At 38.1% G+C, this 269,619-nt stretch overlaps 4 protein-coding genes across 4 annotated transcripts; 3 read left to right on the top strand and 1 right to left on the bottom strand.

Annotated features, from left to right (window-relative positions):
• Positions 1–19,227: 19,227 nt before the first annotated feature.
• On the top strand, positions 19,228–64,997 carry abhd17c (abhydrolase domain containing 17C, depalmitoylase). The gene is made up of 3 exons (XM_053512716.1): positions 19,228–20,049; positions 52,074–52,253; positions 63,017–64,997. Exons 1-3 carry the CDS (start codon positions 19,565–19,567, stop codon positions 63,234–63,236), a joined length of 885 nt encoding a protein of 294 aa, XP_053368691.1. The 5' UTR covers positions 19,228–19,564; the 3' UTR covers positions 63,237–64,997.
• Positions 64,998–101,549: 36,552 nt separating this feature from the next.
• Positions 101,550–237,467, top strand: LOC128542743 (cell migration-inducing and hyaluronan-binding protein-like). The gene is made up of 29 exons (XM_053512715.1): positions 101,550–101,695; positions 158,699–158,797; positions 165,057–165,194; positions 165,429–165,567; positions 167,304–167,540; positions 168,606–168,785; positions 175,395–175,465; positions 175,575–175,670; positions 178,829–178,950; positions 179,900–180,047; positions 185,262–185,453; positions 204,651–204,820; positions 211,248–211,457; positions 213,211–213,416; positions 218,653–218,722; positions 219,040–219,168; positions 223,103–223,188; positions 223,982–224,113; positions 225,391–225,426; positions 225,734–225,889; positions 226,211–226,391; positions 227,463–227,678; positions 230,030–230,241; positions 230,781–230,966; positions 231,209–231,413; positions 231,617–231,706; positions 232,321–232,478; positions 232,633–232,733; positions 236,413–237,467. The coding sequence occupies exons 2-29, from the start codon at positions 158,746–158,748 to the stop codon at positions 236,538–236,540; spliced, it is 4,047 nt and encodes a 1,348-aa protein (XP_053368690.1). The 5' UTR covers positions 101,550–101,695; positions 158,699–158,745; the 3' UTR covers positions 236,541–237,467.
• Positions 237,468–240,349: 2,882 nt separating this feature from the next.
• mesd (mesoderm development LRP chaperone) lies at positions 240,350–246,944 on the bottom strand. Its single transcript, XM_053512514.1, has 3 exons — positions 246,779–246,944; positions 243,275–243,507; positions 240,350–240,654 (listed from the first exon to the last, which is right to left on the bottom strand). The coding sequence occupies exons 1-3, from the start codon at positions 246,929–246,931 to the stop codon at positions 240,420–240,422; spliced, it is 621 nt and encodes a 206-aa protein (XP_053368489.1). The 5' UTR covers positions 246,932–246,944; the 3' UTR covers positions 240,350–240,419.
• A 4,137-nt stretch (positions 246,945–251,081) lies between these two features.
• Positions 251,082–254,671, top strand: tlnrd1 (talin rod domain containing 1). The gene has a single exon (XM_053513838.1). The coding sequence runs from the start codon at positions 253,047–253,049 to the stop codon at positions 254,112–254,114; it is 1,068 nt and encodes a 355-aa protein (XP_053369813.1). The 5' UTR covers positions 251,082–253,046; the 3' UTR covers positions 254,115–254,671.
• The last annotated feature ends 14,948 nt before the right edge of the window (positions 254,672–269,619 follow it).

Genomic DNA, 269,619 nt, shown 5'->3' with positions numbered 1-269,619 from the left:
GATGGAAAAGAAGCACCAAAATAGGATATATATATATATATTTTTTTTTTTTTTATGATTTTGGCATCTTGAAAAGCAAAGCAGGAATATCAGTCCATCATGAGACACAATCTGCAATAGAAACAATGCATAAGGTCTTTTTCAAAGTAGCCAACTGACCTACTGACATTTTTTTTTAGAACAGCCAAGAACAGAGAAAGATCCCATATAGGCACAGGGAGAACATGGGAAACACCAAACAGCCAGTAACCTGAGTTCAGGATTCAACTGGGACCCTGAAGCTATGAGGTGCTACTGACTGTGACACATGCTGTATGCTATTCTAAGAGTTTGTGTTAATCTGTATAATTGAACCTGAACAGAACATGAAGTCTAGCATTATTGAGTTATAACAGTCATGGCTTGTTTGTCATGCACAGTCATGCTTCTTTAAGTTCACATTTGCCATGTTTCTTTCCTCTGGGACTGATTATAGGCCAGGTTAATGGAGCAAGTCGTTAGAGCATCTGAGACCCCTTCTTCTGCAAAAGTCGATTTCATATATACTGCAATCGCCAGAGTCTATAATATAATTTCATATATAAGGCGTTATATGAAATAAATGAAGAAAGTTTATTGCAAAGTTTTTCACTGCAGCAATGATTTTGTCCTTACTGTGCAAACTATAATAGTTATTATGTCATATTGCTCTTTTATGTATTGTAATGTGAGACATGGTGTGTAACATATTGTTCAGTACAGTCACAAGGGAAAAACGTTTTGGGACAAACAAAAGGCATATAGGGTATATTCATTAACCTGGGAGTGTACTGGGTGCTTGAGGACATTTATGTTGTTCAGTCATTCATCTCCTGTAACTACCGAAGGGTGAAATAGATATACACTGCTAATTTGTGTACATTTTGGGGAAAAGACCAATCAGTGTTCATTGGAAAACAAATTGCAGATGTGTACAAAAAAGAACTATAGGGCAGGTGAAAGCGAGATTGGTCAGAATGCCTTCGGGGGCAGAAGGAAGTGCAAATAAATAAAACAGTTCCGTGCACTATAGGGGTATAACTATTGACACTGTTTGGTAAGTCCTACTTTTACAATGCTGTTATAAATATTTGATTTTTTGCCCCTATCCACTAGCAATATTTGGGCGCAAAGAGAATGTACAAAAAGAGTATATAAACCTGGAAAGAAACAAGAAGAAGAAGGAAGATGAGGAGGATGTTGGTTGGAAACATTTTGGCGCTTATTGGAATGGTCAACTCAAGAAAGTAATTTTCCAAGTCATTTTATTCAACAAAGTACTAGTATTACTGACACCATAAAAGTGAATTCGTATTGTATTTTCTGTATTGGCAAGATTTAAGCTGATTGGGTTTTCTCAGGAACCAATAGAGTTTAGCCACAAGAACCAGAATCAATGCATTTGCCAATTTGCCCACCAAAGATAACACCATCAAGCCAAATAATGATTATCCCCGCTAGTTAAATTTAACCACCCAAATTAACTAAACACAATGATGAGATACCAGTTAATGGTGCATGATAAGTAGCTTCAGTCATTGTTATTACCAATTTTTTTTTAAGCTTCAGCTGTTCTTTACAAAACGTTTAAAGACAATGCACTGCCAGAATTACAAAATGGTGGTATTAGGAGTTATTTCACCATTTGGTAAAACGTTAAAAAAATTTTAAACAGAATATCAGCATAGTTTACTTAAGCAATATCACACTTCAGGTTGTTTGAAGACAATGCACTGCCTGTTGTGCTTGAATATCAGCACGGCTATAATGCAGCATCACATTAGTTAACTTTTTGGATTCAAGGTTGAATCCCAAATAGCGTTATATGGAAAGCTAGTGTGCTATGTAGGGTGCAAGTTAGAATCCCTTATTCCACACACCAAGTAGTGCCCTTAATAAGTGGAATATGAGATTCAGCTTTGCGTTAGAAGATACAGTAGTTGTGTAAAAGTACACAAACGGTTCAGAAGCAATTTGGAACGACTTAGAAGTTATTACTAAGGAGGGTAAAGTGTTGGTTAAAATGACACAACATTATCAGATGTGTTCTCTTGGCCTGGTTGAGAATGTGATTTTTGGCAGGCGGTTGCTCTGCCCTCTTTCCAGTTCTGTAACAGTCATACAAATAGTCTCTCAGTGCCGATTACCTGTGCGATTAAAAAATTGTGTAACAGGAGTTTTCACCTCCAAGAAGAATGGAGAGAGCACTAGTTGTGAACTCAACAGTTGTTTTCAGCCACAATCATTTAACACACACACTCTGGGTGGCTGCGGGTGAACTCTCTCTCTCTCCGGTTTTCTCTCTGGCCTTCACTCTCTGCCAACACAAAATCATCAACAAAGAACGAGCCATGTGATGCTTGACACCACCCCGCTGCCAAAAATCTGACCTAATTTAAGATTTGGGGAAACAAAAAAAGACAGCCCTGGCACATTTATTCGCTGCATCAACTATAAATTGGCAGGCATAACACAAGTAGATGGTGTTTTAAATATTAATTGTGTTAAATGTGCTGAAAATGAGTTTCCTGATGATCCTAATATAAAATGGTCACCACACAAGCGTGTACACCAACAGGAGCTCATCTCCGACCAGGATTAGCCTCATCTCCATGCTTTTTGTCAGTGGAAAATTGATAAAACTGTCTTCGATGTTTTTTTGACCCCGTATGTTGTGGTATTCGTCTGCCATCTGGCACTGTAAAACTGCAGACAGATTGCCAGACAAAATGGCACCTGGCTTAGTTTTACATCAGGTATGATGTCACACACTATAGCTCTGTAGAGGAAAGCAGCACGTTTTTTGATGTCACATAACATACGATAACATGCACAGACACTGGACATGAAAAAAGAATAGGTGCTTTGTTCCTTTTTGTGTAAACAGCCCTGTTTTACTTTCTGCAGTTACAAATTTGTAATCATTCATGCAATTATTCATTAAAAAAAAAAAATCCTTTGCCTTTGTGATATGATAATCTCTGCAGTGTATCTGGAGCATATCCAAGGAACACCATGCACACACAGACTGCAGCTCTTTTGCAAGTTTATATCACATATCTATGACCTTTCATTATGCAACTGCGAGTTACTATGTCACAGTTGATTCTTGGAAATGGAAGAAATTACAGTTGTGATGAATAAACCAACGTATATAATCTTCTTAAATAAACTTCTTTTTCATTTCACTGAATGGCCCTCATAATGAAAAGCTCCACTCAAAACGTTCAGAAGTATTTTCTTTCGGGCAACTGATGCACAGAAGTGTGTATACGCAGAGGCAGGCCAATCAGAATTCTCTGTTCAGAAAATACACAAAAGGTTGAGACTAGTTGAGACTAGAAACTAAACAAAAAATGAAACCATCATTTCTGGATCTGTTCTTAAATTTGAAGTAAACCTTTCCATTAAACTTTTGGTCCCAGAATTCTAACAGTAACTGGGGCAAAGGCTAGAAGACTACAAGCAAGGATGTTCATTTATTTGGATTGTTTTATCTAAAATCTTAATCCAATCAACGTATACACCTGAGCAATTAACTGCTAAAAGGCTTGTTTTATTATCCATAGCGGTTCAGGGATTTTATCTGTGAAAGGCAAAGCAAAAGAAGAGATAAGCCACAATGCAAATTACACACGCCTTAAATAAATGCATTTGTCAAAGAGGCCACAAGCTGTATGATGACAAAAATGTGATTATAAAGCTCATTCATCCTAATTATGAATGTACTGTAGGCCCGATGAAAGGGTTTAAGAAGAACAATAATATGTCTAAACATAAGGCTTATGGAGCTATTGTGTGGGATATTCTATCACTAGCCACAAAAAGGTCTTTATCCACTTCACAGATTCGGCCCATTTATAACTTGTAATTGAACACTTTTCTTTTTGAGAACAAATTTCCATGCATGGTTTAGAGCTGTACCCACTTTTACTACTCTCAGCAGGGTTGAGCCAAGCCTCTCCAAGAAGTCCATAACCTTTTGTTTGAGATCTCTGAACTGCATACTCAAGCAAGGCATGCCTGGTGTTCAGTTGCATTCTGCTTGTTTAGTTTTGCACTGAAGCTATTAGCCTCATGTGTACCTAAGAAGTAATGGAAATCATTCTCACCCAAATCCTTATCTATCAATAAAGTATATGTATCGAATCACATCCAGTTTGTCTGTAAGTCAGTTTGTGTGTGTGTGTGTGTGTGTGTGTACTGTATATATATATATATATATATATTTATGCATATATGCAGTGTTGGGTGTAACACTTGGATTACTTTTTTGATGTAACGAGTAATCTAACGTGTTATGTTCGTGATGTAAGTACTCAGTTATTTAGTTACTTTTTAAAAGATGTAATCCGTTATTTATACAATTTATGTAATCCATGAGCCAGACAGCAGTCATTCCCAATCCTTCAGTGTGTGTGTGAAAGTCGTCCTACAAGCCCCGCCCCCGATGACCCGCCCCCCACTGTTATTCCTGCTGTTATACCCCTATCTCACCTATGCGGTTTGACTATTTAAGGATCGACATGCGGAATAATGGAAACCTAATCACAGCGCCAAAACTCGCGGTGAATCATGATAAACTGTACTTACGGCCACCGCAAAAAACGCGTAGGTGAGATAAGGGTATTAATAGTTAACAGATTATGGGCCAAACTTCACTGACTGATGATGGTAGAATAATTATAAAGGTCTTGACTAAACCAACATGCATGAGGAATCACAAAGGAGTTTTCATTTTCTGGAATGGAAAAGAACTCTAACTAGTTACTTAAGTAATGCTGTAATGTAACAGATTACTTTTTAAAGACAGTAATTTTGTAATGTACGTAGGTTACTTTAAAAAATAACATCCCCCAACACTGTATATATGTGTTTGTCTGTAATGGATCTGAAACCTATTAAGCTGTTGTGCGAGCAGCTTGACCATATGGTACAGAGGAAGACTCCATCAAGCCATTCCATCTTGTGATGCTCCAGAAAGCATCGGGTGAAATCATCAGATTATCTTGAAGAATTGACAGTTAGAATGTCTTCCAGGCTGTAATTGCTGCAAAAGTTTTTTTTTTATGAAACAAAAGTTTGAAAAACACATTACTAATTTTCATCAAAATCATTATTTCTAACTCTGACAATGTCAGCATGTTTCTTTTGCTATATTTTTTATTCAGACTAATTTTGTTTTTCCTTGAAAAACAATAAAATGTCTAAGTGATCCTAAAATAGATAGATAGATAGATAGATAGATAGATAGATAGATAGATAGATAGATAGATGGGCTATATTTGTAACAAAGTGCAGAAATTTGCTCACATATTTACAGCTTATATACATTTATAATAAAGATATTATAATATTATATACACCAATCAGTCGAAACACTAACACATCTGCCACATATATCAAATAACATTGATTATCAATTATACACCAGTAAACTGGTAACAGGATCATGAGCAATTACAGCTCAGTTAAACCTTCAGGGAATGAAGTCTAGCCAGTCTGGTCTCATCCCACAGAAAAGCCAATGAAAAGCTAAAAAAAAAAGTTAATTTTGAGCACTATAAAAAGGTGTTAGCGCACTAAATGCATCACAGCCTGCCATAATTAGGGCATAAGATTAAGGTTGTTAATCTGGCCTTCAAGTTTCCCAGATCTTAATCCCACAGAGCATCAATGCTGGACATACAAGTCTGATCCAACCCACAATCCACAGCACTCAGAGAACTGCCGCAAACATCCTGGTGTCAGCACGGCATGACTAACTGCTTCTAGGTAATAGGTATGCACACTTTTTAAAATATTTCTTATGATATATGGATAAGTGTGATGTTAGGTTTTTTAATGATCGAAAATACTATGTTTGAAATAAAACATCTCATCTGGGACTTATTTTTCCACTTTAGTTCCTTCATTCTGAGCACATTTGCCAAGAATGGACATGAGCAGTACTCTAAATTTATTTACAGTTATGCACTTTTGAAGACAAATGGCTGTGGTGCATTAGGGACTTATGTACTGTGTTTTCCTTCTTCACAGTTTTTGGGATAGGCTACATACATCTTTATGATGCCTTTTAATCTTCATTCATTCATCTGCGATAAGCTCTTGGTGATAATCTTAGTATCTTGATGGATTTGAAGGTGGAAGACAGCAATGCACTCTGGACAGGGTGCCAATCCATCACAGTAATCTATCTTCTTCCATAGTCCTTAATTTTGTCCAAATATGAAGGAGCACACACAAATTTGCACACTCTTATGAATAAGTTATGTTAGCCAATCCTTGAAGGTACTAGTAAACAAAATTACTGTGAGGAAAACCCGCATGGACATGGGTTGAGTATGGCAAGTTTGCACAGAGAGTAATCCAAATGCAAGGTCCAGACCCTGGAGATCCTGGAGCTATGACGTGACAGTGCTACCTGCTGCAACCATGATGATCTCCAATAAACAATTGCCCAAATTAACTGCAAAGGCAGTCCATAATTACTGTTTATAGTTTATGTAATTTTTGCACAACAACTTTTAACTTACACCCCTTTTCAGATGCAGTAACACCATTTTCCATCACTTTAAATTATGTTTAAAAACCTATTTGCAGTCATTTAATGCAGCATTTGGAATCTTTATCCGACCCAGTTAAATAATGTTGCAGTATAACATTAATATCATCTCCAGCGATGTGTCAGAGCTATAAATCAAATAAGTGGCTTGGAAAATTCCAAATGCAAAATAATAAAAATCTGTGATAGCTTATTTCAAAGATCTTTCCAGTAATACATGTCCTCTCCCCAGCAGGTCATCATCCTAACTTGCAAAACAAAGCTGCCTTTGACACTTTTATGTGCCCTGGTTTTTTTATTTGGACAGTGCTATTTATCATTAAGTGAGAAGTTCAGCGCTGGACTTTCAGAAAGAACCTGGCAAATCTCTTAAATAACACTGAAATGGATTTTTTTTCATCAAGAAACAGAACATGGATCAATCAGTTCCACTAATAGTATTAGTCTTAGCGTTGCATTACTGTTCTGACAGTTAGTAGATCCAGGTTCTGACTGGAAGGATGAGTTCAGGTCTCAAGAGGAGACTCTTTTGGGTCTCTCCAGGAACCTCTTCTTAAGGCACAGTGCTCTTTCCTTTTCTTTAAATATTTATAAGTAAAAAGACTGAGATTGTATTTTAGGAAAAAGTTCAATGATGTTCAGTGGAGGGTTAAAAAAGAAGCACAGGACATAATGTAATAGCTATAACTCTTTTGTAAAACTCCTCAAAGTGTCCTTATGGTTTTTGGAAAGCTTCCTGTAACATTGATTACCCAGTGCTATAGATTTATTTTTAATGTATGGATGTTTTTTTTTTTTTTTTAACCAGTCTGTGCATTCTTCTCTGATCTCTCTCATCAACAAGGCTTTTCTGCTCCCAGAACTGTTCCTTGCTGAATGAACGCACAAGGAGCTGTGAGGAAACCCCTGTGAGGAGCTGTGACTTCCTGCTTCACATCTGAAATACTGGCCTCCTTGAAAATCACCTGAAGCAAGGTCAGAGTTGTATGGAGGACGTGGCATTATCACTCAGTCCGGAATAGTTTTGTATACAGTTCCCACAGACAGACGTGTCTCTTCCGCAAGTTGTTGACAAATTATACATGGATTTTTAAGCATCAGCTTTCCACTGGTTAAATGTTCACAGAAGTGACTGCAGTGAGCTGCTAGCCACCTCAGTTGGGATTGTCTTTCATGGACATACAGCCTTCTTTAAAACCTTTTCACTGTTCAAATGTTTTACTGCGTCTAAGTGTCTCATCACCGTACTGTGCTTAAATGTCAATCAGTTTTAAGCCTTTAAAAAAAAAAAAAAACCTCCGGTGTAATCTTTAGAAACTATTACAAGTGAAAAATCTGAGGAAATACTGTAATTCTCTAATCAGTTGACCAGGATCTCTTTTTTCTCATTCAGATGTTTGTTGTGCTTATTATTTAAAAATCTTGACTCTGTATCTGCAATGCAACCACGGGGGGGCGCAATCCAGTGTCTTCTTGTGCCAGTCCCAAGTCTGGATAAATGCAGAGGGTTGTGTCAGGAAGGGCATCCGACGTAAAACATTTGCCAAATCAATGATGCGAATCAAGAATATAATTCCCATACCGGATCGGTCGTGGCCCGGGTTAACAACGACCGCCACTGGTGCTGTTGACCTACAGGGTGCTGGTGGAAATTGGGCTACTGTTGGTCGAAGAAGGAGAGGAGGAAGGCGTGTTCGTAAGAAGAGAGAGAAGAGGAAAGGCAAGAGTTTAGGAGTGATAGTAGGGACTTTGAATGTTGGGACCATGACAGGGAAGGGAAGAGAGTTAGTTGATATGATGCAGAGAAGAAAGGTGGATATACTGTGTGTACAGGAGACCAGGTGGAAAGGTAGCAAGGCTAGAAGCTTAGGATCAGGGTTCAAATTGTTTTACCATGGTGTGGATAGGAAAAGAAATGGAGTAGGAGTTATTCTGAAAGAGGAGTTTGTAAGGAATGTTCTAGAGGTGAAGAGAGTATCAGATAGGGTGATGAGTCTGAAGCTGGAAATTGAAGGCGTGATGTTAAATGTTGTTAGTGGTTATGCCCCACAGGTAGGATGTGAGTTAAAAGAGAAGGAGAAATTCTGGAGTGAGTTAGATGAAGTGATGCAGAGCATCCCCAGAGGTGAAAGAGTGGTGATTGGTGCAGACTTCAATGGACATGTTGGGGAAGGGAACAGGGGTGATGAAAATGTGATGGGCAGGTTTGGTCTTCAGGACAGGAATGTAGAAGGACAGATGGTGGTGGACTTTGCAAAGAGGATGGAAATGGCAGTAGTAAATACTTTCTTCCAGAAGAGGCAGGAACATAGGGTGACATATAAGAGTGGGGGCAGAAGCACTCAGGTCGACTACATCTTGTGTCGACGTTGTAACCTGAAAGAGATCAGTGACTGCAAAGTGTTGGTAGGGGAGAGTGTAGCCAGACAACACAGAATGGTGGTGTGTAAAATAACCCTGGTGGTGAGGAAGGCGAAGAGGACAAAGGCAGAGCAGAGGACAAAGTGGTGGAAGCTGAGAAAGGAAGAATGTGGTGAAGTCTTTAGGGAGGAGTTGAGACAGGCTATGGGTGGTCAGGAAGTGCTTTCAGTTGACTGGACAACTACAGCCAATGTGATCAGGGAGACAGGTAGGAGGGTACTTGGAGTATCATCAGGTAAGGGGAAAGTGGACAAGGAGACTTGGTGGTGGAATGAGGAAGTCCAGGAGTGTATACAGGGAAAGAGGCTAGCTAAGAAGAAGTGGGACACTGAGAGGACTGAAGAGAGTAGACAGGAGTACAGGGAGATGCAGAGTAAGGTGAAGGTAGAGGTGGCAAAGGCCAAACAAAGAGCATATGAGGACTTGTATGCTAGGCTAGACAGTAAGGAGGGAGAGGGGGATCTGTACAGGTTGGCAAGGCAGAGAGATAGAGATGGGAAGGATGTGCAGCAGGTTAGAGTGATTAAAGATAGAGATGGAAATGTACTGACAGATGCCAGAAGGGTGATGGGAAGATGGAAGGAGTACTTTAAGGAGTTGATGAATGAGGAAAACGAAAGAGAACAAAGAGTAGAAGAGGTGACTGTTGTGGAACAGGAAGTAGCAAATATTGGTAGAAGTGAGGTGAGAAGGGCGTTGAAGAGGATGAAGAGTGGAAAGGCTGTTGGTCCTGATGACATACCTGTGGAGGTATGGAAGTGCTTAGGAGAGGTGGCAGTAGAGTTTTTGACAAGTTTGTTTAACAAGATCTTGGAGAGTGAGAGAATTCCAGAGGAATGGAGGAGAAGTGTATTGGTGCCAATTTTTAAGAACAAGGGAGATGTGCAAAGCTGTGGCAATTATAGAGGTATAAAGCTAATGAGCCAGACAATGAAGCTGTGGGAAAGAGTAGTGGAAGCTAGGTTAAGGGTAGAAGTGAGCATTTGTGAGCAGCAATATGGTTTTATGCCTAGAAAGAGTACATCAGATGCAGTATTTGCTTTGAGGATGCTGGCAGAGAAGTACAGAGAAGGTAACAGGGAGTTGCATTGTGTCTTTTTAGATTTAGAGAAAGCGTATGACAGGGTGCCAAGAGAGGAGCTGTGGTATTGTATGAGGAAGTCTGGAGTGGCAGAGAAGTATGTTAGAGTGGTGCAGGACATGTATGAGAGCTGTAAGACAGTGGTAAGATGTGCTGTAGGTGTGACAGAAGAGTTTAAGGTGGAGGTGGGTCTACATCAAGGATCGGCTCTAAGCCCCTTTTTGTTTGCTCTGGTGATGGACAGGATGACAGATGAGGTAAGACAGGAGTCCCCATGGACTATGATGTTTGCAGATGACATTGTGCTCTGTAGCGAGAGCAGGGAACAGGTGGAGGAAAATTTGGAGAGGTGGAGGTATGCTCTGGAAAGCAGAGGAATGAAGGTTAGCCGCAGCAAGACGGAATACATGTGTGTGAATGAGAGGGACCCAGGAGGATCGGTGAGGCTACAGGGAGCAGAGGTAAAGAAGGTGCAGGATTTTAAGTACTTGGGGTCAACGGTCCAGAGCAACGGAGAGTGTGGAAAGGAGGTGAAGAGGCGGGTACAGGCAGGTTGGAATGGGTGGAGAAAAGTGTCAGGTGTGTTGTGCGATAAAAGAGTATCAGCGAGAATGAAAGGAAAGGTGTACAGGACAGTGGTGAGACCAGCGATGCTCTACGGCTTAGAGACAGTGGCGCTGAAGAAAAGACAGGAGGCAGAGTTGGAGGTAGCAGAGCTGAAGATGTTAAGGTTCTCTTTGGGAGTGACAAGGATGGATAGGATTAAGAATGAGTTTATCAGAGGGACAACCCACGTTAGATGTTTTGGAGATAAAGTCAGAGAGGCCAGATTGAGGTGGTTTGGGCATGTTCAGAGGAGAGATGGTGAATATATCGGTAGAAGGATGCTGAGGTTGGAACTGCCAGGCAGGAGGTCTAGAGGAAGACCAAAGAGGAGATTTATGGATGCAGTGAGAGAGGACATGAAGTTAGTTGGTGTGAGAGAAGAGGATGCAGAGGATAGGGTTAGATGGAGGCAGATGATTCGCTGTGGCGACCCCTGAAAGGGAACAGCCGAAAGACAAAGAAGAAGACTCTGTATCTGCAAAAAAAATGGACATAATACCTTGGCTGTTGGTCTTTTGGCTGCTCCCGGCAAGGGGTCGCCACAGCGGAATATCCAGTCCACACAACAACTTGGCACAGGTTTTACGCCGGATGACCTTCCTGACACAACCCTCCCATTTATCCGGGCTTCAATATTAATATCATAATGGACGTTTTAAAGGAAATTTTGTGTGTACCATCCAGAACCCTGAAACTCAGATGTTCTCAGCCAGACAGAGTTCTAAGAAGGACCTCTTTAGGACACAAAAGAAAAAACTCTTGAGTAATATGTTGATTTTATTGTTACTTTTATCATTGGTGGACGATTTTTTCAAGGGTAGACTTACAAAAAATAGAGAAAAGCTCAAATTATATCAAATGCAATCGAGTAATACATGAGTAATCGAGTAATACATGACAATACAAAGAAGTGTTGTTTTTCTTTATGCTATTGTGGAAGGATTGGTTATAACCAGCCGTTTGGAGTGATGACGGAAGATTATCCGACCACTGAGTAAACAGGACACTAAAGTAGCGGGATCTTGCTTTAACAAGCATAGTCTATCTTAGCGATGGACATTTAAGGCACCCCGGAGATAAAGATTTACCATGTCATGCTGTGAACCAAGGTTTGCAGCTAATGCACTAATGAGCACTTTAAACACTGAGATGCATGGAGAGGAAATGAAGAACGAGTTCATCAAGCAGGTGAGCAGCAGCATGCTGAATGCTTAGTAAATGAGATATAGCAGCCAGCAAGTAGGTCAGCGAGTAGTCTGGAGATTCTACTAGCAATGAGAGGTTTATGATCTCAATGTTATGATGAAGACGTAAGAACCATCTCGTAACAGATGTGATCTTATTAGAGAAGCATGTAGAATCACACCCAGATTCTTAGCTGTGTGACAAGATAGTTAAGAGTTCTGTTTTGTGAAAATCTGGCTTTTAATGAGGTGTCTCACGGACATGGAGTTTGCATGTTCTCCGATACTCTGGTGTCCGCCTCAGTCCAAAGACATGTGGATAAGGTTAATTGACTTCCCCAAATTGCCTGTATTTTGTGTGTGTGTGTGTGTGTGCCCTGCGATGGATTGACACCCTCTCCATGGTGTACTCTTGTTCCAGGTCTCCTGGGATAGGCTCCAGGCCCCTGAGACCCTGTACACAAGATACTGTAAATGCTATAAAAGATGAATGAATGAATGAATGAATGAATGAATGAATTCTAATTGTGAGTTATATCTAATTCTGCTACCTCTGGGTCTCAAACATTCCTTCAAAACCAAGGTCCTGTTTACTCTGAAAGGAAGTGCACAAATTCAGTGGCCCAATCAAAATCTTCCAGCATTGTTGAAATGAATGCCAGCGACGGTACCCTTTGCACCAGATCTTTCCACTAGCAATAACGTTTCCCTGGCAGCACAGAGAAGACTCTAGCACCGTGAGAGCCAGGTCTCAAATATTCCTGTTTTTAATCTACAAAAATACATAACTCTGTCTTTCCAGAGGCAGTAATAGCTGATAGAAGAGAGCTGTTACTCATTACATAAATAAGCACAACTGTGCTGAAGCAGCTATTAGAGCACATTCAACAGTTCTGTTTGTTTGTGAAAGACTAGGAGCACGGGGTTATTTTCCCAAATGCAGGATGTGAATCGGGGCGCCTTGTCCAGGTTGACTCATCCCACTGGATAGCTCCCGCCAGCACTGATCTAAACCATCCAGAAGCCTTTTGTTTTTATGGCTGTCTTTGTTTTGTTTAGCAGCAGCCCCTGAGCATTCTGGTCATTGTTAACATAAGCTCTCAAGGCAACTGCTCTTCATTTGCACAAAGCCATTAATGCAAGGCCATTTGGAGATCTGTGTCTTGTTATGCTAATGAAATACGGAGAATACAAGAAAACCGAATAAAAAAATGGAGTTGTGATCCACAGTGGTCAATCAGGGTGTTTATTTTCCTGGAGAATTGAGCCCATAGCAATAGAATTGTTAAATTGGAAAAACAAACAACATTTAATTGCGTTCAAAGTAGCTTACAAATGAGTGCAAAAAAATATTTAAGGAAAAGGTGTTACACATGAGAATAATAAAAATATAATCTTCTGAGTAAAAGTGGGTCAATGTCCTGGTCAATGTTCCGGTAGATCCAGAGCCTATCCTCAGTATAAGGTAATACACTGTGGAGCCTATCCCTGTGGAGCCTATCCCCTAAGAACCTGAAAGAAACCCGAACAAACGTGAAAAAATCGTGCAAATCTGGGTTAGAGTGTAACCAGGGCTCCATTTGAGGGGGGATGCTGAAAAAAAAAGACAAAACCATCCCCTCTCTAAGAGCACCATCCCCCTTACCACCCCCTTTAGATTAATAATGCTGTGTATTATGTAAAATTTGTCATGAAAATAAAATATTAAAACTGTAAATGTATCATCCTCTACAAACTATAAATAATGGCAATCAGCCAATCAGAATTCAATATTGTCACATGCTGCTCACAAGCTCACGTAAGTTTATGTTATTTTTCATGCTTATCGCATTTTCTCAATGGCCAAGAGAACAGTTTTTGACATATTTCAAAATGAAGAGAACTGAAGGTATGGTGGAGATGTAATGAAAACGAAGGACTCACTTTAATACCAGAGTTTTTTTTTTTTTCGAAATGACTGACAGCTTTAATGATTATAACAGACATGTTCTTTACCCAATTTGTGTAACTTAATTCTCAATTTTAAAAAGAGGTTTTGTTTTTTCATTAGTTTTCACTTACATTCTTGGGTACAAAAGGGTAAAAAATTGATTTTTAAATGCTGTTATAGTAAGTTTGGTGTGTGTGTGTGTGTGTGTGTGTGTGTGTGTGTGTGTGTGTGTGTGTGAGTGTGTGTGTGTGTGTGTGTGAGAGAGAGAGAGAGAGAGAGAGAGAGAGAGAAGGAGAGAACCTGGTGCATAGTCATACAAAACTACAATATTAATAAATTTAATTATTAATGTTTTTTTTACATAATTAATTAATAATGTTTATGTAGACTGTACTTTAATGTAATTGCATGTTTAATGTGTTTTGTTTTGATGGCTCCAAGTTAATTTAATTAAGCTTATATTTTGTTAATAAAACCGTTCTTAAAAATTTGACATATTGCGCAATCATTGTGTATGTAGGCCTCCCCTCCCCCAAAAATACTTGACCATACCACCCCCCTTAAATTATTTTTACAGTTCGACCACTGACTGTAGCCCAACGTCACGAACAAACCAGGAGAATGGAGCGTAGTAAATGTGACAGAGTAATTTACTGTCTGTTAAAACAAAATTCGTCAATGACCACGAAAGTTACAGCGATCTGAAAGAACACACAGACGCAGTGCATCAGTGTTTAATGACGTACTAAGAGTCAGGCTAAAATAGAAAAGGTGAGAACAAATGCAGGAAAATGGATGTCAGGAAAGCTGGTCATTTCTCCCCATTCTTTCCTCCTACAACCTTTTGTGTCACTTCCTCTCATTAAATCCCAGTTGACCTTTACTAGTGACATCTGTGTACAAATGGGAGAATGAGACACCATAGCTCAAGTGCATGAACAAGATCTTGGGTGCCTCTTACAACACACTCAGACTCAGCAAAAGTGGCTCTACTAACTACACCCAAGAATTTGAGGTAACTGAACATTGTCAACCTTTGATAAGGTTTTCCTCACATATGCCTTTTGTAATGATTTATTAGAAGTCAGAATATGGGCTGTCTGATATTTCCAAATGATCAAACATAATTTTAAGTAGAACTCTTAAAATGTTTTGGTTCCTACAGTTAGAATTGATCCTTTTTACTATGCACTCTCCAGAGCTAAAAAAAAAAAAATGACTCTGGGTTTTTAAATCTAGCTTTAATTTATTTGCTGCAGACGGTGCATGTGTGAGAGATAAAAAGAGAAGTGCTGAAAAAGCACAAACATTATAATCAGCTAGGTTATAAAAGAGCATCTGTTCCGATAATAAGGTGCAATAAATAGGTGTTACCCCTGGAAATCTGAGATGAAATTTTTATTTTGCTTGTTGTCAGATTTCAGTGCTGAACTTTACAGGCAATAACACATAGCAGCCTGAGGCCGGGGTGGAAAAACTAGTAAAACTAAGGCCTATGAGAGACAATTTATATACCACTAGACTGAAGACCCAAATACATCAAGAAACACATTACTGTCTCTAAGGCAAAAAGTCTGCTCAAATCCAAACCACAGGTTGTTGTTTCTTTCAATTGACTGTAGCTGAAGAACTCAAAGTCTCTGACCCAAGCATCTAAAATTTTAAAACAGTCTGGGATATTAACTGGTTTGTTCTTCAGTATAACTCATCCATCAGTCCTGTCATAATCCTGGATATCACACTCAATGTATTGCTTATATAATCTGAACGAAGCAGTGATCCAGGCCTGGTCCATTACCAACTATGCCTTTGAACCAGTGACTGTCTGATTGCTTTACTGTGGTTTTGACATTTTGTCCAAAGCTCCTGCTGATTTCCTGGCTCCTCTGTGCACAGATAGAGAGTCTAGATAAAGATTGAATCCTGTGAACTAGACAATTAAGCTTGTTATTTGGTAATCATCATATTTACATTTACATTTATTGCATTTGGCAGGCGCACTTAGCCAGAGCGATTTACAGAAATTCTTAAAAGCCTCTATCAACATAAAGCAAAAAAACAAAGGTTCACTAGGTCACATACTAAGAATTCTATAAGTGTAACATCTCTCTTGGGGAGGTGCTATAGCAAGAAATGCATACACTACATTTTAGGAACATCAATTAGAGGTAGATGTTGTTTGAAGACTGCTAGTGACGCGTCTGTTCAGACATCATGGGAAATGAATTTTACCACCTAGCTGCTAGAAGAGAGAAGATTCTTGATGCATGCTTTCCTTGTACCCTGAAAGATTGTGGGATCAATCAAGCAGCGCTAGATGATAAGAGGGATCGTTGTGCAATGTGGGGTGTAATAACTGCTTGAGGTAAGAGGGTGCTGGGCTGTTTTGACTTTGTAGGAAATGATCAGTGTTTAAAATCTGGTGCATTTAACCGCTGGAAGCCAGTGGAAGGAGTGTAGCAATAGAGTTATTTGAGAGAACATCGGTAGGTCAAAAATAAGTTATACTGCTGCATTTTTAGATCAGTTGTAGGTGTTGAATGGTACAGACGCAGCCCTGCCAGGAGCAGGTTCCAGTAGTACAGTCTCAAAAGGACAAGAGATTGAACAAGCATCTGTGTTTATAAAAATTGACAAATTCTTTGTTGATGTCATTAAGGAGAGATCACAGAGCTGTCCAGGGGATGACAAGATCCTGACAGGGGGATAAATCACCTGGGATGAACAGCAATTCCGTTTTGTTGGGATTTTTTTTGCAGTTCAGTTTTGCTGCAGTTTCAACTGATGAGCAGCCACCATGATGTGGTGTCTGCCGCATTTAAGTAGGGGAAGATGTGAAGTATGGAAGAGGATGAGTTGAATGTACTATTATACTCATAGTGGAAGTAGTGAGGTGATTTTGAGGGATTTTGATCTTGAAGGATTTTGATCTTGTGGGACACTTGTTTACAGTCTGCAAGGTCTTTGTCAAGTTATGTTCAACGTAATAGCTGAGGAGCAGGGCAACAAATCATTAATTAACATGAATTTATTTGTCTTAAGCATTGTATAAAATATTTCCCCTTCATTCTAAACACTTAAAAAATAATAATAATAAGGTTGTGATTTTAGTGGTTGCGCTAAAAATTATAAATGGTTGCATGATTTAAAAAAATCTAAAGTAAACAACATAGCATAGTTTTTATATGCACACAATGTGATGAGAACTTGTTTTGGGACTAAACAGCTGTGTAGTCATAGGAAAACCACTTGTTAGTGAGACCAATTAGAAAAAGGAATTCGCTTAGTAGAATAAAGATTGGACATTGGAGCAATGGAAAAAGGTCACAGGGTCTCTGATGCATTCAGATTAAGCCTATTCCAGAGCAATGAGTATGTCAGAGTGGGAAGGGAAGCAAAAAAAGTGATGCATCTATTATTCATAGTGTCCACTGTACAAGCTTCTGGAGGCAGTGTTATGATCTGGGGTTAATTCAGTTGGTCAGGTCTAGACTCAGCAGTTTTACAATACGTGGCAATACAATGAAGTCAGCTGATGAACTGAATTTACTGAATGACCAGGTCAACACATCAATTAAATCTGTCTTCCCTGACGGCACTGGATTATTCCAGAAATCAAATTGTGTAAGAATGGTTCTGGGAGCATAAGGAATCATTTTGACAAATGTATAATTATTTTAGATTACTGTAGAAGTTCCCACTCTTGGTTACAAAGGTTTGACAGATGGGATGATGTTACAGAGGTCAAAGAGACATATAAGCTAAAAAGTGCTAAAATGATAACAATAACAATGATGCCAAAACTCAGTGAAGCGGCTTTTGGAATAGGTAGCATTTTACACATATTATTATTTTAAATAGAGAAACTATACAATTAAGACAAAAGTACTATATATAAAATTGGGTTTATTAATCTACACAAAAATAATGATTTCTTTAAAGAGAAATTAACAAATGTTTACTCCTTTAATTACAAGCAATATAGATAGCATATATGGTTAATATTTGCCTCTGTTAAATCACATTTATAATTATGTGTGCTATTTATATTTTCTATGAAATAAAGTCCAGTAAAAGTGGAGTAAAAGGTATTCAGTAAAAATCACAATTTTGTTGGTGGTAAAGTATGTTTATATTAAACAAATTAAATACATCTTTTAATTATTAATAGTGTACATTTTTTAACTTAATTTAAAATTGATCAGGGTGACTTGGTGGTGTACTGTAGTTGTTACCACTGTAGGTTGGATTTCTGCCTTGTGTCTGTTCTCCTTGTGCTTGGTGGGATTCCTACGGGTACTCTGTTTTCCTATTACAGTCCTAAGATATGTAGATTAGGCTAATTGCCGATTTAAATTTGTCCATTGTGAGTGTGTGTGTGTGAGACCTGCAATGGATTGGCACACTGTCCTGGGAAAGGTTTAAGGGCCTCCAAGACCCTGTACACAGGATAAGCGATATAGATGATAAATGGATAAAATTGGACGCATTGAAGAGACGCAGTATCCATGTCTATCCATGCCACCTTATTCAACACATAAAGGGCAGAGTTTTACTGTGTATATTGCATATGTGTTTCTTGTACTTGATGCATGTATACTGTTTATTTCTGGCGCTCACTGGGTCGATTTTGGAGCTGGCTGTTGGTCAATGTCATGCTCTGCAACAGCATGCACAAGGCCAGTGTCATAAAACAATTAATTACAACATTTTTCTTTTAGTAAACATTGACGACAGGCCCTACAGACCTGAACACCATACAAGGGTTAAAAACAGATGTTACTGCCAGATGTGCTGCTAATATGAATAACTACATACATTTTTAACATAATGCACGATAACACAGATAACGAGAAGCAATTAAAATATATTTTAGTCTTTCCCATGTTTCTATTTTTAAGGCAGCATAATGGCTTGGTGCTTAGCACTGTTAATTCAGTGTGCATGAAATTTGCATATCCTCCCTGTGCTTGGTAGGTTTCCTCTGGATACTCTAGTTTCCTTCCACAGGTTGAAGACATACAGATTAGGCTAATTGACGTTCATAAATTGACCATAGTGTGTGAATGAGCATGTGAGTTTGTGTGTGCAATTGGCTTGACGTGTAGCCTACATTACATAACATAAAATTAATAAATATATGGGCAAAGTGCATATGTGCCAAGATAATAATAATAATAATAATAATACAACTTTCTCCTTATGTGCCCTATTTTGCTTAGCACTTAGCATAAAAATCAACCAATGAATAAAAAAGATAAACACAAGGTACAACGTGGCTCTGATGCTTAGACTAGTACAAAACATTTTTTTTTCTAAGCTTAGAACTTAGCACTAAGATTTCTCACTCTGGCACAGAGTCGTGACGTCATTCCTCCTGCCAGGACAGGATTTCCGCTTTTACAGGAAGTCTTATATTTGGCCTAGGTGCTGCAGGAGAAATGGCTGCTCCCATTGTGTATGGCTAAGCTAGCTTACTGTTGGATCGATATTTTTCGTAAGGCGTATTTGTGGTAAGCAAATATCTTAAAATGTTAGCCAATTATTTTTAGCGTGCGTTTTAAATTGTCAATTGACGAAACAAAGCGAAAACGTATAGCGATATTTAACTAGCTAACGCCATATTAGCGCGCTTATTAGCTTGTTTGCTTTCAGTTTAGCTTGAATTAGTTAGCCAGGTTACTAAATCATTCGTTAAAAAAAGCGTAGTTTCATTTTCCTCGTGCGTAGTGCTTTAACGTAAGTTCTACAGCGGATCAATGCCTGAGCAAGGCCCGAGAATGAACGGCTTCTCCCTGGGCGAGCTGTGCTGGTTGTTCTGCTGCCCGCCCTGCCCGAGCCGCATCGCCGCTAAGCTGGCCTTCCTGCCCCCGGAGCCGACGTACTCGGTGCACACGGATCCTGAAGGCGCGTGCAGCTTGCACCTGAGCGAGCGCGCGGATTGGCAGTACTCGCAGCGCGAGCTGGACGCCGTGGAGGTGTTCGGCACGCGCACGAGCCGCGGAAACCGCGTGCTCTGCATGTTTGTGCGCTGCGCGCCCAGTAGCCGCTACACGCTGCTGTTCTCGCACGGGAACGCCGTGGACCTCGGGCAGATGTGCAGCTTCTACATCGGCCTCGGATCGCGCATCAACTGCAACGTGTTCTCCTACGATTACTCCGGGTACGGCGTGAGCACCGGGAAACCGTCCGAGAAGAACCTGTACGCTGACATCGAGGCGGCCTGGCAGGTGCTCAGGACAAAGTGAGTGGAGTCACAGCATCACATGTACATCACAGTCCAGCGTGTCCGCCTGCCATGAAATCAATTACTCACTCACCATCTATAGTGCTTTATCCTGCATGCAGGTTCACTGGGGGCCTGGAGCCTATCCCAGGAGACCGGGATGGGGTTCCAACCCACCCAGAGGGCCACACGCTCATTCACACACTATGGCCAATTTGGGAACGCCATTTAGTCTAATCTGCATGATTTTTGACTGTGGGAGGAAACCAGGGTACCCCGAGGAAACCCATCAAGCACAGGAAGAACATGCAAACTCCTGCCATGAAGTCCCACAGTTTTATATTCTTACAAGTCAACATACAGCCATAATGCACATCAATGTAAAACCCAGCCATTAACATTTAGTCAATGCCCACTTATCAGTTATTTATATTCATGCGAAATCGAAATCTGATTTGTGGTCTGATTCCACATGTGCACACTAAGGCCTCATTCAGACTGCAGGCAAATTAGATTACTTTCTGCCCCACAGGACTACTGTCCACGTTATTTTAAACTGATCAGTTTTGGGTTTGGAAACCGATCAGTTTAAAGTTTTACCTGCACTGGTTGCTGCAGTAACGACACCAGAGCTGTGTGTACACTGTGCCAAGTGTGTTGTGATATCAGGTTGTTGAGCGATAACAAGATTAAAAGGCGAGAGATCACATCTAATTTTTCAGGTCCAGGTGTTGCTGCAGTTAGGGTGCAGAACATCTCCTTTGCACCCGACAGTATTATGTACCCTCTCATTTTTCAACCATGGATCCATGTCCATATCACATGACGGCGTGGACTCGAGATTCAGCATCATATTGCGAGTGATGTAATGAATAGTTTTAAATCTGATTTTAGTGGGTAGATCATCCAGACTGGGGCAAAATTTTTAGGAATCTGCTTCCTAATTCCGCATTTGCAGAATTCTGATTCAGTGTGGGATTTTATTTATTTTTTTACTGTTCGGTCTACACAAAAGCAATCTTATTCTGAACTCTGATTCAAAAATCTGATTTGGGCTGAAAGTATGAACAAATGCCTAATTGGTACGTAATGCGGATCCGTTTTATGTCTGTGTCTGGCAATGTGTGCCCATTCAGTCAAGAGTGTTTGTGGGGTCAGCCAAGGGTTTTGGATGAGAAGGCCTGGAACACAGTCAAGGTTCCAGTTTATCAAAGTTGTTCAGTGAGATTAAGGTGTTTGTTCTATGTAGGTTGCTGGAGTACCTGGGGGGACCTGGGGTAGCTCAGTGGTTAAGGCATTGGACTACGGTTCGGAAGATCCCAGGTTCAAACCCCGCAACCACCAAGTTGCCACTGTTGGGCCCTTGAGCAAGGCCCTTAACCCTCAACTGCTCAGATGTATAATGAGATAAAAATGTAAGTCGCTCTGGATAAGAGCGTCTGCCAAATGACTAAATGTAAATGTAAATGTAAATGGAGTATCTCTGCACCAACCTCGTCACACTGTGTCTTTATGTGCACAGGGGCCTTGTCATGGTGGATCAGGAAAGCACCTTTGCTAAGCTGCTGCCAATTTTTTTTAGAACAATTTTTAAATTGTTAGTGTTTGTATTCTATAGCATTAACATTACCATTATCGCTTCCCTGTCAAACTTCCCTGTAGGCACTCTGCATTCTGAAAGGTAGTGTTCCCCTGGCGTTCATCAAACTGTTTTGTCCATCATATTGCCATATAGAGAAGATTGATCGATCTAGAGTCCACTGACCAAGCCCTTTAAACCACTTCAGGTGGAATTTCACTGGAGTTATTTTAAGCATGTGTACAGGTGCTCAGGCATGATGCCCAGTTGCCTGACACACAGTTCCTGAGCTGATGTTGCTTCCAGAGGCAGTTTGGAAATATGTTGTTAAAAGGAGATTTTAACATGCTTTTGTTTCTAGACTTTCTCTTAACAGTAGCAGATCTGGCAGTGGAGAAACGTTATAAACTGATTTGTAAAATTTCTGCGCTGCTGGGTATAGGTGGTACCATGTGATTGTAGTAGCCGGTTTTACTTTCAGTGCACACAAACATATTAAAGAAGTCTATATAAATGTCTTTTCAGTGAACATTCAGCAAGTGAAATCCCCTGATCCTTAAAAACCAAAAGATAAGTTGTTGACAATGTACGGAGGGAATGGATTTTTCTGTGGGAACTGTACACAGTCATCTACAAACACCACTTGCACATTACAAGAACTCTGTTGGGAGTTATTGCCACATCCCCTGTACAGTCTTGACCTCAGTCTAGGCCAATTCCACGTGCGTGCCCTTAATAGAGTGCCTGAGAGCCCAGAATTTCAGATGTCCAATCATATACTGAGAAAACCTTCTACCTTGTTGGTGTCCAAGAACTCGTGAAGCACTGGGATAAGGGCATGAGTGTAGCAGGGGATTATATAGAGAAATAATGGTGTGTTCTGTTATTCGGCACATTACTTTATAAGTGGTTCATAATAAAAGGTTGCTGAATGGATGCTGTTGGGCACCTGCATTATATTAACAACAGCTGGGAAAACCTTGTGTTTGCAGCATGTTAATGCGTCCAGTGAATTCATCCAAGCACATGTCTAATGCGTTGTGATTGATCACACAGGAACAGTTGGAATCATTTTGATATTTTAAGCTCCTGTGATGTGTTATTGCAAAGAGCATAACCACAGTGATCATCAAACAAAATGTTTAGTCATTGTTTGATGTAGTTATAAACTATTTTTATTTTGTTATCCTTCATTAAAAAAAATGTCTGCTCTTAGTAGTTAATGGTGGCAGTCATTAGTCAACCTGTAAAGGAAAGTTCCTACATCATGATCAATCTGTAACTTAATTAAACAGCTTAGACATAAACCATAGCCAACTAGGTGAGAAGAATGTCAATGTTATAATACAACCCTAGCTCAGTGAACCTAGCAGATCTTAATCAGTATATTGTTTTTGACAATCTGCCGCAGTCAGTCATCAAGCCTGGGCACTAGGCCTGCTCGATATTGCCAAAAAATATAATCATGATTATTTTGGTTAATATTGCGTTCACAATTACGATTATCCATTGACTGTGGAACATGCTTTTACTAACAACTGAAAAACAAGTAAAAAATTTATATTATATAAATGTAACGCACTGTATATATGATCATGGCTTGTTTGCACTAGGGCTGCAACAACTAATCGATAAAATCAATAATGAAATTTGTTGTCAGAAGTTTGTCTGCAGGAAAAAGCGCACGCCCCGAGTCCATCAAGGTATGGGAGCAACTTGCATTAAACGCCTTTAAGAAGACGGTAACCAGCACGCTATGCAAGACCAAGCTTTCATGGCATGTCATGCACAAACACTTAAAAAGAACACATGTTGGTGTTACGGATAGCGAAACAACAGCAGGGTCAGTAAAAACTGTATCTCTTCATTGTGTAAAAGTTATATAGTTTAAGTGCTTTTGTTTAAACTGTTTGCTAACTTTGGGACAGTCGCGCTAGATCTGTTCACGTGCAACTCGCTAGCATCACATTGCGCAATCACCTCATGAGCAATAGTGATTAGTTAAATGGCGCTATTTTAGATTATCTTAAATTACACGGTGCGAATAACAGTAAAATATTACATTTAGTGATCGTTGTCGTTTTTAGCGAATGCAAATAACAGTACATTTGTGACTATTAGCTTTTTGCATTTCTACAGTTTTTTTTTTTATAGTCCACTACAAAGTTAACTTGTAACAAACGTAATTTACTGTGGTTTTACTTATGCATACATTTTATTATGCAAAATTACATTATTTTAGCTGTTTATATCCTAACAACTGAATGTCAGTGTATTAAAAAAAAAACCCTCAATTTAAAGAAGCGTTTAGGTTTTATCTAATTAATCGAAAAATAATAGCCCAACTAATCGATTATTAAAATAATCATTAGTTGTAGCCCTAGTTTGCACAAACTTTTACTGTACTTGTGTGTGTCGAGGGATAGTTCACTTGGTGCCGCCTGATCAGCGCCGACACAACAATAACTCTCAAGAAGCACTTCGGTATTTAGCACCAAGACGTTAGCAGCAGATATTTTAAGTATCGCATAACGCTTACCTGAAGTGTTTACCAGTTTCTTGAATCCCTGATGGCTAACAGTGCTAATTGGGCAAGCCTTTTCGCTAGGAAAAATGTGATGGCATCTGTTATTTTTTTGTGCCTCTGAGAGCTGTACAGGAAGGTGGTTGGATTATTAGGAGAGCCCTCACTCAATTAATGTGCTGTGGTTTTATTCGTCAACCTTCTCAAAACCAAAGGGTTTTCAAACAGCTTTACCTTTCTTGTTGACCAGAGTTTCTATTTTCTCCATCTTTTTTCAAGTCAAACCAAAGATTCCATAAAATGTAATGGTTAATTTGATAGCAACACCTGTCACGTCACTAAGCCAATTTGCTCTTTTGGCTCTTCTGTGGTAATCAAACTGTCTGCTTGTATGACGGATACTACTAGGTTTTGCTCACAAGTGGACTATGTTGCTGTGTAGGATCTTTGGCTGAACCAAACATTCTGATCTTTTAGGGAGGGGTGAGAGCACATTGCTGTAAAGTAAATGGGTGTGCTGGGTTTATAACACAAAAACAGAAAGGTTATTGTGGAACGGAATGCGGCACAGTAATTTTTTAATCTGTTATCTCGTTTTCATAATTGTTGGAAGGCAATAATTGTAATTGAAATGGGTCTGGATCATTTATTGAGCTTTCACAGATCAATATAGCACCAGTCATCAGTCTGTCTGCATATGTACATTGCAAAGTCTAGATGGAGGAAGAGGGAGTAGTGTTGCTGAGAAACCAAAGAGTAATTCCTTCATTTAGAACGAACACACACAGTTTTTAAGCAGTCTCCTTCATCACCTGGCGTTCATCGAGCTGACAAGTGGAAATTTGTGGGGCTTTAAACTTGGCCACTCGAGTCAGAGGTCACATGCTAATGGATAAGTTTTCTTCATACTAAGCATGTGCAGTTCATATGACAGCTGATGGGCAATTTTAATGCAAATGTCAATCTATGCCATGTAATATCAACACAGAAGCAGCACACACCTGTGCAGCGACATGCATACTAAAATGCGACTTATCTGCAACATTTAAATAACCTTTTTCCGAAAAAAGTCATGTGACTGGATAGGCATATAGTCTCACTAATGTTTCTTCCTAGTGAATTGTTCAAAAAGGAAATAGAAGCGAATAGATCAGCGAATCAGAGGTTGACCTTCTATTAGATTTTTCAAGTGAGTTTCAATTCGATTCAGTTGCGCTCTTGGTTATTTTCTGATTAGCTTTAAGTAGCTATTTTTCTTACAGGTTCTGAAGTGTTAGAAACTCCTAACATTATTTAATAAACATTGAAATCCTGTTTGTTGAAATCCTGTGTTTTTTTTTCCCCTGCTAATCCTCTGCTCCATTCTTCAGTTGATTACGTGGCTTCATAATTAGGTGTAAAGCTGCTTTGCGACAATGTCAGTTGTTTAATGCGCTATACAAATAAAATTGAATTGCTAAAAACCCAAAAGAAGAAAAGATTAAATATTTTTTTAAATACTTTTTGAAAGAATAAAGCAGTATGCTAGCTATTTTCTGCCAAAACTGTGGTGTGGATGTATGTATACCCACACACAGAGGTGCACAAAAATGTATAAAAAAAAAAAAAAAAAAAATATATATATATAGATAGATAGATAGATAGATAGATAGATAGATATCTTCTGATTATTCTTGAGGGTAATTCACTTGAAAGATGCCACAAATATTTTGTAATAATTCTTGCTATGATGGAGCAATCTTAACCAAAAAAAAAAAATGCTACATACCTTGACAAATGTGCAATCGATTGCATTACATGCGATACTGGAAGTGATGTCCGTTTTCTGTCAGACACATTTCGACGTGGCACTCCATGTTCCTGAACGTATCGGCAACATCATCACAGGGAATCGCAGCAATTTCACGTGACATGTTTTCCTTTAAATCTTCCACAGTGTGAGGCTTGTTCCAATAGTCTTTTTCTTTAAGCACTAAAGGAAAAGCACTTCCAACACTAAACGGTGTCCTGTAGTTCAGCACTTGTGACTCGATGGTTAAAATTGCAGAATGGCCCGACGGTCGCTGTTTAGCTCAGCTGCTTTTGGTTTGTGTTGCATATATTTTATTCTGCCTCAGTTTTGGGCTTTATTAAATACATGAGCTCATGTGAGCAAGAAGTACATGGCTGTAATATCTCGCACTTAAAATGCTCGTTACTGTATTTCTACTGATATTGTGATGGAGCATACTGAAAGATAAGCGTCTGTTTTTGCCACTAAAACGTGTAATATCCCGTCTTGGTAATACTTGAGCCACTTGATTAAAGGCTGTAATCTGCATAGAAATGATTTCCACATTTCCTCCACTCTATTTGCTCTCATTATGTATTTGGAATTTATTTCCCGCTTCACAAAGGTGATACTTCTAGGCTAAATTGATCCGCCTACACTGTTGGAGAAGCATCACCGTTGTTTATTTGCATGCAGGCTATATGTGCCGGATAAACAGAACAAAGCCGTGTGTGTAATTACAGACTTAGCCATGCAGCACACAGTCCTTACACCCAACACTGTGCTTATTGGTTGGAAAACATCATCCTGTAATTAATAGCTTCTGTTTTCTTTCCCCCCCAAATGCCACGCTGCATCTGCTCATCCATACTGCACTGTATTAGCAGGTTATCTTAGAACTGTAAATTAATGTAGAAAACTTTTTTTAAATAGTCAGAAAAAAACTCACTGTGCTCAAACAAAGCCTGAAAACTTCTGAACCTCGTCAGAATAAATTAACTCGCCAAGCCGCAAATTTAGCTCACAGTCGAGGGTCGTGCTAATCCGTGCAAGCATTAGCATATCACCACCCGACACCTTTCCCACTTCGCTTTACTTCTACTGAAAACGTGCCAGCTTTGCTCAAGGTGTTGGGAGTGCATGTGTGTGAAGTGAAATATGGTGCAGTATACCCAAAGAGTTTCACTTTCACTGGAATGACGCAGACTTGTGTTGACACTGGAAGGTGACAAGTTGCTAAAATTGCCTGTGGTTTGTTTTCTGTAGACATGCTCTTTTCAGAATTTTGGGCATTGTGTAGGATTTTTCCTTTTTTATTTTTTTTTTTTTTTTTTTTAACACAATGCTTTTTAGACATTTAAATGCTTTCTACACCGATCCGCCCCAACCCCCATGTACGTAATTTGCATAAAATTAGGAATTGTAGTAAAGGTGCTGTAGCCAAAAAAGTGCTGAAGCTCTGTTACCTGTAATGACTAGTTACTTGCCATATTGTTTACTTTTTGTTTTTCAAGAACAGATTTTGTCCCTGTGCGAATAATTGGAATTTTAATGAAACTTCCTTGATTTTTAATTGAGAGCAAATAACATGCTACATGCTCTGGTTATTTTGTGCTGTTAAAGCTCTACTATTTTACAATGTAATTTGCATCTAACTTTACTACAATGTAATTGCAAAATGTGGATTTAATTAATTGAATTGGTGGGTCGATTTTAAGCTATTTAAGTGAATTGGAGATGTTAAATGATGTAAAATTTACAAATTTTATAAAAATCTACCACAGCTTCAGTAGAAAAGACAAACCTAAATCAAAAAATGCTCTTTTAATGTAGTAAATATAAAATTCTAGGGTGTATTGCCTACTTGGGCCACTCGGTTATGGCAAAAACATAATCACGATTATGTTGGTTAATTTTGAGATCATGATTATTTAACACATTGACTTAAACATCATGCATGCATGAGATAAAGCTGCCTGGTGCTTTTGACAGTGGAGATGATGAATACCACAGATAAATACCACAGCCTGGGTGAGAGTGAGTTTTATTTGAATGTTAGGGGAGCGACTGGACAACATGGTGACATTGTCAGGTGTGAAGACTTGAGCAGGTGAGATGAACCATGAACATTAACTTGCACACAGGAAGCAGAGATGGACCTTTCATTGCAGTTCTACTTGTTAATGCTGGATTTTACTTGTTTCATTTCCAGCTGCACAAACTGAACATCATTATCTGGGGACAATAAACACAGCACAGTTGTGCACTGACAGTGAGTCTTAAACACCAAACAGTTTAATTAGGAAATGCAGTCCAATAGACTTTACATTTTGTATTTAGTATATGATTGACTTTAACAGATACGGCAACCTGAGTTGTCATATATATATATATATATATATATATATATATATATATATATATATATATATATATATATATATATATATATATATATATATATATATATATAATGATATGAGAAGTGTTCACTGAAGACAAATGCTTGGTGTTCATGGCTTTCACTTGGCAGCTCATCTAATTGTTCGGCTGACCACTTAGGATTGGATCAAATGTCTCAACTTATTTTTTTCTTTGATTCCCTTTTTTATTCTCATAACAGCTTTTTGCTTTTACCGTCACAAATTTAGAAAAAAAATGCACGTTTTCCTTCCTGTCCTTGTGTACCTTAGAGTGACATTTTTAACTTTTTCATCAGCACTGCATTTCTGGCCTAAACAAAACCGGCACAAGATAATGACTTTTACGCCTGTCCCGCTTTTCCATTTCTTTTTGGATGATTTTTCGGTAGCAATAAATCAGTAGTTACCATACAGCAGCAACAAAACAGACCTGTGTTATTTAAGTATGGGATATTAAAACATTTTCCTGCCTCTGAACCTTGCTGCACAGTTTGAAAATTGATTGTCTTTAAAGTGGAGTTGTTTACTGAACTGAAAGGCCAATGTAAATTTTTTTTTTTCCCCGTCTCTCCTCTAATCCTTTCCCAGGTGTTGATTCAGCTCGGAGCAACTCGGGTTGTATTTGCAACTCGATCTCGCATCCTCTACTGAGGGATTTCAGAGCGTTTATCATCCACGGCTCTATTTTGAAGTGCTTTAGCCGAGAACTCTGTAGTTATGCGCCTGTTCACTGGGCCATGTGTATTCATACCTGCCTGTTAATCTCGCCCCACGCTGGGTTTCCTCCTTTATCCTTGCGCAGTGTACGGGAGTGTGGAGTGAGCAGGGTTTAATCACTGAGAGTTCACAGGTACGATTCGCCTCATAAGTTTGAGCCCACTACTTAGCATGCTAGGCAGAGCTTGAAGCAGTGTAAATGACGTTTGCACAATTCCACCCTATTCCGTGACAAGTTTAATGAATTTTTAATGAACTGTGTCTCGTTTCAATCTCAGTGTTTCAGTTAATATTGTGATTTGCAAAGTGCAGGGTGGCACAGCGGGGAGCACTTTTGTCTCTCTGCACGAGGCTTCGATCCTGAGCTTAGGGTACTGTTTATATGGAGAGTTACATGTTCTTAGCATGGGCAGTTTTTTCTTTTGGTTCCCCGCTGCCTTGTGGCCATGATGTGAGTTTCTGGATGTAGGAGTGTGTGTTTATTATTGGCCTAGACCTGTATGTCAATGTTGCATCACAAATCTCAGAATTTTCTCTGGCTATCTCTGTGCTATCTGTATATAAAGGCATACATCTAGTATATATTTATGTACACTGTTCAGGCATAACATTAAAACTGATTGTTTATTATATGTTGGTAAATGGTAACATGATCATGGGCACCCAGGCTCATTTATGCCTGTAAGAACCAAAAGCTTGTCTGGCTGGTCCAATCCCACAGAAAAGCAAGTATAGCACACATTATTGGAAAATGTTTATGCAGGATTTGTCAGTAAGGTATCAGACCACTCAGCTTGCAGTGTGGAGTTTAACAGGGAAATGGAAATTTAGTGGCTGGAGAGAAAAATTCAGTCAGATCAAGCATCATTGGGATGTTCTGGACAAACAAGTCAGATGTATGGAGGCTCCTCCTTGCAACTTGCAGCGCTTAAAGGATCCACTGCCTGATGATGCACACCACAGCACACCTTCGGAGGTCTTATGGATTCATTTCCTGATGGGTCAGACCCATTTTGGTGTCAAAAGGGGAACCTACACAATATTAGAATTAATGTTTTAAGCTTTTAATGTTATTGCTTATTGTTGTATACTGTCTGTCCATCTAGATGGATAGATTAACTACAAACAAAATCTTATTGCATAATAAAGTTTTAGTAGTATTACTACTATTACTACTACAGCTTTCAAGATTAAGTGCATAATTGCATTACATTCAGAAAATCATAAATTGCACATTGACATAGTTAGGTTTTTGTGTTGGTGTACTTGCATTGCCCAGTCCTAGTGATAAGATTTATTTCTTTTTTTCGACCAAAAGGTCGCCACAGCAGGCCATCTAATCTGCACACCTAGCATAAGAATTTGTTTAACTATTTGTATTAAATCAGGCATAGATATTACACTCGTTATGTATATATTCCAGTTTATACTGAAAAAAGCTGAATGCATTTCGGGTAAAGACTCTTATTAATTTGCACTAAACAACTGCAGAACATTCTTACCCGGATTCTAAAAACGTCAGCATTTTTAAGCAGGAAAAAAAATCAGGCTGTTCAGGCTTGCTGGTCTGACAGGATGATGTGCTTGTGTGCAGTCATGTGTGGTGTTAATTTATAATCACTCAGACACGCTATTACAGTCCATCCTTCAGCCCAGTGTCAAATCCTTCTGTTAAACTCCCCCTGTTTTCCCTGCTTTCCTTTCACGCACCACCTTTATGCGTCCGTGTAGAGGCTGCCGCACCTGTCAGCCCTGCAGGTGTCTCTCTCACTCTCGCTCGCCCTCTCTCTGTGCAGTAATTAGTAGGAGACCTACAGAACCTCTGCTAATCTTAGTTCAGGGTTTGCTCTTATTAACACACCTACTTGCAGCTCCTGAGCTTAGACTTATTGTAGAAGCAGTGTGTGGTAAGTCACTTCTCTTAGCACATCGTCATGCTAAATGATGTGTGTACAGTAGGGCGGAGCTTCTCAACTCTAGGGCGCTGGGTCCTCAGGACCACTGAGTTTCAAATGACATGCTGTGCACTATATTCCTAATCCGTACACCATGCAATTGGCTAGCTGATGCTTGGATTCTTTTAGAATAGTAATGACCCAGGAAAAGAAAACTAGCAATTTTCCAAACTGTAATAAGCTCAGGATGCTGGGAAAAAGTTTTAAGTTCAGATTTTTTGTAATCCCCAGCAATCAAATAGGTTCAACATGTTAGCAGACCCAAGTTTTTTCTTTTTTTCTTTTTCAAATCACTATCAAGAGAAAGGAAAAGGCCCAAACCCATGCTTTTAACTTTCATGAATCATAGTGTTTGATTTAGTAAGTGTATTTAAACCAAATGCACTTTACATCACTTTCACAACTCAGGATTCTAACAATACTGTAAGCATACGACTGGCTCTGAATCAACTTGCTGTACTACACATAAAGGGTTTTATTGTAGTAATTTACTTGAACCAGTGACTTTTACCTTATATATTTACCCTTGAGGGTAAACAACCTTATAAAATCAGGCCCACTGATGTTGCAGGAAGGTGCATGCTCATAACAGTTGTTCATGGCTAACAATCATAAAATAAAGGAGTGAAAATTGTACTAAATACTAGGGCTGCACGATATTAGGAAAATATACGAAACCCATGTTCATATTGTTGAATACTGCGATAACGATATTTCTTGCAATATAACATTTCCCTATGGAAATGCATTTTTTATTATTATTTTTTTTTTAATCATCATAATGATATACTTACATATATACATATTTTATACATACTAAAATAAACAGGTATTAGATATTCGTCCAATGTAATTAAATCTAATTCAGGCTAAAAAGAAACTATGTCGGGGAAGTTGCAAATATTTAGACTACTTAAACACTATGAATAACTTAAAGCCCTCAGCAGATATTCTGATTTCTGGTTTGCTGTTACCATATACCTGACAACACAATATGAATTACTTTCAAACATTACTTTTTATTTACGTGTAACAATACACTCAAGAGTGTCTTAAAACAAGAGCATCTTTTAAACAAAATATTTCCTTTGGCGTGCCTGTTTTTTTTGTTTGTTTGTTTTCTAAATAAAAATAAATATTATTAAACAACAAAAAAAAAATACTATTAAGTATAAAGATTGTCAGGAACTAACCGGAGCTGAATAAAAGATGTAGCGATTAGCAGTTAGCCCTTTGTAGCGTGGATGGTGAACCCAAACGCGGAAGTGACACGAATAGGCAGGATAACTCGGATAAAGAGCAAGGGAAAACACAAATTAACCCGCGTCCTAGTGACACACACTCAATCGAGAAAATTTGTGACCGCATTACTTCCGGGTCCTATTGCCGGTCGCGGATTGAGATACAAGTATAAAGATATAAGCGGGTATAAAGATTGTAAGGGCCCATCTGATTGGTCAAATTTGGACACACAAATGCTTGGCACATAAACTTAATTTTATTTATTGCAACTCTTTGCGATACAGATATCGCGTATACCATTATCGCGGTAACGATTATTTTTATATCGTGCAGCCCTACTAAATACACTAAATTTTAAAACCAATGTGATTTAGCTCAGATTAACTGCAGAACCTTTATAGGTGTCTCAGCTAAGCTTTGGAGTGCTTTCTTGCACAGAACAATGGTTGTGGGATTTGGCTCAGATTACTTAACGATATGTTTTGGGTGAAAAACATCAGTCGGTTTGCAGAGCACAAATTTATAATGACCAAGAAATATGGTAATGTGCTGCTGGTATGCCCTTCAGTTTAGATTTTATCGTTCTCTTGATTGACAGGCCTAGAAAAAAAAGCTGAACTATAAAAGAAGCATTGTACTTTGCAATTAAACCAACTATTAATCGATCATCAATGTTTTTTCAAAGCGATGATCGATTTTTGAGTGGTCACTCGCATCACTAACATTGGGATGAGTCTCCTCAAAGAAGTGAAAGGTGATATTTGAGACAGTGATACTCTTTAAAAAAAAAAAATGCATTAAGGGGATAACATAACAGTACATCTGTTTGTATTTAAACCATTTCTTACTGTAAGTGATCACAGACTAGCTTTAACTAGTGCTTGGGGATTTTCTCCATTAAGTCTGTTGATTTCAAGAAATGGTTTACCCAAAAATGTTAATTTCAAAATGTTCTCGTTGAAGTTGTGTGTTCATTCAAGTGCATATTTAAAAACATTTTATTAATCTATCAATGCTGCTCATTTAGATTGAATAAATGGCAAAATAAAAAGGCAGTGCAACGTGGGAAATTAAATGAATCCATGCTTGTGTTCAACAAACTAGCCTCAAATGTCTAAAAAAGCTAACACTGTACTTGTATCTATGGTGTAGTTTATTTATTAGTAAGGATTTCTTTCTGATGCTCTTGTTTTGATGCCACCTGGTTACTGGAGACAGATTTGGGAGTTCTCATTACTGTGGCATGGCATGTCATGAAGGACAACGGGGTTAAAAAGTGCAAATATAGGAATTGTTCCGACAATAGCAATAATTACCATAATTTAAAAACGATCATTGTCTGCACCATTTGCTTTAGGTGTTATCGTTATTATCATTATTTAGGTGCAATAATAATAATGCATTGAAAGCACACTGGAGGATTTCTCGAATGGTCATAGCATCCCATGATGCATTGCCAAGTGTTGCATGGAATCCAAAAATACGCTTTAGACTTGGGAAGGTTCAAGTTACTCTTTATTGACATTACGATAATGTTAAATGTGACTTTTTAATGGTAGAAAAGTAGACAGTGCACTACTTTTTCTACCGTGTAGAATTTGAATTTAGATTTCTTAATTTTTACGACCTCTTGCTAGTGACGTACACTCTCGTGACACTGGCCAGCAGGCAAAAAGTTATCTCATCCCAGTCAGATAAGCGATTACAACGGTAGCAAACCTTTACACACTATGCTCTACAGGGCAGTTTGTTGCCAGAAATTTAGTTTTTTTTTTGGAGCACATTAAAGTATAATGATCATTAGGTCAGGTGTACAGTATTAAGTGTGTATTAAGTTCCTTTCAGGACGTAAGTCATGGACCATCAGTACACAAAAAGCACTTGATCTTTTCCACACACCACTTGGTTTTGTTTTAAATTGTTTTATTTATTTACTTTTTTTTGGATCTTAACATTGATAGTTGTTACAAAATTGTGTGCATAATAGAAGCCTCTTCCCTAAAGTATTGAGTCTTGTTTACAAAATTTAAGCAAACAATTATCTTTTGTAATTGAAATCGACTTGTACGCTCAGACGTTCGGTCCCCTCTGTACACGCAGGGTCAGGCAGATTCAGTATAGCACATTTTCAGTAAATGCTCCAGGCACCAGTGTTAATTAACATCATCTCCTATTATCTTTTGGTTTATATGTTCAAGTCTTATCAAAGCAGTACGGGCAAAACTGGCCCTTATGCAAACTTGTCCGCTGTCCCTGTATAAACTCCCATCTCCTGTTCTTACTGGTTTAAGGAACCAAAACAAATCTCATGACTGAAACCGAAACATAAATATTCTCTGAAGCAGTGTTAGTGTAGCAGTCAGTTTATTATGTTATGTTATTATGTTGTATGCTTTCAGTGTCTCCTCGTGCGTCAGTTACTTTTTTTTTTTCTTTTTATGAGCCTGGTCTCCTTTTTCAGTCTTATCATGTTTCAATCTGCTCCGATCAACACTGACTGCAGTGCAGTAAAGATGGTTGTCCATCAGCTTTACGAGTTTCTCAGTGTTGTAAATCAGACTGTTTACACATGATGTAAGTCTTTATGGACTGGACTGGGTGAGGTCATGGGGCATCTGTATAAAATAGCCATTCCGACGTTGGCTTGTAATAATTAAGCATGTTGTGGTTTTGCCAGCAGGAACATCTAATGCACAGGACCTGGTGGAATGCGGATTGTAAATCTGAGCTTTAGTTATGCAACTAGTTAGATATTACAAGTCCCAGGAATATTTTCAGTCTATTGATGCTGTAGCTGAAATACCTCCTAGTTATTGCACTTCCCTGCCTCCATTTCATTTCTTCTCTGAACATGCTGCGTAAATGAGCTACTGCTGAGCCACGCCCCACCATAGAACAGCAGAGCTGAGCAACATGCTGCTGGAGGGCACCTTCTTGTGCCAAAAAGTGTCTATGATAGACACTTTATCGATCTCAAAGGAAATTCCAGCTCAAAATGCATTGATTCTTTGTCTGTTGCAGTTCTTTCATCTGGCAATTGGTGAATCAGCACATTAAAAAAAAAAATATATATATATATATATATTTTAAATGATTATTTTAATTTAAGGCAGCATATTGGATTGCACCTCACCTCCAGGGCCGAGGGTTTGATTAAAGATGTGCAAAGTAGGCTTCATTGGCGTTACCTTGTTGCCCGTAGTATGTGAATGTGTATGTGTGGCACCCTGTCCAGGATGTACCCCGCCTTGTGCCCCAACTCTCTAGGGACAGATTCCCAGCCTAACTATTCACACAGACAATTTGATATGTTTGTTAAAAAAAGATAAAGAAAAAATGTAAATTGAAATGGCATATTTATAATATTGGTTCTTACAAGAACATAACACCTTGGTATTGTGATATTGTATCGGGTGATTCCGATTTGTAGTAATTTTTTTAATTGGTTTGTTAAGGCCATGGTCAAAACAAACATTTACAAAATGACACAAACCAGGAAATGTCTGTATTTGGATGTTTAAAAATGACTGGTGGATTTGTCATGCTAAGGTAAAATGTATCGCACATACTGTATCTGTGTTCACTTGAAGGATTTATTAAACAAACATGTCAAACTTTTGTCAAGTGGAAATTATAAGTTTGAGTGTTGGGAGAAGGAAGAGTTTTAAGTAGTCTGATGGCTTCAGGGAAGAAGCTGTTGAGAGTCTGGTGGTGGTAGCATGAATGCTTTAACACTATTTCCCAGATGGCCTGAGGGCGAAAGATCTATGGGTTAGAGGTCAATCCACCTTGTTGCTGAAGAAGCTTGTAGAAGGAGGAGTTGATTAAACTGATTGATTGTAGCTTGCTGGAGGTAGAGAGACCCTGATGATGAACATCTGTCTGCACAATTTGCTATAGAGATTTGGGACCTGAAGCTGTGCCGTTCCCATTTCTGTTGGTGAGAGCTGGTCAGAGTGCTTGCGGCTGCTGTCCATTTTTTATTTGGCCAGAACTTGCCAAAAAAGTAAGTTGTATTTTTTGGCTCCTTGTTTCTTTTTCATGCTCCTCCTTGTCTCTCTCTCCCCTTTCATCATTACTTTCTTCCCAAAGCTGTTTCAATACCTGATTTGATTCAGCCTGGCACACTGTTATATGCAAGGCTTTCTGGGAAATCCCTCCACATGATTATCCCCCCTAAAATACAGGCTTTCTCGAATGGCGATATGTCCTGTAATGAACCTCAACCAGAGTTTTTTTTTATAATTTTTTTTCATTTACAAAATAAGATCTTTTGGTAAAAAAAAGGAGATCTTAAACTCCACTGGAACACCCCAGTACATTCTGCAATTTACTGAGTGGTATTTAATTTAATGTTGCATAATAAAAAACTATGAAAACATTAATCTCAGAAGCTTGTATTAATTAACTATTATAATATCTCTGCTTTTAAAAAGCAAAGGTTCCTTTAAAGATAAGAGATTACTATATTTCCACCATAACTTTGTTTTTGTTTGTTTCCTCAGAACTATCTTAAACTATTTTGTCCTGAACACCTACCACTATGCTTTCAACCTTATTTGTTTACAACATTAACTACGTCATTTTAGAAAGGTTTACAACAGGAAATAAGTACTTGCTTTGATTATCTGATATCTTTCGTGTGCCTCATGACCTGAGCGAATCTAAAAAGGAGACTCATCGACTCTTCACTTGACTGATCCGTTTGCTCTTATCAGTGGGGAAACATGTACTGATAAAAGCAGTAAGTTTATCACAAAAACAAACTTGCATTACAGACATTTTGACAGCCAGTATCTGATTACAACCTGAATTTATTTAGGCTTGTTTTAGTACGGTATAATCAAAATATGAACTCATTTCAAAACTGTCTGATTTACTATGGACTTGATCCCTCCCTTTGCTCCAATACTAAGCTCTGGTAGGGTACAAAGGCTATCCACTAGATTTCAGTGTAACCTTTGGGATTCCATATCAGCCTTGGCATACGATGGGTACATGGAAATTGCATTGTGGTCAGTGGCATGGTGGTGATGAATAAAGTTTGGACTTCTTGGTTTCAAATTAAGGAAAATTGTAATGTTCTTGCATCCAAAGACATTCCAGAAGACACAGTGTTAAGAGTCAGGTTTCCACATGCTTTCAGCCATATAGTGTAGTTACCTTCCTAAAATGTGACTTGTGGTTCTGGTTCTAACATAAATTATGGGATTATAGTAATACTCGCATTGTAATATGTTCTGGTTTTCTATAGAAACAACTTGTACACATGGATTTCTATGGAGGATGCTTCACATAATGTATAGTAATTGGTAAAAAGGGTTTTAACTTTTTAAAATAGTTTTTAATGAGATTTTCTTTAACATTTGTGGAAAGGGTCTTAGTTGTTAGCACTTTGGAGTTTCCAAGCATGGGAAAGTCGTCAGAACAGAAAAATGTAACCTTTTGGATTTCACGGTAAAATGAAGAGTAGCATTTTAAAAGAGAGATAGGAACAGGAACTGCTTTGCCACTTGGATGTTCCACAACATTAAATCTAACCATCATTAGTTAAAAAGTACATTGACCATGTTTAATTTATTAATAAATGACATTGTTAGCAAATTGCTGAGGTTGTAAGTGGAATAGCACGCTTCAGACGGAGCAGATACAAGAATATAATGGAGTTCAGAGCACGTTATGCTGAATCACTTCCCCAGGTGTTTTTTTTTTTGTTTTTTGTTTTTTTTTCCCCACATAACAGCACAGAAGCAAGCAAGGGTAAGGATTGAAAATGTCCAATTACTCATTTGTTTTATTTTAGTAACATATTTGTTTTTATGAAGTAGAAACATCAAAAGTAGTATTGGTAGCTTATTATTTTTAAAGCTGCAGAGGCCTACAAAAAAAAAGATGGACGTTTGACAGAGATGCATCAGTCGGATTTGTTTATATAATTTGTGTGACCTGCTGATAATGATTTTCTTATTTTAAAACTATAACAGCATACTTAAATTTTTTGTAACATTTTTAATGAAACACTAAAGGTTGCTGGTAAGTAAATGTTTGGGAGGACAAAACAGTTCTCATACACCAACACATCTTGACCAGTACCCTTCTATGATTTTTCATGACTTCTGCAGAACTTTAAGCATTTTCAGGAATCTGTTTCCCCTGCACCTCTTTAGGGAAGGGATCAGTACATTTTCATGACACTCCAATTAGGGCTGGGCGATAAAACGATAACGATATGTATCGCGATAGACCTGTGATCGATATCAATAAATGTGTTCGATAAAACGTTCTATAATTTTTATTCTTTGTCGGAAGAAAACAGGTCCAATTCCTGATTGTGTGTTGCTAGAACGCGTGTTATCTTCTCCGCTTTATTTTGTCGTTTCTCGCGGCACCGCAACAGCCCATTAATTCATGCCCATGCAGTGATGGGAAAGACAAACGAGTCGATACATGTCCATTCTTTTATTTTCTGCGTTGTCAGGCGATATTACAAACTTCCGGGTGGATTCCGTACTTAAATCAAACCAACAACTACTAAAAGAAAACAGGTTCAGGCTCAATATTCCAGCTCATCTCACATTTCCGCGTTCACGCACATTGGACTGCATTACCCACAAAGCATTGTCTGCACTGGACTACACTTTCGTAAACTGCTGCCGTAAAATCAACCTCTCTCCCGCAACAGCGGGTTTAATTGTGTAAACTTTTGCTCTCGGCGTGAAAGAGTTTTTACAATGGTTATCCTGCCTGTTTGCGCCATTTCCGCGTTTGGATTTACCGTCCACGCTACAAGGGCTAACTGCTAGTCTTCTGGTCCGCTTCCGGTTGCCCGTGATAGCTGCATTAACAAAGGCACCCGCTCTCTGGTAACCTAGCAACGTAGGGAGTGATACACTAACGTCAATCATGTAACAGTATCACGGCTGGATTCCTTTTTAAAAGCAGAAAGTGCACTTATTTTATTACACTTTATTAAGCATTTCTTACATTTTCTTTTTGCACCGTAAATGTTAAGAGATAATTAAGTGTTCATTGTGACTTTAGACTTGTGTTTAAATTTTTATTATTTGAGTTTTCCATGGTTATTGACATTTCTGTCTTAATAACTGAGGGGACTATGATCAGAAGAAGGTTAAGTTTAAAATAAACATGTTTAAATGTAATATATTTTTCTTCTGGTCCTTATTTTAAATGGGTCATAAGAATATTAATAATTATCGATATCGACCAATATGAAACACTAATATTGTGATACAGTTTTCAGCCATATCGCCCAGCCCTAACTACAATACATAATGTATCTTGTGTAGACAGGCTGTGATCATTTGGATAAAGACACACTATTTAAATAAAAATAAATTATAATTTACTAAGAGTGGTGAGCTGTAGAACCTATTAACTGAAATAGACTAAATCTGTTTTAGCTATCAGCACATAATAAATAATGTATTACTTACTCTTGAAAATTATAGTAAATTTAACCAATAAAATGAATTGAGCATAAAGGTCACTAAAATAATACATGTGGCTTTAAATATTTACTAATAAACGTCCACTTTATGATAATTTCTCAATCTCTGGAAAATCCAAACTGTTGTTCATCCCAGGTGATTCATTCTCCTGTCACGACCTTGTAATGTCCCTGGACAACATCGGATCACTCCTTCAGTCACTGCCCGCAATCATGGGGTAACTCTGGAGAATCAGCTGTAATTTTTCCCCACGCTTTGACAAGCTTACTCGCTCTTGTCGATTTCTTCTTTCCAACATCAGAAGAATTTCTTTCTGCACAGGCTACTCAGGCGCTTGTTCACTCCCTTGTTATTTTAAGACTGGACTACTGCAACTTCATTTCTCGCGGGTCTACCTGTGTCCACCATTCGTTCTCTGCAGCTGATCCAGAATGCAGGTGCACATCCTGTTTTCAACCTTATGTTCTCCAACACCACCACACTTCTCAGCACCTTTCTCTTTAAACGACCGTTTCTTCAATATTTTCTTTAAATCACTGGACGAGAGCTTCTGCCCAATACCTGAAATGTAATTTCAGATATTTTCCTTCTGGTACATTTACGCAGACAAATCCAGTGAGTTTGAAAAGCAGTTACTTTAAAATTTTGCAGGGCGATTACATGATCTTTACTGAAAATACAGCATAGGTGACTGAACTGAGATGTTGGGTGAAATTTCTGTACAAAATTACCAAATTCTACCACAGTCGGGCAAAAAAAGTATTTAGTCAGTCACTAATTGTGCAAGTTCTCCCACTTAGAAAGCTGAGAGGCCTGTAATTTTCATCATAGATATACCCTTAACTATGAGAAACAAAATAAGATTATTTTTTTTATTTTTTTCAAGAATTTACAAATTATGGTGGAAAATGAGTATTTGGTCAGTAACTATTTCATCTCAATACTTCATATTTCATCTCTAATATCCTTTGTTGGCAATGACAGAGGTCAAACGTTTTCTGCAAGTCTTCACAAGGTTTTCACACAGTTGTTGGTATTTTGGCCCATTCCTCCATGCAGATCTCCTCTAGAGCAGTGATGTTTTGAGGCTGTCGCTGGGCAACTCAGACTTTCAACTCGCTCCAAAGACTTTCTATGGGGTTAAGATCTGGAGACTGGCTAGGCCACTCCAGGACCTTGAAATGCTTCTTACGAAGCCACTCCTTCATTGCCAGGGCAGTGTGTTTGGGATCATTGTCATGCTGAAGGACCCAGCCCAGTTTAATATTCAGTGCCCTTGCTGATGAAAGGAGGTTTTCACTCAAAATCTCACGATAGCGCCATTCATTCTTTCCTTTACACAGATCAATCGTCCTGGACCCTTTGCAGAAAAAGTGTTACTGATAGTAGCCTATGTTACTTTGGTCCCGGCTCTCTGCAGGTCATTCACTAGGTCCCCCCCGTTTGGTTCTGGGATTTTTGCTTGTGATCTTTTTGACCCCACAGGGTGAGATCTTGCATGAAGCTCCAGATCGAGGGAGATTATCAGTGGTCTTGTATGTCTTCCATTTTCTAATAATTGCTCCCACAGTTGATTTCTTTATACCAAGCTGCTTACCTATTGCAGATTCAGTCTTCCCAGCCTGGTGCAGGTCTACAATTTTGTTTCTGGTGTCATTCTCTTTGGTCTTGGCCATAGTGGAGTTTAGAGTGTGACTGAGGTTGTGGAAAGGTGTCTTTTATACTAATAACGAGTTCAAACAGATGCCGTGGATGAGGAGCCTCTTAAAGTTGTTGTTACAGGTCTGTGAGAGCCAGAAATCTTGACTGTTTGTAGGTGACCAAATACTTATTTCGCAGAGGAATTTACCAATGAATTCATAAAAAATCCTACAATGTTATTTTCTGGATTTTTTTCTTATTTTGTCTCTTATAGTTGAGGTATACCTATGATTAAAATTACAGGCCTCCCTCATCTTTTTAAGTGGGAGAACTTGCACAATTGGTCGCTGACTAAATACTTTTTTGTGTGTGTTTAAGGGGCACATTTGTGTAAATGATATTTGGCTAAACTGTTTAAGTGCAACTTTTAGTGTATGTTGGTTGAGAGTTTTAAGCCCAGTAATTGTAAAGTTGCCTTGCCCGTAGTCGTACGTTTTGTATGCCATTTGTGTGAGTAAGGATAGCTAATGAATGGAGCAAATGTGAAACTGGAGTTTTCAGTCACGTAGGACTAATTAAAATTCCCTCTTCACTCATTAAACCCAACCCTATCAGCAAGGGATTTATTCCAGAAAATAATTGTGCGAATTATAGGTACTGGGCCCATTGCTAATCCCACACAGCTGACTTGACATGTTAAGAAGGATTTGATCGATGAAAGCAAATTAACGTGAACTACTCATTTTGCACCTTATCATTACTTCTGTCTGCGCACGGTCTGTTTCTCTTTCTTTGTTCTGGTTTAAGCAGGAATGCAGTTTAGTTAAGGGCCAGAGGATTAAGTGTTTACTGCCTTAAAAAGCAGGGGAATCTATCTAAGTAAGAAACTTGTTTAATGTGTGTTTTCACCAAAGAGCAAAAGAGTGATGTTTTTTCGGTCTGCCCCCTGTCATGAGTGACCCCTTGAACTGCACATTTTTGCGCTCTAAGAAGCATTCTGTTAACCTTGAATCACTTGTGTCTATCTAGCAAGTTGAGTCAGGTGTTCTGCAGCACAGAAATGCAAAAAATGTCTAGTATGTCGTGTTTACAAACTGCCACTGGGTTTGAAGGACCATCGCACTACAAAAGGACTGCTTTACTGGACTGGAATTTGTAGTGATGTCAGACATTTTCAGCTTGTATAGACGCTGCTCATAGACATGTTAAATAAAAAAAAAAACTGTATTTAATATGTACATATTGACACCCGTTTGCAGAATGTCTTTTGATTGTTTAAATACCACAAAAGCCCAATATTAATACCTGTTGTAAAGCCGTTGTTGGCAGCGTCAGGATGTCTTTGGCAAGAAGAAACTCTCCCAGAACTCTCCCAGAACTTTTATATAGTTTGACCTATTACTTTTGATAAATAAAACATCGTCTTTTACGTGCATGCTGTAAATATTGTGGTCAGCATCCACTGTAAATAAAAAATTACAATTAAATTGCATTATTTAAAGTTCTTTTAGATAACCGTCATGTTTGTTGGCCAACTTGTACACATGATCTTTGCCAAAAAAAAAAATCATTTTTATTTATTTATTTTTTTTTAATGCTATTTTAAATAAAATCATTGGCAGTAAACTTTTTCCCCTTCCCGTCTTTTTTTGCCTATTTAACAGAATTCTGGTTTTCCTAACTGCCTCACGTTGCTCGATTGCTGCCTAAATTAAGTAAATTAACTGATTTTGTAGTCACGTGTGTGTGTGTGTATATATATATATATATATATATATATATATATATATATATATATATATATATATATTTATTTATATTTATTTATATTTATTTATATATTTATTTATTTTTTTAAACAAATATATTAAACATGATTTGTTCTTTCAGACAAAAGAAATCAAGCCATTTTCAAGTTATCCATGTAGCCAACATTAGTTTGGGCAAAGAAGTTTTTGGAGACATGAAAACATTGACATCTTGATCCTCAAAGTGAACTACGGTATCTATTTCAACTAAAATCATACTGATTGCATTTGCTGCTGTTTCTATTTATTAAAAGGATATAGAATAGCAATCTTGCAAAAATACCTTCACTTTTTGCCATTTTTTGGAAGATTGTAAAATATTTGCGTTTTCTTCCATGTGGTTCTGAAATTAAATTATTATAACATTTGATTGATTAGTTACAATTACATTAAAATGGTCGATATTTGGGAGACGTCTGTATAGGTAATTGTTTCTTTGAGTAGTATTTACAGAGCTCAAGAGTTGCATGCCTCACACATTTGCAGAGAAGCCCGCCAACCATCAGTCGACAAGCAGGTGTGGATTTGCTTCTTGTTTACTTTGTGGCTGATGTGCTGAATCAGGACACGCTCACTGTGGGTTAGCTGTGTGTCTGGAAGCTGTGTTTTTTCCTTTGGCAATTTTACATAACACAAAGGCATGTGATCCCTCCTCATTAGTGGATTGTGCTTGTCTCCTTCAGTGCTAACATTTATTCTAGAGCAGTCGTATGGTAAATGTGTAAATGATTGTGCTGAAAGAAAAAAAAAGTCTGTCGATTCAGTTATGAATCCTTATTCTTGTGTGTGCCGATTCCCTTATGGCCACATTGACTCCAAAATAGATTTTTAAATGATGCATTACATTTGTGATAGAGATGCACCGGTCGATCAGCCAGTGACCGGTCACGTTGTACATAACCGATTCTGTGCCGATTGCACGAGCCTCTGAGTGGAGCAAGAGACATTTTTTTTAATAACGTAACACTTTTTAAAAAGCCTTCAATCAGTCTTTTTCTTTAAACTCTGAAAGCGAATTAGTCTCAGACCCACTCATGACACTATTACACCAGTTTGCTATACACGCGCTGAAGACGTTGGACGCACTTCAGGCGGCAATGCATTGCCATTTCTTTATAATCCTACAATGGGGTACACTATGAACTATTCACACGCTGGCATCCTGTGTGGTAGGAGTATATTATTTGCTTAGTTTGTTTAGAAATAATAAATGGGCCATAATTATTCTAGTTGTGATGTTAAAGTTGTCCTTTTTTTTTTAAGGGTCAAGTTCTTAGAATTGTAACCAAAAAATGAGAGAAAATATCCAAGGTTTTAATGCCATTCAGATCAGTGTATCTCTCGGTAGCTTTAGATACGTTTTTAAATCCTGTTGTCTCAAGTACCAAATATAAACTTCACAGCCCTTAGTGATTTCTTTAGCCTGGATTTAGTCAGAGGGGAAACACTGAATGCACGATTGAGTTAATAGCGTGCAAGTGCATAATGGTTTGTCCGAAACAGCCAATCAGAATAAACTTGGTCACTGATTGGCTGGTTGTGTTTCACTTGTCACTCTGTGCCAATTAGAGTGGGCACAGGTCTACCATGTGTTTGAGTTAAAAGACAGTTTAGGCATGCAAGGAGAAAAAAAAATCACTTGGTGACGTTTCACGAATATAACAGCCACAGAGTAGCTGTATTTTTATTTTTATTTTTTTTATTTAAAAATATTTTTTGAGAAATATTTTATACACATTTGGCTGCAAAATGTAATGTTTCTGGTATACTTATGTCAGTAATTTAAAAATGCTGGTGTAAGAAGGCATCAATATACATATTTTGCGTTGATGCATATAGTGATTTTGTATCACAGTATGACTATTTGTTACGATCTATAATATTTAATCTACTGTAGTCTTCCGGTAAACTTAAACCAGTCTGGATGTTGTCCCCTGGCTTCTCTCTATGTCCACAAAATTGACATTCATTGGTGACTTTTTTTTTTTCCCTGTGTAAACTCTAAAGCCTGTTCTGAATGTAATTTCCAAGTCATTAGCAATGTCCAAAACACTTGAACCACTTTTCGCCCTGATGTTTGGTGAGTGCGTTTAGTGAACCTCTTGACCGGTCTCTGCATGATCTTGTGTGTTGCTCTGCATGAGGGACTGATCAAATATTTGAGAAAAGGTGTACATCCTGGAATATTTGTATTCATGATGTTCTTTAAACAGAAAGCTTTAAAACATCAATTTTGATTAGATTTGCAGGCTTCAGCTTGTTTGTAGAAACTTTAGTGTGGGCTAAGTTTGGCTGTCAGTATTGAGGGGGAAAAATGGCTGCAAGAGTTTTCTGCAGGTGAAGCTTAGCACAAAGTCACTCATTTCTCCTCATCTGTCGGCTGTCTTTATACATAGGGTTTACTTTTAGTTGCGTGTGTTATGCTGGCAGTTCAATTCGGCTGACATTGCCATCTGGCAACTCACAAGTTGTTTTTAGTGTTTTGGATGAATTTATGAAGGCCTGTTCGAGAACATGCGTCGGCTTGCCAGGAATAAAATGTCACATCACATCACATAGCTTATGCATTTATCAATGATCAGTTTTGTAGCAGTAGTTTTAGGAGTTTTCCTACGGGTCACTGTTCAAGCCTTCAAGAAAAAGTGCAGACTCTTTTGTCCTGATTTTTCTGCCTGTGTTGTACATCTTGGCAATTTAAATACGACACAGATCTGCTCCATTAACTGTGACCCTGTGCACTTGGAGTTGGTTTAGATGAAACACATTAAAGGGATCAAAAATATTTAATATTTTTCCCCGTATGGTAATTTTCCCCAAAGCAACCTTTTGATGTTTAATTGATTTATCCTTAATGCTACCAGTGCCTGAATATTTCTGTGGCAGTCTAATGTTTACAGATTGAATGTTTCATTGTGGTGCACATGGTATTAACAGCATTCCTAATAAAGACTTTGCTGCAAAACCTGTGTTGTTGTTTCAGGCTCACAGCTGTAGGTACGGTCAGCCCCTCAACAAACTTTTTAGATTTCAGTCCCCATTCTCCACTTTTTCCTCCATCCTTTTTTTTTGTTAAAGGTGATGGTGCTTGGGTTGCTTTAAGTACCTGTTTAATGTAGTCCGTGCCTATAGGTAAAGTGTCTGGCTGATGCAGTCTGAAATGCCAGAGGCACTCGGTATAAAATGTCAAGAGAAGTTCAGCAGAATTCAGGAGATTATATCTTGTTAAATGTAACCTCAGGCTAGAAGATGGGTTCTAGATGAGGGCTTAAAACGTCAAGTTTCTGTCATGGGCTGGTGCAGAAGGCACGTTCTTTAGGTTTTTTTCAAGCTTGCGACAAAATGAACGTTCTGTTCTGCCTTGGACATCAGCACATCTTGAATTAATATAATTATGCAATATGTCATGGCTGCTTGGTTTTTGGCGTTGTGTGAAATACCAGTGCACAGTTGTGATGTTAAGCAGCAGCCAATTGTCAAAGGTACAGTAAACTTATTCCTGGAGGACCACTGCCCTGCTTACCTATTTTTTTTTTTCTATCCTTTTTTTCTTTGAATATTGTCAATAAAATACTAATAATGATTATGGATACATTGTCATTTATTGATATGTTTTTGGCAGAGTGCAGGTACAGATGTAATTTTATTTGGAAGGGACCTTTTGTGCAATATTCACTTTTTTCATTTTGAAAGTTTGTGTATACGAAACATTGTGAAGAACATTGTGTGTTAAATATTTGGGAGGGGGTGTTGGGGATTAAAGAAGCCAATTATGTTTTTCCACTATTGTATTTTTAAGGCTGTGTGAGTGCACAAATCTGATATTTGACAGATCTGAGTCACTTTTGTATGTGGTCCTAGATCAGATAGCTTTCTGATACATGGTCATTTGACTTGAATGAGATCTGAACTCATGTGACTTTTTGCCCCAGCACAGTCAATGCAGGGTTTTTATAGTAGTGCTTGTTACAGCTGCTAAAACTAGTTGTCTGGCTTTCTTCCTTCTTCTGGACATCAACAAACACAGCTGAATCACTGTTGGCTGTCCTCCAGAGCAAAATCCCAAGCATATTTTTGCTAAAATAGCATCCATTGTTTAAAATTAATGAGTGGTTACATACAGTAAACATGGTGTGTTAACCCAGAGGGTGCAAGTAAAGGCGTATCGACGTGTGCACACATGGTGATCCAAAGGACAGATGGGGGTCTAGAAAAAGACCAGAGAAGATTTATGGATGCGGTGAGAGAGGACATGAAGTTGGTTGGTGTGAAAGAAGAGGATGCAGAGGATAGGGTGTAGATGGAGGCAGATGATTTGCTGTGGCGAACCCTGAAAGGTGCCACCCGAAAGATAAGAAGGTATCACGTGCAATGGCAAAATGACACTGGCAAACTAGTTGAACCCTCAAGAGACCATTCTGCATCTTTTCAGAAATTTACAGTTTACTTAAAGATGTTAAGCATATTTTTGGTTCAGACAAAAGTTTCCCATCTTTTGATGTTGGTCTGTGGGTATAAAGCACTGTCTGTTCTCAACAAACATATGAAAACCATGAGATTTGCCACTTGGCATGTCTAAAGCCCTTAACACAACAGAAACACTTTCTAGCATTTAGCTTGTTGGATCTAACAGCTTCTGTAATGCATGGTAATGTGACTCTATAGTGCTGTGTACATGCATACAAAATCCACATTGCCCATCTATCGATGATCCTCTAAATTAGTGTCAAAGAATTCTGTTCATCTTAACCTTATATTAAATAACATCTTTATTCTGTTTCTAAATTTTGTATATAAGCAACAGTTCATATTTACATGCATCACTGTTTTTCATTTATTGCATCAGATGGAAATTATAGCTCTAGTCAGTGGAAGCAGCATGCATGGCATTCCCTTTGTTAGCTCATCAACATGGGAAATGATGGGCTTGTTTTTTTTTTTTTTAATGCATTTAAATTTTAATTGTACCCTGACTCCTGGTGGCTTTAAGAATGCAGTGTTCAAGATGTTCAGTAAAGAGGAAAGACACCATGGTGTTTTTCTTCCATTTCTGCAAGGGTTTTCATATACCAGACAGCAAGACACCTGTTCAGTATGTTCTCTTTAGGAGATGGAAGGCTTGGTCTCCTTGGTCTGTGCAGAAAATGAAAGTTGGTTATTGGTGTACAGCACAGAGTGATCACAGCAGGTTCTCCTGAAGTCAACAAACATCTCGCTTTTTGGTCCACGAGCCCTTAAGCTGCTCCAGTGTCTTAAGTGAAATGCTGGATTTCGTGTCTCTTTGCCAGTTGTCTCTTGTCCATCACCATCGTGGGCACCAGTGTTGCAGAGTACACAGCCCTGAGGGATGCCAGAGTTCAGTATGGGAATTCTCGAAGTGTTGAAACTCTAAATGAAGACAGGAAGTGTTGAGATGGTTTTATGCCATGATTAACTTGCCCATTATCCAACCATAATTTTTGACTCTGGTTGTGAAACAAATTTATAAAATTTATGCGTTCTATGCACCACAAGTTCTCATTCCAAAGCCTCTGCAGCCAAGTTCTGCCACAGAATACCTTTGTTTATTCCAAACAAAGATTCGTTAATTTCTCGATTAGGATTGAAATTTCATCAGTGTGAAATGCCTTCAAAGAAGTTACATACTTAAAATAATCACTAAGGCCTACCTGAGAGGGTGTTGATTTTAAGATTGGCAAACATCCATTCTATGTCAATTCATATTGCCAGGGGTTATTCATTACCATGCAGACTTTTGCCATAAATCCCTAAAGACTGGTAAACGGTGTGGTCGGTTGGCTTTAAAACCATCTGCAAATGTTTTAATTGGCTAAAAATAGTGCTTTTGGGGACAGAGGCTACTGTGTACCAACCATATACCATGCATCTACTTTCCTGCAGAAAGGCAAACCACCTCCTCTGCCATAATTAATAATAAATAAAAAAAATTATACACCAATGTCTTATCTTCCTGTTTTGTAGCATAACACTGTTTACGAGCGTTTTGTCCAATTCTGTCAACACGCACATACTCCTGTGTCAGTTTTAGTTGTTCCGTGAGGTAAATGCCAGCACTTGTTTGGACAGGTCGTCTCTCTTGGCCTGAATTAAGGTTATGGAAAACAGCATCTTCAACTGGGCTCTGTACGTGCACACTTTCAGTAGCTTTCCGCCCCAGAGGGAGAAAAAAAAAGCTCTTTGCATGGGTGACTCAAGCTCAGCACATCCTGTTTGACCTTCCCCATAGAACTGTAATTTTCCGAATTGGCTTTGCGATCAATTCCTGATTAGCTGGAAATGTGGGAATAGATTAGTCATGTTGAGAATGATACGAGAGATTGGTATCACTGCTTGCCATCGGCCTTCACACTGTCCATAAATAGGCCTTTTTTTTTTTTTTTTTTTTTTTCATCCCCAGACCCCCGGGTTGCAGGGTTGATTTCAGCTAGACAAAAATCATGGCTTTGTTTATCTCTCTGTATGATGTAGAGCCTGTCTAGAGAAGGTCAATCGGCTGGCAAAAATTATTTCGGTGCTTTTCTTACTATATTGCTTGTAATGATTTTCACTTATTCATTTGGCAGATGCTTAAAAGGAGAGAAAAAACTTGATGTGAGGCAGAACCCAACCCTAACGTATTCTTGTATACTTGTACACTTGTATTACAGTAGTCCCATTTAGCAACTCTGAAGATTGAACAACAAACAACATTTCGTCAGAATCTAAACAAATCTGTTTTACATCTGTTATTTTTAACACGGTACTGTTGTCAAACAAACCGAAAAGATTAATAGAAGGACATGTAGGGCTAAGAACTCATAAATCACAATAACTGTTAGTTAAATAGATGATTAGATAGTTGTGTAAAGCGGCAATAATGGTTACAAAGCCGCAGCTTTGTCTTTTTGTGCTTTGGGTAGTCAAACAGAAAAGTGCCTTGGTGGTCATCTAGAGATTGAGTTTGTATCCTGGCAATGCAACAGCCGTTCATGGCCAGGAGTGCAATAGAGCATTGGCTGTGCTCTGTTTGGGGAGCATGGCAAACCTGGTCAGTCACAGTGACACTAGCCAATCTATGAGGAAGAGGGTTGATTGTATTCGCCTTAGGAGTGGTTACTGAGCAAACAGAAGCAAATCTGGCTTGATGTGTCTGAGTAGATACACTTGTTTCAGCCCTTCTCTTTGGTAGCTGTTACACATGAGACCTGGCTCGTGGGTGGGAGTTGCCCAAAACCAAAACACAGAGAAAATTCTCCCTGCAATGTGAATAGTTGTTTGGAAATCCCCCGTTATCCGTGTACACAAATTAAGCCACATGGTAATAGTTTTAGCCTGTAAAGCAGCAGGTGGTGGTTAGTCAGAACGAGCAGCACGCAAATAGCTACATCAACAAAATTCAGCATAGCTTTTTCTTAAACAGTTCACATTCTGTAATTGGGTGTTAATTTCTGAATAATTGATCTACTGAATTTGATTTCTTTAGCTTTTAAGGCAGGTGATTGAACACAAGCAAAATAGGAGTATTTTTGAAAACTATTTTCTGCAAAATCTTTGGTTTATTTTTAAGGAATGTTTATTTTAGACAATTTAATGTTGTAATAATTTGTGGGGGCAAAATATTAATTAAAAGCTTTGAATTGATTCTTAAATAAAAACTGATCCATGTATTCAATTAACTATCAGTGGTCGGATTACGTTCTATATTACTGACTTAAGTTCATTTGGAACTAGACCTGGTTGTTTTGGTCCACATTAGCCTAAATTCACACTAAAGTGGAAATCTTTGCTGGATTTGTTTTTAAGCGCAGTGTGTGTGAAAGTACCCCGAGTTACACCAGCTTGAATAAAATGGTCTTGCTGCAGATGAATGACCAGTATGCCATGACTGAACGTGACTCTGTGCATTACCACGCTCCACTTCGAGAGAGCAGTCAAACTGGCAATTATACACTCTCATAAATCTCCCATCCTTTTTGGTTTTCCATTTTTATAACCTGAACCAACTTGGTATAGCCCATTTTAGGAACTTTTCCACTTGTTTTTTCTCCTTAGAGGAGAATAAGAAACATCCTTGCACTTAGCTGGTTGATTCTTGATTAGATGTTGATGTCTTGTTGAGTTCAGATACTTGGACACACTTCAGCAGGACATTCTGTGCTGCCTGCCATGCATGCGCGTACATGTGTGTCTACGAGCGAGAGACGGACAGAATGAGTGAGAGAATGTGGCTGTGTTGTGCTCCAGCTGGTTTCATCTTCCAAAGGGCTTACCCTCAGCAAGGAGCAGCTCGCATGTAGGTCAGATTATAGACATGGTTCACTGCTGCCAGACCCACACACGCACGCGCACGCACACCCGGCAATCATCGCCAATGGCGGGGCGGGGGCAGCTTAAGAATAGCCTTTAGAGCCACGTCCATAGACCCATGACTGGGTACACGTGTCTCTTCCATTGATTAAGCAGTAACTTTGATCACAAATGAAATGTACTCCATCTTTCTTTAAGCCTGAATATACTTCATCAACCATATTCTCTTTTTAACAAGTAAACAGTCACGTATGACTGGAGTGAATGGGAAGGTTGTGAGGTTTCTAGGACCATATACTTCACGAGTAAATGTAAACAGAAGTTAATGAGGGGGACAAAATACATTTTCCATTACAAATTGATGCAATGTATTTAAATCAGTGCAGCAACAGTGTGATTCAAAGGTTTGTAGCATTTTACAGCTGTCATGACCACAGACAAAACATTGCGAATTTAAAGGAAATATAATTTTTACATTTGTAATGGGTATTTAGCAATATAAACATATAAATACGTATTACCTGTGAATTGTGCAGTGCTAACATTTCATGTGATTTATCATTAGTGAAAGAGATCGATCAAATGTTTTCTTTTCATCTTGGCCTGCAGATACGGTGTGACCCCAGAGAACATCATCCTGTATGGGCAGAGTATTGGTACGGTGCCAACGGTCGACCTAGCAGCACGGTACGAGTGTGCAGCAGTCATCCTGCATTCTCCGCTCATGTCTGGACTGCGCGTAGCTTTTGCAGACACCCGCAAAACCTACTGCTTTGATGCTTTCCCCAGGTGGGTCATCATACCGTTTATAAATCTCGTAACAGTCGTTTGATTATTTCTTTTCCCTTATCCACTGACAAAAAGATGATTAAAAAAAAAGAGCATTTATTTTAACTAACATGAAAATTCAGTCTTGATTTTAACATTATAACCAATCTTTTGATCTAGTTAATTAATTTGATTGGTCTAGCAGTGCTCCAAGGGTGCCAATATTTTCAATAACAGCACTAAGATGTTTCACCTTGTGTATTGCACAGCTTTTCCCTAATTTGCCTGTGAAGATTCCACTTTTTTGTTTCAAGAGTCTTGCCTACAACATTAGCTGACATGGCAAAAGATATGGTTCAGGAATATAGCTTATGGCTTTAAAAAAAAAAATAAAAAATTAAAGCTCATCAGCTGAAGATGAAAAAGGGAGGATGCCAAATTTCCCAGGTGTGTTCTTAACAGAATGCACGTCACTGAGAGCCAGCTGTCAGTGTGTTAGGAGGTGAGTGTGGCTTCTTCATCATCTAGTTTCAGGAGCGGGGGGGAGAATGGTTTGGCCACAGTGTCCGAAATGTCACATACTCCATTATTTTCTTGTTTATAGAGCTGTTGTAAAGAGCAATATTGCATTTGCATAGTCATAGTCATACTGGCTATTAGCACAGCTGTGATTAACTAAGGGCACTCGGGCGGCAGCAAAAAACACAGCAGTATTATCAGTTGTTTAAAATTTGCTATTTAAAATGTTTTTTATATTTTAATAACCATTTGATACTGGCTATTGACTTCATTTTTAAATTATATGTTTGCATAAAAGGTTACTGTGTGTTAAGCATGATCACCGCTCTCTTCAGACTTCCTCCGGTGTTTCCACAGCTGCATGTTCCTGATTGTGGAAAGGTTGCCCCTCATCCATACACTAATATAATTAATCAAATAAGAAAGTTGTTGTAGCTCTGAGGTGCATTACACCTTCATAAACCATGTTGCATTTAAACATACACTAACAAATGTTTATTTTGTAAATCACAATTAGTTATTTACAAAATACTGGGCTATACTTTCCCGCTAAATAAAGTAAAAAATTATAATAATAGCCTGGGCATCAAATCCCTGGTTTCAGAACTACTTATTTTCCAGTAGTTTTACATATGTGTGATTTTCCTGAACTTTGGTTTAACTAACAAAAAACACTAGTACTTCACCAAATAAATAATAGGAGCCAAATTTTTAATCATTGGGTAGAGTGTGTGTGGCTGTTTTCAATGAAGTTCTGGTAACCAGTTCACAAATAATCTTCTGTCCACCAGGTTTTAAATGAACTTGTGTAATAACTCTGATAATGAAACCCACCCCTCCACTTGCAGCAGCTGCCATAGCAACCAAGTTCTCTTCAAGGCCAACTAAAGACCCAAGGTCCTATTATTCCTTTACACATAGAATAAAGCACCAAAACAAATGAGTAACTACAGGTAATAATTTACATTTTCCAATTGACTTCACTAGATTGGTTTGCTTGATCATTCAGGAATAAGCTTGGAGCTGTTTGATCTGTTATACATGGGCTTTCTAACACAGATTTCCATGCAACGCTATATAACCCTTAGCAGAAGAGGAATCCAATCGGTTTTCTATGTAATGCACTGTAGTGATTTATTATGTTAATATAATTATTTTAACCCTAAATGAAGTGAGTAGTGAGTCAAAAGACATGGAAAAGTAGTTATCTGTGTTTCAGGAGTCAAGTTCTTGGCCTGTATTAAACAAAAGAAATCATCTAAAGGAGAAATTACTGGAACTGCCCAACAGATTATTTAAATCTGGAGGAATAGGACTAAACGTCACCTTTGTGAAAGAAATGTCTGAAATACAAATCATGAATGGAGATCACTTAAACGCTTGAGATGGAGTTCTTTGACTCTTCCTTGATTACTGGAAGATATTTTCCTAAAATCAAGGCAGTTTTGGGTAGGAATAAATGTTTTGTAAGGTTCTTCAAACAATGCTATGGTGAATGCATACCAGAATCAAAGCTAAAGTGGTCCAGCAAAATTTTAAAACGCCCTGGATTTTGTTTGAGATTGTTTTGTTTTTTTTGTTTGTTTTTGGGCTAGACAGTTTATTAAGCCGGACAGCTTACGCCACACTGCCATAGTCATAGAAATAGAAACTATAGTCAGAGCTGGCACTACCTTAAGGTTACCTGTCCAAGTGAGTGTGCTGATTCTTCATATCATACAAAGGCTTATAGATTTTTACTGAGCCTGGCTTTAATAATTTAAACGGAGATAATGGAGAACCGGATTTCACCACTTGACCGAGGCCAACAACTACTACTCTGCTACCTGTCTGAAAGTTAAAGGCAAAATACGTTTTTTTTTTTTTTTTGTTTTTTTCTTCCCCTCTAATCTTTCTGTGAGCGTGCTTTGTAAGAGTTCCAAATGACTGTGTAGTGCTTTGTCACTTAGATTGCTGAGGAGTGCCAGTGGATTAGTAGAGTTGTTGAGAGACTATTCCCTTTACCAGGGCTGAAATAACCTACTGGCATCAATTAAGAATTTTTACATTGACCCTGCAATATCCTTGACGCATGCAACATTTTTCCATTTATATTCTCTGCGTGTGTGTCGGTCCCGCACAAGCTCAATGCACCAGATGGATTTCCTCTTGATTTTGCCGTTGATAACATGATTGCAAAATGACAGTGTGACAAAGTTTGATTCTCAAATTTTTCATTATTGCGCTTATGTACACCACACATCTATTACGTTATTTAATTTCTAAAATGTTCATTGTTTTAACGCATACTCCAGTTCACTGCTCCTGCAAATAGCTAGATGTTACTATCATTTTCACAGCCAGCTCTCCTCCTCCATTTTTACTCCCCTCTTCCATCAGCAGAGCGTGATATTAAATTGCTGTCTGCACTGCTGGAAGTGGACGTAATGTTAATTCTGGAAGCAGATTTTCTGTGCTCTGCTGGCGAATTTAAAGGTGCCCTGTGCCCTGCCCGTGTGCCTTTTTACCTCTTCCGCGACTGTCTCGGCTTTTCTCCGCGGTCCTGGATGAATGAAGAAGTCTCGGCACTGCTGAATGCTCAAGTGATTACTGTGTATTGCAGGATGTACGCATGCGATGCATACTCGGGTCTATGTAATAAAGTTCTTTATGCTCTCTCTTTGCATTTTTACAAAATGTTCTTTTAAGGTTCAGTAATGTTGAATCAAGGCTATTACTCTGGAAAAGTCAAGCAGCATTGGCAACTTTAGCCTTAATTTGGAACCATACCAACGACATTTGCACGGAATTGGACTGCAGATATCTCAAATAAGCATGCTTATGTCGGTTGGACTCGCATGACTGCAACACAAAGTATTTGCAGCACAGCAACTGGTCAGGGCTTCAAGGCTTTTAGGATTAATGCTTCTTCCTTTCTAAAGCTGATCCTGCAGTTAGTCCGCTGCACTCTGGGTTGCTCTCTTGCAGCAGACGTGTCTGTTTATCATTAGCATCTCACTAAGCATACCCAAAAAAAGCCAATGTACAGATAATTCTTTGTGCCTGCAGCAAATACAGAAAAGCCTTTTTTTAGTGTTTTTTTTTTTAAATAAATAAAAAAAAAAAAGTAAATTGAAGCGCTTGCTTAACACATGATTACTTACTGCTTACTTCCAAAAGTATTTGGACACCTTTTAGTTTTTTTTTCTTCTATGGGGGTATATGCTGATTTAGCCACAAGATTATTGGTGGGAGCAGACACTAATAATGGGCAAGAAGGTCTAGGATGCAGCTGGCATTCCTGTTTTCCCTGTGTTGTGTCTCCATGGAGTTTGCTTTCTACAAAGAGGCACTATCCTGCTCGAACAGGTTTGCGTGACTGTTTCAGTTCAGTGTATGACTATTGCTGATTAAAGTAGGGCTGCACGATACATTGTTTCAGCGTGGACATCGTAATGTGCAAATGCGCAATAGTCACATCACAGGAGGTGTAATGCAGGGCAGTATTTCCCCACACAGAGTTTACTCTGGCCTCCCAAATATATTGATGGCCGCCCAAGCATGTTTGCGCACCCTATAAAAAAAATTTCAATTAAATCTGCCCTTCTTCCATCCCTGATTCGATTAACTAGTAGCGGATAGTTCCCTCTTACCGCTCCTGTACCTGTTTATTCTGAGACGGAAACACGATTGCGGTGTAACAACTGCACTGAATGCTGCACATACTCTACAGAGTTGTTTTGCACAATAAACGGTCTGCTTTTTTTATAAAACGAAATTACACACACAAGGATTAGCCTTAAAACTCAAGCAGCTTTGAAGGGTTTTTGACATGTCATGTAGAACCAAAGTTATCATTACTTGTAAAACATGCAAGTGCCCCCAGAATATGGGATTGACATCGCAAAAATGCCCTTATACAAATAATCTTGAAATACCGAAGTGTATTCAAACTGATGACAAATGGATTGTGAATTTCAAGCTGCCACAAAATAAAGGCAGTGGTGACGGCGATAAAAATAACTTGTAAATATAGGTTTAGTCTGATTTCTGTGGAAAATGTTAGATTTATTTATTCCTTTCAGTCCACTCTTAAATAAGATATGACTCAAAATCAGGTTTGCCCTCTCCAGCAGAACATTTTGTGACTGTTAGACTAATAACTTATGGATTCTGGTACATGGTAGGCCTGTTTGCCACGCACACTACAATACCGATTACTAACATAATGAGCCACTAGCAAAGACATGAATTGGAAAGCCAGACCTCTATCCATCAATCAAAAAAGAATGAAACACTGTAAGCGTGTGTGAATTGCTTTGATTTAAATGGAGCAATAGCGATCATTAATTTGCATCCCCATGCGATTGGAACAAGAGGGAGTCAGCACAAAAGAGGCAGAGAAAGACATGTGGTTTGTGTCAGCCACTTTGTGATGACTCACTCCAGAGCTCTGATCACAGCTGCTGCACTCAACAGCATTGTGTACAAGGGCAACAAAAAAACCCAAGGCATGCTGCTTAAGTTAGAAGTCTGGTATAATAACTATTTATTTTGTAACACCTTTTATATATTTTAAATGCAGTTCTAAGTACTTTATGGCACGAAGGTAACAGAAGTAAGAAATGCAACAAATGAGGGTGGGAAGAAAAAAAAAAAGTTAAATCCCAAAATATTTTTATTTATTTTTTTTTAATAAATGTTTACAATTTTAGGATAATAGTGCAAATAAGTTTAAAAATATTACCATTATTTGATCAATTAGTTAGATTGATTTGGCATCTCCATGTAAATAGGGAAGATTCTACATCAACAAATTTTTCCATAGTTCACTAATAACTAATTAACTACATTAAATAATGAGTTTTGAATTATAGTACATAACCATAAATTAAGACTTTCCGCAATGATTGTCATGAGCTGTGCCTACAATTTAAAACTACAACTGGCATTTAAAGCTATGTATCTAGAATATTTGAAATATTGGTGCAAAAAGTTCTTTTTTGTATGTTGGAAAGCCACATGATCTTATGTCCTGTAATGGTTAAACGAAGAAGCGTTATTAATTACCACAAACCTTACTACTACTTTACCTGCTTTACCTGTTGAGCCACCCCTGCCGTTAAGCTGTGTAGAATAGTTCGGGTTTACAGTTTAAGACAAGACTCTATGTTCAGTCCACTCCAGACCTCGTGTCAAAGGACACTGTGCCATTATTTATGCTGGTAGTGCTAAAACTGCTAACCCCACAGACACACGCCTTATTTTAGGTACCAAATAAACGCAGAATATACATGACATCTTTCACTTACATTTGTTAAAATCAAATATAAACCCAACGAGATCAATTACTGATACTTTACACATATGGTGTGCATCCCTGGTTTCTTTCTCAGTAAAGGGTCTTTCATTCTGCATAATCGTGTCCCTGCAAAATAAACATACGGTGTAGGCTCTCTGGGGCTTCAGAAATATGATAAATGAATACATGGTCCTCTCTGAGCAAAACCGTGACTTATAGTACCCAACTGCAAAAAAAAAGAAGAAATTATTAGGCTGCAATGCTGAACTGGAATGCATTTATTCTTAATCACCGCAAATCGTCAAATCTAGTTGAAGTACTTGTAAGATAAAATAAAGCCACTTGGACAAGGTCGATGTTCAGAGATCAGAATGTTCACATTGAAAACACAGAACTCCAGTTAAACTATTTTTATTTATATGCATCATGTAAGACACTTGCACAGTTAAATAACTTCAGGTGTAAAAATTGACTTACTTGGTTTGTGGAAGGCCTGAAAAAAAAAAAAAAAAAAGTTGTGACCCAGATTGTTGGCTAGCTAGACCAGCCACATATTGCGCAAATACATGTGATCTATACGGGTTTAAGGCTGTCTGTACTTTTGTTCATATTTCCTGCCTTTTTTCTTCTGCTGCATCTCTGAGGTGCACTTTACTTTTTTATTATAAACAGTATCATCACCAATAGCAACAGCAGTGCCACCTTCTTGCTCGGTTTATCGTTGCCATGGGAATCAGTGTAAGAGAGTGTAACATTTAATTGTCCATGACTGACTGTCACAGCAATCAATCAGCCATATCCTAGTGCTCATTTACTTGTTCCTTTACAGTATATCCCTGTTTTATTTGATCTTTGGCTTGGAAGTACTCCAAAGTTAAGTACAAGGATTGGGTTTGAGACATGTGCCCTCTGGCCAAAAATAAATAATTGTTGGTCCACATCAAGCAACAACAATTAAATAACAACTGAAATGACTGAAATTGGGCGAAGAAATAGCCAACGCCTTATTAAACCCTGGAAGGACTGTACTGAACCTTCACCTTCTTGTAAGAAATGCAGTTGGAAAAAAAAAATCATAGAGGACTATCACTTAGACGATTGAAGTCGCATTGTAAAAACATCTAGAGTTAAAATCACAGCTATGTTTATTAGTGAGCGCTATTCCACACAGTGTAACAAGAACTCGTAGGATAGGGACTAAACCGCCTTGAGAGAACCCCTTTTTAGTGAAAATAATGAGGGAAAGGGTTCAGTTTGCTAGTGATTTTCCTTGCTTTAACGTCTATAACGATGAGTGCAGATTGACCCCATTATAGCATGGTGGGTCTGTCGGGGTCGGAAGGGAAGCACACAGTGATGCACATGTCATGCATAGTGGAGGCAGTGTTATGATCTGGGGTTGCTTCAGTTGGTAACTCGGCAAAAATATGTGGCTACAAAATGAAGCCAGCTGATGGCCTGAATGACCATGGTATCCCATAAATGGACTTTAAATTGACTTTGGACACTGTAATCAAAGCTTTAGAATAAAAGAGCTTTTTAAAATGTTTTATTCGGCCATCTTTTACTTTTTTGGTCATTTTGTGCTTTTGTAAATTTCGTTTCCAAATATGGCAACCCAAGTCTATGCACTGATGAAATATCTATGTGCTATTGCTCTATTCTTAGTGTCATAGTTTCAAACACTAAACATAATGCATAGTTCAGACATAGTTCAGCTATTAAAGTAAGATGATGCTCAACCTGCAAAGCCCTCATTCTCATGTGTTGTGCGTGGTATGATTAAAACGGATGAGTTGACTAAAGTTTACACAACTTGTGAAGATTCTACTTTTGCAAAACCCGCAAGTGTTTTGTTGATTTTATACTTAAAATCTTCTCGGAACACTTGGAGGGGGGATGAATATTCTGAATCACCCCAAGAAAGTGGCATGTTACCAGCTCCACATTACCAGGTCCAAAATAAAGAACCTTAGACAGTCCTCAGTGCTGCTTTCTAGATGTGGCAAGCTGCAGCTTAGAATGAAAATACCATCTGTAGTGGTGGATAATCCGTAGCCTCAGCACTGGAGACGAGATTTACTGTTGATGTATTTCTATTTATTTTTTTGAATAGTTACTCAGCAAGTTAGCCATTCAGCAATGGCTGTTTTTGTCATATTCAAAAAAGAGAAAACCAAAGGATTAATTAATTTGCACAAGTTCCATGCAACCTTTTTTTCTGCTCAGTAAGATGCAGGTATGAAACACAGGCCACTATGAGTATAAAGTAAAAAAAAAAAAAAACCTGATGTATAACTCTTAGCTTGCAAAGCATGGAATCACCCAACAGTTTGGTATGTCGAGAAATAGACACTAGTGAAATAATATCCTTTGTGTGTGATGTGATGTTGGACAGCAACCCGCTGAGCTTTTGTCAGAGATGCGAAGGGATAATAATGACACATGAGTCAGCACTTGGGCAGAAATTTCTATTCTTGTTTGTAACTGTATTAATGCATCTAACTAGCTAACTACATGTCCCTTCTTCATCACACTGTGAGAGTAGATTTAATCCTAGTAAATTAAATTTCCATGCAACCAAACCATGGGACTGGGCAGCACTTTGGAGATTTCACTTGCCCACTGGGCTAGTTAATTGATTTATTTCTTGTCCACTTCTGTATTTGTCTATATTACATTTTCCAAACAGAACATAATGTCATTGCCATAAGATAAAAGTGTCTATAATAAAATTGAGTGTTGATTTGGGCTAAAAACAAAAATATTGTTGTTTGTTTTATCCTTACACATGAATTTTAAACGCATATTGTGTCATCAGGAATTGATCATCCTGCTACCTTGTCTTGCTACTACTGGAAAATTTATAGGACGTATTTTGAAAGAGCTGTCTCCCTGATTTACTCCTGATGTTTTTGAAGACTTCTTTTTATAATCTGTACTTGTTTTGAAGCTCATGGCTTCAGATTGCCCTCGTGTAGCGCTTGAAGAGCCGCCACGTACAGTGATGAATCTACTATAAATCCTTTACTTCCATTGCATCCGTGTTTCTAATCAGCTTAACACATTTCCAGGTTCAAGATCACATGAACATATCCCTTTGGATAGATGAGTTGACAAACCACTCCTGTCCCTGCAGATCTAGCCAGCTGGCCACAGATATCCGTTCCAGACGCTGGTTCTCAGTTTGCCAAATTCTAGATTCACAGCTGTGTGTGGCAGGAGGAAAACTGTGAATGGATGTATGAAAGTTTAATGACGCGACTCTCTCTGTGGATTTTTCGGGCGGCAGCGTGACATGGATTGGAATATTAACACTGCGTCCAGAAACAGTGGGCCAGAGAGAAGAAATTAAAGAGAGAAAAAGAGGGGAAAAAAAGTGAGAACTTGTGTGGTCGTGAAAGATATATGGATGTAACAAAACAATGTGTTTTTTTTGTTCCATTGGCTAGACTAGTAGTGATCGAAGTCGACCAGCCTGTTTTACTTTAGCTACACTATGGTAAAAATAGGCAGGGGTGGGCACCGTTTCAGAGACCTTCCAGTCTCAGGAATTGTGAAGGTTTTTTTTTTTTTTGTAAGTGCTGCATGGAAAACGGCTTAAGAGCGTGTTCTACCTTTGGAGTCAAGGAGCAAAGGCTAGGAACGAATGATTCACCATGTCATATTGGACTAAATGCCATCTAAAATACAGGCTACATGTCTCTGAACGAACTTGTAACGTTGTGGTGTCTGAAAACGGGCTGGCGGAAAACTGTCAAAATCCCGCCGGTCTATTCCAGAGATACAGAAAGGCTGAGACTTGCATGTTTGATTCAAATATATTCATCCCCTTTCTATCACAATGCTTCTTTTCACTGCAGCCAAGTGGAATAAACTTATGATATTTAGCTAATATACTTATTGGTGCGACGCATCACACACACACACACACACACACACACACACACACACACACACACACACACACACACACACACACACACAAAAAAAACCCTGTTGCACCAAGCCCATCTTTAGTCAGTATTTTCGAGTATGTAATCAACCGAGGGATACAACATCTTCCTTTAACCTGTAGTTTTATTATTCCTTTAAGCTTGTCTATACATTTAATCTTAATCCACCCCTGTTCAGGATACATATGCTTTATAAATGCTAAGCACTAATTAGCCTTTTGGAGTGTTGAATTAATATGCCAAAAGGATACACAGCAGTATAAAAGTTTTATGGCTTCAGTCTTGGATGTCTTGAGGCATGGGCAGATGGAACACATCATTTCTTTAACGCTAAAGATTTATTATTTTAATTATTAATAAATGCAGAGATGGAGACTGAAGTTTAATTTGTTGTCATTATATGTATAAAGCAGTTATGGCAGTTGTGGTGTTGATGTGTTGCTGCCATTGTGATCCATGACTTTGATAATTAAAATAGCATACATGTCCATATTTGTTAATGGACAAGTGGACACTCCAGGGAGCTTTAAATGAATAAATAAATAACTTGCACTCAGTAAAATTTGTAGGTGGAAAATGTTCAAACAGATCAAAAGCAATACCCCGATTACTTTTATTCCCCACAGTGTTTTATTGGATTATGGTATAATCTTACTGAATTTCCTAAACATAATTATGCTTTAAATAGAGCAAAAACATATGCTCATATATATATATATATATATATATATATATATATATATATATATATATATATATATATAATTTTTTTTTTTTACTTGATTAGTAGATTTAATAGTTTCCATGTGGTTCAGCTTTGAAGGTTTACTATTCTAGTGGCCCCCTTGTTTACTACCCATGTCTTAATCTGTCCTAAAAGGTCTTCATGTTAAGGAATTATATCTATAACAAGCTTTTTAGTCTATTTTCTACAGGAAATTTTGTCTTAAACAGTTTGTGTTATCCGTATAGAGGTTCCTTGTCCTAACTTGGACTCTTTTTTTTGTTTTTTTATTCTTCTGCTTCAGCATTGACAAGGTGTCCAAAGTGGCCTCTCCGGTCCTCGTGATTCACGGCACGGAGGACGAGGTGATCGATTTCTCGCACGGCCTGGCCATCTACGAGCGATGCCCACGTGCGGTAGAACCGCTGTGGGTGGAGGGCGCCGGGCACAACGACATCGAGCTGTACGCGCAGTACCTGGAGAGACTCAAGCAGTTCATCTCCTTCGAGCTGGCTACCTCTTGAAAGCACACCGCAACACACTGTACAACATCACGGCACACACTGCGATGAGCTCCTCTTAGCTGTTTACACACCAAGCTGAGGATCAGCGTCAAGGATTTGCACTTGCTGACGGAAATTCTGGACTCTTCTTTTAAAGTGTATATGGTGGTATTAAGGAACCAGGGCCTTTCCATTTCTGCAAAAGAGGAAAAGCCTTTTTTTTGTTGCATTTCGATTTTTATTTTTTGATTCTTTTCTACTTGATGAAGCAAAATTTTAAATGCACCACATACTTTACATTTTTTGCGTTTTTGTTTTGTCTAGCTTTTTTTTTTTTTTTAGCGTGTATGTAAATACCCAACAGGGGTAAGTAAATTGATGCACTATTGTGCTATGTTGTTGACCACTGTTTTTGTATTTGTTGTTTTGTTTTAATTATTTCTCTAGGCATTCCATTGAATTTTCTTGACTTGTGTAAAAGAGAATTTGCTCTCAAATTTTTTACAGAGCCATTCTGTTTGTATAGGTTTCTTCTTTCTTTCTTCCTTTTTTTTAAGCCAGTAAGTGAAGGAATACTATCACTGAGAACGTAACTGATCAAACCACTACATAGTTTCTGGCTCTGGTGGATGGTGCTGTGTGTTACTACAGGAATCAGGGCATTGTTTGCGCATACACACCACAAAAAAAATGTGTTCATATATAAAACTTGGTCTCTGTTTTGGCGCCAGTGCTACAGTAAGCCTCATGCTCTCCAACATTTTTTTTTTGTCTATCATTTCTTGGAAGCAGGCTTTCCTCAAGGTTAATACTAGCTGCTACTCTTCCACTGAGAAAAAAAAAACACACTGTGAGACTGAACTGGCAAAACAATAAGGGTACAAGGTGAATCGTATTGAGCCACAAAAATCATCTCACCCGCCCCCAGATTTTTCAGCTGCTTCTCCTTCATGACATTATCTACTGACCCCAAAGGACTGTAACCCCTGAACACAGACAAGATAACACTAAAATGCTTCAAGTGCTTATATTTCAGTGCTAGCTTTGCAAATGTTAATGTATTCAGGGGTAGCACTAGACACTAAGAAGATACAATGGTTTAATTAACAAGAAGGAACTTGGTTTATTCGAAGTAGCTGCAATTACTGTGTTGCAAGTTTTGAAGGGTTTCACTTTTTTTTTTTTTTTTTTATGTTTGAGCAAATGGGCTGAACGTACTTTATGTATTGATGTAAAATAACATGTGTAACAGGATGATGCTGATGATGTGTTTCTCCACAAGTCCTAAATGAGGTTTGAACCTCCTCCTTTGTCCCCCGTGGAGTTTTTGATGGAGACTGCTTTTAAGGAACGACTAAACCACAGCCCTGACTGAGCCCTGCTGTTGCTTTTGATACCGACGTTTTTAAACAAGGTCTTTTCCAGTACTTATTAATATTATCTTTACACCTCTTTTAAGGCTGGTTTGTGAGATAATCGTACTGTACACATCATCTCTCCTCTTGATAGATACGTAAAACAGGAAACTGTATTTAGTCTTTTTAATGATTTTGACACTGGAATCAAGTATACACTGTATGCAAGTATAATGTCGAAAATATAAGAAAAAAATAGTTGGTACAAAAGTGCTAGTGTAATTTTTTGTTTTTTCAGATGAAATGAAAGCCTTAAATGTGCTGTGAGACAGATTTATTACTCACTTGATGTTGGCTGTTGCCTCAGAGCAACCCTCTGGATGTTGTATTGCTGTAAAATGGAATAAAGGATGCATGGAATAATGAACATACCTTTTCTGCTTTTTATGAAAAGTGCTTAAGATTTGGGTTTTCATGTCACTTCTCATGTCTCATTTATAGTCACATGGATAGAGGAACTTATTATTTTAGCTACTTTTCTAGCTGTCTTCCACAGTATAAAGGAAAAAATGTATTGTGAAGATAAAGTGCAGGGCCCGTATTCACAAAGCTTCTTAGAACTCTTTCAGGGAGCTCCTATTTTAGCCTAAAATGTCCTGGCTGGGAGTCTTAGACTAAAAGTGATTTAGAAAACTTCTTAGAGCAACTTTGAGTAAGGAAAGTACAAAAACCTTTATCTTAGGAAGGGGGTGTGGTTGACCCGGTTGCTAGGGATGATGCAGCAATTCAAGGACTGTGATTGGTTGATAAAAAAATAAATAACCTATGACCTCTGCAAAGGTCTTGAAATACACTCTTTGTGAAAATAGAAAACATATCATAATGTTTGTATAGACTAAATATATTAAAGTTAATTAAAACAGCCAAATGTTGAAAATGTTGACTTTAGAAGCAACCAATTTCCACACAGTAGTTACTATATTAAAGTTCTTACATTTATTTACCATACTGATTTAATTATTACTTTTATTATACCATTTCAGATTGATGAGAGCAAAATGGCTGACCTTTCACCAATTTACATAATTGCATGTTTTAAGTTGCACTTTTGGAGATTATGTAGCGAACAATCCAAAAGAAATGTAAGGAAGTAAAACAAGAAAACCAAATTGGACAAAAAAACAGTGTTTTCTTTTATCTTTATGTTCAGTATTTGGAGAATATTTCTTCTTTCCACCATTTTGTCCTCTGCTATAGAAACTCTTAAGCCTCTTAAAAGTCCTCCTCTCTATTCTTAACAATTTTTCCTTAGAAGCTGTTTTTAGGGCTAAGATGTTTCTATCTAAGATTTAATGCTAAATTTAAGGGAAAATTCTAAGAAAATGTCATAATTCTAAGAATTTTCTTAGAATTTCGTCACTTGGCAACTTTTTGGCTTAAGAAGCTTTGTGAATACGGCCCAGGTGTTTTCTTTTATGGATGTTCTTATCCAGATTGGTAAAGAGGTATATAAACTGCTGCTCTTTTTATATGTAATCACCAAAAAGTAATTGGCCAAATTATCAATCATAAATCATTTTTAAATGAGGACTGCCTAAGGTCAGTGATCTATAGACACCACTTAATGTTGTTTTTATAATTCTTTAGGTGATATTCTGGCAGGGTTGTACATCAGGGCCTGTATTCACAAAGCTTCTAAAGCCTAAAAGTTGCTCCTAGTGACGAAATCCTATTAGCCGTTTTGCCTCCGTCAATCTGAAATGGTATAATAAAAGTAATAATAAAATCAGTATGGTAAATAAATGTAAGAACTTTAATGTAGTAACTACTGTGTGGAAATTGGTTGCTTCTAAAGTAGACATATTTTCAACATTTGGCTGTTTTAATTAACTTTAATATATTTAGTCTATACAAACATTATGATATGTTTTCTATTTTCACAAAGAGTGTCTTTCAAGACCTTTGCAGAGGTCAGAGGTTATTTTTTTATCAACCAATCACAGTCCTTGAATTGCTGCATTATCCCTAGCAACGGGGTCGACCACACCCCCTCACTAAGATAAAGGTTTTTATACTTTCCTCACTCAAAGTTGCTCTAAGGAATTTTCTAAATTACTTTTAGTCTTAAGACTCCCAGCTAGGGCATTTTAGGCTAAGATAGGAGCTCTCTGAAAAAGTTCTAAGAAGCTTTGTGAATAACTCAGATGACATTAGTTCCTGCCTGTTGTTTTGCATTCAGCAAGTGTTGAAATACTTGCTTGATTACATTCAGGTCATTTGATTAACTTGGGGTCATTGTCCATCTGCACTGTAAAGTACAGATGGACAATGAGGCAATGTCACAGGCGATGTGACAATGAGGTTTTGAGGCATTTGGCTGAAACCAAGCATATAATAAAGCCATATACACTTAAGCATTTCAAAATCCTGAGGTTTTGGCCAACAGCCACATCACAATGGATCTAGTTTTATTGGCAGGCATATATACAGGTGAATCTCAATAAATGAGAATATCATTGAAAATATTATTTTAGTAATAAAAAAAAATGTAACTAATACATTCATTACACACAGACTAATGTATTTCAAGTGTTTATTTTTTCTAATTTTGATGATTATGGCTTTCAGCTAATGAAAACCTCCAAATCAGTATCTCAGAAAATTTAAATATTGTAAAAAAGTTTAATATTGGTGACTCATTGTGTCACAAAATAGCTTCAAGTGTCTTAAAAAGTCTGGTTCAGTAGCCTGTCTGTTCAGAGTCCTGTATCCACATCAATGGGAGGAAAAAGAGTTGTAGAAAAAGGTGCACAAGCAACAGGGTAACCGGAGCCTTGAGAGTAAAGTGAAATGAAGCCCATTCAAGAATTTGAGGGAGATTCACAAGGAGTGAACAGTGTATTATCAGGTCCAAGGTCAGGAAAGCCGTCTACCAAGAAGTTTTAGAGCTTCATGCTTCCCTCTGCTGACCAGCTTTATGGAGATGCTGATTTTATTTTCCAGCAGGACTTGGCACCTGCCCACACTGCCAAACTACTAATATCTGGTTTAAGGACCATGGTATCCTTGTGCTTGATTGGCCAGCAAACTCTAAACGCCTTAGAAAATCTATGGGGTATTTTGAATAGGGACATGCGAGACACCAGACCCGACAATGCAGAAGAGCTGAAGGCTGTTTTAAGAGCAACCTGGGCTTCCATAACACCTCAGCAGTGTCACTGACTGATCATCTCCATGCCACGTCGCATTGCTACAGTAATTATTGCAAAGAGAGCCCTGACCTAGTATTGAGTGCTGTACATGTTCATTCTTTTAGTAGATTTAACATTTCTGTGTTAAAATCTTTTTTTTTTTTTGGTCTTAAGTAATATCTAAATTTCTGATACTGAATTTTGGGTTTTCCATTTCTCATTAGGTGTAAGCCATAATCATTAAAATTGAAAGAAATAAACACTTAAAATATATCAGTCTGTGTGTAATGAATCTATATAACACGCACTTCAATTTTTAAATTAAATAATAAATCAACTTTATGATATTCTAATTAATTGAGATGCAAATGTATACACATTCTAAGATGTGTATACTTATATAAAAAGAAGGGGGAACCACATGGAGAAAATGCCGGGATTTTTACACCATTTGTCTAATAAAGATTTATGTATCCTTAGAGCTTAAAGTCTGCACTTTCATACACTGCCTGGCCAAAAAAAGATGACATTTCAAATCAAAGAAAACAACTAAGAAAATTGCATTTCATTTTCATTCGACAAAAGAAGTTACATAAGTTTTTTTACAACAATAATTTTTAGTCGAATAAATAAATAAATAAATAAAATTCAGTACCATTCAATTCAGTACCATTCAATCACTCACTCACTTACTCTGTACCGCTTTATCCTGTATTCAGAGTTGCTGGGGGCCTGGAACCTATCCCAGGAGACATGGGGCATGGGGCATGGGGCAGGGTACACCCGGGATGGGGTGCCAAACTATCACATGGCACACTTAAGTACACGCTCATTCACACTCTAAGGGCAATTTGGCAACGCCAATGATCCTAATCTCCATGTCTTTGGACTGTGGAACCCACCAAGCACAGGGAGAATATGCAAACCTCATGCACACAGACCGGAACTGAACCCTGGACCTGGAGGTGAAGGCGACAGTGCTAAATACTAAGCATTTTCTGTTCAATTTTACAAAAGACATCATTAAATTAGTCTTGTCTTGGCCATGTTACTCTTGGCCTTCCAGACCTAGAGCGATCAGCAGTGGAACCAATTGCTCAAAATCTGTTTCTTAGCCTGGAAATGGTATTCCTGGCAACTCCAAACTGTCTGGTGACATCTGCTTGTGCTGCGTTCTGATGGCCCTCCCTCTGCTAGCATTGCCTAAACGGGGCATGACATTAAGTCGAAATGTTTTCCTTACTTTTCATACCAAGATAGTTCAGCTGAACATAATCACATGATCACAAATTTTATGCATGTGCATGTGCGGTGTCCCTTAAGAAGATGTGAGATAAATGATAGCATGACGGTAATGTAGCAAGTGGAAAGTTTCTTCCGTCATAGAGTATATTTATTTTAATTCCTACTTGGGAGTCTTCTAAATCAGCGGAGTTGAGCCCAAGGCAGCTGTTAGAATATAAATAACAATAATAGTTTATATTTTATAATGTAGTGCCTTTCACCCACTCAAGGTCACTCTTCAATTTTTTTTTCTTACTCTTTAAACAAAAGCAAAGAATGATAATTTCGAAGATCTGTGCCCTTGAAACTCCCGAGCTTTTGTCTGGACATGATGTTTTTACACAGTGTTGGCAGGGACAAAAGCAGCACTTATCTGGTAGCTCGAGCTGACGGCCAAAATCAAGCCTCGTGGGGCAGAAAGTGCTTGTTAAAGTGAGTCATTTATGTCATCTGCACAGTACATTTCTCTTTTAAACACCATATCCACGCTTCCTCTCTTCCTCTGCCTATTGCTTAGAGAAGGGTGTTGTTCCACTGGACGCTCTTCAGCATTAATCACTCCTGTCCAAACGACCTGGAGTGGCCTGTTGATTAGTTGCCGGTTCACCTGAGGGTCACGGGGACAGTAGATTGCTGGCTTCGTGCCATAGTTGCTGCCAGGCCTTGAGCCAAAGTTCTGTTCTTTGCACACATGCCAAAATGAAAAAAATTAATAATAATAATTAGGAGTTAAGGAAAGAGATAAAGACAAACTTATGCTCCATGCTTGCAGGCTGTGTGGTTGAAAAATAAAAGGGATGTGACCACTGCAGTTTCTATTTTATGATCAGGGATAATAATTAGCTTTATTTATTTCTTTGGATGAGACTTGTTATCAATAAATATACAGTAAATAACTGGGAACAAATGCAAGACAGACATAAAAAAGAAATGAAGCCACAAGTAAATACAAATGTCTATGTGCTAGTATTCTGAGGTCTCATTTATCATCACTGCATGAAAACCCTTAGTGTTTCTTAAGCATAACAGTAAAGTCTTGTATATACAATAAAATGTTTAAAATATTCATCATTTGTACTGAATGCATGCTAATTATTCGGACAAGTGTACTCTGTGTACTGTAACTACGCCCCCCAATTATTAATTTTTTATTGTTTTTATTTAAAACCCAAACCTTATGTTTAATGTTATAATACCTCTGTCCCAGTTCTTATAATTATGGGAGAATTCTGCTCTTGGCACTTAAGTTTAGAGATGCATTGCATTATGCAAATGAGTTAAGCAAAGTTACTGACCTCTGGTGACCACACCCTCATCGCTCACATTCCTATGCTGTTTAAGCTTGGAGCTTTGTTCAAGCAAGAACTTTGAATTAAAATGTTTTTATTATAAGAAATGCTGCACACGTAGGCAATAATTATAATTTTTTTAACCATAAGGGAAGGCAATAAAAAGTGTCTATTTTTATACCTTGGAATCGTTCCAACAGATGAATAACAATATCCTCTGCCTACACATGAAAGCCTTGACTAAGCTAATATTAGTGCCACGAAACATGCAAATAGTACAATCTTCTCTGAAGCAGGGATTATTCCCCCTAAGGGGGGATTTTTTCCCTAAGTTTGGTCAGCTCTCGATTCCCTCTGAGCAGACAGCTCTTCCCTATTATACAACAGCTAGAAATTGGGAATGATAAAAGTTTAACATGCTTTTTTAAGGTGTCATTTTGTAGCATAACACACTCAGGGGAAAGTGCAATCTGCCCTCTTCTGCATATGTAAGCTCAAAGACGGCCATAACTGGCGAGAGAGAGAGTCCCCACATACATAGACATTGTGTGTTGCTGAGGAACCCCAGAGATTTGTATAATAACTACAATAATAATGTATTTATGCTGTTAATGGAAAACCACAGATTCCACCGAAGTCCTGTTTCACAGGCAGGGGTGGACTGGGACCAAAAAGTGGCCCTGGACTTCATGGCCCATAGCAGCTCACATCATAATACATTGGCTTATAATGTAGAGATACATTTTTAACACCAGCTACTAGAATAAAAATACAACACAATACAGAAATCAATGCTATTTAAACATATTACAGTGAAACCTCGGACTGCGAGTGTTTTGCAATACAAGCAAAGATATTTAATAACTTCTGACTTGAAAAAAGAGCATGTCTTCAAGAGCACACACACACACACACACACAAAGACACTAAAGGTCGAGAGAGAGTGTGAACCGGCGCAGTGTCTAATTGCGCGCGCGCACATAACTCACACACTCTGCAGCACAAGAGAGAGAAACACACACACACACACACACACACACTTATCTGTTGGGTTTTTTTTCTTTAAAGGTTAAGTGCAGGTTTATTTGTTTTATTTATACTATATATTTTTGTGTTAATTATTTTATGTATTTATTTATTTTTGGCTGTGGAATGAATTATTTAAATTCCATTATTTCTATATGGGAATATTTGCTTTGGTTTACGAGTGTTTGGGAATATGAGCCTTTAATTATGCTCATAATCCAAGGTTCCACTGTATTTAAAGTATCACTGAACATACATTGGTGTGAAAAACTATTTGCCCCCTTCCTGATTTCTTATTCTTTTGCATGTTTGTCACACAAAATGTTTCTGATCATCAAACACATTTAACTATTAGTCAAAGATAACATAATTGAACACAAAATGCAGTTTTTAAATTATGGTTTTTATTATTTAGGGAAAAAAAAAATCCAAACCTACATGGCCCTGTGTGAAAAAGTGATTGCCCCCTGAACCTAATAACTGGTTGGGCCACCCTTAGCAGCAATAACTGCAATCAAGCGTTTGCAATAACTTGCAACGAGTCTTTTACAGCGTTTTGGAGGAATTTTGGCTCACTCATCTTTGCAGAATTGTTGTAATTCAGCTTTATTTGAGGGTTTTCTAGCGTGAACCGCCTTTTTAAGGTCATGCCACAACATCTCAATAGGATTCAGGTCAGGACTTTGACTAGGCCACTCCAAAGTCTTCATTTTGTTTTTCTTCAGCCATTCAGAGGTGGATTTGCTGGTGTTTTTTGGGTCATTGCAAATAGTTTTTCACATCACTGTATATAAATATTGCACTGTATATTGGTTCATATTAGTTAAACTAAGGAACAAAGGAAAGGACATCAAGTCAAACAACATATAAAACTATAAAGACATTTTATATATATTTGCGTACTTGGCCCACATTGGCCAGCGGCCAATTGGGAAAACTTCCAGTTCTCCAGATGGCCAGTCCACCACTGTTCACAGGAATCCATTGCACACAGGTATACAGTAATAATATACACTGCCCAGTCCCAAAAAAAACATAACCTCATGGATTTATCTAAGCAAATAGTTGAGAGCCTTCAATTGGATAATTACTGTAGTGGCAACAAGTTATGCAACCCTTACTGATGCAGTGAGTAAACAACCATGTCAGAAGAGAAGAATAGAAAAAAGTCATGTGGTCTGATAAGTCCAGATTTACCGTGCTCCAGAGTGATGGGTGCATCGTGGTGAACAGAAAGACTGATGAAGTGATCATCATGCTTAATGCCTACAAGTCTAGCAACATTATATGCCCCCAAAATGACCTGATTATGTACTGAATGACTAGGTTTTTCCATAAATAGATTTTTGGCACAGGTATATTCCAAAATTATGATGTCAGGATTTATCAGATCAAATTGTGATCCTGAGTGGTTTCAAGAGCATGAGACATCATTTTCTCACATGGATTGGCCACCAGAGATTTGATAGAGAGGGCTTTACACTGAAATCATTGCCCATTATCTATATAAGATCTTTTTTGGAAAATTAATACAACCCTGGATGGAAATAAATGTTGTGACATTACATAAGCTTAACAAAAAAAAATGCCAAAGCCACAATGAAGGCAAATGTGGTCCAGGAACATTAGTGTGTGTGACATGTTTTTGGATAGGTAGTGAGCATTGTGCCAAATGAAATTATAACTTCTAGCACTGCAGGCAGAATTGATGGTTGGAACATAGCTGTTTAGATACTTCAGTTTTAAACTTGTCTATAGCATGATTTTAAAACCAGGTGCACAGTCTTGCATTTGTGTTTCTTGTTCTCTGTAACTTGATTAAGGAGAGCAGAGCCTAATGGGTCATGGACACCTTTTTATCACAGTCAGCATTAATTGTTTTAGCAATGTGTGTTACATTAGGTCTTATGTGGGATCAGACCAGATGGGATGAGCATTGCTCTCCACATGCATCACTGCGCCTTGGTAGCCCATGACCCTGGCATCGTTTTTTAATTGTCCTTCCTTGGGCCAGTTTTAATTGATACAATCACTTAGTCACTGAAGGAACACTTATTCCTGATTTGACTTAAACACTGCTTGTATTTATAAGGGGATAAGCCACAACATTATTATCACCATCAAGTGAATTGAATAACATTGATTATTAATTATATATTAATAAGCTGGTGACAGAGCTAATATAATAATGATAAATAACCTATAAGATTAAGTGAATAAGGTGGTGAATAGTGAGAAGAGGAGATAGATTCTTAAAGGTTATATGCAGGTTTACAACACACAATAGACAACATACACATAAATAAATCACCATTTCCTGTTAAAATTAATCCTTATATGTGGTAATTGTGTGTAATTTCTGTATATAAATGTGATTACAGGATTTCTTTGTGTTTATTGTATACAGATTTACATACAGATGGGTATCTTCTCTTACCCTTGCTGCTGTTTTTCTTTATGTGTAATTACAACTTGTTCTATGCTCACTTCAACAAATGAAACCCTGAATTTTTCTGAGTGCTGTTCGTCTAATGCCAATGTTAGAGAGAGTGACTAAGAGGCACAGGGCAGACTCCATGGAGTGGCTGCTTGAAATTGGAATGATTGTGATTCAGCAAACCTCCCTCTGTGATAAAAGAAGAAACTAACTTGTAAAGTTCAATTATTTTTTTTATAGGAATAGACCAAGGTAGAATGGGCTCTATGGTTCTCTGGTTGTTAAATTCCGCTCGGCATCTTGAGCAATGGACCTAAGTAAGCTTCTTTCTATGTAATTGGAATGTTCTTCTAATAATGGCACCTTAGAGATCTGAGGTGATGTGATGCAGTTTCCATGTGGTACGGTGCCTGGTGGGTTCCAGCTTTGAGACATTAATGAGACAGAATAGGGGACCAGGCTTGTTTTTTTTTTTTTGCTGGATTTGTGTATATTAAAAAGGTTACTGGTTATGAATATGGTATTCAGATTAAGAAGATGATGCGGCTTGATATAAACAAAAATCCCAACTGCATAAGGAGGATTTAAAAACAGCTCATCATCTCTACATTAAGAGTGATTATGACCTTAGGTGATTTACCTCAGGTTGCGATCGTAGGAAGAGATTTACCCAGTGCTTAAATGCTGAAATTTTCTCTACACTTTTTAGGAAGCATAGTGGTAGAAATAAATTTTTGGAGCACAGAAGAACTTCAGCCAGTAGCATGGTGGCTTAGTGGTTAGCACTGTCACCTTGCACCTCCAGGGTCCGGGTTTGATTCCCAGCCAGGGTCGATTCCCATCTCTGTGTGCATGGAGTTTACATGTTTTCCCTGTCCTTGGTGCGTTTCCTTCGGGTTCTTCGGTTTCTTCCCACAGTCCAATAACATGCCGGTTAGGCTAATCAGCATTGCCAAATTGCCCATAGTGTTTGAATGGATGTGTGTGACTATGTGTAAGTGTGTGTGCCCTGCGATGGATTGGCACCCTGTCCAGGGTTTACCCTGCCTCGTGGGTCTCCTGGGATAGGCTCTATGGCCCCCGCGACCCTGAATACGGGATAAAGTGGTATAGACGATGAGTGAGTGAGTGAGAACAACTTTAGCCAGCAGCACGGTGGCTTAGTGGTTAGCACTGTCGCCGTGCTCCTCCAGGGTCCAGATTAGATTCCGGAACAGGTCAGATTCCTGCTTCTGTTTGCATGGAGTTTGCATGTTCTCCCAGTGCTTGGATGGGGATTTCTCCAGGTATGCCGATTTCCTTCCACTGACCAAAGACCCAAATTGCCGTAGTGCGTGAATGTGAGTATACGTTTGTTTGTGTGTGTGTGTGTGTGTGTGTGTGTTTTTCCTGCAATGGATTGACACCCTGTCCAGTGCGTGCGTACCCCACCTTGTGCCCAAGGTCTTCTAAGATAGGCACCATGTCCCCCATGGCCCTGTATACATGATATAGAGGTATAGACGATAAATGAGTGAGTGAGAACAGCTACAGTTTAAGACAGAGGCAATGTGGTGCGCCGCCGTTTTGTATGATCAGGACTTTCTCTTGGTAGTTTCTCTTAGGATCTGGATGTGGCTTATTTGGTAGTAGCTCTGTAGCCATGGTGTTTGGCAAGTTTGTAGATCAAATCCCAGGGCTGCCGAAGAAACACTGCTAGATCAAGTCTTTGATCAAGTCTCTTAATCTTCAGCTGTTCAGGTTAATGCAACTGTAATCCTGTCTCTTTAGATAGGAGAGACTGCCAAATAAAAAAATTTACCATGCTCATGCAGAAACCTTGCATATACTTATTTCAAAAGTAGCACCGTGGCATGCTAATTCATGTATATGACATCTGCATTGCTGGGTTTCTGATCATTCCAGTGGGTCATTTTGAATTACTGCATGTTTCTTAAAATAAAATAAAAAATATGTCATTGTTCCAAACCAAATGTAGAAATGAATCATCTGGTGTGTGACTGACTTGCTGTTAAACATTAGATTTGGAATACAGACTTTTTAAATCTGACAGCATATTGAACTTTAAGATATGACAGTATTCCAGTTGTCTGCTAACAAGTAGTTAAAATGCAGTAAACAAAGCCATCAATATGATAAAAGTCGACAGGCTTTGCATAAACTGGAAGAGCGTTCCAGTACAAACAGTTGAACTGAGTATGCACCATATTTAGATGAACGATGCAAAAGTTTTGGAACGAATTTTGGAATAGCCAATTGCAACGGGACAAACAAGGGAGTGTGCTGGACCAACTTGAGATGTGAGTGTTTATGAATTAAATCACTTATGAAGTTGAGCTTAAACGCTTTCTAAAATTGATTTACATGAACGTAAACCCTATGTGCAACCAGAGTCATTGTTATATGCTGCGCTAACCAGTGCAATGTTATCATATTTCTGTTTGATTTCAAAAGTCATAGCACTGTTCGAGGTATAAATACATTTTTTTTTTCAGCTTATTGGTTGGCACTATCGCCTTGCGCCTCCAGGTTCCTCCAGGTTCCGCATGGAGTTTGCGTCTTCTCCCTGTGCTTGGTGGGTTTCCTTTCACAGTCCAAATACATGCAGATTAGGCTAGTTGGTGTCCCCAAAATTAATTAAAGGCTAATTGGTGTGCCCTAATTCTCTTGAGATAGGCACCTTGGCGTGACCATGTACTGTACACAGGATGAAGCAGTGTAGATGATGAGTGAGTGGGTCTCATCCAGAATAATTGATAATTTGTTCCTAAAAATTTACATAACGCGAATATAAATTGAACATTTAATGATTTTGTATAGATTCTTTAACCAAAATCTTATTTAAAAATATCTATATTATTTAAAAAGAAAAAACATTTAAAATGTAAAAAAAAATCCTAAAAGTAATAAGGATTCATTTTTCCCCTGCACACGCCTAGTTTCCAGATGATCAGCACAGCCACAGTTATTATCTGATGAAACTTCCACCAGAGAGAAGAAAAGTGTCAGGCCAGTTAAGATGGGAACATTTGATAAACAATATTTTGTGCTTATTTATACCCTAAGTAAACACAAGGACATTGTTCTTGTTTTATTACTGATTACATTTTCAACAGACTTCAATGACACACACTGAATTGATTGAAGGACCAAACATTGATTTGTGTTCCTGCAAACAGTTGTGATTTGGATGTAGGTTTGGAGTCAATAACATGCTGAAAGGTCAACACTGATCTCCTCTTTTGTGCTCTTTTGAACACTCCTCATGCTGACCGATGACAAGTATGCAACCACATATTTAGTCCAACACAGCAACCGCAGTTCTACATACAGGGAGCAATTATGGCTGACAATTTGATTGGACCTACACTTTTAAAATTATTTAGAGTTGTCAATCATTTTGAGAGCAAATAGACCCACTAACCATAACAATAGTGCGTCCTTCTTGTGACACCAAAACAACTCTGAACCACCAAGGCCTGAAATCTATAAGACCTCTAATGGTGTGCTGTGGAATCTGGCACCAAGATTTTAGCAGAAGATCCTGTAAGTCCTATGAGCTGCAAGGTGGGACATTCCTGGATCAGGCATGTTTGTCCAGCATATTGCACATATACTCAATCAAATGGAGAGTTGGAGGCCAAGTCAACACCTTGAACTCTTTGTCATGTTTCTCAAACCATTCCTAAACAATTTTACACTGTTGCAGGCTTCTAAAAGAGGTCCATTGCAATCAGGGAATACTTGGTCTGCAACAATTTTTGGTGGGCATTACATGTGAAAATAACATCCACATAAATGCCAGGACCCTGGGCTTTTCAGCAGAACACTGCCCAGAGCTTCACATTGTCTTTGCTAGCATGCTGTCTTTCCATAGTGAATCCTGGAGTCATCTACAGCCCAAGCACACACACGCCCAGGCATCCACATGACATAAAAGAAAACATGATCCATCAAACCAGGCCACCATTTTCCCTTGCTCTTCCCTTGGTCCAGTTATAGCGTTCATGTACCCATTGTAGGTGTTTTCAGCTGTGGACGAGGTCAGCAGCTTACAGCTTCCTCTGACCACTTTGTGACTTCGCAACCCTGTGCACAGCAAGCTGCGATTCAGTGTGGGTTCTGACACCTTCCTATTATAGCTAGAAATAACTTTTTTTTAGCAAATTGTGCTACAGGAGCTCTTCTGTGGGATTGGCCCAAACAGCTTCCCAAGCAGATAAATGAGCTTTGGATGCCAATGACCTTGGCACCAGTTCTTCCTAGGACTACATTAAGTAGGTACTAACCACTGCATACCAGGAACACCCCAGCAGACCTGCTGTTTTTGGAGATGCCCTATAGCCATCACAATGTGGTCCTTTCAGATTCTTATGCTTGGCCATTTTTCCAGCTTTTAACAGATCAACTTTGAGAACTGAGTGTTCACTTGCTGTTTAATATATCCCACCCATTGGGAAAGGTGTATTTAAGAAGATGATTAAAGATATTGCTCTTAATGTTATGGATGATCTGTGTACAGTTATTTCATAACATTTATGATAAAAAGTAAATCTTCAGTTTGATTTTAAAATAGAGAAGAAAATTATGCTTTTGTATTTTTCTTATAAACAACTGTATTTTATACAATCATTGTATTAATAATAATATTAATAATAACACTAGTGTACAAGGAGAAAGCCTAACAAATAACAGTAGCTACCAGTACAGTTTAGAGTTAACTGGTAGATAATGCTACTTTCTTGACATAATGAGAATCCCTGGCTCGACTGTCCCATACACAGAGGAAACAGCAGTACTTTGTGTTTCCACCCTTCAAGCCAAGCAACAGGGCAACAACTTTTTTTTTTTTTTTACAACATCAGAGCTACCACTGATGTTCCTTATACTTTATACACCTCAGCAGCTGTTTTATGTTTCTTTCATGTTGACTTCATGTGCGACAGAAACAGATGGCAAAACATTGCCTTGGTGCAATAAAACAGCTTTTAGATCTGTTTTAAATTAATTTATGAACAAGCTCCATTCATCAGGATTGTGGGTAAAGTTAAGGGCTTTATCCATTTATCCACTGATATCATTGGAATAAACCAAACCAACTTCCACTAAGAAATTCTAAACCAGATCTTTTTTTCCATTGTTGCAATCTGGAGCCCAGTAGCTCTGACTTACTCTTATGCAATTCCAAATCCCTGTCCAGGTCATTTAGTTCACTCTGTAAATTTAGATGTGGTTCTGGAGGAGCATACAGTCTGGGTCCACAGTCTGGGCATACAGTCTGGGTCCAATGTCCCTGGTTTAGCTGCATCCTGCTCATCATCTTGATCATCATCTGAATCTAGAGAGTAGAATTGGTGGATTGTTTGGATATTTCCATGGCCCATTTCCTCTTTCTTGAGATTCTATATAGATGAGATGAGTTGCAGATAAGTTGCACATGTAATGCAACAATAATGAGGGGCCCAACTTCTGTCCTGATTGTCCTGATTTTGCATCCAAATACATGTGGCATGCCTTTCCAACACTGCCATCATATTATACTTTTAAGATGCAAATGGAACAAATGTAGCAAAAGTTATCTACAGTGTTGTAGGTATTTTGGCTTCTGAGAATGATGACAAGCCATCAGATGTGACTATATGATGCGTAGTTCTGGCCAAAACAAAAGTACACTGCAAAAAAGTTACAAGTAGTTCATTATATTTAGTAAACATAATCTATTTAATACCAATAAATACATTTCTATATGGCATTATTTTCATTGTTCTACCTTACTTTCTCTAGAAGTTATGATCATCATCATCACACAAATATACCCGTCTGTGTATAAATCTTTATTCTGAAATAAGTTGAAAACTTTAGCCAACCAGCACCTTTCTCACCTGTTTTCTAATTCATCTAATCAAATATAAGAAAGAATTAGCATATTTTATCTCACTCACTCACTCACTCACTCACTCACTCATCGTCTGTACCGCTTTATCCTGTATTCAGGGTTGCGGAGGATGTGGAGCCTATCCCAGCCAATCCATCGCAGGGCACACATTTTATCTCAGAGGCTGATCATTTAAAAAAAAAAAATAGAGACCAATTCAGAATTTGAGTGTTTTTTTATTTGGCACGAGTATTTATCCAAGGGGAAATGTAATAAAATGTAAAAAAAAGTTCAAGAGTTCTTATGCAAGTTATTGCATATTAAAAAAAGTAGTTAAAATATCTATTTATTTTTGTAAGTTATATTTTTTGTGAATGGGTAACTTGACAAAAGTGCATGACGGTGCATGTGGTGGAGGGAATGAGAATGTGGTGCTCCCACTGGGAAATGGGATGAAAGATACAGTGGCAGTGGAAATGTCTGTGGTCTCAGTTTATGCTTCGGTTCACATTTTTTGTGTTAGAGAAATCATCAAAATGCCTGCTGCATTTATACTCATGCCTGCCTATATATTCTTTTCACCTGAAACTCCTTTTTACGCATTTATAGCTAGCCATTTCATTCTTCTTGTGTCTGAATTGTATTCTCACAATATTTGCATTTTTATGGATGATCCCTACCCATCCATAATGTTGCTTCATTGCTCATTAGCATGCTCATTATTTTTTTTAACAAAGTAGTTGAAGGTCTTCCACCCACCAATAAGAAAACTTTCCATCATTTAGACTGAAGCTAAATCACACTGAACAAAAGTTGAGCATTGATTCGAGTTTCAAAGCCTGTATAGGGAGCACACAGGGCACATAAACAGGCTTCTTAGGTTTTTTCTCATTCTATTTTTTTTTTCATCTGTGCATCTTCTCCAAACAGCATGGAAGAGAACTGAAAGCAGTGTGTTGCCTGCTATTCTATGATCCACTAATATTAATAAAAATTATGCCACAGTAGCCCTGTCAGAACATATTTCAGTTCATTAAAAAAGAATCATATAAAAATGCCTGTCAGAGTCATAATCTGATTCACAGATGCGTTTCAAAATCAAGTGCCCAAATAACGTTATAGCACATCATTACTGTGACACATAAACCATGTTTCCATTAAATGATCAAATTATATGCAAATATATGCAAAACAGTCTGGGTTTGCTGTCTTAACATTTTAAAGACAGCACTTATATACCTGACTGCACATTACTTCCTTTACGCTGTGTTTTTGTGCACTCCAATTTAATTACTTTGTGTGATAAAAATGTTCTGCATGTGGCCTAAAAAGTCAAGCTCCATAGGTATTTTACTTGAATAAAATTTGATATTTTTTCTTTTATTACTGACCCAAGATAGTTTTTAAACTAACAATGAAAGACTAAATAGAACCAGACCTAACACCACTCAGATTACCACAACCAGCCCTGAACCTTCATTGCACTGAAGTAGGAAATCATCTGTGCATGTAACAACATCTGGTCTAATACACTGAGAAATTCACCATTCTTGTATTCAATGTGTACACAAGTGCTCAGAAGCCTGACGCCATTTGTTTTAGCATTTGCTGTAATTTATAGTTTTAAATACAGTTATGGCTATAGATCCAGACTTTTATGCGATAGACTACATTTACATACCCTCCTAAAACTTTAGTTTTTTGTGATGTACAAAAAGGGGGAAAAAACAAAACAAGATAAATCATATTATTATGGTCACCATATTTTTCACCTTCAATGTGATATAACAAGGAACACAATTTAAGTAAAAATTAGGGGTGGAAAGGAACTGACACAAATTGACACTGATCAGCCATAACATTAATGTGCAAAACTTTATGGCTAATAAGTTTAGCTTTTATTTGTAACATTTACATTACAGCACAGTGACATTCTTTTTTTGCATTACCAGTGTAACTGAGATCAGAGCAAAGGGTCAGCCATAATACAGCGCCCCTGGAGCAGGTAGGGTTAAGGGCCTTGCTCAAGGGCCCAACAATGGCAATCTAATGGAGCTGGGGATCAAACCGCCAACCTTCCTGTCAGTAACTCAGTGCCTTAGCCCTCTGAGCTGCCACTAACCCTGTAGTGTTTAGGTTCCCCCTGTACTGCCTGTTGGGGTGGTGTCTGGCAGCAGGACATTGGCATTGATCTTTTGGGTGCTGTAGGTGTGTCCTCCATGGATCTGACTTGTTTGTCCAGCACATCTCATGCTTGATCAGTTTGGGATCTAGGGGCTTTGGAGGCCGTTGGGAAGCAGTCTCAGGATCTTTACCCGCTGGACCTCATGGTGAGCTGTGGTGCCTTTTTATCATAACCAACTTTTTTTTGACAATTTGTGCTGCTTTGACTTTTCTGTGGGGTGAGATTGGATGGGTTGGCTCTTGGTCTCCACAGGCATGGGTGAGCCTTACAGTAGATGCCCATGATCCTGTCACTTGAAAATTAAAAACTATTATATCACCAGCAGCTACAGTACCTGAAGCACTAACACAACGTAGATTAGGTTCTCAACTGTCCAGTTTCAGATTTTGCTCCTTACAGCCTTAGAATCCCAATGCAACCAATCTACTGTTGTAGTCCATCCAGATCAACAAGTTTTGCTTTTCTGAGATGCATGCCACAAATCTCCTTAAGCAGCACAACTAACAGCAAATTAGGCTTAATTATGCAAGTTACTTAGCAAAGAAAAAAGACATTAGACATATTTTAAAATCCTATTAATAGATTGATTAACTAATTAATGTTTGATTTGAATGATAACATTGCTGTAAAACCTGATAAGATATTTTATGGCACCAAATGTATAACTGAATCCTATTTAAAGGTTCGAATAATTTATTCATGGAATTATTTCCAATTATGACTTAATACTAATTGACAGTTGTACACAGTTCTGCTGTAGATCTTGTAACACTGATAACACTGTTCTACAAGGAGAAAGCCTTAGAAATAAAATGGCTACATATGACCAGAATTGGGTCACTAATAAAGGAAAATTAAGTCCTGAGGGTTAGCTGGCTCTAGTTTCCAAAATACAGCTTCAAGTTAAAACTAAATCAAAATAATTCAAAATTACGAGGGGGAGTGTGATTATGCTCCATAACTTTTCTGCAAAATGTGTTATAGCAATGAGAATGGTGCCACACCAATGGAAATAAATTTAATAAAATCTTTTTATTGTCTTTTCATATAACATTTTCCTGCTTTTGTCATGAAGAAAAAAGACTGAATTGTGGGTGAGTTGGTCCCATTGCTCTGTAGCTTCCTAGACTATTAAAATACAACCTCAAAATGATACAGTTTTAAAGCCTACAAAATATAAGGTGAATAATATCAGGTAATTATAATTACAAAATAAAAGCTCTAACATTGGATTAGGCTCAAGACTCCATCTTCAGTATCTACAGTAAATGGCAATTTAGGGGATAAACTGCAAGAGGAGGATCATACCTGTAGATATTCCAGCAGTAATCAGCAGGCCTTCTGCATATCTTTTCTCTATACATCCATCCACCTAGGGACCTCTGTAATCCAATCAGGGACTGTGGAGGCCAATGGTGTCCATTGTAGACCAGTGGGGACTGGATTTATTCCCATTTTTACTGGCAACTGGCCATAACAACTCCAATTAGCCTAATCTGCATGTCTTTGAACTATGAGGAAAAAAAACACCAAGCACAGGGAGAACATGCAAACTCCATGCACACAAACCCAATGCAGGAATTACACCTGGGACATAGGGGTGCAAGGTGACAGTACTAACTACTAAGCTACCATGCCACCACCCTTTCTCCATGCCTGTGATATACTGGTGGAATCTCTTCCCTTGCTCATCACTCACTGCCCCACAGTTCAAAGGGAAATACTCTGTATGCAACTGTAAGAAAAAAAAAAAATTAATGACATTTTTTGACCAAGAGCTTTGAAAATCCACTGCCATAGACTTGAAGTCTTCCCATGCCTTCTTTTCCTTGTTGCACAACAGAAGTCTTAAAACCTTTTCATAGAGATATTTCGATTAAATTCAATTCAATTTTATTTGTACTGTATAGCACTTTTAACAATTGTCATTGTTGCAAAGCAGCTTTACACAATCAAAAGAATAATTTAAGTTTGCATGGAATGTGAATGTGTATGAATCAAAATGGTCAGTTTGTCCCTGGTGAGCAAGCCGAGGGCAACAGTGGCAAGGAAAAACTCCCTGAGATGGTAGTAGGAAGAAACCTTGAGAGGAACCAGACTTAACAGGGAACCCATCCTCATTTGGGTGAAACAGACAGCAGGAATTGATCAGCATTTATACTATTATAGTGATATTGGAAACCTGGTTTTGTTTTGTCCATAGCCTTTACAAAGTTCATACTGTAAGGCGCAGCTTTATATGTAACGGTGGTAACAAAATTTTCTGAGAGTCTGAAAGAGCTGGATTTTGAAAATGTTTCTTTCTGGGCTCCCAGGACTGTCGTGATGGTCAGTTTTTATTGACAGAATGGGAATCTCTGGCTCGGCTGTCCCATTCACAGAGAAAACAGCAGTACTTTGTGTTTCCAGCCTGCAGGCTAAGTAACAGGGAAACAACTTTTAAATCACCACAGAGCTGCCACTGATGTTCCTCATTCTTCATACACCTCAGCAGCTGTTTCATGTTTTCATATGTTTCTTTCATGTCGACTCCATGCCTGACAGGAACAGATGGCAAAACATTGCCTTTGTGCAATCAAGGATTGTGGGTAATGTTAAGGGCTTTATCCATTAAGCCACTGATATCATTGCAATAAACCAAATCCCTATTTATTAAAAATACCAAATCAGATTTTTTTTTCCCGATCATTGAAAGTGGAGATCCTGACATTACACTGCAAGAGGTTCCACTGTTGTAATCTGGAGTCCAGTAGCTCTGCTTACTCTTAGGGAATTCCAAAGCCCTAGCCAGGTCATTCAGTTTACCTCGTGAAATTATATGTGGTTCAGGAGGGCTAAAGTCTGGGTCCACTGACATCGACGGCCCTGGACTGCATCCTGCTTATCGTATTGATCATCATCTAAGTCTAGAGAGTAGGATTCTGGTGGATCTGGAATTGGCAAGTACCCAAAATGGGGTACAGGATGCAGTGCAGATGGAGTTTTAAATATTCCACAGTCCACTTCTTCTTTCTTAAGATGCTTTACAGATAAGAGAAGTTGCAGATAAGTTGCACATGTAATGCAACAATAATGAGGGGTGCAAATTCTGTCCTGATCCCCTATTTTGCATCCAAAATCCCTTTAGGTGGTAAGCACTGAGAAAATCTTTCCTCTTTTACATACACAGATGCTCATGTTTGGCAAGTGCCAGTGTAATTGACAGGGAAGAAAGAATATGCCATTCTTTCCACCCACGGACAGTTCTATTTTCTTGGATTCTCACTATGGATTCACAATTGTGATTCATAAAAATAGAGATTTTAAATTGAAATTAATCAAAGAAAAGGCTGCTCGATTTTCTGTAGAGGACACATTTATCATTGTGAGATTCATTAAGTGAAAAGTTAACCTAAAACAAATTTTGCCCAACCCACAAAAACAAAGTGACCAGCTTCTTCCCTAATTCAATTTGACCTCTTAATAAAGCCACAGCTTTTCTATGATTGTTTTGCTACAACTGTAATTAGTTATGTAAAATAGTCCACAGGGTGTAAAGAGTTAGAAAACTGATTGCATTTGTAGGAGCTGTTGGCATTGATTCAGTTTTGGACTGCTTTACTTTCGATTATATTGTGGCGTGGGCGGGGTTTTGATGGGCTACCATCATGCTTTGCGGGAGGGATTGTTTTGTGTTCACCCTGTTGGGAAAAGGTGTTTAAGTTAGTGGCTTCGGCCAGAGGTGTGTGTGGGGTTGAGGTGTGTTTTATGGAGGTTGAATGTGATTGTTTTGGTGTTTACATTCTGAAGAGAAATAAATTACTCCCAGCCATTTGCATTGGGCAGCAAAGGAGCTCACTCGTCTCTCCAAGTTCCTGCGTGGCGGTGAAAAACGCTACAATATGAATAAGAATAGTGATGAGATGTGCAAGTTTCATAGGTATTTTATTACAGTTATTAGAGTCAGAACTACCTGTATTTTTCTATATAATCCACTGCTACATTAATGCACATATCCCAGCATTTCACTAGTGCTTTTATGACATCAGGTTAGAAAGTTTTCTCAGTATGCCGGAGCCATGATCGTTGACTTCACATCTGAAACGCTGGCCTCTTAGGAACTCATTATCGGCTCAAACATGTGGAGCAAGTTTGGAACTGTACAGGGGGATGTGGCAGTAACTACCACCCAAACTCCTGTAATGTGCAAGTAATGTTCCTGAACGATCATATACAGTTCTGACAGAAAGATGAATCTTTAATCAATTGATTTTCAAGGATCAGACGTTTCACCCACCGATTGTTCACAGGAACGACTGGAACACTGGATCGGTATTCTCGGACATACAGCCTTATTTAAAATATTTGCACCATTCAGATGTTACTGTGGCGTAGAGTCGCATCACTGTACTGTGCTTGAAGCCTTATGTAAATGTCAAGTGGTTTTTCAGCCTCGTTCAGGAGAAATTTCATCAGGAGTCCTGATGGGACCTGAACAACCCTTGTAGTTTTTTATGCACACATAAAGCATCCTCTTTTTTACAAATGGCGTAAGAGTTGGTCCTGAATTTCTCCTTGATTATTGAAAATCTTGTCTGGAAATGTTGCAGTGGCATACTGGGTAGTGTGGGAAGAACCAAGAAAGAACCAAACAAAACATGAAAAACATGAAACAACAAAACGTGCACAATTTCAGGACAGCCACTACAAAAAAATTCTATTTCTGTGCCAGCATTGGCAGTTAGCCACCATAGGTTTGTTTATTCCAGGAACTGCATGTATATCCAAACATATTTGATTGAGCACGACAGTGTACTGAGAGCAAACACTGCTTAATAACAAACTTCTATTTGAAGTTTCATGATTTCTTCTATTGGCACCCAGACAGTAGTATAATAATGCATTCAGAGTCATTATTGCATCCTTGGACTACTAATCCTTTGTCCAACAGGAATAATCCATAAAGTCCGTTGGAACCAGATGAAATGAATCAAATCTGGTGCAACAGCTGCTCTATCATGCATGTTGTCTGATCATAAGCGTACGCCAAGATAAAGTACTAATCAATGAGCTCATTCTTGAAACAAACAGCTCCAAGGCACGTATACTGCTTTTGCCTTGTTAACATTGGTTCACTATGTTCTTTCCGGGGAGAGAATGTAGCCCATAGGGCATTGTATCGGTGTCAAAAATAGGATGTAAATGTGAAATGCGAGCTTGTAGGCATCAATCACAGCACTTCTACCACATATTTCATCTACCACACACTGAGTGTAAACCAGGCCTTATATGAAGATTTTACCTCTCTTCTGGTGGTCATCATAATGGTTTGACATAATCTTAACTCTTATCCAATATTGTAGTTTGATTGACTGACCCCAGTCCTTTCTCTGTCCTACAGAAAACCCAATTTCTGCACTTCCAGTCCAGGAGCATTTTAGCATAAACATAGTACACAATATCTAATATGTCAAGTTAGCTCATCTGGCTGGAGTGTGGTGCCAATAATGCCATGGTTGGGGATTGGATCACTGTATGGGTCAGATCCGAAACTTGTAACTATCTGGTGATGCTTTGCTCTTTCTGTGTGCAGTTGTAGCTCCATGTGTTAAGGCGGTGGGTTATTAATTGGAAAGTTGATGGATCAAGCCCTAGATCCACCAGGTTTCTGCTGTTATGCCCTTTACTTAATGCTTTTTATACCCAGTATTCATGTAGTGTTCCATAATCAGTATTGCATCACCTACTATAAAAAATCACCATGAATTATTTAAATATCTTATACAGCTATCGGTAATACAAATCCTACTATATAGGTATTTTAAAATAGATTCAGAATCCCCCACCATCCCCAGAAAATAAATGGCTACAGGAAGAGATGTTGATATGCTATATTACATATGTTTTCAAGCTTGGAGCCAGAACTGTGCGAATAGTTGAATAGAGTCCATCTGTGTTCAATGAAAGTGTGAAATGATCTTAATATTCAAACACCTGTTCCTGGAAGAGATGAAAATTTGTGAGAGAAAATCACAAGACGTTTGGCAAAAGAACAATAACCAATAGTCCTCATATAAAGATCTCACAAGGCTACACAGACAATGTAGTTGAGAGAAAATGCCATGTCCTCATACGAGGACATTCGGGTCTCAATAGGTTAAGCGCTAATCCAGAAGATGTGAGACTGTGGCAGAGGCTCCACTATCCAACAGGACACTGAGACTAAATGTTGGAAAAAGCTACAATTAAGTAGTTTAAATCCAAGTTGAAGGTGTTTGTATAGCCCGAAGCCAAGCTACACCTTAACCAGATTGACACTCTGTGGCCTGACTTGAAATTTCCTGTTTAAAGTCTCCATTCAATTTAACATCATTTAAACAAAAAAATTTTTTTCAAAAAGAATGTGCAAAAAAAAGTCAGATGCAGAAGTGCAAAGCTGACATATAATACCAGAAGACTTTTAGTTGTAATTGCAGCCAAAGATTGTATGACCAAATATTGAGCTAGGACAGTAAACAAATTGGCAATCAACAAACAGTCTTTTCAACTAATATTAGTGGTACAAAAAAAAATTTGTACCTTGAAATGTTAGACATTGTGTAAATTAAATGGTAAAAAAAAATCATGTCCCATGCAGATCTCACACTACAAAATGTGGAAAAGTAAATATTTATGAAAGTCACTATAAGTCTATGAATGCATTAGAATTTTACCTTGAAACATGAATCATGTTTATTTAGTTACCTGTAAGTGTGCTTTTCCCAGAAGTTAGATGGCGGCATTTCTGATTAAAAAAAAATAAAAAAAAATTGGGTAGATTGTTAATAATATATAATTTACTCTTTTAGTAACTATGTTGTTTGATATGCATCATGTATTTTTTACCTGTGTCTTGTTAAGGTATTTGACTTAACTTGACACTCAATTGAATTGTGATTGTTGACAGACACCAAGTTCACTCTTTCTCCCAATTACCTGAAAAGAAAAGACTATTATTGGATATTTTTTATATACTGAGAACCGAATGTATACAACTGCCAGGGTCAATTCATGATTGTTTAGGTCACGTGCAGCGAGATCTTCACTTCTGATGTTGGAGATACAGTGGATGTGTGTCTGGCTTTTTCTTGTCGTTTTGCTAAAGATTATGATCAATATGCGCACCTAATACATCAGTAACATTAACATCTACATAAAGTTGAATATATCTGATAATTCGATGTCTAAGTTATACTCCAATAAAAAAGCGTGTCTGTTAAAATTTGCCTCTGAATTCTTCTCAACCTCTGATATACTGTACTGTATCACTTGAGTTGATAATTGGCGTAAACAAGAGATAGAGATAGAATTGTTTTACTTGTGCAGTTATTTGGTTGGTTTGTTTAGCAAATTTAATTGGTTTTATTTTCCCCAATATATGGCTGTTTAGCTCATCTGGTTGGAGTTTGGTGCTTTTTATATCAGTTGCTCTGACCCCATCTTTCTAACAAGCTGGGATATATGAACAAAACAATTGCACTGTGTTGTAATGTATATGTGACAAATAAAGACCTACAGTACCTAACTTAAACTAATAGCCTGATCTAAAAAATTGCAAGGCCGATCACGAATAACGTAAATGCATTGCCAACACAAAGGAATGTTTATGCTTACTGCTCGTAGGACTTGTGAGAATCCTTTCTCAATATTGTGTAAATTTTATGACCTGTTAGCGTTTCTCATATTTTTTAAGAGCACCTTCACATATTTGTATTTTTTATCTACATTTATTTAGAAGACAATATTCTGAATATATTCTGAATAATATTCCTATTCTGAAACCCTGTTTGGGTTACATCCTTTGTGTGCTGTAATACAATGAAGAACAAATTGTTAGTCTGATATCTTCTTTTGATTTACAGTCATCAGGAGACTTGAAGTCATTAATGGATGTAGATTTAACACAAAGCTAAATATGATAAAGTAAATAACATTATATAAAAAAGCCCCCTGGTTTCTCCTAGAGAAAAAGCAGAGGTCACATAAATTTGAAGAAAGACTTCAGCTTGAATGGGATGTCTCACAGGTTTTTCTCCTGAGACAAGAGGCAACATCCTCTTTTCAAATGGAATGTATTTTTATTTGCTTTTACTGTGTAGCTGTTCATCCAACGCTTGAAAAATTAAAAGGTTTTTAGAAACTATCCTGTGGGACAATACACAGAAACGGTGTATTTATAGATTTTAACATGGCACAGAGATAGTGCAGTGGTCAAAAGATTCTTTCGAATTCTAAGACAAAAGACAATGTCAAACATGGTCTTTCTTTCTCATCTCACATCCCTGATTTTTGTCTCGTTAATTTCTGGTGTCCCACTCTGTGTTCATTTGATCTACACAAGCAGAGTAATACACACTGTGTAGTGTTCCAGTGAGTCCCAGTGCATAGAAATATAGCACTATAAGAATTACTGGACTGGAACTGAGTGTCGTAAAAGTATTTAAATACGTCAAATTAAAGTTAGAAAGTGAAGGAAAAATGATCCAACCATTATTAGGAGTGGCTTGTCCTTAACTGGAAATCCCATTCACAGAGTACAGACTTCTATACATTTGTCTGTTTACAACAGATTATTAAAACTTAGAATTTTGTTTTACATTTCCGTTAAAATCTGCATGATATCTTCATTGGTATTCTGTTTTTGGTGCTAAAAGCTTCTGACAAATGAATAAATGTATACCGATCAGCCATAACATTACAGTGCAAAACATTATGCCCATTTTGTGTGGGTTCCCCTTACATTATATCACATGGGTAGCTCTGTCCCCTCAGTGCAAGACCCTGCAATGGATTGGCTACTATATTGTCTATAGTGTAACGTCCTTCATGCACTAAGTCTCCTGGCATAGGCTCTAGGCCTTCTGTGACCCTGTATACAGGATAAGGTGATATAGATGATGAGTGAGTGAGTGAGTGAGCGAGTGAGGTGAGTGACTGAGCTAGCACTTATACAAAGGTTTTAGCAGAGTGAAATAGTTGATTAAATGGGATATTTCACTTTAGCTTAAATGTTAATGTTCATAGGACAGCTGGCATATGGAACGCTGAAGACTAAACATAAGTGGACATCATTTAATATTTGAAGTCCAGGCAAGTCAACCTGCCAGAGATTCATTAGTAAGAGGTGTTGGCAAGCAGGGACACTAGGACAATATAAAACAAAGGGCAGATTAAAAGTTAAGGACAGGGTATGATTAGAAGCAAATGAAAGAGCATGAGATCTTAATGACAACGTAGAAAAAAAAATCAGCAACTTAAGCTTGAACTTGTTAAAAAGTCATGATGAAGTATATAAAAAAGGAATTATTTTATCTCCTTTCCTTTTTGTGCTGGGTGTAGCCATATCAGTGAATTTCTTGAATGCTCTTGAGCATCATATTCATAACGCTGAGTCTTGCCTACAAAACGGCCCACTTCTCACTTATCTTTCAGCTCTAATCACACCCGCACCACATTCCCTCTGATTCTCCAGCACTGCTTGAATCATCTCCCAGAGATTGTGGAAGACATACATCTGTACTTGTGTTTCCTGTTACAGTAGGTGGTGAAATGAACTTCCTCAGGATGTCCATACAGCTGAGTTTCTACCAATCTTTAAACAGATCTTTAAAGGAGCTATCCAATGAGGGAAACTTCAAAGCACTTTGGATGCCAAATGACTAAATCTAAATGTAATATAAATGTGTTTTATTACCATTTATTCTCATTTTCTAAAGCAATTTTAGCAAAATTCTCTAGGTAGAAAGTGATCACGTCTTTGAATGTTTTTGCATATCTAAAAAACATCATGCTGTAGTGGTTAGCACCGTCGCCTTGCACCTCCAGGGTCCGGGTTCGATTCCTGGCCAGGCTCGATTCCTGTCTCTGTGTGCATGGAGTTTGCATGTTCTCCCCGTGCTTGGTGGGTTTCCTCCAGGTACTCCGGTTTCCTCCCACAGTCCGAAGACATGTAGGTAAGGTTAACTGACATTCCCAAATTTCCCGTAGTGTGTGAATGAGTGTGTGTGTGCGCCCTGCAATGGATTGGCACCCTGTCCAGGGTGTACCCTGTCTCGTGCCCTACAGTAAGTCTCCTGAGATAGGCTCCAGGTCCCCACGACCATGAATACAGGATAAAGCGGTATAGAAGATGAGTGAGTGAGTGAGTAAAGAGCATTATGGTGAAATTTCTAGTGTTTTCAACTGTCTTTTGTAACACAATCCAGCACGTTAGCTAAACATTCAGGTAACAAAACACAGTGTAACCCAGTATTTTAAAAAGAAAGTCTGGAATGCATTGTGTGACCATGGCGTATGTGCCAGTTAACATGGATTGAGCAATGTACAAGGGTAAGGAAGGCTGTGCTTTTTAAAATATAGGTTAAAGTGTGTAAAAAAAAAAAAAACATAATCAGCTGTAGGGAAAACCTCAATTCTAACACACCCAACATCTAACTGCTGGACTTTAGAAATTTCATTTTTGCATGCCACATGTCTCTTATTTCTTTAATACTCACATCTTACTCTTATTCCTTTGTTTGTGTCTTTCTTTGCACATCCTATTTGACCTTGGACAATGTTGGAACTTAAAGGCTGGACATTCATGTCACACTACAGTTCTTTTTGCTGCTAGATATGTGTGTGTTGTGTGTCTTTAGCTGAAAGATGAATAAAGTTCTCGGCAAGTTCTGGCTTGAAAAACTGCTGTGCTTTCTTTATACTGTACGTGGCCTTTACCATGCAACTTTAACCTCGTATGCAGTATATATATATCTTTCTTTCCAGTTCGACTTCTTCATGAACTGTGTTGAAACAGAGATTATTGTCCTCATCCGTGCATGCATCTTGGATAGTGCCATGTTTCTATTTTTTCCACGCACTTAAACTCAAGACTCTTTTACCACAGGTGCAACACATCAGGCCATTTCATTTGTCTATATTCGCACTTATAGCATTAAGCAAGCATCTTTTTTAGAGCATTTGCATCCAAACATTTTTTCAAATTTTTAACTGTCCAGAGAAGATGGGCCTGTAGAACGTGGAATGTGGACTTTTGCTTTTGTTGCCTATCCACCTCAAGGTTCAGGCTCTTGTGCAATCTGAGGTGCTTTTCTATTCACCTATTCACACATCCTAGAATCCTGAATCAGCTTCTTGGGAAGACAGGAATGAGGATGAATGTGACATATTCACAGAATTGTGTGCATCCATCAGGGTCTCTGTCACAGTGGTATTCGGGAACCACACTGAGAATGGCAGCTTTCTCACCAGCATGATACATTATTTCTGGGAGACAAAAAATCATGTCAGCTGTACAGGGATTGGTCTCGCAGTTGTGGTCTCAACGCAGAGTCCTCATGACAGGGCTGTTTCTGTCTCAATATCCAGACATCTGTCCAGTACCTTGTTCTTGGCAAAGCAGAGGTGTTCTGTGCCCCACCTCAGCATGCATCTCGTTTACATTGCTTTAGGAGAGAAGAGTAAGCAGGCTTGTCTATTATCATCCTTCTTTCCTGGCAACTGAAAAGTTCTACCTTGTGGAACAGGACTCTAACATGAAAACATATCTCATTTATTCCAGCCAGACATGAACTGGATGACAACACCACTTCAACTGACATGTTAATATTAGCCCTCTGGCACACACACACACACACGCACACACACCTTCACACTTAGTGATGATTTTTCACGACCATTTCACCTCATTCACTCACTGCTGCACTTTAGAGTTTTCATTTTTGCATGCTACATTTCAATGTCTCTTATTTCTTTTATACTTACATCTTACTCTTATGGCACACTTTTTCCTTTGTTTGTGTCTCATTTGATTTTGGACAATGTCGGAACTTAAAGGCTGGACATTCATGTCACACTGCTGCAAACGCTCTGCAGTTCTTTTCTTTTTGCTGCTAGATATGTGTGTGTTGTGTGTCTTTAGCTGAAAGATGAATAAAGTTCTCGGCAAGTTCTGGCTTGAAAAACTGCTGTGCTTTCTTTATGCACGGCCTTTACCATGCAACTTTAACTCCGCATGCAGTATATATATCTTTTTCTTTCCAGTTCGACTTCTTCATGAACTGTGTTGAAACAGAGATCATTGTCCTCATCCGTGCATGCATCTTGGATAGTGCCATGTTTTTATTTTTTCCACGCACTTAAACTCAAGACTCTTTTACCACAGGTGCAACACATCAGGCCATCGGGTGATGCCCTGATTTGTGGCAAATCAGAGGTGATTACACACCTACACGCTGCAACATCATGTCTGAGGTGCTGTTGATTTGCTATATCAGTGTACGCTCACGTTCTACTCCGTTACGAAGAGCTGTACCCCTGCACATTCATGCAAGTTATCTAATCATGTAGAGCAGCACAATGCAAAAGATCATGCAGATATAGGTCAAGAGCTTCAGTAAATCCTGCAATCTTTGCATGGTTGTTGGTGTTTGAAAGATAAGTGATACTTTTTTTTTTTTTTTTAAATGTTGATTTCCTGGGGTTTTCATGCACGACAATGTCCAGGCTTTACACAAAATGGTGCAAAATTTTGCACGGCCAGTTCACCTTATTCACTCACTTTTTGTCACCACTTTATCCTGATCAGCATCACAGTCATTCCATAATGCTGGCTTTTGCAAGGCACATTAAAAACCACACATTTATTTACATCTAGGGGCAATTTATTAAAGCCAGTCTGCATACTAGTTGTTTTTTGGAAATTAGGAGAAAACCAGAGACTCCAGGTGAAACCGATACCGGCAACCAACCCAGGTGTGAACTCTGTGACCCTGAAGCTGAGAGGTGTCAATGCTACCTGCTGCACCTACATGCAACTCAATGTTTCTGCATTTGCACTTGCTCTTTTCCTGCTGATGTATTTGTATTTTTTAACGAGTTGAGACACAGAAGTGAAATGGTAGCCATAGCAATAAACACATCTTAGTTTGTGCCCCAACTTTCAACAACATGACAGATCACCATATTCCCTATTGAAATCACAGGAGCTCATTAAAAGCTCAGTGTGTACAGGAGATCAACTAAACAGCATTTATATGAATGACTTCTAATATGGCTCTACCTCAACACATCAACACGTTCCCTTGAGAGCAAATTAAATCTCTAGCAATATCTCCACTGTTTAATTGTGCCTCTATCTGAAGCCGTATCTGCATGACAGGCTGACGGATGTGTCCAAGTGGACTTAGGTTACTTTTGGCGAGCAAGCAAGAAGGAGAAAAAAAAAAGCACTTTTAAGAAGCCTCAATATCATACCATGCCAACACAAGGCATAGCCAGCATCTCTGCTTACATAATCTTCTTCCAGGGAAAATAAAGTGCGTTCTCATATTCAACAGTCAGGCTTAAATGAGCCCCAGGGTTACATCACTGCCTCTGATGAGAGACTAGAGGCAAAACTGATAGAAAACAAATTAGGCTGTTTTTTAAAAATTTCCCCTCGTTTTAGGAAAAGATTTAAATATATATATTTAAAAAATAGCTGTGAAGTTAAATCGCACATGTTGTTTGTCAGCAATATGCTGAGGGAGCAATGTAGCATGACTGTTGTGGGAAAAAATGTGGAGACCTGTGCCAGCTATGATCAATAGCTATAATGAAAAAAAAAAAAAAAAAAAACCCTGGTTAGATTTATTTTGTCTGCAAACATTAATGAATCATTTGTGGTTGTGATATCATGCATTGGCTATGCCACAAGGCAAAATCTGTTATAGGGTTGCATTAAAAAAAATGCCCGAGAATTTACATTTACGCCATATTTACCCTGTGCGCAAATTTAGTTTGTAACATAGATTATAGCTACCAGTTTAGGACTGAACAAACTGCAAGTCTCAGTAATCACACACTCTGTGTGTCGAGCTGACAGACTTTTTAATGCAGTTTCTGACATTTCATGATAGATAGAAAAAGGGCCATAAAAAGATCATAGAGCTAAAACAGTATCAACTTTCTTGAATTTAAATGACTTCCTCAGCACAGTTTAAAGTGAATGGCATGGTAGTATATTCTTAATTTAAATTAAAGTCTGTATCATGTTTTTCTCTGCTATTGTAAATCAATGGTGAGACTCTTTTCTGCTAACCATGGCTAAATAGCAGTTAAAGTTGCAACAAGACTGACATTCTCATCTAAACTTTTTCAGTAGCAAGGTGTTTTGTGCCAAAATTTCAGGAACTCGACAAGAAATGTTAAAAACCCATCAGCACCGACAACGATATTCAGATAACTCGGGGTCACTAGTCAGACGTTTTAGATGTTTAACATGAACATCAACTGCAGCTTGTACCCAGTATTTGCAACTTTATACATTACACAGGCTGATTGAATAATTGGATAACTGTATTAATGAGCAGGTACTGTATACAGGTGTTCTTACGAACGTGTATACAAACTGCGAGAGCTGATTCAACCTTGTAGATTGTGTTGTAGAGGCGTGCTCCTTTTAATGCATTGTGACATTCCTGGCATGCACATTCTTTCTCATAGTTAATTACTGCAAGTCCTCATTCCTGGTTTATTAAATAAATCCCAGAGTTGCCAGATTGGATTGATTGCCTTCCAGGCCAAATAATGTTTACAAACTGCACAGCAGTGCCCCTTTCATGCAATCCCAAATAAATGTTCAACTACTAAAATGATAGAAGACATGTCATTCTCTCACCTACTCATTATATTTGTTTTTGCTTCCACAGAGACCTGCCTGCGTATTTGATTGGACTTTTGGCTATTTATGGCAATTTCTATTTGCTTGTGCTTCCTGTATTAGAAATCTGTTGCATCACTTAATTTTTTTTTCAGTTTAGTTGATAGGTGAGTCATGCAGTATGGTTTTGATTATTCTAAAATACTGCACACAATATTCACCAAATTTCCACCATTTATTTGAACAGTGAATAACTGTGTGTTCACTGTCTGTCCTTCGTATTGTTACTGGATCTACAAGGTTACATTCAGTTTGAGGCAGTAATAAACTTCTGATAAGTGCTATTGCTACATGGTTTGAGGTGATTACATGATACGGTAATTAACCTGGAGGAAACCCATGAGGGCACTGCAGGCTGTTTCTTGCTCTAAATGGTATTGTTACTTAAGACCCCTAAGTAGATATGCAAAAAATAAAAAAGAACACTTTACTATTTAGGAAGAAGGTTATTATGTTATTAAATTACTGTACATGTTTGAATTATGTAACTAAAATAACTATAATCAAAAGATCACAAACAAGTGGTGATCATCAAACAAAAAATGATACAGAGGAAAAATGCATTTAAAAAAAAAAAGCTTATTCATTCAATTTAGACAGTTTTTTTAGTCTTCTTTCTTGCTTGATGATGGAATTACAATGGGAAAAAATGTGGCTAGGCACTTGCTGGCTATGAGAGCAATAACCTGCTGATTTTACAGAATATCAGTACTTAAAACAAACATCTCAATTTTTTTATATTGTAACTACTGTACATCAGCTCTGACAAATGGTGTTTCCTGAGTTCAAACCTAGCACCGTGATAAATATCCTAATGGTCACATGTTTTTTTCATACCTCTATAAATAAAATATATTTGGTTATTATAACTGAAGGTGATGCAGGGACATTTTTAAACCCACTGTGCTTGGTGGGTTCCCTCCGGGTGCTCCGGTTTCCTTCCACAGTCAAAGGACATGCAGATTAGGCTAACAGGCGTTTCCAAAATTGCCCATAGTGTCTGAATGTGTGTGTGTGTGTGTGTGTGTGTGTGCCCTGCGATAGATTGGCACCGTATCCAGGGTGCACCATGCCTTGTGCCCTCCTTGAAATCTCCTGGGCTCCAGGCCCTCCGTGACCCTCTGTGACTCTGTATACAATGAATAAGTGATAGTGAGTTAACTGCTAACAGGTATTAAGTGCTACAACTATAAGATTATTTATAATATTTGTTTCCTTCTCTTAAAATGCTAATAGCAAATATTAAGTGCTACAACAAGAAAATTCTTTGTGGTATTTATTTTTTTTCTCCTAAAATGCCAAGAAAATAATATTTATTCATTTATTTATTTATTTATTTATATACTTCTGAATATAGGTCATGTTCAAGCATTTTAGTTTTAATATTTATTATGCTTTTTAGTTTTATCCAAGATTTTTTACTCTGTAACCACAAGGGGATTAGTTTTCTGGACCCCCTGCAGTTACCAAAAACTGCAGATGCTTAAGTCCCTGATATAAAATGGCATCATATTTGCATCTATCTTGTGTACATTCTTTAAATAATTATTATAAATTTATTATATATTAAATAATTTAATATACTTCAAATCATTTTAAGATTAGTAATACTACCCACTACAATGTAGATGCTGGTGAAAAAAGTTGCTAAATTGTATTGTTCAGGCAACAATGGCAAGCAAAAAAAGAGCTTTAATTTCTCCTTAAGAGATAGCACTTTACAGACCCTCTTACCCTTTGAGGGATTGTTTGAGTTACATAATTGTTTTTAGGAGCTGTTTTTCACGCAACACAAGTAGCAATCAAATGAGACCAGAGGCAAACAATGCTTAAACAATGAGTGCTGGGAAGAGAATGAGGATTTGTGAAATGACAGGAGGCTACAACAGGCTATCACTTAATTTACCTTGATTTGGCACTCTGGCTCCCTCAAATTTAAACTTAAAAAAAAAAGCTTTTTGGAACTTTCTGGAATTTTTTGGATTCCACAGTCGGTTGAATCCAGGGGGCATTCATTCTTTTCATTCTTGCACATGAAATAATATGATTAGTGTGTTTGGTGTGGGGGGGTAAAGCTGTTGTTTAGGACCATTAAAAAAGGACCTGGGGGCACAGAGAAAGAGTGTGAAACCCCACAAAGACAAAAAACTACCGAAGAAAAAGGAAATACATCAAACATGTCTTGAATTATTGACCTAATTTGGGGTAAAACTTACAATTTTATCATAGTACCCATTTTACTCCACTGGTCAGTTGGTTCACTGAGTCAGGGGTTCGAGCCCCATCACCGGATGGCTACCACTGTTGGGTCCTCATGCAAGACCCTTACCCTATGGCCCATACAACCTAGCCACTGCAGTGCATGCACAAGCAATTAGAAAATGGGAGGCTTGCAACAGAATATATGGCAAGGGTAAAACCTGTGTGAGATCTTGCTTATCATATGATCTGATGTGGCAACATCATATGATCTGTGGAGACAAAACCCAAGTAAGAAAGAAAAAACAAAGTCTATTTAATCCATTGTTTTCCAAAAATGAATCTTGATAGATTTTTGGGAAGGCGCTGATCTTAATAAACTACAGAAGTCTTAGAATTAACCTACCCCAGAATACTAGACAAATGGCTGATGAAAGGGGCAAAAGGCACATATCAAATGTTCTGTTTCCAAAAGTTACTGTATTGTATGTTCTAAAATCTTTTAAGGATCGTAATAATTAGTTATGATCTTATAATCCTTTGGGTTTATGTCATAAAGTAGCACTAATACAGGAAATGAGCTGTGAAGTGCAATTATTTATGTCATATCATATATATCATATATCATATCGTATCGTATTGTATCGTATTGTATTGTATTGTATCGTATGGTATTATATCGTATCATACATGCACCCTAAAGCACCCAAGCATATCTATCAAACAACATTTACATTAACAATTACATTATATTTTTTGTATAGTATATTGTTTATCTAAAAGTCAGTGTAGTTTTATTTTTTTTTTTTTTGGTTTGACTGTCAACAAGAATAAAGACTCTTTCAGTTGTATTTTGTAAGATTCTTAGAAAAGAACGCATGAAGACATACTGAAACATTGTGTAACTTATTTGGAACAAGAAAAACATGTTTAACATGTCCTATTTACAGTCTGGAAGAACACTGTCAGCAAGTTATCAGTCATAAAATTAGGCAATAAAATGATCTTAACCTCACAGTATTTCATTATTATAAACCAAACATGCAGCATATTTTTATGCTTATGATAAAAATTTTAGTACCAAATAGTACAACACCACAGTTTTTTTTCTTTGTCTTTTTTGTGAAATGCCAAACTGTACGACCGGGAAGGACTCTTATTCAATCTGGCAACCCACACCATTCTTTAGATGCATGCCTGGAGGAAAGCAGCAGGTGGGAAATAAATATATCACTGCTGCTGACACTTTTATCAGCAACTTGCAACAATTCTTATTTTAAACTTAATGTCATTTGTATTGGGATGAGAATGTGGGGTCAGGATAGACACTGAAAAACACAGTTTTATCTCAAAGTGAAAAAAGTACAGAACAGAACAGTACAGAATTTAATATCAGAAGAAGTTAACTTCTTTTTTTTTAATATAACTGCTATAGTGAAGGATTAACACCATATAATTTTCATGAACTTGTGTAATGTGTAATTTTTTTTCAGTTCAGAATTAAGAGTGTACATTAGACTTTAGTGTGCAGCACCTACGATATTACATGAACCATTACTCTGCCAAGTCCAGAACTGAATTAACACAAGTATCAACAAGATGTTAAAAAAAAATGGTAATGACTGTATGTTCACTTATGTTGTCTATACCGTTTTATCCTGTCGGGAGTGGGCTATACAGGAGACTTAGGGTACGAGGGGGGGCGCACCCTGGATGGGGTCCAAGTCCATTGCAGGGCACACATACACACATGCACACAAACACTACAGGCTAATCTGCACATCTGTGGGAGGAAACCTGAAGTACCCAGAGAAAACCCACCTAGCATGAGGAGAAAATGCAAACTCCCTGCGCACATACCCAAGGTGGGAATCGATCCTGGAACCTGGAGGTGCAAGGCGACTGTGCTAACTGTGGCTACGGCGCCGCCTTGACTGACAGTTATAAATAAATTTGTCTAAATTGTAGGTTTTTATTTAAGTCAACAATGGGTGATTTTCAAATGAAGTTTATGCATGTTGGATGGTCCAGGTTTATTTAAGACTGTGGGTGTAGGGTGTTAATTATTCAGCATTCATTCAAATACGTTTGGAATGAGAATGTGGGGTCAAGTCTAGACAGAGAGAGAGAGAGAGAGAGAGAGAGAGAGCAACATCCACAGTGTTTATTCAGTACATACCATGGTGAAATGATGTTTTAAACGTATGTTTAAAACGTAAATACTTATTCAGGATGTCCCTAAATCACCAGTGCATCATTACTGTAAAGACCCAACCCTTATACTGTCTAACATTACATTCACCAGAACTGTTAAGCTGTAAAAGCAAAATTCATACATCAAACATGTCTTGGATGATGACTTAATCAGAGGCTCAGATGTTCGAGCCCCATCACTGGATTGTCACGACTGTAAATACCGTTTGATGTTCGTGTTAATTCACTTCTGGGTAATGAGTAACGGCTTCGTGAAGTTGCATTTGTTTACTGTGTCTTCACAGTAAAACTCTCCTCATATACGTGTGTACGCGCTTCAACACACTCCTCAGCTGCTTTCACGCGCTCTAAATGAACTTCTCGCCGAAGCGCCTCGCACCGTTTTTGGATTCCACGTTCTGCCCGCAGCGCGCGGATCGCTCTTTTATTTGCATATGCATACCTGGTGAGCCAATAGCATGGCACAGGGCGTGGCTTTTCCCCTCAGCGCGGTGCTCGCGGCTCGCACAGGTCTTGTATAAATGGGAGCGCAGTCGCTCATACAATCACACACGCACGCACACGCATCGACGCACACGCTCAGCGGTTAATCTTCTTCTCCCGCAGCACTTCGGATGACAGTTGTTTTTTTATTCTTCTTTTTATTATTTTATTTTTATTTTTTTCTTGCAGAGAAGCGGACAACGATTTTTGTTCACGCATCCAGGTTTGTGTGTCACTTTGGACTTTTAATCTTTATGGACTTTTTTTTTTCCTGCACAAGCTACATTTATCTTTGTAGATCCTTTTCAAAGGTTAAGAGAGGGTTGATATTTCAGTAAGAGACACAGGTGCGTATCAGGATTATGATTCAGTCAATGTGTGCATCTTTCCATATTTAGGCTGGTGCAATTAAGAGGATGCCTGGTTTAATTGAAACTCGAGGTTGCATTATATTGCATTTTATCATTAACAGCATTTCACATGTTTAACCCCCCACCCATCTTGTTGCGCTTGATTGACTCATTTCAAAATTTGTAAACCGGTGATTTTCAATTCCAGTCCTTATCATTTAATTCTGTTTTTCAGTGAATCTCCCTATTAAAAATCATGTGATGGTGTGGAGTCAGGTGTGTTAATGTATAAGATGTAGTGCGCAGAGGGACTAAAGAAGCAGGACAGGGGAAACAGTGCGAGAGAGAGAGAGAGAGATGAGATGAGATGAACAGCTGATTTTGAGTTGTATGCACGTGGCGCAGAATCGTCTGCCAGCGCACTAATAATAAGCTTCTAGATAAGCGCGCGCGCGCTTGGGAACTTCCTTGCTTGGTATGATGCTGAGATGAGCGACCCCGAGAAGAGCACCTGTTACGGCACCGTTGCATCATCATCACACACACACAGAGGTGAGTGCATGTTTCTTTCCATTCTTATGGGAAGTCATGATTAAACATTTCATGACAATTGTTAATTAAATAAAACGCCTGGATAACACCTGGTGTTGGGGAGGGATATCAGTGAGAAGCATCTTATTTACACAGAAAAACCTCCAGTGTTGGATTGAATACCACTTAGATTTTAATAGCCACCAATGTTAAGTACTTGAAATAAGCGGTTCAATGGCTTAGTGGTTAGCACTGTGGTCTCACACCTCCAGGGTCTGGGTGTGATTCCTGTCTCATGTCTGTGTGCATGGAGTTTGCATGTTCTCCCTGTGCTTGGTGTGTTTCCTTCCACATTCCAAAAACATGCAGATTAGGCTAATTGGCATTTCGTATGTGTGTGTGCCCTGCATTGTGTGTGTGCTGTGGCCCTGCGATGGATTGGCACCCTGTCCAGGGTCCTGTCCTGCCCCACCTCATGCCACAAGTATTATAAACTCCAGGCCCCTGCGACCTTTTATGCAGGATAAAGCGGTATAGTCAGCGAGGTATAAAGTTCTTGAAATAATGTAGTCTTAAGAATGAAGTTTAAATCAACACCTACACTGCTGAGCTCACTCTTACAATACCAAAGACCTCCACTGTTAGATCTGTGTAGATGTTACTTCATCGTGAGCCAGCGGTATCAACACTGTATATATTCACTAAACACTAAGTGTATATTATACCTTAGAAATAACAAGCTTTGTAGAAATTAACACTAAAGGTGCAGCACTAATGGTGTTAACACTTCAGATATTTAGTACTGCGAGTGTTAAATTAACACTAACCGTGCACTAACATTGCGGATATTCTGTATTGTAGGTGTTAATGCAACACTAATAGTGTTAACACTGTGGATATTTTGTATTTGTATTGTGGGTGTTAATTTAACACTAACCTTGGTAACACTGAATATTCGGTATTGTAGGTGTTAATTCAACATTAGTGGTGTTAACAGTGTAGATATTTTATATTGTAGGGGTTAACTCAACACTAAGGTTAACTCAACACTAATGGTGTTAACAGTGTAGATATTCTATGTTGTAGGTGTTAATTTACCACTAATGGTGGTAAAACAGCAGATGTTTAGTATTATATATGTTAATTCTACACTTGTGGTGTTAATTCAACACTGCAGGTTTTAAACCAACACTGAACACTTTAATTCAATGCAAATTATGTAAAATCAATGCCGTAGCTTTTACAACAGCATTACATGTACTGTATCGATTGAACACTAATCATGTTCACACTCCAGTTTTGTGATACTCATGTGTATGTGATAATTCAGTAGTGATGTTGTTAATTCAACATTAATGGTGTTAAATCAACACTGCTACTATTAAGTCAGCATTAAAGGTGTTGATTCAACACTAGTTATTATTACGTCAACCTTGTATGTGCTATTTCAACAGGAAACTGTATGTTTTAATTAAACACGAATGATGTTAATTCAACACTATAGTCAGCAGTGTACTGTATGTGATAATCTTTAAAAAAAATGTTAATTAATTCAGCACTGTAGGTGTTATTAGGCACTGCTGGTATTAATTTAATAATGTTGGGATTAATTCAGGTTTAAATTTAATACTGTGTGAGTGAAATTTAACACTGGTGTTAATAAAATGTGTGATTATTTAATTCAACATTGCAAGATATATTTTAACACTGTAATGATCACTTCAACATTAGGTGTTGGTAAAAGTTGAAGACTAAAATGCCCCATAAAACTAGCCAGCGTAATATCCAGTACAATATTTCATGCAGATCTTTGTTGGTGTTTTTTAAGCTAAGGCCAGTTAATACACACACACATCACAGTCCTGTGATGTGAAGTAGGTTGACTGTTAAGAGCTGATCTGTATTATTCACATCTCACAACTGACTGATGAAAACAATTGCCAGCTATCTTCTCTGTGAATGATGTGGGCCAGGTTGGTACACAGGAACTTCCTTTCTGGAAAACATTTGCGTTTGCGTCTGTTCATGGATACTGTTTATTCCAATGGTTTGTTTAGCAGCTCCCTGTGGTTAAGATTAGTATTTCCCCAGATGAATTTGTCCATGTGAAGGTTGGAGGTCTTCCAGCTTCAGTCATGCCCATCATACTGGCACACACCAGCCTGTGGAATACTGGCATCTGTAGGCTTGGAGCCATTATTGGGCTTTCATAATGCAGTAGGTGTGATTTGCCAAACGTACTGACATGTACTGGTGCCAAATCCACTGGTATTGAATTGGCATGATTGCTGTTATAGTGTTGGCAAATGGACTGGCACTGAACTGCCAAATCAATTGGCATTGGCAAGCTTTTTGTCTGTGATTTTCCAAGCCTACAGACATTGGGTTGCCGAGTCGACTGACTCTGGATTGCTAACACTACAAACTCAAGGTCTGGATTGCCAACACTGCAAACTCATACATCCAACTTTGGTTTGCCTAATCCACTGGTATTGGGTTGCCAAGTCAATTGGCATGGAGTTAAGTTACCAAACCCAATGACATGTCCAAGCTCATTGGGACTGGGTTTTCAAACTTACTCACATTTTCTTGCCAAGTTTATTGGCATTAGGCTGGCCTGCCCAGTGGCTTTGCCTTTTCAACACTACCAACTTTGGTTTGCCCAACCAGCTAACCATGGCCTGCCAAGCCCACTGGCATTGAGATGTTTATTGTTTTTTTTTCTCTATCAGTGTGAAATTGAAGCAGGCTGCCAGTAACAGCTTTTCATTCCTCGTCCAGCAGCTACTAAATGGCGTGTGAAATTATCGAGTGGCGATTCTTTTCCCACTCACTCTCAGAGCTCCCACTCCCGTTCCCTCTAAGTTGTTAATTAACGGCAGAGGTGTCTTCAGAATGAGTGTTTTAATGAAATTAGTGCCGCGTGTGTGCGACAGTCTGCATTCCATGCCTCACTAATGACTTGTACAATCACAGCAGGCTGGTTTCACTCACCTACTTTCTCTCTTGGCTCTTCTGAGGAGGACTGGAAAGTTGCACATAGATGTAGAGACTATTGTGGCTGCGTCTTATTCATATAAAGTTGCCCTTAGACCAGTGGCAATTAGTTTATTGTAGGGTAGATGGAAACACAGCAGTAGGCTGTAATTCTGCTTTTCCAGTCTGAAGGTTATTTTCGGCTGTACATTAAACACAGGCTGTCTTCAGAGTGACCTACTTAAACACAGATACACACACACACACGCACACACACACACACAGGTGGAGGCTGACAGATGTCCTTTCACTCCACCTATACCCTTACTATCCCTCTGATCCTTGCTCCTTCAATGTTTTAGTCCAAACCCATTATTTATTCTACTTCTCAATGTCTATTGAAAAAAAGCCACAATTTAGTGTTCTTGTTAGAAAGTTTTTAATCATACCAGAATATAGAGAGTCAGCTGGATATCAAAAACGTCTTCAAACAGTGTCATCGTGATGGCTTTTTTTTTTACCACTAATAAATGCAGGTGCTGTACAAGATTTTTTTTTAAAAATGCATGTAGCTAGAGATCTTTTTTTTTTCTTTTAGCATACTAAGGCTTTTACAAGCTGCTAACTCAAGCAGAATAGCAAGCTGGATTTTAGCTACAAAATAGGCAGCAAAATGTAAAAATTCACTCACTCACTCATCGTCTATTACGCTCTATCCCAAGAGACTTAGGGCGAGGCAGGGTACACCCCGGGAGGGGTGCCAAACCATTGCAGGGCACACACACACACACACACACACACAATGGCAATTTGGGAATGCCAGTTAGTCTGTTCAGCATGTCTTTGTACTGGGGGAGAAAACCAGAGTACCCAGAGGAAACAGTGCTAACCGTGAAGACGCCCCCGGGCCGCCTACCTAAAAAAAATCATGCAGTTTTGTTTTATTTATTTTAATTAATCTTTTTTTTCCCATTTAAATTGTTTCACATTTCTTGATAAACGTGACCTCATGAATTCTCCTCTGAGTCTTCACTCCAATGCTAGCATTTTGCACATACATTAAGCCTCCCTGTCCATCTAAGTCTGGTTTGGGACTGGAATAAGATTTGTGTGATAAATTTAGCTCAGTGGCTAGGATAGGCAGGTGGAATAAAAGCTAGTGTCGAAACATAACGTAAGATCTTGCCGAACCTGATTCTCGAACAGGCCGACTCATGTTTAATGCAGGCTCACATGAGCTAACATGAACAGCGGGTAACAAGTACCTAATAAACTTTCATTCAATAATGCATGATTCATTCTACACATCAGTGTTCCGAACAGAATTTAACAACATGACTAACCCTGGGTCACCGTTTCACAGCTAGTCACTTGAAACAAGCTTTTATTGTTTTTTCGCCAGGGCTAATGTATGTACTGTTCCTGTGTATCAGTGAGCATGCGCCTGCAAATTCACTCTCAATCACTGCCATGTGAATACCACTACACCACTTATCCTGTACAGGGTCATGGGAAGCCTGGAGCCTATTACAGGGGGCTCAGGGCACGAGGCAGGGTGCACTCTGGATGGGGTGCCAGTCCACTGCAGTGCAAACAAACATGCACTCACCCACACACTATGGGAAATTTGGAAATGGAGGCAACCCATGAAGCACAGTGAGAACATGCTTGCACACAGACCTAAGGCAGAAATTGAACCCTTGACCCTGGAGATGCGAGGCCACAAGTGTTAACCACTGCACCACCTTACTATCTTCTGTATAATCAGGTTCATTTTTTTAAACTCCTTTCTTCAAATTAGGCACTGGCAATTCCCACAATCACATGGCAAATTATAACCGCAGAAGGTACAGGTTTCCTTAGATGCCAGACACCAACTCTATTCTAATTGCTACTCATGTAACAGGGCGACTGAACACACTAAAAGCAAAGTGGTAATTGTCTTCTTACCTATACATGAGCTAAAAGACTGGCTGGAGTCACTTTAATGACCCAAGAATACACTCAGACAGCAAAGGCAATTATGTTTCATCCATGCCTGAATTTGACTTCACAATCTGCAGGCGTCATAGAGAACACTTTCTGCCGCATCAGTCGGTTGCCTAGCATTTTTTAACAATTTTTAACAATTTACTCATTTGCCAGATATATTTATGGAAATAATTAAATTCAAGTCTATAGTTAAGTACTCAGCATCTAAAAGTTTAGCTCTAGGCCACAACACAATGGTGGCTCTCTTGGCATTTAGGGAGTTTAAACTAGAACATTCCGGTTGCTAGGACAGAACCTTAACCGCTTTAATTCCATTGGTTTCCTCTTCAGGTCCGGGCTTAAAAGTCAGGACTTGCTTTCGCCTAACTTTTTTCCACTTCCACTCATTTCCATGCAAATGAATACTTATATGTACTCAGGACTATTGGCATGAGTGCTGAATATTGAAGGGGCCACAAAGTCACCGTGAATGTAGTGATTCATATCCGTAGGGGAACTGCCTCCATTTGTGCTTCATTTTAAAGGTTTAAATTAATTCCCCTTTATTAAATTTTCAGGTGCTGGTCAAATCTAAAAGGCTGCTAATGCTGCTTTCTTGAACATAATAATTCAATTCCTTTGAACATGATATTTGTGTGGTGTTACGGGCAGCACTGTTACATTCTTGTCAGATTTAATAATTTAAATCTGTAATATAGCACAGTAGTCAGCTTCTGAAGTTGTGCCCAGGGGCAAACACTATCTATAAAGCAGAGGTAAAGACTACTGGGCAAAAATACAGAGTACAAAACTCCATTCATACAGTGAATCAAAGTACTCTACTTACCGTTATAGGTTATATATTAATTTTCTCAGAATCAGCGAAAACAGAAATAAACGTGTTAGCTTTGAAAAGCAGGGGCTTATGACAAGCAGGTACTGTAGAAAAGGTATACAGTACATTCCCCAGACTCACAGCTACAGAGGCCATAGAAAAATCTAATTGTCCATAAGGTTGCACATTTCAGGTTTAAGGTGTTGACACCCACATATGGGATTTGACCACACAAGTCTCTAGTTACGAGTTGCTAAACTTTTTTTTCCCAGTATGCAGCTTTATTTGAAGTAGCAGCTTTTTTGTCATTTCTACTTTAATAGCAGCATGAATAGCTGGACAAAGGATAAAAAAAATGCAGCGGCACACCTCAGTCTGCCTCAGAGAAAGCACGTACACACTTACGGATTAGATTGTTCGAAATTGGAAAATGATGAAATTCGTCGACAAGTGAAATGCATAATAAATGGTTCTATTTCTTGTGTGTGTCCTCCCGCTAGCATTTTGTTGAAACTGTGAAAGACGAATTGCTACTCCCACAGGAACACACGACGCGCCTTATCCGTTCCACAAATGCCCACCTGATAACTGCTTGACCTCTTATTCATTATAGACTGGTTAGAAAGGACCTTGAGTTCAGGCAGAAGCTAATGTTGTTTGTGTAGACTTTATGCTGATGTTGCAAGATAGGTGTTACACCAGGCTTGGCTCATTATCTGCATATGGGAGGCAGGAATTGTACTAACCAGATGATATGAAGTGACTGGAATTGAGCAAGGTGAGAAAACGGAGCATTGCCTGCAGCCACTGTCAGCTTTTCTTAGGGTGTTTGGGGCCAATTAGTGTGTTTTATGCCCGAGATATACGTGTTTTGTAAGTGTTGGCCCCTTGATTGGTTGGAACGTATGTGCACTGTATTAGGAAGATTCATGCATACATATACAGGAAATGTGTCCATGATCAGAATGACCCCAATAAATTCCCCAAATCTGCTAACAAATTGAGCTGTGTAACATGGATGGTGTGCGTGTCTGCACATCGAAGAGTGAGTGAGCACTGTGCCAAAACTTCCCTAAGGCTATGAAGTTGTAGGTGGATATAAATTGCTCTGTGCTTCCTTTTTTAATCTGGAAAAAAAAAAAAACCCTTTGTCAAACCTCCAGTACTTCAGTGGCACTTCGACCCTGGAGAGGAATTTGGAATCCTACATTAGTTTTTTTAGCCGTCAAAATATATTCCTATTAAGGAATTTTAAGTATAATGTATTTCGATCTGTTTTGCATGTTAGTTGTCCATAAAGGATTATAACGACGATACCACAGAACTGTTAACTGCACTGACAGTCATACTTGTATGGCAGACAGCTTACATAAGCTGTTTTTTGGGACAATGCATGAAAATGGTGATGGTTTTTTATATGGAGAGATTTATTTAGCATTTTGGAAGGAGTCTCCAGTGTCTGAACTTTGTAGTAGAGTGTTGTACTTTTTCAGTTTACAAGCTGCATTAACTTAGTCTTAAAAAACATAATAACTGGGTTGTGACATACCTTTCCTGCCTTGGAACATGCTATTCAAAAAGAGGACTAAATAACTTCCGGGTATTCTGCTATAGGAAAATATGCTCAACCATTTATTTCTTGTATATTAATCTATCAAGATGTGTTGTTTACTGGTTTATTACCGCATTTATGATTTTGCAGGTCAAACTTTGCAGGGTTAACTACATGCAATAAGAAAGCTGTGAATATAGAAGCTCTTCCGTGATGTTAGACAGGGTCTAGAAGACTGTACCATGTCATCTCAAGTTGTAAAAGTGACTTCCAGTTTGTAGGAATGTGTTCAAGCTCCAAGTGAATGACAAGCCGACATCTTTGTGTAGCACGAATGATTGATTATTACAGGAAGGGCTGTGTTTACCCACACACACCTGCTTTGCCCCCAAGGGAATCGGTTTATGCCATGAACCTGTAATAATACACAACCTCGGGCTGCTTATTGACAGCTATATAGTGCCCAACCACTCGGAGTCTTTTAGCGTCACTGAAGGCTAAGTCATAACTCTCTGCGGTACCTTCTGTTCAAAATGGAGTGCTGGTTATTGGACCAGAAGAGGATAATTATAACTTATTATTGCATTTTCTTAGGATGTTTTGTGAAAGGAAAGATCAATACATCTGGACGTCTTATCAACTTGAATATGGGTCTTCTGCTTATTTCCCAGTTAGAGTCATAGCTCCTTTTTGTTTTAGAGTGCTATTCTTTATTCTAAATGAAAGGGCACACTCCACAGACCACATACCACATTCTCAGCCCTGGTCCTGGAGGAGCCACTTCCTTGTCCATTGTAGTGTTTGCTCTATCACACACACACACACACACACACACACACACACACACACACACACACACACACACACTTTGATTTAAAAAAGACTGCTAATTAGCTAATTATTTGAATTAGATGTGCTGGGAAGTGAGAGAACAGGTCCAGGGTTGAGAATTACAGTACCACCATATACCCTATTTACATTCTTTAATTATCTACCTAATTATCTAGCTAATGATTGCAAACACCTAGTAACTATTTTTATGACCTACTTTATTGTGCTGTTCATTAGAACATGCAAGCACATGCTCTGTACTATTAAACTGTAATTGTATATATAACTGTATTTTTAATTTGTTTAGCAAACTAGCTGTGGAGGCTAATTGGACTGGCTAAGAAGTTAACCTTAGGTTGTCCTTTCAGTAAAAAATGTGGTTGCAGTAACGTTGACCACTAAATAAAACATTACCAGAAGACTTACAGTATATATTTAGTGTTTTTAAGGACCTTTGGGATAGGCTTTACTAATTGTATAAATCATGCTAACAATGTTCCTAATGGTGGTAAAACTGTGTGCCAGGAATAGCATATCTCAGGGGGTCAGGGGTAGCTCAGTGGTTAAGGCATTGGACTACGGTTCGGAAGATCCCTGGTTCAAACCCCACAACCACCAAGTTGCCACTGTTGGGCCCTTGAGCAAGGCCCTTAACCCTCAACTGCTCAGATGTGTAATGAGATAAAAAATGTAAGTCGCTCTGGATAAGAGCGTCTGACAAATGACTAAATGTAAAAATGTAAATATCTATTTTATATAACACTTTGGAATTCTTGAATTAGATTGGTTGAATTTTTATTTATTTTTACATTTTATAGATTTTCCATAATAGATTCACTACCAGTTGTTATAGCTGCAAAACAAACCACAGGTTTATACAAGAGGTTTTCAAGTCAAACTAGGACTTTCTAGAAAAGTCAAACTAGAAATTTCTTGTAAGTGAAGGCGTAAAACCGACTTTCACAAAAAACTTCAAAGACAGGTTTAAGAGATGGTGAAGAGACTCTTATTTGAATAGTGCAAACATTTTAATGAAGGCCCTACTTCTATGAATGATGATCCCAGCTGTGGTGGCTTGGAGGCCATCAAAGTTATTCCCTGCAGCATTCAGTGTGAGGAACTATCTTCTCGCTACCTAACACAAGAGATGCATTTGTCTGTGGGAAATCTACACACAATCATACACAGACATCACTGACACATTACAGGAACATGTCTAGGAGTTATTGCCACAACCCTCATACGGTCCAAGCCATTTTCACATGTTTGGGCCTTTAAAGGAGTTCCTTGGAGGCCAGCGCACTCAGACATACAGAAAGCAGTCTGAACAAGTTCCAGCATACTGAGAAAACTTTTTAACTTGACAGTTAGAAAAAAGTGCGGATAAGTGCATCACTGTAGCATGGGATGATATAGAGAAATGAAGGGAGTTTTTGCTTTTATAACTGTGTTCTTTTTCCGTGCACAGCATGCTATAGAAACAACTAATTTAAAGAAATTTGTAAGGCAGACACTATGTAATCTAAGAGTAGTCATGACCTCATAAAAAAAAAAAAAAATAATAATAAAATGTTTTTAAACATAGAAATACGTGATATGTTGAGCTCACTTCAAGGAATCTCTAGTAATAGAACTTTGTAACAGTCAGAGCTGCATTTTGTGGTTTACCAGCCTGACAAGATGCTGTTTTATTATTATTATTATTATTATTATTATTATTATTATTAATAATAATAATAATAATAATAAAGGAAATTGGAAAAAGAGCTGTTAGTGAGGAAACAGCTGTTTATAGCAGCTATAACATTAGTGATAACCAGAACTAAATAGTTTAATGGACATGCCACAAAAATTAATTGCAATTATAAATGGTTAAAAACTTGGTTGTTATTGTAAAAAAATACAAACATATTATATATACTTTATATTGGCAAATTGCTGTGGTATTAAAGGAATAAAACATTTTGTGACATCATTGGAAAATACTGTACACAACTTAAGGATGTAAAGGCTCGTACATAATTCTAGCATAAAAATGATATTAAAATATTTAACGATGTAATATGTTTGCCTTATCATTATATAGCTATACCTAGTTATACCTATATCATATAGCTAGTGCCTTAACCATCCATTACCAAGGGAGCACAAACAGCTCGCTTTCTGATTGGTAGGAATGGAATAGTCTTCCTTCAGTAAAAGTAACATAAGCTGATTGTAGGCACCTGTGGGCTCAGGTTTTTAGAAAGTGGCACTTTTTACTTTTGTCTAATTGTGGTACATTGCCCTGGGATGCAGCATGAGAAAAGATTTGCTTGGCTGGCCCTGTGTGTCTCTGAAGGAAGCACCTTACTCTTCTTCCTGGTTTTGGGACAGCTGGCTGGTTTATAAAAATCGGCACCTGACTAAATCTAGGGGGAAATAAGAGGTGGGGGTAGTTTGCGGGAAATAGATTAAATTAAATCACTGGTGTGGGATTTGACTTAGGATTGGGAAGAAAATATTGCCTTTTTAAATTAGGCAAATTTAAAATTCCCTACCATGCTAAATGATTGGACATGTCACTTGGGGGTATTATGAGCATAGACATGATGAGAGAATATGTGTAGTTAAAACTGCGAAAATTGCCACCCGAGTACCCGAGTTCACCGTATGGGAAATACGGGCACTGATTGAAACGTGTAATAAGAGAGGTGTGTAATAGACTCTTCTATTCTGCTATCTCCCACATCATCTGCAGTAAAAGCTGGAGCACGGCTGAAATGAAGCCACCGAGCAGCGAGAAATGAAGCCATATATCTGCACACATACTGACTCGCTTACAACAAGTGTGCAAGCCACATTTCCACTTTATTCGGTGTGTATTCTGCCTGGCAGTTTGCTGATGCAATCATCCCTTTACATTACGGATGGCTATAAATGAGGTTAAGAGAGAGAATGACAGTTGCTGCGAAATTTAAAGAACTTGTGATGTCACTCTGCATCTTTCTCAAGCAAATGTGTTCGTTTGCACCTCTTGCAGTATTAATCGGTGCGAATCAATCATATCGAGGGTTCGCACAGGAGGACTTGAGCTGTAATCTCACTTGATGTGCTGATAAACAAAGCAGCGGCAGGCAGACGCTCTGATTAGGAATCACAGTGGTGGAAGAGTAATGAAATGCAAAGCGGTGTTGATTGTACTGACAATGTTTTGGGAAGATTTAAACTCTCGTATTATTCTTTCTACATTTTACAGTATATGCACAAACTTTTCTCAAGACCCTTTAAAGATATGGCTTTCCTAGTGGACATTACCATGATGGCTAACTGTTGGGGCAGGGATTTGAACTCAAAGCATTCTGGGCACATTCTTAACCACTAACTTACATTGAATACAATGAGTTTTTAAGTAAGTTGAATAAAGTAGATTTTCTGTTTGGTTGGCTGTTGGTCCTTGAAAGAGCAGATTATAGTAAGTACATTTTAGATTCCTTTGTTACTCAGGTGCGAAATTCCAGATACAATGAAAACACTAAATTTCTCTTACAATGAAAACTATGCAAACCTTGAGTTAACTGTTGACAAAGTTTTGTGTATTTTGTTTCTTTTTGAAGGCCAAAGTAAAAAAATAAATGCATCCTAAAAGTAAAATAGGGATGAATTGCACAATGATACTGCAATTAAATCTTTATGATGTATCTATAAAATATAGCCAAAAATGGAAAAACAAAGTCCTTTACAAATGCATCTTTAAAAGCAAATTTTATTAAATCATTTATATAAGTAAGGCGGGTGACAAAAACCCATCAACTATTACTCTTTTTGTTTTTATCTGGTCAAAAATGAAAAAAAAAGAGTTGCATGTATTAATATAGATATGTATGTACACATAGGCCTACCATTTTTTTCTAATTCAGTCGAAATAATTTTTAAATAAGCTAAGAAAAATATCTACTAACATGACTCAGGGTCGAAGAGCACTTAAAGTTAGGGTAAATCTGTTTTTGCCTGGAAGGCCTGAAAAACTGTGTTTTTGTGTGGCCTGTTTGTTATTATTATTTTTTTCCAGCAAAGTACATTCTGTACCTTTACACACATCCCTCGGACTTTTCAGCTCAGTGGAGTGCACTTGTGTGATTTATATTTCAGCTGGTGACCCCCTGACATGTCTTTATACTGTAGCTATCTCTACATAATTTTTTGTTACAAAATAGACACAGACCATCTCTGCAAAACATAAGTTTCACTGCTGTGGTTTAGTTAAGCTTCGGGGGGGTGCTGTGGTGTCTGGCATCCTGATCCTTTGGGTGCTGTGGGTTGCAGGGTGAGGCCTCCGTAGATTGGACTTGTCAGATTGGGATCTGGGGAGTTTGAAGGTGGCTCAACAAACTTGGGCTTTTTGCCTGCAGGGCCGCTTGCATGGTATGCTGTGGTGATCAAGCAAGTGATCAAGTTATTCACTGCATCCATATTCATGTGCTCATGCAAGCTACTCATCAAAACGTTCCAAACAAAAATCCATTTATCAGAAAGAGTTGCAGCATCATATGACAGTCCTAACTTTATACACATCTTCACATGGATTCCAGCAGTCTCCTTTCCCTATTTCTTATTCCACACTTCATCATTCATCATTCATCATTAAGAAACGCCTCTGTGCGGACTCCATAGTCCGTTCGAGAATTTGCAAATCATCTGCTAATAGCAAGCATGTACAGCCGTGTTTCTCCACAATATAAGATAAGCAACATGGGTTCTACTGCGAGATAATGGTCTCACAGTGGAGGCAGACAGTTTGTCTTCCATTAACAGCAGATGAAATCTCCAGGATCCAAGGATTTTTGCCTATTTCTATTTGCTGTCACATTTCTCACAGCAGGAGTTAAATCCATGACATGAAGAAATGACAAGGTCAACAACATTGATAGCACTTAGCTGCATGTGTAAACTCTGATTTGTGCTAATTCATTATTCGCATTGGCGGTGACACTTATAAATACTATAAACTAGGAAAAAAAATGAAAATCTGCGTGGTTAGCTCATTTTATCTAGAAATTTGTGAAAGACAACTTCCTTCTTACTATTCGACTTCCTGACACAGATGCAGAAAGACAGGTGTATGTACATCATTAAATAAACTCTCACGTCAAAACTATTAAATGATGTGTAGAGAATTCATTATATTATAAATTAAAGAATTAATGTTTGTGGTCCGCTCCAGCTTCTATAACATTTGGGATACTCTCAGCATCACAAGTTTGTGTTGCTTGGCTGGGGCCAGTTTTGCCAGCTCTGACAGCAGCAGCCCAGTTAACAAGCTTTTCATCCATCCTTATTGTGTGCATGGTGGGTGGGGACTCTGGGAGTTTAGGGCTCATGATGGGGTTGACTTTGGATAGGGTGCACCCAAAAGCACATAGAGACATGCAAACACCGTGTATATTAAGCATACAGTAGGTGAGAATCAAACCAGTTCACTATGTAGCTTCAATTAGCAAGCAGTAATAAGGAATATCATATCCAAAATGATCCAATATATATTATATCATTATTTATGATAGATAGAACAGGGGGATATAATCTAAGGGGGGGGGGGGAGTTGAATAGACTGAATGTAATATGTAATCAGTTCCCATCCTTGCCATACTTTCTGCGCTGACTTTCCATTTCAAGTGGGCTTCTTTTTTCGTGCAGAATTCACATCAAACTACACCTGAAAATAGGGTAAAAGAGCTTAGTCTGGCTCAGATCCACTCCCAATCAGTACCATTGTCATTTCCATAAATGCTTCTGTAGTCTGATATGCTATTGTAAAAATTGAAAACATGTTTTTCTGCTTAGATTGACGTTGCAGGGAAGCAAACCACTTCCTTCAACAGAGCAAAGTGCATGGAGATTTGCTTTAGCTGTTCAGATTTGATTAAATTCTGTGGAAAGTTTGTGCACTTTTTGAATCAAGAACATGATCTCCTGTTTGATGTGCAGTCGAATAGTGAACTCTTTGTTTGTCCAATTTACATCAGTTTGAAGAATTCTATCCTTTACTCCGCATGCATTTCAGTCTGTTCTCTATGCAGAATATTGGCCAGATTTTTTTCTAAAAATAGATGAATGATAGCCAAAAAAAACTTTTTTTTGCAATGTGAAAGTTAAAGACATATGCATTCTAATGATGTAATCAACAGTGTACCTGATGCTCTCGATGGTGTTATATTCTTGTCATCCTAGCAATAGTTGAAGGAAAATTCAGCTATCATTTTTTCCAATGTACATGGAAATCTCAGGGAACTTAGAGTTGCCCTAGATCATGTTGCTACATGGTGCTACTGTCTGGGAGCAAAGCGACTGCTTCATCCCAGGCAGAGTTTCTCAAGAACATTGTCCTCAGAAAGCTTCTATTCCTTGTGGATGTTATTACAGACAGGGCAAAAGAGAGCCTGTTTTCTGTCTCCCAGCAGATTTCTGTCACAAATCCTGATAGCCTTGTAAAACAATCAACTGGCAGGGGAGGTGATGTCATCACGAGGCCATGAGTGACTTCTTCGCTTGGCTTTCTCAGTGTCATGTCTACTGCGTTCAAGCAGATTACGATAAGAACACAGAGCTTGCAGTTTTCAAGACTCAGCTGTCTATAGTTGCCATTAGGAGTGATCATTATGAAAACTTTGAACTGAAGGGGGAAAAAATTCTGTCTGGTTAACTGATGGGATGTAGGTATATGTGAGTCAGGAAGCATAAATAGTCATTTTGAGATGGAGAGATGGACATCGACCATAAAACAACATGGGGCTATTAATGAAAGGCCAAGCCTGGTAGCAAAGATGATATTGTTCATAATTCTTATACAATAAAATCTTATATTAAAACTAGTCAACAGCATGTAGAGCATTAATTATATTTAATTACAATGCTTTTTGTGGTCAGGTCCACTGCCAGCATTACAAAAGTGATGCATTGATTTGTGTTTTGAATCTTTTTTACACCAGAGAAATTGTAGTCCAAAATGTAAAAATAAATCTGTAGTATTATATCTTTAGTCATTAGTGATTATATATATATATATATATATATATATATATATATATATATATATATATATATATATATATATAAAAAGAAACAAATGATGCATAATTTAGCAGAATAAAAAAATAAAAATCTTGGTGTAATATCTGTAACTAACACCATAAGTATAACCTCTGGTATAATTATTGTTGAGTGCCTGCTGAAATTCCAAATCGAGCAATTTTAAATCTTATACAGATTCTGTCTACATAGCAAAGCGAGCCCAAGCCCCAGCCCACTACCTCATCAACAGTTTTTTAGCATAGAAAATGTGCATTTCATGATGAAATCTTTTTTCTGGGGAATTTATTTGAGTGAACTGTCTGGTCAAAGTGTGAAAATTGCAGGGGTTTTACCACATTCCTTTAATCTCTAGAAACCATGAATGGCCCCATATTTCCACTTCTTGCTGCTGTAATAAGTAAGGAATAAAACATGACTGGCTGTGCTGTTATATGGTAATAATTCATGACAGGGTGGTGTGATACAGTTTAAAAAAAAACGGAGTTACTGTTACCACGGCAGGGGTGATTATTTTCCTGAAATAGCATATCCTGAAGTGTTTAATTCGTCTTATAGCACAGCACTTTCCCAATGATTGCAAATTTTATTTTGCTTATGAGCAATAATATGTTTCTTAATGATTTATAGTTGCATTTGATGTTGTCTGTGATGCAGGTAGCAACTGTTATTACTCACATTTTAACAGGTACGACTTGTTACTCCTTCACCAGTTCTTCTCTTGAGTTTCATACTGCAATATACAGTATCATGTTATCAAGCAACAAATGCAAATTCCTCTGTCTTGAACTTTTGGAGGAAAATTACTGACCAGAGACTCCTACCATAGGCATTATATAAGCATTCCCTTACAGAAAGGTTTCTTTATATCAATGCTTATACTTTCCGTTCTCTGTTAGATTATATAGATCATCTGCATCTCTGTGGATGAGTTGCTACTAGAATAATATCATAATAAAATAAGAACTCATACTCAGTACACAAACCACTCATAACATTACAATGCAAAACATCATGCCCAATATTCTCTAGGATCCCCTTGTGCCACCTGGGCAGTCCTGTGCCCTTGTGGCATGACACCACAAGATCTCTGGTGTCCTAGTGTCTGGCACCAGGATGTCAGCTTTTGTTGGCGAATCCTTTAGGTGATGTGGTTCACGGGGTGGGGCGTCATGGATTGGACGTTTCTCTGGTTCCATCCCATGGGTGCTCGAACAGATAGGGATCTACATAGTGTTTAGAGAGTTTATTACCTGCTGGGCCCCATATGTGGCAGGCTGTGATGCACTGGGTGTTCTAGTACTTTCCTATCATCTTCAGCATTGACTTTTTCATGTTTTGAGCTGCATTGGCTTTTATGTCTGTTCATGCCAGGGCTGGCCTTTGCTCTGTCAAGCATAGGGGAGCCTTGTGGGCCCATGATTCTGTCACTAGTTCATTGGCATACCATTGATAATCAATCTTAATTTGTTAATATGGCTGATCACTATGTGAATTACAGTTGGCACCACTGTCTGAACCATGCTATTGTGGAAAATAACTCAACACCTCCTCTCTGTGTGGTTTAATTTTAACGTGTAATGAATATACTGATTTCATGAATAGAATAAATATTTAGATGCTTCTGTTCAGCTGAATTCAATTCAGTGCTCAATGGTCAATTTGTCCTTTAATGACATTTTGTTCTGGAACTGACACATTCAGTTTAGAAAAGAAATAAGATCTTTAAAACAAGCTGGGGGTGACTTTGTAACATTCATAGCAGATTCACCTGCAAAACTCTATAATTGCTGTTTGGAAACTTCGGCTTTCACTCCATGATGAATAATAAGAGATGTATGACAGGTGTGAGAGCAGGGTTTTGTTTACTCCACCTGTCCCTGTATCACATTGGTCTGCTAAGCTAAATTGCAAATGTGAGCCACTTCATGGATTCAGCGCTTGTTAGTGAGCACACATACCCTGTTAGTAGCTATGAGTGGAGCTCACATCTCTTACCTGGAGTGAAATAAAAGTAGGTTTGTGTGACTGAAGTGTCCTTATATGATGTTGAAAAAGCGTGGTGGTTGTGAGGAAGCTGTGGTAAACTCAAATGATGCGTTGATCTGTTGGTGTCATTCAGATTGGCTACTCCTTGTAGACTTCCAGTTGACTTTGTGGTGAATAATGTAACTCCTGCTTTCCAGCCTATCTTCAAAAGGCAGGAGAGACAATGTGGGATTTTAAACAAACTATAAATGTGTAATGGACATGGATTTTGTCAAAGCCTTTGATTGAACACGCCACAAATCCAGAAAGTTTCTTTAAGTCAGAAGCCTGCCTGATGCTAAACCTGTTTGTCTGACTACTTCAGCCGGCTTAAGCTGATTTGTATTAGAGTAATGGACCGTCCTTCATTAAATTGCCAAAAAGAGCAGCGAATTAAAGCGAGCCTCTGTGTGCAGTGTGATTAAAGTGAGCTTAAATGGTAACACGAGCAAAAGGGTCACTGTAGAGCCTTGGGGAATATTCACACATTAGCAAATCATTAGCATTCTTTAATTGTATTTTTCCCCTTCCTTTGTTAGATAATACTTTTTAATACGTTTATCGGCTCCTCGCTTTACAGAGGTTTCCCAGGTTTCGTAATAAATATTGTCTTGATATTTTTACATTCTACTGTTGGAACATGAAAAGTCACTCATCAAGGATTTGGAGACGAGCAATATTGTGTTTTTGTGTGAAGAGATATCTGATTAATACTTTATTTTTACAGACACTGCAGTATTGAAAGAAGAACAAATGCTGGTGTTTTTCTTCTGTTCTTCAAGCTTTTTATTAAGATCAAAGGTTAAAAGTGAATGGAGAAAGTTACAAGACTTTACAAAGCAAAATGGAGCTATTATAATAAATACTAATTAACTCTTATTTAACATGTTGATCTTCATCATTGGAATATGTCGTTTTCAGCAGTGGTCCAGACAGACTGCTGCTTAATGATGATAATTACAGCTTGAATGAGCAGCAGATTGGTGATTAAATAGGATAAAAGAGAAAGCACTTGCTCGAATTATGGGTGTGTTTGATGTCTTATTTGATGCTAAGATTTTTAGGCTTCAGTGGTTTTATAATGAAGTTTATTATACGCTGCCCAGCCAAAAAAAAAGTCTTATCGTCCAAGATTTCGTTGACCGCTTTTACCTTTGATTACGGTGTACAGCGTGGTGGTGAATTCATGTGTGAAAATTATTCCCCATTCTCCCAGAACCACACTTTCATAATTTGCATCTTGGAATATGCATACTCCATTAGGGAGGCATACTTCACAGCTGTTTAGTCCCAATCCTCGAAGTCCTTATGAAATTGTGTGCCTATGGAAATGCTCATACTTTCACTATTAAATATATATTTCTCATTTGTTTTACCATGAATCATAACTAAGTATCGAATGGGATTTTTCTGATCACATTTCTTCGACAATGTTTCTTTTAGCTGCTACATTCTACTGCATCTTGCAAGTACGTAACCTTTGCTCATCTATGATTCCAGTCTTGCTCAGATGTTCACTGTTGGATCAGGAGCCCGGAAGTTACCAATAAAATATTTCGTTAGCTTTTCTGTTTTGCTAGTAATACCAACATTGTTCAGGGTGTCATATTTAGCAACCATAAAAGCAGCAAATTTTTTCATTATTATACATCACTAGACATACTCCTTTTGACTTCTAGTTGCAACAAGAATCCAATTTTCAAACTTGTGTTTTTGCACTAGATCATATTATGTATGGAACATGGTTTAGTACTACACACACACACACCAACAAGGTCTACAAAGTCAGGGTGCTTAAATTTTAACAATGCTACTGAGACGAGATCAGCCTGCTACAGCATACTAGTTCCTTACTGGTGGAATAAATTTACCCTGCACATCTGGTCCAGTATCTCAAATACTTTATTTCTGGTCTAAAATTATACATTTTAGAAATCTCAACTTTGTATTTCTTTGTATATAAGTATTTCAAAGGATGGTAACAGTCTGTGAGAGATCATGTCTAACATAATATATAATATGTTAGGAACATGACATGAAAATGTATGTAGAGTTTTATGTAGTGCAAAGTAAAACCACAAATCCACTTTGAAAGTATAGCAACAAAAATATTTATTTTAAACAGTGATGGGCAAATTCAGTACTTAAAAAAATACTAGGAGTTTTTAAATCAATTAAATCTTGCACTTTCTCTCTCTCTCTCTCTGCGTCTCAATTGTAAATGTGCTGTTTTTGTTGCTGTCTGCAACCGCTCTGCCTCTGATTTTAGACAACTGTTGCATTATTAGATCATCTCAAATGAAAAGCCAAGTCAAGTCAGGCACTAATGAATGATAGTCAGCAAGTGGCAAAATTCCCACACAACTATGGTTAAGTAGTGCAATGTGATGCAGAAATGTAGTTAAGTAAAAGTACAGATGTCCGCTGTACTATGTACTGGAGTACAAGTAAAAAAAATCATCTTCTAATAAGTCTCCTCAAGTAAATGATAAATGCATCAAATACATTCTTAAGCACACTAACAAAGTACATTTACTTAGATACCTTTCACCTATATTTTCAAGCAATGTATGTGTAGAACAATAATATTAGATAGCACAAAAACATCTATATATCACCTTATATGGGTTTTGAAGTTTCCAGTACAGACCATTTTAACCTTTTGCTTAAGGCAGCATTGATTCCTAGTCTTTTAGGTTCTAAGTTTTATAGATTCTTCAGTAAATGTACCTGTTAAACATTGATCTTTTTTTTAACCGTTAGTTGTAAGATTTTTTTTTTTTTGATAGAATGCACTGTAAGTATTATTTATTAATTCTTCGAAGAAAAAAAACATTGCAACTTTATTAATAGACTTGAACCTCCTTTAATAAATGAAGAGTTTGCTTCAGCTTGGTCAGTTAGGTTTATACAGTAAGCATATATACCAGCTCGACTGAATGTGTCCTCTCATCCAGCTTCTCCTGTAAATGGCAGCCCATGAATTGAGCTCTAGCAGCAGTTTAGAAATCACAGTGGGCCATTCACTTGAAGAAGTGAGGCAAAGCAGCCTACTTCGGGTCTTTACACTACATTTATATGAAGCAAAAAAAGTGGGAGAAATATTCAGGCAATAAACAAATAGGACAGAGAGATGGAAGCGCATGCTTGTTTAGTTTAGTTTAATACTGAATGAGCACCCTTCATGAGCATACTGTCCTTGTCTTTTTCATTTCCCCTCTCAATTTTTCCCGCTTCCTGCCCAATATTTATTGCAGTTGACACATCCGTAATGTGATTCCTCGTGAGCAGCGATAAATATTTGCCGGCCCGGAGATTGGGCCCTTTGCCACTGAGGCATGAGTATGTTGCATGGAAGGAATATTTACGAGGCGATGAGGCAAACGTCTGTGTCCGAATGAAATTTTTTACTTTTCACTTTCAGTCAGCAGGACAGTGAGCTCAGCTTGGCCTTCATGGTGGCATTTCTCAATATAATGTCATTGCCAAAATCGCAGGAATTTCTTAAAGTCACATCATTCGGGGGTGTCACTTGGTGAGAGAATACAGTTTTGCAATATGGACTGCCGCTACTGTACTTTGTCTGCTTGAAATGCCAATCCTGACATGGGTTAACATGTCAAATTTGACATGGTATAATTTCTGGTGGAATCAGATTTTCTCCCTTTTCCAAAACACAAATCTGCATCCATGTATGTGCCAGTAATAACAGGAATAGTTATAATCTTTGTGATTATAAAGACTCTTCAAGAGATTTTGCAAGAGGAATAATACAGTAATATCCCCACTTATGGCCTGCATTCAGTTTGGCAAGACACAGGGTAGTTATGCAGTATTGATTTCTGTGCAGCATAAAGACAGCTGTCCAATTACTGCCACAAATGCAAAAGTATAACCTTGACTGTCACAGGCTAAATGCTGTTCAGTGGGACCAGACTCAGGTTATCATATACTCAAAGTACAGTAGTGTCCAAAAACCTTAAGCCACCTTTAAATTCCTGATATTAAATGAAATGAAATTAAAGAAACAGAAGCAAATGTTTTTCTGCAAATTGTTTTTTTATTTTTTATTTTACAACCTCAGCAGCAACCTCATTTCCTCTCTCATCTGTTCCAACCACTCAAGATTTACTATCAACATCACCAGTATACTAATCATCGGCCTGATCATCTGTTATCATCTGCACCTGTTTATCACTGGTTCATCCCTAAAATTAGATGGGTTTTTTTTTTCATTATTTGGCTTAAAAAACTAAAAAGATTCCTCTGAAACTTGTCAGTTACAAGGACTGGACTGAAAATGAGAGCAGGAATCTTGAAAAACTCTTCCTTAAGACTACACTAAAAACATACAAGAAAGTCTGGCTCTTAATATATAAAGAAATGAGGCGTGGCTCAAGACTATTGCCAAGTTCTAGACTTCTCACTAGGTTTACAAGTATAAAAATACCTATGGTCTTGCAAAAAAAAAAAAAAAAAGTTTAGATAACTTTAGCAAAGTTTTGTCAGTATTTTCATACACATAGTTTTCCTTCTGATGTTGTAGATAGTCTTGCACTGATATTGCAAACATTTACCCACTTATTTCAGTTGCAGAATTCTTACCCCTGCTTCAGTGAGTATCCACACTTGGGTACTACAGGTGTATAAGACCTGCTGCTGTAATCATATAGACTGCCCTGTGCTCATCCTAGGACAAACTAAACATCTGTTGCAATGTCTTGCTTTGGACATGTTAATTACCACATGAAAAATAAAGCATTTTTTTCTTCTTTTAATTGTTTTTGGCTTTCGAAAACCCAACTGCTAAGAATTGATGGACCAAGTAAATACCATGAGGCCTGAGGACAGTCAGTTGGTATAAAATTGTAGCTCATAATAAAGCTTTGGGTATTTTTTGCCACACGCCTATCTGCACTTCACTACTTCAAAGTGAGCTCATGCTTTATTTAAAAAAAATAAAAAAGACGGTCTTGCAACAGGATAACCAGACAATAGAACAGGTGTGTGTGTGTATTTTCTGGCTAGCTCAGAATGGGTCTATAATGTGACCAGGATCATATTTGTGCACGAATTTTGATGTTTGCAGTAATTACAGTGTGATTTGCATCGATTATGAAACTTACATTTTTCTGAATCGCAATTAGGAACATACAGGTGCGACAATAGCTGAAGTTGACTGCTTGTGAAATGAGTGGCACTAATGAATTTGGCACACCAGGTGTGTACGTGCAAGGTTGTGTGCCCTCGCTGAGCTCTTTTATTTAGTGTGATTTCTCTCTTTTTCCTCCTTCTTTCTCTCTCTCTCTCTCTCTCTCTCTCTCTCTCTCTTTCTCTGTCCACTTGGGATCTTCCCTGGATTAGTGCCAGACTGCTTCTCCCACATATCCTCGTTCTTATCCTCTCTTATACACTTTCTTGCTGTTTTCTCATTTCTTTTGCCCTCTTGTTCTCTCACTCTATCTCTCTTCTTTGTCATTTCATTCCCTTTTCTTTGTATTCAATAATTCCACTCTTTTTTTTCTCTCTTATCTTCTTTATATTTCAATCTTTCCCTGCTTTCTGGACATACTGTATCATCGTGAAACACGAGTATTGTGATCGAAGAAGATCAAATTCTAATACAACTAACTCCACCGATGTCTTCCGTTTAGAAATAACTGTTTTAAAACTGATACGTCTCTGAGGATTGCAATATGCATTCTAGCACTTCTAGCAATCTGCACATTCATATATGCATTCAGACCCAAGTCAAGACATTAATGTATTCCTAAAACACTAGTATTTGGGTTTACTACTTTGTACCATAATGTGAGGCATACTGTAAAGAGTGTGCTTTTATCTTTGCGCAGGTTTTTCCCAATACAATCATAGATAATTCATACTCCTTGGCCAAGTCTCCACTGTGACATATAGGGTGCAGGCAAACACATTCTTCATCCAATACCCACGAAGCCGCAGGCCATGTCAAATGACCTGCAGTATAACATTATAGGAGAACTTTAGGTCATTTTTCTCACAAAAAGAACATGCAGCTCTTTTTGGTTCCATAGATTGAATGTTTTGGGTCATCCCTCTTTTCTACATAATTTGCCCAGGAAATGAGACAGTAGGTACAGTGATGTATTGCAACCATGCATGTAGAAACAGTATACTGTATAACATAAAGAGAGTTGATAAAATTCTAACGGCTTGAAAAACAGCATTTGGTATGACCACCGTTATTATTCAACACTGGCTGAACTTTCTTGTGATTTCTTCATGTAGGTTTTTTAAGAACTCTACTTGAAGGACAGTCCAAAGCTTTAATTTGGATGTTGGCAGCCTTCTGTTCTGTTCTCTGTCAAGATGAGCCCACACGGCTTCAGTAATATTGAGATCTGGGCTTTGGTGAGGCCAATCCATGACTGATAGTGTTCCATCATGATGCATTTTTTTTTCTAATGAGGTATGCTTTTACTGCACTGGCAGTGTGTTTGGATGAATGCATGAAAAAAATTCAAGAATGTCTGTCTCTTTGAAAGAAAATTATAGAGAAATGAGGGATGGCTCAAGACTTTTGCACAGTATTGTGTGTGTGTGTGTGTGTATGCGTGTGTGTGTGTGTGTGTGTGTGTGTGTGTGTGTGTGTGTGTGTGTGTGTGTGTGTAAATTTTCCCCCATGCAATTATTTATCTAACAAACATGAATAAAAAAATACTAAGTATCCCATACCTTACTGCTTCTGCAGGATTTTATAGGGTAAGTTGCAGCCAGGTGCTGCTAATAACCAGCTCTTGATTAATTGATCATCAGCAGGTGTGCAGATACAGTATCTATAAAAGCATACGTTTTGCCAAGAGGGAAAGACATTAGCAATGGTCTTAGAGAAGCAAGTGTTGCTGCATCTTGCAACATGCAACACCTTGCTCTTCTGTAAAACAGAGCATCCTACAGCTGATCAACATCAGAATGGCTGAACAAATAAATGAATCCAGGCTTTGGAATGGCCTAGTTCAGACCTCAGCTCAATTGAAATGCTGTGTCGGTACCCTAAGAAAGCTGTGCATAAGCGAATTCCCCCCAAATCTCAATTGAACTAAAACAGTGTTGTAAAGAAGAATGGGCCTATTTCCTTCTTAACAATGTGAGAGACTGATAAAGTCATACAACAGAACCCACCTTTATTTTGTTGCGTACTGTATCAGGCACAATAATAATGCAGGAGTAATGCGTTTATATTCTGTTACGATACCTAATCCATGGAAATGTGGAAAACCAGTCAGGCTGCAACTTTCGGGTTGCTGAAACTATACAGCCTGAAGCTTTGGACTTCTGCCCATAGTCACAGTGCTATGGCACTACCACATTCTTCTTCCAAGACCCATTGAGCCACAGGGCATGTAAATTGACTTGCAGAACATTATAGGAGAACTTTAGGTCATTCGTCTAACAAAAAGAGCATGACCAGGTCTGTAGCTCTTTGTCTTTCTTAATAAATAAAGTTTCGTCAATGCATGTGGCCAAGAATTGCCTCCTTTCTCAAAAAGAGGCGGTTTAGCTAATATGAGTTATAGTCAAATACCCAAGGAATGTCTTTGGCCACCCCTCTTTTCTTTATATTTTGCACTGTCACAAATTCATGTTCATGAGCTTCAACTGAACTCACCTTTATTTTTTGTCCTACTGTAACCTGGGGCACCTCCACACGCTGGTAATGTGTTTGTATTCTGTTACACCCTTAAAACATGGTAATGTGGAAAACCAGTCAAGCTGCAACCTTCAAAAACTAGTGGCCTTGGACTTCTGCCCATAGTCACAGGGTGTAGCAGTTTAAACTCAGTTTTCAGATTTTGTCCTTATTGTGCAGTCATAATAATTTACATCAACATACAATAATGAAATTTTGGATTTTAATAAAATCAAATAAATCAGTTGGTTGTAAGCGAAATACCCAAGGTGGTCTCTAAAATATAACTGTATGCAGTTCGAATCTTGTGTAGAGAATATCTAGACACACAAGCACAGAAGGGTGATTACTAATCTACTAGACCTGGTCATGAACATGTATTAAATTCTGAACATTCAAGACAAAAGGAAGCTTTTGTGTGCATGAAAGGACGCAGCGTGTCTGTGTGTATCTAGGTCTCCACCCAGTCCTGTGGCTTTCAAATGATATTCATCTCTCTCTCGAAATGGCAGTCTTCTCCTAGGGCAAGCTTGCAGGACTACACGGTAAGCTCATAAACCCAGATAAGCAGCCGCCCTGTTCGGTCCTGTTATTATCCTCATAGATGGGTTATTCCTGCAGCCTTTACAATAACATTCATATTCTGGAGTGTGTTGATTCGTGCTTATCTGACTTTGTGGAGCTTGTTGAAAATGGCAGATGGTGGATTTTGAATTGCAGTCTCAGCACTATTTACACTTAGTGACATTTTGTCCTGACGACGACCTGACCTTTTGCCTTTTTGCTCGAGTAGAGTGCGTTGGAAAACGCCACGGCACTGCAGTTTGTGGTTTTGGAAAAGCTAAATCTGGCATCCTTTGACCCAAACAGAGTCGGCTAGGTTTGTCTCTAGCTTTTCTTACCATGCACAGAATTTTTTTTTAACGTGATTATTCTTTTAAATTGACAGACTGTTTGCTATTTGCATACATTTGCATGCGATTACACATATAAGGTATCCGACAGCGTGGCATTTTTTCAGCTTCTCAGCATGCTTCCTCTGAACACGGTATGATACTGCTGTTTCATCAAACACCATGTCTGTCCTCTCCTTCACTTATGAGGAGTGGTTATAATCACTGTAATCACTACCATCACACTTCACAATCACACACCGCGCTGTAGGTCTGTGTGTACAACACAGTGTTGTGTATCACTTCTCTATCATTTGAATGTCTTTAAAGAAGCGTAAATGCCTTTTCAGTGATAATACGCTGCCTGTTTTAGTTCCCAGACTATAAGTTGTTGTTTTTAGTCTTAACTCTAGGAGGTACAGGGACTTAAAATTTGCTGACTTAAAATTAGCCTGTCTGCCCAAAATGTAATTAGAAATTTCCTTGTATGAGTGCATGGGATTGCTTTTTGGATTGTCTTGGAGCTAATGGGATTTTTGCTTTCGGGTAGCATGGTGACCCCCTGGATCGTGTCGACGCTGCGTAGCTCCGCTGTCCCTGGTTTTAAACCTAAGCTTGAGTTATAGTCCTTATTGTCACCTTGTATGATTAGGGTTTCTCAGTGGTTGCCGGTTTTCTTCTACCTCCCATTATATTGTGCTAGGTGGATAAGCTATGTTGAATTGCTTCTAGAGGTTAGTGTATGTGCAGAGAGTAAAGTGTAGGACTTGTGTAGTGGTATAAACCTAAAACATTGTAAAAAAAAAAAAAAAAAAAGACTTCTTTAAATCATTTTTCCTGACTACACCTGGTAGTAGCATTTCATTTCAGTGACTTCCTACGCATTGGTGCATTTCTGTTCCGCACAGCAGGTGCTGACAGGCTGATTATGGAAAGAGCATGTGTATGTTTGGATTTTTTTTTGTGTGTGTGTGGCATTTTTGGAGTTGTGTAGTGCTTAGTGGTGTCTCTCTCTTAACCATGCCTTGCTGTATGGGGTGATGTTGGCTAAATCACATCCATACTCAAAGTAGTGTGTGAGTATACGTGAAAGAGAAAGAGAGAGAGAGAGAGAGACAGCATGTACACGGCACATCAGCGTGATAAACTCCTGCAAGGAAGCCGAGGTGAATGTTAGCGTCCGGCTGATCTCATGAGAGGTTTTCAGAGACTGATAGAGGAAATAAGAGACGGGTGGAGAAGGATGAAAATCACGAAAACGGATGGGAGGAAAAGCTGGGTGTGGAGAAAAGATGCACAGCAGGATGGAAGGAACAGGGTGTGTTCAACTATGTGTGGAGATAAAGAGCTGACAGGTCTCAAAAAACGCAGTGCAGACTATATTTTGCTGACATTTGAATGTCTTTAAATTTTTTAAGCAATAAATCGAAGCAAATATTTGATTGCAAAATAAACTTTGTAAATGTTTGCTCCAAGTCTTTACTGTACAAATAGTTAACTAAGCTGCTCAAAAATTAAGGGAACATGTATTTTTAAAGGAACAAAAAAGGAGCATTTTTTTAAATATAAGAAATTGACCTGAAATTGCAAAAAGAAATCGTAAAAAAAATAATCTGATTACCCCCAAAAGCAATCACATTCAAATATTCCAATCCAGCTGTGGCATATAGGAGCATCGCAGACATTTTGACAGCTTGTATCTAATACCAAACTAAACTGATTAAGCTCATGTCAGTCATGTAGCTATCTAGCACCTTGGTTAAAGTCTGACAATCATTGTGTGAGGAAATAACTCTTAGCTAGGGAATTTTCCTCCCCTTCCCTGGAGGCGCAAACATGTCACGGAATACTAATGTCCCTGTGCGCAAAAACGCGGTCCATGAAGACATGGTTTTCCATCAGCGCCTGATTTCACCAGATAAAAACCTACAGTAGTAGATGTGCCTAGAATGTAGCCATATTTTCAAAAGTTAAAGAACTTGTTCTCTTGGGTCTATTTCCCAAAAAAACATTTGTACTGCTTAGTTTGCACCTTCAGGGTCTGGGTTTGATTTCCGCCTCGATCTGATCTGTGTGCATTATGTTTGCATCTTCTCCTCTTCTGTTTGGTGGGTTTCCTGTATACAGGGTCCCCTCACGACCCTGTATACAGAACAAGGCATATAGATTATGAGTGAGAGGGTGCACTTTAGCTTTTCTGATGACATAATTTTTTTTATCTGCTTTTAATTGTGTGAATGTTCTGCTGGGAACCAAGAGTAGGTAGCACTCCCGCCTCAAAGTAAATACTGATAAATAAAAGAATTTATGACTGGCTTGATTTATATGACCCATGTCTTTAAGTGGGTGTGGCTACGAGTCAGACTAGTGTTTTGCACCTTGCAAGAAGGCAATGTGTCAAAACTTTATAGTTAAAGAAAAAACAAAAAGGAACAAAAAATAATAAAAAGGAAAGAAACATTTTGACAAATCAATGCTCTAGATTTTTAGCTGTTCTATAAATATAACACTGAATTCTCTAACAAAGGGATCGGAAGAGCAACATGAGAAGAGCAACGGGGACGCAGAGGTCTCTTTCTGCAACAGACAAATCGATTGCTTTTAAAAATGTCCAGCCCATTGCCGTGCCATGATACTGTCAGGATCGATATTCACCTGTGTGCAGCAAATAGATACACACAAAAAGCTCAGCGGGTGACGACAGAGAGCCTAAAGAGAGACGTCTTCAAAAGATAATGCATTAATGTGGTTCAGCGATATAAAATCAATTCCTTCTCTCCTCAGTAATGCATCAACACATAGGTATTGATTTCTGTAAGAGTGAATCAGGTTTTGAACCTGCACCCACTCACAGAATTTAAAATACCCACACCCAAAAAAACCAACAAGTGAAACCAGACCCATATATCTTTGCTGTGTCAAATGCACTTTGTTTTTATCCATTTCGTTGCACTTTGTTGTGTTTAATCGATACAATAACATGATCTAAATAGCTGATTGCAGATGCTTTGGATTGAGATGCTTTGAAGCCTCACTCTTTGTCATGCAGAAGATAGATAAGTCTTAAGCGTTCATTTCCAGAGCCTCTTTGTGTGTCTCCCAAAGTGTCACTGAGTGGCATCCCATTGCCAAGGCTTTTATGTAAAAAAAATCCATGTACCCCAATTGTTGCAAATTCCCATTTTACACACATTCTGGTTCCATTTAGGCAACGTAAAAGGTTATTTCCGTATTTCGCATGCACCATCGGCTTCCTGTTCCTCTCTCCAAGCATCACTTTACAGCAGCTCTTGCACAACAGATTGCCTGATGGTAACAGACAATTCTTACTTTAGTGCGTGCTACTGTCAGTGTGAACCGTTCAGTGCACATTTGTACTCAGGTAAAAGAAGGTAAGTTTGGGCCCGTCTTACGCTGTTCCTCTCCAGGGGATGAATCATTACATAATTTGTTTTGCAATTTTCACTCTGCGTAGTCTGAGAAACCACCATGCTTGTGCAAACTCGCTGGAGGAATGAGATGGTGGGGAAAAATGACAGCAATTCAGAGTCAAGTGTGAATATCGTGCCACTGTTGTTTTTTTTTGTATTTGCATTTGACTTTCTTGGTCAATAAATTTAAATTTTTTCTGTCTTTATTTATTTTGCAGTATACAGTTTTTAATTGGCGCAGAGGCACATAAATAAGAAAGTATACACTATTCCACATGTTTTGCTTCATTTTTACCCCCTATATCATTCTCATTACCTGAATTCCAGGAAGGTGACAGAGGTCATGCTTTAATTGGCCCTCAGTCAGTGGCCTGTGGGTTGGAATCCATAATGGAGCATGCCACCTGCTCCGAGCCAGCACCTTGCATCAACATAATTGCTCATGTTTTTAAATAAATGTGCCTCTTCCCCATGAGAAAGGATAAACAATCCAGCATTTGTGGAGCACATTTTTACGATTTTGTGCATTCTCGTGAAATTCTCAGGAAGTGGATTTCGTACAGTAAACGGATTGTGGATACATGCTGCACCAACCCAGTTTGAAAATGTGAAGAGTTAAATCGTACCCATTTTTTAAATATAGGCCCTAATGACCACTACTGTTGTGTGTGTTGCATCCTGAGGATCTGGAATGCATGCATAAATCAAAGTGAGCAATTGAACCTTTAAAAAGGAAAATGAAGAGGCATATTACAGTAGGGAGTTATTTGGGTCACACAATTGCGTCCTCTATTTGCGGACCCAGAGGAAAGCAGCGGAACGTGTGGAAGAGGTGAATCTGCAAACGACAAAAGCCTTTGGCAACAATTGTGGTCAGAAAGTAAAGCGCTGTTTGGAGAAGTGGCACACAAGGATAAAGTATGTAAAGACTTTTCAGTGACATTATGGGAAATTGGAGGCTGCAGGTACATGAATCATCTACACCGGGTGTATTAAAGTAAAATTTGTTAAGGAATATTCATGTAAAATCGCCTCTTAGGGCTGGATAAATAACAACAAATAGTTGTAGAATAGTAAGAACAAATTACCTTGTTGTGACTGTGGTCTTTTTTTTTTCATATGTTAATTAGTAGGTTTTCAAGTGCCTCTTCGATTTTTGCAAACAATACCTGTAGGCTAATAAGGCAGTAGTATGGCGTAGGTAGCACAGATGCATGGTTGGCACCAGGACAGATTAAAGGGGTTAAACAACACTAACGAGTCCCACAATTTTCAGTCAAGTACACTTAGCAATATGAAACAAACAAACGGGAAGTTTTTTGATAATACAGTATTAAACACTGGCTAGTGGCACTACAGTACAGACTCTTCTCCCATAAGGTACAGTAGTTCTGGTACTTAACAAGTCAAATCATAAGCCATATTATTAACGCTGCTTTATTGAACAGAAAATATATTTTTTGCACATACAAAATTTGTAGAGAAAATGTTTTTTTCTCATTCAAGCTCTCTCTCCTTCCTCCTATCGAGATATTAGACAAGCTCAAATACCCTGGCAATGTGCTACAAGACTGGACCAATCAGAGACTGGATGGAGGCCAATTCTGATTGCCTGGTTCTAATTGGCACAGAAACACCCAATCAGAATTAATCATCTTCAAGCATTTCTTCTTCAACTGAGAGATGAGAGGGCCAAAATATAATTTGAGTGTGCGTGTGAGAGTGACACAAGCAAAAAACCTTTTTAGTGGGCCTGAATAGTTTTCCGTTTAAAATGACAGACAAAATTAAGGACGTACTTGGCAGAACTTGTGAGCGCGCACACACACACAAACACACACACACACATACAGACACACATAGTAGCTGATACTAAAACATTTAATGCATATTTTTTACAATCCATGTATGGATGATGATGATTAGCGGGGCAGGCGTGTGTGACTGACCACAGCAATATGTAGCATAAGCCACTTAACGGCCAACAGTTTTATGTGAAAGACCATATTAAGTCATTTCGAAAAATATTTAAATGAACGTAAAATGTTCCTGCATTCTTTTTTTTATTATTTTTTTTAAATTGCAACACCCACGAAACTACTTATGAGCTCGACAACAGCGTTCTCCGCAGGTGCAAACAAGAAAATGAGCTTGGGTGCGGAGTAACAGATGGCATCAAACGGGTGTGAATCTGGCACGTTTTCTAATCGGCTTCTTAAAGAAACAATGAGCCGACAGGTGGTCAATTCTCCAGGAAGCATGGGACTGTTTCCTAGGGCGCAGTTTTCCTACTATGTGATCTTTTCCTGTTTCCTGTTACGAGATAACTCTTTATCTGTTTTCCAAGTAGACGAGCAAAGCACTTTTGCAAAGAAAAAAAAAAAAAAAAAAAAATTCAACAGAAAATAAGTTGCACACTGTAATAGTGGGTTGGACCACGTTTAGCCTTGATTACAGTCCTCGTTTACTGTGGGATTACTTCACCAACAATGTCACAGCATTTATTTCGCAATGTCACAGCATTTATTTCTATCTAAAGCTGCGTACCTTCAGTCAAACCTCTCCATAAAGTCTTCGCTAGCGCATCCCAAAAAACTTTCAATGAGGTTAAGGCCAGGACTCTTTGTCAGAGGTGATGCTAGAGTCTCTTGGGGCCCTAGGCAAAAATTGGCAGTGGGCCTCTCCAACTAGCATTCATCACCATTATCCTTTAAGTAATAAGCAATTTTCTTAGCCCCCTGGGCCATCTGCCTACCTTGCCTGTTAACATGTGTGAAAGTAAATCCTCAATTTCCCAGAACCTCCCATTTACAGTTTTAGTTTGATAAATCTTGGCATTGTTTTCCCTGTTTTGTCCGGGAACAATCCATTGATCATCCAGAGATGGTTCTATCCATTGATGATCCATTGATCCATTCTGGTGATCAGCTGACTACATTTTGTTGCTGAGGCTAGACCTGACCATCTGAAGCAACCCCAGATCATCTCCAGAGCCATGTAGAGTGGGCACTAACTCGCCCACATGCAACATGCAAGCTCTATGCACACAGAAGCAGAAATCGAACCCAGACCCTGGTGGTGCAAGGCGACAGTACTAAAACAGTGTGTACAGTACAGTATGTATATATTTATTCACAGTCTTCTGTGTGCCACCTGGCTGATTTTACATCTTTAGTCCCTCCTTTGTTACATTGTGTAAAGTGTAAATCAAAGGTGATATTGGATTAGCAAGTAAACCTACTAGTATGGTCTTTGGAGCTGTGAAAAAACTGAACAAACATACAAAGAACAAACTGTAACATTGAGCTCAGACTTGAAGCAAGTACACTAAAACTGCAAGGCCGCAACTCTGCCTGCTCAATTATCCACATGAAGCATGCTCTTTTTCACAGCTGATTTAAAACTAATTTAAGATCTACCTTATTGTTTTATTATGGAGGTTAAATGAGCAACAGGTGAGAGACACGTCAGAGGAAACTAAGCCTAATTCATTCAATACGGAAGGGTTTTCGTATGATTGGTGTGTGTGTGTGTGTGTGTGTGTTTTTCTTTTTTTTATATTTTGCTAGCTGGTCCTCCTCGAGTTCCGACTGTGCAGCTCCGCTTCATGCAGTTTGACATAAATGAAAACCTTTCTGGCTTTCCTCTTTCCTTACATATTTCCTAAATGTCTAAATCCATTCCTGTGGAAAAGAAAAGAAAAGAAAAGAAGAAAAAAAAACAGATGGCCAAGAGACAGCTCTCAAAAACATTACTCGTCCTTTGGTGCCTTTTTCACACTGGTTTTTATTCCACTCAGATGAAAAGTGTGCTCTGTCTTAGTGTGGTTAATAACAGGTCTGGCGGCTGCACAAATAAGTAATTAAGCTTTTGTGTTGCAGCTCGTGCTTCAATGTGAAAGGGACACAAATGGCCCTGTTGAGGATGGTTGGCATCAGAGAATGAATATTCTATGCAAATAGGCTTCATGAGCGCAAGCAGGCCTGTCATTTCCGACTGCTGCTGTGTGGGTGCGAGTCTTTATGAAAGAGGAAAACAATAACAGTAATGAAGCAAATGTGCCAACAGACGAATTGTCAACAAGCTAAGATTAGATTTCTCTATGATCATCTGCACGGCAATGTGTTATCACCACGTTGATTGATGTCGAAGTCCTGCTGGCAGGAGGACGTGGGCGAAATTGATGAGATGAATGAAATGTGACCCTCATAAGGACTGTAGTGAAAGCTTAAACTTAGGTAATAATACAGTGCTGAAGCATGGTAACACTGCACACCATAAAAATGAAACTGCACCAACAGGGGACTGCAATATTATTATTATAGAGACAGGACACAATTAAAGACGCCTGGCACACCTGTGCTGAATTTTTCCAATAAGGCAGAGCTCAGGGTGGTGCAGGCGATTGTTATATGTTCTTTATGGATACAGATCTTTATGGTTTTCTTCCAATGTTGTTAAGTTGACCTAGTAAGTTTAACCTACAATCTCGAGCAGTTGTTTTCAGCCCTATAAAACCATACTCTTATATAATTAATTAAAAAGACTCTTATTAAGTAATGTAATTTAAGTAGTAATTTAGTAATGTTTTGGCACAAATAACTTTTATAAAAACGTCTGGTGACATCTTTGCCAATAAGATGTGTGTGATTGCCTCTGATGTTATTTGGTTTAATTGCAAAAACTCCAGGTTCAGTTTATGCATTAATAATATTAGTGATTTATTTTGGATTTTTCCTCATATTCCTCCCTAATTTGGTCGTGTCCAGTTCCTCCCCGTCACTAGGGGGCTCTAACTTTAAGCTACTACTACCAATCAGTTGGGAGGGCCGAAGACTATTACGAGTTTCCTCTGAACCACGTGATGCCAGTCAACCGCGTTTTTTCGAACTGCTCATTCACGTCCTGCTGGGGGGCAGCATAACACACTCGGCGGAGATCGCTATCCGCTCGCGTGAGCTCACTGATGCCCCTGATTGGCTGTAGAGACGTGATTAATGTGGGAGCACTAAATATCCCTCCTCTCTGAGAAAGCTCGGCCAATCAGCTCTTTCTAGACCTCCAAGCGTGAGAGGTTACAGCATCACCCGGGAATCAAACTCGCGCTGTCTGGATGATAGGGCGAGCACTTAGTGCACCACTGCGCCACTCGGAGGCCCCTTAGTGCCATTTTCTAATTCTATTTTCCATTTCCATTTTTAAAAAGGATACTCACCTGGCTGAGGTCAAATTGATAGAGAGTAATAAAGGGAAGAAAAAATCTGTTCACTAGTTTTATTTTTCAAAACTGCTTTAAATCCATCCTCAGTTTCCAAAGGTATCTTCTAACGCCGGTTCCTGTCTTTGATTAGAGTCGGCGTCTATTCCGGTGTTTAAACGTTCAATCACAAGACTGTCATCCTTAATCATTGTTCTTCAGCAGTATACCAAACCAGGTTAAGGAAATTGCTGTTGATTTTACAGCACATAAATCCACCCACTTGCCCTCTCGGGGACATGTGACATTGCAGGGACGTTTTCCTGTTTGAGACCTGCAAAGTTCTCGGCTAAATTAAAGATTTATGACGGAAAGGAAGTGCATTCTGTCCCCTGAATTTAATTATTTGATGAACTCTTTCAGTCCACTAGCCAGACTTATTCTTCATAAAAGAACAGTTTAGGTCACTAATAAAAAAAAAAAAAAGAAAATTTACATCTCAGGGGCAGATGATCAATCCCTTTTTTTTCTCCCTTCTTCTAATCACATTTTCACAGGCAGAAAAAGAAAGTAGAGGGAAAAAAATCTAGGCTTTTTGTGTTCAGGAAGCGTATATAATAGAATATGAACAGATGTACCTGACTGAAAATGGTCCATTTTAGCCATTGAGCAGCTTTTGTGTGAACATGATGGACAATTAGGGCACCCTAATGTGGAGCTGATTGAGACCTGAAAGAGACCTGATTGGGGATTGAAAAGCCTCTACTGATCATTCCTCTTACCCTTTTTGTCCCTCATGTCATCACGTGGAGTCAGTGAATGATGAGGGGTCCCTCTCTCTGACAAATTGTTCAGCCCTAGGCTACTGCCAGGAGCTGAAAATGTTGGACACAGACTGCATTTTGCAAACTGACTCAATTCCATATGAGTAGTTTTGCTAAACCCTACACAGTCTGTAACACTAACTGCATATAGTACATTTCAAGGGGTCGGAACCGGTGGACAACATTTCAGTCGTGCACCCAGAAAACGATTCCAGTGGGCGTAATTCAGCAACTCCACTTAACGCTTGCTAGACGTGAACCATATCGGCTTCGGTGGCAGTGCCTGTGTTGCATCTTATTCAAGCTTATCGCATACATTTATGTAAACTATTTAGCTGAAGTCAGCCTATTGGCCCAGTGACTAGTTGCTGGAGTGAAGTCATTATTTTCCATAAGGAGAGGTTTCACAGATTTTCATTTTGTTTACTCTTTCTGGTCCGATTAGAAACTTGACGAGATAAAGTCGACGGAGAAACATAATACTGAAGGATGAATAAACAAAGAAGAATGTGTTTATTCTCCATGTGCTTTATAAAACAGATCTCCTCTAGACGAAAGCATTAGTCAGAAGTGGGCACATAAAGCACTACTATGAAACCTTAGATTGTCTGTAGCCATGAACTAAACATTCACGACTAGGCATTAAAAGATAACTGTTGTCATGTCACCATTCAGGCATGTTAGTGGATCTTGTAAACAAGGAATTTGTGGTAACCGGATATGAATTTTTTATGAACTTTTTCACTGAATACGCCTGCTGTACAGAATAGACGCTTGCTTTCGAACGGTTTGATTCTTTTTTTGATCTCACAGTGAGACACCATACCCTGGAGAAGCAAAAAGAGAAATTTTCTCTGTATTTAAAAGACCTCACTTGCTCTATTACCCAAATTATTACTTTAACCTTCATCATCTAGGACAAGCATTAACCTAATGTGCCATTATGATCTTGGTACTTTAAGCCCAAAGTGAACAGGCCTTGGAGAAGTAATTACAGACTATCAAAGATAAGCACCCTTGTCAAGATGTTCATGCCCTGCTGTCGAGGAGAAATGTGAATGCCTCAATTTACAGGTGTTTTTGCCCAGTGGTGTTTCTCAGTGACTTGAACAACCATTTGAATTCGACAGCTTCGCCAAAGAATGACTTAAACAAGTTGAGTGAAGTGAGCAGGTTTTAAAGGATTAATATTCAAGCTCCTGCCATTCCTGGGTTTCACATAGCTCTTAAGCACCACGGAGCCTTTTCAAACAGCCATCGGTAACGGAAGAACGGACGCAGTGACCAAGGCTCCGAAAAGGTGCATGTAATGAAGGAAAAGTAGAAGCCTGTCGACGCTCCGCACGAAACAATCCTCCATTTAGCGCATCCTCTCGTCTGGGTGTCCTTTCGTGACTTAGGAACAGAAAACCTACTGCATGAAAAAGGAATGTTGCACAGCCAATTATACACATCAGCCGCTCAGTACCTTAAGATTTTAATTGCAGTGAAAAAGAAGGTGTCCGGTTTTTGAAGAATTGTCGTTCTTTGAAGCACTGTATGGTTCCTATTCTTTCGTGTTCATTCTTTTTCTTTTCAATCCTCTTTGTTCTCCTACTTCTCTTGAGTTGGGCCTCAAGCTCAGTTTATCAACTAAACAGGGAGCACCTACTGCTGGAGGCTTTGATTCTCCTGATTTTTTTCTTAGAAGCATGATTTGAAACAAGATTTTTTAAATCGTCTTGTAAATAAAGCCTTAGCAGACGATTCTGCTATTCCTCCGCTTTTTCATTCCGATAAAATATAATTTTCAACAGCCAACAAGTCAGAGCATTCAGTGGAATGACAAATGAAACCTTATTTTCGTCTACATGACATGTTGATTTATTGAGATGGGTTTTTTTTGTTGTTGTTTTTTTCACACCTATAATCTTCTATTTAACACCTGTTCTTATAAACTCTGACTGACTTGGTATGTGATAACATGGAAAGTTTTTTTTTTCCTGAAAGAGGAGCAAAGGAAATCAAGAAGCACAGAATGTACAGAATGCTATTTAAGGCTATTCAGAATGAGAAGCCGTAAGAAGGAACAAAATGACACTCTTGGCAAGATGGAACATGCTGCAATCAATGTAGACTTCAGACTAAAGTTGTTCATTTTTTCTTTAGCAGCAGTTTGTTGTTAAACAGTGCATGCCTGGCCAGAGAAGCTTGAGCACCTTACTGTCAGAGATACGGATCGCTGTTGCTGGCTGCCGTTGCTGCAATTGAGCTCCAGTGAGATTAAAATGAGACAAAGGGACAGATAAAAATTTTGCACATGGTATAAAAGTTATGATGTGATTGCATGAGTATTCACCCCTTCTTTTGATATCTTTAAATAAGGTATCAGAAAACACACAACATTTGATTTAAAATGTCCCACATACTCATATACATATACACTCGCTAGTCAAAGCATTAGTTAGAAAATGCGAACCTGCGTGCCAAAATTATGAGCTATCATGCTTAGATTCATGGCCGACCCATTTAATTTAATTTCAATTCCAAGTTATAACAATACGAAATATGTAAAAGAGTTCAACGAGGTGAATACTTACAGTATGCAAAATATGGAATCACTCACTTCTTTATGCGCTTTATACAACCTCTTTTTTTTCTGTCACTGGTGCATTGAGTCAGTCATGCTTTATAACCTGACCCTGAATCATGTCCTTGTCCATGCTTTCACTACTTATCTTATTACATTCTCTTCAACTTGCTTCACTGTAAAACGGATAATAGATCATGAATATCTGCTCGAAGCAGTTTGCCGTATTCCAGCTTTCTGAGGAGCAAGCCTGTCAGTGTCAGTGGTAGATTAATGGGTAAGCTCCAAATTTCCATCTTCCACATGCACCAGGACAGCAAGCTAACCAACCATTTAATGCCTGTATCAGACTTGTAAATGGGAGACAATTTGGAGAGAGGCCTTTCCATTAACGTCTGTCTAGTGTGGAGATGAAGTGAGCTTGTTGTAATGGCGGAGTTCGCCTGTTATCAGTGTTGTGCATCAGGAACTGTTTATCAGACGCCCGCCCGAGTTATTTGTTAGCATGTCAAGCTGTGTTAGGACCTGTGTTGAACGAAGAAAAAAACATAAAAACACAAAAACATGGTGTATGTACATGTGCCGGTCTGTTTTGGAAAAGTTTCCAATTCTACGAAATTTTAAAAATGGTTCAATCAGTACTTCGTGCCACTGGTGATGGAAACCCAAACAATTGAAAGACACAGATTCACTCCTGATTGCTCGTTCCTGCTCACGCTTTAATTTGATTGCAGGCCGTCATGACAGACTGATTGCCCTGGGCTTGATTCTTTTACATTCCTGTCTGCAAAGTGTATATATGGAAAAGCAAAGGCTGTCACTTACTTTCACAGTGAGCATTCTTTGCATTCCTAAATATAGAAGCAAGAGGGTAGAAGCGAATTTTAAATCTTTTCTTCAGACAGTGGTTTCCCCAGAGAGTATCCTTTATCCTCTTGACTTCAGGGCAGAAAATCAGCATAACACTGTACATTGATTCAGAGCTGCAACATTGTGGAAAGCAACCTTCAGCACCTGTTGAGCATGATTTTACTCACTTCTTCTACATTACTGTCATTGTTTCAAGGCTCAGCTACATGTCAGACACCACTAACCATGACAAGCGTCTGGATGCTGGAGAAATATCTGAAATCACAAAGACATGCTAAGAGAGATAAGTGAAATGATCATCTCTAATTATGACAAGTAGTTGTGATTGATGTGATTTTCAGAACGGTGGACCACTCACAATATTTACGTAACAGCAGCACAAATTTAACCAAAAAGGGGCATTTTTTACGGGCAAACTGTACATGTCTAGACATCTTAGTATAAAGAGTAACTCATCTCTATACAAAGGTACTAAAGTGTCTCGATGCATTCGCGCCGTCATTGATCGCAACTCGCAAATCCTCGTTAAAAAGCAACCGTTTGTCAAGTTAGATGTAGCCATTGTATTTAGACACCTTACATGCGTCTTGGCTTTTGTAGAAGTATATATAGGAGTATATACTGTGTAGGGCCATATAACTGCTCCAAATTATATTGTATTAAATTTTTCGCCTTAGAAACACAGATAAGGACGATGACAAAGTTATTAGTGTAAAACCATTTTTCTGACGTCAACGATTGTGCCCCCCCCCCCCTAAAAAGCTAACATCCTGGCTATATCCTCTTGCTGATTTTTTTTTTTCTTTTTTTGCCTTGATTCATTCTTTCACTAATGACTATGACATTCACATCTCCACCTCAGCCAAACTCTTAGGAATGCATCAGCGACATTCAGGCTAGGATTCTTCTCTGGCATATATCTCCTGTATCCAATTCTCTCTTACTAATGATTAAGACATTGAAATATGCAATGGATAGAGATAAGAGGCATTGTGTTTACCCTTTATAGGTTTTAATTATAGGTGAATTCAAGGGCTGTAAACCAAATATACATCACAGGAAAAAAACAACTTAAACAAGGATAATCCATAATGAGAAATTAGGAGAACAGGCCAGGTTCTATGCCTCATATTTTGCTTCCAAAGAGCCAGACGTGAGACAGACGTGTAACATTCCTGAAGGACGTTCTTGGCTTTCATTTTCAGTCCAGTCCTCGCACCTGAGCAGTTTCAGAGGAATCCTTTTTTTTTTTTTTGTTAAGTCACATAATAACTAGTGAATCTTTCAAACCTAAAAAACAAGTAACTTAAGCAACGGACCAGTGAGAAACTGGTGGGAGGTATACAGTGAGATGCTGGTGATGCTAAACGCTGAGTAGTTAAGACAGACGACAGGGGACGCCACGCCGCTAATAAGGTTGTTACATAAACAAGCAACTGTAAAATTGGTATCTTTAATTGATTCTATATAAGTCAATTACCGTTAATATAAAGAAGTGAGGGGTCCAATATATGTTAATATAATGAGAACATATTTCATGACATGGATGTAACCTTGTAACTAAGGACAGTGGACTGGAATGTGCATGCGTGAACAATGACCACTTTACTGTATAAGTCAGTGGGGCACTAGACGCTGTTGAGTAAGCATGTATACTGTGTGGCTGTGTGTGAATAGAGCAAAGAACCTGCATCAAAAAAAAATTCAAAAATTCAAAAATTCAAATCAAAAATTATTTGGATGTTTCCAAAGGCTTTTGGGAACAATGCAATGAGTTCAGAGCATATATATATATATATATATATATATATATATATATATATATATATATATATAAGCTATTGAAAGAAGAACTAATGTAGGACAGGTGAATACAGTTGGAGACAATGACATGACAGGGTGGAGACCAAACCAAAACAGCAACAAAGGCATGCACCAAAGAATAAGAACGCATAAAAAGACCAAGACAAAAGACATAACGTAACGTGACATGGGAACTACTAGTCCCTCTCTAAAGAGGTATAATTTCATGATAGGCATCACTGTAGTTGAGAACTGAATCAGAAGAAACTGCACACTACTGATGCTATTGTCATGTGGCAGTAAACAGGAGCCCTATTGGTGTTGCACAGCAGTTGCTCAGTTGCTCAAAGCAATGTCCCGTGGCAGTTTGACTCACTTGCAGTGGGTGTCCTGCAGCAATCAGTCTGATGCCTATGGATTGTCCTGTGGCAATCTTGTATTGCAGGCATTAATGTCCCATGACGATGACTATTCTGTTAGACCAGCTACAATTTTATTTTTACACATTTTACAAGCAGTTGTTTTTTAGGTCGTATGCTGTTTTATGAGTAAAATTGTGGTGACAAGCAGCAAATTAGACATTCATAGCTGTACATAAAGATTTTTTTAGACTTCTTTTTCTAATAATGTTGACATTTATATACCCATATTAGCCAAACTCTTAAAGATGCATCAACGGCATTAAAGCTGGGATCCTCCACTGGCCTATTTACTCTCTATTTTTGTTTTTCTTGGGTTAATGATTAAGCCATCTATTCAATAGAAAATTTTAATTAACCAGAACTTGACTGGTTTATCCAGTACTTTGGGATGAACTGGGACGAAGATTACGATCCAGGCCTTCTTATCCAACACCAGTGCCTGACTCCATGAATACTCTACAGAATGTATGGACATGGATTCCCACAGAAACACTCCAAAATCATGTGGACAGCCTCAAAGAAGAGTGGAAGTTGTCATAGCTGAAAAAAAGGGACCAACTCCATATTGAAGTCTACGTATCTGGATAGAATGTCATTGCACGTTTGTCCAAATACTTTTTCTTCCATATGGTTTATTTATAATGAGTATGTTTACATTTATGGTTCTGGGCAGAGCCACATACAGATTTGCTTCGAAATCTCTATCAATAAATATATCCTAAAACTGGTTCACTAAGATTATGAAAAGATATAAAAAGAAATCTTCCATGGCGCAAAATATTTATTAGGTTTAAACATTTTTCACTGACACTGAATGCTAAGCGACAGCAATTTGTTTGTGATAGCTTCTGCAGCATCTTTTTTTGGTACTGAAGTGAGCACAGTTAAATTGTATAATAATAATAATAATAATAATAATAATAAAAAGAAGAGTAATACATTCCTACAACCTGTCGAAGAAAAAAATCCTTTGAGTTTTAAAATTTCCCCTTTGATTTTTGATCACCTGTCCAAATGGACCCATCAAGTCCACTTACACCATTTTAATGGAATTTGCATCAAATCGAACACACGTCTACGTTTCATCACTGCACTTTCTCCAGTGTTAAATTTGAGGTTATGGTGTCAATTCAGACAACTCATTTGTGCATATTTTTGTTCTGAACCCGTCTTATGATTTCGGAGCAGTGAGGTTTCATCCTTGCCTTTTACATTTCATCACTCTAATTTCTCATTCTTTCATCGTAGACTTTGAGCCTGAACTTTTACTGCTGAAGGGACTTTTTCATAATGAGAACCGTTTGCTGACAGTTTTCTCACAGCTCTCACAGGTTTCCATCTGCACATTTTCTCACAGTGTGAGATTAAAGCAGGAAAGGTGGCTGAAAAAAAAACCCTTCTTCCTCTCACAGATAAACCGATTCTCTATTCCGCAAAGGGGAAAGAGGTTACAAATCAGTTCTTGATGGTGGCAGAAATAAAAGGCTTTACCTTCAGCTGAGTCTGACAGGTGTAAAAAGTCTTCTGCAAAGAATATCACACACTGTGTGTATCCTTGCATGTGTACACGCAAGTCACGAGGACCTTATGTCAGGAAGAATGAGCACGGCTACATATGTGTGTGATCAAGTGGGCTTTAAAGTCACTCTTTGCATATGGTCTTCAGAATTTGTCTTCAGGCTTGTGTGTGCATGTGTGTGTGTGAGGGATCGAGAGAGAGAGTGTGTGTTTCAGTTAAATGCACCTTTATTAGGAGAATCTATGAGACAAGGTATAGTATATGAGAAAGGTATTTTAGTGGAAATGCATGTAGCTTTTTTTTTCCTTTCACCTTTTTCTTATCTAATGTTTGCCCTCATTGCAAAAAGCACATAGGTCATTTCAAGCAGAAAGTGAAGATATTTGCTAATTCTCTGCTTCATTCCTGGCTTTATGTTTTAGGATTCACACGATTTTATTTATTAGTCATTACATGAATCATAGATAGCAGTGTGATTGTGATAAAAAAAAAGAAGAAGAAAAAGTGCAGCAAGACATAACAGCAAAGGGTATCTAGTGGATCATAGATATTGGAGATGAAAATATCAAAGGCATTAGTGCCTTTATAGCATAAAGTATAGTAAAAACATAGTTAACAGAGAAAATTATAGTCTTGTAAATTGTGTTAATTGAGTAATAATTTAGTTGTATAATAAGTAATAAGTAATAATTTAGTCTTATATATTTTTGGGAAATAGGATCGGCAAGGGTCATTAGAAAATATTGGTAGCAAGTATTGACAAAAACTAAATTTTTCTGGACAAAATTGTTTTTTTTTGTTTATACTTTTTGTGCGATTGACTGTGCATGAGTGTTGTCAAAGGTTCTCTATCATAGAACAGGGTTTGGAGTTTCCGCAGTAATAGGAGATGTTGGTCAAACTCTCTCAGGGATAAAGTGCAATTGGTCACTGTGCCTTTGGTAAAGGGTAGTATTGATGAGACGTTTAATGGGATCATGTGCCATGATCACTAGTGTCCCATTTCTGGTGTCCCATGGCCAGGTTTGCGCAGGTTTGCGCAAAGATTCTTTAGGATCATTTAAGCTTGGTCAGAGTGTATGTGGGAGATTTGAGGGTTGCTAAAGAGTGTATTGTAAGAGAGTAAGTCAGATATATCATACTTTCTGCAGAAATGGGTAAGGTTGGTCAAGAGTGTCTGCAAGAGTGGGATGGATTGGTCAAGAAAGTCTCAGCAAGATTGGTCAAAATTTCTGTGGAATCTGGGGGAATTGGTTTCTGCAGATAAGGATGTGATTGTTCAAGAGTGTCTGCAATAGAAAAGGGGATGGAGCAAGCTTTTTGTGGGAGAGAACATGGTTGTTCAAGATTGTCTGTTTTGGTTGATTGGTCAAAATTCTTCTAGGAGTGAGTGTGATTATAAAAGGAGCCAGGCACATACTGTACCTCTACTAGTATACCTTTTTTCTTTGTATCACATGTAGGCTTCTGTAGCTTTAAGCTTCCGAAGGGTTTATTTGTTGCATACTGTATATGGTAAGGTGAGACTTGATGGTGCTTACGTTATTTTGTTCATATTTTGAAATTCTGTCCTTCCTGTATGCCATGCAGAAAGCCTGGGTTCGATTACAAGCCAATTTTCTTGTATCATAATGTATAAATGATTAATATATAATTTTCCTTATATCAGTGTATTCACATTTAAAATGTTACTTGCAAGTGGCTCTGTGGCAAAGTGGTGAACACTAAAGCGTCACACCTTCAGGGTCAAGGGTCTATGTGTGTGGAGTTTGCATGATCTCCTTCTGTGTGATAGATTTCCCCCTGGTACACCGGTTTCTTCCCACAGTCCAAGGACAGGCAGATTAAGTTAAATGGTTCACAAAGTGTGTGTACTGTATGTGTGTGCACTGCAATGGATTTGCACCCTGTCCATGGTGTATCCTTCCTCGTTCCCTGAGTGTCCTGGGATAGGCTCCACGTCTCCATGACTTTTTGCATCGCAGTGATACATTGTGTGTATTTTTATGATCATGTTCGAAAATCTTTGAACGAGATCACAAGTACATACTGGATCTGACAGGTCACTTCTTTATGCTAGGGCTTAGTGGGATTTAGAATCTGTACATCTGATACAGTATGAATACTTGAAACATGCTTTACATCTTTAAAAGTAAAAGTTCAATTCACAAGACAGAAAGGTAACAAGCAAACTCTTGTTAAAAAGTTTGTTATAATAGCTTTGTTAAGGTTGTGGGGCATGGTTAGAGTTGATCAGCTTTATTTGGATGAAATACAACAAAATCAGTGATTTAAATGTATTATTATTATTATTATTATTATTAGTTGTTGTCTTCTTTGTTAATAAGGTCAAGTTGTATAAAGCCGCTCACGGGCCTTTGACAAGTGTTATTGGTCCAGGTGTTCGGGAGCTTGCAGGTGGTCTTCTGCTCTGCCTTACAAACATGCTCCAGGCTGTTCTCATTGTCCATTCAGCTCTGTCAAGCTGTGATTGAAAAACCTTTTTGAAAAACTTTTGAAACACTAACCTAAATAAAAAGCTCAGCCTTTGGCATGTTCTTTTGAATTGTTTCGCTTTTCGTCACAACCTACCTTTAAGTTAATTAAACTGATAATAAAGCTGGCCGCCTTAGCCGTTTTAGGAAAAGTGCTTTGTGATAAACACACTGCTACTTTCAAAGAGAACGAGGGATTACGCTTCCATTTTTTCCATTCTGAAAGAGCTTGAAACGTATATCATTTTGAAATTCAGCGTTCTGCTTGCTGGTTTGACAAAGCTTTTCTTTAATCCACTATCCCTGGCTCATATTCTTATCTGTGCAAGCGCCATCTGTTGCATTTGGGATAAAAAATATATATATATATTTTTGCTGGCTGACTTGCTGCTCTGTACTTCATGGAGGAATTTAAACAGCATGTATGGCATTTAAAACAACCTGCTCATTTTCTCCCTGTCCTGTACATGCTTTTATTTGATAATATGCTGAAACAGAAAATGCAAGCCAAAACAATGTAAGCAATGCCTGGAGTGGCCTCGGATGTGTTAGGCAAGCTGTGTAGGCTCTGTGATTTGCCTCTAAGCATCTTTTCAAGGTCTTATGAGTTCACCCAGTAGCATGCACACATTCTGCACTTTTCAACTTTCTTATCTTTTCCATAGACTGTCAAAATCCTGCCTCTGCTCTTCATGACTGATTGAGAAGGTACCTCAAGTATTTTTCATACGGCTTGCATGGATGGTTGGAATCTTTACTGACAAGGCGTACGCTTGCCTTGTTTATGTGCGGTCAAGTTTCGGCACTTGCTATGGCAAGAATTTTCACAGTGATATATTAGATAATAGAGTGAGATTCTCATCTACTGTTTAAATGTGAATTACATTATTTTTAAAAGTAATGTACAGGTAGTGCTTTTAAAATTATAGACTAATTCCATAAACAAATTAGTAACTAACAGTTTTTTCTTATTTAAATGAACAGATGCACTAACCATTTTATTCTATTGATAAGTAAAATGAGCTACGCAAATAAGCTTTATTAATATTACTTATGGTATATTCATTCTAAAGCTTATCATTTTGTAGTGTTACAGTAACTAGTGCAGAAAAATAAATTTAAACTTAACCAAACCAATGACAACACAGTTTAGAACTATTTAGAACAGTGCCATTTTTTTTTTTTTCATGAAAGACTGATTATCTTGAAGGTAAAGTTTAGGACTGAGTAAGAGGAGTCTTGAATCCATGTAATATTAAGCATGGCTCTGTGTAAAATGATTGGCTGATTGAGTAACTGCATGCATCTGCAGATAGATATGTTCCTATTAAAGTGGCTAGTGGGGGTACATTTAAATTTACCACATTTGCTTTTTCATATCATGGCTAAGAACAAAAAGTTAGATAAAAGGAGATTCCTGATAAAGGGTGAAGGAAATAATTTGTCGAAAACGAATCGCAAACCTTAGCTCGAAGAAAATCTCACAACTCGATCCTTCTCAACAGATTAGTACGCTGAAGGACACACAACAAGTCAAAACATTTTTTTGACAGTTAGGTTAAGAAAGGTTAAGCGTTTCACCTATAGATTACATAGCACTTGTAAAATTTGACCTTTGTAGATGTTGGAGTTTGAAGGTGATATGATGTGCTGTGTTAGCAGTAGAAGCTCAATCTGATTGCCTCAGTCAGCACTCCTCCATGTTCCATTCTTGGCTTGGATCAGCTGTATATAAAAATAGCTGTAAAAAATAGCTGTTCTAACAACAGCAGTGTCCGAGTGCTCGGATTCCTCAATGGCCTCTGGAGGACACCTTCGGTATCTTTGTACCGAACCCTGAACTATAATGTGGCTTTCGCACATTTTAGATTTCTTATACACCGTAGGGTCCCAAATCTCACTAAGCACAAATGTTTCGCCTGGTGTGTCTGAGTCAACAGGCGAAGGGAAAGTTTAAACTAGACTCTTGAGAGGGAATGCCGATGTACAGTACTGTGTATAAGGACAGCTGTGATGTGAGGGTGCCGAAGATATCGCAGCCTGCTGATATTCAATACGACAGCATGACCTCGAGTGTGATATTGCTTTTATACAACAGTTCTATAAATTGTATTTATTATCAACAGATTATGATTTGTTTGTTCATTTAATCAGTTATTTGTCTCCGACCGACTCCGACTGGCGACCGACAGTTAGTGTAATTTACACAGGTGAAAGTATTGTTAAATTATTTCCAGTACTATAGTACAGTAGCCCAACTACAGTAGTCTAAAGGTTGAAGAGATTAAACCATGGAGGTGGTGGACAATCCTGTAAATCATGCAAGCTTTTCATTATGTCTCCACTTATTCTTTTTATGAGAAGATTCAGATAACTAACTGTTCCTGGATTGAATCCCAAATAGCATAAAATGGAAATGTGTGCTATTCAGGATTTGGAATCCCTTGTTCCCCACCCCAAGTAGTACACTTTTTAAAGGAATAACAATTATTAAAACACTTGTGAAGCAGACAGTTAAACATCCCAGTGCATTCTGGATCAGCACTCATGGAATGCCTCTTGTCCAAACAAATGCCTACATCAGAACTTACTGCTGTATACTTTTAATTATACAATAGAGTTGTTAGCCTAATGCTAGACAGCTTTCTTGTGAATATGGCTAGCTATTTATTGTCGGATAGCTAAGCCGACTAGCTGATATTAGTACAGTAGTGTGTATAGGGACGTAAATGACTAGCCGGGGTAATATTATAGAAAGCCAGTATGTCTTGCTAATCAATACAAGATATGAAGCATTGAAAAGCTAGTTGTGATTAGGCACAATGAGCATGTGTGCATAAACAGGGTTTAAATATTCATGGAAAGTAATAAGGACAACAACATAACACATTGAGGAGACCTACAAAATAAAATATTGATGTTATATGACATTTTTGTTGCTATTTCATTCTTGTGCTCTTGCGAGACATGCTAGTTTTAATGCTAGCTTTTTAGTCCTAATACCATTTTTTGGTAGGCCACTCAGACTTTATGACCCTTTTGCAGGCTTTTTGTGCCATGAGCAATAAACAGGAGGCTAAAGCAAAAGGTCTGGTTGAACCTTGTCCTTTTAAAATTGATATTTTTTAGAGCTGTTGTTGCTTCTAAGAAGTCACATGGAAGCAGTTAAGAGTGCATGTTTTGTACAGTTCTGATGCCTCAGCAACTTTTTTTCACGGCAGCTTTCATTTTTGACAGATGGAACATTCCAAAGGCTCCTGTTTTTCTTCCACACCCTTCTGCCGGATTCCCCGTGTTGAGGGAAGTGGGTTTTAATCTCTTGAGCCATATCTCAGCCTCTCTCTTTTATAACTTTTCCTAATGACTTGGTGTTGTAGTCTCGCTCAGTTTTTTATATATTAATGAAGTCGTTTTAGTCAGCGTGCCTCTTTGGAATGTTTCCAGCATGATTGCTGTTTATTCTGTTATGTCAGCGGCAGTAATTGAGATCACAGCTCAGGATGAGGAAAGAATCAAAAGCAATTAGGATTTTCCTTCCCTTGTGTTGACGTCCATGTGGAAGCGTCGTGGCTCTTTTTACTTTTACTGGCCCTCTGGGTTAATAAAGTTCTTTGTAATTGCTGGTCAAGGCCCTATAAAACACAAGTGTGTGCTCAAAATATACTTTTCCATTTAAAAAAGTGCGATGAAAGGAAAGCATTAGAGAAGCCGGGCCGCTTAAATTATAAGTCTGGAGAGGGCAAATAATATATAATTTGTCTTTGTGGGTTAGAGTAGTTTTATTGAAAAAAAAAAGATTGAAATTAAAAGGAAGGAAGTTCCGAATGGACTTCTGATATAATAGCTTCTAAATAATTTCCAGCTAATAGGAAACCTTGAGCTTACTAAACATTTAGGTGACCAGTTAGGATAAATTCAGATCGTAATGCCATTTAACCCTTGTAAGTCTTTTAAATAAAATATTTTTTAATCATTTATCAATAGTAAGTCTATGACAATATGCATTCAGCCATTTAAAACATGTGTTAACCCATCTTAGATGAAAGTATCACATTATAACAAGGTTTTGCTGAAGTTTTGCTGGAAGATTAGTTTTTTTTAGGATAGAATTTGATAATACACAGAATGTTGTTTACATCAAAGATATCGTAATCATTTATCAAAATGAATGTGTACTCACAGTCTGTACTTTGGGTGACCTGTTTAATCAATTTTACACTATCATTGAAAAAAAAAATAGAAAGAAAGAACTTTGCAGCAACACTTTGCGGGGTGGTGAAGTGGTTAGCACTGTGGCCTCACACCTCCAGGGTGAAGTTGAGTACCTGCCGGTGTTCCTAGATTATGCATGTTGTCCCTGTGCTGGGTGGGTTTCCTCTGGTTTCCTCCCACAGTCCAAAAGCAGATTAAGCTAATTGGTGTTTTCAATTTGCACGAAGTGTGTGTGCTTTGCCATGCAATGCACTTTGCCTAGTACCCCAAATCCCCTGGTATAGGGTCCAGGCCCCTGCAAACCTGTACAGCATAAGAGGTATAGAGAATGACTGAATGGAAGTGGGAATAACTTTTCTTAATCTCTTAGTATTCAGGAAATTCATACCATGCTCATCATGACTTGCGGAATAATGCTGTGAAGGACAATGTATAATTTTAAAGGTCTCAAAGGTCTCCTCAAAGTGTTTCTGTTAATGCTCCATCTAAAAACACTCTTCAGATATATATATTTTTTCATACCTCAAACTCCCTTTGTCTTACTCCACCTCCAAATGTGGCATTTCGGTATGCGTGTAACTTGTGTCCCAATGATATTACATATACATTTGTATCATAAAGAATAAATAAGGAAAAATACACCTTTTAAAAGTGGAACCCCACTCACAGGCTCATCGCTTGAACCGTTATTGCTTGTAGCTGCCTGATTGTTTAAACCTTGAAAAAAATCTCATCAATAGTTTTATGTATTATTACTTATTTTTGACATTTTTCCCCTTAGTCTTAAATGATGAGGGCGCAATTAAGCCTTTCCCTTTTTTATTTTTGTGTAATCCAAAATAGTTTTTACTCAACTCAAAATGAGATTCCAGAACCCTACAGTATGAGTAATCTTTGTTTTGAATTGCTGCGTATAATCATTGCTAATTTATCCACAGCCTTGCAAGGTTTAATGAGAACTTGGATCCTTGTAGAAATATATTTAAATCCATAGGACACTTAAGACTGTCTGTGTATGTACTCATGGGTGCTGATAGAGCACAGGCTTAAAGGGAGGATGTGGAAATGGCCTTTCAGCCTGGATAGTAAAGAGCAGTGCAGGTCAACGGATTTTCTGAGAAGATAGTCGACTATGTCAGAGATATTGAGCTTAAAGAGAGATAGCATTGCAATGCCAAATCCCAAGAGCTGGGTTGTTATCACACTGCTTCTGCTCCTGTTTGGGTGACGTATTGCTCAGGCAGAGTGACTCCCAGGCCTGGTAGATTCACACAGAGCTGTCTGGGATTGAGATATACACAACAGTGTAAATGCGTGCAAGAGTCTAAAATAAATAAGAGTCTACAATGACATTCCCAGGAAGGTTGCTCTAATTTAGCTAGCTAATAGAAAGAAATGGGTAAACTGGGAAATTCAGGTTACACTTGAAAACTAAAAAGTGTTTAAAGCAAAGCATCAGTTACCAAAAGAGGATACGCAAAGTAATGTAAAATTAAATGAAATTAAAGTATATTTCCCAAGTATACATTATGTAGTTAGTGTACAAATATCAGTATAGTAGTAGTATATTTGTAAATGTACTATTTTATTACTTCTTAAGCCAATATTTGCCTGCTGTTTAGTTTATAAAATATTATAACTTCAGGTTACAAGTAGTAAACTTTTTAAAATTAAAAGTTTTATGTTGTACTGCAACTATATTGAAAAATACACTATAAGTGAATATATAGTTATGTCATTTTACCCAATTCTTAGTTCATGAAAGTATTATACTGTACATACAGTACAACTATTGGATTAGCAACATTATACTGCAACTTATACAAATGTAGCATATATGTAATCATAATCATAATGTAATCATAGTTGTAGTTTAAATGTATAAAGTCTTTTTGTTTATTAAAGGGATACTTTAAAAGGGTTTTTTTTTAAACAAAGGCTTTCTTAAAACAAAATTGAGGTGCATATACTGTAAGTATGCTACAATAGGTCTTGGTCTGCACAACAACTGTGATGTTTGTGCAAGTAAACTGTAATTATTGATATTTATCTGAGACTTATATGAACCTTCTGTAGTCCCAACGAATTCAATTGCATCGCTTTTTTTTAAGTTACTGTGTATTAGGTCCAGATTTTAATTTTACTGTTTCCCGTAAATAGCAGTATAGCAAATAATCTGTAAAGCTATATCCAGACAATAAGATAAAAATATAAATATGCATGATGAAACAAGTGTAAATAAAGATACCTTGCTGGCTGCACATACCCAAGAGGGAATGAGTCAGTTTGGAGAAACATAACATGTAACTTCACATTTAAAACTGTATTACACTTTAAGGGGTACAGTATTCAGTATAAACAGCTTCATGTGTCTTCTCAACAGAATTTGCAATTAATTGTATTGTACAGTATTTTCTATTTACTGTAGAAAATGAAAATTGTAACAAAACTCATTGAACAATGACAGGTATAATACTTGTGACAGTGATATTATAATATTGTTTGATATTAATAATATAATATTATTTATGACCCCTTCATAAACTCATCAATCAAATCTTCATATCAAATCTTCCATATCAAATTTTCCATATCAATCAGATAAAACTTTCGAAACAGCCCCTTGACATGTACTATCCTGTGCATTATTCCAGTTTTTGGGAAGAAGTAGCATTCCAAACGTAACACTGGATCATTGGAATGGTTGCGTGCGTGCGTATGTGTCTGTGTTTGTGTGTACATGCATGCATGCGTGCATGCATAAGTCTGTGAAAGAAGCTAGCGTTTACTACTGATAATACTGATAACAAGCCGGCTGAGACAAAATACTTCCAGCAGGTTCTAGGTGAGCTTTATGGAATAGTGTAGTACATAAAGAACACTGACAAAACACTATTTGCTTTTCTGCACTGAAATTAAAATAGTACGTTTAGTTTCATTATTCATTCCATCGTACTGTATGTATTCAGTTTGCTTATAATGTGCAGAAACAAGACCTGCAATATTTTAACTACAGTGTTTGGCTCAAATAAATCCCTAAACAAGCGCTGTATATGCTGTATATGCTGCTGTATGTTATGGTTTTATTTGAATTCTTAGATCAGACAGTTTCTGTGTTACTGTTAAAAACATTGTGTACATAAAACATTTGTTTCAGTTCCACCCATGTACTTTACACTCCAAACTAAAGGACAAATATACTTGAACTTTATGCATAACAAATAAGTAATAATACTTTTCTAAAGTATGTCAGTCAAATGAATAAGTACTGTTATAGGCCAAAGTACTGTATAATTAACTGTTTTGTGTACTTGTCAGATTAAGCCCAGTAAACTGAAGTATAATCATATTTACTCATTTTAAGTAAAAGACATATACTATTAGCACACTTGAATAAACTTCTTTTTAGTAAGGGAAGAGTCATTGGTTTTCAAAAATTATTGTTCTTATACATCTAAGCTCAGTTAAAAATGATGCTACTGTTGCAGGTTTTAAGATAGCTGTTATCTCAGATTGCACAGTTGTACATTAGTCAAAGAGAACAAGCACTTCATATGAGTTTCATAAAACCCCTTTTCATCAGAGCAAACTGTATATGAAATATAAGACAAGCCTTTGGAGTTCATTGGGACTTTTCGCCAATGAGACCCAAACAAAACTTTGCTTTCAAATGCAGGCAAATAGATTTGCCTAGACACAATTTCTGTCTAATTTCGTCATTTGATAGAAACTAACAATAGAGGGTCAATCTATGCGTAAATATGAAAAGATATGAAGCCAGCCACAAAATATTTTCATCTTCAGATGCTAAACCACAGAGTACCTGAACACACTTGAAGAAAAGTTCTAACTCTTTTTGTCTGTATTCATGAACTTTCAGAAGCCCAGGGTTGTCTCGTGACACACTGATTGATAGGGATGGAATTAACGTCATTATTTCCTTCAAAAGAGTATAGACAATTTTCTACTTTTGGACTCCTGGCCATAAATGATTGTAGATTGGAATCCCGAGAAACCCATAATCACTCAACGCTGAGTTCTGTCACGCCACTTAGGAGATCTTATCTAAGTTACTTGTAATGTAAAATTCCATTTGCAGACTTTGGGCCACAGCAACCGAAAGTCTGATAATATTGCAGTGAGATACCATGCCATATGACAAAAAGATTTTGGCTGCTGATGCTTTTAGTGCTTTGACATCATTTTGTCAATATTTTGTCTTCCACAGGATCAGATACCACATAAGGTACATTTTTTGAAATTAACGAATAACTCAGGGTTTAAGGCTCGTTGCCAAATTGGAAGCTATAAGCTTCACTTTTTTGTTTGCTGTATTAGTGTTAAAGCCCCAGACAAACTCAAAGAAATAAACACCAGACACCAAGCATCAGAGTCATTGGTAGTCTTTGGAGTCATCTCCATCAAATCCTCACCATATTTAACTTAAATTTTTTTTTTTTTCTTTGATCATGCTTGTCGAAAATCAGGATATGTTGCACAGACAGTATAAAGCTAAAGTTCTGAAAATCAGTTCTGTAGAGGTGTAGAGAACAATAAATCCGAACAATAAGCAGATTGAGGACCCTAATGCAGGCCATTGTGTCCCATTGAGACACTCCTAATTACTAGTGCATGACTATCGATTTTCACGTAGATCATTTAAGAATTATTGAAGTACCCATAAACAGTCTCGTTATTAATGGTATTTCCACCATCACACTATTCTGTATGCAAATTAATAACGAGATCGATGAGTGTGTCATAAACAGTGTATCGACACACATCTGAAACAAATGGCCTACAAATCAGCATGCAGTCTTGTGTTCCTGAGATTTTTTATTTGCTGAGTGTGTGTGTGTGTCCTCGACAGGTATTTGACTCAGGGGAAATCAGTCGCTGCATTAGCAAACCCAACAAAGGGATTTTCTTTCCATCTCCATGTTTTGTTCTGACGTTGCAAATGAACCCGACCTCAAATTCAACCATTAAATCGGGCTTCTCTTTACATTTGAACAGCAGATGATTGGGAAGGGGTGGGGCATATGCGCTATTATCATTTGTTGATGTTCCAAAGTGTATAGCAAAATGTTTTTATCTGTTTTTATTACATTTAAACCTAAATGTAAAGGTGCACTGAAATATAATATACACGTTGACTTTTCAGATGTGCCTACTCCAGCCTTGGAAGCACAATTTAAACATAAACTTAGTTGTGAAATGTATGATTGTAAGAAAATGACAGTGAAATTTTAATATGTGTGGAATTTGCTGCAACGCTGGTTCATCTGCCCTAAACTTTGTCTTCATTTCTCTGCCCTGCAGCTTTGATCTAATTGTGTGCGAGACTTGGATTGTGTGACCCAGCTGGAGATCAGCTGCCCTGTAGGAAGAAATCCACCTGCACCTGCTGCTTCCTGCTTCTCTGGGAGAAAAAAAAAAGCATGTGTGATTTCAAATAAACTCTCCAAGTCTCCCGAGTCTTTGGTCTTTATTGGTGATACTTGCATATACAAATGCACATGCGGTGGGGTCCAAAAGATTATCAGTGTGGTTTAAAAAAAAAAGTTCACAGTAAAGTGCACAAGTGTTAGCGTGTGCAAACACTGCAAAACAGGTCAATGTCCAAAATACAGTTAAGGACAGTAGAGCACCCACTAGTACGAAATACCAACGTGAGTAGAGTGCAAAACAAGCCATTATAATACGCTAAATGTGATGAGTGTAGACATGACATGCTCATGCATCATTTTGAACAGAGTAGTCTGATAATACAGTATAACTTTGTTCAACATGGATTTCGCTTCATACTTTTTAAAACAAACTTTTCAATGCATTTAAACTCATAATTCTATATTTATACCAAAATAGCCAACACAAATGAAAATCTGCAGGAAATAACAGCACCAAAGATCGAATTAATGAACCCAAATAACTTGAAAGCTGAGAGATTTTCAGCACAGCGTTAAGGAGTCAAGGTTAGAGACAGGACACGTTAGTGTGTGAACAGACAGGAGGCTGTTATGAAGAGCAGAGGAACATTTCGGAGTGTAAACATCACTGTAGAATATCAAATATAGAGGACAGGAAGATGTAACGTGTCAGAGGAACTTAAGGAAACTGCATTTGGGGAGGAATACAAACAGCGCAAGTCACTGTTAGAAGTACCATTTATCTGTTCTTATACAGGTATGTGCCACATCAGGAGTAAATTTACCTCAAATTATCACCTTTGCATTAAAGTCAAAATTTTGTTCTGAATTTCATTTCAACCTAACTCGCACAAGCGCTAAAAACAATCTTAAACACAGTAGAAAAGAAAATCTAATTAGAAGTAAAAGACTTTAAGGAACAGTACAGATTATCCACAAATCATCTTAAAATCGCTCTGTAGAATCCAAAAATAAAACAAAAAATATAATGAATAAAACAAGCAACTTTCTTATAATTATTAAAAACAATACATTAATAGTGTTATTTGTCTTATGTATTATAATTAATATTGACAAATGCCTGAAACAAAACGGTGTCAGCAAAGTTCAAGATATACAGTAGCTCGGCCAAAAATCAACCCAGCTTTCATTTTAATACAAATGGTAGTGTCTTAGCCGAAATATGTTTGGTATCAGAGGTTTTTCTGTTATTTTTTGCACTGAGCCAGCACTGCTGAAAAAGGAAGGAAAGTTTATATATGCAAAGTTAGCATTGTGAAAACTGGGTCATCTCTGGGCTGAACTATAACTCTTAGAACAGTAACAGGAGCGCAGGTTGTGTCTGCTCTATAAGTGTCTGTGTGTGTCTATATGTGTGTGTGTGTGTGTGTAACTCTGCAACTGTAGTTAAACAAATTTGTTACTTTTACAAAGTGCATTTTCTATGCATGTATGTATGTATGTATGTATGTATGTATGTATCTATCTATCTATCTATCTATCTATCTATCTATCTATCTATCTATCTATCTATCTATCTCTGTCTGTTATGATGTTGTTTCGTCTGTGTCAATGTGAGCAACTCCTGATTCAAATCTTTTACAAATAAAACTCATTCACATCTAATTTTCTGCTACTGATTCCACACCTTTAACACAGAAATACACACCCAAACCAGCAAACACACACTGTGTACTAACTCAGCCTGCTCGGTGTGGCCCAGAATGATTTATTGATGTCTCTTTCTGCAGGTGCCTTGAAACTCTGTCTGGCGGAACTCCACTGATAGCACTGAAAAATGAAGATTTGGCTTCTACTTCTCGGAGCATTTCTGCCCATTATTCAGGCTGGTACGTCTCTTGTTTCTCTCTCTCTCTATCTCTTTCTATCCCCCTCCCTCCTTCTCTCCCAGCATGCTTTATTGACATGGAAATCATGATTTATATTGTCATTCAAGGACACATGTGTTACAGGGTCTATAAAAATGAAACTTATTATCAGAAAATAGATGTCTGATGGGATATTAAACTTGTGTCTCTTTGTCCCGTTCTCTCTCTCTCTCTCTCTCTCTCTCTTACTGTATTTCTCTGCCTCATACCTACACTATCATATATTATTCTGCTTATCTGTGCTCCACTAACCGCCAAGAATGTGATCAGCCTTTTAAGCTCTCACGTGTCACAGCATTTCAGAAATAAAAACAACAGCCCTGTTATGTGCTAATACCTTATGGCTTTGCCTAATTATTCACCCACTTGAACTTTTCCACATTTAGCCATGTTACAATGTGAAAGGGATCTGAGCTTAATTAAGATTGTACTGTATGTCATAACTTTACACAGGATAAAATATAGGGAAGTGACTAAAGTGTAAAAAAATTATTACGAACATGGGTGTAATTAAAGTGGGACATTTTGGGACACTCCACTGGAGCTTTTTTTGGAGCATATAGAAGAACATGTAAAAATGAATACATAGGACGTACTTTGTGCACATGAACACAGGACAAAAATAACATGTATTTGTATTTGTTGATATGGAGAAGTCTCCAGTATCAGTTAAGAGTAAAGCTGTAGTTTTCCAGTACCAGAAGTTAGGACGTATTATTCTTTAATTATAAATTTACAGTATGTTAGCTTGACAGTTTGCTGTGGAATAAGAGGAATAAACCAATTTAGGATGCTATTTTATTGTCACTGAATCCAAGATCATCCTCTTGTAATCCTGTTGATTACTTTCCAATAACATCAGGCTCTAATGTATTTCGTAGCCTACATACAGTATTGGATGTTAAATACTAAAGTCCCTCAATAAAGGCAGCCAATTTTAAAACTAATCCAGCTGTAAAAACTAAATTTTACAGCAATGGAAACAGTCCAGTAAATCCAGCAGAACCAGTCACACTGCTTGTACAGAGATTAATTGGTCTCTGTGGGCTTAGTTCACAGAAACATTCAAGTTTAGGCATTTATTCTGATTATTTGCAAAGAAATCGGTTCGAATTTATTAGTTAGACCAAGACGCAGGATTATTTTATCCATGTAATCTACAGGAACTTTGAAAAGTCTCTAACAAATTGCCAAACTGCCATGAAAGAAAGACAGAGAAAGTGCTTTTGTAAAGCCTCACCATTTATACACTTGTTTCCTTGTGGTTCAATTTTCCTATGGATGATCAAGGTCAAACTCAACCTTTTCATATTTATAGAGGTATAAACATGCTCTTTTCTTTCTTTCAGCCACTTTATAGTAATTGCAAACAGAAGTCAGCACTGGAACATTTGCTCGCTCGCAGTAATTATGACCATGAGCATTTTTTTCTCTGCCATGCAGAAATGATTCTTCATTCCCTTTACAGGATGGTAGAGGAATTTAATGCATCAAAAGTGCCTTTATTTCTTCTTTTTCATGCCTACTTTTATGCAGGTAACAAAGAAGGCAAGGGTTTATGTAATTGACCAAATGCATAAATGGAATTTTTTAAAGAATACATAAGTAGGATGATTTTGTCTGGTTTGCTGTAATCACAGCAGCACTCGTGTCTGCTTTTATGAAAGCTGGGCTTCCTAGAGAACATCGGTCCATTAAGAAGGACATTACAGGAGTTTCACAGGGGTTTAGGGTGAGCGGGTTGGTCTTGAGTAAATTCAGTAAAAATGACAAGGACAGTTCGTTTGTTTTTGCTATACACTTAATGCATTTGAGGTTGAGTTCAAAATTCAGAATTGAGTTCATGATTATAAGAGTTTAGGTCAGAATTTACAGTTAAACCTGAAACATGCCAACTTTAGTTTGAGCCCCCATTGGAGCAGCAGGTGGATCTTGTTGCCGCCTGTGCCCTGTTAGATTACTTACTGCCTTTGTTATGTAGGATAGCAACAGTTTCTTCCACCCAGTCTGTCATTGGCCAGTTTCTGTAGGATGTCCCAGACAGGGCTGCTTCTGTTCCTTTGGTCCTGCCTGGTAATCATCTGAGGCAAAATTAGAATCCTTGTGTAAAAGGTGGACAGCTATGTCTGTCAACCTTCAAGATCCTCAGATAGGGATGATGCAGGATCAGTGGCGGCTGGCCCATAGGGGGCGCTGGGGCACCGCCCTCCCTGATAAGAGGGGCTAAAAATGTAAAATATATTTTTACAAATTAAGTTTTTACGGTTTACCCACCAGTATGTGCCTACATGCGATATAAATAACATATACAACATTTCCCACCTAGTGACATTCATTCACCAGTGAATTTCCACAGACAGACTTGTATCGTTTCTGTCATGGGGCGCTGAGAAAAAGCGCCCCTGAGTGCAGCCAAATAGCCAGTCATGTACATTTACATTTGGGCATTTGGCAGACGCTCTTATCCAGAGCGACTTACATTTTTATCTCATTACACATCTGAGCAGTTGAGGATTAAGGGCCTTGCTCAAGGACCCAACAGTGGCAACTTGGTGGTTGTGGGGTTTGAACCTGGGATCTTCCGAACCGTAGTCCAATGCCTCAATTTTATGGTCTTGGGGCGCTGAAAATTCTGCCCCAAGCAACAGAAAATACCGCGAGATTTAATTTTTTTTTCTTTTGAGGCGCGGCCAATCAGAGTAATGATGGCGAACTTAACGAGCGAAGAGCAGTTTCCACCAAATTCGGTGAGATCCTTATTAATATACCCGTTTTAAACTGTTGTGTTAAATTGCATTTTTAAAACTGTTTTTCTTTGTGTGAACCACTTTGAGATGCAACTTTGCTTGAAAGGTGATCCAGCTGATCATACCCTTTGATGTTGATTATTGTATTTGATACTCTCTTAAGCATGCATGGCGTATTATACAATGGAAATTTGTTCATTTACTTTATCAGTGAAACTGGTGATTTTGAGGAGGAGATTAAATCATTACTGTTAATTGTAATCATCGTCTGACTGTTGATTTTAATTCTTATATTGGACTAAGCAAAGAAATATTTTGTCACATCAGCCCCACCAGGAAAAATTTTCACCAGCCGCCACTGTGCAGGATGCAGACAGTTCACAAACAGTTCCGGACAGTTTGCACATTGTTAAAGGCTAATAGTTAGATTAATTTTTTTAATGACAAACAGTTTTAAATATCTACCTTAGTTTTGAGCCCTGGGTTTTCCCTGTGAAGACTACATTTATTGTTGAAAATATTAAACTAACATGTAGACTAGAGAGCTGTCTATGTGAAAAAGCACGCCATTTTCAAGCTGACAAAAGAGTGGATGTAGATCAGCGCCATTGCACAAGCGTAGGGCATAGCCTGTACAACAATTTGAAATGTCCTGAAAAAGAAAAGAAATCATGGGTGTATTAACAACCAGACATAGAACAGGATACCTAAGGGAGCAGTGGAGACAGAAACATTGTGAGAAGAACAGTCAGTAACATCACTATCAACCTCCACTACGCAGAGAGTGTAAAAAGTGGCAAAAAAGACTTAAGGAGCAGAAATATAGGGTCCATGATTACAAAATGCAAACCATCAGCAGTTAGAATCAGTTCGGGATTAACTTTCAAGATAACCTCTACTACAGGCCAAGATGTGGAGAAAGTAAGAATCTGCTCATTATATAATTTATAGGAGCTTATAAATCAAGCCTACTGGAGGCAGTGTCACAGCTTGGGCTTACATGGCTGCTTCTGAAACAGTCTCACTGATCTTTATTAACGATTTAACTCAATGGTAGCAGCAGAATGAATTCAGAAGTGTACAGAAACAACTGGCAATTTACAGTTGAATGCATCCAATCTAATTGGGAGGAACTTCATCATAAAGGAAGACAATGATCCAAAACTCACAGGCAACACAACAAAGGACTTCATCAGGGCAATGAAGTGGAAGGTTTTAGACTTTCCAAGTCATTCCCCAGACCTTTATGCAATTAAACATTTATTTCCCCTCCTGAAGAGGAGACTGAAGTAAGCCCCTTCCACACCCCCTCCTCCCGTCCCCCGTCCCGTCCCCCATGCAACAGTTTGATGATGTCACCTGCTTGAGGCAGGTTTGCAGGCAAGGAACATTTAACCAAATATTTGCTATTTAAGTACTGTATATTTTACTATTATTGGCTTAAAAACTATTTGTTCTGATATTTTGCTCACCTACAAATTGCATGCTTTTGGTTTCAGAAACAACTGTCGTCAGTGTATAGCAAAAGCCTTTGGCCTTGCTGTTCCGATGTCCTCCGAGAGGACTGTACTGTGTGTGTGTACATGCTAAAAATATTTTGTGTGAATAGGTATGTTTACACAGTCTCAGGCAATGGACTGGTGTCATGATAGAACTTAAATTAATGAAGTTATAAATGTAACTGCAAATGAATGAATGAATGAATATTGTTTTTGGATGAGGGGAAGTGGATCAGAACCATTGCCTACATTTGTTATGTACACATAAGTGATTTCATTAATACAATTAAAATTATATACTGTACAGTACTCTGCAAAAGTCTTGAGCCACCGTTCATTTATTAATATTTTGCTTTCAAATAGTCAGGGTTTCTTGTATTTTTTATGTGGTCTTGAGGAAAAGTTCTCCAAGCTTCCTAAAGGACTTTTTTTTTGTCTCTCATTTGCAGTCTAGTCCTTGCACCTGACAAGTTTCCGAGAAATGTTTTTTGTTTGTTAAGCCACGCAGTAACCTATGAATCATTCAAGACTTAAAAAGAGAATAAGCAAGCATTAACCTGTGAGAAACAGGTGCAGATGTAGACAGATGATCTGGCTTGTGATTAGTATACTAGTGATGCTGCATGCTGATGCCCGCAGTATACCATTTGTTCCCGTTTCCTCTATTCCATTTACATAATTTCATTTTGTTGATTTTAATACGACAAAATGAGATGGTGGCTCGACGATTGCACAGTACTGTGTACCTAATTTATGAGAAAAATACAAAACAAAATTGAGAAACAATTCCAAACTTCAATTTGTAAGTTTTAAACACTACTACTGCAGATATTGTATATATACGTTAGGGATACCCACACAATTAATTCTACTCAGGTAGCATCGTTTCTAAGTGAAGTATTGAAAAACTGGTTGATTTCCAGGCAGAATTAATTGAACAGGGATTCTTAAACGGCTCTTGTCTTGCTGTGTTTCACCATCTTTTTTGTTCTTGTGATCTTAAGATAACAAGACTAAAAATGCCAGATAAAAGTGCCTTCTCGGGTGATTAAGCTGTTAAATTAGAATGGCATGTATAGGAACAAACGACTGGGATTTCCTCCTTTTTTTTTTTTTGAGAAGAAAATCCTTCATTGTTAAGACTTGTGCATAGCCTGTGTATGATCATAATACTGAACATTTCATTTTTGATATGTGTTTTATAAAATCTGTGCTGTTTTAATTTGATCATCTCTGATGTTGACAGATTTATCTGCTGTATGATCCTTTTAATAAAAAAACTGTAAATAAGGTCATGGCAACATCTTCATAAGACGAGTTCTTTATCAAATCAAGTTCTTATTGGTAGGTAATTATTGTATAAACAAACAGTATGTGTCCATATTGTATATTGCGTGCAAGGCAGCACAGTGGTTTAGTGGGTTCGATTCCTGCCTTGGGTTTGCATGTTCTCCCTGTGATTGGTGGGTTTCCTCCGGATGCTCTGGTTTCTCCCACAGTCCAAAGACATGAAGATTAGGCTACAAATCCCCAAATTGACAACCCAACTTCTTACCTAACTGCCACAGGAACAACAGATATCTCCAGGGTGAGGAATGTGCGTCGCCCGAATGCAGGATGGCATGTGGACGGATCAAAATAACAAAAAAGAAAACATTGGGCTTTCAGTGGTAGAGCTGTATCCCAAAAATCTTGTTATAGGCAAAGTCAATTCTTTTAGGTACTGACTAAAGGGGATAAATAATTATGCAACAAATTACCTTAAATATTGGACGCGTTGTACAAAAAAAAAGTCAAAATCTGTATTAAATCCGTATCATTTTAAGACTGTAAGCATTCAAAATATGGAGAAAGTTCAAGAGTGTAAATACCTACGCATTATACACTTCACACTCAATTGTTATTTATGTGCCTGCTGATTTAAATTATATTTATCCTTTGTGTATACACTGTGTGTGTTTGTGCACTCTGCAGTTTGTCCAGATCAGATGTCTGGGTTACAGCCCTGGACTCCTGGTTTCAGTGAATCTCACCGTGTCACTATCGGCTACGGCCGTAAACTGCTTCTCACCTCCTCCGCCACCGTCCACTCCATCGAGATCCTTAACGGAGGTATTTCCATTTTCCTACTACTTTCCTTCAAGCTTCATAAAAATCAATCACAGGGGATTTAAAGTGTGTTTAACGGAGAGGGTCATGTGCTTCACTTAAAGGAGAAATCCATTCACATCTGTCCTGCTAGTAAAGAGCATGCTTGGGTTAATCCTGCAGCTTCTGGGCCATAAAAGGAAAGATCACAGATGTTTTGGGTTTGAGTTCGAGTCAAGAGTTCTGTGTTCTCTATAGGAAAGCTTGTGATTGCTGACACTAACCAGCCCATCGTCCTTCGTGCCAAACACATCCTCATTGGAAACAATGGCGAGCTACATATCGGCAGTCCTGAGTGTCCATATAAAGGAAACCTCACCATCTCACTCTATGGCAGGTAATGCAGGAGCTTCACTATCTACAGTACATAGGACAATTGACTATAATATTCAGATATTAAATGCAATATTGCTTTCTTTAATAAGGCTTAGACAAAAATGATATTGAGTACACATTGGGAAAACTGTGAAAATCGGTCATAGCTCTAAGGCTAGAACTTAAAGGATATTGCAGCTTGTAAGCTCTTTCTCAGCACTGTGCATACAGCATGCATGAATCAACTCGTCGTATTGTTTGCCTCCGTTGTATGTGACAGTCATTTTTAAAAATAGATGTTACAGACCTATTTTGTCCCCTTTCAAAGTTGGTGTCTAACATTTTCTACTCACTTGTTTTGTTTTCATTCTTAAGTAGTTGGTCGGTGTACACCGATCATCCATAACATTCACACCACACAACATGATCATCTTAACACTGATCATCAAATATATACCAGTAAACTGATGACAGGCTGATGAGGACCAAAGGCACATTTAAGCCTGTTGGGAGAATAGGCTAGCCTGTCTGGTCTGATCCTACAGAAAAGCCAATGCGAACTTGCCAAAAAACATGTCAATGCTGGTCACGATAGAAATTATTAGAAAACCCAGTGCACCACGGGCCGTCGCATACAGGGCCCAGCAGGCAAAGAGTCCAAGACTGCCAACCTCCCCAAATCCCCAAACTCCCCAGATCCTACTCCAATCAAGCACCCATGGGTCGCAACAGACAAACAAGTCTGATCCATGGAGGCCTCACTTTGCAACACACCACACCCTAAGGATCTGCTGTCAACATTCTGTTGCTAGACACCACACTACATCCCCAGAGGTTTCGTGGAGTCATGCCATGAGGTGCCAGGGCTGCCTCAGAAAGGGCAACACACAAGGGGATCCTACACAATGTTTTTTTTGTTTTAAACTTACTGTATGGCTGAATGGTGTATGCTGTTTCTTTGTCCTGTTGCAAAGTCTTATTTTTGTTTAAGGTTCCTAGTTCGAGTTCGCTGTTCTGTATGTGCAGATGTTTATGATGAACTATTTACTGTACATCTGATGAACAGCCTTCCTTCTTTATGTACTGTACCAATGGTTTTTGAAAGCTGAATTACATCATTTGAGGCAGGTATCTGCTGCACAGTGCTGAGTTTTTAGTTATATGCTGCCCTTACATGTTAGGTAGATTACAACTTGCAACTCTGGTACCAAGCTAACTATCTGTACATGGGAAATCAGTGACTAAGAATTAGCTAAATTCTTGCCTAAAAGTAATGCCTTGGTAAATGGCAAAGATTATGAATAATTTCATAACATTTTTGTTACCAACTCAGGCATTAATTTTACAATATTATAATATTATTCATGTGAGAATCTGTACATTGTATGCGTAGACCGATCCTTTTTTAGTATATCTGCGTTAAAGTCTGCTTCTTTGCCCTTTGCTTGGCCTGGTGCTTTCTATGTTCCGGTTGTTTACAGCTACATTCATCCCCACCAGTCTACATTCATTCCTACCTACACTTAACGTTCATTTTAGCAGGTAAACATATTGTGGCACTCAGTAAGGCTACAATTACCGACCAGCCCATTTGTTGCTAGGCAGTATTTCAGCCACCATTTAGTCAGTCCATCAGAGGAATTATAGGACCAAAAGGATGTGAGGTAGCACCACTTAAACTTGTTGCCTGTGTTGTCTGCTAATTTGGTGTGTGTGTGTGTGTTTTTTTTTCTTTTTTTTCTTCTTTTTTAAAAAAAGGTCTGACGACACTGGTGATGAGCACAGTTATTTTGGGAGGAAGTATGTTGGTGTAGGAACAGGAGGCACACTGGAAATTCATGCTGAGAAGAAACTGTCGTGGACATTCCTTAACCAAACACTGCATCCTGGAGAAGGAAATGAAAACAGCTATCATTTTGAGAGGAGCTGGGGCAACCGAGGCATCATCGTCCATGTCATCGAGCCCACAACTGGAGAGGTGCTGCGCACTGATAGGTCTGTATTCTTGCTGTACATCATGAAACAGCCAAAGCTTATATGTTATTACACTTGCAGTTATTTTTTCATTTGATGATTAAAGAAAAAAATATTTTTCTTATTAGATATGTAACTCCAACTCTTGATGTACACTACAAGTCAAAAGTTTGGACACACCTGTTAACGCCATGGTCTTTACTGATTTTTATTTCGTAAAAAACAAACAAGCAATAATTTCCTTTTGATGTTGAGGTGTGTTGCTCCTCATGTACTGTAAAGCCTCCAGAATGACTCTAATCTGAGGTGTTTGTTAATTGGTGATTTCTCCTCTGCAGCAGATGTAAGTTTTGGTCTTGTTTTTCTGGGACAGTCTTTATGAGAGCCAGTTTCATCATGGTGCTTGATGGGTTTTGCAAATCCACTTGACAGTAGTGTTCTTGCAAGAACTATTCCCGAACAGCTGACCTTCATGTCTTAAAATAACAACTGACTGTTGTTGTTGATACTTTGATACTTTGTGTTATTTCATAGTAAAAAAAAATTCTAGTATTGCTCTCAGATGTTGAAAATAAATCCAAACTAGTGTCCAAACTTTTGACTGAACTTTTGGTACAGTGGATCTCTAGCCATCTCTCCTTTAGTAATAAATAAGACATTGTTCATCTTTCTTCTTTAGTATAACTATTCATCTTTATCATTTTGTCTATCTCCGTCTGTCACTACATCTTCATCATGACCAACTCTTATTTCCTTTAACGTCACATTTTCCCTGATCTGCATTTCCTTTAGTCTAGCCATATAATGGATTGTGGTTCATGACATCATCAAAATATTGATTTATTGACTGGCTGGCATTATACCAGGAAACAGAAACTTTAGACCAAATTGTCAAAACAAGACCTTGTCCTTTCAGCCCTGCATGATTGGCCTGTAATCAGTTTCTCATCACAGAAGAATAACCTGGCCTTTGGCTGTACTTTGCCTTTAAAACAACAACTTACTCCAACTCTCCTGGAATGTTTGTTTGGCTTCCAGTACTTTCCATGGCTAGATAATAATATTTCTTTCTGACCTACTTTGCAGGTTTGACACATACCGGAGTAAGGACGAAAGTAGGCGTCTGGCCCAGTATGTGGAGGCAGTGGAGGATGGTCAGATCCTTGCCATGATGGTGAATGATGAGGGATCGAACAACCTCGAGGACACGGCTAGGAAAACTCTGGCCAAGCTGGGTAGCCGACATTTTCATCGCCTTGGGTTCAGGTACAGGTTTAGGAGTTTAATTGAGTTTCACAGGAAAAAAGCTAATCTAGATTTGTTCCCCAGAAAATGCCAAACCCCAATAAACATCAGAGTGGAAACTTGACAGGACATGTCTAAGCAACATTATTGCTACATCAGTGACCTTCCATGACCAACATTTATGTACATCCATATTTCTGCTAGAGTTCATACTTCTTTTGAGGATATAAAAAAGGCAAATGTCATAGTTATTTACACAAAAAACACAAGTGCGCAAAACACAAGTATGAAGGGTTCACCACAAGGTTCTTGTTAAAGTTAAGTGTACTTTAGCTACCTAAATAAGTTGTTGTAGGGCTTGAGAACTTTTAAGAGTCACTAATTCATGCCTTAGATATTCATGCATGGAGTTTGCATGTTTTCCCCATGTTTGATTGGTTTCTTCCTGGTTATATAGTTTCCTCCCATAGTCCAAAGACATGCAGATTGGACTGATTGATGTTTCTAAATTGCCTGTAGTGTGTGAGTATGCGCATGCTTGTGTGCCCTCACATGGATTGGCACCCCATCCAGGGCACGCCCCTCCTAGTGCCTAGAGACCTGTGGGGTAGGCTTTAGGCTTCTCTTAACCCTGTACAGGGCATATGGTATAGAGGATGAGTGAGTATGAGAGGGTAAAGAACCCTAAAGGGAACTAGCTTTAATTTTTTTTAGGGCTAGTGGAAGGTGGGTGAGGGCCAACTTAAAATGAAGAAAAAGCACTGTCTTGTTTTTGTGTGCAGTGTAAATTAAGCCAGTTTTATTTCTCAGATCTAGTGACTGCCTGCTCCTTCAGGTAAGTCTTCCCTATTGTGTGACAGTCACTTATCAATATAAAAAATATATAATACTGCAGGTTTAACTATCTAAGTCCTGTATCGTATGACAGCTACCAATCTATGGTATATGCAAGATAAGCTCTAACTGCCCTATTCATATGTTCATGCACTAATAGACAACTGTAATTGGCTAGGATCAGTTTGATTTGAATTTAAAAGGAATATACTATACTTCTCACTCAGAGATCAGTCGTGAATAAGCTGCCCTAAATTCAGGGTATGGTTGCCCAAGAAATTGATTTTTTTTGCAAAATTCATCCTACTGCCAGGGACTATAAGAGATAATGTCTAAACGTTCTTATTGCTAAAATATTTGAAGCCTACCCACTTCTAATCTTTAACATGATAGACTATGCAAAGTCTGCTTTTTTAAATGTAAAAAAAAATGAGCAGAGTAAATTTCAAGATAATTTTGATATTTAGTAGCCACCCTATAAGGCGTCTTTTGGTTCTGTAAGGTATTGATTTGCCTGCTATCAGAGTGGCAATAGGCAGTTAAATGTAAGTGCAGGTAGCTAATTAAGCTAAAAGTGCTAACTGCTCTGTTTAGCGAAGTGACTGTGCCACCTGTTATACAGTCCTATGTTCATTAGCATAGCATGCCACAAGCAGCTCTAGCAAGGGGTGTAAAAATAATGATTCCCAGCATACAGTACTGTCCATCTTAAACCTACATTTTTTTCTAATATCGAGTTGACGGAATGTTGGCAAACTTGGCCCCTGGTCAAGATAACATGGGGGATCAGAACATCTGACCTCTCAACAACAAATCAAACCCTTAGGTAGCTGTGCCATCTGTGAGGCCAGGCTGTGTATAAGCAGGCACTGAGACTGTTTAACCATTTGGGGCACTATTTGGGTATTCTGTGGAGAGCTGAGGAAAAAGATCTGCAGACATGATCTGCATCACTGTGAAGCAGTTTTGTATTAAAACATAATTTAACTTTAATTTCAATATAAAAATAATAACATTAAAATGAAAAGCATTATTCTGCATTTTAAGGAAAATCTAATCTGTTGCTTTCAGGCAAATTGTTTATATTTATAAAAAAAATCATAATATCTAGAATATCTGTGAAAGAAAGGCATATTGGAACACAATATGACAATATTAAAATTAAATCATCATATCAACCAGTCTGGCAATATTGGAAAGAACAGCAGTTGTTTTATTCTCAGACATGCATGCTGGAGTGGGTGGTCAGATATGAGGCTTATGGGACAGAAGAACGATAATACATTTGCAGTTACATTCAGTATATAAATTATTAAAATTATTGGGAATAAATCTGTCACCCTGTGTTTGCAAATTAAGACCATTGTACACCGGACATGTCTCAACTCCCTTGGACCATTTTTGGTCTTCTCGTGTGAAGTGTTTTTACTGTACAGTATCTGTGCTTACATTTACCGATTTTAAATATTAAGCTTAATACAGTTATAAAAGATGCCAGACCATGGGTTATTTCAGCAGGGCTACAGGTTGAAAAATGAACTGACATGCGGTGAAGCTTTTTCTTTCTTCTTTATTACTTCCATTACATAAACCCTGTATTACCCTTAGAAGAGATATAATCGCAGTGGAACAAATTATACATGATTATCCGACATTAAATAGAGCGTTAGTAAACATTCACCGTACATTTTTTCTTACATTATGTCATGTTGCAATCTGGATCTGAACTTGACATAACTGGGACAATTTTATGCTAAATGATTTGTTCCTTACTCTTTTCCTATATGTTAAATAAGGTATTCAAATATTAAAATGAATCTGAATGCACAATTCGAACTGAGATAAAAAATTCATCAGTTAAAATTTTAATGTCTTTGAATGTACCTTTCATTTTTTTTAGAAGACACTTTTCATGTGTCATTTGTCAGTGAAAAATGATCACAGATGGGTAATTAACACTCTAATTTCCTTTAGAAGTAAGCAAGCTTAAAATGCTTTTAGCCGTCCATGTTAGTTTCTCGGAGGAATTTATGTGTCAACATTTTTGCAAAACTGGGCCATGTTAGCATTGGCTGGACCCGAAGCTCTTAATTGGATGCTCCTCTATCAGGCAGCACATTGCTTCTATCTCTCTCTTTCTCTCTCTCTCTGCTGTCTGCAAACCCTCCGTTTTCTGTACTAATTACAAACGGCATGATGAGACTCAGGCAAGGCAGTGCACATCCAAGTCTCAAAGCAGCTGCCTCTCGGACCTCAATAAATTCTATGCAGCACAGGGTCACTGTGTGAATCCCAGGCCAAGTCCGAGCCTAGATTTAATAAACGGGAGCAGATGGTTTTCTCTCCAATCTCAGACCTGTTTTGCACCTCTGTGGAAACACAAGACCTAATTTAAACCTGTTGAAATGCACTGCGAGTTTCTGTCTCATTCTTGTTCTCTCATCCAGTAATGAAGAAGTGAAGGAGTAGTAAGGAAGGCATGGCCTCTGATCCTGTCAATCTGAAAAAAGGAGCCATGGCCTGCTATTCCTTGTATTGCTTCATTTTCCAAACAGTTTGCACATTATTGAATCATATCATATCAGAAACATACTTTACTGTTAAGTGCTACATTTAATCATTTACCAGTTTTAGCACTATATCCTCTCGAATATAGAGTACAAATATATTGCTATAACTGTATATATACTGTAAATAAATCATAAATCAGCATTCCTTTACTGTATCAACTGGCATTTAACATTACAAAATGTGTTTCCATGCAAAGAAATTGAACCACTCTGTTCAAGACTTTCAATAGGGTTAAGGTCAGGACTATTTGGTCATTTGGCCACTGGGCATGATGGATGCATCTTTTCACTCTGGAATAGATAGATATGACTTTTCTGGTGTGTTGTATCTGTATGGAAATGCAATCAATATTACTATTAAACACACCTGTTATTTAGATCAAAATTTTTTACGATGCAGCTTCACCAAGTGTTTAAGTGATCTCTAGTTAGGCTTATTCCTGTGTTTTTGTCAGACCGTATTTCTTCCATAAAGATCACAGTTCAGCACTATTCTTCTAGGTTTTAATAATGCATTGGACAGTTCTCAAGCCAAGGCCGGTCATTTCAACTCATTAGTTGTTGTTTTGCCTGATGCAAGCCAATTTGATAATTTCACCCTTTTGACACATTTTGACATCTTTTTTAAAACCACAGGATGTCTTCTGACATGGTTATTTAAGAGATGAGAAATGAGAAGTTACTCATTGCTTCAGTTAGGTTTAAAAGCATTGTTGCAGCAGAAAGATATTAATCACTACAATAATTATCCACTTAAAATATCATAAGTATTTTACTGCGGATCCAAACAGTGTTTTTTTTGTGTGTGTGTTCATAAATCTGGTATTGTAGGTTTTGCATCAGTAATATGAGCATGTCTCTGAACTTTTCTCAGAAACTAAACCAAAGATCATCCCTGATTTACTCTCCCATGAAAAAACTCACTTGTTGCTGTACATCCAAATATTTCCACCTACAGTTAAATATTTACATCTAAAGAAAAGTCATGGAGAAGAGAAAAAGAAATAATGGATGGTGGCTTCCATCCTTTTTTAAGCAACACACTTGGGGACGGAGCATCACCAACTCATCTTAAAGATTGGCAGTGTGCCGGGGATCATTTCCTGCATTGCATATGCAATAATCCTGCCGTGATCAAAGAAATATTGCTTTCACTTTTACTGCAATATCACTTCAAGAAACCAATTTCCATATTGTACTGGTACCCTGATGAATTTCCTCAAAGAATTGATGGAAGGAATAGAAATAGAGGGAGAATTGTAAAAGTTCATTTTCAAGTAAGTAGACAACAAAAAAATCATAAAATAAATAAAAAATAAGGGAAAAATAAGGGATGAAAATAAGGGCTTGTGCTGATGTCACATGGTCAGGTTTGCAACTGGCTGATTGGATTTCACTTGCGTGATCTGCTTATGTCGACCCAGCGATGCCTGTCAGTCAGCAAAATTGCGGCGTGCCTCTAGCTTTCTTTAGTCTGGCACTTTTCCTCCTTCTATCACTCTGTCTCCTCAGAGGGGACATTCACACCAGGGGGAAGATTGGAATATTTCCCACTGTAATTACCCTTCCTGTTCAGATATCCTTGAGATAGCATCCCATTTTATGTCACTATCATTTAAGTGCTTGTCTAAGAGAGACGTCTCACTCAGTTTCTTTTTTAATATATATATATATATATTTAAATTAACTACAGAATTATCTAATTCAATTGGTCAAAAAGTGTTTATGAATTTCCTGTTTTTTAACAGCACAGCAGGTTTGAAGAAAGACCAATAGTGCAATGGTTTTTATGGTAACAGCTTACACAGGGATTTGTATAGCGTATCATTTTCTAAAGGAGTCCCTTTTGCAATCACTTTGTTACAATCAGAACTAAAGCCGTAACTTTATTTATTTATTTTTTTGAATAGGAAAATAAATTCTTTGTCCAAAACTGCATTTTTTGAATGAGATTACTTGTAAGTGCTAAAAGGAAATAATGTGTAGTAGACAATGTGCAAAACATAACTGTAAATGAATAAAAAGTATAATAAAGTTAATATAATTAAGTCATTTGAATTTAGCCTTGGAAAATTGCTGTAATATAAGTGGAGTAAAACATTTGAAGCTGATTATTCATTGGCCAACGATCAACTTTGATATGGTTATGATTCACTCTGTTTTTTAGTTCCTATAACAAATCCTTACTTATGCAGTGCATTCAGAAAGTCTCCGTGCAGCGGCCATTTAAATAAAGTAGTAGTAGTGCGTGGACATACCCTTGTTGGATCCACCAGTCTGTTTATATATCCAAGGAATTTGATTTTAAATCTATACCACACTGCGCTACTGTGCGGGATTTATTAACTAAAGCTCTGGTCCATTGGGTCATGACTGCACAAAACCTCTGGTGGTGTTCTCGCAGTGCCTGGCAGCACAATGTTGACAGCACATCCTTTGGGTGCTGAGGGTTGGGTGGTGTGAGGCCTCTGTAGATCCGACTTGCTTGTCCATTGTATCCCATGGGTGCTCAATTGGATTGGGATCTGGGGAGTTTAGAGGCAGAGTCGCAGCCCTGGTTTCTTTGGCTGCCAGGCTGCAGGTGCGTTGGCTGTGCTGCACTGTGTGATCTGGGCATTTTAATTGTTGTCAGCAGTGGGTTTTTCAGTGCTGCATTGCTTTCCTGTGCAATTTGCTCAGTCAGGCAAACCATTGCTCACAACAGGCATAAATTAGAATTTGTGGTACCCACCATCTTGTTACCAGTATACTGGCATATTATTGATAATCAATGTGTTATTGTTGTGTGGCGTTAATATTATGGCTGATCTGCATATAAAATAAACAGTACATAAGACTCCTCACAAGTTGACAAGTTCTAATTTTTAACATCTGGATAGCGTAACTAACGGTAATAGATAACGTTTGGTAATACACATTTCACATAAGGTGTCATTTACCCTTTACACATTCTAATTGTCACATGGCATAGCCATTATTTAATAAATAAACTAAACATGATTAAATCATACAGTCCAAGCACATCTTTATACAGTATGTAACCCTCTATCTACCCATCTCTCCCTCCAAGTCTCTGTGTATAAGTCTTACCTCGTCTGTCTCTCTTTCTGTTTTGCTATGTTCATGTTTTTTGACCTCAATATGACCCTAATGTTCTGTATCAATTTTTGCTCATCTGCTATTTTCTCTTGTCCCCACCTTTCCTTATTTGTCCCTGTGGCTCCAGGCACCCGTGGAGTTTCATTACAGTGAAAGGAGATACGTCGTCAGTGGTAGAGGATCACGCCATTTATCAAGGTGAAGCTCTTCTGGAATTCACTCAGTAGAAAACAAATTCTGATGACATTTCCTGAGTTAAGTTTGCTAATGCTGACATTGCTGTGTGTGTGTGTGGTCCGAAATACAGGAACCAAGGCATCATCAGAGGCTAGGAGCTCCAGTTCTTTCCAATCAGGTTATGGAGAACACTTTGTCATCACCACTGTCAGTCAGTGGGTACAGGGTGAGTGTAACCCAGTCAGGTCCATTTAGGGGTTTGCACTTGCTTTTTAGTTGGTGATGAACTTTCTTTCAAGCTTTTGTACTTAAGCGCTAATGGACAGGATTCCTTAAAGTTCAGATGGAGGGGTGAATCATTGCTGGATTTAAACACGTTTTCTCCCAGTGTCCTCCAATTTATTCATAGCTGAGTTTCCCTTATTGCATGACAGGTACAAATCTGAAATAAGAAAGGCCAGTGTACTTTCACCGAGATAACATAAAGCTTGTTATTACCGTCCTTTCAAAGTGCCACTCATGTTACTTTATAGAGCAACTGAACATGCTTGAAAGAGAGTTAACTGGCCAATTTGGCATACATTAACTAATAGGGACCTATCATTGGCTTATATTCTTCTGACAGTTGAGCGATAAAAGCTCTCCTCTCCAGCCAGAGAGCAGGTCCAATTATGATCAGTTTGACTCCTGGAGCGTCACCAGGGTTGTAATGTCTCAAGAATTGGACCAAACAGACAGTTGTACATAATCATGTTGTACGACATTAATATTCTGCTAATTAATTTACTCTTGTTAATTTATTATTGCTTCTTTACTTTCAGGCAAATATTTATAGACTAGAGTAAATATACATAATGTACTAAAAGAATCATCAAACTGGTGAACCATGTGCCAGCAAAATATTTCAGTCAAGTGTCAAGTCCTTGAAAAATGAAACCTTTATTGAATGGAAAGGGGGATATTTGTGTTGAACCGATTCTTTAAAAATTAATTCGGTTTTGTTGATCTTGATCTCAAACTCCCCTTTAAAAACCATATAAATGATTAGATAAAACCTTTTTAGCATATTACTTACTTTTTCATTTTCAAAAGTTAGAGGCCCTTTGAAATACAAGTCGAACCCGGGACTTTTGACTGTGCAGAATAACAATGGTAAAGTAAATTACCATCATTTCTGCACACAAATAAAGTGTATTTTATGCACTTACTCCTTCACTAATGCACTTATCCCAGTGTTTCACTAGTGCTTGGATACCATCCAGGTAGAAAGTTTTCTCAGTACACCAGAGCTATGATCGGACTGCCTGGTTCACGTCTAAAACATTGGTTTCATTTATTCCCAGGAACTCCTTTATTGGTACAAACTTGTGGAAATGGCTTGGAGCGATATTAGAAGTGAAGGTTTTATGCCTTCGTTCATGGGAAATTCATCAGAAGTACTAATTTGACCTGAAAACCCCTTGTAATTCCCTTAAATTAAAATTAATGTAGGTGGTAGAGCCTCTTCCCTAGTGGAGCAAATCAAGCTGTTTTTAAGTTCTTGTTTTTTACCAGACAATTCACCAGTTCTGAAAAACAATTGTGCTGTTCTTCTTGACATTTAGGTTTTAAGACTAAGCTTTATTATTAAACACAAATGTTTAACCTAGCTAAGTGAAAACCTCTGTCTGGCCTTTTTTTAAAAATGCTGTCTATATTTACAGAGAAACTAACTACATGTCCCAAGATATAAAAAAAAAATTCACATTTTCCAACGGTTGAAAAAAACACACAGTAACGTTGTAATCTCCAATAAAACAACCCAATTAGATGAATCAACAAGAGAGGACAGTCTGCCATCTGTGAAGACGGTTCGCTCCCACCTGACATCCGCTGAGTGGTTGTCATCAGCTTGTCATAGTTTACATCGCCTACTTAAAGACAGCTGGAAGATGGGCCTCACCTACCAATTTAAAACATAAAGCAATCCCTGATGCTTTTCGAAAACCCGTACCTACTGACAGCTTGCTAACTTCCCTTAATCTTCTTGTTATTTGCATATTGCGTGGGAGAGGTGAAAGCTGATCGTAATGTGTACAGTGATTCAAACATGAGCTCTTAAGTTGTTATGTTGGAGGCTTAAGTGTGCAGCTGTAACTTATTATGTATGCTCACATTCTTAAAAAAGCAGCAGAACTGCATTTTTTTTGACAAAAAGCCACAAAAAAAAAACTATCATTACAAGATTGTGAGCCATTGGGGGGTTAAGGTTGAGGGGGAGACATTGTGTGTTCATTGCGTCCCTTGTCACTCATAGCAACAGTAGTCGATAGCAAATATCTGAATATCAGAAAAAGGAAAGGATGTAGTTGGCTTGCTTTATGTGTCTTCACCCACTGGTTTGTAACTGTCATGTAATACTAAATGTTTATTTGGTGAAAAAAACAAACCTTTGGATTATAGTCAATTTATAAGCATTGTTTTATAAAAAAAACGGCAAGTTAGGTTATTTTGAATTGTGGAATTTTCTTGAGGCTAAAACGTGAAAAAAAAGGACTATTAAGTATGTAATCAATGTGCGTTCTGTGAAGTCAGGTTCGTTATACAGTTAGTAAAGCTGGGTAACATTATCATTAAGAATTCCCTTATCACACTTTACAGTCATGCTTCAGCAAGCAAGGATGCCTCAATATATTCATTCTACGCTCATTTCTTCTGTACTTCTATTTCCTTAGGAGAAGGAGAGATAGTAAGAGGCAAAAGATTAGATCAGAAAGGAGAAAGATGAAGGCCAAATTTTACATTTAACTTACCGTGTGGTAGGCTTACTTACTGTGGTGTGATTTCAGTTTTGCATCAGTGTAGGTGTGCTTCAGACTGAGAATTATCCTTGTACCAAATCGCAAGGTTGTATAAATGTGCAGTATTTTGACATTGTTTTTTTTAAAAGGATGTGGAGCAGACAGTTGACAAAAATTTCTTCTTCCCATCACACGTCTAAAAAACTGATTTGTATGCTTTTGAGTGTTGTGTTCTGCCAAAAACCCATAACCGTAATCAAGTGTCTCCCTCACCATAAAAAAGAGACGATTGCCCTGATCTGAGAGGAGCAAAGGAGCTCGTCTTCTGATTAAGCAGCTGCTTGTGTCGATGTTTGATTTGAGTGCTTTAGCTTGCTAAAGCAGCCGGAATTCTCCCTCGCCGTGTGCACGTAGGCTGTAGTACACCCAAGAAGTGCTTTAATTATCTGCACACCAATGCTGTTGACGGGCAAAGAGTGGCGAAGCAGATGCAAATGAGGCCGATGTCTATACCAGGCTTGTCCTTTCAGCCCGTCTTGGGGCTTAACTGTGTCTAGGTATTGGCTTTATTCTGTCTCAGTGTTGGTGTGTGTTGGGTTTGCAGAGTCTGAGTGGACGGAGTGGTTTGATCGTGATGACGAGAGAGGCTCAGGAGATTGGGAGAAGCTTTCCGAACTTCATAAGTCTTTCCCAGAGCGTCTGTGTAGCAACCCCCTAGATATTGAGGTAGATAAACACACACATACACACACACACACACACACACCTTGACGCTACAATTTCTTTTGTTGTTTTTTTTATTACAGCTCTTAAAAATATTTGTTTCCACTGACTTTATGTGCATGATGTAAGCAATAAAATTAAATAAGTTTGCAATTTAACCTTTCGCAATAAAAATATTTGGAAAAGAACACAATCTTTCCGTCAACCCAATTAAACCTGTGTATTTGACCCATTTTTAGCAAGAATGTCATGAATTTTATTCGACTCCCAGAATATTTCTACTAGGCGAATGAAAATAAATACAGAACAAACAGGGTTGATAGACAACTTCTTAATGAAGTTACAGAAGTGCAGAAATGAAGCAATCACCTAAACACAACCTTCCTGTTATCATTTTCAGTTTTTCTATAATAAGTTTTTTTGTTCAGCCAGCTGCTATTCTAATGATTCTTATGATTCATTTTGTTGCTTTGAGATTTCTGTTAAAAAATAAAAGAAAACTATCCATTTCCATTGTTACTTGCGACATTTAATATTTGTAAAATACAATAGGTGTACCAAAAGTAATGCAAAAGTGCGCATAATGTTTATTTAACTGCCCATATGTTGCCCAAGGTTGTTTAAAGTAATTCAACTGCCATAACTGAACCTAGCTCCAGAAAACTCATTGAAAAGCCCCTTTGGCACAGTTTATGGTCTCCTACTGCGTGGTTTGTCTTCAGTGCTGTTTTCAGTTTGCTCTTCTTTAAACTTCTTCATCCACCTGTGCCTATTGTTGCTCTTGTCAATGGTGTCGTCTCTGTAAACATTCTGTCACGCAGTGGGAGACCATGGAGCAACTACGTCATTTAATATTGCCCACTTTTAGTACCGCCCTCGTATTACCCCGTGTTTCCAAAACAAAGTTTCATTTCAAATTCTTAATTTCATCTTTCTGTTTTTCTTTTCTCAGGCTGAAACCATCGATGGTGTCCCTGCAAACATGACCGGTGACGTTTTTTCCAAATTTGACAAGAACTATGGCCTGGTGTGTCTCAATAAAGACCAGCAGGGAGGGATCTGCCGCAATTACCGCATCCGCTTCCTCTGTGGCAAACTTGGTACGTGTACATTTTGGGATTGTTTACACTTTTGTGTGACCACATAACAGAAATCACGGGCCTAGATAACTAAAGGCGTTTTGGGTAAAACCTTTATTAAAATGGAAAGCCTTGATTACAGGATTAAACATACAAAAGTGGAATTAGGGGTTATGAAAGCACAAATAAGACACGGGAGGTAAAGTTCACTCACACTCCAAGCTGATTTATACATTCCTACAATGGTTCCAAATACAAGGTCAGTTCAGACTCCAAGGTCTCATTTGCTCGGTTCTGACTGATGCAAGGTGTTCTTCATCATGTTTTTCATTAGGACAAAGTGGATTTAAAAACCATTTTGAAATCCAAAAACATGCCACAAGTTCATGTTCCACATTCGTTTAATTTATTTGCTTAAATAAATTATTTTTTGCATCTTAAATTGGCAGCACATGCTACACCAAACTGAAATTCCCCCAGGAGTGTTTTAAATTTTTTTTTTCCAATTGAAATCGCCCCCCAGCATGTGTCTTTTCTGTTGCCGTGTTGTAGTGTACCAGCTGGAGGACGTCATCAGTTTCAGTGCTGGAGAACACGAGGTCCTAGATAAGTGATATCCCCAATAGTTACGATGGCTACAAGACAAATCACGTCATTCCGTTCTTTACCTTTTTTTTTCATGAACAACATTTTTTGGGACATTTCACATAGATGGATTAAATAAAACGGTTTTCAATACAAAAACTGCTTAGTATTTCTGCTCTCTAGTAATAGTGCTTTGTAAGAGGTTAAGCTGTAACTTTAAGGTTTCTGACAATGTAAAATCTTTGGGGGGGGGTCCCACGTTAGTGAGACTTTGCATTTCTCACTAACGGGGGAAAATAGATGCTGGTGAGGGAACAGTGATTTATAATAATGTAAGTGACAAGTAACAGGAACTACTGATATATAACAATACACTAACTATAAACAGCCATTTTTAGTCAGAAAATAAAATATCACTAGCGTTTATAAATTGCTGAGTTAGAGGAGGAATAAAACTATTGGCACATGATGCTACTGGAAAGTAATTAATTTTAAGTTGCATTGCATCAGCCCATACAACTGTCATATTTTACTCACTGCATTAACAACAATGAATTAAAAGATTTTTGCTTTTATGCAACTTGTCTGGTGGCATGGTGGCGTAGTGGTGTAGTGGTTAGCACTGTCGCCTTGCACCTCCAAAGTCGAGGGTTTCATTACCGCCTCGTGGCCTGTGTGCATGTTCTCCCCGGGCTTGATGGGTTTCCTTTCACAGTCTAAAGACATGCACATTAGGCTAACTGGTATCTCAAATTGCCCATAGTGTGTGATTGAGCATGTGAGTGTATATATATGTGTGTGTGTGCCCGGCGATGAATTGGCACCCTGTCCAGGGTATACGCCACCTGTGAGTTTCCTGGGAAAGGCACCAGGCCCCCTTCCAACCCCGTATACAGGATACAACGGTATATATGAAGAGAGAGTGAGTGAGACTGATACAATCAGTCCCACATGCAGAGTAGTCGAATGATTACTGTTATTATGCAAATCTTTTGTCACTTCTCGCTCACTCGATAGGCGTCCTAGGTAGGTGACCTTTGCTTCTGAAGGGGTGCGAAGGGGCAGAGCCGTGGGAAACAGTACGACTGGCGAATAATCAACTTTAATAGATCTCGGGCTTTCTCTGTAAGTTTAGAGTGAGGCTGGAGGTCTATGGACAGAGACACATGGTGAACACTAATAATGCAGAATGGTACGTGAGCAGGGTGATGTGACATGCACCTGGGACTTCAAACACTAGAACTGGATGCAGCCATTCGATTTAACGTTGAGGACAGCTGCCAAAAGACTGCACAAGCTCTCACGGCACTTTCACGCTTGCACAGTGCCGGCTTTTATGATCGAGCCGAAGAGAAAAGGCCCCTGTGTCTTTACATTAAAGCCGCCGGTTGTCAGAAGGGACGCCCGTCTGTGGCCACGCCCAAGAAGAGCTTGGAGGGGCTGGTTGGCCAATTTTCTAAATTAAATTACCTCTTTTCTGTAAAGTGGTGCACCCGTGCGCCAAACCCGTTCCAACTTTTACAATTGGAAAACTGCAGCAAACAACTTATGTCAATTTTTTTATATTTTCATTACAGTCAAGTTCAGCATCTTTGCGTTTTACCTTCATCTACTATAGCGCACCTTTGTGTCTGCTCTTGAATTGCTTCTCATAAAGCCTTTTTTCATTAAAACAGATCATGCTGCTGATGATTAAGAAACGGTCTTTAGTCACTGAATGGCTCTGCAGGGTCAAACCTGTCTATTCGCCATGAATGAATGTGGCTAATTGACCACACAGTGAGCGAACAATAGCGTGTGAGGTCTTAGGAGAAAGAACCAGCCAGCAGGATAGAGACAAATCGAATCAGTCACACAAGGACCCCAAATAATGAGTGCTGGCAGTGAGAGGAAAGGGCAGTAATTACAGAAAGGAACTTTCCTTAAGAGAAGCTGGGTCTGAGCGAGTCTACAATATATCTCCCTGCCACTTTGTGCCCAGAAACCGTGCTGTAGTCTTGCTTCACTTAATCTTTGTGATTAAGCTTTATGATTTCCCCCCATGGAGCAACATTCATTCCCCTGCCATTCATTTCCTGTCTGGATTTTCAAATGGCATTGAAAGCAAAGCTCCAACGGTGGCGCTTATGCATCCGCGGTACACAAAGCATTGCTACGGTGGTTAGGGTTTATATGCACTATTTTCACAGTTAAGTATTTAACATTGTATTTATGAGTGCAGACTACATTCTCAAATAAATGAATTGAAGAGTGATTATGAAACTTTTAAAGTGAAGTGAAGTCTGAGAACCTGAGCTAAAGTACTTTGCTTTGCATTAGATCGTCATGCCACCTGCTAAAGACTATTGGGGAGGAGCCGTCAGTGGCGGGTAGGGAAACTTGTGGAGAGGGAGAGAAACAGGAATTTATAAAGATTCATAACTATTTACCTCAACTTAACATGCTTTGTCTGCTTATTAGACATTAGGATCATTAGGAAAATAAATAAATATATCAATAAATAAAATTTTTATATTTCGCAGGTACTGTATGTCAAACGTACTGCATACACAGTTGGTGAAAAAGAAAACTTTGAGGACAATTAACATAAACCAGCATGTTTGAAGCATTTTATCCCTTTTATACAACATCATTGCCAAGGTGCTACAGTATGGTAAATCTTTGTACATTTATAGTTACATTTTTTGACTTTCAGTGAAACAAGTTCATGTTACGACTTACCGTAACCACAAGTAATCATCCCCACAGTAGCCAACTGTTTCTTTATTGTTAATAAGACAAAATATGTCTTGTCATGTTACAGAGGACTTTATGTCCAAACCATTTCCCATATCTGGAAACCTTCAGCTGAAACTGGGGTCTTCCACGAATGCTAAATAATTCTGACATGGTGTTCCCCTGTATTCGTTTCTGTTTTCTGTAGGGCTACGAATCTCATCTGTCACAGCCTTGTTTGGTTTGAATAGTCAGTCTATTAATAGCCCGTAGTCTTTGTCTCGCATCTGTGATCTTCTTTTGTTGTCATCAAGATCATTGTTAACCTGTTATGTATCTGTTCAGGGTTTTGTTAGCACCAGTTTTCATGTTGGTGTTTGTATTATGCGTTCACATTATTAAAGAACAGTCTACACATGCATCCTGCCTCATATCCATGAGATTATGTTGAGAATTCTACAGCACTGTAATATAAATAAAGACAAAAATAAATACATACGATGATTCATTATTCTTAAAGGTATGATCTTAATAAATACTAAAACTCCGCCGTTGCCGGTTTCCAAGTGTCGGATAAGAAAGGAGAAGGGTTGGGCGTAGGACTAGCAACCCGCCCTGTAAAAACCCAACCGCTACGGAAACAACGAGAAACACTCGTTGCCCTATGCACCGATCGGTGCTAGAGGCCTTAAGGAAGGAATAAATACTATATGGCCAAAACAGTACCTTATGTGAATACGCTAATCAGCCATAACATTTAAACCTTAAAATATGATGCCCAATATTGTGTAGATTCCGCTCATTGTGTAGGCCAATATTGTATAGGCCACCAGAACAGTGATGACAGCATGCTCCTTACAGCTTGACTCCACAAGACCTTGAAAGGTGTCCTGTGGTGTCTAGCCCAAGGACATTAGCAATATATCCTTTAAGTGATATACAGTAAGTTGCATGGTGGGGCAATTAGCGCTACATTGGCATCCAAAGACATGCGGGGTATGGCCCAAAGTGTGTGAGTGTATGTGTGCTTGTGTGCCCTGTGAGGTATTCCCCATTCAGGATGTACCCTGCCTCATGCCCTAAGTTCCTTGGATCCCCAGGATTGATGTGACACTGTACAGGATAAGTGCTCTAGAGAATTAGATTAGGTGTTAATGATATATGTCATATATGTCAGGCTGATCAGTGTATGCAGACACCCATGTGTGGTTTTTCCCTAGGCTGTTGCCACATAGTTGGAGGCACACAAATGGGCAAGCTGTCATTGTATACCGTAGCATTAAAATTGTGGTGAAGTAAAGGGCCTGAACGCATCCCAGTATGACAATGACGCCGTGAATAAATCAAGTAGAGCTCGAATGACCTCCACAGAACAATGACCTTAGCCCCAATGAACACCTTTAAGATGAGCTGGAGCACGGATTTCATGCCAGGTCTTCTCATCCTGCATCAGTGCATTAGTTCATTACTAATATTTTGGCTGAATAGCCACAAATCCCCATAGCCACTTTCAGAAATCTTGTGGAAAAAAATAACTAGATGATTGGGGATTGTTGTATCAGCAAAGGAGAGACCATACCTGATTTTTTTTGTAATGAAATCGAATAATCATATTTAAATTACAGAAATAAATTTTCACTCAGATAAAATTGAACAAATAGTAATTTGGTATACTTATGTTAATACATTCGAAAAGGCCAAAATCTTTTAAAGTGTAGCACTTTATAATACAGACTGTTGTAAATAAATAGAACATGAAACTTTTTTTGTGCTTTGTAACATCGTCCTCTTGTGTGCAGCACCTTAGATACATTATACTACTCTATTATTCATTCATAATATTAGACACACATGCAGAATGGAATAAAAAAATAAGAAATGGTGTGTGTGTGTGTGTGTGTGTGTGTGTGTGTGTTTGTGTGTGCACCTCTCTAGTTCGTCCACAGGCCTCCGTCTCCATAGACACCCTCTCGAACTGCAGTGTGTTGCTCCTGGCCGATGCTGCGCTCGGGTGGGTACCCGGGGATCGCATAGTGGTGTCCAGCACTGACTACTCTATGTACCAGGCTGAGGAGTTCAGCATCCTGCCCTGTGCCACCTGTACTGCACACAAGGTCAAAGTGGAAGGTCAGTGTGAGTTTTTTCACCTATGACTGAGTCAGTGTGGCTGAATTGCTGTTTTAAATGTTTGAAGCAAACAGTTTAGATGACTTACTACTGTATGATCACTACATGCTTATCTGTTCTATTACATAAAGTTATGTAATAACACATGCACCATTTTCCTTAGGCAACCTTTAGGATTTAGGATTATTTTAAATTCTTTGGCACACTTTTCGCTCAAGCACATGGCCCACTTTTTACAGCTCAGTTACTTAGGTGTTTCCTCACCTGGTCCTCAGAGACCCATATCGAGGTAATCAGGAGCTGTGCTTAAATTTGCATTTTTATATACTCTTTGAGACTATTTTAAGTACTGAATACATAAATGTCCAGTGTGGAGATACTGGAAAATATATAAACAAATTTAGTACATGGGTGAGTGAACAGTGGAGTGTCTGGCTGCCACTGCTCTCCTGTATTGTTTTCTTTGTTTTTTTTTCTTTTTTAAATAGTGCTTGAATAATATGTATATACTAGATTCTGCCAGTTGGACTGGTCTCGCATCTGTGCTTCCTTCGGCTACCTTGCTAATTCAGTACACGATGACTTAACTCTTCCAAATACAGTCCTAATTCACTAAGCCACTGCTCTTATTAGGACATAGGCCACCATTTGCATCTGAAATACATTCATTGAGCTTGTATTAGCTCACTGCAGCCTTGAAAACATAGCAAAAGAGTCTCTCTCTCCTTCTCTCTCTCTCTCTCTCTCTCTCTCTCTCTCTCTCTCTCTCCTTCAAATCTGTGAATGTGCTGATTTTGTCTGTACATTTTGTCTGTCTGAAATAACCTCTACTTTTGATTTCAAACACATGCTACATGATTGAGCTTTATACAGATTCATGCATTTAGCATTATAAATGCTACACACCATTGTGATTATGTAATGAAAGTCATGCACAAATGTAGTGAAGTAGAAAGTACAGATATTTGTTGTAGGATGCAGTTAAAGTTAAATTTATCTTCCTTCTGATAAAACTACTTAAGTAAAGTACAGAAAAAGTGTACTTTATTCTGCTTAAGACTGTAACTTAGTACTTTATTACCTTCCATCTCTGTTTTTGGGTACCTGACTGTTTACAGAGTATCTTGCAAAGTATCTCAGTTGACTATATCAAAATATGCCTCTTTGCTATACAAATTCAACTGCAGTTCAACACCAACAATACTTCCCATCATTCACTGACCAGAAAAAAATATTGTAATGTGTTTCTAATTGACTTTCTACCTTTTTACCCCTTCTGCGTACCCTATCCCCTATACAGTAGGTTGATTTTTCTTTCATGTTGAAAATGTTACAATTTGTTGTCCATCTGTTGACTTTCAAACCCACCACAAAGACATTGTGTGTTGCTCAGGTGTTGCGTCTTTTGATCTGCCCATCTCTGACCATAAATTTAGCACTTTTAGAGTTAAGGCTCCATTATTCAACTCTACCTGTTAATGGCCATTTTCTTCTGCAATATAAAAATATTACATCTTTTCACCTAGGTCACTGCATTTAATAACTGCCTCAGCAGTGACCATATAGCCTCTCCAAATGATCTGGTATCCTCTCTTTTACCCAATCTGCCTCGTGGTTTGCTCCTAAGCTTGGTCAGCTAAAAAAAATACTTGATCTACGGCGTACAAAGAAATGAATATCGAGCATGTGCATCCTTATAAAGATACTCTCTGTGCAGTCAAATCTGCGTATTATGACAAGCTAATTAAGTCTGGTGAAAGCAATACAAAAGCCTTATATTTCCACTGGTAATACTGTGGTATCTTAAAACCTCCTGACAGTTTTCTACCCCACTTGTATTGCACTTCTTAATGTGATGCATTTATGACCTTTTACAATGACAAAACTGTCAATATTAATCAGAAATTGGCCTCCATATTAAACACATCATATAGCTCCCAATCTTCCTTTCTCTCTTGTCTCTAAGTTTTAACCTTTCTACCGAATCTAACATTTTACATTTTATTCTGTTCTACTCTATTTTAAGTCTGCCTTCTGCATGGCAGCTTGATCCCCTGCCAACTGCCTTGGTAAAAGCCCTTATGTCTTCACCCTCTTTGCTTATAACTCATGTTATTCACTTCTTCTTTTTATCTGGCTTTGCTCCATCATTTTTTAAAACTGTTTCAATAAATACAATTCTTAAGAAAACTTGTGCTGACCCCAATAATCTTAATAATTTCAGCACAATTTCAAATCTCCTACCCATCTTAAAAATTCTTGAAAAAGCAGTTGCATTACAGGTTCATGTTTACTTCAGTGGCAATATTCTGTTTTTAATAACTCTGGCTCTGGTTTGTCCAACTTGATTGTTCTCAGTCCTACCCTGTTAGCACTGGTATTCCCCAAGGCTTTGTCCCAGGTCCCTGTCTGTTTTTAATCTTCCACATTTTTAGTATTTTTTATAATACACAGTTATACACAACTCTACATGTCCACAAAGCCTGACCCTGTCTTCCCAAACTCCTGTCTCCTTAAGTGCCTACATTAAATAAAATCTTTCAAAAAAGTTTCCAGGAGGCTGGGGAAAAGGGCACCAAGGAGTTTAGCATTCACGATGAGTCATTTTCTACGCTCCTTTTAGTTAAAAATTGCAGCAGCACTTCTGAGATTGCTGTTAAATAGAAAGAGGAGCAGAAATGCAAATATTGTTCCCATGACACAATATGGGTCCATCTCGGTCATTTTTCTCTACTGAATAAATTTCATTTTCCCAAAGCTGGAAAAAAAACTTTTTCTTCTGTTATATTTATAGCAGGAAAAAAGTTTCACATGTCAAAAAAGTTTTGATGAAGGGCATGTAGGTGCACATAAGAATGATTTTAATCAGATTGAAGACATAATGTCGATGTAAATGCAGCTACTGTAGTGTCAAATGAGTTCCATCTTTGTAGCACTGCCCGTCTGCAGCCATCCCTTAACCCACAAAGCACCGCCATTCTCATCCATACATCAGTCACCTTCCGCATTGATTACTGTAATGCTATTAAATCTAGTCTCCCATATAAGCTTAAAATTTTAAATTTCATACTTCTTGATAAAATTCTCACCCTGCTGAGCCTTTAGTCTGCATTCCAATTTAGCACAATCTTTTATCCAGTAATAACATTATGAAGGCTGTTTTATACATTTTTGTGTTTATTGTTATTCCCTGTTTGTTACTGCTATTGCTATTTATTTCTTGGTTCTATTTTGTGCAGTGACTTTGGGTGACTTTAAAGGCACATATAAATAAAATGTATTATTGGGTAGTAAAAACAGGTTTACAAAAGACAGTCTAACGCCAGGCATCCAAATTCAATTTGCTATTGTTTGCTATAATACCACAGTACACAGGTGTGGATTAAGTTTATCTACCTGCAGCACTGAGAGTAGCATCAACTGCAAGGCATGACACAAGGGCAAGTCACAAGGCAAGTTTCTATTAATACAGACTTTGGAATAAAGTACTGTGCAAAAGTCTTAAGCCACCTCGCATTTTTATATCTATCTATATTTGCCAGACTTTCTTGTATTTTAATCTTGCAGTCTTATCCTAAAGGATGTTTTTTTTTTTTTTTTGGCTCTCATTTTTGGCAAGTTTCAGAAGAAATGTTTTTTGTTTGTTCAGCCGCACAGTGACCTATGAATCAATCAAGGATAATTTTTTTTTTTAACTTAGGGCATAAACCAGTGAGAAACAGGTGCAGAGAATGAAAGATGATTAGGCCGGTGATTAATATATTGGTGATGCTAAATGCTGAGTGGTTGGAACAGATGAAAGAGGAAATGAGGTTGCTGCTGAGGTTGTTACATAAACAACAAATTTTTTAAATTGTATCTTTATGCACTTAGTAGCCTTTCACAGTAAATCATTTGTTCTCATAAAAAAATACTCTACATAATTTAATAAAACTATTCAAGACTTTTGCACAGTACTGTACGTTCGTACTTCTCTAGCAATATGTAATTCATGGGGACTTGCATGGATTTTGCCTCTGAGTGTTTTAATGTGCAGAAAATGTTGTTTATTTATTATTTATTTATTTATTATTATTCATTTATTCGTTTATTTATTTATTGGAAAATGTGTTTGACGGAACAAGAAAGATATACATTAAAACGACAGGAGATTTTTCATTTTTCAGTGACATAGTGTTAGTCGCATATATATATGCGAGATACAGATATTGCACTCGGTTGCTTGGCTTAGGGATGTTGGGACCAGTGAAGTGGATTGTCTGGGACATAACACTTATGTGCAAATCAAGAACAGCAAAACAATGGCTAATAAAAAAAAAAAGTCTGAGAATCTGTGCAATAGGCACTGCGACTTTTTGCAGAAGTATCACAGCTTCATAACAGTAATAACAAAAATATTTTTCAAAGCATACAGAAAGTCCTGTTTTCATGAAGATCTCAAGAAAGTTTTATGTAAAGTTGGATACATGCCATATCTAATTAGTGCCGAGGGCTTGATGCTCTTTGTGTACCTACCATTTCATAAAGTTTTTGTGCTTTCTGGACTGCTTTTGTATTCTTTAGTTTGCAATTTGTTTTTCCACGTCTTTATTTCTGTAACAATAAAAATGCAAAAGGTCATTTTAAGCTAAGAATACCAAGCTGGAATTGAACTAATAATAGGTGGTGTTTGAAAATCTAAAGGAAAGGAGGTAATGCACTTAAGTCAGTACTGAGAGATAAGATATAGATTTGCAGTGATTACATGCTATATACAGTACAACTGCAGTGCATTAAAAATCTATTTATGGCCTCCATTGGATGGACATTTGTGCTTCTGTTCTGTTGTTTGTTCTGCCAGAAATATGTAACAGGTTTCAGTGAAACTAATGTGAATAGAAGTGTTTAAGTAGCTGTTTTGCCAGGCATCCTCTTTTCCATTCCACTGGGATGTTTTCATTGATGAGAAGCATGATCAAATGGCAAAAACGATTAAGCCTGTAATTATATGAAATTTCATGAGCCGGATTTAGGTGCTGTCTCCGCTCAGACAGATGGACTTTGCACTGCAGGTTTGCCGAGACATAATCTCTGATATGTTTGTGGAGGACAATCCTTCTCTCACCATGTCTATAATCATTTTTGGTTCCAAAGGCTTACTTAAAGCTAGCTAAGAGCCTTATGAGTATTGTCTGGCCTTAAAGTAATGATTATCAGAGAAAAACCACAGGTTTAAAAAACTGACCCTTTTGGTCTGTTACTTTTTGACAATTATAATGAAACAACCAAATACAATTATATTTATATATATATATATATATATGTATGTTTTATATATATATATATATATATATATATATATATATATATATATATTTCTTCCTGGTTTTTAAATCATCAGTTCAATAGTCTTTTCGCTTTTTTTTTTTTTTTTTTGTTGGTGACAAAAGAATAGCACAAACCAAGTAGTACATGGACCGTCTACCCTCATCAGGCAGTTTATCACAGTATAGTTTACTTTATAAGTCAATCGGAAGAGACAACCAACAACCAATGTTTGAGGACCTAGCTAACAACTGCGGTACTGCAGACGATCTATAGTGGATGTGTTTTAAGCATTATATAAGTCTAAATAGCATGTAATGGACACTAGAAGTCAACTAACAAATCAATCACTGTTTTGTCTGGCGAACATTACCGATTTTTATCAAGCTCCAGCTGTTCTTTGCAACACTTTCAAGGACAGGGCACAGGCAGATTTACGATATGGTGATATTTACAGTAATCTCATCAGGTATGATTTAATGTTAAGCTGTCACTTAGTAAAATTAACACACTGCTTAAGCAGAACATCAGCATAGTTCATCGTGCACATTTGTGACCTGCTTTTCTCCCTACCTTGTCGTTCATCTGTCACTCTGCTGTCTGGTAAGTGAGTGAGGTTGTTATGCACGCACTTACGCCTGTGTGTTTAGACATTTAGCACATGATAAAACTGGTGCAATTAGAAAATTGTATTTCAAAAAAATCTACCTAATTAGGAAATTTGAGGAAACAGCAATTAAACAATTAAAGTACAGTAAAGCAAATGCTATCTGAATAACATGCGACTATTATTAACATTGATGAAAACATAACAACAACTCCAGCTCATTGAAACCTGCAACTAGTCTAGTATATTAGCAAACGTAACACAAGTACATCATATTTATTGGATATTTATTGTGCTAAAATGACTGAACAGTTTTTTCATGATGATGCTACCTGAGATAAAATGGTCACAACACAGGCACCAGTGATCACCAACAGGAGCACATCCTTGACCAGGATTAGTCTCTTCTCCCTGCTGGATGGCTGATATCCACAAATCTCTCTTTTTTTATGTGTGAAACTGATAAAACTATTTTCCAGGTTTTTGACCCCATATGTTGTAGCTAAACACATAAATGATGGCTGGTTTGGTTTTACAACACATGCAAGAGCTCTAAACATGCTATAATCAACCCCTTGATTGTTTTCACATATCACCTCACTCACTCACTCATTTCCTATACTGCTTTATCCTGTATTCAGGGTCGCGGGGGGTTGGAGCCAATCCCAGGACACTTAGGGTACGAGGAGGGGTACACCCAGAACAGGGTTCCAATCCAACGCAGGGCTTCACATATCACCTGCAGCTTATTTTGTTTTGCTTGCAAATATAGAACAAATAAGGCCGATTTTCCTCCTCCTTGCAGTCTTCTCATTTTTTGTTGTACTTCCAGCAATTCACCATAGTTTTTGTTGTCAGCATTTTCCCACAGGCGATTCCTGTAGTTGTATAAATTTTTATGAAATTTTGATAGCACCTCTTACAATACTGGAGCACTTGTACACAATAGACCAAGCAAAACTGCGGAAGCTTGCAACCATGGTTTTGTCTTTGCCAACCCTTGCAGATATTTCCTCCCAAATTTGCTGAGTGCGGAAAAAGCTAAGCACACTTCATCTTCTGAGCCAAACATACCGTACATGTGAATACATATAGTATGTGCATTTTTTCTAATCACTTTACATCACTTTACATTCACATGTTTTGGACAAAAATTTTGCTAATTTATATAAATTAATTATGATAAGCAAGCTTTATCAACTTTCTGTTAATGAAGCCATAAAATTTATTTTGGAAGGAAAACTCTGGCATGGAGAAGAAACTCATTTCTATTGTAATTATGTAAAATTTAATCTTAAGTTAATTTTAAATCCGAGCGATCACAGAACGTTTTTGATTTAATGCTGTGTATTTCCGCACTCGGGATAGCTTGTTCTGTGCGCTGCTCTCTGGTTAACTTTGTAGTTCTTTCCCAATTCCACTCAATACTTCATTAAAAAGTCTACTCAGTGGGACGTAGGGGCGAAGCGCTTACAGCTTTATTCATATGTTAATTTATAATTTATTCTAATTAAATTAAATTCATATTCAATACAGTTAAGTCAAATTAAGTTTGAAGTGTAGTTTTTTAACTGGAATGATATTTGTTTTTCTCAGTTACCATGGTGAGCCTTGCGCTCATAGAAGTCTATTTTTGGCTGTTAAAGCACACCTCAGGAAAGAAATCTTCACTTTAATGCTGTTCATTAGAGTTTGCCTGGACAGCAGGTGCTGCCAAAAAGCTCTCAGCTCCTAATGCTGTGCGCTGAAAAACACAACCAACTGCAAGCATGTGAGGTAGGGCATGTCAAACATTTTTCTAAAGAAAAACGGAGAACAAAACAGTGCAGGTACTCAGAGAAGGAAAGAAACTACAGTACGGTACAGGTATTTTGGGCTGCACCTCCATTGGTGAAGAGCACTTGTCTTCCTCAGGTGTCTAATGCTTTATAAATCTTTTTAGATAAAATATGGAATTAAACTGACCATGCGAGGGATGACAATTTATGAGTTAGTTATCGAGATGCATACATTCAGATACAAGTGAGATACAATTTTTTTCAAACCTGGTTAGCATCTGTACATTGTCTCAACATGTTAAGCCTACAAATCTTAGTCCAAATACAGAAAAAGTATGTAGGTTCTGACCTGACTGTTACTGATACGCGCAAAATAACAAAAACCTCATACTGGGGTCTTTTATATTTGAAAGACAAGAAGGCTTAACCCTGCTAGCCAATTTATACTAGGGTAATAATGATATTTTTGTGCAGATATTTATACCTACAAATAAATACCCAGTACTACTTTGTTTTTTTTGAGTTATTGAAACATTTCCATACAGTCCTGACCTCACTCCCAGATCCAAGCTCATAACTGTGTTTTGTTATTCTGCGCAATCAAAATTCCCAGTTTAACTTGAACACATATGGCTAAGCTAGCCTACTGATACTTACGTTATAACAAGTAGTTTCTGAACCTTGAGGACTTTAAAACAAAGGGTTAATTTCTAATATAATCCCAATGACACACAAATCTAAAAGGATAAAGACAAAGATATCGGCAAATTTAAGCATCAAATTTTAAGTTGAACCAGGTTTATATCCTATCTTAATTAGAGGAAGAGAATTAGAATAGACACAGTTTGCTTTGAGATTTAGAAGATCAATATTCGTTTAATATTTATGATTCATAGACATGAAAAACCCACATGCATGAATACTCTGAGGATTATCAGTTCCCACTCGTTCTGGAGATGAATTTGTTGGTTACAAGGTTGTGCCTTGAGTTAAGTTTTAGCAAGCTTCTTCTGTGCCTGAGGTTGCACAGGCCTGTCGCTTTTCCATTCTACACCATTACCAGCATTACTCTACTCTAATTTTCATAAATTCAAGGATGTGAGAACACTATTATTAAATTGATTTCACTATTTGTGCACCTTAATTACAATATCCCTACCAGGTAATTATGTTACAAACAGACAGCTATTATTAAATTTGCTTACTTTTGGGATTTACATTGCTTCATTTGTGTGCTGATTTTAATTACTGGAACACTAAAACAGACTTACGGAGTTCGTTTAAGGAAAGGGTCGATGAGAATTACAGACACTGGCAAGGGGAAACATCAGGTTCGTTTACCCCTCATTAATTTACACGGAAACACCCACACAGTCTCTTAACAATTTAGCTGAGGCATGCGTGTCTCTGAACCCTGCGAGCCGCTTACTGACGGTCTCACGGATGTTACTGCATATTTCCTCGACGCTGCCAAGAGTTTCCAAGAGCCTCTCTCTTATTTTGATTCTGCCCTCAGGGCAGATTAGAATTCTTTGGCTTTCAAAACCACCGAAAACAAACACGCGACCGCTGTCATCAACTCGAGATCAGCTGTCATGACAGAGCAGCACTGGTAAGACAACACTGATAATTGCTCTGGCCTACAGGCTCTGGGTTAAAAACAGACCTCTCCTTTTACCTATCCTTCCACAACCTTCTTGTTGTTGTTTTTTATTTCCCAAACTACGCTTCTTGTATTTTTTAACTAAGTCCATAGATACCGGATGACTCAGAGTCGCTGACAAATCCCACCTGTCGATTTGCTTTGCCATCCATGCTGAAATATTTCTGGCATCTGTTCCTTTTTCTTACACATCAGCTTCAATTTCTTTTTCTCTGGACTGAGAGGGAGTAATTGTGCGAGTCTGAGCTGGAAAAAGGGGATGGATTGCATTAAGGAGCCTGTAGCGTCTGCTATGACTGTCTTGTGCTCATAAAAGCGGTAATAAAAATCAGTTCAATTTAGACACATAACTTATTTGTTCCCGTTCAGTATTTGTGACTAATGATTTGTTGATGTATGGGTACATTTACAACTGATTTTGAGCACTCTTTTATTCAAAGCACAGAGCTACGGATCTGTACAAGTGCTAGGATTTGAGTTTATAGCCTTTTGGTCTCTAGCAGGATTATTTAGTTCAAAATATATGATGACGTAAAAATATTACCTTATGGTCCGTCTGATGGTACAATACTGGTTACTGTGACTTATAGGAACCTATCGAGTCAAATATATCAGATGATTAAATCCAGAGGTTATGCAACAGTTAATTATGACAGTCTGCAATCTGATTGGACAAGAGGGATTTCATAAGTGGTGATACAAAGCAAACAAGCTTCCAACACAAGGCTGAATCCCAAATCATTTTTCTCCCCCTGATCAAGGGCCCCACTTGGTGTGTGGGACAAGGGCTCACTAGCTTTCCATTTGCACCTAGTGCATTTATTGCTATATAGGGTTTAACCCCGGAACCTGAAAGTTAACAGGATATTCTAAAGTGAAATAAGTGGAAGTCTAAAGAGAACCTTACGAGATTTTACAGGACTGACCACCACCTTCATGCCATACTCTCCTCACCTTTTGACTACATACTGTAGTACCAGTAAGAATTTAAAACTACACTAACTGTCTGTTGCCAGCTCCTCCAGTCACATTTAGTTAGCTGTGCCAGCCGCAGAAGGCGGAGAAAAATAATTGGTTAAATAAAATTAAAAAAATCTTAATCTGTTGATTATATTTAGTTTTTGTGGAACTGTAGTATAAAAGCAATATCACACTCAAGGTTGTGTTGTTGTGCTGAATATCAGCAAGGCTGTGATGCCTTCGGCCCTCACAAACGCATCACTTCCATGCTAATATTCAACACAACAGCACTTCCTCTTGTGTGATATTTCGTAATTAAAATTAAGTGCAATTCCAGTCAGAAGGTGTTGATACATTTTTCTGATAACAAACCACGAATCCATGCATCCAAAATACTTTGCCCTGTAGGAAAACTTAAAGTAACTTGACAATAACCACCATCTGTGGGAGTCATAAAAGCAAAAAAATGGCCATGCTTTCTGGGTGGGAGGAATGTTATTACGCTTTCTTCCGTTATTCAGAGTGCAACCAGCCAATCAAGGGTGTCTGTGAGCTCATGCATGTAGAATAGTGCAGCACAGTGCCTTTCAGTCACATTTTTAGTGGGATTAATACAGTTGCCTTCAATGCCTTTGCTTTCACTTATTCTTTATGTAAAGGCGCATGTATCTCCAAGCAATTCAGTCCCTGACATTCACAGCCTCAGATCCTTAGCGATGCTCTTCACATCAAAAACCTGCCACGTCTTTGGCTTTCATGGGACATAATTGCTTATTTCGCCTCCAGAGGTGCATTTCAATTCGCCTTGAAAAGCACATCTGCAGGAAACCGACAAACAAATAGAAAAGTGAAGAATGTCATGTTTCGCCAAAAAAAAAAAAAAAAAATCATAATAATCTCAACACAGAATCAAGAAGGAATCACTAGGGATGGAAAGTGGGAAAAATTTATTTGCAGCATTAATGTGTAATCTGATTAGAATTGGCCATAGGGTCTGAAGCATTTGAATTCTTTAGATCTAGGGAGTGCACACTGCCTGAAGGAAAGAAATAAGCAAGATATATTCCTTCAGCAAAGGCGGAGAAGCTTTTAGGCCAAGAGGAAAGAATGCTTTCAGCCTTTCCCTCCGAGTCACTATTTAATTAGACTCTTTTTTTCACCTGCAGGACGGAGGATGCTGTATCCAACACAGTCATTTTACTAAAAGCACTCTCAAGACTTTCTTGGCATCTTAGGGCTAATATAGAAGATACCCTGAAGGAGAATGCCTGACCTTTAAAGAACACTTTCCCATCTTTTTTTTTTTTTTTTCTTGGTTCTCTGTTTACATGTCTTGGCCTGGTTTTGTCTTAGTCCATTTTATTACTTTGGTGTACTTTCCATTTGTTGGCTTTTGGGAAAACCTGAAAATATTATAAATTAGTCTATGTCACAACAACAAATGGAATCACCTAGTTTTTTTGGGGGAAAACCAGGGGAAACCTGTACAGAGCTTTTGTCTGTGGTTAAGAAACTCTCCTAGATAAAGCGAAGAGTTGTGCTTATGGGATCATACTACAGTGTACAGCAATGCTAGAAACAATCCAATCCAGTTTTAAAGTCTGATTTCGAGTTCATGACTCTGAATGTGTTGATTAATCATCTGTAACATTACCTTTGGTTATAGATCCAGGTACGGCCTTTTACTTTTTTGATGATAACATCTTGTTGTTGTACATTATCATATAAATAGAAACACATTAATGAGCATTTTATGTAGATTTAAATAGACATTAGGTTTTAATCCTGTAAGATCTCAAAAATCCATTACCTTGCAAGACCTCTGATTTTTTTTTCGCATTCCGTGTGACTTCTTGCGACTCTGCCTGCTGTGTCTCCATTTTGAGAGTGCAGAAGACTCGCGCCTCCTCCTATTCCTTCCCATCGTGATTCATCACTGCTAAACAGTGCACACATGCTCACTCTGGCAATTACATTAAAACCTCATCAGTTCTATTCCTGGCTCTGAGGAGTGGTGGAATTAGGAGCGGTTGCTGTCACTGACTTTGCTAGTCTAATGCAGGTGAACAAAAGCTGCTTTTGATTAGATGTCTGCTTCTTTGTAATCTGTTTTTGATGATCTGTTTCCATTGATGCTGTGATGCAATCGGATCGACAACAAGAATTAGACATGGGCTGAAATAATTTTTGTTTAGTTTGCTTTTGCATGGCAGAAGTGCTTTCTGCTTATGCTGCAAATTGGAGTTCCTAAGTTCTAGCAGATTGTCATAATTTCTTGGGTAGCAAACTGGACTTTACATGCATAATTATTTTTGGTGTACTGATAGATCCAGATGTAAAGTTTGTAAAGGTAGTTTCTAAGCACTTAATAATCCTTTTTTGATCTATTAATGGTCAGAAAGGTTAAAACATTTTATAGCCTTCTTTACATTACCACCATTAAGCATCAATAAAGATGAACAGATACAGTAATGAACGTTCTCTAATCATGGTTATGGTTTTGTAGGAGAAGTTATGAGTTTTGTACCCAGGCCGTTTTGCCTTTTTCACCCCTAAAAGTAGTTTCCAAAACCTAATCAGAGAGAAAGTTGGTGAGTTAACTGTTTGGTTTGGTTTAGTTTTACAATGCATATAAATAAAGTCTGGCGGAGAGGTTTATACAATTGTAAACTTACTTACTCACCTGGCTGAATTACGATGAACAAAAAAGGTAAAAAGCTTTAACTGTGGGTAGAATATCAGCTGAGCATAAGCCGAGGAGGACACAATGCTGGCCATATATAAAATCATACGACCATATTCATTTTATTAATAACATTTGTACACCTGCTCATTCGTTTAATTATCTGATTAGCCAGTCATGAAACAGCAGCTTAATGCATAATCTCACACAAATACAGATCAAGTTCAATTATTTATGGTTTGATCACTGTAAATATTTTAACCAATTATTTTGTAACTTCAATATAGAAATTAACACATTTATGTCAACCTCATATTCATATCAAACGTCAGACTGAGGGAAATGTGACTTATGTGATCCTTACCCTAGCATGAATTTTGGATCTCTTAGGATTGCATAGTCTGCAAAAATATGAGTGACAGGTTAAATGTATTATTTATGCAAAATAAATTGTAAGCAGAAATGCATCTCAGAATGCACAACATGAGGAAGATGCAGTAAATAAAGATCAAGTCAGCCAAGAACAGGTTTCTGTGGTGACAACAAAGACAGCTTTACCCAACCTGGACAACTGAACATTAGAAAAAAGACCAGGTGATATTTTACAACCTTCAATAGTTTTGATAAAGACATGCCCACAGAAGTGGCTGGTGATTGTATAAGTACTATAGCTCGTTTAAAATTTGTATCTTATTCTGCATTTTCTCCCTTTGTTTTGGCTTGTTGGTCCAAATATACAAAACACATCAGACTAGTGTAGTATTACAGGCTCGTCCTAATGACTTGGGGTCGGATGCGTCCCGACTTGCACAAACATACATAAGCAGGGACTCACCTGTGCCTGCATACTTAAAATCTTTTCTTGCTAGCAAAGTACAAAGGTCACACTCTCATTATCTGCATGCTGTAATTTGTCTTGGGATGAGGGCACATCACATTGTGCAGATTACGTTGCGTGTAAGAGATGCCAAGGAGATTAGGATGACAAGATCCACACACAACTTTCTTGTTCATTATGCATCTGCCTCACTGTCGAGATGTGGGTGCACGATATGGATTTACGACGCCGAGGATTTATGTGTCTGCGGGTGATAGGAAGGTGACAGCTCTAGCTTTGTGTTATGCCTGAGAGCATTGAATTATTGTGTTTTTTTTTCTCTCCCTTTGTCTCATTTTAGAAACATGGTAGTTGTAATGAGAATCATTAGACATTGCGGAGCAAGCCTGAAGCGACTTATTTTACACGCTGCGCTTTCAGGAAGGCAGTAAGTGCAGCAGCATCTGTCTCTCTGAAGCAGTGTTTTCTCATACATACATATATACATACAGTACATGCATACAGCATACACATGCATTAAGTGCATTATATGCAATTCTCATTGTAGTTTGAGAGCAAGAGTGTGTATCTGCATGTGTGCATGTTCAGTTGATATCACATATGTGTATGTTGTGTTTAGATGGGTTTCTGGACAACAATGATGGTAATCATGTTAAATTTGTATGGGTCTATGCAGGAAAGGATGTTAACATACACACCGTGAGCTGGCATCTTAAATTACTACATGCTTATAATGTCATGAGTGTGATCATGTCTTTTTTCTTTTTTTTGCCTGGGTGAGTGTGTTGGTGTGTATGTCTGTATGATGGAGCATTAGCATATGCACACATACATACAGTATGTATTCATCAAAATTATGCATTATGAAATTAGCTAAAGAATTAGGTATAATGACTTTATTGTAACTTTTGGGTTTGTTAAGTCTGAAAGATCTTGCCTAGGAATTGCAATGTATGTTTTCAAGAGAGAGATGAAGAGTGAGAGAGGGAGAGATTGTGGGTACTCAGGCCAGGGTAAAAGGTGCTAGATACACCAGACGATGGCTGAGCAGTAGCATTTGCTGTGTGGTGGCCTGTGTCTGTCAGGTTCGAGTTTCAACACCCACACACTACTGCACTTGCATTTGCCAGCTAAGCCTTGACTAATCTGGCAGTAATATAGCCAAAGCTGTGAAACCAAAAGTTGTTTGACAGAGCCAAACATCGACTGCTCATCATTACACATGCTGAACACATTGCACCTGCCATTCCCATGGTTAACATTGTGTGAACACTGTTGCTAGGCAACAAGGAAATACAAATGCTATACCTGGGCTAGCTTATAACCGAGGCTAATAACCTAACTAGCATGTAACTGTTAAGTCGTTTTAGTCATGTGAACACAAAACTGTCAGAGGTGTTTAGAACTTTTAGTAAGAAAAATCTCTCTATGACTAAAATTGCAGTCACAAATGTGAAAGTAAGCAGCTTATGACTTATCTAAACACGTAAGATGATGCTTTTTTTTAAAAAAAACAATATTTACATTTACATAAAGAGTGACTTGCTGCATAGCCAATGTTAGCTTCATGAATACTAGTCTAACTTGGCACTAACAAAAAAACCTCAGACAAATTTACATACATTTATGAAACATTTGGCCAAAACACAGTAGGCTATTGGTGCTGATTTTGTCATACATATAATACAGAAAATATGTGCATGTTATACTGTCTCGCTCCAACTATAATAATTAAAATGCTATTTTTTAAAATATTTTTAAAAATATTTTTTATGAGTAGTGATACTAAAATTGGTGTTAGATTCAAGAAGTAAAGGACCTGTAAAAATTGCTTAAATTAAAGCATTTCATGCAACAGTTAAAATATCTTTTTTAAATTTGCCAAATTATTATTGTTAACAAATATACAATTAAAATTCCGGGCCTACCTCAGTGATTTGCATGGGATATAGTTTTTGGTAAAAGCTTACAAAGCAAAAAAATCTGTAGTGTCTGTAACCATGTCAGATGCATGTTGCAATATCTAAACAATTTTTCAGGTTTATGTCTTTTTCATATGAAATCTAAATTGGCCAAGTTTCAACCATAAATTACAATTAGGATCATTGAAAGATATAAAATGATGTGTTACAATGCATCATTACATTGTTAAAAATGTATAAAGCATGTGTCAGGAGATCAGAATCATTAAGTATTAATGAAAAATGGTGTTATATAATTCTATCAAAAAATTCACTTTTACACCTAGCTGAGATACTTTTTAGCACCAATACCATGTTTTAGCTGATTCTTCTTCCATCTAGTGAGGCAAAGGATGTACCTAATTTTATTCAAGTACATTACATGGTCAAAAGTTTGCACACACCTGATGATCACACTGATATGTGCTTTCTGAAATTGTGGAAACTGTGAAATTGTGCTTGTTTTTCTTATTTCCAGTGAAGAGAAAATGTAATTCTAAAATCTACGTAGACATCTTATATAATTGTGTGCTTCCCACTTGATGGAAACAACAGCATATGCATGTCATGGTTAGATGGTCAGCGGATTTGTTTTCTCTCCCTCAAGGCAGTGCAGTCTTGTGGCTTATCTATGCCCAAGTGCATACATATAGCAGACAATGCACATCTCCCGGAAGTTCTGGGAGTCCCCCAGATAATGATAGCAGCTCCCTGACACCCATAATTACATTTAATATTCAGGGTATTTTTCGCAAACCAAGCGAGAAAGAGGGAACAAGCACATACGGATTTGTCTCACATGGTTCAAAGTATCTAGTTGAGTGTCCTGCAGTGGCGTGGTGATTTTGTTACACCTAGTAAATATCAAAATCGCCCCAAACTACAGTAAAATGTACTCCTGTCTATAGCATATTGGTGTCCTGGTGATACTGGGGTACTGGGAGATTTCCTGGAAAAGATTTGATCGATGTACCAATAATTTACTAATTATCTACCTTATTTAAGAGATTACAGCAAATGTTAACAGGTTTATTATTTTGCCTTTTCTTCTTTAATTAACTTTAGTGAACACTTTCTTATTTATCTGTCTATCTATGCACCTATTTACATACTGTATCTTCCAGTCTTTGGCTGTCTCTCTACATAAAAAAAATACATACTATTCCTAATAAAGTGATTCTATAATCTCACAGTGTTGTCCCACTTCCCGCCAAGCTATGACATTCTTTTACCTACAAGCCAGCCAAACTCATATTATTATCTCTCTTTCTCTCTCTGTCTTTCTCTCTTCATATATATCCTAATCATTCATGCCCTCTGTCTCTCATTCCAATTTAAGGCAAAGAAATGTCCATGCGCTACACATCATTATTTCAATACTTCATTTTCAACATTGCCTTATGGCCCTTGTTCCCTCGCTCTTTCATTGCCCCACAAACACACACCTAAGACCAGAGTTCTGCTGTCACATTGCATCAGTCTGTGTGAGGACCCTGTTTGGCAGCACGTGTCATGCATACATAGGGAGCGAGAGACAGATTTTAAGTTTTAATGGTTATGAGGTGTCACCCACGTCTCTTACTGGCAGACAGAGGACAGCAAGCATCGCTAGATGATTGATTACACTGTACAACTGTAGAGCAACCTGATGTTCGCGTGTATGTCTACCTGTGTGTCTCAATCTGTAATGTAAGTCTCTGTAGCTCAGCGATGGTGTGCACCAAAGTTCTTCTCAGCCTATCATGATAGGATCACACTCGGCAGGTGCAGCTAGGCCTGCTCTTAATTTAGAGTCGTGAGAAACTGTTCTCAGCTAATGCTTGAGGTGATAACACAGTATATTTGTGTACACACTATAGTAATTATATATAAAGATATGAATTTCATCCCAGTTCGACCCATTTATCTACTTGCACGAGATGCATCCGACGCCTAATGTAAAGATATGGTGAAAATTTTTTTTTTTAAAACTATTAAAATATATTCATCAGTGAATTAATTGAATTGCAAAAACAAATTGTGTTTATGTAAATCCAGCAACATTGTAAAGTCCCAGAAAGAAAATAATCAAACTCTGCACAGACAACCTGAGCTCAGAATCAAACCCTGGACCCTGCACTGTGAGGCAGCAGTGATAGCCACCACACTTGGCTGGATCAAGTTAATTTAGTACTGTTATCAGTCCTCCCTGTTAGTGCCAACATCATTGTGAGGTGAGGTTTCATAACATAATGGGATGACGTTAATACTGCATAAATTGATCACACTCACTGTAGCCCTTTTAAACTAATAGTTTTAATTAGGTTTAGTATGAGAAATGAAATTATTTTGAAGAAAAAATGTTTTTTGAATGTACGTACAATGCATAAGAAGATTTTTCCTTTCATTTTACAGACCATCCATTACACCTTTTTTCCCCCAGGGTAGACCAGAGATCATTAATTCGGTGTAAACATTACATACAGTAGGGGCATGGTTGTGTGTGGATGTAATGTAAACATTTTCTCGGAGGGGAAAATAAACCCCACCATATTTCCAAAAAAAAAAGAGCACAGAAATCCTGAAACACTGCCCAACTGAAGCATCTATGTGACAAGTTTTATGTGGTACGTTTTTTATTTATTGCTTTAAAGGTTCTAACATTAGCCTACGCATGTACTCTTGAAGAAATTATGTGTGGTTATTTCAATATGTACAATAAGCTTTTAATTATTTAGCCGAGTCAATGAGCATAGAAGACATTTGTACGTCAAGAAAGAGAGGATGTTTGTTCATAGGATTTAGTAATAATTAGATGAACTTGAACGAGATTTAAATAGAATCAAAATCAATAGGTTTTATACAGTACAATCACTGCCTTTCTGTTTTTCAAAAAAAAGGTTACTTACTGTATATATGCATGGTCAAGACCTTGAGGCCCATTTTATGGCCTTGAAACACTTTTGCATTCAGTTTGTATATACAATGGTAGAAAGTTCTTGTTAAGGTAGTGTTTCAAAAATGATTGGTTAAATGTTAGTTGTACAGACGTATCCAGCGGATAACAATTTGTGTGTCTGAGGCACCTACAGTATGTCAATATCCCAATGTTCGACTTATTAAAAATTTATTTATTAGATTTAAGTTGACACTATTTACAGGCTAGTTGTTTTTGGTTTAATCCTATTTAATTCAAGTGACCAGAAGAAGGATATAATAGCTATAAGAATTTAGTGGAAGATACTACTGTATATAGGAACTTATATTTAAATATTTCCACTGGTGTACTTATACATAGACAACTGAGAACAATAAAAGTACCATGGCATTAGAGAGAGCTGTGAAGATGGGATGAATGTCCAGTACACAAAGTCAACGTATAACCACTCAGTGTGTGTGTGTGTGTGTGTGTGTGTGTGTTTAGGTAAACCTTTATTCCTGCACATGGGCGAGATGGTGGACGGGGTGGACATGCGTGCAGAGGTGGGTCTCCTGAGCCGTAACATCCTTATCCGAGGAGAAATGGAGGCATCCTGCTATGGCTCAGAATCCTGCAAGTTCTTTAGTTTTGACACATTCGGCGGTCATCTCAAGGTACGGCATTCTTACACAACACCTCGTATGGTTTCGGCTTTTGTTCAAATGCTTGACGTTGGGGTGGGAGGTAGGAACAGTGCACTTTGGTTTAGGGAGTGAAGGCCTATGAAGATGGCAGCTAAAGCTAGACAATAGCATGCTGTCACACATCGGGCAGAACAACTCCTGTGCCAAAACTGGGCTGCTTGGAGATGCTGTCAGTGTGTGTGTGCGTATGTATGTGTGTGCGTGCAATAGGGTCACTGAGGCAGCTGGGTTTTGCAGTAATTGCTCTATATCTTGCTGCTCCTGTTCCCTCCTCACCTTAGCTGTCATCAGGAAGGTGGCTTTTCCTCGTGGATTGGAAAAAAAGAAAAACACTGTAACGCAACGCAACTAGGTCACAACTTCACCTGCTAATGACCCAAAGGTAATGAGGCCTGCTGAAAATAGACCACTGGACAGTCAACAGTAGTAAAGAGTTTTTATGATTTTAATAGGGGAGTGGGCAGTTTAAGGGGAAAAAATTGGTCAGTACAAGACCAGTCAAGTGGAAATCTCTTTTCAGACACTTCTTATTGGTGGCATCTTAAGTGTAAAAAGTTACAGCAATATTTGTGTGTATGCCAATTCTGGCCAGCACATTTAGATTATTGCAGCTTCATTAACAATCAGCTTGTCGCATTTAGCTCTTATTGCGCTCTTATGATACTTACAGATAACTAAATAACTACCTATAAATAGTATAAATAAAACAGGTTAAAATCCAGACAAAGTCCATTTTGTTTTTGTACCTTTTTCAACTGTGATAGATGGATAGAAAGTTAGATAGATAGATAGATAGATAGATAGATAGATAGATAGATAGATAGATAGATAGATAGATAGACAGACAGACAGATAGACAGACAGACAGATTCTGCCACCAGATTTGGTGGTGTAGTGGTTAGCATTGTGGCCTTACAACCCCAGGGTCAAAGGATTGATTCCTGCCTCAGGTCTGCATGCTTGGAGTTTGCATGTTCTCCCTGGGCTTTATGGGTTTCCTCCAGGTACTCCGATTTCCTCCCACAGTCGAAAAACATGCAGATTAGGTTAATTGGCGTTCCCAAATTGCCTTGCCCGTTTTGTGTGTGTGTGTGTGTGTGTGTGTATGTGTGCGCGCCCTGCGATAGTAACCTGTCCTGGGTATATCCCGCTTAATGCCCTATTTATCCTGGCTTGGGCTACAGACCTCTGCAACCCTGTACACTGAATTAAGCGGTATTGAAGATGAATAAATGAATATTAATAGAAATACTAATAGAAATCTAGACACAACTCCTAGAGAAATTGTGAAATATGGGTGCAACAGCTTATCCCTAGCCCATATAGTTACAAAAATATCAGTCTGTGTATTATATACTATAATATCAGGGAGTGGATGTATGAGTTAAGGGGTAGTGGGCAAGGCCACTCGCTGCACCCACCCCTTTCCCCCCTTTACAAACACAGAGCTTTAACAAAGCCAACTGCACTCCTGTACTTCAAAAGCTCCTATAGTAGTCCAATAGCATTTTTTCATTGCGTGTTCACTCTATAAACCTCATTATAGTCTATGGAGTACTTTTTGTAGTTTTTTAGGGAAATTTTTAAAGCTGTGAAATTTTTTAATCAACATGAAGGAGCAAAGTGGTTCGCCACCAAACCACAGGACAGGTAGCAAATGGATCCTTAATGGCAGTGGTGATATATGTTTTATAGGTCTGTGTGCAAAATTCAGGGAGATAGGCATGCCTATTCCCAAATTGGAAAAACTGGAATTTTGGGAAAGCCAACAGTCAGATTTCTTAGGAAATAATAGCACACTATTCCCGGTGCTTCGCAGAGGTAGTGGTTCCTCCACTGTTGTGACCTACTGTACATGAATCGGCAGAGTTTTCATGTTCTAAATAAATTAAAACTTATTTTGTATCCTAGTAGCATTAATAAATGACTTTTTCTATTGGCCTTACTGTACTTGTAATTAATTTTAAATAAATACATATAATAAGTAAATACATAACTGCAGCCTGCATAATAAAGATATTTATTTTTTCTCTATTAGACAGATTTTGGTTTTTTTGAATAGAGCAACATATTGTCAGAAAAAAATACTAATATAAATTCAACATTCCAGTATCTATATCTTGCTATTCAGTCTCTCTTTCTTTTTTTCTAAAGCTCTGACCATGATGTTCTGGTTAATAAGCAGTAATTATTTTCAACAAGTGCATTGTGGAAGCAAGCTGCATTTCTTTAGCTGTTAAACAAGACTCGCTGCTACAGTCGTACGGAAAACATCAGGCTTCTATTATTTTCTTTTACCTTTTATCATTTTAATAACATATTTTGTAATGTTCAACAAATTGGAATTTCCACATGATGCACACATGAATAAGCGTGTGACCTTACAGCCAAAGTAGGTTAATGCCTATTTCTTTCTGTTTTATGGGAAAACTGATCTCTTGGCCCTTTACCAGGTTTTTTTTTATTTCTATAAATGGTGTGAGCATAATCAACCAATTATCATACTGAAAGGGTTTTAATAGTTGTTGCACAATGTTTACCAGCTAAACTATTCTGAGTTGGCAGCTCTCAAGGGTCGCCTTCAGCTGTAGGCCAGTGTCAGTGTGAATTAAAGTAATGTAATGATTGAAATGGTTTTAATTGAAGCATAAATGAGAGAGAGAGAGATATAATAATAGGGACTTTTTGGCATCTGATGTGTGTACTATTGGCTTACTACCTTTTATATTTTATTCCGTATGAAGGATTTATTTTCACTTGTTTGGCAATCAGATGACTTTTTAACTCGACGTCCACGTCGACACCTTCCTCTAGACCAGATAAGAACAGGTTCTGTCAAAACAGTGGATCTCGGACGTTATTGTACTACTATGCTTTGATTATTTTTTTTATCATGAAAAAACATAACCATTGTTGACTTGAAGAAATTAATGATAAGATGGTTTAGATGTTGGTGTCTTGTCTTTAAGCAGGTTGGTAAAGCAGGCAGAAAAGCTCTCCAGACAGCAGATCCCTGCCTCAGACAGGTTCAGAGCACATTTACTCTGTGTATGTCTGCATCTCCTGTACTTTAGTATTCTTAAATGTGCTTTTATTTACATCCCTCATGCTTTCGAAGTGTGTGACATTTAAGTAAGTGTGCTGTTGCAGCCCAAGGGGGATAGTCTCTCTTTGAGGAAGTGCATTTTTCTTTTTCTTTACAAATACGCTCTTGTACAGTTTTTGCTGAAGTGATTTTCCTGCCAATTTGTGGTCAATTTTATTCATGGTATTCACACGGACTAGCTATTAGAATAAAATAATGCAGTTATACCAGCCGTCATGTAGCTACTGCAGGTGGCCACACACACCCCAGCTTGCTTGAATGCAGTGGTGTAAATGGGGTCTGTTTGTTATATTATGTAATCTAATATTGAATACATTGTATGTTACCGTTACCATCCTGTTATAAGCAGCATGGTCAACGGTTTAGAAACAGTAATAAGCTTGCAGTGTGTCTAGTTAATTTCTGCTCTTGAAAATCTACAGTCATGTCCACAAACTTTCTGACCATCCAAGAAACTTCACTTTAGCTAATTAACATGATGGAGCAGCTATTAAGATGGCAGCGGGGATTCAGTGAAGAGGGAACAGTGCGGGCAAGTTCTCAAGGACACATAAACAGTATCTCACTGCAAGAAGGTGAGGAAAAAGAGATAAAAAGGATGAAGTGATGTAGCGAAGCCTACACAGCAAAATCCCCAGTTTTAGTCCCACTGGACTCATATAAACACTGCTGGGTGTTAATTCAACACTCTTAAGTGTTAATACACACACTGGGGAATTTACTGCGTACCATTTTTAAAGTCTTTCTGTTTGTCATCAGGGTTTATGGTTATTGAGCCACTTACTTGGCTGGTCCCATGAAGTAAATGGATTTAATCCAAACCTTAATAACTCATGAACAAATAGGTTTATAAATAATGTTGCCAGGCATTGGAAAGGCTGTGATAGATAGGCTAATATTTTTGCACACATTTAACTAATGAGTCTAATATTTAAACAGTAGCGTTAAATTTATGAAAACAAATGTCTGTTGGATTTATTTATAATTATAATTAGGGTTCTAATATGAGTGGTGGTGGTGGGAGAGCTACACATTTTGTGTATGCATAATTGGCATTCCCAAATTGCCTGTAGTGTGTGAATTAGCGTGACAGTGTGTGTGTGTGTGTGTGTGTGTGTGTGTGTGTGTATATGTGTGTGTACCCTGCAATGAATTGGCATCCTGTCCAGGGTGTAACCTGCCTCATGCCTCCTGGGATTGGCTCATGTCTCTCTCCCAAGTCTCCTGGGAATAGCTCCAGGCCCCCGCAACCCTATACACAGGATAAAGCAGTATAGACATGAGTGAGAGTGACTGAGTAAGAAGTGTATCCAAGGCATCAAGGTGGCGTAGTGGGTAAGACTGTGGCCTCACACCAGGGTCCAGGATTTGAGTCCTGCATTTGGGTCTGTGTGCGTGGAGTTTGCAGGTTCCCCGTGGGCCCCCTGCGACCTTGTACAGGACAAGCGGTATAGTTAAAGGTCCTCTGTTAAAGGTCCTCCATGAAGATGCCTAATTAGGAACACTGAATTTTAAAGTATACATATATACTGTACATACATGAATGTACATGAACGTACAGTTCTGTTTAAATCCTGTGTTTTTAGTACAAACTATATATATATATATATGTCTATATGTCAGAGAACTCAAATGGTTGACCTGGGCTGAGGAAAAAAATGAAACTCACAATGTCGTTTCATTCATCGTCCCACTGAAAGCCTCATACACTTTGATTTCTCTGTCCAGCAAAGAGATTCTGAGTGACACCTTTCCGTCTTAAGGGTTGACACCAGACCCAGGTCTCAACTTGTGCGTTATTTAATATGCAAACAGTGCAGTGCAGGCACATTTCCATTCTCATTAATTTGCTTCTCTTTCCCTTATTATTGCACTGCCCCATTGCCCTTTTTCTCTGCTTATTACTCATGACATCCTAATCTTGCTATCTCTCTTCTTCACACCCTCTCTCTTCACCTTATTCATTCTCTCTTTTTCATTACTAATCTTCCCCCTATTCCCTCACATCTCTGTTGCTCTTCCTCTCATTTCTTCTTCCCACCCCTCATTCTCACACTAGCCTACCTGTTTCCACCACTGTCTTACTCTCGTTCTCCCTTTCTTTCTGCGCTTTCTCTTGCTTGATCTTTCTTCAGTTGTATCCACCTTTAAAACCCAGTGATCCAGGCTCGAGTCTGGATCAGCCAGGGGTAGCTCAGTGGTTAAGGCATTGGACTACGGTTTGGAAGATCCCAGGTTCAAACCCCACAACCACCAAGTTGCCACTGTTGGGCCCTTGAGCAAGGCCCTTAACCCACAACTGCTCAGATGTATAATGAGATAAAAATGTAAGTCGCTCTGGATAAGAGCGTCTGCCAAATGCCTAAATGTAAATGAGTAAACTATATTCCTGGTTTGATGATACAGTATTAAAAAGTGAATAGTCATTTGCTTCATGTGCATGGAAATACGTCTAAGGTCATTTGATTTGATCCACCAAAATCCATGAACCAATTGGTATAAAAAAATTGGAATATCTGTACATGTGTAAACATGCAATATCGTGTGACAGAATAATTAGTATGGATGTAGTCAACAACAGAAGGCTGCATATTGTGTATAAGGTAATTTAATGGTTGTGTAGGCTTTATCCTATCAATCACAGTTATATATTATTAAGTCTACTTTGATTTGATATTAAGTGCAATAAAAACTCTTTTGTAAAGTTAGCCAATAACTTAATAACCTATTAAAATGGACGAGTAAACTGGTTCTGGTCCTGTCTAGGGTCTGTAGGTTAGGGACACTGCCAGAGCCCTATACTGTAAATGATCATGGAGATCAAGCACAAAGGAAGCTTTTTATTATGTTTTATTACAATTCAGGTGTGTGAGCTCTCGGGCAACTGATAACTGATATCCAGTATGACCTCAGTAATTAGTTTTTGCAGGGTGAGATGTTTGCATTTTACCACCGTTTCAGTCACTTCCATTAGTAAATGTGATTGTCAACCCCAATGTATTCAGTGCAAAGAATTGGCTCTGATCTCTCCTAAAACTAGAGGTGCTGCTTTTCAACACAGAAGGCAGGGTAGTGCTTGTTGCCCCAGGCCAGCGGGACCCCCCTGAGGAATGACAAACTTATTTATTATTTAGATAATGGTGATGAATGCTGATTGGAGGGGCCCCCTGCAATTTTTTGCCAAAGGCCCCAACAGACTCTAGACTTGCCTCTGCCTGTGTGACTTACTGATATGATTTAGGTCACAACATGACCTAACTTTCTGACAGCATAATGTTCTCTCTCTTTCAGGTGGAGCATGGTTTTAAAGCGGTGCACGTCCAAGGGGTGGAGTTCATGCACATGGGACAGCAGTCTATGGGTCATTATCCTGTGCACTTCCACATGAACGGAGATGTAGATGAAAGAGGAGGCTACGACCCACCCACCTATGTGAAGGACCTGTCCATCCATCACAGTTTCTCCCGCTGCGTCACCATACATGGCTCCAACGGTCTGTTGGTGAGTTACATGACTCTCTCTGGTGTTCTGTCTATTAACAAGACCAGTTGAGTTAAACCATATGTTGAACCTCAGTCAGCAAGTTGAAAGCGTGATGATCAGATAATTATTAAAGATTAAGCAATTAGCGTAATTAAAACTAGATTGTGGAGATTGTTGCATTCGTGGTCTCTGTATTTTCTCGGAAGAGACATCTGTTGAACATCTTTTTTTGCCCACAATTCATTACACACAAATACAAAGTCCATGTAACAGATGGCGAGGTCTCGGGTCTTGTATTGTTGTTCCAATCCTACCTATCCAGACAGGTTTGAAGGATTCAGTTAGATTTGCATTTGACACCACACTCTAATCACCAGGTTTGCTGGAAAAGAAGTGCTGTGTGGCCTGACATTTCCTTCATTTACCACACAATCACATTGCCATCTGTTGCCTCCCAGCTGCCTTCCTAACAAGTTTCACAACACACACTTTGCCACACACATTCACTCATAGCCTGTTATCCAGGTGCATCATTTCGAAAAAAACAAAACTGAAAACAGCATTTTTTTTATTTCATCATTCATATTTTTATAGTGTGCTATAGACTGCTCGGCCGTTGTTCTAAATTGAAGCATTTTCTGGCAATGCTGTTTTAACTGTCAAATATTGAAGTGACAACCCCCAACAGGCAATTACAGTCTGTGTGTTGAGCTACAAGATATGAATTTACAGGTTCCTCATCACCGCAGCAGAAGGTGCATAATATGTGGTAATGTGTGTTTAACTGCAATGGTGATAAAGTTTCTGAAATGCTAGACAGTTTTCCAATATGGAAAACAAGTCCTACATTTAATCAGAATGCCAGTATGTTCAGGATACAGTTGGTGTGATTAATCAGCTGGAATATGTCTAACGATTGACTTATGTGATGATATTTTGATGATTGTTTAGTTTCAGTTGAAGTTTGATATCATGTTAATATTATTTGCAGCCTTTATTGCAGAATTTCTTTCATTTGCATGTGTGAGTTTGGAAGACTATTTATATAAGATAGATGAATGGATGTGAAGGTAATGACTAAGAAACAGAGAAACAGAATACAATATAGTAATTAGATGAAAATGTATCAAATATAGGCGAATGAGGATGACTGTTCAGTGAACCACAATCCACAATATTGGTTAGCACACAAGGTACTGTATATGATTCAACCCCTGATGAAATAACCACCCAGTTCATGATGGTGGACGCTAACTTTTGGAGTTTTGCAATAAATTATGAGCCTCTCTCTAACACTACCCCTGAACTGTAGTTTATCCTACATTTTATTTTGGTCAGGGTTGTGGGGCCTGTTCTCGTAAACAGGCATGATGTAGGAATACTCCTAGTAGAGGATACATACTGTACCTATTGCTGAAAACCATGCACACACATACACACAGTAAACAGTAAACTGAGCTCAGTTAAACCGGGAGTTGATAGGCAGACATGCTTCCTAATACAACATTGTGCAGCCAGAAACATATTCATAGCCACAACATAACAGCCACAGGCAGGGAGTGTGAGGGCTAGAGCCTGCCTCCTCTGAGACAAAGAGAAGCTCTGCAACATCTTTTATATACATGACCTTACAGATGCCCATGATTGTTAGTCTTACACTGATTAACCAGGGAGACAAGTATGGATATATGAAAAATATTTTGAAATGATATGGTGAACACTATTCATCAGACACTATTACTAACACTGACATCTTTCATTCCTGTAACAGGTAAAGGATGTGGTGGGTTATGATGCGCTGGGCCACTGTTTCTTTACTGAGGATGGCCCAGAGGAGAGGAACACATTCGAGCACTGTCTTGGCCTCTTGATCAAGGCCAGCACTTTACTTCCCTCAGACCGGGACAGCAGAATGTGTCGAGGCATTACAGAAGGATCATTCCCAGGGTATGTGGCCAAACCACGACAGGACTGCAGGTAAGAGAGCTACAAATAAATGGTTGAATGGAAACAGGATAGATTCCGTTTTTTTAACATTTACTCACTTTGGCAATTTATTTTTCTCTGACACAAATGGTAGTTCCTTGATATAACTACTTTAAAAACTTTAATTCCCACAAATTAATCAAACCATCACATTTTGTGTATGTTAATGCAACAAAAGAACTCAATTTTTGCACCTTTGAGGAAAAACTTGAAGCAATAAGTATTGTTAACTGATCGAGGATATTTTGTGCATGATTTCTTTGAGTCACAAAAGTGTTAAAAACAGACACAACTGGGCAACAAACCAATGCCAGGACAGGGCAGAAGGATGATAAGCACAGAAAACTAAAAGTTTTTTTTTTGCCACAGCAACTGTGACATAAAGGAGGAAGCCATGACACTAGTGTTGAATTTTGGGTTGGTGCATTCCTATAAAAAAATATTTTAAAAAAGAACCTTTGTCTGGCCTTCATGATGCAGTCCTCCCATTTTATCCAGACTTAGGATCAGCACTGCATCCAGTGGCTGGGAATTGAACCTGGGCTATAACCCCGGCTCTTTGGTGCATTCCTACTAAGTAATAATAATAAACATCATTTTGTACTATAACTTGTGATTTACAGATAAAAAGACATTAGGTTTTAATGGGGGGATATTATTGAAACAAACCAGGAAGGGGTATTTTAGTGTGTCCACATTTTTTAATGCTTTAAATAAAAAAGAACAAAGATAAGATTGCATGCTAATTAAAACATGTCTGTCACCTTTTAAAATCAAGTTCTCAAGCCATCTTATGCCATGACATAACTCATTACCCTCATCGAACTGCTCCAGTCCCATTTCTAATTTCCACTAGATTCTTTGTCACCTAAATGCAGTGGGACTCCATGATCCCACTAACAAGCTCTTCATGCCAACATCCCTTCATAATTATTTTTTATCTCAAAATATACTTAGGCCCACATGTTTTGGGACCTCAGTTAATCTCCACTAATTAAAATCAGTAGATCTTCTTGAAATGAAAGGAGCCACTGAACTCTGGCAGTCACATCGTCACATAATATTCTCTCTCAGCCACTCTAATGCAGAATAATGTTTAATTTGAGATGTGCAGAAGCAAGCAAAGCCTAAGTTTAATGATAAATGAGTGTTTAATTTTAGGATTTGTGGGCCGAGTCCTAAATTGAAACTGGTGTCTTTATTTTTAGCGCATTTGAACCCATTTGTATTATAAAATCCTGTTGTAGTACAGAAAGTCTCAGTAAGTATTCGTCTATACGGTTTAGCTTTAGCTCTTCTTCCTTTTCTAGTTTAAAAGAGTGCTTCAATGCAACTCAAAATGACGGTGTTCTACTTTTATTAAAAAATTATTCATGAAGTCAAGATAATTACTTTAGTTTTTTACATCTTGCTTCCTACAACATGGTGGTTTTTCTTGCTAAATTGGTAGATTCTTCGGCTGCAACATGGCAACTTGTTTATACAAAAGTCATGCCGCATCAAATAGCTGTAATACAGATGTAACAGACAGAAATTATTGCAACTATAAATTTATAGCTAAAAATCTCCTTATCAAAATTAGCTACATTGCACTAGCTTGTTCCTAAAACCTATAGCCAAATACCTACTTATAATTTTTGAACTACGTGGCATAATGGATAATTTGATAATGGATAATGGAGTCAGTTTTATTTTACTTATCTAATTTGTCTATCTATTAATTTAAGACGGCTCACAAAACAGCTACGATACATAACTCACCACCAGAGTATAACGCCTGATTGAGTTGCACTTCTGCAAACTGATTTTCCCAACAGCCAGTCACATATCACAATCTCCCTTGTAAAAATAAATCCTCTGCTATAGTTACAAGTAATACAGGCGGGTTATTTTATGCATAACTATTTACTTAAATGTACATTTTTCAGCACTAAATCTAGCTAAACTAGCTGAATCATTAGCTAGCTAAATCAAGTTCACTAAATCATTAGCTGTTTAAATTAAGTTCACTAAATCATTAGCTATCTAAATTAAGTTCGCTAAATCATTAGCTAGCTAAATCAAGTTCGCTAAATCATTAGCTAGCTAAATAAAGTTCGCTAAATCATTAACTAGCTAAATCATGTGCTAGCAACTAGAGATAGTTCTGTTCTATTCAATTAAAAAAAGGCCATCAAATAAGACACTGTTACAACACTTGAGTACGCATCCTCTTCCTACATAACCTAGATAAATAGCCAACTCAAAAACATAAATTGGATGAGCTCTTCAAAAGTCTCAGGAGACCGCTACAGGCAACATACTGGTGCTTATGCAAAGGATGATGAAACGCTAGCCAGCTCTACAAGGTAGTCAGCCTTGTGATTATGCAGGAATGCCACATATACACTTGATAAATATCTGGGGGAAGCTCTTGGAGTTTAGCACTTTGCATATTGATGTTCATGTCTGAAGATGAGTAATGTGATGAAGTGCATGTAGGCTGCGCACATTGATCAGAGCCACACAAGCCCCTGCAGCAGCGGATTACTTTTTCCAAACTGTCTCCTTTGAGTTGATGTGCAAAATGTATGTGTGTGTATGTCAGAGAGAGAGAGAGAGAGAGAGAGAGAGATCAGCTGGAATGCAGCGAGCTGCAAAGTGTGCATAGATAAACAATGTTTTAATTTCATAGCCAGTGCTCTGTCTTGAGTCACGACATGGAAACATGCGCGTGCAGCTACAGCTCTGTAATTAGTTTGATGGTGTTCTCTCACTTGAGCACAAAAGCCAAAACCTAATACAAAGGCACGCCTTAGCAAGTGATTACTGCAACAGTGCAGGCATTCCTAGAACAGGCATCTGTTTTTCCAGCCTTAATTGAAGACATTGCATGTGCTAGCCTGTGGTACTGTGTTAGTATGAGCTATTAGGTAGCGTGTGTAAAGAGTGAAAAAGTTTTATTAATTTTAAAGTGGATAAATTTTCACACCTGATAATCAGTAATTATGCATTATGAGTTTCTTATTTACACCTACCAGACAGGTTAATTAATAGCTCTGTAATGACTGTCTGTAGCCCATCTGATGCATGCATAATCTGTTCCCCCTGGACCTTCTACATCAGCCAAACAGCTTCGTCATAGCACCAGATGTAATTTGGATGGTGGACCCTTTTCAGTGCAATACATAATAATATTGGAGTATTAATAACCTAGTTACTTATTTTGGAACAGTTGGCATCCTCCATTTCTACATTCACCCTTGAAAGCAAAATGTCTGTTTTTCGTATACTGGTCACCCACCTGCTGATAAGAAACCTTAAAACCAACCATAGTCCCCCTTAAGAAGTTAGAAGCACAGATTCTAATTCTAACGAGGTAGCACTGCTCTAAAGCATAATATACAATGAGTACCATTTTACCTTAGCCTAATCATCATATTCGGGACTTTCAGTATAATACATTTGATATCTGGGTTCCACTCAGTCACTGAAGATACACTAGAGGAAAAAGCAACAGTCAGAATTCTGCAAAATGATAATAAAAACCAAAGGGATACCTTAAACAGTGCAGACAGAACAGGATCAGACAGTTTCTCACCGTCCACAAACATCAATTTCTGAGTCCATTTAAAGACAATTTTCCCATAATCCCTGCAGTTTAAAATGCTACACATTAAAGAACTGAACCCTGAGAAGAGCACCTTGATACCATTGGCTCTGAGGCTCATAAGTCCTGTAACTGGAGCTAACACAGAGCCCCAAACCCACACTGCTTCACTTTTAATCAGGTCATGAAACAAAATCAGTTGCATGGTTAAGCTCCTTTCATACATAAAGGAGCTGGACAAGAAATCTTGCAGAAATGTTACATTGTGGGCACACAGATCTGAGGAGAGCTTTGACGAGAACACGGAGTTACTCGTTGAGGGTACAGCACATGTACGAAAGGAACGAGGAATATCTGCCGATCTCATGGTTTTGTGAACTGCGAGAATGAGGAGCGGTTGCAAGAGAGGCAAGGAGTGCTCACACATTCTCATTTATTGCCTGATCCTCTGCCAAGTAGAAAACGCATTCTCGCTAAACTTGTAGGACTTCTCCTCGATTACACCTTAGTCGCTCCTCAATCTTACCATCACCATCCTGCATCCAAAAGATTGGCGAGACCCTGAAGAGGTTCTTTGATGAGTCCCTAGGAGTGACTCAGGAGTGATTCTGTGAGTGCCAGAAGAGCGCTACAAGAGAAATATATGGATTTATTTTGCATGAAAATCCACAGAAGGAATTGACACATTCAATAGGTCCATAGCTTTTTGCAGAAATTGGAGAGATTAGAGAGAAAATTGGAGAGTTTGAAGAGAGCCATGTAAGAGCTCAGGAAGTCCAGGCAATCTCCAGGAGTACACCAATTTTCTCACCAAAATCACTTTCTGAAAGATCTCCCATCAGACTCCTGTATGTATGAAAGGGGCTCTCGGCTTGTGTATCTTTGTTGGACATTACACAGTGCAGAATCTGACCACATTAGCTCTGGAATCAACTTAGCATATCTCACCCTCTATCCTTCAGTTTCTCCAAACACTTATTTCTATTGCAATAAAATTATTTGTATTCTTGATTTTGTGTAAATAGTAGCAAACTTTATCCATCAATTCTTTCCCTAATTTTAGGGAGGAGAACATCTTAGAGCTGGCCAGTTCCAGTCTTGACTGTATAGATAGAGCACAGTGGTACTTGAGTTCCTCCATGGCACATGTTTGATGGGGGGAAAAAAGAAAAAAGGGGGAATAGTTCGGCAATGCTAATGGGATACTATACTCTCCACTTTATTTAATTTATGCTTCATTTCATTTAGGATGGAGCATTGCACCCTGTGGCTGGGGTTAGGGCATTGAACCCAGGAATCTGGGAATTGAACCCAGTCATGTCCCTTCCCCATGACATGCACAAAACCTATCACTGAGTCACCAATTCTGAATTGGATACATACAAGTTGGACCAAAAAGGTCTGGATAAAATTTATCCTAGGTTCAATGCCCTAACCCCAGTCATAGAATACAGTGCTGGGCCCAAGCCTGGGTATGATGGGAGAGTTGAGTCAGTAGGGTCCAGCGGTAAACCTGTGTCAAGTTGTGTTCAAATCAGCTGGTCCGCTGTGGCGACCAGCAGCTCAAAGACTAATAACAACAACTTGCATGTCTACAATTAAGGCAATAAAGTTATCCCCCTTCTGTCTGTCTTGCAGTGCCACATCCACCTTTTGGATCGCTAACCCCAATAACAACCTGATTGACTGTGCAGCTGCAGGTTCTGAGGTAAGGTTTGTTACAACACTGATAAGTGTGATTAATGACCTGTAGGACCAGTGTGAGCTTGAACAGCTAGCACAGCTGCATCTGGCACATTATGGAAGAACTAGTTATGTTTCATATTGTTTTTAAGTGTTTACAAGGCTGTGGGTGTGAAAGAAACAGAAAGCGTGGATGAGACAGAAAAAAAAATGGAGTGTGTGGTATCGCCCGCTGCTGTATATATTTTTTCTCACTGTCACGAATACAGACTTAAGTAGCCCTCATGTTGAACACATAATGTTTGTGTGTAAGTCTGTGTCTGTGTATTTGTGTGTCCATAGGAGACTGGCTTCTGGTTTATTTTTCACCACATACCCACCGGCCCATCAGAGGGCATGTATTCACCAGGCAAGACAGAACACACTCCACTAGGACAGTTTATCAACAACCGAGCACACTCAAACTATAGGGTGAGTGTGTGCATGTATGCATACATTGCAGGTATATGTGGAAAAGAGAGAAATAGGTTTGGTATTATGGACACCCAGGATAGTTTGGGTATATCACACACCATCATTTTCATGAGGATGCTGTTGGAAAAGGTTTGCGATCAGTGGGTGAAGGAAAAAAAAATTCTTCATCTTTCCTTCATCTTGTCTACATACCTGGACGCTTTAAGGAGAAAAAACAAACATAATTCCTTTTTTGTTGTTTCCTGTATGTATGTGGTATGCAGGCAGACCTCGTTCAACACAGTGGGTAGGCAAAAGTAGAGAGTTGTTGGAAACTGAATCTGGATTAAGGCATGGCTTATACCAGGATTTAGGAGGTAGAAGAAGGGGATCTTCTTTCATAGGAGCCGTGGCAACAGTATAGCTCAATGTAGAAATTTGTTTCTAACAAGATAAAACTCATGAGACAAGAAAAAAAAAAAGTGTCTTTTTATTATTATTATTTTTGTGTGTGTGTGTGTGTGTGTGTGTGTGTGTTGGGGGGTAGTTTAAGTGCCACTAAACAAATGATCACTAAAAATCAGAGGCACGGTTATGGGGTGAATTTTAGATTTGAATGCCAAATATTTTCAAGTTGCAAAATGTTCCTTGTGGATAATGAACATCACACCTACAGTACCCAGGCCAAAAATCAAATCAAATAAGCAAAAAGATTTTGTCTTAGTTTGTGCAACTGTATTCAATTCACTACTGTCTGATGAGAAAGCAGGATTATACAATCAAAAACATGCTTTTTCAATATTTATTTGAAAGCCAGCCCACTGCACTTTGAAGTCAGGGATATTGAGATGAAGGAGCTTAAAGTACTAGAGGTTTAATGTAAAAGGGGACAGAAAGAGTAAAGAAAAAGTATCTCTAGTGTTATAAGACAAATCATTCAACAATTAGTTCCTGCCGAGTAATCTGATTGGATGGGAGCCATTCAATGAGTGATGATATAGAGCATAACAGCACTGGGACTTTTGCCTCTGAACTGTCCGTGTTCTGTTCACAGCTAACGCGAGCTACCAAACTAACTAGTTTCTAACACAAGAATGAATACCATAAGTGATTATATGACCTACTTATTGCATTACCATTTAATGCTATTTCAGATTCAAACTTGGAACACAGTCATTTAGCTGATACTCAAAAGTGGAATAAGTGGAAATATAAAGTGAATCATGAAGTATGAAGTTTCTCAGTACTGTCCACCACCTCCATGTTTTTTTATCCTCACCTTTCAGCTACAAAAGGTACTGTGTACAGTGGTACCTCCATAAAAAGCGTTTTCAGCATATAAACAAATGAACCAAGACAAAATAAACACTGGCTAAGTTGCAGGCATTTATAGGAGCCGTTTAAAACTTTTTTGCATCAGCGGAAAACCAAATGAAGTGAGTTTGCATATTTTTTAAGGGTTTTTTATTGCATTTTGTGCAAGGTTTAGTGAAGACATAGCACCATGGGTCCCAAGAATGTTATCAAGGACAGTAGCAAGGAGAAAAGGGAGCCACTTTCAGTTTAGTTTTTGGGGCCGGTGCCAAGAGGAATCTTGGAATTTAATAAATTAAAGTTAGGTGAGGTTGAATGTCTATTTATTTCATGTTTTTTTCTAAATGTTTTGATTATTTTTATATTTAAAAATATGATTATAGTATCGGTAATCTGTTAAAATGGTAATATTGCGTGACTGGAACAGGTTATTTTACACATTACGCCGTAAGAGCTTGCTTCTGGAACGGATTTCATTTGCATGCTGAGTACCACTTCATGCAAAATAACTGGTTCAATAAACATACAAATCATAATCTGTTAAAATGTTTGTGGAACCATTGTATAAAAGCAATATCACACTTAAGGACGTGCTGTTGTGCTGAATATCAGCACAAATGTGAGGTGGCTATAGATCCGCACCACAGCCATGTTGATAAATATCGTTTCCTGAAACTTTCATAAAGAACTTTTCAGTATAATACTACAGATCATATGGAGACTTTATTTCAGATCATATGGTACACATATTTCCTTATCCCTGTGCGGAAATGATTTGCTGGCTACATCACTGCTGGAAATGGAATCAGTGTAATGAACATAAATGTCATTTTGTGACCTTAGCATCATAAGATCCTGTCTGGCGTTCATTCCTAACCGAGTGAACCTTTTATATGAAAATGATTTTGATTCATCTTTGCCAAAATCCTGTTTAGCTTTGTCTTTACTTCATGAATGTATGTATTTGTTTAAGTCAGTAAAGCCCAATGGATTAGCTAGCAGCATCCGCATCTTGAAATGATTAGCATTAGGTAGCACAACATCACATACATCAGTCATAAATATGATTTTAACTGCAGAACACAAGAATATCACAACAAATACTGTGGCCTTTGTTAGTTTAGCTCTTTCAGTCAAATCCTGCTGATTGTCAACCCCTAGAGAGCTTTCTTAAACTGTTGGCACAGTATCGAAACAGCTCTAAATAGTATTGTCGATTCGTAAGCTGTTACCGTATACCATGCATTATAAATATAGAAGATGGACACCATTAATGCAGCTCTCTTGCAAGTGGTGAAACGTTAGCAAGTTACAGTTATTTCAGGGTAGATAGTTTAGTATGTTCTCATTAAAAATGAATAGTCTTGTTTTTTCTGGTAAGTCTGGAAAGTTGCTCGTAATCAATAGTGTTGTTTATAGTCTTGCAGGACAACATTTAAAAAAATATGAAACCATCTGACATCAGACATTTTTAAGGTTAGATTATGGTTATGTTCACAATAACAGCCTGAGGTGACTTAATGTGATGTAGATCTGATTTCTTAGGACTGTCAATAAACAGATTTTTGTGATATGAGTCACTTTCATATGTTGTCCTAAATTGAATACATAGCCATCATGGGGTCAACCGACTTGAATGTGAAAGATCAGTTCTGGATTCATGCAACTTTTTCTCTCTGAGCGTGTGTAGGGCTCTGATGTCATCAGTCAGTTCCGGCCACTGCCGCGATTTCATATCAGTGCTAGCAATTGCAGTTAAAACAGCTAAAGTGAAGCATCTGGCTTTCTTCCTCGTTCTGGACCTAAACAAAAATTGCCGACTAACTGCTTGACAAAATCACATCCCTTTTAGAAATGAATAAGTGGTCACACAGATGGTCGCTGTGTGCGTGTGTGCCGTATCAGAGTCTGGTGTGTCCACTTTAGAGTCAGATAAAATTCACTTTTAATCATGATTGTTATGTTTCCTATGTTAATACATTACTGTTTTTTTTTTAAATTAAATAATGAATTAATATTTTTCTACTTAATTAATATTTTTTCAAAAATAAAACAATTATTTAAAAAAATAAAACAATTATTTTAACTATAAATGTATAGTACATAACATATCACTTAAAATTTCAATGCTTTTGATCAAACGAAAATCATGTGACAAAATTAAGGTTTTAATTTCTTTTTTCTTCACCTTATCTTCACTCGAAACCCTTTGCCACTTGTCTCTACATTTAATTTGGAGCCTCCATCCAAGGCTTTCTGAATGAAAATATCTGCCACATGAATAAGTGTAAAGTATAATTGAATTCCAGTTGGTCTTAAGCTACAAGTTGCCGTGTGTACAAGCTGCTTTTGGCTATGACATAGTCTTCCTAGGCAACGCGGCTTCACAATTAAGAGCAGTTCTATGGAATTCTTTATTCTTTCTTTTTTCTTAATCAGAAATGTTGTTCTTCTTTTTTACCTCATTAAATTTGAAAGCAAGGCAAGGTTTAAAGTCATTTTGGATGATCAGGCAGCCTTGAGGATTAGTAATCGCCTAGAAAACATGGATCCTCTTCAAAAAAGAGAAAGAAGAAGAATCTCCTTCAACGAGGCCCTGGTTTTAACTCATTTGTTTTTGTGCATTTTTTTTCTGCAGGCAGGAATGATCCTTGACAATGGTGTAAAAACCACTGAAGCTAATGCCAAGGACAAGAGACCCTACCTGTCACTCATTGGGGCCAGGTACATCTTAAATATGCACACACATACACAGTGCTTTTACTTAAAAACAGTGTTAGGAAATTTTGAAAAAGCCATGGTTTATCCAGAAGTAGCACTTCCATACTAGACCTCCTTACAGCAAGTGGCAGAATGTTATTGTGTAAATGATGTCTTTCAGGATCATTTTCTAATAATTTGCTCAGACTAGGATAATTTAAAATCACCCAGTACAGATAAATCTTTTTTCTTGTGATGTGGCAAAAATGAGACTTGGGTCATCCGCATCTAGTAAATTTTAAAACACTGATTTTCATAAGGTAGCAAATAATTGGACTTTGTTGTTGTTAGTCTTTCGTCTGATTCCATTCGGACCATCTGATCCACACAACAAGTTATGCCAAATGCCCTTCTTGACGCAACCCTCCCATTTTTTCTGGGCTTGGTGGCTGGGGTTCGGCTGGGGTTCGAACCTGTAACTTCCGAATGGCGGACAAAAAAACCTACCAGTGTCTCATTTATCTTCAGTAACCATTTAATCGGTTCACGGTCAATTTAGAGGTGAGAAGTAAACCTGAATGGATATTAGGTCATAGGATACATACAAGCCATGCATTTGCACCCTCGTTCACTACCAGACGTCATTTAGAGTAGGTAATACACAATACTGACATATTTTGGGAGGTGAAAGGAAAGCCACATTGATATGAGAAGGATATAGAAAATAACCCAAGCTCAGGATTAAACAGGAGACCATGGATTTGTAAGGTGTTGACTAGGCTTAAGTTTGATGATGTTTTTCTCTAATGTTGGACAGGTATAGCCCTCATCAAGATGCCGACCCCTTTAAACCCAGAGTACCTGCTCAAATTCACCACTTTGTTGCCTATAAGAACCAGGACCATGGGGCATGGCTCAGGGGAGGAGACGTCTGGCTCGATGATTGCCAGTAAGTACATCTGAAGGAAGGAGGAAAAAGTGAATGAGCAAGGTTTTTTTTTGGCCCATTAATGCATCAAGCATAATGATATTAATACCAAACAGTGACATAAATCTATCTGTCTATAGGTCTGTCAGTCAGGCAAATCTTTTTTTATTAAAATCCTATGAATGTATCTATTGAAACAATAGGTACGTAGGCTCTGATTCGATTTGTATTGAATTTCATTAGTATTATGATTTTATAAATACAGCGGAACCTCGGCATACTGATGCCCTATTTTACAGATTTTTAAGCCTTAAGAATTTTGGTTGCATCAGCATACGAAGTATTTTCGGCATACAGATAAATAAATCGAACCAAATACTGGCTAAGTTACATCCAGGAGCTGTTCAATACTTGTTTGTATCAGTGGAAAGCCAAGCGAAGTGAGTTCACGATTTTTTTTTTCAGTCAGCGTATGGATTTTTCACACGTCCATAAATCCATTAGTTCATGTCTTTAATTTTTTTTATTCAGACGTTTTAATTGTTTTTATATGCAAAAATATAATTATAGTTTTGGAAATTGGTAATATTTTTGCATGGCTGGAACAGATTATCTCCACATACATTATTTCAAATTGGAAAATTCGTATCGTTATGCAGTTTTTTAAGAACCCTTAAGAACTCCAGAAAAAAATTAAATTCGTATGCCAAGGTTCTGCTGATATCAAAATTCAATATATTTTTTTCTGATTTTGTTGCAATTCTAATTACACATTTGTCTGCAACATTTATACCACCTCAAATTTAAACATATACATTTTTTTAAATAATAATTAAAAAAAAGAACTATACTGAACTTGACTATACGTAACTAAATCAATATTTCCCCATCTCTAGTATCCATATTAAATGATTTGCTACAACATATTCTACTGCCCAAGCCCATGGCTTTCACCTTAAATAACTTGCAAGAGAATGAGTGTAATTACAATCACACCCCTTATTAATAATTTCATTCAGCACGGAAGTTCAAAGTGCTAAAGTCAAGGCAGAAATCAAACAAAAAATAGTATAGATGAAAGACTAAATAAAAAAAGTTTAAAAGTTACAAAGTCAGTGAAAAAAATCATTAACCATGGCATGGATTGTCATTATGATTACCATTGTTATCAGTCAGTTATGTAACACATTGTATCTTCGCTTCATGCTATAATTTTAACAAATTGTATTTAGCCTTATTATAAAAAAATTGTGCTGTCTGAGCACGCTATTGACTCGGTTTGTCTTTATTGTCTGCAGGTTTGCCGATAATGGGATCGGCCTCACTCTAGCCAGGTAGGGCTGCTAATCGTTCATTTTTTTTGCCCTTCGCACACATTTTGCAATCATAATAAAATGGATGCCTTTATGTTTGCCGAATGCAGCCCAGGCAACTGTGCTGGAGCTGTAATTGGAAAATGCCATATATGGGAGGCTTCGTGAGATGCATTGGGGAAATCGGGGGCTTTGAGCAGTTGTGAAAGTAATTCAGTGGTGTGAAGCTAGTGGCTCAGGGACCTGATGAGCATGCACAGTGCGGGCTGCATTTATCTGGGCGTTTCTCTCATACCGCCTGCTTACGTATGTGTGTGTCTCTGTGTAGTGGTGGTACCTTCCCAGATGATGACGGCTCCAGGCAAGTGGTAAAGAACTCGCTGTTTGTGGGAGAGAGCGAGAACCGAGGCATGCCATTCCCTGATGGCCGCATCTGGGGCCCTAGTGGTTTGGACCACAGTGGTAGGACCCTCCCAAGAGGAGTGTAAGCACTTACAGTTCTCTAAATTCTTTTCTCTCCTGCTGCTGTTGATATTTGGATCCGTGTAGCTCACCAGCACCAAATATAGGGCAATGGTTTCAGCTACAAATACAATAAAACTTAAAATGCTTTCTCGTTTCTTTAGTTAGAAGCAAACCGCATGAGCGTTTGCTTTAAATAAATGATTTGGAAGAAAAAAAATGAATTAAATAGCTAAGCTATGTTACATGATTGATAGTCTTGGAAAGTCCTACTTAAATTGGTATAATATTTGGTAACATCACGTGCAAATGTGTTTAATCATCACTATTTACTTACCTGCAGAGATTTCCCCATTCGTGGCATGCAGATCTATGATGGTCCCATCAACGTCCAGAACTGCACCTTCCGGAAATATGTTGCCCTAGACGGACGGCATACGAGCGCGTTTGGCTTCCGCCTGAACAATTCGTGGCAGAGCTGCCCCAACAACAACGTCAGCGACATCACATTCGATGACGTGCCGGTGAGATCCAAAATTCGAACCACACCTTTTTCTTAGAATGCACAGCTTCATAATATGGCAGGACTGTTATGTACTGCTAAAAGCTAATGCATGAAGCCAGTGGCCTTGAGCTATGAGGAAGTAATGTGTTCAATCTGTGAAAGTTCTGACAATAGACAGAAGAGCTGCATGATTTATTGAATGTGCTTAGCTTCAAATAAACCAGAACAATCTTTACCAATGGGGTTTTAATATACATCACAAAGCCTCACGCCATGCTTTTTTTCTTCTTCATCACTTCCATCCATTCCATGCACGTTTTCTAATCATCTCCATCCATGCCAACAACTTTTTGTCCATCACTTCTCTGTACATCATAAAGTTTTTCTCCATCATTTCAATCCACTTCTATTACTTCTACCCACTTTTTCTTGATCACTCACTAAACTTTTCCAGTTTTCTCCATAGCCTTCACGCTCTTCTTATTTTATTATTGATTTCACTTTATTTTATCCACGGTTTCTCCATCACTTCCATCCACCATCAGTGTCATCCAATTCTTTAACACTTCCATGCAGGTATCCCCATCATTTTCTTTCACACCATCTACTCCTGACCCAAGGTCTTTTATCCATGGGATCCACCTGTTCTCCATCACATCTATTAACTTTCTTCACAACTTACATTGAACATTTCTTTAGCACTCAAGTTTACTTTTTTTCACCTCTACCGAATATGACATGCCAGTTCTTCCTTATTACTTCAAGATCCCATCCATCACTTTCATCAATTACATCTACTTTTCTTCACCACTTTTCATGCCAAACACTTTTTTCTCTCCACAACTGCAGCCACTGTCTCTCCATCACTTTTTTCCTCCACTAACATTTTTCGACAGTATTTACCTTTCCTCTCAATCATCATGTCCACCACTTCATTTTATTTCATCCACTTTTTCCTAACTTATTTTAACTCCAACCACCTCCCACAGACACTAAATGTTTTAGTAATGCAAATTCTCAATTCTCATTCATTTTTACAGTTATAATCAAAATAAACTCATTTTACACTGATACCTGATTTAATTTTCAGATCACTTCTCGAGTGTTCTTCGGAGAACCAGGTCCCTGGTTTAATGAGATGCACATGGATGGGGATAAGACCACCATTTTCCATGACGTGGATGGCTCAGTGAGCGAGTACCCTGGTGCATTCTTGGTTAAAGAAGACAACTGGCTCCTGCGCCACCCAGACTGCATCGACGTGCCGGACTGGAAGGCTGCAATATGTAGCGGGAACTTTGCCCAGGTAACCCTTATGGTCTTGTTATCACCAAACATGGTTGTGTTTATACGGATAATTTTGATTTATATATATTTCCTCAGGCATGCATCTAAAACTAACATTTCCCTAATATTCCTCTTTTTGATTGTGTAAAGCTGCTTTGTGAACATTTTAACATTGAATAATTGCTAATGCAACTTCACTTGACATGATTAAGCATGTCTTAACCCATAAACTACTTTTCTCAGAGACAACCAGTAATGAAGCTTGTGGGTAACTTTCTATTAAATAAGAAAAACAAATCGAGGCAGGCTTTTATATTACAGATAATAATTTTTAAAAAAATAATTAGTGTAAAAAGAAGTAAAACTTGCTAACATTTTTTTTAATTCTATTTCTAGTTTTGGTTTTATTGTATAGTTTAAAGCAAGAGCCCAATTTGTAAAACGAACTAAGAGCTAAGAACTTGAGCTAAACATGAGCTGAACCAGTTTATTGGGCTGGTAGAATCAGTAACCATGTTTGCTAATGGGTTAGGATTAAACATTTTATTCTACTTTAGAATTAATTTTATTCTAAAGCAGTTCTTTATAGGGAAACTATTATGCAAAATTAATTTTAGTTATTTTGAAAGAAATAATTTTTTTTTATTGGCCTTGGCTTAAACAAGCCAATTAGATTGCTTCCCCAATGTGACCTCATATAAGAAGATATGCTGATTATACATTATCTGAGGGGTACTTCACAGGGAACATTTACAGACACACTTTGGGGACCTCTGAGAAAGTTTGGAACTACAGTACATAAAGTCAAAGTAGAAACCTACTTAAAAAAAAGATTTACAAATGTGTAAGACGTTAGAAATTGTTAACATGACGTTGTTTCGGAGAAGGCAGGGGAGATGAGATACTGGGCCCGAGTGCAGGGTAGGTTAGAACGCAAGAGGAAACTTTAACTGAATATCTTTAATTTATTATATTATAACCACAGAGGGAATATATTTTATTGGCTTCCTGTTCTCAACAAAAGCAGGAATGAAATCCAGGGAAGCTAGGGAAACTGAATACAAAGAACAAATGCCTTTCCTTCTTAATGAGCCTGAAGAATGGCTCATTAAGAATGAACTCAAAAGTAGAAAGTTTTTTTTTCTTTCTTAAGAAAGGGAACACAAGAACATAGGAGGGTGGCGAGGTTGATTAGGCGAGGCCAACCTGGAACAGACAAAGGATAGAGTATGGCTTTAGTTTTTGAAATTACCAGTTCAAGGTTAGTCTTTCCTACACAAATCAGCATCAAGACTAAGCATCAAGTGAGGTGCAAGCTTCCTGTAGCACATTAACCCCAGAGCATTGTAGCCATTTTTTAGCACAACCTAGGCAATATTATGAAATTTATTTTATTAAATTTTAACAACTATACAAACATGATAAAGAAATTAAATGCAAAAAAATTTGTTTTTAGGGGTTTTTTTGGTTGTGTCTATGAAAAAACAACAATAATAATAATACAAGCATTTGGTGAGTTCAATATTTTTGTGATGTCATTCCTCTATTTTGGGAGCGGTAAAATTGATACATTTAGATAAAAGTAATGATAGCTTAAGTTGATTTATCTAAAAACACAAATACATACTGTAGTTTGATGTCTAAACCCTCTACGTAGACACACACGGAAAGGACAGTCCATATAAGCATTTTTTTTTTTAAGTTGGTCATTGATCAGTGTTGTGTTGCTGGCAGAGATCCACGCCACTTGATTTGTTAAGGGATAAACAGAGTCATGGACACTTTTAAGCTGCGGTCTAGCTGCGGAAGCTGCGGAAGTCTATTTGAGAGTCAACAGCTGGCAGACTGCTTATGTCTCCCTCTGGTGGTGAAAGTCGACCTAGCAGGCAAATCAGCTGCAGGCCTGGTTGTAACAAACAAAACCTTAAGCGCTAACATGATGCACATGTCGAGCTAGCATGGTTCCATCATGATAAATTCAGGCTGCTTGGCAAACTACATCAAAGAAGCAAGAATAGTAAACCCAGTCTTACCAAACTTAATGTGACCTACTGGATAATATGACAATTATGTAAACCAAGTTTGATTTAAAGATAAACACTATTAAAAAATAATAAACTTCTAGCCAGCCTGTTTGCATTAAGTACCTTATAAACTGAAAACACACATGTTCCCTAAGCTTTACTGTGAAAAGTAAACGCTTGTTGTCTTGCATTTTTTAAGAGTCAGTGATTCTTACACGCAGCATGCTGGCATTTCATGAGCTCAGTTCACCTCATTGGTGTCGTAAATGCATTGGGTTTAAGTTGAAGCACCATATAGGTTTCATATATCTGTAGTTAAATCCCTGTCAATTACTGTGTGCCTCAGATTTATATCCAGGCCCGGAACCCAGCGAATCTAAATCTGAAGATGGTAAAGGATGAGTATCCAGACAAGCCACTGGAGCTGGTAGGAGCTCTGGGGAAGAAGCATCACTACCAGCAGTTCCAGCCTGTAGTCACACTGGCGAAGGGCTACACGGTGCACTGGGACGCGGCCGCACCTGCTGAAGTCACTGTGTGGATTATCAACTTCAACAAGTCAGTAATAGCAAATTTAACCAAAAAGCATGACTATAAACTCCACAAGAAATTAATATCCATATATACAGTCAGGTCCACACACATGGAAGCAGCTTTACTTGTGAAGTTCTCATTAACAAATATCTTATCTTACTCCCTCTTTTATATATCAATCTTAATTAATGTGAGGAGCGCAATGCATTATGCAAAAAGTTGTTTAGTCAGTGTTGGATTATTAGTGGCTTTTAAATGCTGTATGTTTAACAGGTTAAATGATGACAAGGATACATCTTGTTAGGTACAAAAAGTGTACTTCTTCAGCAAATCCTCTATTGTGAGAATATTAGAGATTATTAAAATGCTTGGATTTTGTCTTGAAGATAAATGATAATTGATATTTTAAAAGGACATTAGATAAAAGATCATCTTACATTTAAAAGAACCTATGCATTAAAATAGTTCTCTTCTGCCGCCTAGTGTGAATAAGGGAGTTCAACAAAAAACATAAATTCTGACTGTGACCATCATTTCTCCAAACCTCTGCCTCCTCTCGACAGGAACGACTGGATAAACGTTGGCTTCTGTTACCCGAAAGGCACAACGTTTATCATCATTTCCGACCTTCACAACCGGCTTACCAAGCAGACGAGGAAAACAGGGATTTTTAAGCAAACATTTCAGAGGGAAAAGATCAGTCACACACACCAGACTTGGGGTTATTACTACTGGGAGGAGGACACTGGGTAAGAGACTTTCAGCATGATTCATACTAACACTAATGTTTGAAATAATAATAATATCCTTCTTCATATTATTATTATTATACATAATAAAATTATTATCATATATTAATATATATTATTATTTCATGTAACAAAAATCTAAGTATAATATTATTTACTAGTAGTGATACTTATTATTTATATTCTCTCTCACTAATGTTGTTGTGTGGAGTTTATTCAATTTCTGTTATCACTCTGTGCAGGTTGCTCTTCCTCAAGGTCCAGGCCCACAATAACAGAGATACCTTTGCATTCTGCTCAGTGAAGGGCTGTGAGAGAGTGAAGATCAAGGCCATCATCCCAAAAGGCAGTGGACCTAGTGACTGCATGGCACAGGCCTACCCCAAATATGCCGAAATGCCTGTAGTGGATGTACCCATGCCCAAGAAACTACCCCGCTCGAGCCTAGTAAGAAGGATCTCTGAAAGTCTTTTTTCAATTAAATAAATTGACATAGATCTCCCACCACCTTTCTATTTTAGTGCGTTAGAGGGCCTTACATACCTCAAATCACAATAAATTTTATACACAAGTTTGTAATGTAATCGCACTTTACAGTATATCGTTTAGTCAGGTCTGATTATAAAAATGTTCCTTATGCATTCCTACAGCCTCAAACATCTGAGCACTTCCTGGAGGTTAAGGTGGAGTCTTACACCACTCGTTTCTTCCACATCAAAGAAGACTTTGCCTACACTGAGGTAAAAGACTGACGTGGTTTACACAATTTTGTCTCATCCATGTAAATCACTTCAATAACATGTACTGTATCCAGTTAATAAATGGATAGACCGTTCTCTTTATGTATCTAATAAATTGTATATGCGTGCAGATTTCTGTTCAGTTATAGCCATATACCTACACACATTACATCAGCCATGACTTTAAAACTATTAACATTAAAACCACCTAGGGTTTAGGTTGCCTTATTTGTCCCCTGGATGCTCAAGCAGATTGAGATCTAGAGAATTTGGAGGCCGGGTCAACAACCTTGAACTCTTTGCCTGCTAAGCCCCATAAGCAGCAGGCAGTGATAGCAGGGTATCTGTCATGGCTGGCCTTGACTTTTGTGTGTTGCATTGGCTTTTTTGTTGGATCAGGCCAAATGGGCTGGCCTTTGCTTTTGGGCACAGATGAGCCTTGAGTGGCCATAATCCTTTCACCAGGTTACTGATATGTAATTGATACGTATTACGGTGTTAATGCTATGGTTGATCGGTGCATAGTTTCTTCCAAATAAGTGTATATGATCTATGCAGAACTGTAAAGAGTAAAGTAGGGATTAATAAATAAGAACTTTTTGTTGCTCCTGCAGGCCAGTGGTAAGAAGATCTTCCAGTCAGAGGATGGAATCCATCTGACAGTGCTGGATGGTCACAACGGAAAATTAATTGAGACGAAAGGCTTCAGGAGTACTGTACTGATGGGCATCCCCGCTCAGCTCGAGAACTACATCGACTCCCTGATGGAGGAGTACGTACACACCTTATATTATAGCCTGTTCTTCCTTGACAACCTGTACTTTTATTTCTTTTGACCACATTGTTTTGTTATTGTTTAGTTGCATCAAAATGTAAGGGTACAGAAACATTTTTTTTTTTAAACCAACTTCTTTGTGCACTTTCAGCTCTATAGTGTTGATTACCTCCAAGGGCAAGCTGGTCACCAGGGGACCTTGGACCAAGATACTTGAAAAGCTGGGTGCTGATCCGAATGTGAAATTGAAAGGTAATAAAATTTATTATTATTATTATTATTATTATTATTATTTATTTCTTCAAATCGTTTATCTTTAGGAATATAGTCCATAAAGAAAAAGGACAGCAGTAACTTAGCAATTAAAAAATCAGAAATTTTTTTTTTTAATTGAACTTTTTTTTTTTGTTGTTTCAAACCAAGCATGACATCAACTTCTCTAGTTTGAAACCACATAAATTATGTAACTAACATGTAAGACAAGCTACCTATTTATGCTTGCGGTATCAGGTATCACCAAAATTAGTTTTTTGTTTGTTTTTTGGGTTCCTTTTAAGGTTTCTTTCTTATGCCATCTTTCCTTGCCACTACTGCCTTGTGATAATGCCTACTATTAAACTACTATTCCATACAAATAAGGTAGAATTTAACTGAATTGCATTGATTTTGTTTCGAGCACATTGTTTGTCTTAGAAATAATATTTGTATAATAACATATAATCATAATGCAAATGCGAATTTATTGTTGCTACTGATGATCGATGAAGGCATACACAAAAGTATCCATTCTGCATACATTTTTAAAGCAGGCATTAAAAAGCAACGCCATTAGTAACCTTGTGTGATTCCTATTTATAAATGTATCAGTCGTTTTCAATTCCGTGTAATTTTGTGTTGAATATTAAATCGCATATGGCTTAAAAGGACAATAGGGGGCAATAATGCTTTACTGTTGGGAGAATTTAAATTGGAGAGTATGTTACTGTTTATATTAACTTAGAACACAATGTGTTAATAAATTCGTGATCATATACTGCACTTGCTCACATGCCATATAACCTCTGCGACCATATGACGAAGGGTCCACCCGTACTTTATGCCATCATCAGTAATGAACTGAATCTGACTGTAAGGATACCAGCCTTGATGGCATAGTCTCAGAACAGAGCCTACAGCTGGGCTGCTATTTCTTCGAAACTGAAATGCCACATTAGCATCGCTAACAATGTGGTCATTTTTGGCCAACTTTCCAAATAACATAATAACAAAAAAAATATATAAAATGCAGCTGTCTACAACTGAGCCACAACAGGATTATACCAATACCCTAATAATTTCATACAACTGTGTCTTACATTCTTAAAATTCGAACTCTGAAACATTACAATAGAATGTTTTTAAATGTACTTTTTCAGCATGGTTCAAATTAATCTGGTTTATACCACAATGCAATTAAATGTTCACATCTGTTTAGTCAGAAGCTGTTTCATTACATTTTCAATATCAGATATTAGAATCACCATCTACCACCTGATATTACCACCTGATGATATTATCATGATACTTAGGTGCTAGTCCAATTTGTTCTGTGATTCCCTTAGTGTCATTATTTTATAAATATATCCCCATTCAATATTAAAAATATACTTTGTTACAATTCTTAACAAATTTATCAAATCATTTTTTTCCTAGCTGAAAAGTGCACCACCTGTAGGATTATAGTGGAACAGCAACATTTTACCACCTAAAATAAGAGCATGTATAAACACATTTATAAAAAATAATAAATAAATAGTGATTTTTGGAATAAATGGGCCACACAAAAGAATTGCGATGTTTACCTTAGTTGATTGTCTGTAACAACTGTAAAAATCACTGACCATTCAGATACTTGAGATTAGTAGACCATGCACGTATTCTAATATTAAATTGTTTTTTAAAAATGTGCTATTCTTTATCAATGAAAAACATACAATCATTAAAATAGTAAAGGCTTCTGTAGGGAAAAGTTTATATAAAATCCACAATTAAATATCAAATGTTTTTAAATATGACATCATTATTTAATTTATTTAAAGTTCTTTGGTATAGAAGACATAAAAGACTTTAGATTTATATTGTCATAGGAAACAGTCAAGCTGGGCTCTATCCTGAAGACTCCCACCCCAAATCCCCATTGTCAGAAAAAATATACAACCCTAGCTACAGCTGAAAAGCTATGAGAATGCTAAAACTATAAAGGCACTAATGAATGCTCTGCAGTATTTTTTTTTTTTTGGGAGTTCCAATATAGCTATGGAATTCATATGGAATTCACATAGTTGTGAAAGTAACATGCTGCACATATGTGTTAAACAGAGGAATGTGCAGACACACATGCTGGAGCCACGGGGTTCTTCTTCCTGCCCATCCCTTCTCATCCTACTAACACATGTTAGTCTGAATCCCCTGGGCGAAATTCTGCATGTTTGGTGCATGAGATCTTCTCAGAACTTAGCTCGATTCGTGCTCTTTATTTCTTTAGGGAGAAATGTATTGAACACTGTTTGTAATTGAAGCTTGAAATCCATGACATTCTTAGATATTTAAATTAAACAACATGAATGAGGATTACAACCCACAGGAAAGTCATAAGTAACCATGTCAAACATAGCTTCAAGCAGAGCTGCAGCATGGAAGGAGACCAAGAACCATTCAATAGAAACTGGGTGCTAATATGCCAAGACATGCTGCCATTCTGAGATAATGGTTTACTTCCTTGTTCTGCCAAGTTGCATTTTGGGAAACATAAGTGCCTTGCTTGGTGTCAATACATACTGTAAAAGCAGAGAAATAAGAAATGGCCTCAGCTTCTGTTTGGCAACATTATTTTCAAATTCATTAGCATGTTATGGAGAAATAAGTTAAAAAAACCTAAATAGGACACAACAATGTGGTGAAAACAAACATTACCGGTTTGATTTTGAATGGTAGGTTCATTTTGAATGAGTTATTATAATAAACAGATGCTGAACCAAAAGTTATTCAAAAATGGTCATAACATTTTATTAACTGACATAGGGTATTCAAATTGCACAGGTTGGTAGAATAACTCTTCCTCTATACAAAGGTACTACTCAATATAGTCTCCTTCATTTGCACCATCATAGAACCCTTTCTAAAAATCCTTAGTGCCAGTTGATGATCTTCTATTGTGTGTGTTTATGGAGAAGACACCAATTGAAGAAAGCAATGTGCACAGATGGGTGAAAAAGTTGCAAATGCACCGCATCTATGTTGAGTGGTAGTTTTGTACAGAAGAAGAGTTATTATTTGAAAACCCTAAAGCAGTAAGTAAAAAAAAGTGATGCCTACTTTTGCATTACTTTCCAACAACCCACATATTTAAATGTATTCTGTTAATGGTGCTAGAATACATGCTCACTTCAGGATAAAGAGAATACACCATACAGTAATAAAACACATTAGTATTCACACCACCGTGACCTGCTTGCACAGCAGTGGGGGTAAAGATTTTTGCAATAGAGACTTTTAATGCTTATAATTAAAAATTTTGTTAAAAAACATACAAACACATGTGCACACCCACACTTGAGTATTATGAGCTGCTTTGTGTAGGTTTTGTGTCTCCTCATTCTAATAACGTAGGTTTTAGTTCATACCACTACTAAATATAAAAAGGTTCAAGGGAGAAAAAAACTTAAAGACTCTGTATTTATTTAACTTAATTATTCTTAAACTTATGTCCACTTTTACATTTCTGAACGTCTCATTTGCCATACTTTCTGCATTGAAAATAAACAACTTCTGGTCATTTGTTGCATCCTCTAACATCACAGCAAACACGGACACACCTACCTTGTTAAATAAGCACAGCCACACATACTGAGGTATATCAGAGAAATTATTTTTTTTTTTTCTCTCTCTGCAGATAAACTGGCATTCGTGGGCTTTAAAGGCAGTTTTCGGCCAAACTGGGTGAAAATGGCGGTAGACAAAGAGCATGCCAAGCTTCACCAGGTGCTACCAGTTCCCATAGTACGGGTGATGAAGCTCTGAAATCCTCCAGCGCCACCCCTGATCACTCACGCACAGCCAGGACTACTGAACACCGACAGCCAATCTAAAGCAAGCATGCGTTCGCGTCACTTCTCTCACCCGGATCAGTGTGCGATATCGATGTACGTGATAATGTGGCCATTATGTGAATCTTTCAGATTGTGTTGTCAGTGTGCATCTAATTTTTGCCACATGAGAGAGAAAAAAAAGTGTGAAAGACGCACCACATTCCTTGTTTTGTTTTTTCTTTCTGCCCTCTTTCTGTGGTGTTTGTCATTCCAAAAAAGAAAAAAAATCATTTTCTATCCTGTAAAAAAACAAAAAACAGAAAGGTTTCAGATTATAAACATTGTGAGGTCTGAGGTTTTTGCCATTTCATTATAGCATACCCTTTTATGTGGTCAGTTTGTTGTAGCATATGAGAGAACCAGGAGGGTAAAGAGCATGCAGTCTGACTTAATGAATAGTTGCAGAGAGAAAAAAAGCACGGCTATGTATATATGCGTTTGGGTTTAAACCTGTGAAAAGATTTGACAACGTGTATTCCATCAGGCAGGGAAACAGCCGAAATAGCTGGTCTTTTTTCGGAGGACATGATTTGTTAGTTATTTGTATGTTTTATGTGTTTCTAAAATCCTTCAGATTGATAACAGAGATATATTTTCTACTTATTTATTGTACAGGCACTATTGAGCAAAATCAAAATGGACATCTCTTTTGAGTTGTAATGTACTTCTGTCTGATCTGTAAAAAAAAAACTAACAAAAAAAAGCAAGCATCTGAACAATATTCCACTTTCTTGTATTATTGGAAATTTGCATACATTAACCTTGGGTTGTACATTGATGTGTTGTAAATGTGACTGATTTTAAAGTAATGTATCACTTTGAATCAAACTTTTTGTACAGAAATAAATGATAAAGATATGCCTTGTCTTACTGCTTCATGCTGTTTTGTTGTGTGCTCATGTGGACCAATGAACACAGAGATGTGTGAAAGTACCCATCGATTCACTACAGCACAATTCCGATTATTATGTGCCGTTATTAAAGCTTTCAGGAATTAGAGGCTACATCACCATCACTGCAGCTGACACACACACACACACAGACCAGGCCTCCCATAACAATAATATTCCATTTCTCTAAGAATGTATAACCTTTACCTAAGCAACATAAAATTCAGATCAGCTGCTGTGTTTCTCAGTTAAAGGTGATTCGGTAGCTGAAGCCTGCCGTGCAGTTGGGACGTTCTGACCCTCTGTGCTGTAGGTGTGGTTTCCAGCCCTGTAAGAAACCATGTGGAATGTTGTACTCTTTCACACGAAGCGTGGAATCATTTAGGGAAGGGGAAAAAAAGGCCTGGGTTGGTACGGAAAGAAGTTGCAGCTGTGTCAGCTCTGAGGCATGAAATTATCAGCACAGAAAGTGTAAAACTCTGGGTGGGGGTACAAAGGAAGTGCGCTTTGATCATGACTGGCAAGTATTTAAAATGTTAAGATATCGGTGAGGTAGAAATATGTTGAACATGGTCTACTGAACACGCTCTCTCTCTCGCACGGTCTCTCTCACACACACACACACACACAAACCCTATCTATGCGCAAGTGATATAGCATATACAGTTAGCTCTATAGTAAAATAACTATAGATTCATTACAAATTAATTAATCATAAGGGATAGCATTTGTTCATAAATAATCAATTGTAGTGAAAATTCTAATTCCAATATATTTCTCCTTGTCAAACTATTAAATATGAAAACTAAGTAAAGGTGTATCTTTTAGGCATGCAGTCCCTTGCTTCCTCATGGCTTCCCATTTTGCCCCACTTACTACCTGATTCCTATACTTGTCTCATTTACCTCCTGCTTCACATTCCTGCAACATTTGCTTTGTTACACTTCCCTTTTTCCATTGCTTGTTGCTTGTCTGCTTTCCTTTCTTCCATCACTTACTTCCTGCTTTCCTTTTTTCACTGGTTGCTACCCACCTGTTTTTCTTTCATTTTTATCCCTTTCTTCCTTTCATCACTGCTTCCTGTCTTTCATTTATGTATTGTTTGCTTCCTATTTGCTTTCTTTTATCTACAATTTACTTCCTGTTGCTTCCCTTTATCCATCTGTTGCTTCCTGCATGCTTTTCTGTATTTCCATTACTTGCTCCCTGTCCCTTTCTCCCATCCCTTGCTTTCTATCCCCGCTTTACTTTATCGATTGTTTGCTTTCTGCCTGCTTTCCTTTATCCATCACTTCAGTTCTTTATTTCTATCCGTTGCTTGCTGCCTTGCATCCCCTTTTCCCACTCCTATGCTTTCTGTTTGCTTCCCTTTATCCATCATTTGCTTCCTACCTGCTTTCTTTTATTTCCACCAATTGCTTCTTGTCTGCTTCCGTTTCTTCCTGTCTGATTCTACTTGTGCACTTTAAGACAAGTTTGTGTGTCTAAGTTTGGGGTGAAACTCACCCAAGATACTGTGGGAGCATGAGGATTACTGAGGCCACCAGATTTCTAATCAGCCAATGCACATACAGCCCTCAAGTCATTTTGCAGATGAAAACACCTGCTACTGGGATCAGTTGTGTGCGAGTATGTGTGTGTGTATATCCCTCAGCAGTACAGATGGGACATTTTGTTCATCTTCCCTACAACCCAATACTGAGTTTATATCCCCCTTAATAGCCCCACAGAAAGGAAGGGAACAGATGATGAATGAATGCACTAAAGCTCAGGAGAGTTTCTCTGGCTGCTATGACAGGCCTCGTTCGTCTGGAGTGCTCTTAATTCCTTTTAAAACCTCCAGGTGGACTTTATGTTTGTAATGTCTGGATTATTCAAGTTTCATCTCTATAATGTCCCTGATCCAGAGTGCCAACACATTATTAGTTAAAATAAAGATTGTATTTTACTTTGAGCATTGTTTCTATTCTGTATCTCAAAAAAATGCCATTGTTTGCCTCATACCACAGATGAAAGAGATAACACTAAAATATAGTTTCATTACAGATTAAAAAAATATATAAATTTCTTTTTTATATGCACGCTATTGCTTGTAGTGGCTTGGTTCCAGAGTTTCCTCTTAGGAAACAGAGTGTGGCACAGATCCATACTTTGAAAAATCATGTCCAGGAAGGAACATGAGAAGAAGGACATGAAGTTTGGAAATGCATTAACTGTTAACTTGCTTTCTTGTTATTAAATATAGAAAGGAGATTAGGTACAATAGTTAATCATCAAAAAAATAAGCTCTTAGGGAAAAAAAAAAAAAATCTAACCAATAGCTTGTTGCGGACATGATACCGTCTCTTTTATCCTACACCTACGGTACACTATTATAACTTTAATTTATAATTGGCTTGGGAACTAACCGGACAGAGAAGTTGAAAAGTAAAACCAGTAAAGAAAAAGTCTAAAGAAGGCTTTGAAACAATAAACCCACAGTAATGTATTACAAAGCACTTTTATTCTGATTCAAAATACTGTGTTGAATTCAACAGATTTATAATGGTGAGGTATATGTAATATTTGAGAATGGAAAATCATTTTAATGATTAATAATTTCATTTGAACTGTTATTGAAATAAAATGATAAATTTAGACGAACAACGATTTAATAAAGATTGAGGAACCAAAAAAAAATTATAATAACAACAATAACAAATGAAGTGCTTTCTGATGGATCTTAAAGCAAGTACCTTCTGTATGTAACTACTGTAGGAGCAGCAGTGGTATCACTGATTTAACCATGTATAAAAATGAGGCTCTACATGTCTGAACATAGTGCCAGAAACACTGAAATAACTGGCTCAGAGTTTGGTCTCTATATAAGGCATCAGCCTGCCTTTTGTCCTGCTCCGCAAACATAGTCAGTATCAATGTGGTCATAGCTCCTGTTTGCTTTTATTTACTTGATTGGCTGCATTCTTCTCCTTCTTCTTCTTCTTGGTCTCATTAGCCTCTTTCTTGTTAGCCTTGTTGGCTGCTTTCCCAGGAAACACCTGGCCCTCAACAGTCACGTCCTCACATCGCTCCTGGAGGGTCAGGAAGTCTTTAATCTCCCACGCATAGCTGCCATCACGTAGCATGAAGATGACGCGGTTGGAGCCCACCACAAACCTAAATAGGGGGAGTTAAAACAGAAAAGAAAGACATTTTTCACAAAAGGTCACAAAGGCCTCAATTCCAAATAAAACATTTTTCATAGTCTATTTTTTTTGTCTGCCATCAAAATCTAATGATTATATTTATGCACTGGCATGGGACCCAAAATAGCCTGAAATGACTAAATTTCTATGACTAATGTGACAGATTTTAGTATGTCCGATACACAAATCTAGTGTTATTTTGAATACATATCAGACATACATCTGATATGTGGTCATGCGACTTGAATGCGAACAGTCAGATACAGAATTTATGTGACTTTCTGCTGCACAGACGTGGAGCAACCTATGACATCAGTTAGCACTGGCAGTGCAGGGATTTCATAGCAGTGCTAGCAACATCTACTAAAACAGGCAAAGTGACGCATCTGGCTTTCTTCCTCCTTCTGAACATCAACAAATACAGCTGACTAACTACTTGCTGTCCCCCAGAGGAAAATCCCAAGTATGTTTTTGGTTAAATAGGATCCATTGTTTTAAAAAAATAAGTGGTCACACAAATATGGGGCACGAGCAAAGACATATCAATGTGTGCCATTTTAAAGGACAGATACATCCACGTTAGATTACGATAAAAGCCACTTTCAATCATGAATGTAAACCGTCATGACATGCAAATCCAAGCTCACCAAAAAAAAGTAACTGACCACTGTGGCCTGCAATGTGAACGTAGCCTTGTGCAAATATGAAGTTTACACATCACACTAATTACAAGGCCTTTAGTCACTGTTTTGTTAATACATTTTGTACAAATCAGTCATAATAATCCTGCTTTAAGATTTATTTATTTTGGGTTTACATAAGCGTCAGGATGTCAGGCTATCCGTAGAGTTTTTTTTAAAATCAAACCATTACTATTTAGATACATTAATTGTATTATGACTTGAAATGTTTTTAAATTACAATCTCTGAATGGTCAGACATACATTATTTTTGAGTACAGAAGCTCTGGCCGTCGTGCAGACAGGTTAATACTCAAGTGCTTGAGCGTTAATGTTTTTATAGGAACAGCTTATTCATAGCAGCGCACCCGCTGCTCAAAACGTACAGCTCTTTTGTTATTCCCTTATTTTTTTTAAACATTATATACATACAATTGATTATATTATTTTATGTAAGAAAAAGGGTTAGTTTGCATTTTTTTGTCTCTACTTTCAGTATTTTTATAACAGTAGGCCTATTAAAATTAAAATATTTCTTTCTGAGACGAGACCGTATCCAATACAAATGGTAGTTTTTACTACTTGCATATTAGACATATTGCATATTACAAACTTGCATATTTATAACAGACACATTACCCATATCGTCTCTATATAATACTGCTTTTAACAATGTTGTATAAACAAAACAATTTTATGGTTAACTCCTACAGGTGACCTGCTGGTGCACCTCATTTTGGATTCAACATCTAGAAAACTATGGAGAGTTCTGTTAGTAACTTATTAACATCTCTAACATGTTTTAGCATAAACTTGGATCTGGTCAAAGTATAGAAGCAAATAGAATGGGAGGTGGAGTAGACATTGTGGAGCAGAATTTGCAAATCAGAGTTAGAAATGCAAGAAATATGATACTGTAGGGATTGGAATATTTTTTCAGAACGCTGTAAAAATTAGTGTTCACACAAACAGTGCAAACTTTAAGCAAATAAGCTTTAAAGCAGTCACTGTGTTAAGTACACCTGCTCATTACCACAGTGCATTTCATTTATATAATCAGCCAATCATTTGGCAGCACAATGCATAAATGCTTACTGATACAAATCAGGAAATTCAGTTAATATTCATCAAACAGGTGTCTCTGTGGCTTTAATCATGGTATGGTTGTTGTTATTGTTTCCAGGTGAGCTGGTTTAAATATTTAGAAAATTGCTGATCATCTGGGACCCAAACTACAGATGGGTCTTATTTCTCTTACTCTCTATCATCCATCCTTACAACTTACTGTCTTGCTTACTGTTTTCCTCTCTTAGCTGAGTCCCAGTCCTGCCTCGTGTAATGTAGCGGACGCCCATCTCAAGTCAATATTTTTAGTCGAAATAAACGCTGATTAAATTTTTTGTTGTCCCTAAGGCTGCTCCCGTCAAGGGGTCGCCATAGCACACAACTTGGCACAAGCTTAATGCCGTAAGTCCTTCCTGCCACAACCCTGAAATTTTTATCTTGGCATAGGGCAGATACTGTGTCCAGTGGCTGGACCATTTAAAAAAAAAAAAAAAAAAAAAGTCCCACCATTTTATCACACCTAAATCCTGATTCTTGTTTTGCACCTCAACACTGATTGCTGTGCATGCTGCAGTGCAGCAGCTATGACGCGGTGTACACACCCAGACCACAAGGTTTGCCTCAGCTTGTACTTTAGGTTAAACTGCACTGATTTGACATAGAGGATTATGAAATAAAATCTATTATTCCCCAAATCAAATATTTTATTATGAATCTTGCTAAAAGAATCTTACTTGTTAAAACTCGACCATGAGATTTTACTGCAGCACATGTCCCAGTAAAAAGGGGTCCAAATATTTATGGACCTGACTACAAATCCTGGTAATCATATATGTAAAACAGTACCTCTGAATATCAAAGTTGGCATTAAAGAGGCTGCCCTGCCACAGGCTGGTGATCTCCTCGGTCTCCTTTTCTGTGGGGTTTCCAGAAACTGTTGCAAACACCATTACTGTCTTTCCCTTCTTAGACATTTTTAAGAGCTCTTCGGGTTTGGAAGGGTCCACTTTGGAGAAGTCGATGGGTGGAGGGGGTCTTCGGTGCTCTGGCAAATCCCCTTCTTCGATGTCATCATCTTTCTGTGAAAATAAAAAAGGTCAGCTCTACGCTATCTAAACAATCTATACATCTAAGTTTACTTGGGAGACTGTCAGACTTCCTCTGGTCCTAGTATTAACCTATTAGTTTAATTTGGTCCATCAGTGCAGGAAAAAAAATTACTCAACTGTGCTACACAGCTGCATGTAATTTCATTTGTAAGTGAAGGTGTAAATTCAATTCCAAACCCTGCTCTCAGAGAAGTGAATTTAAAACTTCACTAAAAACAAGATGGTGAGTTTCAGTTGCACCATAGACACCAAAGATACATCGAACCAGTTGTATGTTAAATGATTAAAACCTCCCCTCGCCACACATTAACACACACACACAAAGTGACACACACACACAAAGTGACACACACACACAAAGTGACACACACACACACACACAAGTGACACACACACACACACACACACAAAGTGACACACACACACACACACAGAAAGTGACACACACACACACACACACACACAGAAAGTGACACACACACACACACACAAACACACAAAGTGACACACACACACACACAAAGTGACACACACACACACACAAAGTGACACACACACACACACACAAAGTGACACACACACACACACACACAAAGTGACACACACACACACACACAAAGTGACACACACACACACACACAAAGTGACACACACACACACACACACAAAGTGACACACACACACACACACAAAGTGACACACACACACACACACACAGTGACACACACACACACACACAAAGTGACACACACACACACACACAAAGTGACACACACACACACACACAAAGTGACACACACACACACACACACAAAGTGACACACACACACACACACACAAAGTGACACACACACACACACACACAAAGTGACACACACACACACACACACAAAGTGACACACACACACACACACACAAAGTGACACACACACACACAAAGTGACACACTTTACTATCACTAGCAATTCAAACACACAATCTAACAAACAGTAAATGCAACATCAATTACTGATGTGGTTAGTGGCGGTTTTTCTCAGGGTAATGATTACTTCAAGCAAGTGCTGTCTCTTGAGTTAATCACTAAAAATCTCCAAATAAACCACTTGTAACAATAAAGAGGGGACTTAAATTATTAAATTCTTGCATACTTTAAGTGCTTGCTGTTTGCATGCAACAATGGCATTCTAGTAATGAACTACAGCGATGAAATAAAACAAAGTGACTGCAGTTTCAAGCTAAGCAACAGAAAAAAAGATGTATAAAGTTATGTGTGGTTTCTGATTTATCATGACCTAAATTTAATTATTATTCTATTTATATTTTCTAGGTCATCAAATTACCAATAGTGCATACACACACTGTTACAGTTTATACAGTGAATTTCTGTTTAAAGACCATATTTACTGATAACAGAGGACAAACATATTTTCAAACCAAGGAACACATTATACTCAGCCCAAAATAAAACAAATAAATAAATAAAAATTCAGAGGAACACATTCTTTTTTTCAACTTTGCAGAACTTAAAAACTGAACTTAATTGTTTTTACAAGGGGCAGCGGTGACAGTTTGAGTCCCAGCTTCGTCTGGTTGCCACCGTCAGGCCCTTAAACAAGGCTGTGTAATGGCTGAACCAATGCTCCGACCAAACAAATAACAAAATAGCTAGGAAAGAATTTCACTGTGCAGTAATGTATATGTATCAAATAAGGCCTAAACTTTACTCAATTTTGTTTGCACCATTTTTGCGTAAGTTTTTTTGCATTCTTTAAACTTCAACATAGTGGTAATTTGTGTCCAAACCACCTTACAACCGAGTTAACAATTTACTGACACAGTCAGCTGCTGGATCCAAATATATAGTTCCACCACTGGACAAACCTAACCTACTGCTGAAAAGAATTGACTGCATCTCTATGTCAGAAAAAAATTATAAAAAGAGACAGCACTCACCCAAACTCAACTGTTTTTGGTGCGTCATGGAGAGCTGACCTGATCAGAAGTATGCAACCTGCAGCTTCAAACAGGAAAACACTTCCCAGTAACATTTTCCTGTTATTAAAATTATGCACAACAAGCAGTGTACAAAAATGCTTGCAGCAACAGAAAATCACCCCATATGGTTTGCAGAAGTTGTGCAGGGTTACTGATCGGAAGGAAGGTCCGGGGTTCGAACCTCAGCACTGCCAAGTTGCCACTGTTGAGCCCTTGTGCAAGGCCCTTAACCCTATCTGCTCCAGGGGCGCTTTACCCTGTGCTCTGACATCCGGGTTTCCTAACTTGGATATGTGAAATGTATTTCACTCTGCTGTAAAGTACATGTGACAAATAATTGAATAGTGACTTATTTTATAGGATCTTACACCTCCAGTGCTGTTTACGATGATTGCATTTAATTAGCAGAGCTGCCAACCTTCACAATTTAAGGTTTAAGTAGTAAAAACTACCTCTAAAAAGTTAAGGGAAAAAGACGACAACAACAATAACATCAACAAAGGAGTTATTTTACACAATAATCAGGAGCTACCTAAACAGGTGCTTCAGACTTGACAATATTAACTAACAAACCGAAAGCCACCCACTCACTATCTGGACACAGTACCAACCTATCGCAGGGCACATATCTACACTACATGCGATCGGGAAATGCTAAGCAATTTAAAACAACATGTTTTTGGATTGGATGGCACAGTGGCTTAGTGGTTAGCACTGTCGTCTTGGACCTTCAGAGTCCAGGTTCGATTCCTGTCTTCAGTCTGTGTGCATGGAGTTTGCATGCTTGGTGGGTTTCTTTCACTGACATTCCCAAATTGCCCGGTTTGTGTGAATGTACGGCAGCAAACGAGTTAATGGGTTGGCACTCCATTCATTATGTACTAACTCTCAGACTAACTAGCGCGCATTGCAATTCTTTATACTATTACAGTATCACACTAGTACACCAATCAGCACGTGAGTCAGTAGTTACAATCTGGTTGCTAGGACACTAGGCACTAGTTAGGGGCACTATCTTGATCACAGCAAGGCAGATTGAAGCGTGACTATCCTGTTTATGGTAACGGTTTATGAAGAGTTTTGCCCATTTTTGGGTGCAGTTTGTAAACCAAGTCAGTGTAATGCAGATATCTACCTTGTTAGCATAAAGAGTTCAAAGGGGACAAACCAACAGTGCTAATGCCGAGTGCTAATGCTAAGAGCTAACGCCGGCTACATATCCGCGCGCCCCTCTAGAAGATCTTACCTCCCACTGCTCCAGCAGCCGCGCCATGTCCGCGTCATTGTAATCCCGAATGTCCTTCTTCTTTTTAGGCTTATTGTCCGAACACTCAACCGACAAGATAAATACTACAAAAAGCAGCACTGGTACACATCTCCATCCGATGGAAGACGCCATTTTTTCAACTTTGAGTTTGCGGATTGGTTAAGATCTTTAGGCTTGGAGTATGTTGATTGGCTCCAGTTTGGTCAACGTCATAAAACGGGCGTGTCCAATTGGGGACGGATTCACGTGACTAATTTTTTTTCTTCCTACAGATTTTCAACATTCCTTTTGAATACATAAAAAACTTTAATGCATAAAAAAACCTTCCACTTTTAATTAATTGTATAGACATGAAAAACATTACAAGAAATGCAAATCATTATTACATTTATTACAAAGAATAGTATAGTTTTTTTTTCCTTTCGTCCATGTATCAGTAAAAATGTGTATAAGATTAAAATGCTCCTTTCACAGTGCTTCTTTAATTGCTAACTAGGAGGAAGAAGCTTTTATTTAACACATACATTACAGCACAATAATTTTTTTCTTTAAACATGTTGGATAGCTCCCATAAAATCAAAGTCTTAGCCACAACACAGCACCACTGTGTGAAGGGCCATGCTCAAGGACCCAACAGTTGCAATGTGGTGGAGCTTGAGCATTTACCCCTGATTGTAAAACTGCTATACATGCTCTATTTGCAAGTAAAACTTGTTTTATAAATAATAATACACATAACACCGTTCAGCCATGACAATATTACGACCCGCTTAATATAGAGTAGGTTCCCCCTCCTACAACCAATGCAGTCATCTAGCCCTCACAATTTGGCCTTGGTCAAAGAATCAAATCCTTATGCTTGCCCTTATTTTTAAGTTCAGTGGTAAAATGTTGACTTCATGCCTAATATATCCTACCAACTTCCAGGTGCCATTGTAATAAGATATTGTAAGTGTAATTACTGTGACTAAGGACAAATTTTGATATCTAGATGACTAGGTCAGAGCAACTATAAAACTGCAGCATGTTCCTGATCTGAAGTGGTCAGGACCTACCAAAAGTGATCCCAAGGAAGGCGACTGCATCATGAGCTGCCAAGTCTCAATGATGCATGTGCCGAGCAAAGGCTGGCCTAAGTAGGCCGATCCAGTAGAAGTTCTGATTTCCATAGGGATGTGTCAGAACACAAAGTGAATCACTGTTTTGGTGGCAAATGGGGGGAACCTACTCAATATTAGGCTTGTCGTGGTCATAATGTTATGGCTGATTGGTGTAAGCGTGCTAAATTATTTTGGGCTGCTTTTTGCCCCCTCCCATTTCTCTTCATTAGAAGCGTGTGAAGTGTAAGGCTCGTTCAACAGAATCTGAACTGTTTCCTCTCAGGACACTCCACCCAAATGGCACTGCGCCCTGTGCAGCTGTACAACCCACCAAAGCAGAACGTGTCCTCCCAAATAAACCTGCACAACTCAAATGCGCACAATCCCGAGTTCAATCTGTTTCTGAAATAAATAAATTAATTAATTAATAAATCAAGTAACTGTACATTTTAAAACTGTAGCTTATTTAGCAGTAGATTATGATATATCCTATTTTGGTATATTATTTTATTGTATAAGAATGCACAGATTTATTTTCTATAACCGCAGATCTGACAGTCGTGATTCAAATAACAGCACATTCTAGAACTTTATTGTCTCTACCTAAAGATTTAATTGCACATTCATAAGCGCATTTTTAAAAATGTACAAACCCATCTTTTAAATTTTGGAATGAACTAAAATTTTACTAAAAACACATATAAAAAATTACAGCGCCTTCTCTTGATTTTTAAGTAGAACTAATGATTTTTCTTAGGTCGATTTTTTATGATATACAGTAAAAGTGTTTTCAATTTAAATTTTAAAGTAGCATATTTTCTCTTCCCATAGGCTGACTGCAATGAAACAAAGCCTATATGTAACTTCAAGTTCAGCAAAATACACCTGTAAAAAACACATTAAAATTTGTTCAGTAGTGTTTATGTGATGCATGCACAAACAAACAGACAAAAAATCCAAGAAACATCTTGATGTGTTCTATGACTTTAAATTTTTTTATTTTGGAATTATTTTCAATGTACAGACACTCCACCTTTATGTAATAGACAGCAACAGCTCATTCACATGGAGTATTGTACAGTTTGGATTAATTTTCTACATTTTGGAACAATAATAGATTTTATTAAAACTATGAAATAATACATATGACATTAGGTAATTAAGTAACAACAATAACAACAGTCAGATGTTATTTTAAGACATGAAGTTTAGCTGTTCTGCAATAGTTCTTGCACCAAGCACCACGGTGAAACTGGCTCTCGTAAAAACCATCCCAGGAAAGCAAGACCAAAAATTACCTCAGCTGCAGAGGAGAAGGTCATTTAGAGTTACTAACCTCAAAAATCACCAATTAACAGCACCTTAGACTAGAGCTGTTATGATTTGTAGAGCATAAGTGGCAGGCACATCTTAATATCAACTGTTTAAAATAGATTAATGCATAATTTGGATGACTTCTGCATTGTTTTACAATGTAGAAAGACATAAAAATCAGGAAAGACCTAATAAATGCCATATTAAGATTCAGGAAGCTCTGTGTTGACATCACACAGGACCTGTCATGTTTCTGTCACATCAACACAGTGGTGAAAAAGGGCTGGCAGTGTCTCTTCCAGGACATACGCTTAGGTGCTTAGGGACTTTTACTCCTGCACCAAAAAGAGCATCCTGATGAGAAACATCACAACCTGGTTTGGGAACAGCACCATGCAGGACAGACGAGCTCTACAGTGGGTGGTGCGATCAGCTGAGCGCATCATCTGCACCAAGCTCCCTGACCGTAATCTACAACAAGCGGTGCTGGACCAAGGCCAGGAGAATTGTAAAGGACCTCAGCCACACCAACAATGGACATTCTCTCTGTTGCAGTCAGAAAAGCGATTCTGCTCCCTGAAGGCCAACACAGAGAGACTGAAGAGAAGCTTCTTCCTGCAGGATACATGGACTTTCAACCAGAATTCCACATAGGATTTAACACTCTTATCTGCTTTCTCACATAAAACAATATCACCACTGATTACAATGCACATCACACATTACATATGGCACATTTGTATATTTTGCACACCACAGAACTTCAACATCTGCATATTGTCTTGCTCATGTCTGGGCATGGTTTTTATATTCCACTTCAATTCTATTTTATTCTATTTTATTATTTGTACATATTGTAATTTTTTTTACAGCTAAAGTTTTCCAAAATCTTTCTGTTTTTAATTTGTAAAATTATCTCTTATGTCATACTTTATATTCTTATCGTATAAGCACTTCACTTCATATCATACTGTGTATGACTGTGTATGTGACATAAAATTTGAATTTAATAAGTGATAACAGCACTAACCTGTTACATAGACCTTCCACCATAATAAACACTGCTTACAGTAACTCTGTTTCTTATAATAGTAATACTGTGATAGTAACAGTAACTTTGTTGGGTCATAGCTCTAAATATGACAGGAAGTAAATAAAACGAGCTTAAAACATTAATATTATTATTATTATTATTATTTATGAATAATGGCATGTTTTCTGATTAATACGTTTAAAACGTTCACCTCTGGTTTGTTTAACGCTTACATCTTCATTGTGAGGAAACAAGCGAAGATTTCACCCGCCCGGTTTTTAGCTCCTCCTCCTTAATGGATTGGCTCATCAAGCGTCCTGAAAAAAAAAAAAAAACATTTTCGTCCAATAAAAAGTCGTCTTATAGTATACCGTCACATTGTTTCAGAATCTGATTTCGTCTCCCACCAGTTAATCTGGTGGTTTAAACATCGGTTTTGGTTCGTTTAAAGCGGGAGGGTTAGTACGAGTTTTTCTTTGAAACAGAAACTCAAAGTGAGGAAAGATAATCTACCCAAACACATATTGATAGAGTACTTCATTAATCCCAAAAGGAATTAACAGGCAAACAAAATATTTTAAGATCGTAATCCAATAGCAATTGCATTGTCTTATTATTGTCACTTGCACGAAATACGCTTTGGTACAGAGTAATGTTTTTTTTTTTATTATTATTATTTTTTTTTTTACAAAACGGTTAATCTATAGTTTTTTGTAAGGAAAACAGCGACAATATGTCTAATTTTCTTTCTTTCTTTTCAATCTAAGGTTACAGTAATCGGTCATACCAAACCCGACGTAGGCGCGTACTTGAAACACATTATTTTTTGGAGCTAACGTCTACGCTAGGCTAAAACTACCGATAAACTCTCAGCGGCCATGTGTGAACTGCAACATAACGGCATGTTTGATTTGAATGGCCTGCTTCTTATCCAAACTACAAAACTGTTATGATGCTTAAAGCCTGGAGAAGTGTAATAACTGCTCAAAACAAGGAGAAGCTGAAGGAGCTAGCAGCACGTTTTTGGTGTAATGTTGCTCTTACGCCGGTAGTCGGGGCCTCGGGAAATGATGGCTTTTAGTGTGGATATGAACCAAGTTTACAACTGAAGACGAATTTTCATCATTCGGACGAGTAAAAAGTTTATCATTTGAAGAAAACGTCAGAAGGAACCGAGTGGACATGTGATCGTATTCGGATCAGAACTTTTTATTTCCCAGGGAATAACGGATACTTATTCAGAAGGAGAAAAACGTTGCAGTTTTGAAAGAAGCTTTGCCTCGCGCGCCGTGTTTCTGTTTCCCAACTGAAGCGCAGCCGCACCCTCTGACGGATTAGCCAACATGCTAACTACACAAAGCTTCTGACACAAAACTCGCCTTTCTCGGAGATACACCGTTTAATTTTTTTTTTTAAAAAAAGAAACGTATTCGTTTCACAACGAACCGGCTGTTATCCCTCAACGCCTTGTTTCCCATTTGAAGTAAAGCCGCACCCTCTAGTTTGCTTCCTCATACAGGCGAAGAGCCCCCACAGACACACACAGCTGAAATAAAAATCACCGGCTCTCCAAAAAACACCACTGTAGTGGTAATGGGTTAAAAACAAACAGGATTTTGTTGAAAACAGATTGAAATGACATGTATACCAAGAGGAAAGCCCAGCAGTGTGTGTGCCGGATGGTAGTAACCCAGGTTCCCATGCTTTTGCTGAGGAAGGTGCGTGGGAAATAGACAGTAATGCATAAGAGACCCAGGCTTCAGAAAGAACTGACCAACACCACTGGGTTACGAGCAATAAGGAAAAGGTTAAAAGCCGAGAAAAGGCGACCCCTGATTTTTCCAAGGTCGGAAGACAGGCGCGGTGCTTTTTTTGGAGTCTTTTCTACAGCAGGCGTTGTGGGATGATGGTGCTTAAAGTGGAGACCCATCACACAGAGCTGAATTCAAACTGCTGCTGTCTCACAGCCATGAACCTCAGAGGCACTTTCCACTGGAGGATGAAAATTAACAACGGCTCATCTGGCTTTAGACGTTCAGTGGATTTAATTTGGCCTCCTGCAACCACGAGAAGGGCAAGGACCTCTAAACGCCCGTCTGCTTGACACAAATTAACACGAAAGCTGACACGACTGCGGTGATTCTTCATGTTCTCAGATTCAGGATAGAGTGTTTTCTGATTAGGTGTATGTTGGTTTTGGAATGTCTGGAATCAGCTGGCAATTTGACTTCATTTAATTTCTTGTATGGCACTGCAGCAAGTGTATGATTTTGTTTTTGTACATTTTTTTGTTTGTGTGTATATCTATATACGTGTGTGTGAGCATGTGTTGTCGGACCTAGAGAGATAAATACCAACCTGTGAAATTATTCAGATGTACCCATGATGTGATTTTGTGTAACATGCACGATTAAGGTCAAATGACATAAACATTAAGGATTCAGCATCATTCTGTTGAAGGGATTTTTAAATGTAGCTCTGCTTTTGACCTCATTCACCCATTGTTTTGATATCAAATGTAGGCCCAGACCACGGTTTCCCTGAGTGAAGTTGTGTTATCTTCTACTTTACCTAGTTCTGCAAATGTTTACTAAAATAATTTGATGTTCGAATAGTAAACAGTGGATGTTATAATATTTTCTGAAGGACAACACTTTTTTTGGCCAGTTTTTGGAAAAGGTGTGATATTATTTTTGAAGATATTGTCATATAAGTTATGAGTTTGTACTGTGGAATGCGTGGTGTAATCTATATTTTGTATAAAAAAGAAAATTCAGAATATTAGCTTGACCACCATACTATGGCTAGTAGTGGCTCGGGAAAGTCAGACAGCGAGGTTCCAACGTCCAACATCCCGAGTGGCAGCTTGCAGCAGCGCAAAAGACTCTCATCTGTGTGTGACACATGCAAAAGCAAGATGCAGCTGGTGGCAGATTTACTTCTACTGTCCAGTGAGACACGGCCTGTGATGACCACGGATGGCGTGCCAGTGGCAGAGACTTTTGAGAAGTGTCGGGATACAGTGATTGCTAGGACAAAGGAGCTGTCCATTATCACTCATGACATTCAGAGCCAACTTAACATGGGGAAATTTACTGAGGTCGGGGACCGGTTAGTGGAAATGGGCAACCTCGTGGTGTCTTTAACAGAGTTTTCGGCTCATGCCGCATACATGGCGGCAGTGGAGGCACCGGGCTCACATGCTGCCGTTCCTGGACTAGTGGATCGCTACAAAGTGACCCGATGTCGTCATGAGGTGGATCAGACGTGCTCTGTCCTCCGTGTAACCGCACTCTCTGATTTAACTCCCCAACTCCTCCTGGAAGTTTCCCAAAACATCCGGAGGAACCTGACGACTCTCACAGAGGCCTCATCTCTGGCCAGTGAGAAATCCAAGGACAAGTTTGCCAAAGAGCAGTTCAAAGCCAGTGTAAAGTGCATGAGTACAAGCGCCACTGCACTTCTTGCCTGTGTCAAGGAGGTGAAAACAAACCCAAGTGAGCTGACACGTAATCGCTGTGTGCTTTTTAGTGGGCCACTGGTTCAGGCTGTCAACGCGTTGGTAGGATTTGCCACTGAGCCACAGTTCCTGGGAAAACCGGCTAATGTCAGTGGAGATGGTAAAGCAGTGCAGACAGCTGTACTGGGAGGTGCCATGAGTGTTGTTTCGGCTTGCGTTCTCCTCACACAGGGTCTCCGGGACGTATCCCAGCATGCCGAAAACAGCTCTCAGATGCCTACATACCGCGAAAGGCTGCGCCAGTCTGCTTGCGCCGTCTCGGATGGATGCACGTTGCTCTCACAGGCGCTCAGGGAACGCTCCTCGCCCAGGACTCTACCACCAGTCAACTCACATTCTGTGAATTAAAACAAAGCCCATTACAGTTACAACATACCAAAGAGACTAATATTCTTTAACCCCATGTTGTGTGATCCTATTGAGTGAATGTAGTAAATTTTGTACAAATATGTTTGTCCAACTTTTCCTGTGCAACCAAGGTGGCAGTTTTTTTTGCACTGGATGTAATAAAAAACTTAGCCGAAACTGACATCACAACATATTTCTAACTTGTGTTCACTCACTGGTAGCCACAGACTCTGTGGTGTTTCTGTATGTTGGACTGAAAATTCTCAAATGAATTTAAAAAAGTAGAAAGTTTACCTCAGTTTTAGAGCAGCAGACAGAGTGATGGTTGCAGTCGGATGAGTGATGGATGTTATTAAGAAATGCAGTGCGAGTGGGATGCACGTTCGTACTTTGTATTAATGTGTAAATCTCTTCGGATGGATTAAAGCTGCTGTGAGTGTGTGCCATAGGTTTTACACTATATACCAGAATTACAATAGCTTTTTATTTTATTTTTTTTCCTGGATCATGCATGTACTGGAGTATTTATTTCAACTTATTAAAAAAGTTGTTTCTCATACAAAGGTTGTTAGATGTCTTATGTCACTTGGGAGGAGGGCAAATTAATGATTCTTAATAAGATTGCGGAAATGAAAGTCATTGATCTTCAGAATGTTGCTATTAGTGTTAAAAGAGGTCATGATTCTAGAATTTACACGTCATGGAGGCTTTTCTCCAGTGACATTGAGTTATATGGAATCAGTGAGAAAACAAATACTTTTGCAGCTGAATTGAAATTCATGCTTTTCTGTGTGTGTTTGTGTGTGAAGTACATCATCGCTTTTTCCATTGGGAAGTATGCACAGTAGGCTTGCATGGTGGTTTGGAAATGCCAAAATGTGAGAGGTTTGAATTAAATTAGGATTAAAACACTGTACTGTTATAGGAAAATAATCACACCACAGCAATTTTCCCTTGGGGATGAAAGAATTCACGTGATATATTTGATCTGTTTGTAGTTTACTTCAGGAGAGAGATTAAAAAAGAGATTGGGGAGGGAATGACTGTTTATAGCCAGTATATGTTATGTGACAACAGAAGCTATAACCACTGTCTCACAGATGTTCTATGAGCGTGAATCAAATCAGAAGTAGTCTCAGAAGTGTGTTACTGTGCTACATCATGTCCAATTAATGCATGCATTCCAGCACTTCCGGTAGGATATATATTCTTCTTATTATTATTTTATCAATACTTGCATAATTTACTCACCTTCACAGAGCATCTGATTCCGTTACCACATAATTTATATCAGTTACAACTTGCCAACCTCTCTTTTTTGCTTTTACCTTGAAATTAAGCACATTGTTATGTTTCAAAGAAACCTGGAAGCAAAATGCCACACTTCCTGAACACTGTCCTGTACTGGAGATCACTCTGACTGTTAGGAAGTACTGACATTGGAGACTCCTTCTATGCATGATTAAATATCATGTCATTACAGAAAGCTTTTTACAGAATTTTTCTTTGTTCTTCTGCTTTAATTGACAAGAAAATTGCATTCTTTTTTAAATTATAATTATTTTTCCTGGGATTTTTCCCAGTTTTTGTCCCTCATTTCGTCGCAGACAAATCCCGCCTATTATTAGGGCATTTTCCATCAAGGCTACAAATACCAACCAGGGAGGACGAAGACTATCACGTGTTTCCTCCGAGCCATGTGACGCTGGCCGACCGCTTCTTTCCGAACTCTTTGCCTACGCACTGTTCGGAGCAGAAAATCACATTTTTAAGTGTAACTGGCATTTTTACATTATGGAAAGTGCAGTATTGGACATTTTTGCTAGTTCAAATAATGCCAAAAATTATGTAAAATTTATATAATTCCGATATACTTATAAATTCAGATATAATCGCACCTCAAATGTCAAGGGTTCAGTTCCCGGCTGGTGTGAGTGTGCATAGGTAAATTAATTAAGGGCACTAACAACTTGATTTTTTTATGTAATGGTATGTGGTGTCAATATCGTTAGCTGCATGCCTGGGTAAGATGACACCATCTGAATCTGAATAAAGTTTGAAGTAAAATATCACATATATATGGCGGCACAGTGGCTCAGTGGTTAGCACTGTCGCCTTGTACCTTCAGGTCTTGGGTTCGATTCCAGTGTTGGGTCTGTGCGTGCAGTTTGCATGTTCTCCCTGTGCTTGGTGGGTTTCTTTCGGGTGCGCTGGTTTCCTCCCACAGTCCAGAGACATGCAGATTAGGTTAACTGGTGTTCCCATATGGCCCATATAATTTATATTGATTGGACCCTATACAGGATAAGCGGTATAGAAGATGAATAAATAAATAAATGAAAAATTAATAGAGTTCTTACCAGGCTTTCTACAAGTTAAATGTCTGATTACATGTGAAAGTCATGGCAGACCTTGATAACGTTTACTCTAATTAGCATTCTAAAGCTCATTAAATCACTCTAAGTTTTGGGGCGGAGTGTGGTTTACATAGTTTACATATATATTCAAATCTTTTTCAACTCTACAGCACCCCAGAGTGGTCACGTCGATTTTTTTTCTTTATTTGTTTAACTATATTCTACACACAATTCAGTAAACTTTAGAGAAATAACGGAAAGAAATACCGAAACCGTACTCTTGGCCTACTCGGAACAAGAGAACAGAATATCAGAATCACATGAGATGTACACACAGGAGTTGTTTCATGTCCTGACCTGAAACAAAAGACCTGAAACACATATTGATACCGTTGGAAACTCTTATGAGAAGAACTGTAAGACATTATACAGTAGAGTAGATTCGGCGCTCCCTGTACAAATATCTCACAAATAAACAGAAATGTGGCGGTACGGTTTTTGTTTTGCCATGAACTAATAAAAGAAATGTTGGATGGAATCATGGAGGCACAAATGCTTCTTAAATGTTGCAAATGTGGTTTTTCAAATGCAACTCCAAAAACTAGTTCAAAATCTATTTTATTTAATTGGCCATAATAAAGTTGAAACTAATCTAAACTAATCAAATTATTATTGTTCCTTTAGTAACAGATTATCTGTAACTGGTGTGACAAATCTGGCACCAGGACTTTGGCAGTGGTTCCTCTGGGTGCTGTGGGTTGCAGGGCGGGGCTTCTGTGGATAGGACTGGTTTGGGATCTTGGGGGACTTCTCATCAATGATTATTCATGGTTCTGGAATTTTTTCCATTTTGTTTTTACATAAAAATTGGTTTAAAATTCGGTAACATTGAAATGATCAAAGTTATACCAGATTTTCTAGGATCATGTTTTATTAATCCATGATGACGTTAAAAACTAATAAAGAGGCAAATTAGTTTGTTTGTGTTGAAGAATATCAATTTCCATTACATAAGGGTCAGGTTCAATAAAATAAACCAGACTTTAAAGTATTCTTGAACAGATATTCTACCCAAACATGGTGCTGATTTGCTCTTTGATATCTGAACTCATGATGAACTTTATCGCGTGAAGGTCCAGCATGTCCAAATCTTTACAGCACCACTACACATGCAACAATCATCCCACAGGCATGAGTATAAATAATTATACTGCACACTTGGGATTTCCCTAGATCTCTGGAAATATCAGTATTATTACAAATTAAGCCCCAGTGTTTAAAATTTGATTTGCTTTTCTCTTCTCTGCAAAAAACTGTTTTCAGAACATTGGTTCTAATAAAAGATTTTTCATATGAACATATTCACGCATGCTGTTGATGCTTTTGCACCGCCCCTGCCTTTCATTCGTCAGTGACCTGTATCCCTTTGTCCTCTTCATTTCCTCATGGTAAAAAAAATGAAACTGTTGTGCACAACAGGAAACTGAACGGCCTCTGCTATCAGGAGCGGCTTCCTTCACAGCACTAACCGTCGGTGTAATAATTTCGACCAAGGTTTCGCCCATTTCCTGCTCAAAGGAGGGAGGTTAGGGCGCCAGAAGTCTTGGGCACATTATAAAAATGGGCTTTAAAATGTTTTATGTCAGGAGACTAGCAAGAGAGGGTTAAATAGTTAATCCTCTTAATGGGTTTATTTAGTGTGTGTGTGTGTGTGTGTGTGTGTGTGTGTGTGTTGGGGGGGGGTTGTGTAATGTTTGGATATTGTTTGTCACTGACCTTTCACTGCACAGTCATTAAACATGACATAGGGTGGAGTCCTTAAAAAAATCATGTGTTTTTAGACATGCATGTTTCACATATTTTTTTTTACATGTAGTGTGTCTTGTTTTTATTTTCCACATGATTTCTTATTCAGTTAATTTCACATTATTTTTCCACAAAAAGGGGATTTTGTTTAATTTTTACATATTCATTAAATGAATACTATTAAACTATTAAATGAATAATTCTTTTTCACAACATGGCTCATTCATGTGTTTTTTTTTTTTCTTCTTTCTTTCATTTTTTACCTTTAATAATATCATTCTGGCGAGGGTGGTTATGTATCCAGTCACCCGCCCATTACCTGAGCATTAACCCATACACATAAGCATTCAGACACTTTTGCACCCCTTGCGGCAATTTTGAGTAGCCAACCCACCTTCTGGTAACCCCTAAGAGTCCAGAGAATAGTGTGTAGTGAGAACATTAATAACTCTGCACAGACAGCAACCAAAGCTGCATGTGCCATTTCAGGGCATGGCATAGAAAATGCCATGAATGTGCCATGTGAAATGTACAATTATATGCCAAACTTTATACACCTTGGGCCAAATTACTTTAAGCATAACTGCTACAACAAACAAAATTACAAATAATAATAATAATAATAATAATAATAATAATAATAATAATTCTGACATTTATTAATGGATAGATGTTTTATATTTAATTAAATACACAAACAAGTAAATAAATGTTTGGATTACTTTGTTAGCCCTTAATTGACTCATGTGACAGGACTCATTAAACAGGTTATTAGAAATAAAAGTTCAGAGCATTAAAAATTATAATTTTTGTTTTAATACTAAACAGCCTGGCCCCCTCCTCATTTAAAAAAATCAAAAAAATATTCATTTAATGCCTACAAAGGAGGGCAAGGCTATAAAAACATATCATAATGCTGTGATGGGAAATAATGGATGTGAAGACAAGATCTGAAAGATCAACAATATATGACACCTAAATGTTTTAATTAGCTTTGAAGTGTCCCAATAATGTTGCCAAATCATTACTGGCAGAACAGGTTGACAACAAGAATAATTTCTGCTGTGGTCTTCATCAGGTCGGATCTAAAATACCTTGAATTTAACATTTCCAGAGGAAAAATATTTGTAATCATTTGGTCAAGTTTGGTTTCAAGTTTACTTTGTTACTTGGCTAGTCGTACCCAAAATTTTGCATATAGCTTATTGACTTTTTACAGTCAATTCACACACAGGATCCAGTTCCAAACTTAATATGAGCTAGGCTTATGTAGAACCAAATTGGTTTAAGTTTATTAGCTGGAGTCCACACCACTTGACACCACAGTCATTGTCCTTGTTACCACCTGCCAAAAAGTATCCCTCATTTGAGATGTAACAAGACACTGCAGAGAAGAACACAGAGTCACAAAAGTCATTATTTATGGACTAACCTGATCAAATAACAACCATTCTGTGCCACCATAACTTTGGCTGCTGGCTACAGACTTTTATGTTATTACGGATATAGAATTCACTTATAATTCGCAACAAATAGCATTGACTGGAATTGCAAGTTTACAGATTAGAAGGTTTATTCCCCTTTTTCATTCGTTACTTTATTGGAATACAGAATGTAGATCCTTAAGTAGATGAATTTATTTCCTCATCCTTGACAGCCAGATAACAATCCCTGGCCATATTTCATGAATATATGCCAGGAAATTTGACACCCAGAACCTGGCAGATGTCTGAACATGTACCATATTTCAAACACACCCAGGTCATCATGTGAACCAAATTCCTGAAGAATGTCAATTAATTATCCAGAAATTCACAGTCACTGGTTCATACTTGTCATACTTGGATTCATTGCTCTGAACCTGTTATGGGTTTATGATGCTTCAAAAATCATTTTAGCAAACATCTGTGGGCCAAGAATTGGTAAGATGTAGAATTGTTTATACACAGCACTCCTTAGTCAATCTTTAAATCAGGAAGTATTCCCTAATAATGTCATTAACATACGTATGTCTGACCATGAATCCACACGCATATCTGCTAACTTATACCTAAAAGTGTCTGCACCAATAGTGCTTTTTAGATCAACTGCTATGAGTATGCACACCCCTGTAGTAGTTGTCATCCTTGACATCTGTCCAGTATATTCAGCTCTAATAATCCATGATTCCTCCCAGTCTAAAAGACCTGGCAGCATTTCAAACCCAGATGCAATTACTCATCCTTCTCCTCTGGCTGACATTCATATCATGACCTGATCTGTATTTTATTTCACCCCTTCTATTCCTTGCACTATTTCTCTTCTTATCCAGGGCTATTCTTATGTCTCAACAGCTCTTCTCTGGCACATGTTATACAGTAGCGTCTTTGTGTGGCTCACGCCCAAATGCTGGGAGCTTTAGAATGGGCCACGTGGCCTCATGTTTGGGCTGAGCTCTTATTGGAATCGCACAGCCACCTCTTTTCTCACCCCTCCTTCTTATGTCTGTCTCCTTTTGCACAAACCCATCTCCATGCTGGGTGGACATCTTCCTGGACTTTTGTTTATTGTCTGCTCAACCTTCAAAGAAGCCCAAAGGTCAAGTCACAAACAGGATCTTAGTTTTAAACCATTAACTTCAAGAGAAAAATGCTCCACCTGTGGAGCTGACAGAGCCGGAAGACTGCTGATTCTAATCAACCTTGGTAACAAAAGGAGTTTTTCCCATGAAGAGCCCAGGCAGGTGGTTGGCTGCCAAATGCGCACTCATTAGAAGGGGTGTTCCCTCGGTGTCTTTGTTTTTCTTTTTTTTCCTTAAGCTGAGCCGACAGATGGAAACGTGATCTTAGCAGCATCATGTAACCAGGGCCCTGCGTCTGCGGTTGGACCTGATGGAATCAGCCCTTTGGGACCAGGGTTAGGTAGCACTTAAAAAAAACAAAAAACGTTATGAACCTTTAAAGGTATGAGGCACAACTGATTTATAAAGCATGATACTTAGTGCTGATTTAAGAAAATTTTATGTTTTAAGATTACATTAACATTATAAAGTAATCTTTAAGATGTAAAATTTTACTGCCAGAAAGCCAATGACTGGTCCTTAGGCAAGGATACGGTGGCCCTGAAGTGCAAAACAAATTAACAAAACTGAAAACAAAATAACAAAACCCAAAACAAAATAACAAATTCAAAACCAAATTAACAAAACGAAAAACAAAATAACTAATATCTGACTGGCCGAGAAGTGCAATACAAATTAACAAAACGGAATTTTTTTTTTCTTTGTTTTCAGTTTTGTTAATTTGGTTTTAAATTTGTTAGTTTGCTTTGCACTTCAGGGCCACCAAACAAGGATGTTTGCTGCTTATCTTTTGACACCGGCACAATGTGGATAAAAGTAAATAACAGAAACTAACAATTAACTTTGCATGGAATGGTTACAGGACAAATGTCAGTATTCTACGCTGCATGCCTGGGAAACCTTAAGCAGAAAAAGACTAAAAATGGAACCTGGAAAATGGACATGAATATTTTTGTGCCTGTCAGGTAAACTGCTATGAAAATCTAGACTAAACAACCCACTGACCGCACCCCTCTATTTAAATGACATATTAAAAAAAATTTTTTTTAAAAGAAGAACTTACAGTAGATGCTGTTTTATATGATTATAAACTTATGACATTTCAATGTAAACCCAGAAGATGGTACAGGGCTATACTTACACCAGTGTGCCAGTCATATTGCAGGCACAAGAACACACACAAACCTATACACTATGGGCAGTTTGGAAACGCAAATTAGCCTACTCTGGATTTCTTTGGAATGTGGGAAGCATGGAGAGATCTTACAAACTCTACTTACACAGACCCAAAGGCAGATTAGTTCAGTAAAAATAAATCAATTTCCTGACAAAGGTCTACAGTTGTGTAATGCTTCAGTCAGGAGCAGCAATGTAGTAGACAATAAAGGAGAGATAATTATCCCTGGTCCACTTTATCCTGTAGCTCCAATTTGAATCTCTTCACAGGGAACAGAGTGATAATTATGGAAGCATATGCCAATATACTTCCACAGTACAATGATCTGTAAACTATGATAAGATCTAATATTCAACTTGTGGAAACATCTTTTAATATTTAACATTATGAAATATTGGTATTTAATATGTGATAATGATTTCCTGTGTTAAATATGCTTTAGTTGTGCTACAGCCTCTAGGTAGCAGTCAGGATAATCTATTAGAGGCATATTTGCTAGATAGCTAACTATCTAGCTAGGGACATGTGTAAATTAAGTGAACTACAGTAGTGGACTGTAGCTAGTGAACATACCAAGCTGCTGAAATACCACACTTATTTAGCTAGCTAAGACAATATATATGTTACATACTGTTAATTATTAAGGTTCACATCAGATTAGCTCACCTGGTTAGTTAGCATAAGAAGAGAATAGAAAAAGAACCATTTTGTGATTAGCAGATGTATAAAATGTAAAGTTATTACTTAGTAGTTTATCACCAGATGACGTACTTACTAGTAGACTGTGTTTACTGTTACTATTACTCAAGTAGTAGTTTCATTTTAATTCAGTACATTTTATTGTTAGTACTTTTAGGTCAGTACATTTTGTACTTTTTTCCACCCTTGTGAAACATTACAAACAACACTTTCAAATAAAGATTTGTGGAAATGAACGGAATTTGTTCTAAAGCTTTCCTACATGTGCCATAAACTTTTAAAACGAAAGAAGCAAAATAAAAAAGTAACCAACATTCCAGACTCGAGGTGCTATATCACAGGCCACATCAGTGTTGCACTTCCTTCCTTGCCATCCACTGGTCCAGTAATGAGAACCAGCAAAAAGGCTGTCCTATGGGAACATTCCTTATGGATGATGTCATCCGTCCCATAGTGATAGGCTAAAATTATGAGAAAAAGAGTTACTTAGGAACACAATAGAGAACCAAGGGTGTGTAGATCCAAGATCTGCTTTCGGGTTAGCACGTTCATTTCTCTGTAGTAGAAGTAGTATTGTCCTACTGTAGTATTGTGGCTAATGACAACCCTAAAATAGGTAGTGCCCACACACTCACACACACACACACACACACACACACACACACACACACACACACACACACACACACACACACACACACACACACACACACAAATACCCACAGGGATTTCTGGACAGCCTGTGTTTACATACATACAGTGGAGTGTGAGGTTTCGCAGACATGGTCGAGGCTCTCTAAAGTAGTATAAATCGTCTGACGCTGTCTATAATGTTATAAAACTCTCCAGAGTCTTCAGTGTTGACGAATGCAGGTTTTCACTAGACAGCATGCTGAGGATAGTGGAGGAAAACAATGTGTGTAGTGTCTGACAAAAGTGAGCACAGACGGGCTCGCACCGAGGCTTGGCAGCCATGCAGTAGCTGTGTGTGTGTGTATGTGTGTAAGTTTGTGTGTAATTTTTTTTACTTTAAAATACTGCATGGTGTTTCTTATGCAGGGCAGCCAGAGTGCAGGTTCTTCCTCTTGGGACGAGTGCTCAACCTTGGCTTTTTTTTTTCTGGACCTTTCTGAGTCTCAGAGTATGTGTTTCTTTATGTACAGTATGCGTCTCCCTGTATCCTTGTTGCATCTATTATTGTGTCTCTTTTTTTTGTACAGTACACCTCTCTCTCCAAATCTGTCTTTAATGGTATTATTGTTTCTGTCTTGTCTTTTTCTTTATGTCTCACTGTCTCTTCTCTTCTCTTCTCTTCTCTTCTCTTCTCTTCTCTTCTCTTCTCTTCTCAAAAACAGATACTCTATTCCTTATTTATGCTCCATAGACACCATCAGGTGTCTCACCATTATAACTTCACTGTGCATGTGTACTATGCCAAATTCACTATATAGGGCCAATCAGGAGGTGAATTCTCCCTATTTTCTCCCTCTTCATTTTACAGTAGTGGCAGTTTTTTTTACAGGGACGGGTTGCCAGCTTGATGCCTGATTGGATCTGAGCAGCTGAGGTTATATACAGTGGAACCTCAGATTGCTAGTAACGCGGTTTGCGAGTCTTCCGCAAGACGAGAAAAGATTTTTAATAAATTTTGACTTGAAAAACGAGCAAGTTCTTGGGTTACGAGTACCAAGTATCATGTAGCATGCATGCGGTTCTTGTTTTGACGCAGAGCATCACGTGATCACAACTAAGCCAATGTTTTTTTTCACATTTCATACAAACTTAAATAGGTCTTTTGATTGTGTAAACCTGCTTTGCGACAATCTCAATTGTTAAAAGCTCTATACAAATAAAATTCAATTTAAATGAATTTTCTCTCTCTTGCGCTGCGGAATTGCGGTTAATCGTCTCCCCTGTTCGGTCTTAGTGCACAACTCTTACTGGTATAATCAAGATCCGTGCATGCGTGTACTGTTTACTATAACACTGTGACCACGTGTGTGCACGTAAAACATATTTTATTTTGTGTTTGTAAGCATGTAACGATCGACTTTGATATAAAACCTAGTTACACTAATACGGGATTGCTAATCTTAATGTTGGCTGATGAACACTTACTTCCGGTATTGGATATGCTTAGCGGAACACAATGACGACGCTAGACATCAATTCAAAACAAACCCCAAAGTGCATTCCAGACTCCAGACTAAGCCCATATATATATATATATATAAACCTGTTATGTGGCAGTGCTACAAGCTTTGCGTCCGTGTAAAGCAAAAGAAAGTATCATCAGAGAGGTTAAAGATCCAAAACAGTATTCCGTTAGTGTGTGTGTGTGTGTGTGTGTGTGTGTGTTTGTTTGTTTGAAATTCAAATAAGAGATTAGAAAGGTTTAATGTGTAAGATGAGAAGGGGGAGATGTGAGGGGCTGATTCCTCCTGTCCTCTTACTTTAGGTTCACACACTTTTACAAACACACACACACACACACACACACACACACACACACACACACACACACACACAGCGATATCTTCGCAAATATCTTCAATGTACAATTATTCCAACTTTACAGGGTTTTTTTCTTTTCTTTAGAAGACATAATGCAAGCAACAAAAACAGCATTAATGTCTCACTTTCATCAGTCACCTATGAATATATCCAAAACCAAATTTACTGATCGACTATACAGGCCACAAGAACCTTATTACAAGCTTATTACTACAAAATAATACAAACACTATAGACATTAAAGAAAAAACAAGATGACCCTTCATCACAACATCTATAAACAACATACAACAATGCATTATGGGTGTGCCAATGTATCACTCTTTGGACACTGGATAATGTAGTGTATTGTGGGATTTCAGGAGTGCAACAGTCTCATATGAATGAAATTGGTTTGTCTGGTCAGGGTGGGTCCCTGGAACACTGAAGACAAGCATTCTCTGTTTCTCTCTCTTTCACTCTCTTACACTCACTGACGTGCACACACACACACACACACACACACACACACACACACACACACACACACACACACACACACACACACACACAGCTGCTGCTAAAATTGAACAGGTTCTCTAAGACACAGAAACAACCAACCAGAATTTCTAGTGACTTTTTGTAGAGTATGTGAATATTATAGGAATATAAATACACACTACCCTCATACAGGGATCAGCCAAAGTTTAAGGCTAGCTTTGGCCTCTCCCTACGGGGCATGACTCCACTAGACCTCTGGGGTGTGCTGTGGTGTCTGGCACTGGGGAGTTAGCCTCAATCCTTTGGGTGCTATGAGTTACAGGGTGTGGTCTCTGTGGATTGGACTTGTTTCTCCAAAACATTCCATGGATGCTCAGTTGGATTGAGCTCTGGGGAATCTGGAGGTCAGATTGACAACCTTGAGCTCTTGTCCTGCTAAGCCCCATACAGGGCTGGTTTTGATTTAGTGGGTGTTCTGGTGCCTGTATATCATGGCCAGCCTTGAGTTCTTTGGTAATTTGTGCTATAGTGGCTTTTCTGTAGAATTGAACTGGATAGGCTAACCTCTGATCCCACAGGCATAGATGAGCACTGGGTGTCCATGATCCTTTCCCCAGTTTCCTGGGATATAGCTCCAGATCAGTGTTATTCACTTAGTGGTCATAATGCTATGGGTGAGTACTCTATATTGCATTCAGGTAAAGTTTAGATTGTCTTTAATTCTTAAAGCTTTCTATTTATGTACTGTAATAATGCCTTATTTTTCAACATACATTTAGACATTTGGCAGACGGTCTTATCCAGAGTAATTTCCTTTTTTTTTAATCTCATTACACATCTGAGCAGTTGAGGGTTAAGTTTGGTGCCTTAACCACTGAGCTACCCCTGAGCTACATAGGTAGTGCATATAATATGACTTTTGGGTTTTCTTATCTGTGGTGATTACATTTAATTTAATTAGGATTATCGACAAATTAAATAATTAAAAGATCATTTTAAACTTAAGTTAAAACCTTTATTAACGTAGAAATAGGGCAGATTTGGAAAGCAGGATTTAGGTATATTAAGCTCACCAAAAAGTACAGAGCTGGTAAATTTTGTTCGTCCACAGGATCATCCACGTATCGTTTCATCTATGCGTTAATTAACATCTAAAACCTTTCCACTATACATAACCTTAAACATCCGATGGTTGTTTGGGTTCCTGACATAAGTATTATAACATTTGTATATTCCATGTGAACAACTGAGATTTGAAGTTTCTAAGCACAGTATAGTGATGTAATGTATTAAATAAGACTGTATATTTGTGAATGACAAGCTCAGCTGAGGAGGCTCTGAGCCCACTGCAGTTGTTGCTATGAAGATTCAGAGTGGAATGCATGATCCTCAAAAACTAATAAATAGCATGATGCCAACTGTTGAGATACAAAAAGATGTCTGTTTGTATGTATGTCCTGACCATGTTTTAAGCCATAACCACATTAAAGGAGTTCCTGGGAGGCCAGTGTTTCAGACTTGATACTGAGAAACTTTACTGAAAAAACTTTCTATCTTGATGGTATCCAAGCACTGGTGAAACACTGGAATACGTGCCTTATAATAGTCTTCCAAATAGTGTTCGGGACTCAAACACAGTCTCAGTGTTTAAAAAACCTATTTACTTAGCCAAGCATTTTTGTAAATAGATTAGCCTTAGGTAAAGGAGCAGATCTGGGGGACTCATGGGCGTAGAGTATTATGGTGAACTGGTATGTTTGGATGCTGTCTTCCCCACTCTCATTGATCACTCAGGTTTGTTGACGGTGAGGTGATTGATGCCTTACATCTCAGGAAGCCCTCATGTCTGTGTTTCCTTCTGGCTCTCCCTTTTAGTTATGCTGTCATAGTTAGTCCTGGAGCAGTCCCTGCTTGCACTCTGCACTAAATTCACCTTATACATTGTTCGACTGTGACCATCCCTAACTGTTATTTCTCCATCTCTTCTCTCTCTCTCTCTCTCTCTCTCTCTCCCTCTTTCCCTTTTCCTCTACCTATCTCTGTCGAGCTATACATGTCGCTCCTGAGCTGCCAGTGATCCAGACCTCCTCTGCCCGCTGGACCTCTCTAACTTATCCTGGAGTCCTGCTTCTGGTTGGAGATCTCATCACATGGATGCCCCCATGTGGTCTGCCTAGGATGCGTGTGGTGACTGGGGTTGGTTCCACTTTTCCATGAAGGTGGTCCTGTCCTCGACTGATGCAGACAGTTGTTCTCTGAGGACTTGTGACTTTAGTCGCTCAATAGTTCAGGATTGGAATTTCTTACAGTCTACCTGAGCCTCCAGGAACAAACTGGACTTTAATCTTACACATCTCCTCTTGTACTGAACTTCCAGTCTCGCAAAATATTATGCACATCAATCCCTGCTATCTGTTTCACCCAGATGAGGATGGGTTCCCTGTTGAGTCTGGTTCCTCTTAAGGTTTCTTCCTATTACCATCTCAGGGAGTTTTTCCTTGCCACTGTCGCCGTCGTCCTCGGCTTCCTCATCAGGGACAATTATATCATTTTGATTCATACACATTCACATTTCATACAAACTTAATTCTTTTAATTGTGTAAAACTGCTTTGTGACAATGTAAATTGTTAAAAGTGTTATACAAATAAAAATAGAATTGAATTCATAGTAGGGGATTATATTGAAGAATTTTACCCGCATAACTCTGTGTTATTGTGTTCTTGTGTAACTGTTTTATTTTATTTTGCACAATCAAAAGTCCCAGTTTGACCTAAGCACCCCTTAAATTGATTTGATATAATGACGTTTGACCAACATTGACTACATGAGACTTGTGTAACATTTAAATAAATAATCCCAATACAATGTTCCAAAAAATCCTTTAAAGCAACTTCTTTTCTAGCAATCATTTTTTAGGAAGTAACATGAAACCAGACGTTATGCAGTTTGGATGTTGTGAAATTCACAACATAAGTGGCATAAATCCCATAAATAAAAGTTGATAATCTGCTGTTTTTGAGATTATGTTTGCAGCATTCTTTTAAGGCCGTTGACTCAACATTAACGTTATACACTGATACAAGGGTGATTCATCTGATAAACTGTTTTAGGGCATCCATGTGGAAGCACACACAGCAGCAGACGGTAAGTCACATCCTGGAAAATGTGAATTATGTTTTAGACATGCATACAAAATGCTGTACTGTTTCCAATTGCTAAAGAATGAAGTTTTCACAAGCTAACCAGAAGCAAGTGTAAGACACACCCTCATACTCACACAGAGACACAGACAGATACGTGACTGGAGTGCTCAGGAGGGCTACACACAAATGATCAGTGATACAACTTTTTAATTCAGTTAACTAACTCACCATAGAGTGTCAAATAACTTACTAGTCAAATCAGTCACATATGTCTGTTTGTTGGTTGAAAAAAAATAAATCTACGCAATTTCTTTAACCAACAAATCATTTTTGGGTTTTACACTGAATCCCACTGACTTTTTTTAACATGGTGTTTTTTTCTCTATGCTATTTTCTTCTTCTAGTGTACTGTAGTTCTAGTTAGATATCTTTTGGGGATTTCTTTTACACACATTCGTGTATTGTATATTTGACTTTCAGTTTTAGTTTCAGTCGTGAAATTCCATTACTTGCACGATGCATTAAATGTCTATTAACATGAATTTATAAGCATAAGCCTTAAGTTCCAGGTGGAAAAAATGTAGAAATATATTCAAATAATATCTGTTTTAAATGACAGGTAATTATTATCAGTGTTGCTTTTCCTAGTTTTTTTTTTATATTTTCTTCCTTTTTTTCAACTTTTATATTCTTTTTAAATACCTTGGTGGCTAATTTCCTTGTTTCATTTTATGCTTTATCCTCAAAATATACTTAAATTGAAAAAG

The sequence above is a fragment of the Clarias gariepinus genome, chromosome 15, assembly GCF_024256425.1.
Source record: "Clarias gariepinus isolate MV-2021 ecotype Netherlands chromosome 15, CGAR_prim_01v2, whole genome shotgun sequence".
Lineage (NCBI taxonomy): Eukaryota > Metazoa > Chordata > Actinopteri > Siluriformes > Clariidae > Clarias > Clarias gariepinus.
This window is presented reverse-complemented; position numbering and strand designations above follow the sequence as displayed.

What these genes read in the sequence shown, in the direction of transcription:
- tlnrd1 (XM_053513838.1), top strand. Translation starts at nt 253,047, where the DNA reads ATGGCTAGTAGTGGCTCGGGAAAGTCAGACAGCGAGGTTCCAACGTCC.
- abhd17c (XM_053512716.1), top strand. Translation starts at nt 19,565, where the DNA reads ATGCCTGAGCAAGGCCCGAGAATGAACGGCTTCTCCCTGGGCGAGCTG. An exon ending in TGGCAGGTGCTCAGGACAAA is followed by an intron (nt 20,050 to 52,073) that starts GTGAGTGGAGTC and finishes CTTGGCCTGCAG; the next exon opens with ATACGGTGTGACCCCAGAGA. An exon ending in TGCTTTGATGCTTTCCCCAG is followed by an intron (nt 52,254 to 63,016) that starts GTGGGTCATCAT and finishes CTTCTGCTTCAG; the next exon opens with CATTGACAAGGTGTCCAAAG.
- LOC128542743 (XM_053512715.1), top strand. Translation starts at nt 158,746, where the DNA reads ATGAAGATTTGGCTTCTACTTCTCGGAGCATTTCTGCCCATTATTCAG. An exon ending in CATTCGGCGGTCATCTCAAG is followed by an intron (nt 204,821 to 211,247) that starts GTACGGCATTCT and finishes TCTCTCTTTCAG; the next exon opens with GTGGAGCATGGTTTTAAAGC. An exon ending in CTGTCACTCATTGGGGCCAG is followed by an intron (nt 223,189 to 223,981) that starts GTACATCTTAAA and finishes AATGTTGGACAG; the next exon opens with GTATAGCCCTCATCAAGATG.
- mesd (XM_053512514.1), bottom strand. Translation starts at nt 246,931, where the DNA reads ATGGCGTCTTCCATCGGATGGAGATGTGTACCAGTGCTGCTTTTTGTA. An exon ending in GGCTGCTGGAGCAGTGGGAG is followed by an intron (nt 243,508 to 246,778) that starts GTAAGATCTTCT and finishes TTATTTTCACAG; the next exon opens with AAAGATGATGACATCGAAGA. An exon ending in GCCAACTTTGATATTCAGAG is followed by an intron (nt 240,655 to 243,274) that starts GTACTGTTTTAC and finishes CCCCCTATTTAG; the next exon opens with GTTTGTGGTGGGCTCCAACC.